This window comes from Zootoca vivipara, chromosome Z2 (assembly GCF_965207765.1).
Source record: "Zootoca vivipara chromosome Z2, rZooViv2.hap1.1, whole genome shotgun sequence".
NCBI classification, from domain to species: Eukaryota; Metazoa; Chordata; class Lepidosauria; order Squamata; family Lacertidae; genus Zootoca; species Zootoca vivipara.
In genome coordinates this window covers 36274986-36518778 of record NC_142585.1, presented here as the reverse complement: position 1 = coordinate 36518778, position 243793 = coordinate 36274986, and the positions used below count along the sequence as shown (strand labels likewise).

The 243793-nt window shown below is 45.5% G+C and overlaps 7 protein-coding genes and 4 non-coding genes across 33 annotated transcripts in view; 5 read left to right on the top strand and 6 right to left on the bottom strand.

Annotated features, from left to right (window-relative positions):
* The first annotated feature begins 1107 nt into the window (after positions 1 to 1107).
* On the top strand, positions 1108 to 127848 carry NTNG2 (netrin G2). Of its 9 annotated transcripts, XM_088664784.1 has the most exons (13): positions 1108 to 1968; positions 5611 to 6766; positions 56087 to 56727; positions 84128 to 84300; positions 88017 to 88037; positions 90488 to 90553; positions 93217 to 93291; positions 96102 to 96173; positions 111114 to 111170; positions 113380 to 113454; positions 115386 to 115553; positions 117850 to 117984; positions 126613 to 127848. In XM_088664784.1, exons 2-13 carry the CDS (start codon positions 6554 to 6556, stop codon positions 126834 to 126836), a joined length of 1920 nt encoding a protein of 639 aa, XP_088520910.1. In that variant the 5' UTR covers positions 1108 to 1968; positions 5611 to 6553; the 3' UTR covers positions 126837 to 127848. The 9 variants fall into 9 exon arrangements, with proteins under 9 accessions (XP_088520910.1, XP_088520911.1, XP_088520912.1 ...); XM_088664785.1 differs by lacking the exon at positions 90488 to 90553; XM_088664786.1 differs by lacking the exon at positions 113380 to 113454.
* Positions 127849 to 138815: 10967 nt separating this feature from the next.
* SURF1 (SURF1 cytochrome c oxidase assembly factor) lies at positions 138816 to 149778 on the top strand. Of its 2 annotated transcripts, none has more exons than XM_088664781.1 (9): positions 138816 to 138918; positions 139789 to 139870; positions 141553 to 141680; positions 142188 to 142270; positions 142708 to 142899; positions 144136 to 144208; positions 144307 to 144469; positions 148285 to 148366; positions 149248 to 149778. In XM_088664781.1, the coding sequence occupies exons 1-9, from the start codon at positions 138859 to 138861 to the stop codon at positions 149312 to 149314; spliced, it is 930 nt and encodes a 309-aa protein (XP_088520907.1). In that variant the 5' UTR covers positions 138816 to 138858; the 3' UTR covers positions 149315 to 149778. The 2 variants fall into 2 exon arrangements, with proteins under 2 accessions (XP_088520907.1, XP_060126520.1); XM_060270537.2 differs by having other exon boundaries at positions 138816 to 138927.
* Positions 149779 to 150314: 536 nt separating this feature from the next.
* On the bottom strand, positions 150315 to 157207 carry RPL7A (ribosomal protein L7a). Its single transcript, XM_060270543.2, has 8 exons — positions 157162 to 157207; positions 156789 to 156909; positions 153761 to 153910; positions 153277 to 153417; positions 152536 to 152615; positions 151823 to 151953; positions 151077 to 151146; positions 150315 to 150478 (listed from the first exon to the last, which is right to left on the bottom strand). Exons 1-8 carry the CDS (start codon positions 157162 to 157164, stop codon positions 150374 to 150376), a joined length of 801 nt encoding a protein of 266 aa, XP_060126526.1. The 5' UTR covers positions 157165 to 157207; the 3' UTR covers positions 150315 to 150373.
* LOC132591547 (small nucleolar RNA SNORD36) lies at positions 152146 to 152225 on the bottom strand. Its single transcript, XR_009557039.1, has one exon. It is a non-coding gene; the product is annotated as a small nucleolar RNA SNORD36 (small nucleolar RNA).
* LOC132591548 (small nucleolar RNA SNORD36) lies at positions 152791 to 152868 on the bottom strand. The gene has a single exon (XR_009557040.1). It is a non-coding gene; the product is annotated as a small nucleolar RNA SNORD36 (small nucleolar RNA).
* On the bottom strand, positions 153509 to 153582 carry LOC132591550 (small nucleolar RNA SNORD24). Its single transcript, XR_009557042.1, has one exon. It is a non-coding gene; the product is annotated as a small nucleolar RNA SNORD24 (small nucleolar RNA).
* LOC132591549 (small nucleolar RNA SNORD24) lies at positions 154009 to 154083 on the bottom strand. The gene has a single exon (XR_009557041.1). It is a non-coding gene; the product is annotated as a small nucleolar RNA SNORD24 (small nucleolar RNA).
* Positions 157208 to 162949: 5742 nt separating the features above from the next.
* On the bottom strand, positions 162950 to 173068 carry MED22 (mediator complex subunit 22). Of its 6 annotated transcripts, none has more exons than XM_060270539.2 (6): positions 172953 to 173068; positions 171730 to 171801; positions 170120 to 170267; positions 169167 to 169247; positions 167830 to 168038; positions 162950 to 163896 (listed from the first exon to the last, which is right to left on the bottom strand). In XM_060270539.2, exons 3-6 carry the CDS (start codon positions 170240 to 170242, stop codon positions 163698 to 163700), a joined length of 612 nt encoding a protein of 203 aa, XP_060126522.1. In that variant the 5' UTR covers positions 170243 to 170267; positions 171730 to 171801; positions 172953 to 173068; the 3' UTR covers positions 162950 to 163697. The 6 variants fall into 6 exon arrangements, with proteins under 6 accessions (XP_060126522.1, XP_088520908.1, XP_060126523.1 ...); XM_088664782.1 differs by having other exon boundaries at positions 162950 to 163890; XM_060270540.2 differs by having other exon boundaries at positions 162955 to 163896; positions 171714 to 171801.
* A 925-nt stretch (positions 173069 to 173993) lies between these two features.
* Positions 173994 to 178124, top strand: SURF6 (surfeit 6). The gene is made up of 4 exons (XM_035112659.3): positions 173994 to 174316; positions 174839 to 175093; positions 175282 to 175370; positions 177379 to 178124. Exons 1-4 carry the CDS (start codon positions 174223 to 174225, stop codon positions 178042 to 178044), a joined length of 1104 nt encoding a protein of 367 aa, XP_034968550.2. The 5' UTR covers positions 173994 to 174222; the 3' UTR covers positions 178045 to 178124.
* Positions 178125 to 181435: 3311 nt separating this feature from the next.
* On the top strand, positions 181436 to 238497 carry CCDC180 (coiled-coil domain containing 180). 4 transcript variants are annotated; one of them, XR_009557037.2, is made up of 38 exons: positions 181436 to 181582; positions 182626 to 182752; positions 185643 to 185836; positions 186045 to 186133; positions 186867 to 186976; positions 187584 to 187712; positions 188700 to 188810; positions 189589 to 189684; positions 190867 to 191030; positions 191487 to 191606; positions 192678 to 192757; positions 199354 to 199442; positions 201498 to 201620; positions 202431 to 202604; positions 204158 to 204273; positions 205383 to 205509; positions 206345 to 206387; positions 207513 to 207817; positions 209558 to 209775; positions 214065 to 214240; positions 214997 to 215177; positions 215937 to 216083; positions 216722 to 216866; positions 216965 to 217081; positions 218057 to 218155; positions 218426 to 218518; positions 219022 to 219215; positions 220125 to 220204; positions 222641 to 222773; positions 224025 to 224108; positions 225015 to 225087; positions 226463 to 226604; positions 226873 to 227033; positions 229258 to 229395; positions 230057 to 230275; positions 231968 to 232073; positions 234890 to 235028; positions 238232 to 238497. XR_009557037.2 is itself a non-coding variant. In XM_060270644.2 (38 exons), the coding sequence occupies exons 2-38, from the start codon at positions 182684 to 182686 to the stop codon at positions 238361 to 238363; spliced, it is 4809 nt and encodes a 1602-aa protein (XP_060126627.1). In that variant the 5' UTR covers positions 181436 to 181582; positions 182626 to 182683; the 3' UTR covers positions 238364 to 238497. The 4 variants fall into 4 exon arrangements, 3 of the variants coding, with proteins under 3 accessions (XP_060126627.1, XP_088520905.1, XP_088520906.1); XM_060270644.2 differs by having other exon boundaries at positions 230057 to 230168; XM_088664779.1 differs by lacking the exon at positions 216965 to 217081 and having other exon boundaries at positions 230057 to 230168.
* Positions 238498 to 241850: 3353 nt separating this feature from the next.
* GBGT1 (globoside alpha-1,3-N-acetylgalactosaminyltransferase 1 (FORS blood group)) overlaps positions 241851 to 243793 on the top strand; it is a 16387-nt gene continuing 14444 nt past the window's right edge. Inside the window, exon 1 of one of the 6 annotated variants that reach the window (XM_035112577.3) lies at positions 241851 to 242140. The gene's annotated coding sequence lies outside the window, so the exon portion shown is untranslated. Of the gene's footprint in view, positions 242141 to 242496; positions 242971 to 243793 lie in introns of those variants that run through there. The other 5 variants (XM_088664773.1, XM_035112576.3, XM_088664777.1 and 2 more) reach the window with 5 other exon arrangements.

Sequence of the window (243793 nt, the reverse complement as noted above, 5' to 3'; positions counted from 1 at the left end):
CCCAGGCACTCTGGGTGGCTTCCAACAGAATATTAAAATACAATAATCTATTAAACATTAAAAGCTTCCCTAAACAGGGCTGCCTTCAGATGTCTTCTAAAAGTCTGGTAGGAAAGGTAGGATATAAGTGATATTGTAAGAGGACAGGGTGTTGGACTAGAATGGACATTTGGTCTGACCCAGCAGCCCATTTCTTGTGCCCTTGTGATCTTATGCATTAATTAATTAATTAATTAATTGGATTGTTTATTTCATTAATAATATTTGTATCCTACCCTGATAACATTTGCAGTAAATGACTATGCAATCAATTTACATTTTTTAAAAATAAATTTTATTTTTTAAAAAATTAACCATAAGAACAATTTGCATTTAAATGGATTTAAATAAAAAATGAAACATGAAACTATGAAATCAAAGCAACACAAGTATAACAAGAAAAGAAAACTCACCCTAATCTAGAGTTAAAACACATATTTTAAAATGGAGAGAATCAGACTACTTGAGTTTTGTTTTTGTTTTTAAATGACCCGCAAGAACATAAAAGTTCTAGGTGGCACACAAAGATGCCGCTAGGTGAAATTCTCTGGGGAGACTGTGGGGTAACAGGGGTGCCACTTACTGGCAATACTCCTTCTGGGGCAGACTCCCAACTTGGTGCCCTTTGGACGTCAACTTCCACAACCCCTAACCATTGGTCTTACTGGCCCAGGCTAATAGGAGTGTTAGATTTCCAACAAAATCTGGAGGGTCCACAGGAGAGCATCCTCTTGATTGTCCTCAAAGGGACCTACAGCTTTCTAACCTGCGGCAGCAGGCGGGGGTCCTGTGCGGGGAAAGGGCTGTTCTAGCCAAATGAAGGAAGGTGCGTTGGCTGAGGAGCTCCTTCAACAAGGAAAAACCAGACGAGGCTTGTCCTGCTTTTACGTTTTCTTTCTTCTGTTTTCCCCTTTTTGGTCTCTCTTTCTTACAAACGCTTTCCCTCCCTCTCTTACACAGTGGCGCCTCCCCCCCCCCTTTGCCCTGCCATGGCTGCGTTTCCTTCCCGGCTGCACCTTTAAGAGCGCCCGGCCGGGTGGGATGGTGCGTGGTGTGTGAAGGCAACACAGAGGAAGTTACGCAGCCTGAATCAGGCGCGGGGATAAAAGCTCTGCTGGTGATTGAAAGTGATGGCCAAAAGGATTTGAGGCTTCGTGCCTGAACTTGGAGAGAGAGAGAGAGAGAGGGAGGGAGATGGAGATGCCAGCTATCTATCCATCCCGCTCTTTGCATCCATCATCTACCCGCCCTTGAGTGCCAGCGAGGGGGATCGGAGCCGTCCTGCCCGCAGAGAGGCTGAGCAGAGGAGAGCCCGGCTTCTTATCTGCGCTGTGTGTGTGTGTGTGTGTGTAAAACCCTCCCCAGACCAACCCGGGAGGGGAGGGAGGGAGGGGGAGCGAAGGGTGGAGTGGGGAGCGAAGGGGCTGAAGAAGAGAGGGATTCTCTGGTGGGGCGTTTTCTTTCCGAAAGGAAAAAGTTGAACTTGGCTCCTCTCTTCATCCACCCTCCCGGGCGCTGCCATCGTCCCCAGATCTCGCTTTGGAAGCCCAAAGGAAGGAAGCGGAGATTTTTTAAAAAGCGAGAGGAAGGAGAAGAAGAGAAAGAAGGAGAGAGGGCGAGAGAAAGGGAGGAAAGGGACTTCTCTCGCCTCCTTCCCACCCCGATCTCCCTTGGCCGGGCAGTTCGCTTCGTACACAACTTTGTGTATTGCAGTGGGGCGAGGATCCCCCAACTGCGTCCAGATCGCGGGCGGGACGCGCTGGGCTCCTGAGGGCACTCCGGAGGCAGCGAGCAAGGCTAGGGCTTGCCTTGCGTTCAGGGAAGCCATCCATCCCTCCGCCCTGCGCGCCGCCTCGATCTGGGGCTCTCTCTCTCTCTCCTTTCTCTCTGCTCCGTCACTGCGCCGGATTACAGGAGCTGCGGATGCCGGTAAGCCAAGCAGATCCCCAGACCCAGCAGGGCGTGAGGGAACCTGGGGTGGGACGGGAGGCGCCGCCGCCGCCGCCGCCCGCAAAGGAGCTGTTCTTTAGCACTCTCGGGCAGGCGAGCAGGGAAATTCCCAAGCGCCGCCGCCGCTGTTTAGCAGAGGAAGGAAAAGTTACCTAACAAGCGGCTCCTCCGGGTGGAGATGCGGCAGGCTTTGTATTGTATTGTATTTTATTTATTTATTTGCTTTTATGGCTCTCACTACTTTCCTCTTAAAGCACCCTCTTCTTATTAGCCCTTCCCGGTTCTCGCGGCTGACTTCTTCGTGTAGGGCTACTTTTCTTTTGCCTCTGAGCAAAAGACTCTCAGGAGTGAAAGCAATCTGTATGGTGTTTAGTTACAGGTCTCTCCCCCTCCCCACCTTCTGACTTTCTCTTCTCAGCTGGCCTTTTCATCTGCTGCATTTTGACTAGACTACCCAGCGGTTCACATTTAATCTATTATTATTATTATTAGGTCGTATCCAGTGTTAATCCTACTCAGCACAAACCCATTGAAATTGATGGGCACAATTTACTAAGGTTTTCATAAATTTCAGTGGCTCTATTCTGGGTGGAACTTCACTAGATTCAACTTCTTCTTCTTATCCTCCTAACAGGAAATAAATTAGGATTCACCCTCCTGATAACATTCTGCAATTCCCCTCCCTCTTTCTCACTCCCCCTGCCCCATCTTTCTCTGTGAATAAAGTGTGCTTTGCCCAATGCATATGCTAAAATTATTTACAAATTTATAAGGACAGGGAACGAGATATTGACTTGCATGGACTTAAAAAAAACCCCTCATATTAATATTGATTGGGCATAACTTTCTGAAATCCATCCACTCCCTACAGTTTGCTGTGTCTCCTGCTTCCCCTCCTGGTGCAAGTTTTAAAGACATGGTCTCTAAAGTGTTTTGCCACTTGGCTTTTAATTTGCAAAGAACTTAATTTGTCTCTCCACAATATGCTCCCTCCCAAAATGCCTAACTTTTTTCAGGTTCCTTGTCAGAGCCTTCTCATACATAAGTGAAGTTACTTGCAGATCTCTCCATCATCTACCAGAGAGTGATGTCATCTCCAATTGATTTTAAGACCCCAAAAATAAGTTCGTGCAAAGCAAGGGGCAATTGTATGACATCTTATTTCCTGTTTTCTAACCTGAGTCCTTGAAATATCTACATGTAAAACATCGGTTTGAAAAGGGAACTAGGTTTAAGGAAGGGAACATGGAACACTCTGGGACTAGAAATATATTAGGGATGGCAGCTACTTGTGAATGAAAGTTTTGTGGCTTCTCCTGGGAACATAATTCCTTCTCTGAGCTGTTAAACATTTTATTACTGTGTCTATATCTCTTCTGTGTAGCACATTTCAGACTTATTTTCTAACTTTTTTAAAAGTGTGTATCAGATGAAGTGTGCATGCACACGAAAGCTCATACCAAAATAAAAACTTAGTTGGTCTTTAAGGTGCTACTGAAGGAATGTTTTTTATTTTTTAATAAAAAAGTCGATTAAAACAACACAATCTGTTTGAAGAGGATAGGGGTACGCCCCAAATTAAGTATCCAACTCCCGCCAACCCCCCCCCAAAAAACAGATTCTTGTACAATCTGCTTCATACTCAGGCTTTCCCCCTTTCTTTTAAAAGTACCACTTCTGGGAAATACTACATTGAAATTGCCTGGTGGAACAATAAAGTTTACTCTCTGCACTTAATTCCCCAGCAGGGTATTGTAACTGTGGGTTGCCTCTTTATTTCAGAAGCATGTTAATCCAATAAAAGAGAAAAGAAGGAAGTCCAGATACCCAGATAAAATCTAATTTTGTGGGGCTGGCTATCAGTCCCCTGTGACTGCCTTGTACTCTTAAAAGAAAATAAAGGCATTGATTCTGCTCTTCCTGGGAAGTGCAGTTTCTTAATAAATATCAGGTGAAGATTTATATTTTTGCAGTAGGAATTGAAACCCAACCTTAGCCAAGCTATTAGTTCCCGACCATTTTTTTAAAGGAAAAAAATGACCCAATACTTACACCAGATTCTTTGAAGGCAATGCTGGTGAGCTCTTTCCACAAAACACCTGTGATATTGAAAAGTGAAATTTAATAATGAGACAGCTTGCCTCTTTGGCTTTCCATGAATACACACCAAATCAGTTTTTTATTGTCTGCTGGGAATGTGTAGCATTTAACAAATGTAGCAACATAGCAACTGATATTATAGATGCCTTTCCTCCTTTCCTTTCCTGTCAACCTGCTCCAGTGTAAAATTGTGATATTTCTACATTTCTGAAAATAGATTTGTCAGTTTGTCAGCATGTTTTCCTCATTTTCAACTCTCTGCCACCATCCCCAGGCCCAATCTAAAACCAAATGTGGGTTTGGGATGACAAAACTATTACGCCTCTTATGTTATCATAAGAGCTCATGACAAATCTGATGTGATAAGGAAATTGTTGCATTTCAAAAAAAAAACTCTGAAAAGGCAGACATGATGTTAGCAAGGCTTATAGAGCAATTTCTGCCTCACTTTGCTTCATTATTTCCTCCCCACCCCCAATTTACTCATGACTTTAAAAATAGCAACCAGACTTGGCTTTCTTTGGGAGTTTATTCTGGGCCAACGCAGTTCAGAAAGGTGCCTCTAAACAGCTAGAGGGCAAAGCAGAGAAGACGGGTCTTGCTTTTTTATCTGATGTATCTTGATCAGCTTAGCTTTCAGCCTTTTATTATTATTTTTAAAAGGGGGGAGAAAAAGCATGCTTACTGAATAGGTGTGCCACTTTCCCTTCTCTCCCCACTTCCCTCCTCCCTTGATGTGCATGGAGATGTAACTGAAGATCTTGCTTAGAAAATGTAGACTAACCAATAAATAAATACTCTGCATATCTTATTCAAGTGGTCTTTTCATAGGGTTGAGAAGTTGTAGAAGGGATGGGAGATTTAGTTTGCAAGCAAGGTTTTCTCCAAACACCAATGTACTTTGTAGAATCTGCAATGGGCTTTTGTGTGTGTGTCTGTGTGTGTGTGAGCAGATTTGGCTTTGCAATGTGAGTGTTCATATGTGTGTTTTGTTCTTAGTCATTTTGATTTATGATTGAGAGTTTTTGGGTTGTTATTTTTCATATTTTATAATGGCTCTATCGGAATGGGAGTGGGCAAGACTGCAGAGATGTTGAATTAAAGTCCAGTGAACAACAGGAGAGGTCACTGCTCTTTGTGTATTAGGAGAGCCTTAAAAATGATTAGTCCTTCAAATTGTTTTTTATTAAATTTCATTGTTCAAATAAATCCTCTGCATGGAGGCTGGACTGTGCCTCCATTTGTCTGGTTATGTTATTTATTTAGCTTGGCTCTTTAAGACTTACCTGTTTCCCTGTCTGGCCTCTATGCCTTGTCTTGCCTGTTCATGGTCCATTCTTCTTTTTCTTTAGGGGCTGTGATTATTTCATCCGTCTGTTTATGGTAACAGAGGTTTGACAATTCTGAGAGAAGCCTTTGCATAACCCACATATAATGTTAACAACCTTGAGAGTTATGCTCTCCCTTAAAACATTCTCTCTTTTGCAGGTTTGACTTTTTCAATTTTTGTTGTGGTTTCAGGCAGTTTTCGTGAAGGAGTTAGCTGCTTTCTCCTTATGTCGTCAAGGAGAAGCAAGAAAAACTCAGGAAGATCCTCAGTCTGTAGCCGGAAGCTTTGGATACTTTACGATAAAGTTGGTGCAAGCCAGCAGTAGTTTTCTATGAGTGCCTCCCTTCTCTTGAAAGAAGACAAAAAGCACATCAGAAAGCACCCACAGATATATCCATTTGTGTGTTTTTTTGGTTTTAAAAATAGATAGGCCACAGCTCCATCAACAGTGGACAAATTTGCCAAGTCAAACTTCTGTTAAGCCACACACTTATTTTTCAAGGAAATTGTACTCCCAAAGATCTGATTAATGCCCTTTCCAAGTTCCATATCATGCTACATTATTTTTTTACATAAAATATTTTTTCCTTAAGATAAAACAAAGCATATTGCAGCTTCAAAGCACTTTAGAAAGCTTCACGTTGTAGCAGATGGGGAAATAAGATTGGAGAAAACTTGATCTGGCCCCAACCGCATTGCCCTCCTTCTACCCCCTTCCTCCACTGATCAAATTTCGTCATAGAATCAGAACTCGATAGTTCTATCGATTGATTGAGGAGAGTCACCTCTAGATATTTTCACACTGATTTGGATGATCATTTATGCACACACACACACACACACACACAATGAAGTTAAGGAAGACTTTTGATGACTGATCAGGCCTGGAAAGGTTTGCCCCAATTCTCTCAACAAGATCATCTAGAAATGTATTGGCTGTAACAGAGACTTTCTTCTTGCCTAAACACGCATTTCAAGCGTCATCACCTGGACCTCCTAAGTGTTTATTAGATGTTTGTATTAGATGTGGAGTTTCCATGCTGATCCCGAAAGCCTCCCCTTGCCAGGATCTGCCTTGCTCAAAACTTTAGGCATCTCCTTTGCCCAGGATCCTTGCGCTTAGTCACAGCTGCCATGCTGCACCACGCTGCTTTCTTATTGCACTGCCTCCCACTGGTCATGGGACAGTATGACATCTGCAAATCCTGGGTGACCACAGACAATGGGCCAATGTGGGAATTTTACGCTTGCCAACCCAGGGCCGTGCCCATGAAGGAATACGCAACAGTACGAGTGGAGCCATCAGGAATCACCTGCGGGAACCCACCCCAGAAATTTTGCACTCATGTGAGTAGAAGTGTTTATATTTTCTCATAGCAAGAGCTGTCAAAGTGAAACTAATGTGTCTTAAGGATCCTCAAGATGAGACACACAGTTGTGGGAAGAGGGTAGTGTAAGTCAAGATATTGGGTTGTATTTTAAAAAGTAATTGAAATTGATAGGTTGTGTACAACATTGGTTAGAGTAGACCCATTTAAATGAAAAGACACGGCTAACTTAAGTTTATCCGTTTCAGTGGGTCTATTTTCAGTAGTTGGATACAACCCATTCTTTCAGATGGGACCATGAGTGAGTGATACATCACTTGCTTTGCCTGCTGAAAGTCCCAGGTTCAGTCGGAAACTGTCCTGTACTGAGTCATCTGCCTCATCTAGCTCAATATTGTCAGCACGGGCAGTGGCTCTCCATGGTTTCGGACTGGGGAGATTGCCAGCTGTACCTGGAGTTGCATGGGATTCCACCTGGGACCATTTGCATGTAAAGCAGATGGTCTTCCACCAACCTATCGCCCTTTTGCCCTCATAAGGTGCAGCTGGGAAAGATTCCTATCTGAAATCCTGGAGTGCAGCTGCCAGTCAGTGTCAGCAATATTAAGCCAGATAGGCCAATAGTCTGACTAAGTAAAAGGCATCTTCGTATGTTCCAAAGGCACAACATCGTCTATGAAAATAAGTGGAGGGTAAATGATTGGTTTAAAACAGGGGGGGGGTCGTATTTGTATTTCACAAACCTTTCAAACAAATGATATATCGACAGAAGGGAAGGCCATAGTTCAGAGGTAGAGCATATGTTTTCTATCCTGAAGTCCTGGGTTCAGACTCTTGAGATCTCCAAGTAGCACGTTATGAGGAAAACCTTTCTTTGCACTGTCAATCATTGTAGAAAATGAGTTAGATGTCCTGGCTCAGTATAAGGCAGCTTCATCTGCTCCCCTTGGCAGGGAGGTAGTCTGGGCATAGGATAGCATCCCCTACTGTTATTACTGTTGCACCTAATACCGTGTTTCTCATATTATAAGACACGTCTTATATTTATTTTTTCCTCAAAAAAAAACACTATGGCTTATTTTCAAGGGTTGTCTTATTTTTTTTCCTCCTCCTCCTGCCGCGGCCGGCATTGCTGCTGCGCCTATCACTATGTCTTATTTTCGGGGTATGGCTTATATTCCTTGAATACTTAAAAATCCTGCTATGGCTTATTTTATGGGTATGTCTTAAAATATGAGAAACAGGTAGCTTGTGTTGTGCTCTTGATTTTAACTCTGTCTGACCTTGACCAAAGTCATCAGGGCCTTCATTAAAGATAAAGCGTTGCTAGCCCTTTCAGCTAACTGTATAGTCTCCTTTACGGGAACATGCATTGAGTGGTACTGGGAGGTAAGCTAGGGAGGTGCTTTTCCCACTAGTGTCGTTTAACCATCCTGCCTGTGTTGAGGTCTAACACATTATGTAAAATCATTAGTGTTTTGTGTATGCTAACGTTAAGCCCAGGGCATACGGACATTACCTTACCTGCCTCTCACTCACTGAAAAGTGATGTACACACCATAAATTTCAAGCAGAGTTCCCCCAAAGCATATCAGGAACTGTAGTTAACCCCCTCACAGATTTACAATTTCTGGCACCCTTAACAGTTCCCGGGATTCTTGCCATGAATTTTCAAAGTATGGTTGGTATGCAGCTAGGACTGGGAAGAACCAGGTTCAAATCCCCACTCAACCATGATACTCACTGCGTACCTTCAGCCAGTCGCTATCTCTCAGCCTAAACTACCTCATAGTGTTGCTGACAAGATAAAATGAAAGGGAGGACTATGCTTGGGAGGGAAGCAGGGTATATAACAGACACAGCGATCTTTTCCTAGTATATTTTTGACATGCTTAACCAGTTGCCTTAATTCTTCAGTTCAAGTGCAGATACAGAACTTGTCCTGCCCTGGACAAACTTATACAGTATTTAAAAAAGAAAACAGCAGCAAAACAGGGGTGTATGTGGTGCAGTCATTTTGCTGAAGCAAAGAAAGTCTATGTCAGTGCATTGATGGGGGATCTGCCTCGGGTACCCATGTAGAGCTACTGTAAAGAAAAGTGGAATGAAGGAATAAAATGGAACTAGGTTTTGTTGAGTTTGGACACACTGACGGATTTTGCAAGATCAGCCCTTGGCCAAGACTATGCACCTGCGCCTGAAACAACAGCAGATGGCTTCCCTCTTCACTCCTGCTTCCCTTTTTCAGTTTCCCTATGTATCAGATTTTAGCTTGAAAGCTCCTTGGGGCAGGGCTTTATCCTTTTGTACTCTGTAAAGTACCACACACCAGTGGTAAAGGTAAATAATTAAACTAATGCTTCAAAGCTCACGGGAAAGCCAATTCATGTTAACTTTACAGTGTAGAATATAGTTGTGTGGAATCAGCCCAGCTCTGGTTTTCTATCTACTTATTTGTATTTCAGCCCATGCTGGATGTGGGAAAGGGCTGTAGCTCCATGGCAGAGCACCTGCTTTCCAAGCAGAAGGCTCCAGGCTGAATCCCTGGCATCATGTGTCCAAGTAGAGCTGAGAAGGTCTCCTGCCTCAAATCCTGGAGAGCCTCTGTCAGTCATGGTAGAACAGTGTTTCTCAACCTTTTTTGGGCCATGGCACACTTGTTTATTGGCGGCCGCCAGGCACGTGACAATGCAAATCGCCCTTCTCGTCGGCGCACGTCGCGGCGGAACAGCGGTTGAGAAGCGCTGTGGTAGAAGACAGCTTCTTATGTTCCTATTAAGCTGTCTTAGGTCTGGCCATATCATTTCACATAAATAAATACTTAAAGCACTGAGATAAGCATAAACAATTCAATTTTCATGGAAGAAAGGGGAGGGGGGACTTAGTCCATCTTACTGTCAAGCCCTTTGCTACGTATTTTAATAAAGACATTGAGGGGAATTGCTGCAACTCAGGGATAAAGCAGCTGCTTGGTTTGCAGAAGGCCCCAAGTTCAGTCCCTGGCAGCGTCTACAGGTAGGGCTGGGAATACCCCTGTCTGAAACCCTGGACTGCTGCCACCAGTCCATGTAGTCAATAGTGAGCTAGGTGGACCAGGGGTCTGTCTCCTTATAAGCAGCTTCCGGTGCTCATGAGTTCAGATGTTGTGTCTGCAGGGCAACTTTATTATGGGTGACAAGGGAGTATTCATACATCTATGAAACTGATACGTGTGTGTGTGTGTGTGTGTGTGTGTGTGTGTGTGTGTGTAACATTCTTTGCTTTGCTTCACCTTTCCTGTTGTGAAATTAGAAGGCTAGTAATAATGAACTATTTTCCTTGTTGGAGGTATGTTTATGAAGTTACTGCTTTATACCAGGCATAGGCAAATTCGGCCCTCCAGATGTTTTTTGCCTACAACTCCCATGATCCCTAGCTAACAGGACCAGTGGTCAGGGATGATGGGAATTATAGACCCAAAATATATGGAGGGCCGAGTTTGCCTATGCCTGCTTTATACACTACTTTCAAGGAGCACTCTTAATAACTCATTAAGTAATACAACAGTCTTGCAAATCAATCTATAAAAGCTATGAGCCCATGGAAAAAAGAAATACTAGCCTGCCTGTCTACACATGTGCCTAAGCGAGTTATTTCAGAGGTACTGAATTGCCTGAAATAAAATGGGGGAAAGCACATCCCCCTTTCCAGTTCACAAAAAGCTTTCTCCAACTGGAGGCAAACCTTACTTGCCACAGGGCAGTGGGCACATGGCTTCTGACAAGCTTGCCATAGGACATGCCCAGATGTTCATTTGTTTTTTTACACCATTCATCAATCTGCCAGAAACACTGCTGTGTGAAGGCAAGTTGACAAAAAATTGGGGTCCTATTTAAGGTGCCTGAATGGCAGAGAGACTGATCCTGATCAAGGGAACACAATCTGTGAGGAATTTCAAAAAGAATGGGAGTACTCTTGTGCAGCTCCTGTTCATTTCAATTGTGTGTGTGTGTGTGTGTTGCAAGAGAACTTCCCCATGGATTTCCCATGGTAATTTGTGTGAAGTCAGGAACGAAACTATTCAGATTTCCTACCTCTGGGCACCAGGATGTCCTGGGTCAGCTTTGACTCCGCTTGTCTTCCTGTAACACATAAATGGTACAGCCTCAGCAAAATGGTACTGAGGGCGAGAGTGCTGCCTTGCATAACTTAAGGCACAAAGATAATGATCACCCAAGGATCAAAGGTAGAACTCAGAAAAACCTAAAGGTCGGTTTTAGATCTCATTATCAGCTAGGGGATGCTGAATAATGGATGGAGAGGAGCATTAAGGGCAGATTTTTTCCTTCCTTTTTTTTAAAAAAAGAGAATTTATTGAACACCAGGCCTGTGTCTTTGTTGCCAAGCATTAAGAACCAGTGTTCGAAATGCTTGACATTTATTGGCTGTAATTACAGGCTGGGGGAGGAAAAAGAAGAAGACAATGATTTAATTTGGCTTGCTGGATTTTGGTCTCTTAATCAGTTTTCAGGACTGTGGCTGAACTTTGAGGAGGTGAAGTTGTGACTCCGGAAAGAGCTTCCAAGCACATGCAGAGTGTAATTATCTCTGCAGGAAGATCAGAAGAGCCCCACTGGATCAGACCAAAGACCCATCTAGTCCAGCCTTCTGTCATCACAGTGGCCATCAAATGCCCCAGGAGGAAACCTGTAAGCAGGACGTGAGTGGAAGAGCCCTCTCCATTCCAGTTCCCATTCCATGCTTTTGGAATTTGCTGGGCATGGCTGGACCCTGATGGATCTTATCTAAGAAATGAAGCCTTAGAGTGGGGCCAAGCCCAGGCATCTGGTGGGCCTCTGTGAGAATGGGATGCTGGACTAAGATGGGTGAGTGGCATGATCCAGCAGGCTATTCTTGTGTTCTTAAGCCAACCGAACTGGCGGAAGCAGGAGAAACCTCATGAGCACGTATCAAGGAGCAGAAGTAACTAGCCTCCAAACATCCTATTTATTGAATATTCATAATGATTTGTACTTCGATGCTGCTGGGGAGATCATATGTGATTGTGCTTTCAACGCTGTTTGCACCTGCAAAAGTTTTGAGGTGGTCATTTCCAGTCAATGCTTATTCTGAAACTCCCTGCTGAAAAATCCCATCACTCTTTATTTCACAAATGTTCTGGTTTATTTTGGTTGAAGAACATGCTGCAGAATACATCCATAATAGAATACCTGTCTCTTGGAGCCCAGAGCTGGTAGCAGCTTATGGTCACATCCACACCATACATTTAAAGCACATTACTTCCCTCAAATAATCCTGGCAACTGTAGTTTGTAAAAGGTGCTGAGAACTGTAGCTCTTTGGAGGGTAAACTACAGTTCCCAGGCAGAGGCGTAGCAAGCCCAGGTGGTACCTGGTGCGGAATTTTTTTTGTCACCCCCCCCCCCATGTGGCTCTGGTGAAAAGTGAAAAACATGAATTGCAAAAAAAAAACCTAGAGCTTCCAGAACAAAACTGACATCAGATATGAAATCAGCATTGAAAGAACATATAAGAACAGCTGAAAAATCTCATGCAACAGAAAATTAAAAAAAAGTTCCCCAGTGGGTGATGCTGCTGAATGTAACCCCCCCTCCAGGGTGGCACCCGGGGCAACCCACCCCCATTGCCCCCCATTGCTATGCCACTGTTCCCAGGATTATTGGGGGAAAGCCATGTACTTTAAATACAAGGTGTGTGTGTGTGGGGTGCTGAATGTAACCCCCCCTCCAGGGTGGCACCCGGGGGTGCTGAATGTAACCCCCCCTCCAGGGTGGCACCCGGGGCAACCCACCCCCATTGCCCCCCCCCATTGCTATGCCACTGTTCCCAGGATTATTGGGGGAAAGCCATGTACTTTAAATACAAGGTGTGTGTGTGTGGGGTGCTGAATGTAACCCCCCCTCCAGGGTGGCACCCGGGGGTGCTGAATGTAACCCCCCCTCCAGGGTGGCACCCGGGGCAACCCACCCCCATTGCCCCCCCCATTGCTATGCCACTGTTCCCAGGATTATTGGGGGAAAGCCATGTACTTTAAATACAAGGTGTGGATGTGGCATAAGTGAGATCCAGGCACAGCTCAAAACATCTTGCTTCCTAGAGCAAGGGATAAGATGGTTCCATTCTCCACTCCCATACAAAATGGCTGTACTGGCCATTGAATCTTATGTTGACACTGTAAATGAGGCAGTATCTTCTGCTGGATTTGAGGCAGCAGGCTAGATTCAAGAGCAGACCACATGGCACACTCAGTGCTGGCGAAGGAAGGTGGGTGCGGGGGGACGCACCGCTCCGGGTGTCATGCCTAAGCGGGGTGACATTTGGTGCTCCGCCTGCCTGCGACTCAGACTCCCACGCCTACCACAAGCCATTGGGGGAAAGGGGTGGGGGGAGCTGCTGCGCTGCTTTGCCGGTTCCTTCATCTCCCCTTCTCACTTGCTTGCCTCCTTCCCGTCCTCTCCCCTGCCTGCCTGCCTGCCTCCTCCAGCCGAGAGCATGGCACAGCAGCTCCTCCCTTCCCCTGACGGCTGGCGGTAGGCGCAGGAGTCATGGGCAGGAGGCAGGCAGGCAGGGGAGAGGACGGGAAGGAGGCAGGTGAGCAGGAAGGGGAGAGGAAGGAAGCAGGATCAGTGGGTGCGCGCCTGGGAGGGCACCCTCCATGCCCCTCGGAAATGTGCCCGCCCTGAGCAGCGCAGGCATATGCTCCGCCACTGACACTCCGCTTTCTCCTCCAACTCTACCCCTCACTACCTGCCACCTGAGGCAGTTGCCTCGTTCTGCTTTATTGGTAAGGTGGGTCCTGGTGATATGTGCTCCATGCTCTGGTAACTTTCAGACTAGATTATTGCAGTGTCCTCTACATGTGGCTGCCTTTGAAGATGACTTGGGAAGTTTGACTGATCCAAAATGCAGTAGCTGTCTGGGGTTCTATTTCAGATGGATTGGTTGCCAGTTTGCTTCTGGGCCCTATTCAGCGTGCTCACATGAATGTTTAAAGCCGTAAATGGCTCAGGCCCCAATTAGCTGAAACAGCACCTTCTTTCCTACAGACTGTTTAGTTGTTAAGGTAATTCTTCTACTCTCACGGAGCTCAGAAGAGGCCCAGGAGAGGGCATTATCTGGGGCAGCTTCTAAGCCATAGAATTCTCCTTCCCGCAGAGGTGTGCCTGGCACCTTAATTATGTCGTTTCCTTTTGTATTCTGAAGACACACCTCTTTCTCCTGCCCTTTGACACCCAAGATATATCTTTCTATTATTCATCCTATTCTCCTGACTGTAATTAGTCTCAACTGATTTTAATATTGTATTCTTAAAATATTGCAACCTGCCCTGGTACCTCATGGTAAGAGGCAGGTAAGAAATTGAATAAATCACCACCTCGCGCCTTGGTGGATTAGTTGCCGTATCTCCTTTCCCCCTAATCTTCATCTGACCAGTTTAGATCTTATGGTGGAAGGGGAGCAGTTGAGTCATTTTTTTTATCATGTGGTTCCTCACCCCTCCACGCACATTTCTGTACTATAAGAATTTTTAATTATGGTTTTAAGTGATGTCTTAGTGTTATTTAGTAGCTTTTATTGAATGAATGAACACACACACACACACATTCTGGGACCTTGCAGTGAAACAAACAAATGTAAATATTTCCAATGAATAAGAATGACAACTTTTCTAAGTTGGGGCTGCACCTGCCGGTGGAGGGTGAGTAAAGGGTCATAAATAAAGTCAGGGCAAGTGTGCTGCAGGCTGCATGGAATGGAAACATAGCCTTGCATTTCAAAATATCCCATTGTAGGCAGGCTTTGAACGTATGAAGGGTTTTCCCCCTCCTTCTCTTCTTCTGTTCTTTCCCTCTCATCCAACCCTGGCATGAAAGACATAAGGGGCATGAATCAATCTGCCCCCCCCCAACACACACTTTAACATATTTCCCCCTTAAATATTAATTGTTGCCTTTTATTCCACCTGGCTCAGAGCTCAGCAGGAGAGGCATTTGATTTACCATTCACAAGTCCGCCTTTGTTTAAAGGGTCAAAAAAGAAACAGCAAAAAAGAATAGCCTCAGAGTTCTGCGGCTACGCAGTCATACAACTGAGGTGACACACACACACACACACACACACACACTCAGAGCAGCAAACTTTATCTGAAAGGATCTCTCCCCATCCCACCTCAATAACTGCATTTGAAGATTGACAAAAAGCCTTTGATAACAGGTTTTATATCACTGTAGCCGGTTCTGCTCCCCCCTCTCATGTCCCAAAATTATAATTTCCTTTGTACCATAAAACTCAGTGGTCTCTACCAATAAGTGGACAGTTACTCGCTACATTAGCATAGTCCACGGATGGGGAGCCTCAGGGCCTGGGGGGGCCAAATTTTGCCATCCAGGATTCCAGTCCAGCCTACGAGCTTATAAAACCTCAACAAAGACATTTCACTCTTCACTTCTGTTTCAGCAGAAACTCAAACTTCTCTGGCTCATAGAAGCCAGCAAGCTTTCTCAGCCCTCCTTGGGCAACATTGGAGAGAGAGGTCCCATTTTAGTGTTATTGTTATTATTTGCACTTCTGCAAATGTGAGAGTGCCCCCCGAGCATGCAAACCCATCCCTATCTCTCTCTCTCTCCCTCAGTTGTCCCATTTTCGATCATCAGGGGGGGCACTGAGTTTGCCAGTATAAATGGTAAGAGCCTAGTATTCAAGGTTACTCTTGCGTGTGATGGGACTTTCAGTGTTCCAATAGAACTTTCAAGGCCCCAGAGAATCAGGACCCCACTCCCCGCCAAATGCAAAATTTTCTGGGCGGGATTTGAAAAATGGAGTGGGGTAGGCCATAGTAATTGCTGAGGACTTGGGGGGGGGAGAAAATTCCTCTGAGAAGCGACCTTCCAAGTTCTGAAGCCCGTTCTATTCACATCTGGCTGCTCTTTCCACTCCATGGCGCATCCTTGCTGCTTATTAACGCCGAGGGTTTTGTTTTCACAGTTCCTGAACTTCTTCTTGTTCCTGTCAATGCCCTTCAGGCAGGGACACCTTAAAAATGAATTGTAAATTTCACATAAGATGAGAAGGAGGGAAGGAAGGAGGGAGAGAGTATGCCAGACAACAAATCGAATGTGTCCGTGATTGAAAATAGATGGGATACTGTCCACCAGAAATACCTGTGCAAATGTAGCACATTTATGGTATGGCCAAAAGAAAAGAACTTTTCTACACAGACTTGCCCAAGTTGCATAATTTTAGACCCACTGCAGACTTTCACTTTTCTTGGCACATAATTTTAATGTGTTTATTTAATGTAGCTGGGATGGTGGGGGTGGCTCCTGGCCCTGAGCCCACCAACCCTATTTCCATTGCAGGCCTGTTTGTATTAGCGTGTCTGTGAATGAATCTCTCGTCCCTTGTGCAGATGGTGCTTCTTTGATACAGGAATGGAGCTCTTAGCATTATTGATGGGAAGGAGGGGCAGAGGAGTCTTTTGGTAGTGTCAGCAAGCTTTATTTTACCAGTAAATGGAGGCTGTTAATTTTGGCCCCAGTGTGTAGAAGATGCAGAGGGAAATGAGTGGGAAGCAGGGTGGGTGGCAGTGGCAGAGGTGGTGTATTTACTTGTTTACCTATCAGTGATGCATTCACCTGAATTTTATTCCACTTTTTGAAAAATCTTTCCTAATTTTGCCAGACAACTCTGCAGTGCTTTGGTATTAATGCCATTTCTTGTTAGTTTTCATTTTACATGTACTATATGTGCGTACAGTGGTGCTTCGCTAGACGAATTTAATTCGTTCCACGGGTCTTTTCTTATAACGAAAAATTCGTTTAGCGAATCCCATAGGAATGCATTGAATTTTTTTGCCCATAGGAATGCATTAATTGAATTTCAATGCATTCCTATGGGAAACCGCGATTCGCTAGACGAATTTTTCGTAAAACGAATTCATCTAGCGAGGCAAACTCCACTAGAAAAAACCTTTCGTTAAGCGGAAATTTCGTTAAGCAGGGCATTCGTTAAGCGAGGCACCACTGTACTTGAGCTATGCATGTGAGCCCCCAGTCTGATTCAGGGCCTGATCCAATGCTTGGATCCAATGCCTGATCCAACCTGGATCTGGTTCAGGGGCCTTGCACGTTCATATGGCTGGAAGGTGGGAGGGAAGGAGACATGCCTCTTCCCCACCCCCAGTATATTTAACCAGGGTTGAAAACCCTAATTAAACATGTGGTTGGGAGTGGGTTACCTTTGTGTCCTTCTCATTCCTCTCCTCACCATTAGACCACCCATCTTTTGACAGCCCTGGATCGCCCCATGCAGACTGATCCCACCCAGAGTGATTCAGGGCTGCTGGTGCAGACAAATCCCACATTGAATCAAATCAGACCAGTGCACAGCCCCAGTATGTGCTCCACTCTAAAAAGAAATGAAGTTTTTAAAAAACCCATGTTTTAGCATAGGGCTGGTGAAAGGCCCAGGGATCAAATGTGGCCCTCCAGGCAACTCTTGTTTAGCCCTTGGGATACTGCTCAGGCCACACCCACTTCTCAGGCCGCCCTCCCCTCTCAACAACTATGCTCTGCATCCTCCTCAAGTGCTCTGATATGTGCTGTTGAACTGAGATAATGCTTCTTGCTTGCCTGGAAGGCAATAGAGAGATGTTTACATGTCTTGCGTGCATGTGACTTTTGGGTGGCAGGTATCCTGCCTCAGGCCCAACACACATAGACAGAGGCTCTTATGTGTAAGTTAGAAAGACATCACTATTCAAGCAAGTAACAGTACAGGCTTAATAGTGGCCACAAGAGTTCAAGAGGTCTGATTCAAGGCAAAGCGTTCAGAACTGGACAGCAGCAAGTAAGGTGTCCCAACAGCTTCTGTGCATTGCATCCACCCACCAAGCTTTTAAAGAAAAGGCATGATATGTTCACTCACAACACATGCTCACTTTGCAAAAATGTTTGCAACATATTGCCCTTGGGTGTGGGTAGGTCAGTTCTCATCTGCAGAGGTGGTGCCTGACTCTAAGTGATGAAGCTTCACCCTTCTGTTCTGGTTCCTGTTCAGATGCTACCACCTCCTGAGTTGCCTCTCCCGTTGGTTGCCCATTGTTGTTGTTGTTTAGTCGTGTCCGACTCTTCGTGACCCCATGGACCAGAGCACGCCAGGCACTCCTGTCTTCCACTGCATCCCGCAGTTTGGTTAGACTCATGTTGGTGGCTTCGAGAACACTGTCCAACCATCTCATTCTCTGTCGTCCCCTTCTCCTTGTGCCCTCAATCTTTCCCAGCATCAGGGTCTTTTCCAGGGAGTCTTCTCTTCTCATGAGGTTGCCCATAGCTCTCCACAATTTCCATTAAGATTGCCGGAAGGCCAGAGAGAAGAGCCAGCATCCCTGTTCTTCTTTCCAAAGTGACTAGAGTCGAGGCACACCAAGGTGAGCCCCTTCCTTCAACCTTGGTTCCCACCAATCAGCCCTTCCCCATACCTTCCTCCTGCGTTGTGACTTGAACCCCATGCCTTATCCTGATATCACTGTGGGGCTCATGGCAGTAGGAATGTTGTCTAGTGTGCAAAAGTAAGAACCATATATGTTGCTCCACCACTTTTGCTTCAGGCTTGCCAATGTTTTACCTCTGGCCATAGCTACCCCTCACCCTACCCACACTGGCATGCAGCCCCTAGTATGTTGCCTAGAATGAATTATGTCACATGGTCTGGGGAGCGGGGATCCTAATCCCTGCTTTAGCACAAAAATTGTAAAAAAGGAGATCTTCTTGAAGCTGAATTCTACACCAATATTTGAATGTGTGAATCCCAACAGGTTTGCAACACCCACATAGCCCCAATGCTTGTGTTTCTCTGCCATGGCAGTTTCTAAACTCTCCAAAACCTGAACAGCTCTTGAAGATGTTAGAATTACTTATTTGTTGTGTCTGTGTCCTGCATGTCCTCCAAAGAGCCTGCAGCAATAGCTGAACACTTCCCAGCTAGTCTCTCAGCTTTCCAGGGAGTACTCAAGGCCAGAATTGCATAGCATTTCAGAAGCAGAATTGTGTCTAATGTCTTCAAGCCATGAACCCCCAGTTGTGCCGATGTCTGTACTATCAATTACTGTTTTATGTGAATGGCTACTGTTGAAAATGTAATCATCACTGTTTGAAGACTTTTCTAACCAATACACTGCACTGGCTCTGTGATGGAACTGTCTTAGAATTGTCGAGCATGAAAGCATTTGGATATCATAGGATTTGGGATGTTGTGGTATAAAGGTTTGGGATCTGCTAGAGTAGGCATTGCCAACCTTTCTAGGCCTTTGTACACATCAGGCTGCCTTCCACCAAATCAGACTGAAAAAGGTTCCCACCCCCTGCTGTAAATCAAGAGGTAGGTGTGAGCTGGAAAGAACAGTTTCAAATGGATTGATTTCCATCAATCACTTTGGCTTTAAAAGCTGAAGAGGGTAAAGTGACTGTGTGTCACTATTAGGGATGGGTGAATCTATCAATTTCGTCTCTGTTGGTTTCTCAATTTTCCAATCATAGATTCAGGTCCCCACCTTTCTGCAACAGTGTGTGAATTTTGTTTTAAAAAGAATAATCATGAAAACCAGCATTTTAGGGATGATCTCCTAATAAGCACATTAAATTGTGTGCAGTTTTGTCTAATGTACTTTCCAAAGGGTATCATAGTTGTGTTTCATTTGTTCAAGACATGAAACTAGGTGGTTTCTTATTAAAATACAGTGGTGCCTTGGTTTACGAACTTAATCCAGTCCGGAAGTCTGTTCTTAAACCAAAGTGTTCTTAAACCAAGGTGCACTTTCCCATAGAAAGTAATGCAAAATGGATTAATCCGTTCCAGACTTTTAAAAACAACCCCTAAATCAGCAATTTAACATGAATTTTACTAACAAGACCATTGATCCATAAAATGAAAGCAATAATCAATGTACTGTATTGATTATTGTACAATGTACTGTACAATAAAACAGTATTGTAAATGAAAATTAAAAAAATTCTTACCTGCACTGATGATAGTCATTGTTTGGATGGGGGGACTTTTATCCATTTCTGCAGTCAGTCAGTCAATCAATCAATCAATCAGTAGCTGAACTGGGATCCACACAGACACCCCCCCACACACGCTGCTGCGGGAAATGCTCCCTAGAGCATGCGCCTCTCGCAGGGGCACGGGGGAGTTGCGCTCCCGCAAACCAGCGGGTGCGCAGCTTCCTTCCCTCGCGGCTGCAGGAAATGCTCTCCTGCCACAGTGGCACGGGGGGGAGTTGCGCGCCTGCAAACCAGCTGGCTGATGGGCGCACAGCTTCCCTCCCTCACAGCTGCGGGAAATGCCATGACAACCCCCTTTCTCCACTGCCGAACAACGGAAGTGTGGCACTCAAAATGGAAGTGCACCCCTGAACAGAATACGTTTGGATTCCAAAAAAAGTTCCCTAACTGGAACACCTTCTTCCGGTTTTGAAGTTTTTGTGCAAGACCGTTTTACCCATAGGTGCTAGGGGTGCGGGGCTCTCAGGGCGCCAGGCTGAGAGTCCGGGGCCCAAGAGTTGAGTGCGGGGAAGAGCCCACCAGTCAGTCAGAGCACCACGGCGGGCTCTTCTGCTGCGGGCGGCTCTGCGTTGTGAGTTTGGGGGCGACCAAGCCAGTGAGACACTGAGGCGGACAGCCAGCTCCGCCCTCCTGCACGCCTGGGACTGGGCAACCGGGGGCCGGCGGGCGGATCTTTGCACCCTGGTGCCGCATATGCTTAAGACAGCCCTGTGTTCATGTTCCAAATAGTTTGTGAACTATTGTTGTTAGTAGACCGAGGTACCACAGTACAAACGAAATCAAATTTATCCCCACCTCTACTCAGAATTATGAGTTCCTTGTACCAAATTCCCCCCCAATATGGCTAGGCACAGTATTTTTCACGCCATAAGACGCACCTGACCATAAGACGCACCTAGTTTTTAGAGGAGGAAAACAAGAAAAAAAATATTCTTTTCTAGCGAGTCTTCAGTGGCTCAGAAGAAGGAAGGAAGGGGTGAGAGAAAGAGAGACAAGGGAGGAAGGGGTGAAAGAGAGAGAGAGGAAGAGAGAGGGAAGGAAGGAAGGAAGGAAGCTGGGAGAAAGGGCGGAACGGGCTCCCGTCTGTTCCTCCTTCCGGCTCGCTGTAAAGCAAGCAGGGCAGGCTTGCTAGCTGCGGTTTCTGCGTTGCGCCTCTGCCAACAGCGGCTACCAAGCCTGCTGTTATGAGCGGTGGTGGTAGCAGCGGCCCGAAAGGGCTCTTTTTGGGCCGCTGCTCCCACCCACCCCTCGCAGGGGCGGGCTTACTAGCCGCCATTGGCAGGGGTGCTGCACTGCGCTTCCCCCAATGGCGGCTCCTCTGCCTGCAGTTGCAAGCGGGAGGGACTAGCGGCGAGAAAGTGCTCCTTTCTCGCCGCTCGTCCCAACGGTGGCTACCAAGCCTACTCTTGCAAGCGGGCCTTTGCTCCATAAGATGCACAGACATTTCTCTTTCCTTTTTAGGAGGGAAAAAGCGTGTCTTATGGAGCGAAGAATACGGTAATTCACTGCTGCTGAATTTGACATTTGTATTGAGGACACCTTTCTGACTGTTGCCTCTTGAAGTTCTGTGCATTTGTTTTGTTTTGTTTTTGTTTCCTTCTTCTATTGCTGGCAGGAGAAGGTTTTCTCTTCTACCCCAAAGGTTGTTTCTTAGCCACTCTGGAATTTGAGTCAGAGAACATACAAAAGGATCCAAAAGGAAGTGCCACTCTAGGTCTTAAATTAGAACATGCTGTGTATATTGAGTTTCCCACACAAGCCTTAGTTAAAACAGTTCAATGATCTATTTTATACTGCCTAAAGCTGGACTCAGTCTAACAGGAAAATAGGATCCCTCTGAACAGCAGAGCCTGGTCAGAAAATAGAAAAAAAAAAGTCTGCTCTTATTTGAAGACACTGAGACAACAAAGCCATTTAAAACCCCTTTAAACGCCACATGGTATTCTTTCCCCAAAGTTTAGCTTTTAATAAGGGCATGTATAAGAAATGGAAGAAAGGGGAGATCACAAAGGAGGAGCATACACAAGTAGCCAGCAGTTGCAGGGCGAATGAGCTCAGACTTGCAATAGAGGTTAAATATAATGAAAAAGGTTTCTTCGGTTATGTTCGAAGCAAGAAGAACAACAAGCAAGTAGTCCTCTGTCCTCTGCATGGAGAAGACAGAAATGCTTTTAAAGCGTAGCTGTTGAATGTAACCAAGTGAGAAAAGTGTGCTGCACAAATTTAAGACCACTCTGCTCTTTAATAGTACTTCATGTGTCAGAGGCACATAACCCATGAGCAACATGTGGCTCTCAACAGGGGCGTAGCAAGGGGGTGCATTGGGGGCAGTTTGCCCTGGGTGCCAACCTGGAAGGGGGGTGACACTTGGTGCACACGCCCCCGCAACTCCCAAACCGAGCCCCGTTGCTCGGTAAAAAGCCTTGCTCAGCACTGCGGCGGCTGGCTTGCTCGCTCACCTGCTCAGCCGGTGCATGCTTTGCTTCTTCCTTCCTTCTGGGCGGAGCCGTGGAGGCAAGGCCTCCCTACCCCACCCCTCGTCTCTGCGGCTCCGCCCAGCAGGAAGGACCAAAGTGCGTGCTGGCTGAGCAGGTGAGCAAGCAAGCCAGCCGCCACCGTCGTGTCGAACGAGGCTTTTTGCCGGGAGGCTGGAGGCTGGCAGGGAGAAGCGTCCCCTCCCACCCACCCCAGCTCCATCTTTTGTGGGGCTGGCGAGCGGTGTAGCATGCATGTGCAGCGTCTCTATGTAGCAACACTTACGTCATACCTAGTGACGCATGTGCGCTACACTGCTCACCAGCCCCCGGGTGTGTGTCATGTTTGCTGTTCCGGGTGTCCAAGCGGCTTCCTACACCAGTGGCTCACAAGGCCCCCCTTTTTTTTGGCAGCTCTTGCTAAGTAGCAAAGAAGCGTCACCAGCAGCAATGGGATTCCAAACATCTGGGGTACCTCCCCTCCTCCCATTAACAGCTGACAGCAGCAATGAATCGTTGGGACCGCATCACAGCTGCAGTGCAGGAACTTCCCCCAAAGCCACCCCCCTCTCCCCAGGGGTCACCATTTACCAGCTCCACTTTGCACCCACCTTGATTTCTGCCTGGCTAGAACTTCCCTAAAACTAGCCTCCTATAAAAAGGTAAAATTCACACATATTGCTCCACCCACTTTTGCCTCTGGTCCTGCCAACCACTGGCATGTTTCCCCAGAGAAGTTGCCCAGAATGGAGTCCATTTCCCTATGCCTGTTGTAGTGCATTTGCTTTGCATTCAAAAGAATCCAGTTTCAATACCCAGGTAGGACTTGGGAAGTCTGGGGAGCATCCATTAGGCAGTGTAAATCAGCCTTCCCCAACCCCCCAGTGCCTTTCACATGTTTTTGACTCCAATTCCCATCAGGCCCAGCCATGCTGGCTATGAACTGGTAGGAGTTCTGTAGTCGAAAATGATTTGGGGGGCAGCAGCTTTGCATACCTGCCAAGTTGCTGTCGGAGAAATGAGGGACCAGGCCGGAAGTAGCAGACCGGAAGTAGTGCTGCCGCCATTTTGGAACTGGGCGGAGCATGCTCAGAAGTGACTTTGGATGCTGCTTTGCCCAGTTCCAAAATGGCCACCGCGCCAGAAGTCGCACTGCAGCCATTTTGGAACTGGGCAGAGCAGCATCAAAAGTTGCTTCTGAGCATGCTCCACCCAGTTCCAAAATGGCCGCCGCGCCAGAATAAACCGGGGGAAAACAAAAAAAAAAATCCATTTTTTCAGCTAGGAACACCTGGAAAAATGGGGATTTCCTGGGGAATACAGGAGACTTGGCAGCTATGGCTTTAGAAAGTGGTGCAGACAATTCTGAGCTAAATGGACCAACAGTATGGCTCTGTTGTTGTGTCCTGAACAGGGTGTGGGTCTCCGATTAAGTTTTCCATTGAAGAGAATCAGAGAATCTTATGAGAGAATATTCATAATGCTCCCATTGGTGTGTATCAGGGGTGCCAACTTGAATAAAACATTGGGGGCAGAGGCAGGTAATCCCCACCCCACATAATTGGTCACACGACACAGCATGCACATACCATTTGAATGACAATGCCTCAAAATGGCAATCCCTCAAATATTTTATTGGTGGGGAGGGGCGGAGACACTTAGCCCCCTAGGATTTGGCTCCTATGGTGTGCATTCCCCCCCACCCCACCCAAGGCAGAAACAGCACTTGCTTCACTCCCTGGTGATTTAAGTTCCATTTTAGCACCACAAAACATAACCTGGCATTTTTGCCCTTTGCAAATTCACCCTTTGCCTGTAAGGAACATATTGAGGTTGATGGTGTTTATATTAATGGAGAAATGTCTGAATTTGAGATTAGTACACTGAAAGAATGGAATAACTTGGCATCTCATTTTATGCCGGTGATACAGCATTTACTGTAAGGAGGAACAAACAAAGGGCTCCAGAGACATGAAACTGTTAGAGAACTAGGTAAATTAGGCTTTTTTTTATTAGAATTCTTGGAATATATTAATAGGGTGAAGTAATAAATGTTAGTCCCCTGCTATACAAAATAAATACAACCTAAGTCAGTTTTTACCTGCACAAATAATACTTTGTCCCTAGGCCAGTTCTGTGGCTCCTTAATTCTGTAACCCTGGTCAAGATTCTTAACCCTGCAGTGAAGTCATCCTTGAGTGTTAATGCTATCATATCACTCAGCACACCAATGGGATGTGCCAAGTACCCCAGTTGCCAGCTTTCACACAAAGTGTGCAACTCTCTGTAGCAATTGAGCTTCATACACTTTTGAGGGTTCTACATCACCCAGAACTCTGATTGCACAGGGTTCCAGGTCTCATGGAAGCCTTTACACTGGCAGAGCTCTGTTGCTTCAGACAATTTTGCTCTTTGCACAGAAACTCGGGGGCATGTTCTCAGGTCCCATGTTAACCAACACAAGAGTGTTAATTCAGAAAAAAGGACTTTTCGGTTTATTTAAACCAGCCTGATTATGCCTCTACGTTTGGTCCACCAGGCCATTTTGGCCAAGTGACACCCACTTGCCCTATACCTCATATCATAAGTGATGCCAGGGATGGGGTGGGTAAAGACCTAACTGGGTCAAATGGGGGCTTGCAGACACTGGTGATTGGCCGATGGGCTGCAGTGTCTGCAGTGCCCTGTGCACAGGACTTACAAGCGCCTGCTGCCAGCTGGTCATTGAGGTTTGCATAACTTCTGTACACTGGGTTTAAGAACATAAGAAGTGAGCTGCTGGGGGTCAGACCAGTGGTCCATCTAACTTAGCTTCCTGTTCTCACAGTAACCAACCAGGTGCCCTAATGCAGGCACCCCCAAACTTCGGCCCTCCAGATGTTTTGGACTACAATTTCCATCATCCCTGACCACTGGTCCTCTTAGCCAGGAATCATGGGAGTTGTATGCCAAAACATCTGGAGGGCCGCAGTTTGGGGATGTCTGCCCTATTGGGAAGTCCACAAGAAGGACCTGAGTATAACACACTCTCCTGACCTGTGATTCCAGAAGGTGGCATTCAGAGGCATTGTGGCCTCAACAGTGGGGGGCAAACATAGCTAGTAGTCACTGGTTGCCTTTTCCTACAGGAAACTTTGACTAGCTCTGAAGATCAGCTGAATGGTAGTTTCCTTAGAATGCCATTTTGTTACTTCCAATTGGGGACCCCTTCCTCTGTTTTTTTTGTTATATACTCGTACTATATAAAAGGATGTCATATGGAAGAGGGTGAAAGGTTGTTTTCTGCTGCTCCAGAGAAGCGGGCACGGAGCAATGGATTCAAGCTACAAAGAAAGAAGATTCCACCTAAACATTAGGAAGAACTTCCTGACAGTAAGAGATGTTCGGCAGTGGAATTTGCTGCCAAGGAGTGTGGTGGAGTCTCCTCCTTTGGAGGTCTTTAAGCGGAGGCTTGACAGTCATCTGTCAGGAATGCTTTGATGGTGTTTCCTACTTGGCGGGGGGTTGGACTGGATGGCCCTTGTGGTCTCTTCCAACTCTATGATTCTATGATTCTACTATTGAAGTTACCAGGAGGCTGTATCTAGATTAGTGGGGAAGGGAATGAAGGGAAGAGGAAGGGTGAGTTGGAAGGGTAAGTGTTCTAGTTCCCCACCACCCCCAGAAAAGGCTTTGACTGCAAACAAGGCATATCTCTGTGGATGAATTTGACCTGCATGCCAACAGAAGGGTGGGAGGAAGGAATGTATTAAGAGAAATGCTTTGCTTTGAAAGGATCTAATGGGTTTAAGTTATGGGAGGCTAGATTTCAGTTCAACATTAAGAGAAATCTCTTGCCTCTAACAGGAGTTGGACAGTGGAGCAAATCAGCTGGGAGAGGCAGTAGGCCTTCAATTGCTGTAGGTTTTCAAGCAGAGGCTGCGGAGCCATCTGTTGGGGTTACTGTAACTCTAGATTCCCTGCACTAAGGAGGCAGTACAACTAGCTGGTCTTACCAGGCCCCCTCCATCTCTAGGATTCGATGAGTGCGTCACAATTACTCTTTCCCAGTAGTGCTGACAGGGTTGAACATTGGGTAGTGGTGGCTGGTGCCCAATGGAACAGGGAGGTTAGGGGAGGCAGGGAGCCCAACAGGAGGTGGAGCCAGAGCCAATGACAGCTAGAGCCAAAACTAGACAAACTATGTTTTGTCCCCATCTTCCTCCCTGCTGAGTTCTACAAGGGTAGCACTAAGATGAAGGAGAAGGAAGCTGGCTGTCACCACCACCACTACCTGGACAGGTAGCAACAAGGAGGGAGGGAGGTGGGGGATGTCGGAGGGCAGTGCCCCATTCTCCCTAATGGATCAACCTCCACTGCTTTGGGGGCAGAAGCCCATTCAGCAGAATGAGCAGGTAGGCCCCAAACATGGGCCTAGCCAGGATTTTTGCTACTGGGGGCAGGCCTTTGTTAGGGGGACAAAACCTAAATTAAGTATTTATATTGATTCCCCCCCCCAACTACGCCTATGTCCCCAAATACTGCTGGGGGGGTGGCTTGCCAGTTTTTGAACTCAGTGATGGAATCAGGGGCGTTGCAATGGGGGGGGGCGATGGGAGCGGTCTGCCCCGGGTTCCACTCTGGGGGGGGTGCCACTTGGCACCCCAACTCCCGCAACTCCCAAGCCGAGCTTCCAGCCTCCCGGGACTTTTTACCAGGAGGCTGGAGGCTCGGCTTGGGAGTCGCGGGGGTGGGGCGCCAAGTGGCACACACACACCCCGCTGCGCTGAGTGGGCTTTCTACCTGGAGTTTGTAGCTGGAGGCGTGTGGCTTTGGAGGCGCAGGGGGGCGGCAATACCCCACCACGTAATGATGCATACATCGTTATGTAGCGACACTGTGCCCCCCCCCCGGTGCATGGCAATTTGCCACCCCAGGTGTCGCGGTGGCTCGTTACGCCCCTGGATGGAATATACATTGCCACCTAAAGAGACTCCCTGCCCTCTCCTGCAATAAGATTGTGCCCAGAGTCAAAAGAATCCTAAGTGCATCACTGCTGTTCCCTTCCTCCCCCATGTTTAATAAGTAGTCTGAGGTACCTGGGTAATCTGCACAGCCAAAGCACTGCTGAGCTGTTGTTGAGCATGCATGAGTGAGTTGTGCATCCAGGAAAAATTTGTTAGCTTGACAGACCCTGAGGCCACGCCTGTATTGGCCTAAATCTACCCTTATCTCCCCACCTCTGTAGTGGATTGGAAATAAGAAGTTTGGTAATTTTCAGCCTTTAAATAGAAGGTACAGAGAGGGGAGATTTCAGCAATTGGTTTACTGTCCACTTCTCCAAATAGGGACGCGGGTGGCACTGTGGTCTAAACCACAGAGCCTAGGGCTTGCCGATCAGAAGGTCGGCAGTTCGAATCCCTACGACAGGATGAGCTCCCGTTGCTTGGTCCCAGCTTCTGCCAACCTAGAAGTTCGAAAGCACATCAAAGTGCAAGTAGATAAATAGGTACCGCTGCAGCGGGAAGGTAAATGGCGTTTCCATGTGCTGCTCTGGTTCGCCAGAAGCGGCTTAGTCATGCTGGCCTCATGACCCGGAAGCTGTCTGTGAACAAACGCCAGCTCCCTCAACCAGTAAAGTGAGCGCCACAACCCCAGAGTCGTCCATGACTGGACCTAACGGTCAGGGGTCCTTTTTACCTTTACCTTTATTATGGTGGTTTAGAAGGTGATTAATAAACCAGTGGTAATAACAACAATAATAACATGCACATTTTTGCAAGCAGTTTCCCTCGTATCATGATTCTATGCATGCTTTTTAAAATAGTAGTATATGCATTTTCGGCGCACTATGACTCAGTACACACATTTTTGTACACATCACATGATTGGAAAACTGCACCACAAAACTCAGAGAAGTGTGAAAGTCGAAGGATAGCTACATTTCTGTTTGTATATTATTTGAGGACATGCAAATTAGGCAGATGCTGTTCAGACAAACTCAGCCTTGTTTTTCCATTGGTAAAGTAGAATTAGCAGTAGTAGTAGTAGTAGCAGCAGCAGCAGTAGTAGTAGTTTTGTTACATGCCAACCCAATCTCAGAGCAGTGAGAGACTCTAGGGGTTCCAAGCACTTTCCCAAGCACTCATTTTTTTCAAAATGAAAGTAAGCAGAGACAATGGTGTCCTTAGGATATCTGGTTTATTCGCAAAGATATTGAAATATACTCGGAGTCGAGAGTGAATTTCATGCTCTTTATTCAGCTCATATTCATCAAGGAGAAGAAGAGAAGACGAATGGCTCTTTTCCCCAAACCATCTGCTTATATACATTATTTACACAATGGGCCTTGCGTGATTGGCTACTTCAGGGCTACACCTGTGGGCCAATTATATTGTGGATTGACTTCTGCCTGCAGCCTGATTGGCTGCTCCTACAGGCCAATCAGGTAGCAGATTCACTTCTGCCAGCCGCCTGATTGGCTGCTCCAGCAGGCCAATCAGGTTGCGGATTCACTTCCACCTGGAGTTGGATTGGGTAGCTCCCGCTGATTCTGAATCCTATTGTTCTAGGATTCAGCTCAGTACATAACAGATATACAGGCTGAGCATAGGGTGGAGGAACTCGCAGCATTAACACTCCCAAAATCCTCTTTAGGTTTCCATAGAGCTCCAAAGTTCAGCCCAGAGCAAGACATCTCTCTCTCTCTCTCTCTCTCTCTCTCTCTCTCTCTCTCTCTCTCTCTCTCTCTCTCCAGCTTTTGCTTTTCCCTCTTAAACCCAACAACTCTGGCTATCATTCTCCTACCTACCAGCCAGGTGAGGTAGGTGGAAGAAAGGCCCACCCAGTTGCTCTCTGGCAACAGAGCAACTCCTTTAGATATGCTAAATTTATTAGCAAGGCAAAGCCATTACCTTGACTATGGAACTGGTTTGGCAAGCTTCCCCTTATACATGGGCATAGCCAGGTTTTTTTGGGGGGGCAGGCTTTTGTTAGGGGGCCAGAACCTCAGATTTGTATTGATTTATATTGGTTTGTACTGATTTGGCGGGGGAGGGGCAACGGCACTGCTGCCCCACCTCGGCTACTCCCTTGCCCTTATACATTCTGCACTCACAGATACAGGATCCCAAGGATTGTAGGGGAACCAGGGTATCATACAGACCCCCCAAAGTCATAACAACAACAACAACAACAACAACAACAACAACAACAACAACAAATCACAGGCGTTCAGATGCAAAGCATAGGTGTAAATTGTTGTAACCTGCTTGGGTGAATGGTGGGTAATAAATTTAACAACAGCAGCACCAGTATTGATAATATTAACAAGATGAAACCAGTGTCCTGCATATACAGCAAACTGTGGCGCTCTGAACCAAACTCTCTGGCACATTTCCAAGTCACAAATCACCCTGTCAAATTTCAAGCCCCACTTCAATATATTTATAAGAGAGGAACTTTCCAAAAAATCATCTGCCAATGGAACTTTGCAGGGACTTGCCCATATTACAAAAGTAAATACAGCTGCAGTAGGGGTGCCCGTGCAATCTGGTGCATACGAGAGATAAAAGCAGCTTTTCAAATGTCATTTTCTTTCTGCACTGTATTCCCTAACAATGATCCCTGTGATGAAAGTCAGCAGTCCTTAGCAGCTGTCAGGGCTGTGGTCTCAAGCTCTCATGCCAGGGAAGAAGCATTGATACCTCCCCTTTCTTCTCATGCCACTGGAACAGCTAGTTGGATAAACAGCCTAATGTTAATTCAGGGCCAGTCATGAACTGCAGCTGAGGAATAGAAAGATAAATCTGCTGAGTCAAAATCAGTCTGTCCATAGACTCCCAACTGTATGCAGATGTGATCTCTTCATATTTCCAGTCAGGGCAGCTTGTTGTGGAGACTTGACTTGGGGCCATCACAAGAACATGACAGTCCTATGACCTACAGCCTGCCCTTAGGGCTTTTGGTCAGGTTTAGGGATGAGAGCAGTTGGACATGCATGTTTCAGAAAGGCGAGGAATCAAAAATCCCTGCGAGGCATCATCATAACCATCATCATTATCGTATTTTTCTTGGATGGAATCCCTGACCACCTTTTCAGAAATATATCTGGCTGTTCTTTGTTTTACCCTCCTTTACCCTGCCATTCCACCTCCCCCTTTTCTCTTTCCTTGTCCTTCCCATGCTCAAAATTATCCAGGCCCCTGTGTGTTTTTTTTTAACATAATAAAATATTTATGTCAGCATCGTGAGTCTGCTCTGCAAGGCCTGCAACTCTCAAGCTCGGGAAGCACACAGGCTTTTAAAGAGCAGGACAATTTCCCAATGTCCTAAGCATTTTCTGATTCTCCGAATCAATAATGCACTTTGCTCTATACAGCGACTGGCTTGCCTGCTGCTGCTGTGCCCCTTTTTTCATATGATCTGCCTCCTTATGTGTAAGTACGCATGGGAATGTGTGTTATTCCTTTCCTTAGCGAGAGCCAGGCCCTTCCAAAGCCTACAAGGAAACTGCTGAGCGTAGGAGCCAAGAAGCTTAACTCCTGGATGCCCTTAGTTGCAGCTAAGTGATGGGAAGTGATACAGAGAAGTGAGAGAGAGAGAGAGAGTTTGTTCACCTGCAAAAAAGAGGAAACTGATCTATGCCTCCTGCTAGACCAGGAGCACCCCAGACACTAAGAATTCAGGGCCCAAACCTGATACTTAGGGGGTGGCCTCTGGTGATGTCATGGGACATGTCCCTGGAAACAGGTTGAGAGTGAGGAGGGCAGATCCCACCAAGTGTTTGTGCTATAATTTGCAGCCAGGTCCTTCCAGACTGGAGCTTACACTCTGCATGCACATTCTTATTAATATACAGTGGTACCTCGAGTTACAAACTCCTCAGATTACGAACGCTTCAGGTTACAAACTCCGCTAACCTGGAAGAGTTACCTTGAGTTGAGAACTTTGCCCCAGGATGAGAACGGAAATTGTGTGCCGGTGGTGCAGTGGCAACAAGAGGCCCCATTAACAAAAGCACGCCTCTAGTTAAGAACAGTTTCAGGTTAAGAACGGACCTCTGGAACGAGTTAAGTTTGTAACTAGAGGTACAACTGTATCTATTAATTAAATAAATACACTCTTGTCCACCTGTAGAGTTCGGCCCTCCTCCTGCTGCCATCTGGAGGGGGCCAGGCAAACATGGAGACTTCTGGTCAGACCTGGAGATCTGACAACTATTGGTGTCTCCCAGAGCACAGGGTACTTTTAGCCTTTGCACCATTTTTAAAAATATTGTTTTGTAGCTAGTTTGTTCCTCTAGATTCTTTTGGGAGGAAGGGTGGAATACAAATGTAATAATAAATAAAAATCAAGTATTGCCACTTTTGGTCCAAGTTAGGATAGGGGAGGGCAGAAATCCAATTCAGTTCACATTGAAAGGCAAATTTGGATGTTCTTAAACAATATGGGAACCGAAACACAGCCCTCCTTTGAAATTCACATGTTTCTGCATTTTGCAAGACAGTGCTCCAACCAGCGTTCACAGAAATGCATTTACTTAGTGGCAAGTGTACAGAAAAATGAATGTATATATAGTTTAAATAACACAGACAGGTGCATTTTATTAGGGGAAGTTGCTTGTAAGAATGTGTACATTAGTCTAAACTGCATAAGAAATGTGTTTATTAGGGGGGGAATTCATGAGGTTTTTTAAAATGCAAGTTTGCTTTAAATATTAAGATTGGGGGGAAATTGGCATCTGGTTGGGCATTGTGAGAAGATGCTGGGCTCGATGGGCCATTGGCTTGATCCAGCAAGGTTCTTCTTACATAAAAATGAGAAACCAAGAGAACCAAAATGGTCAGATCCTTCCATCCCTGGAAACAGGTGACTGCAGTTTCTGATGAGATTTCTCAGGTTTCCTTTCGGTTCTAGTGCCGTTCCTTTTTAACTTGTGGCAATGCACGGGTGTGGCTGTGGAGTAGTGGCTAGGTAAAGGTAAAGGGACCCCTGACCATTAAGGTCCAGTCGTGACCGACTCTGGGGTTGCGGCACTCATCTCGTGTTATTGGCCGAGGGAGCCTGCGTACAGCTTCCAGGTCATGTAGCAAAGCCGCTTCTGCCGAACCAGAGCAGCGCATGGAAACGCCATTTACCTTCCTGCTGTAGCGGTACCTATTTACTTGCACTTTGACGTGCTTTCGAACTGCTAGGCCTAGGTTGGCAGGAGCAGGGACCGAGCAATGGGAGCTCACCCCATCGCGGGGGATTTGAACCGCCGACCTTCTGATCGGCAAGCCCTAGGCCCTGTGGTTTAACCCACAGCGCCACCTGCGTCCCAGAATAGTGGCTACTTGGCCTAAAAAGGCAGATACAATACCACTGGAGCTGGCTTGAAAGAGGAGACAGTCAAGTTCTAGAGTGGCAAACCTGAGCGACAAGGGCCGGTTCAGAGGAAAAAACTCCCACTTCCCCTTCTCTGCCTTTCCAATGTTGCTTCCTAACCAGATTTTAAACTGTCGCTCCCAACTCTGGTTTGGAAGGAAACCATGGTTGATGCATACCATAGTTTGCCTGATTCAGACAGCTTTGCAAGCAATAGTTTGCTCAAATCAGGAATCAAGAGAGGGTTGTTGTTGTTTAGTCGTTTAGTCGTGTCCGACTCTTCGTGACCCCATGGACCATAGCACGCCAGGCACTCCTGTCTTGCACTGCCTCCTGCAGTTTGGTCAAACTCATGTTCGTAGCTTCGAGAACACTGTCCAACCATCTTGTCCTCTGTCGTCCCCTTCTCCTCGTGCCCTCCATCTTTCCCAACATCAGGGTCTTTCCCAGGGATTCTTCTCTTCTCATGAGGTGGCCAAAGTATTGGAGCCTTAGCTTCACGATCTGTCCTTCCAGGGAGCACTCAGGGCTGATTTCCTGAAGAATGGATAGGTTTGATCTTCTTGCAGCCCATGGGACTCTCAAGAGTCTCCTCCAGCACCATAATTCAAAAGAGAGGGTATGGGAGCACATAAAGTAGAAATGTGAAGGAGGCAGCACCCGAACCTCAAAGCCTGTTTCTTGCTCACAGTGGCCAAACCATGGGTATACCTGATGATATAATTTCCGTTTCCCCCCTGAATATTCTCCACAAACCCTCTACTATTCCTTTGCCTCCTCAGGGCTGGCTCGATTGAGCTGCTGCCACCTACTTCTGTAGTACTCAGGTTCTTCCTCCCATGTTCCACACCCAAGTCAATGTAATAACAAGCATCCCCTCTATTAGCAACATTCAGGGTTGAATGCCCGTTCTTATGTAGCCGAAATGGCACCACCCACACAAAAGGAAAGGTATCAGTGGACTCAGGGGTCAAAAAATATTTGGGAAAATAAAACTCCAAGGAACTTCACAAGCATTGCTCATGACATTTTTAAATCCAGTAAGAAAGGGGATTGTTGTTGTTGCTGCTGTTGTTGCTGTTGTTCCCATAGACCAGGCATGTCAAACCTGCGGCCCTCCAGATGTTTTGGACTACAATTCCCATCTTCCCCAACCACTGGTCCTGCTAGCTAGGGATCATGAGAGTTGTAGGCCAAAACGTCTGGAGGGCCGCAGGTTTGACATGCCTGCCATAGACCAATACATTGAGGATAACAGCACCTAGGGTTGCCAGACTCAATAGAGGACAGGACTTCTGTGCCTTTAATTGCCCTGCTCTCTTTTGAGTCTGGAAACCTTAAAGATAAATCAGCAGACCCTTTGCTTGGAAATTAAACAAAGGGTCTGCTGGTTTTTCTTTAAGGTTTCCAGACTCAAAAGAGAGCAGGGCAATTAAAGGCACAAAAGTCCTGTCCTCTATTGAGTCTGGCAACCCTAACACAGCACCATGGACTTCTTAAGGCCAACAAATGACCTTGTAGCTGAGGCCTACTTGTGGAGATAGCATAGGAAGCTGCATTGAACTGAGTCAGACTATGAACTCAGTGTCCTCCATACTACCAGCCAGTGTCTCTCCAGGGATTCAGGCAAGGAGTCTTTCCCATCCCTGCTTTGAGATTCCTGGGATTGAACCTGGGACCTTTTGCAAGCAAAGCAGATGCTCTATCACAGAGCTATGACATCCCCCCACCCCCCGCGTCTGAATTGTGTCACTTCAGATTGCCAAGTGAGGACTCACACAGCTGAAAGCTTCTCAGTACTTATAAATTCCCCACACATTAAAAATGCCTAGGATTGCTGCTATACAGTGCACACTTCCTTGGAAGCGAGCCTTGTAGGATTCAGCATGACTTGCTTTTGAGTAAACATGCGTAGGATCGGGTGGCGAGTCACTCTGCTGCCAGTCGTGATCAAAATCACAAACAAGTGGCTTGCAGCTGCGTGTCTGTCCTTTATTTGGAATTCTCACTCACCCTAAGAGGATCAGAAATTTCTAGGTGGGCTATGGGGTGAAGTGAGGCTGCCATGGGGGCTGTGCACTTGCACAGCCGAAGCCACATCAGATGGTCATGCGATTACCCCTTTAGTATGAAGGAGGCTCTTAAAAATCACTCCCTGGAAGCTGGAGCTCAGGGTGTTGTTGTGTGCTTGGACACGCCCAGCCCAGTTGACAGAAGAGATAATCTTCTTAGGAACACAAATTTCAGCCCAGAATGTCATTAACCCCTTCCCCCCTCTGCCATATAATCTACTTCTCTCTGCTGGGAGTGCTGAATGCTTGAGAGAAATTCCAGCCACTTTTTTCACTGCAAAGATAAAAAATTTAAATGCAAATTGCCCAGTAAGATGGAGCATTTATCACAATGACATTTCACCCCGCTCTCATGTAAATCATAGCACCTTTTATGTTCAAGTGACACACGCAGAGAGTCCTGGTTAGCATTGTTTCAATACATTACTTGGGAGCCAGGGAGTGGGAGGAAGGATATTTTAGATTTGTTGTTTTGTTTTTAACAGGAAATTCCCTAGTAAGTTTTTTTTCTTAAAAAAAAAAGCCATTCACATCCGCGTTAAACTATTTGCTTTAGTATGCAAAGTGTCATGCAGCTGAAAAATTGGGGAGGTGGACTAATCAGTGAGAAATGACATGTTGATATAATCAACATAACCCTGGATAGCTGACACTTTGTTATTGTGTGTTATTTTTGTGTAGCATGTGAAAGAGCAAAAGAACAACCAACTTCTGTTCACTACACACACAAAAAGAACCCTCCTCATAAATAGCAGAAAACCATTTGGGGTCTGGGATAGCTTGGCCCAGGGGTCGGCAAGGTTTACCTCGCCTGGGCCGGTTCACTCCAACATTGATCCCTCTGTGGGTTGGATCACGCGCGCATGCACGCCTACAAATTCTGACGTCTGCGTCTGCACCTGCACAGACGCGATTTCCGGTGCCGCAGAAGCAAGTCCCCGCGCTGCGCTGTGCTGGTTTAGGGCAGCGCACAGGGACTTGCCGAGTGGGCTGCTCGGTTCGTGGGCGACTCATGGGCCAGTTAAACTACCCCTGTGGGCTGCTTGTGGCTTAGGTTGCCAACCCCTGGCTTGGCCTCAACAATCTATGCTCTGATAGCCTCCTGCATAGACTACTGCAGTACATTTTTATGTGGAGCTTCCCTTGAAGATGGTCCAGTTGGGCAGTGTGCCATCCTACACTGCATTAGAGTGCCCGTGCTATCGCTGGTGCAGAGTAAGGATGTCAGAGATTTCAATCAGCAAAATAACGGGAACATAAATTTCCATAATCTGCATGCTCATTGGGAGGTCAGGAATGGAAATAATGCAAGCAAAAATGAGTAATATTCACTGTCATAGGTTTTTTGTTAGTCCACAAATAAACTAGTTTTTAAGGATGCTCAGAATTGTAACTCTGTGAAGGAGAAACTATGGTGTGCATTGGTGTGTATGATGCAGATCTGTCCTTAAGAAATAGACAGTGCCCCTAAATAGAGGGGAGGGGGCACTTTCTAATATTGCTTCTACCAGAGGCTCTGTTGTTACAAGGGAATCCCACCTGAAACTGGCAACTAGAGTTGCAAGGGGTGGGGTGGGGAGATGATCCACTAGTTGCTGTCTTTTGACCTAGAAGTTTCCAATGTTCTACTTCTCTTGTGTATTCAGACACATTTTTCCTGCCTCTCATTCATTTTCTTTTAATACTATAATCTCCTAATACATGCAGACCTAATATCATTACTGGGTTGAGAATGAAGGAGATGAAATAGAATAGGTGAAAGGAATTGTCGGGCCTATCTGTCTGTCTTTGTTTATTTGAATCTATTGAGATTACTGCTATTATTTTTTCTCCTTCTGGTGTCATGTTGCATATTGTTAGGAGTCCTGAGCTCCTCTGTTGGAGTTTGAAAGAGGGGTCAAAATATTAGTATAAAAAAAGATTAAAATTGTGTAATAAAGCACCACGGTTTTCTAAGCACTGTACAGAGATTAAAAGATAATACCAGTCCCTGTTCACAATCTCACATATTGGGGTAGGGTGAATTGGGAGGGAAAGAGGTAAATGCAAGTTCGTGTAATGCTCTGTTGTGGATGCTGTGCATGAAGTAGCAGACGCAAACTCTTGTGATTGCTGAGGAACAAATAACACTTTATGTGGTTCATGTTGTTAAGGAAAAATTCCGGGGCGAGAGACTACTCAACAGCCCAGCTCATCAGGGTGGAAGTCCCCCACGGGTCTGTGCGGTCAGTAAAAGAAGGAAGTTCCAGCCAAGTAATTTGGGGCAAAACATTGGTCAGTAGACCACAACCTTTATTGTCCCCACAGGAGTAAGAACCCCGAGCATGGGGGTGACATCCTCTTTTAAATCTTCCCTCTTTCCCCCAGAATACACTTCGAGCAGCATCACTGATACATTATCACTACATCACTGGCATGTCACAAATGGGGAGGGGTATACAAGGGTTGGGATGCGGATGGCGCTGTGGGTTAAACCACAGAGCCTAGGGCTTGCCGATCAGAAGGTCGGTGGTTCAAATTCCCCTGACGGGGTGAGCTCCCGTCGCTCGGTCCCAGCTCCTGCCCACCTACCAGTTCGAAAGCACGTCAAAGTGTAAGTAGATAAATAGGTACTGCTACAGCGGGAAGGTAAACGGCATTTCTGTGTGCTGCTCTGGTTCGCCAGAAGCAGCTTTGTCATGCTGGCCACATGACCTGGAAGCTGGACGCTGGCTCCCTTGGCCAATAACGCGAGATGAGCGCCACAACCCCAGAATCGGTCACAACTGGACCTAATGGTCAGGGGTCCCTTTACCTTACAGTTCCCATGAGGGACACGGGTGGCGCTGTGGTCTAAACCACAGAGCCTAGGGTTTGCCCATTGGAAGGTTGGCGTTTTGAATCCCCACGATGGGATGAACTCCCGTTGCTCGGTCCCAGCTCCTGCCAACCTAGCAGTTCGAAAGCACGTCAAAGTGCAAGTAGATAAATAGGTACCACTACAGTGGGAAGGTAAATGGCGTTTCCATGTGCTGCTCTGGTTTCGCCAGAAGTGGCTTTGTCATGCTGGCCACATGACCTGGAAGCTGTACGCCGGCTCCCTTGGCCAATAACACGAGATGGGTGCCGCAACCCCAGAGTCGGTCACGACTGGACCTAATGGTCAGGGGTCCCTTTACCTTTTATACAAGGGTTACACAAGTTTGACATTAGGTCACTTTATCAGACACCTTTCCCAACACCTCTTAAGTACGCATCACCAAAAGAACAATAAAACTCTTGACATATCCTTGCCCTCTGGACTTGTCTGGAGATGGGCTTTCAGTGACACCTGACTTGCTAAACTGCCTCTGGGGATGTCTATTGTTGCCCCCTTGGTCACTCCCTGGGTAGGGTGCCTGTACGTGCTCTCACACTTGGGGAATTATGGCCGGATGCCCTGTTCCTGCTGTCTATGTGACTTCCCGCTTTTTGGTTCAGGGAGGGAGGTGGAGCCCAAACTCACCTTTCTTTAAGGGTTAAAACGGTGTTGGAATGAGGAGAATCGGTTAATGGATTTTCTACCAATTTTTAAAGCTAGGTATCTTCCCTGAGCCGTCAAGTTGAAAGGATACATTCTGGCATAATATTGTAAGAACTTTAGGCAACCGAAAGATGTGTGTGCTGTTCTTGTGCGAGCGATGGGGAGAAGGACTTGGGCTCATCACCCTGGGGCTTAAGAGTAAAAGAGGGAGGCGGAAACCCAATTTTAAAGACAGTGGTGGAGCTTCATGCTCTGGCACCGGGGCGGGGGGTGGTGGAGAGCAGGCGGGGCAGGGCTGGCGCGCATCCTGGGGGCCGCCTGCGGGGGTGGGACGCCCAGTGCAGGTGAGGGGGGCAGCCACGATTGCACTTTGCCAGGATTGCACTGCCGGGGGCAGTGTGCTCCCCCCACACGCACTCCAGTGCTTAAAGATGTGCCCCCTTGTCATTTCCGTAACAATGTTATATTGCTCTATTATCATTAGTGCCAACTAGTGACTTTAGCCATAACTGCACTTACTTTACAACTACCCAATCCCATTTATTATCATTGCTGAAGCTAGGCATGTCCTGTTCAGGTGTTCTAAGTCCATTATGAAATGGGAAGAAGGAGGCGAGTGAACTGGCGCTGCTTGCCTGACACGCACCCTGTCATTCTATACAAGTAGAATGATGATAATAATAATAGCTTTAGGGGAGGGACCGTAGCTGAGTGGTAGAGCACCTGCTCTGCATGCAATCCCAATCGCCTCCAGATAGGGCTGGGAGAGAACCCTGTCTGAAATCTTGGGGAGCTTCTGTCTGTCAGTGTAGACAATGCTGAGCTGGATAGGCTGGTTCTCTGACTCAGTAGAAGGCAGCTTCCTAGGTTTTCCTATATAAACCAGTCCTTAAACCAGAACCATGAGGACTGGAGTCGGACTTGGTTTTTAAGGGAAGGGTCATAACTCAGTGGGTAGAGCATCTGCTCTGCATGCAAAAGGGTCCCTGGTTTGACCCCCCATCATCTCCACGTAGGGCTGGGAGAGACTCCTATCCAAAAGCCAGAGAGCCACTGTCAGTCAGTGTGAACAATACTGAGCTGGACGGACCAGTAGACAGAGCTGCAGCCCCCAGAGTTCCTGGGAAGAGGGATTGCTTGTTAAACCACTTAAGGGATTGTAGGTGTGAGGGGGAAAGGGGTCTCTTAACAATTCTCAGCAGGGGCATAGGAAGATAGGGGTGGTGGGGGAGGGCCGCCCTGAGCAGAGGGCTCCAAGGGGCGCGATCGCGGGCACACACCCCGTCCCCAAAACATGCCCCCCCGCCCCCAGAACATGTGCCCTGCCCCTCTGGGAGGTGCGCCCCACCCCCGGTGCCAGAGCATGAAGCTCTGCCACTGATTCTCAGCACTGTTAACAATCTACATCACCCAGATTTCTTTGCGGAAAGCAAGTGACTGTATGAAGTGGTATCATAGCATTTCAAATGCATAGTTTCAAATGTTGCCTAGGAGAAAGATAAAACAGCTGTCCTTTGGGAAGGGGACAGGATTGGGAAGTATATGTATATGCTTAGCTCCCTGACTGCATCCCTCATCATCCTACCCTGTCTGTAAAATGACCAGCAAATCCCCCAGTTCTGAGGGTATGTTCATTAAAGTGAAGCTTACTTCAGTAGAAAATTTGTAAAGAAGTACCCCGTTCATAGCTGCCAAGTTATCCCTTTTTTAAAGGGATTTTCCCTTATGCTGAATAGGCTTCCTCGCGAGAAAAGGGAAAACTTGGCAGCTATGACCCCGTTAAGGCTCCTGATTTGCATAGCACTGGGGTTACTCAGTATTGCCAATACAAATGGCCTAGACTGATATATATATATATATCCTCCTAGAATTCTGCGTGCACACATTTTTTTTTATAAAAAAAAGATAGAAAGGAGCGAGACACTGCTTGTTTCTCTATTTCTGTCCAAGCACTAAGCGAGTCCCAGGAGAATGCATGAGCTACATGATGTTCATAAAAGTAAATCTGCTTTGGTTTGGGCTAAAGGAAAAGAGAGAGAAAGAGAGGTGGTGGAAGGGGGGGTCTTGCCAAACATATCCCAGCTTATATGATTACTAAGGCTTATTCCATTTGAACTGGGTGTCTCTTTCTGCTGATTCATGGCAACTGGAAAAGAGCATCCCTGAAAACTCCTTCACTTCGGCCTGCCCCGCACCTCAAAGTTTCTGTAATGTGACCTTGGACTCAAAGAACCTTTTGGCTAGGGAGCTTAAAGGGTAAGGAGAAGGTAAATAGAGAACAATCAATAGCCCCAAAACCACAATGTGGGGAGAGGAACGGAAGGACACCTGGGTGAGCTAGCATTCAGGCACCCTATTTCCGCTGTCTGAATAATTCATTGCAGGCCTGACCAGCCTTACCAATAAACAGGAAATGCCTTTCCAGGTGGGAACATTGCTTTCTCTCTAACTGGTGCAAACAAACAGGAGGAGCAGGAATGAAATATTGAATGCAGAAATCTGTGAAAGCTAGTACGCTGGGTGAATAGGATGCTACCCCACCCAGAGCCGTAGCGGGGTGGGGTGGGGGGCTAGCCAGGTTGGGGTTTTGGGTTTTTTTGGGTTTTTTGCCCCTGGTGAACCTTCAGAGGGTACCATTGAGACTCCTAGCCTGTGTGTGTGTGTGTGTTTGTGTGTGTGTGTGTGTGTGCGCGCGTGTGCAAATGCACATGGGTGTGTGCATGCCAAACTGGGTCTTTGATCCGGGTGAAATAAATTCTAGTTTTGCCCCACTGCACCCATGTCATTCTGTCATCAGCCAGCCCCTACATGCTTGCCATGTATTACTAAGGTATTACTCTGCCTGACTTTGGCTCTGGCTACACCTACGGTACTTTTGATCTTCCTGATCTCTCTGCCCTATCAGTGGAGGCTGGTTCATTAGGACAATCAGGGCTGGGCCCCCATCTGCCTGCCTTCTTTCTTACACCCAGTCCAGGATGTGGATTTAGTAGCACTGGCTGTCAGCACTCTCCTACATAATCTCAGTGTTGACCTTGAGAACTCAGCAGGGAGGAGGATGGAGACCAAAATAGTCTCAGTGGGCACTGGCCAAAATCTTGACAGAAGCACTCAGTCTCCCTTCTCTTTAAATGTCAATTGGCCAATACCATCACCCTAAATGGAGGGTGGCCCAGATAGACCCTTCCAGCTTTTTGAGCAGGATGTTCATCATCATCATCATCATCATTCATTTGACTGCTATCTTTCCATAGTTGAACCATGCTTGACGCGGCTTACAACATCAAAATATTTACATAATAGCAAAAATATTACACAATTTAAGTAGTAATAAACAATAAATGAAAACAGTTTACTAAATATACAATAAGATTAAACAACCCCCACACAATTCCTAACAAGATCTAAGAATAAAGATTCAAAAACATTAATACCAATAACAGCAATAAAAATAAGCACCTCCAGGATTAAATCTTGAACCTGATTAAAAAAAACATTCCCAGACAATACTCCACCATGATATTCTCCAGGGATCTTGGAAGGCAGTCCTGAGTCTGGTCAGACAGGGTTCACATCAAATATTGTCCTTGTGGGAGGGGCCATCCCAGACCGACCCTGCCTTGCATTTGGTATGGTTAGGTCCTGTAGAGCTCCTTGGGAGCTCAGTCCTCCTCCCCGACTCAGTTTTGTCGTCAATTTTCCTCTGCCTGTGCTATCCTCAAGTCGTCGTCCCCCCCCCCATTTCTCCCACCTGATCTCTACGGTGCTACTGGAAGGAATTTTTTTATTTTGCTTTGACTACATCAGACCAACAGGGCTACCTACCTGTATCTCCAAATGGGGTTAGATAAGGAGCTGGGGGTGGTGGGGTAGATTTTTTTACGTGAATTTCTATTCCCAGGGTCTCTCTTCTTCCAGACTTTGATTGTGGTTCTGGGATATTGTGGGTGGTCTTTTTTGAAATTGGTTTGAGAACCTCTTATGGGCATGTTCCTTCCCGGAACCTGTTTCTTTCCTGCTTGCGTGGTTATTAACGTTACTCTGTTTTATTGCACCTTGAGGGTTTTTAAAATACATAGTTGTAGGGCTTTTCCCAAGGCTTTGCTAGTGTTGGCAGAGGTTGCAGTTTGGGGGTGGTCATCCCTGCTCTTTCCAGCCAGTCTGAAGAGCATGGGATGACCCCTTCCACAAGGAGGATCTTTGGCATGGACCTTGCCTGACCAGTTGGTGGGAGGAGACACCCCAGACTCAGAGCTGCACTCCAATAACCCTGGGAATAGAAATTCGTGGTGAGAATTCCTGTTTTTCTCTAGGCATCCTGAGCAATCAGACTCACAGGAGGAGTCAGCCAGGACCCCGCCTTCCCAGGCCTGGCTGCCAAATCAGACCAAAAAGTTCAATCTAGTCCAGCATCCTAGTGGCCAACCAGATGTGAAGCCCACAAGCAGGACCTTAGCAGGAACTATTGGCATGGTTTAAAGACACATGCCAGCTACACAAACATGTTTGAAGATTGTGTGATGCTGTGGAGAGGTGTGTAGCCTAGGGAGAGTTCCAATGACCTGGAAGGTTTGACCCTGAGGAATGAGGTTTACCTACTGATGATTTCTCAAATTATTTATGCAATGTACTGCTTGTGCTAGATATTAAAGTGGCTTTTGATACTGTCAAGCAACCTTTTGGACCACTTAACTGGGTTGGGAGTGGGCAACACTTTCTTATTCTGGCTCTTGTCCTATCCGAGGGACTTGGTAGGCAACACTGGAAAATGGTCATTTGGCCCCAGGGCTTTTTACCTGTGAGGTCCCATTCTATCTTGTTCCCTACCTTTTTACTCAACAATGCTGGGAAAGGTTATCCGGAGATTTTTAGTGGGCCAATAGCATCCAATTCTGTCTCTCCAACAGTCTGGGGAGGTGGTGAAGGTATTGAAACAGTGCTTGATAGTGGTTCTTCAGGGTTTCAGAAAGGAGACAATTTCTACCCGGGAATACAGCTGGGGATTGATCCTGGGCCTTCTAAATGCCAAGGCAATGTTCTACCAATGAACTAAGGCCAGTGTGCCTTAGCTGTACCTTATAAGTTGCACTTGTAGATAGGATTAGAGCTGAGCTGAAGTTCCTTAGAATTTAATAATGTAGATTCTAATTTTTCTCCAGCACCAAACCTCTCCAGAAAAGGCCACTTTGCATAATATTCTCTTATTATTCTCCACCATTTTGTATTTCTACTTGTTTGGTGGCCATTGTTTTTGCTTAAGAAATTTATCACAGAGCAACAGCAATGGCAGTGCCCCCTCTGAGAAACTGTTGGATAATTTCTCTCCCCCCCTGCAGAAATTCAGTGCAATGTCCTCCCCCTCCCAAAGAAAAATCTGCCCACAAATAGGTTGGAGGGTTTTGTAGGCCATTTGCACATAGCTTCTGGATAGGACCACTTATTTGTCTTTAGAGTTCCACTTCCAACAGAAGCCAATTGCAGAGTTTCAGGTGAAATTCATAAAAAGTACTCACACTGAAAATGGATAATGAATTTGGCCATGATTTGTGGGAAGAATTGTACAGAGCCCTCATTTTTAGTGGTAGGAAAGCCAGTGTGCATTTATACTAGAATGTGTGTGTTTCAGCCCTGCTGTTTGATAGTCTCTGTGCTCATGTTTTACCACTTAACCAGCTATTAGCAGTAATCACTCTAAATTAATTATGGCTGCTTCCTTTCCCTAAATCTGTGAGTGGAGCGAAAATTAATTGCCAGCGAATATCTCCAGTTCAATGGGAATTCCATCCTGATCTCTTTCAGGTTATCAATTTGTGCCCTGGAGCATGAAATTTAATTACCTACAGATGTTATTTTTGGTTCCTGAAATCATCTTGCCCTTTCTCAAACTCAACAACATAGTTTGACTCAGAAAGCAAAAAAGGACTGTGATATTTTATTTTTTATTTGAAGAGCATGATATTTTGTGGTTGGATGAAACATTCCACCTCAAGCATGCCCTAGAAAGCAGTGATAGGGAACCTCAAGACCAGAGGACCAAATGCAGCCTTCCTCCATCCCTCTACGTCTGGATCTCCAGACACTCCTCGGTGCAGGTCATGTCCTTAACCAGCTGTATTGTGGTTTTGCCCCATGGGTGTATTGCCCCCCTGGATGGAATGTGTCCCTGAACTGTGATAATGCATCTTGCTTGCCTGGATGGAACATGGATAAATATTGTAGTATCTCATGGGCCTGGGTAGGGTATTCCCTGTGTGAGAAAGGCTTGCAATGGAAGCAGGAGGTTTTAAGAGAACTTCAACAGCAATAAATTATGTGTGCATTAAAACACACACACACACAAACACACACACACAGTGTGTGTGTGTTTGTGGTATGCTTAAAGGCTGCAAGAAAAGGCCAGGTGGAATTATCAGGGGGAGAAATTCCACAAGTGTGGAGTCACCACTTTAAACATGCTGTCCATGGTACTCAACAGCCTGAACAATGTTTCTGGCAGGCCAGATATTATTATTATTATTATTATTATTATTATTATTATTATTATTATTATTATTATTTATACCCCGCCCATCTGGCTGGGTTTCCCCAGCCTCTCTGGGCGGCTTCCAACAAAACATTAAAATACTATAATCTATTAAACATTAAAAGCTTCCCTAAACTGGGCTGCCTTCAAATGTCTTCTAAAAGTCTGGTGGTTGTTTTTCTCTTTGACATCTGATGGGAGAGTGTTCCACAGGGCGGGTGCCACTACTGAGAAGGCCCTCTGCCTGGTTCCCTGTAACTTGGCTTCTCGCAGTGAGGGAACCGCCAGAAGGCCCTCGGTGCTGGACCTCAGTGTCCGGGCAGAACGATGGGGGTGGAGACGCTCCTTCAGGTATACTGGGCCAAGGCTGTTTAGAAAGGGTCCCTGGGACCAGTCATGGGGCTCAGACATGCTGGCATAGAGCCAGCAGTTCTTGAAACAATTTTAAACAGATGGGTAACCAACTGAACCAGGGATGCCAGCTCCAGGGGACTGAGCCCCTTTGGCCGCCACCCTATATTTGGTGGGTAGGGGCTGGGCCCCCCCAATGTCCCAAAAGTGCAGAGCCAACTGCAGTGCAGCTCCCGTGGCTGGCTCCTTCCCCAGTGGGGAAGTAGGGTTGAAGCAGCCTCCTGCTGGTGGCACCCCCAGGTGAAGGAGGAGCCATGGGCCATTGAAGATGGACAGCTGCCACATTTGGCTCTGCCCCCAGATGGCTCCTCCCATGGTGCTGATGTCACGCGCATGACATCAGGGTGTTAGGACATCATGCATGTGATGTCCCGACATTGACACACACACCCCAAATCTCCCCCATGAAACGGCACCTCCGAACTCAATTGATTCAAAATTAATATAATAGGTTCAAACTCCACAGCCCTCCAAAGGGCTAAATTTTACAGTAGCTTAAATTTCCAGACCTTCTTTAAAGGCACTCCAGTTGCCTAGTCTGGATGCAACTGATGTATAAGTGCCTGAGGACAATTGAAATTATTCTTCATTGGTCCACAAAGCCACATATACAATAAAACCCACTGCCAGATTCTGGTAAGCAGAATCCTAGGATTAGTCTAAAGGTAAAGAACAGAAATAGGAAAGCTCAATGCAGAGGAATGGTAATTCTAGCCCCCTGTGTGTGTTGTTGTTGTTTAGTCGTTTAGTCGTGTCCGACTCTTCGTAACCCCATGGACCAGAGCACGCCAGGCACTCCTGTCTTCCACTGCCTCCCGTAGTTTGGTCAAACTCATGTTCGTAGCTTCAAGAATACTGTCCAACCATCTCGTCCTCTGTCGTCCCCTTCTCCTAGTGTGTATGCATGTCTAAAACCAGGGTGGAGAACTCCTCAGCTTGTGGGCCTAATCTGGCCTTCCTTGTGGTCCACTAAGACTCTCAGCAATTTTGGTAGGCAGAAAATGAAAATAATAATAATAAAAATACTATCTGCAACACCAGATAGTATAGAAGTTTAAACCTCTAGTCTACACCCAGCCTAGTGCCATGATGGGTATTCAAATCAGCAACCCCCATTCAACATATTGACCTGAATCTCCATCACAGCACTAGGCTGAGCACAACAGATGCTTGCAAAAAGCAGGTTTCTTTCCTCTTCCCACCAGCTACTCATGGGGGAGACGGGGGAGAAAGATGCCTTCTTTTGCCAGCATCAGCTTCACAAGGGAATTCTCCATTGCAAATGGCAAGTTGGACAGGACAGAGAGGCACTTTGCTGGTCCTATGCTTGGTGCTTGGAGCATAGGGCTGGCAATGCCCTGTGCAGGGCAGTTTCCAAGTGCCTGACAGCCAGGTATTGGGTACCCTGCACAAGGGATTATGACAGTTGGGGGGGGGAAACCCACTTGGTAGTTATGTGATGTCATAATGACACCAAGTGATTGACAGGTGGATTGTGCCACCCGCCAGTCAAAGTAGGGATGGAACCAGATGAAGAGCAGGCCAAAAAAAGGTTAATAAAAAAAAGGTCCCTGCCCCATTCTGCAATCAGCTGAAAGCTGCAATGGATATTTTAATGCCTCTCTGTATGTGTTTCGCCTGTGTCCTGGGTGTGGTGTGTTTATGCATGTCTGTAGTCCCTTTGAAGCTTGTCCAAAGGTGAATGTGGACCTCAGCACCCCCCCCCCCAAAGTGAGCCAGCCTTGCTTTAAAGCAACACCAACACCCAGCTGCTTAAAAGCAAACAAAGCAAATCCTCACAAAAAAAATTAGTCTGGTAAGCAGCATTCCTTACAAATAGAATTTCAGGCTCTTGCTGTGCACAGGAGTTGATGCATGCAGGAGAGGCGGAGAGGAATGCAGAGTGCTTGGATTGGTTGTAGGGCTTATTTATTCTGGCTGCTGTTTATTAAAACCTTTCCCCAGCAGGAGCAGGCGCGGTAAATACACAGGCTGATTCATTAGTGCTCCTGACCATCTGCTCCTCAGAGCTGGGGCTGAGCTTTCGACTCCACAAGTTGGGTCAGAAGGAGGGGGGTGGGGTGGGGTGTCTGTGGCAGCAAGGTTAGAGATTTACACATCTCCCACGTCTGTTGGGTGTCGGACTCTGCCAGGATGGACAGATTTATTTGAGGCATGGGGTGGGGGGTGGGAATAAAGGAGCTGCAGAGGACCCACCGTTCACCAGAGTGCGCCATGCACCAAGTGGCGTATGCGTGCTGCTACTTCTCACTTTCCTGCCCCCCTCCCCCTCGTCCCATAAAGTGCCATTGTTTCAGATACAAGCAAATTATTGTTGACATGGTTCCTTCCCGTGACATCTTGCAGGATCTGGAGGAAATTCTATCCTAACTTAAGCGCTTTGCTGCTGTCCTCAGCAAAATGGGAACTTTGTAAACTAATCGGGTAATCTTTAAGCCAGAGGCCAGCAGCAGTGTCTTAGGACACCCAAGCTGGTGCATAAGGAGCTCTCAAGGGTGTGGCAAGGTCCTTAAGACTCCCAATGTCCATGGGGAGGGGGGGCTGATAATGACTCCCATCTGGGACAGGGGATCAGTTCAAAGCCAGGGGCTCATAAGGACACTGCTAGGCTCCCCATAGCCTGAAGGTGGATTGCCCTCTGAATTAAGAGTGTGAGTGGTCCACAAACTGTGCAGAGAATCAGAGAGATAACCTCATTCCTGCCATCACCCATTGACACAGACGTAGCAAGATCAACACACCAAATAAGCCGCCAGAGCTCTACAGCAGGTGTGCCTTCGAGAAAGAATTTCCTGTTTCAAGAGCTGCTTGCTTATCACCCATGCTCCTAAGTAAAGTGCTCCTAGGGGTCCCCAAACTGAGGCCCAGGGGCTGGATGTGGCCTAATCATCTTCTAAATCCGGCCCACGGACGGTCCAGGAATCGGCATGTTTTTACATGAGTAGAATGTGTCCTTTTATTTAAAAATGCACCTCTGGGTTATTTGTGGGGCATAGGAATTTGTTCATTATTTTTTTCTTTAAAATATAGTCCGGCCCCCCACAAGGTCTGAGGGACAGTGGGCCCCTGGGCAAGAGGTTTTTTTGCAGGTGGGTTGTGCAATATGATATTGGTGCAATTATAGTGCATTAATGGTGGATTCCTATGGGACCGGCCACGCATAATTCTGCTTCATTAGTTGTTTTGTCTTGCTTACCCCCTCTGTGATGCTGGGGGGGTGGGACTCTTGCACTAAAGCACAACAAAAGCAGGACACATACAAAAAAATCCCAGAACCTCCTTTGGTAAGGAAAGGATTTTAGCAAGAAGCTATGTGACAGGCACCATGGAAATGAATTAGCATGTCCACCTTGAATCTTCAGCAGATACAAACAGATTTGAAAATGGAATAGTGCTTGACCAATCCAATACCATAATGGGCATGAATAATCACAAATGAACAGTAAAAAAGCATGTTTTGGGGAGATGCAAAGGTTTAGAGTGGCAAAGAATTGCAGGTCAAAATTCCCAATATAATCCGCCAGACTTTGTTCATTGTTGGCTTACAGGAACTCACTCAGTGATCAGCAAACTGCTATATAAGGTTTGGTCACTGAGATTTGTTCATGTCCCCATACTAGGGATGGATGAATTTGTCTATTTTTGTTTCTCATGTTTCGAGTCTTCAGTATGCGACATTTCTGCATAGGTATAGATATGGATATAGATACCTCCACAAAAACGCACCAGCTTTTTAATGCACATTTCTCTTTAATAGAAGCATTTTCATTTGCAATTTTGCCTAATGTACACCTTTTATTTTTGCAAGCCATTTCTCCTACCAGAATGCATTTTTGTATGCTGTTGTCACTGATAGATGCGTTTTATGCGCACTTTCCCCCTAATAATACAGAGTTTTGTATTTATTTGGGGGAGGGTTGGAGAAGTGCATTTGAAAATTTGGGGACAGGTTAGTTTTGAAGGAGGGTAGCAGTGCTTTGGTTTGGATGACTATTCCTAGTGAGGGTAGTTCTGCTAGCTAAACCATTTTAAGCTTCTCATGCAAGCACCACTGGTTTCGAATCTGCTTTCCCCTGGGAAAAGCTCACCCAGATTCTACTGAGTATGATTAGAGTCCCTATATTATTAAGGAATTTGGAAAATAATGAAAACATATAACATGAGCATTGTACAGTATTTCAATAGGTTTAGGCCGCATTCACACCACACATTTAAAGCACTATTCTGGGAGCTGGAGTTTGTTAAAGATGCTAAGAGTTGTTAAAAGGCCCCCTGTTCCCCTCCCAGAGCTACAATTTTCAGAGTGATGTGACAGTCCAAGACCAGAGTTCAAATCCCCACTCCATCATGAACCTCACAGGGTGAACTTGGGCCTGTCGCTGCCTCCATACCTAACCCATCTCACAGGGTTGTTGTGAGGATAAAATGGGGAGGAACAGGAGAAACATGCATGTCAACTTGAGCTCCTTGGAGGAAAGATTGGATATAAACGTAGATGATGATGATGATGATGATGATGATGATGATGATGATGATGTATTCCTCTGTGTGTGTGTGTGTGTGCACACGCACTTGCTTGTTTGCATGTCGTCGTCTTCTTCTTTCTTCTTTGGCGATCATTCGTAGATCATTCTTTCATGTGGGTTTTCAGTCTCACATCAAAAGAGCCCTGCTGAATCAGGTTGAGGGGGGGTGTCATCTGATCCAGCTTTCTGTTCTCATAGTAGTGAACTAGATGCCCCAGTGGGAAGCATAGCTGCCAAGTTTTCCCTTTTCTCATGAGGAAGCCTATTCAGCATAATGGAAAATCCCTTAAAAAAAGGGATAACTTGGCAGCTATGGTGGGAAGCCTGCAAAGACTAGAGTACAACAGCACTCTCCTCACCCTTGTGATTTCTAGCAACTGTATTCAGAGGCTTAGTGCCTCCAACACGGAAGGTGTAACATAGCCTGCATAGCTAGTAGCACCCACTTATAGCCTTATCCATTAATTTTTGTCTAAACCCTATTTTAAAGCAGGGCAAGCAAACTCTTCCGCATGGCATCTTATTCTATGTACAACACGTGGGGGCTGGCAGTTAGTACTGACTCTAGAGTTGCTTCCAGATGACGCGGCACAGGATTTCAAGGGGCATGGCTGCTGACTCAGTGGGTAGGAGCACCTGCAAGCCGTACGCCATCCCTGTGCCCTTCACTGCCAATCCAAACAGCAAGCCTGACTCTAACAGGATCAGAACAGATGGCACCGTCCAAAACAGTTGCTGCAGCTCGAACACCCCTGCAATAGTCTGTGCTCTTCCTAAATTCCCCTCCCTCTTCTGATTGAGTTCTCCAGAGCTAAATCTGTCATGGATAAGGATACAGTTTGAATGCAGCCTGTTTGTTTTTTGTTTGTTATTTATGGTGAAGATTTATGCCCTGGCCTTTCAACTGCAGTGGCTCTTTCTCTGGCCAAACTGATCCCCCCGCTTGCTGCAATTCTCCTCTGGAGAGCTAGGCTTACCTTCCAAGTCCCGGACTGCAGAATCCGGGACCGGCAGCCGTGTGACACCGGAAGTTGCGTTGACATAACTTCCGGTGTCGCTTTGCCTTTCTATGGGCACAAAAAATGGCCGCCGCCGGCTTCAAAAGTAGCTTCTATGCATGACCGGAAGTGCGTCAACGCGACTTACGGTGTCGGTGGCGGCCATTTTTGGTGCCCATAGATGGGCGGGCGGCACCGGGAAAAGGTAAGTAAAAACGGGGGTTTCCTGGGGAAAACGGGGTACTTGGCAGCTATGGAGCTAGGGGGTGTCACCTTCCCATGACCCTTGATCCTATGGCCAGTGGTTGAGATGTCAGTATGCTGCCCTTCAACTCTACAGTCACAGGGCAACTGGCAGAGACCATATGCTGCTTGGAGTGCTGGCTCTTAGCAATTTTTGCAGGTGCCAGGAATGGGCCTAGCTTGAGCCTTGGTCATGCCCAAGGCTACCAGTTGAGCACTACCCAGCTATGGGAAATTCTTTGCTATATATTATACCAGTGGTTCCCAACAAAATTTTCTCGAGGACCCCTCATCGAGCCGCTATTGTGACAAGGACCCCCATTAATTCCTAATCCTAAATCTAATTCCTAATTCCTAATCTAATTTTTCCAGTCAGCTTAACACTGATCTTGGAAGGGTTAGGTTCAAGGGACGCAGACGATTTAGGTTCAATAGACATTGACAAGATCGGTTCGAGAGTCACTGACTTACTTGCTTGAACATCAAATGCATTATCTTCCTCTTCATCTGTAGGCCTTTGTCGTTTTAACGAACCACTTTTTAACCAACGGTCCATTTTTAACTATGCGAACTGTAGCTTCCGCGAAAAACAACGCTTTGTAAACAAACACTACTGTTTTGCAAAGAGGCAGTGCGCACCAGGGAGGAGGGAGGGGAATGGAGAAGACAGGGTACCTGCGCAGTAGCGCACAAATGAAGCCGACGCGCGCAAAGCATATTGGGGAGGTGAGCGTTAGTAGAATGCGCGTGCTGCCTCTTTGCAAAACAGTAGTGTTTGTAAAGCGCCACCTAACGGCATACAGCAGAACTACTGCCTCTATCTAATTCTAGTTTTGCGCTAGACTCTGCTCATGCAGGAAGCGGCCAAAACAAAAAAATCTGTTATCATACGAAATATATTTAATATATTTTTTATTCTAATAGCATAGCTCCCCTCTGGCATAGCTCGCAGACCCCTGGGGGTCCGCGGACCACCTGTTGGGAACCACTGTATTATACAATGAACCAAGGTGGTTTGGAAAGGGAGCTGGGATTCAGAAGAGTGATCTAAATGAGAAGAAAATGGATACGTTTAGGCTGTATTGAGCTGAACTCTAATCAAGAGTAGGCTCATTGAAATGAATAAACCTAAGTCATGTCCTTCACTTTCAATAGGTTTACTCTGAATAGAACTAGCAGTGGACACAACGCCCTGTGTTTGTGTCCTAAGATCAACCTACACTGGCTGTAGCTTTCCAGGGTTTCTGCCTGGGGTCTTTCCTAGCCTCTTCTAGCGATGACGGGGAGTGAAATTTGGATCTCCTGCATACAGAGCTGGTACTCTATATCACCTTCTCCTGAATAACTCCACTACACCCGCAGGCACACTACTTTTTGTTTAGTGATTTAAATGACAGTATTGACAACACCCCCCCCCCCAAAAAAAGGCAAAACAGGAACACAGGGACCATAAAAAAGAAGTAAACAGAAACAATTGGAATGTGTACAGTGCTTTAGATAAGTGTCCTAGGAAAAGACATAATCTGACCCACTTTGAAGCCCATCTGTCTCGGATCTCAGGCAGCCACCCTTATAAATACTAATCTCTCGTCTTACCCCCATTAGGAGGCACTGACACATCTCTCCGCCTCCCTCCCTCCCTCCCTCCCTCCCTCTCTCTCTCTCTCTCTCTCTCTCTCTCTCTCTCTCTCTGTGTGTGTTTTAAAATGGGATTGGTATTGTTTATCATTTCATTCCGACAGTGATAATAAGTTGAGGGTTTGGGTGGGCATTTCTTAAAAGCTATCTCTGCAGCTTTTACTGTTTGCAGCAGATGTCTGCTTTATTTAAAATACTCAACAGCTTAGCCACTAATAACATAATTTCACTTGAAATATATTATGGAGGAAGGGGGGAGGGAGAGAGGAGGTTGAGCTACAGAAAACTACAAATGTTTTGATCAGTGGAGAAAAGAAAAGAATTTGCCTTTTCCATCAACAGCCCAATCCTAGTGGTCTAAGTGGAAGGTAAAACTTCGGTTGAATTTGAGGGTTGCAAAAACAGGTTTTGGCAGCAGAGTGAGTTTCATAGAGGGATAGCCTTGTTTAGCTTCATCCTTGTTGTTTTCACATCCCCACTGCAGTTGTTAGGGATGTAAGATACTGTAATTTCTTTTGGTCTGCATTTTAAAGCAGGCCAACTTAAGTCACAGTTCCTGGACTTATACGAAGATTGGAATGCATTAATTCATTGGATCGCACACTTCTCTGGATTTTCTGAGGCACTTTTGGGTTGTTGTTGTTTTTTTTTTTTTTAAAAAAAGGTAAATAAGTGCCTTTTGCAGGAAATATGTGCACAAAAATGTTAATTTAGGGGAAATATATAGAACAGCACAGCCCCCAAAGAAAGGTTTGGGGGAATGCTTACAAAATGTTATTCAAGAGGGAAGTGTTCCTAAAATGCAAATATTAAGGTGTAATCCACAAATTAAGTGTGGATTTTTTTTATGTTATTGCTACAAAAAAGTGCAGAAAATGGGGTCAGAATGGACTGATTAATTAATTAATATACCACTTAATTCCAAGATAACCTTCTAAACAATTTATGCATGCATAACTGGCACAGAATGGAAACAGGATGTAGAACAGACTCCCATGAGAGGTGGTGGACTCTCCTTCCTTGGAGGTTTTTAAGCAAAGGTTGGATGACCATCTGTCATAGATGCTTTAGTTGAGATTCCTGCATTGCAGGGGGTTGAACTAGATGACCCTCAGGGTACCTTCCTACTCTACAATTCTATGATTCTATGAATGGAAGAAGTTGAGGTTCCTAGCTGTTAACCATGATAGATAATTATGTCACTGAAAAACAGATACTGAATTTGAGTGGAGGCAAGGAGATGAGACAGGGGAAGGCTCTTGTTTTATGCCCTGCTTCAGTGGAGGGCACCTGCCATGATGGCAAGTGAGGCACTGCCCCATCAGGTCCAGTCTGCCTCAGCCAATCTCCACCTGCCTACCTCCTTGCAACCAGTCCAGGAGGTGGCATTGCCCGTCAACCTCCTCCTTCATCTCAATATTCCCTTAGTGGAATGCAGCAGGGAGGATAGAGTGTCCTAGCTGGCCACTGTAGAAACAAAATACTAGACTAGAACTTCTGATCTGTTCAAGCAGATCTCCTCCTATGCCCAAGTAACTGTCATGAGTTTCGAGGATAACTCTTGGAGGGACTGGTCAGATGAGGATAAGCAGTGGGAAAAGTGCAAAGAAAGAGCTGGAGGCTGGGAAGGAACTTTGTCTGAATCCCATGAGACATCAGAAGTGTATGGCGGGTGGGGAGCGTGACAAGCAAGGAGTTTGATTAAAGGGAGGGACTCAGTGGGCTATCACTGGATCAACCCTTGCCAATACAGCCCAAAGTTCCTGTTCCACCTATGCTGCCCTCCCCTCCCATCAACTTCAGCTGACAAGTCTCCATATACAGAGGGGCACCAGACCCAGCCCATCAAAAGGAGTTCCTATTTGCTTGCCCATCCTACTTACTATGCTAAAGCCATGCCCGCCGAACTCCTACATCGGGGCAACCCAAGGGGCATGTCAACTGTTGGATCAATGACTTAACTCACTTAGCCACGCATTGCAGCCACTGTACCTTTGACCCTTGTCTTGCTTATGTACTATAATGATTTGAGCATTAAAGCTTTGAGCAGAAACTGTAACCCAAGTTTGAGCTGTTCATTCAGTGGGAGCCAGAACAGTAGCAGCCCAACTAAAGTGACTTGTACTTGTTGCTTGCACTACAAAAAGGAGGCCTCTGTAAGTAGATCCTCTATAATGGAGAGGGACACCCACCAGATCCAAGGAGCCTATTCTTCCCAGAAACTTCCATAGAATTCATTCGTAGATATTATGGGTCATTTACCCCACATGTCCAGAGGATGTTCTTCTGCAAATTCTGACATATCCTCCTGTTGGGTGATTTCCAATTAAATCATGCTTATGGTAAGTCCATACATAATGGGGTCCATTGATTTTGGTGGATCAACTCTGATTGGGACTACTCTTGGCTTATCCCTTACACTTAGGTCAACTTCCATTTCAAAGGTGGCAGAAGGGTTATTAGAAGAAAGGAATGACATCTCCAAAAGTACATAAAAATTCTAATGCAGGAAAAAGCTGGAGAAGAAATGAAATAGTTCTGACACGTAGGGATATACTGTATGAGGTGACATTTCATGATGTATGGAGTCATGCATGACTCACATCATTTGTAAAACTCTTACCTTTCTTTCAAGTTTAGGCAAAGTGTTGCTTCCTTAGTACGATGATGTAAGGATGATGATGATGTGATTATTAAAAAGTATTTGCTTCTTGCGCTTTTACAGCATTATGGAAGAGCTCGTAACTCATCACAGAGCATTTGGAGCATAGGAAGCTGCCTTATACTGAGTCAGACTATTTATCCATCTAGCTCAGAGACTATTGCTCAGTCTGGCAGTACATCTCCTAGGTTTCAGGCAGGATACATTCCCAGCCTACCTGGGGATGCTGGGATTGAACCTGTGACCACCTGCTTGCTAAGTAGGTGTTCTGCTACTGAGCTACAGCCTTTCTGCATGTTTGCATGCCAAAGGCGCAAAGTTCAATCCCTGGGGCCTCCAGTTAGAGCTATAAAAGGCCCTTGTCTGAAAACAATGACAATGATGACATTGAGCAAATTGGACCGATGTTTTTGCTTTCTTTAATGTAGCTTTCTAAGTTCCTATTAGAATAGTCATGATCAGTAGTATCCCTTCCAAAACTATCAAGGTGACAATTTCCCCGTAAAAAGCCCTTTTTTATCTAATGATTTTGTTTTTAATGGCTGCCATCCTGCATCTTTGCAGCTGCATAGAAACACAGGAACTTGCCTTACACTGAGACAGACCACTGATACATCTAGCACAGTATTACCAACACTGACTGGCATCACCTCTTCAGTTTGAGGCAGGGAGTCTCTTCCAGCCCTACCAAGGGATGCTGAGTGGATTGAATCTGGGACCTTCTGCATGCAAGCAGACGCTCGATCAGTGAGGCATGGCTCCTTCCCAAATGAATCCCCTATTAGTTCTTGCTCTTTGCCATCCATTTCTTCTCTTGTTACTCTTGTTGTCCTTTCAGGAAAACCCATATATGTGTGATGAGTGTGATGCCTCCAACCCGGACCTGGCCCATCCACCCAAGCTGATGTTTGACAAAGAAGATGAAGGCCTGGCGACATACTGGCAGAGTGTGACATGGAGCCGTTACCCGGAGCCTTTGCTGGCCAACATCACACTTTCTTGGAACAAGAGCATTGAGCTGACTGATGACATCATAGTGACTTTTGAGTATGGGCGTCCCACAATGATGATCCTGGAAAAGTCCTTGGACAATGGGAGGACTTGGCACCCATATCAATACTATGCAGATGATTGCAATGAAACCTTCGGCATGCAAGCGCGGAGGGTCAGGAACCTCTCCACCACCAGCGCCAACAGGGTCATCTGCACAGATGAGTATTCCCGCTGGCCGGGCTCCAAGAAAGAGAAGAATGTACGCTTTGAAGTGAGGGACCGCTTTGCCATTTTTGCTGGGCCAGAACTCAAGAATATGGACAACCTTTACACCAGGCTAGAGAGTGCCAAAGGGCTGAAGGACTTCTTCACCATGACGGATTTGCGGCTGCGGCTGTTGAGACCAGCACTAGGGGGCACCTACGTGCAACGGGAGAATTTGTTCAAGTACTTCTATGCTGTCTCCAACATTGAAGTCACGGGCAGGTAACAGGAGCTCTATTTCCTTCCTTCCTTCCTTCCTTCCTTTTCCATACCTTTTCTTGGAGAGGAATAGTTGCTACTGAAGAATTTATTTATAGTGGTACCTCTGGTTATGAACTTAATTCATTCTGGAGGTCCGTTCTTAACCTGAAAACGTTCTTAACCTGAGATACCACTTTAGGTAGTGGGGCCTCCCGCTGTTGCCGGGCCACCTGCGTGCGATTTCTGTTCTCATCCTGAGGTAAAGTTCTTAACCTGAGGTACTACTTCTGGGTTAGCGGAGTCTGTAACCCGAAGTGTTTGTAACCCTAGGTGTTTATAACCTGAGATACCACTGTATTTATTTATTTATTTATTTAACAAAATGCAGCGCTCTAGTGTGCTTCAAGGAGCAATTTCCCAAACCGCTATCTGAAGTGCCTCCCCACTCTGTGAAACAGCTTGTCTAGGCACTTGCTTCCCATGCTGCTTGCTCACCTGCCTGCTGGTCTCTCATCATGCTGAAGTTGCCATGGCCCCCTATTGAACTTTAGCTTGACAACAGCCTTACAATTTTATTAGATAAAAAGAAAACATTAAAATTCTTGTTAAAAACAGGCATTTTCAAAACATTCAGATGATAAATAAAATCAACAGTAACTAAGAAGTGATAAAATATATGTAATTTCTACATTTCTGGATAGGTTTGCCTAACAAAACTGGTTAGGCAATAAAAAAGTATTTAAAAAATTTGTAATACAATAGTGTAAAAGACAAAGTAATCTAAATGAGAACAAAAGCAGAAAAAGAGAAGGAAAGCAAAATACAAAGTTCTTTCTCAGATCTTAACCCTTATCTCATCCAGAAAGGGTGGACTAGCCCACCTGGGAGCTTACCTTTCCTCTTCCAGTTTTCCCTGCCTCTCACACAAGGCCCCAACCATCTATCACCTTCATGTATGTACAATCACAATAGTGGTCCAAAGCAGAGGACACAGAGAGACAGACAGACAGACAGAAAAGAAGGAAAAGAAAAATAACAGAAGAATAAAAGAAAAACAGAATAAATAAATAAATAAATAAATAGGACATTATTTTCTGTCTGTCAGTTACATCCCAAAAAAAATTATTCAAAGTATTCCCTCTTAGGATGACATCCTTCACTAAGCAATATTGTCACTTAACAACAATGTTTTAAGCGGGTGCTATAAAGAAGACAGCATCAGCAGGCAGGGAGTTCCAAAGTGTAGGTGCTGCCACACTAAGGGATCGATTGCTTACAGGTGCAGAATGAGTGTTAGGTGGCAAATGCAATTTCGTTTCATTAATTAAGCAATTGATTATGGCATAAGCTTCTGTAAGCTACAGTCTACAGATCCGCAGAGTGTTATCCTCAGTCAGCAGAAATATATGCACATGGGGGAAGATTGAAACAAAATGCAAGAAACTGGTCTGTGACAGGGATGCTGCAAAATAAGCGTAGTAACAATGGACAGATTCTGTTTACAGTACATTAATTTCTCTCAGTTTCTCGTTTATTCCAATTTTAAGTTCGGCTTCCCACATTTCTGCATCTGTTTGCTACCCCCCCACCCCACCCCGCAAATTCCTCATGAAAATTTGTCAACATTTTAGAGCACATTTCTCCTAATATATACCTTTGTGAATGCAGTTTTTCCTAATATAAATTACAACTAATTTCCCCTAACATCACACATTTCCCACTTTTTATGCACACATACACTTTTTTTTAACACATTATTTATTTGGAGAGCTGCATTATAGAATTCAGAGCAGTGTAATTGTCAAAGGAGAGCTGTGTTTGGGCTTGTGAACTGTTTTAGGAAGTGTGAATTAGATAGGTTTACATTAAAATGCCAACTATATGGAATTTCTTCCCTACCCCTACTAAAGATGATGACATCTTCAATAGAGAAACTCACAGTTGGAAGCGTGTGTGTGTGTGTGTGTGTGAGAGAGAGAGAGAGAGAGAGAGAGAGAGAGAGAGAGAGAGAGAGATTCTACACCACCTAGATGGTTTGGCAAAGTAGCTTGCCGGTTCCAGCAGGTAGCTGAATGGTAGAGCATTTGCTTTGGAGACAGGAGCCCCCAAGTTCAATCCCCAGCATCTCCAGATAGGACTGGAATATCCCTGCTTGAAACCCTGGAGAAGTGCTGCCAGTCAGTGTGGACAGTATTGAGCTGGATGGACCAATGGGTCTGACTCAGTATAAAACAGCTTCTTAGTTTCTTAGCTTTGGGGAAGGGTTGTAGCTCACTGTTAGAGCCCCTGTTTTACATGCAGAAGGTTCCCAAGTCAGAGCTAGATGGACTACTGGTCCATCTTATATTATTATCCATCTTATATTATTATAAGAACTATTAAATTATTACTCTGACAACGTCTGTACGGTCACAGGTTCCCCTTAGCTGATTGATACCATGAGACTTTCCTTCCCTATACTTGAGACAAGTGATATTTGTGTTTATTGTTTATTTTTTATGAAGGGTGGTTTAAAAATATCATCATCCAGTTAAGCCCTTACTGGCTGTTCCCAGGGCCAGCTCGTCGTAGCCCCCCGGTGGCGCAGGGCACCATGGCCCCGGCCCGCTGGCCGGCCGGTCCGCCGGTCCGCTGCGCAGCTGTGCGCGGCGCCCACCTGCCCACCGCGCTGGGAAACGGGGCGGGAGGGCGCCGGAGAGATCGCGCTGTGCCTGCCCGCCCGCCGCGCAGCAGCGCCGCGCCCACCCGCCCACCGCGCTGGGAAACGGGGCGGAAGGGTGCCGGAGAGATCCGGCGCACCATGGCGACAGGGGCGCTTAAGACGGCGCTGGCTGTTCCCTTTCCAGAGCCTCTCCTCTCCTCGTGTGGCAGAGCACACACACCCCATCAAGCCCTACACAGCCATTCTTTAGGCATGCAGCTGTAGGCTGCTCTGACAGGAGACAATTACAGAATGAAATTACTGCCCCAAGAGAGATGGTTTCATTTGGAACTCTGTTTTTTGTGCTCTAGATTGGGATGCAAAGTCAGAATCTCCCCATGAAAGTCAAATTATGGCATCATCATCATCATATTTTTTCCCATTGGGTAAATGTATATAAAATGTAATTTGTAGGAGCCAACCTAAAGGGGCTTTTCCTTCCCTGACATCAAACCCACCCAACCCCAGCTGCAGCAGACTTCTTCCTACAAGTACAGAACATCAGACATGTGCAACCTTCTCAGCATATTCTAACATGAATGCACTTCCCATCTTTTGTAGGAACATAAGAAGCTGCCTTATAATGAGTCAGACCACTTGTCCTTCTAGCTCAGTATTGTCTACACTGACTGGCTGCGGTTTTCCAGGATTCCAGGCAGGGGGTCTTTCCTAGACCTACCAGGAAATGTCAGGGATTGAACCTAGTGCCTCCTGCATGCAAGGCAGATGCTCTGTTACTGAGCTACTTAGCCACCTTCATTTACATAGGAGATAGGGAAGGTGAAGAGATCTGTGCTGTGAAGAGATTGAGGTGTGCCACTTCTGAATCAGCTCTGATTTCTGACCATTAAAGAATTTATATATGACTAGCTGGCCCTGTGCGTTAGTCTGTGAAATGGAGGGTAATAGCCCCCCTTCAGATCCCCCTGAGCCTCAGAGTCCCCCTGAGTCAAGGTGAGATACTGTGGAGAGGGCAGGTTTCATCCCTGTGTCTCCCCCCTACCCTGTTCTGACCCATTACGTATCCCTGCCCTCTATTCGGACACCCCATCCCCCCCAGGCAGGCCTCTACCTCCACTTGGCCTAGTCTGGAAAGCGGCCTAGTCCGCAAAGCCGAGGTGAGATACTGTGGAGAGGGCAGGTTTTATCCCTGTGTCTTCCCCCCACCCTGTTCTGACCTATTACATATCCCTGCTTGTTGAGTGGCAAAACAAGACATGACACAAGGTAGTAAATTCCAGGAGGAGACCCAGAACAGAAGCAGGAGCCCCCTTTTATTGATATTTTGTTACAAAGTAAATAATTAACCAACAGTGCAGTCTTCCTCCAATGACAGCCAGGACATCCCAGAAAAGGTGGTACTTCCCTACTTGTCACATCCTGCCAACACCCAAATTTACCTGCATAAGGGAAGTGCCTGATCCTCACGTATCCCTCAGACACCTCCTTGTCACATGTGCACTTTACACATCCCCCTCCTCTTAATCCTGTGACTACTGGTAGTTTTCCAAACCTCCCATTGTTTTCCTCCCGACCTGGGTTCAACCTTTCTGGCTTGGACCTGCTTCCCCTGACACAACTTGCCCAAACCAGTTCCATCCTGTTTTCCCCACCTCTGTCCAGTCCTGTGGTGACCTGCTGTCCTGCTCTGTCCCAATGACCCAACCTATAGATACGTGTGTGCTTATACCAACGTACAATGTGGCTTGCCAGCATTGCACGCGATAACAACCTTTTACATTTGACAGCTCTATTTGCCAGGCTTGATGCGGCTTGCCGACATCAACCCCAGGATCACTCCCACACCTGCTCCCTATTCGCCCCCCCCCCGCATCCCCTCCAGGCAGGCCCCTACCTCCACTTAGCAAGGTTGGTTATTTGGTGGGGGTCTAGGGGTCTGATAATGGCTGCCTTGGTGGTTTCAGTTGCTTGGTTGATGATGTCATTTGGCTTGTGGGTGTGGCTTAGATTTCACAGGAAGGGAGGGGGTGGAGGAGGGTATTACGCCACTTGAGGGCGCTGCCCAGGTATGCCTGCCCAGGTATGTGATTTGAGGGATTTTTGTCCCCAACAACGCTCGGGGAGTGGCCTGAATCATTGTGTCAAAATTTCAGGACGATCGGTCAAGCGGTCCAGAGAAAAGTGGAAAACGCAGTTTCACGATTTTTACATTTATATATATATAGATAGATAGATTCAGTTTGTAGGAAGATGATTGAGACAAGCAATATGTGACCTTGCTGTCTACCTTGGGCCAAGCAACCTGCAGCCATCTAGTTCATGCTACTCAAAGTGCTGGTCTATGGACCTCTGCCAGTCTGCAAGCCATTGGCTGCCAATTTGTGGTGACTCCACCACTACCTAGGTTGGGTGGGACACTTAAGAGATCAAATATGGTGACAGACCCTAACACATTGTGGAATAAAATTGCTGGTCTTTAGTTGTTGTTCTACAGCTCCCACCATCCCTGAACATTGGCTATGCTGACTGGGAGCTGATAAGAGTTGGAGTCTAACATCATCTGGAGGGCCACGGGTCCCCCCATCCCTGCTGTGAGAGATATTGAGTCAGTGGCCTTTCATCTTTCCTTTTGAAGAGTTCGTAGTGAAACATATTTCTTTAATGGGCATCAGTGGCCAGAAGTCGCTTGCTTAAATAAGTATATGAGCATCAATAACTAGAAGATGCTTGCTTAAACGAGCATTGATTACTCTTGTTGGTTGGTAGCTATTTTAATGGGTGCACCTGACCTAGTAGAAGAAAATCAGTTTGGCAGGTGCAATGTAGCTAGCAAAGGAGGCGGAAGTCTTGAGCTCTGCACCTAGCTGGAGAAAAGGAGTACAGTGGTACCTCGACTTACGAACGACTCGACAGCCGAATTTTTCGACTTACGAATGGGGGTAATGGGCGCACACTTACAAATGTCTCGACATCCAGAAAAAAATCACGGCGGTTTAAACTTTACATCTTAGCCAGGGGATAAGATGGAGGTAAGGCAGGAGCACCGGAAAGTTTATAGTCATTATATAATTAGATAGGGATTTTTCGACTTACAAATTTTTAGATAGGGTTGCTTCGACTTACGATTTTTTCTGTTTCCAATGCATTCCTATGGGAAATCACGTTTCCAATGGCATTTTTCGACTTAGGAATTTTTCAACTTACGAAGGTGCCTTCAGAACGGATAAAATTCTTAAGTCGAGGCACCACTGTATTGAGAATACTCCAATGGCATGTTGTTTGCTTCTGTGGGGAACTGATGCTACTTGATAGACAAGCATGGCCTCCAAAGGTACTTCTTGCCTCTCCAGCATACAGGGTTTTTGTCTGCTATTCTTCATCTTTTGGAAACAGAGACTTAAGAGGCAATGTAAAATACAGTATACTGCTTTGAAAGTCCAGTTTTTTAAAAAGGAACTAGTTCCAGTTAAAGTTTGTACTTTTACAAAACAAATTAGTTCAGTCCAAGTTCATCAAACTATTTTCTCGTTCATAAAAGGTTCATCCTTGGCAAAAGAATTAATCAGTAAAAATCAACATCCATAATGTTGCAAACTGCTGTGCTGAAATATAGGGTCCAAAAGTAAATCAGGAGCCACACACACAAGTAATAAGATATCTGACAGATCAACGGTGATGCTTTCCCCATAATTGTATTTCCATACTGGAAAAAGCTTAACCAGTTCAATTTTTGCCAGCAACTCAGCTTGCAAGCTGCTTCTATTAGAAGGCAGCTTATCTCCTAAGCTGGAAAGATACAGAAAATGCCTCACATTCTTTCCTTCTGTTTGATTTGCAATAGTTATTAATTGACTAATCATCCTTAGTGCCTCTGTGGCTGCCTAATAAGCCTTAGAGCACTGCCATATTTTAGAGAGGAGATGCTTCCATTAGTTGGGTACTGCAACAGAAAAGACATTGCTTTATCTCTTGGTCATGCTGAACATCCAGGCATTGCTCCAGAGGGCAGGACTAGAACCAATTGGTAGAACCTGGAGGTTAACAGATTTAGGCTAAATGTTAGAATAAATGTGCTAAGGATGAGGTGTTTGACAGTGGGACAAAATTGCTTCTGGATGTGTTGGCTCCCCCTTGAGTGGAAGGATTTAAGCACCTGCCAGGGATTTTTCAGCTGCTTCCTGCAAAGCAGTTCCTGCTCAGGGGGATCTCAGAAACTCTCGTGGACAAAATACTCATTTCACAGAAGAGAAAAACTGACAGTGCTCATAACTCCCTAATAGGAAAAACATCTACACACCCAAAACCCAAATAAAACACAGAGCCTCCCACCCCCCCCAAAAAAAGCAACCTCTCCCAACCTACCAACCAAAAGAAGAAGCACTAACCACAAAAAACCTCTTTTTAAAAAATTGGGAGAGCCTTGGTGGTTACCATGGGAGGGCATTGGGGGGGGGCATGTTGCTACATTGGCAATGCCAGGACTTGATGACCTCTCAGATTCCTTCCAACTCAAAAATTCCCTTTCAATAAGGTTATTTGTAAAGTTTAATTCCCTCATGTAGCTTTTCGCTTTTCTACCAAATTCTTGTTTTTATTTTTCCGCCTCTCTGTTCCATACCATATGTTGTGTATCGACCTCAAGCCAAAAAGAAGCAAAGTAAGGTGGAAAGGGGGGGGCTGCAGAGATGGCTGGTTTCCCATCCTGTTTATGCGTTCAGTTTGTGCTAGACTTTTAAGGAGGAAGGTGCTGGGGAAAATTAGACATTTGGAGGGGGAAAGGAAGGGTTTTTTACCTTCTTGTGTTAGCTAAGAACCTTTTGGTCACCAAATGATAAGAGGAAAATCCAGTTCATGTCAAGATGTTTTGGAACTGAAGGGTGAATCTGCATGTTACTTTGATGAATAGGTATCCCTAACCCTGTTTGCAGATAAGTGACAGAGGATGAGGAGGGATTCCATAATGGGAATTCAGGGCAGGAGGACATTTGTAATGGAAAGTGGGAGGAAGGGATTTATGGATCTCAGACGCTACTGTGATCTATAGGAAGTTCCCTCATGTGGCGAGCCCCTGAACTACAGGTGGTAGCTTCTTCGTGGAGTACCCAGGCCCTGCACCAGGGCCGTCTTAAGTATATTTGGCGCCATGGTGCGACGGATCCCTCCGGCGCCCCCGCCCCGTTTCCCAGCACGGCGGGTGGCCGGAGCTGCGCGGGGGTGCAGCTGCCGTGACGGGTGGGCAGGCGCAGCTCCGCAGCGGGCGGGTGGGTGCCCTGGCGCCCTGCGCCACCCAGCCTGGCCGTAGGGCCGGCCCTGCCCTGCACTGACTCCATCCATCCAGACTGGCCACTGGCTCACCCAGGGCAGAGAGGAGTATAAGATGACTTCCTGTTTGCAGCTGAGCCTTGCTCTGTTGGCTGGGGCCTCAGTCTGCAACCAGTTTCTTCAAGCTTCCCTCATCTGACTTGTTTTCCATACTCATGACCAGCTTCACTGCCTTTCTCTAAATTTGTTTCAATTTCACTGCGTTTTCTGTGCTCAGTTTTACCACTCCTCTGCTTCCCCCAAATCCCAAAATGGTTGTGGAGGGAAGGGCCTTGTGGTTGGAAATCAGTACATATCCATTTCACCATGTGGTTACAAGTGCCATACTGTGATTGCCTGCCACATAACGCCTAGTTGTTTTAATCCAGGCATCCCCAAACTTCGGCCCTCCAGATGTTTTGGACTACAATTCCCATCTTCCCCGACCACTGGTCTTGTTACCTAGGGATCATGGGAGTTGTAGGCCAAAACATCTGGAGGGCCGCAGTTTGGGGATGCCTGTTTTAATTCATCCTATGAAATGCTGTGCTGGTAGGAACAAGTCACTAATCAAATTCAATCCACTCAACAGTGCTGGTACCAGTGTTGAAGATAGGCCTCAGAAAGGTAAAGAGATATCATGCAATTTACCTTTCCTAGTGCTGTCACGAATCTCCATCTTGAAATGTTTCTTCAGGATGTATTTGTTTAACCATTTGAGGTCCAAAATGGTCCTGGTATCACCATTTTCCTTTGGTCCTAATAAATTTATTAAACCCCTCACTTCCTCCCTGAAGGATTGACAGGTTCGATGGCTCCTATCTCTTCCATAAACTTCCAAGTGTTTCTCTGGAGAGTGAGGCATTGGAACAAAGCAGTTGTGAAGCTGGGAAACAAACTCTAGAGCATAGCCTTGAGCAACTGTTTCCAGAACCCACTGATCCAAAGTTACCCTCTCCCAATAGTGTTCAGAAGCCAGTAGACTCACTCCCACTGGAAGAGAAGCAACACTAGGGTCTAAGTCAGGATGAAGCACCTTTGTTTCCTCCCCTCTGATTTTTTTTGAAAGTCGGATGACGAATTTCCAGGCTTAAAGAAAGACAAATGCCACCCTCCCTTATCCTGCCTACCCCAACAGTTTTTGAAGGGCGCAAATCCCCTATTCATGGAAAACTGATGGTTTCCTCAAAAAATACTTTTTCTTGTCCTTGGTTTCCACCAGTTGGTTTCCACCAGTTCCACCAGTTGGTTTCCAAAGACTCCTCTCATGAGACGAGATTGAGTTGCAGCATCCACTGCTCACTGGTGTAATGAAACATTCCTGCCAGCTACCATGGAGGAAGCTAGGGAATGAGCTGCATATTGCATACCTGCAAGTTCAGATGCATAAGCCATAAAAGAAAGCTCAGCAACTTTGCCAAAATAAGTTTTGTGTCTGGATTTTCACATTTTGAAATATGGCAACCCTACATCTGATAGAAGATGCTAAGGCAGCTATTGGAGAACCCACCACTGGATACTTTAGACCAGGGGTTCCCAACAAAATTTTCTCGAGGACCCCTCATCGAGCCGCTATTGTGACAAGGACCCCCATTAATTCCTAATCCTAAAATTAAAAATTGAGAGCCAAATTAAGAGTCTTTTTATATTTTATATATCTTTGGAGAAGACAGGGTACCTGCGCAGTAGCGCACAAATGAAGCCAATGCGCACTAAGCATCTCGGGGAGGTGAGCGTTAGTAGAATGTGCGCGCTGCCTCTTTGCGAAACAGTAGTGTTTGTAAAGCGCCACCTAACGACATACAGCAGAACTACTGCCTCTATCTAATTCTAGTTTTGCGCTAGACTCTGCTCATGCAGGAAGCGGCCAAAACAAAAAAATCTGTTATCATACGAAATATATTTAATATATTTTTTATTCTAATAGCATCTTACGGACCCCTCTGGCATAGCTCGCGGACCCCTGGGGGTCCGCGGACCACCTGTTGGGAACCACTGCTTTAGACTGTTCATAATCCTGTCTGCAAAGAGGTAATGTTTCTTAACCCCCTTAGAAGACAGCTTAGCCTTACTAGTGATATTCCATTATGTACCCCAAATCTCATCAAAGGCTTTTGAGAATGGAATGGTAATGAGTTTGTGATTAGCAGAGGGAAAAGCCTTAGAAATTCCAGTGCCCCCAAGTGTTCAGTAGAGTTCACTGGTTTTTCCTCATTTAACTGTAACATGTGTCTGGCCTTAGCAAGCAAGGCCATAAAAACAGAAGTAGTAAATAGTCTAGGTTGAGACTTCACAGTAATGACTTTCTCCTCAGACAAGTCCCCCTCTACCTTATCTGACTTCAAGGGTGAGTCTGATAGTTGCATGACCACACATTTCGGGTGAACTGTGTCCATTAATTTAGGAGGTCTAAGAGCCAATGCAAGCTGATGTAGTTGTCTTTTGGGTCACCACCTGCTCATGGATTGCAACCTTTCCTGTCCCAACCTCCACCCAAGTCCTTTTGGGATGTAAGGGAGGTCTATTCATGGAAGATGTTTGGCTATGTTTGAAACAAGAGTAATAACAAGCAAGTAGTAGGTCCTCTGTGTAGATGAGATGAAGGCAGAACTGCTCAATACCTACTTTGCCTTTGCCTTCACCCAAAAGGAAAGCAGTGCTCAACCGGTGATGACAGAATAAATGATGCTGGAAGGGAGCTGCCACCCAAGATAGGAAAAGAGGTGGTAAGGTAACACTGAACTACTTTAAATGAATTCAGATCTCCAGGGTCTGATGAGCTGCACTCGAGTACTAAAGGATCTGGCAGATATAATCTCACAGCCTCTATCTATAATCTTTTAGAATTCTTGGAGAATGGGTGAGGCCCCTGCAGACTGGAGGCGGGCAAATGTTGTCCCCATCTTCAAAAGGTGAGGGGAGACTTCTGGGGAGGAAGTGGTGGGATGAATATCTTTCTGTTGGCTCTCCACTGACAGAAGATAATGATGTGGTGATTGATGGTAGTCAGAAGAAGGCCTGGCTATCAAATCACTCTGGGGGAAAAGAGTATTTGAGGGAGTAACCTCAAATGCTCTGACCAAAGCTGTTTTCTTCTGTCTGCGCCTGGGGGCTTCGATGGGGACTGAAACAAGTTGGTTTGCATTCAGAGACCACGTAAGAACCCTTCATAAGTATAAGGTTTGCACCCTCTCTTTCTTAAACATTTTTTAGACAAGATAACCTGTAACTTCTCTCTAATTTCCTGTAATTTCTCTGCCTACTGATGAAAACTCACGGTTGGAAAACTTGTCATTGGTATGAGCTTTCATGTGCATGCACACTGAAGCTCATACCAATGACAAACTTAGTTGGTCTCTAAGGTGCTGCTGGAAGGAATTTATTTTGTTTCGACTACGTCAGACCAGCACGGCTTCCTACCTGTAACAAAGTTGGAAAACTTGTAAGAGCTGCTTTCTGTCTTTAAGAAGAGAGTGTCTAAAGCAAAGCAAAAAGCCTGATTTATGGTTGACAATAAAGATTAAATGAATGAGAGAATTCATTTATTTCTTTTTCTTCTTTTGAAAACAAAAATATTGCTGAGAAACTAAAAGTAATTTGGCCATTACTTCCTCTGTGGGAAAGAATCTTGTTTTGACTGTGATCTTAAAGGTGAAAATCTTAAGGTAGAGTTGAGACATATAAAGAGACTGAGTTGTTAATAACATCAAAAACATCTAGTAACTGTTGGTATTGCTTGGCTGTTGATGACTGAACAATTAAAAATGATCAGATCAACGTTTGATGAAGGGTAAAAGAAAATAAATCAGAGAGATTTGAACTGAAAAACGGAACTGTAAATGACATTGAAACTTCAGGCAAAATTGATGAAAAGCTGGCAGGACCGGATGATGAAACAGCAAAATTAGAGAAAGCAGATGGTAAAATGGAAATGCCTTTCATACAAGGGTTTGTAGAAGAAGGGCAAGATAAAACCATAAATGGAGACAAGAAGAGTCACCTGGATTTGGCATTGATAGAACTGAGAGAGAGAAATGCTTTGGAAAAATTTCAGTCCTCGCTCTTCTTCAGTTCTAGCAGAGAGACTGCACTGTGCATACGATCTGAAGTGGATTTAGAGAATGATGTCACTAAATTTATGGTATTATCCCTGGAAAAAGATAGGAAGAAATGTAAATGGAAGGTTCAATCCTAGAAGATATTGGAATACTATACATAATAGGAAATGGAAATACAACAGGAAATGGAAACTGAATATACCGAACTGGGTGTGAATTAAAGGATACATAACAAGAAAAGAATTATGGAATATTATTTCAATACGAGATTTTAACATGGGCATGGAGGGAAGAATTTACTATTACTCAAGATGGAGACATGGTTGTGGGAATTACTGGAGGCAAAGTTGATATTAAAGTAAAAACACAGTTGACATTTACAACTAATACTAATATTTTAGGATCTGCTCTTGGATTTTTTGTGGAAAAGTTATGAATTATTCTGAGACACTTGGACTTAAAAGAAATATTGTTTAACAGAAAGTGGAGAAGATGGATGTTATCATGGAGTGAATGTATTTTTAAAAAATGTAACTGGAAGGTGAAAACCGGAATTTTTCTTTGTTTCTTTTCTTTTCTCTCTCTTTTTCCTTTCTTCTTTCTTTTTCCTTTTCTTATCCCTGTTTCTCTTGTTCTGTTTCCTTCCTTTCTTCTTTGCTTAGGGCCTTTGTTATGGTCCAGAGATTATAAATGCATTGGAGTAGTAGATGTTTGATGGGGGGGACTCTGGGTGGGAGACAGGGAAAGGAAAGGAGAAAGAAAAATCCCAGGTGAGAGCTGGAATGCGCACTAACTTCTGTGCATGTTAAGGGTTAAAAACTACCTTTAAGAGATGACTCCATACTCGTGTTTTAACTTTTTGTAGCTATTTTTGTTTTATTTACATTGGTTTTCTGTATCTTGTTGTATCATGAAGAAATTTTAATAAAAAATCTTAACGACAGTGGGGGAGAAGACCCAGGTAGCTACCGACTGGCTTGACATCATTACCAGGAGAATAGTCCCAGCACAGATAATCAAATGATTGGTCTGTGAGCACTTAAAAAAGGATAATTACTAAGACTCAGTATGAACTTCTCAAAACAAGCTATGTCAGACAAATCTAATTTCTTTTCTTTTTATAGAGTTACAAGCTTGGTGGATCACGGGAATGCTGTGGATTTAGTGGATAGTGATTTCAGTAAGGCTTTTGACTAAGTCTCCCATGATATTCTTGTGGAGAAACTGGTAAAATGTAGGCTGGATGAGGTAACTGTTAGGTGGATTTGTAGCTAGTTGAAGAGTGCTAACTAATGGATTCATGTCATCCTGGAAAAATGTGATGTAGAGTGCCTCAGAGTTCTGTCCTGGGCCCATTGTTGTTAAATGTCTTTATAAATGACTTGGATTAAGGTATTGAGGGGATGCTCATCAAATTTGCAGATGACACCAAACTGGGAAGCGTAGCCAAAGCTACAGGACGGAATTAGAACTCAAGATGAATGGAGAACTGGGCCCAAACTAACAAAATAAATTCCAATAGGGACAAATGTCAGGTTCTACACTTAAGTAGGAAGAACCAACTGCAACAATATAAGATGGGGGACACTTGGCTTGCCAGTAGTACATGTGAAAAGGATCTAGGGGTCTTATTAGACCACAAGTTCAACACTGGTCAACAGGGTGAAATAATTGTAGCACTCTATGGTAGCCTTCGTCAGACCACCTGGAGTACTGTGTCCAGTTCTGGAAATCACAATTTAAGAAGGATATTGACAAGATGGAACATGGGCAGAGGAGGGTGACCAAGATGAGGGAGTTGGATATGTTTAGCTTGGAGAAGAGGAGACCAAAAGGAGATAAGTTAGCCAACTTCAAATATATAAAAGGCTGTCTCAGAGCAAGCTTGTTTTCTCCTGCTCTGGAGGCCAGGACCTGAAGCAATGGATTGGTGTTACAAGAAAAGAGATTCTGAATAAACATCAGGAAACTTTCTGACAGTATGAGCCCTTCAACAGCAGAATGGCCTCTCTCAATAGGTTGTAGGCTCTCCTTCCTTGGAGGTTTTTAAGCAGAGGTTGGATTGTCATCTGTCAGGGATGCTTTAATTGAGATTCCTGCATTGCAGGGGGTTGGACTGGATGACCCTCAATGTCCCTTCCAACTCTCCAATTCTGTGTTTCACTGCAAGCTTGCCTAGCCCATATTCTGAGGTACATTGGAGAGCTTGTGCTCAATCAACTATGGTCAGCTCAGGTCAATGATGTTACATTGGCAGGACAAATTATGTGATGCTTGCCAAACTTAGCTTTGGTCCTGGCAAAGATACTTGCTGGTTTCTCTCAACACGTAGCATGTGATAACCTCCTCAATGAAATAAAAAAAAAATTGTCCAGTAGCACATTAGAGACCAACTAAGTTTGTTCTGATGGGACACGGGTGGTGCTGTGGGTTAAACCACACAGCCTAGAGTTTGCCGATCGGTCGGTGGTTCAAATCCCCATGACGGGGTCAGCTCCCGTTGCTCGGTCAGTCCCTGCTCCTGCCCACCTAGCGGTTTGAAAGCACGTCAAAGTGCAAGTAGATAAATAGGTACCGCTACAGCGGGAAGGTAAATGGCGTTTCCGTGCATTGCTCTGGTTCGCCAGAAGCGGCTTAGTCATGCTGGCCATATGACCTGGAAGCTGTACGCCGGCTCCCTCGGCCAGTAAAGCGAGATGAGCGCCACAACCCCAGAGTCATCCATGACTGGACCTAATGGTCAGGGGTCCCTTTACCCTTTACCTTTAAGTTTGTTCTGATACCCATTTATTATTTATTTTGACTGTGTCAAACCAACACAGCTACCTACCTGAATCTCCTCAATGAAGTTATTGAACAAGGAGTGTAGCTCAGTGGTAGAGCATCTGCTTTGCATACAGAAGGTCATAAGTTCAATTTCTGGCATCACCAGGTAGAGCTGGGAATGTCCCCAGCTTGAAACTCTGGAAAGCCACAGTCAGTCAGTGTTGAACTAGATGAACCAATTGTCAGATTGGGTGTGAGGGACCTTCCTATGCTCTTTTCAAAGCAAGAATCTCTCACCCGGTTGCTGAATGCTTGCCTCTATCTAGTGTAATAAAGGAAACAAGTGACAAACAAAAACGTCACACAAAAACGAAAAACAAAAACGTCACATTTTGTAGTTTTGTTCGCAGGGTTAACCTGATTGGATTTTCATTTCTCAAGCAGTAAGGAGTTGCTATTTGATGTTCCACAGCTTCTCTCCTCCCTTTGTTCTACTCAGCTCCATTTATTTATTTATTTGCCCATTATTTATTTAATTATTTATTTACCCACGGTAAAAATACTATAAAATCATTGAAACATATTAAAGTGCTAAAATCCCTAAAATGCAGAACAAATGGTCACAACACTAAATCAAAATAACTGTCTGAAAACACTTAATGACGGGAAAAAATGTTTTCATTGAGTGGGGCAGTATAAAAACTGTCTGATTAAATAGGAACAGGGTTGTAAAATGCTGATCACACACAATGGGAAAAGCTGTAGTTCACATAAAAACCAAGTATGAGATACCTGTGGGGAAGTCAGGAGGGCTTCTGATGATGATTGCGGTGATTGCAATTATTCAGTGGTGTATAAAGCACAAGGCTGTTCTCTAGGTAGCCTGGTCGTAGGTTGTTTATACTAACAATATTACCTTGAACTTAGCTTAGTAAAATACAAGCAGCTAGTACAGATCTGCTGTGGCCAAAAGGCAGCCTGTCACCTCAGCCCCTGTAATGTTGACCAACTTGAAGAATACCAACTTTCCTGGTTTTGGTCTCTGTGGATGAGCCAAGGATTGAAATGGGGGTCCTCTGCTGTTCCAGAATGACCTTAATAGTATTCATTCCCTAGTCTACTGAGGGGCAATTTTCAAATCAGGGTCTTCTAATATGTAATCACTGCTTGGCAATGAAAATACACTAAGGTAACTTCCAGATGAGCAGTTTGATGTACATTCAGCCTGATTTGTTGGTGGAGCAATTAGATGACACTGGCTGTTTAATGAGCATTCATCCTGATTCGGTGATGGGGGAAAATAGGTGGTGTTGTGGGATACCAACAGCAAACCAAGTGTCGCCATTATCCTATATTTCCTGAAGCAAATTCCTACCGCTTTCCTCAAAAAAACAGTCTGTACTTTTGGGGAAGCGGGTTTGTGTTGCAAGGGCTCCAGATCAGCTTTCTTTGTGCAGCCAGAGTGATTGAATCCCACCCCACAAAATAGTGTTAGTATATCAGTACCCTAAGCCAGCCAAACCTAGCTTTTGGCCTGTGTCCTTGAGATGAGAAAAGTTAGAAGCCTAGCCAAATGCTGCATTGAGGGAGGGGGAGTGGCCTCTAGTTCTGGAGGACACGTTATTTTTATGCATCCTCCCCTCTCCCCTCTTTTCTTTCTTATATTCTTTTTCTTCCATCCTGTTCCTATTGATCCAATGGGTAACCAGAGAGGCACAGGACCTGGGACAGGAATAGAAATGAGAAAGCCCTTACTTGGCTAGCAGGCTCAAGTGCGTCAGACCAGAGAGGAGTAAATCGAGGAGAGGGAAGTGGAAAGACCTTTTCTCTCCCTACAGATTTCTGCAGGGTTGTGTTCTCCTAACCTTCTGAAATACAGAGAAAATAAGGCTCCCACTATCTCCTTCCTTTGGCATTGAACCGAGATCAATCAGCAGGTGAGATGGAAAAGGCCAATGTTCGTTCTCTCTACCTCTCTCTTACACACAATCTTTCTCTCTACCCCTCTCTCTTCCTTTCCTTGTATTCATGTATTCCCTTGCTGGCATAATTTTCTCCCCTATTTAATATCAGGTGGATATTCAAGTTGCATGAGCAGGCAGGAAGTTAATTGAAGTTAATGGGGTGCGTTCTGGACACATGGCTTCAGTTATGAGGAAACCGTTTTGAGAAGCGCAAATCAATTACTGACTCATGATGAAGGGTTTTCTCTTTGCCTTTACCAAGCCTGTTTCGTGCACTCCTTCCAGCTCTTTAATTTTATTCTAAATGTCTTTTTAAAAAATCCTCCACAATTAACTAATCCCATGGGAATGAAAGCTCAGTGCTGTTTGTTAATGCTACAAAATGCTTAGCAGCTGCAACCACAGGGAATAATAATAATATATAATAACAACAACAGCAACAACAATAGCCACAGCAATGAAGCCCTGGCAGCTCTAGCATTTATCAAAGCACAGATTAATTAATTAGAATAAATTATTCAATAAATTATTTTTGGTTTTCTGCTTCATGTGGCGCAGTATCTTCTGATGTCCTGTAACACATTGTGTTAACAGCCAAGCGTTCTCTTTCTAAAACATGCTAAGAACCTGCATTTTCCTCCTGTGCCATGCTGTGGATCCTTCTGTCCATGAAATCTAGTCCAAAGCTATTTCCACATACCAAAGGCCATACATTGGTGGCCTTGAGGGGTGGGGTGAGAGGCAGTTCAACCACTTCATCAAAGCCCTGCAAAGCTCTGTTATAGGTCAGAAGAGTGCTCTTGTGGTCCTCAGACTTGGGGGGGGGGGTCCTCCCTGGCAACAGTTTCCCTCCCATTATTACGAATGGAAGCTAATGAACTACAAAAGCTCCAGAATAAAGTTCCCTTTCTGGTGGAAAGCTCTCATCCACGTCCATACAAGCATTTCATTCAGATGTAAATAGGAGACTTACCTGGATCAGATATGTAAGACAGATTCTGTAAGGATGGGGGAGAAATTTATTGAAGTTCACATTTATAAGTGAACCTACCTAACTCAGTTTTCAAAACAACACATGAACATAGCCATCATAAAATTTGGAGACATGCGAATTTTGAAGGATAGCTGTAATTTAGTCCACATAGGTTTTCAAAATTTGTGAATTTTGCAGGTTCACATTGAAATGCAAACCAAACCAAAAAATTTCCCTCACCCCTAGTGAACAATCACCAACTTCTGAGCGACAATGTGTTTACTCAAACTTTTGGATTCCACTAAACCTGCTCAATCCTGTGCATGGATTGTACTGTTTTGGCTACATATTAGCCAGCATGCAAATAACAAATTTTTAGTGTTTACCAGGGATGGGGAACCCATGTCCTTCCAGATTTTGTTGGATTTGCAACTCTCTTCAGTCCCAGCTAGTGTGGCCACAGGGATGGTAGTCCAACAAGCTTCTGGAGATGTTCCCCTTCTCTGGTATATAGGATGATTCAATAATAATCCCAGAAGTCCCAGAGTGGGTCATTGTAGCATCACCCACCCTGGAGGCTTTCCCTTTCTTTTTGCTTTCTCACTTCCACTGGGAACCACGGCTCTGCTTCCTCACCTCTTACCTTGTACATCCCTGGCATTGACACTCCTCTCTTGTATCTGTCCAACCTGCAAAGTGCTGACTCGTAGCAACAGATGTTGCAGATGACTGTGAGAGAACGATGCCCTTGTCCCTGCAACCTTTCCTTGGTGCCCTGCTGCCAGCATGCCTTACCCGTCCAACAGAGCTTGTACATGTGTCCAACTGGCAGCTTTCAGACCTTGCCTCATCATTTCCAGAGGGAAGGGGGAAAGGCCTTGTATTAAATATACATAAACAAGCAACTCACTCTCAGCCTTCTGCTATCTCCACAATAAGTCCGTTTTGTCCTAACTCTGTTAGGATAAAATGCTGGATAATTCAACTTGATTGTTGAAGGTCCTGGGTTCAATCCCTGACAACTCCAGGTAGCGCTGAGTATGTCTGCTGCCTGAAAACCCAGAGAGCTGCTGCCAGCCAGGGTAAACTGAGCAAGATAGAGCAGTGGTTTTCAACCAGTGTGCCGTGGCACCCTGGAGTGCCTTGAATGATGGTCAGGGGTGTGGCCTCTGTCCCTCTTTCTTTCCCTCCCTCCTCTGATGTCCTCTCGTGTCTCTGCCTCCCAAAGGCTTGCACAGCTGTTTATTGCAGCAGCCCTGGCTATAAGCTCCGCAGGTAAATGGTGCCTCTGAGAGGCACCTCTCTTGGGGGGGGGCAGGCTCAGAAACCAGGGATGGCAGCAGCAGTTGACTGGAGGACTCCCAAGGAGAGGGAAGAGGAGATGAGGCTGCGGGAACACTTCAAAAGGGAGGGTGTTTGGAAAAGTGCGAAGGGCTGCCAGCTTTGTAGGCAAGGAGTGACATAACAGGGCTCAGGAGATAGAAGAAGAAGAGTTTGGATTTGATATCCCGCTTTATCACTACCCTAAGGAGTCTCAAAGCGGCTAACAATCTCCTTTCCCCTCCTCCCCCATAACAGACACCCTGTGAGGTGGGTGGGGCTGAGAGACTTCAAAGAAGTGTGACTAGCCCAAGGTCACCCAGCAGCTGCATGTGGAGGAGCGGGGAATCGAACCTGGTTCACCAGATTACGAGTCTACCACTCTTAAACACTACACCACACTGGCTCTCTAGACCAATGAGATAGACCAATGGTCTGATTCAGCATAAGGCTGCTTTCTATGAGTTCTTAAATATGAGCAGGGATGCTTAATTTGCATTTTTGGTCTATGGAAATGTTGCTGCTTTTCCTGCTTCCAAGCCCACATGTGTGTGCCTTGGCTGGTGGTCAGGCCAAATAAACCCAAGTTAAAGCAGAGCCTAAGATTGGTGCTCTATCAAATGGGTGGTTTAGACAGGGATTGTGCGAAGGAAGGTGGAAACTTTTCGTCAAGGGGGCATCCCCATCAGGGGTTGTCAGTCTTGGCCTTTTGGAGCTGTTCCGCTGTTCCTTATTAAATAATGCATCCTGATTGATTGGTCTGAAAACTGCTGTGTTGTGGGGTCAGGTTGCACAGGTTATCGTTTTCTGATTAGATTGATGATTCTCAAAGGTCAAATTCAAAAAGCAATTCTCTGACAAGATTGATCCTTTGGATGAGGATACTTCCCAACACCCTGCAGATGGGGCCTGACAGTGAGAAATGGCTGACCTGGAATTTGCAAGGGATGGAGCAGGAAGATTACCTGGGTATTCCAAAGGCATCTTACAGATGCTGTAAACTCATGTTTACTTTGGGATGCTAGGTCAAACAGTGTTCCTTGCAAGACCATAGTTGCTGGAACAAGTTAAGCTTTGTAGAACTTTGGCTGCAACTCAGCTAAGCTAGAAATTGATACAGAAAAGATATAGCAAAAACTTAAACCTGCTGCTCCATCGAAAAGCATTCTTAAAAATTAATGCGCCCCCCCCATCCTTTTGAAATCTATTCAGGAATGTTATCACAATAAAACAAAAGTTGCAAAATCACTTGCCTTGAATGGGATGTTTAGCGAAGGGTGGGCAATAAATGTAATAAAAAATAAATAATCAAGACTTTCACAAAGAAATAGGGGATAACCCATCTCTCCTCCCCTTCCCCCTCCCAAATACCTGAATGAGGACTGAGCATGCTGGTGGTCAAAATGGTGATCGTCATATGAAGAGGAAAAAAGGAAAACTGGGGGTGGGGGTGGATTGGAGTATCCTATCCATCCATGTATCATCGGCAGTGAAGATACACCTCCATTCCCTATTTTTAAGGCACCTCTCCCTACCCTGGTCACCTGGAAGAAGTGTGGGTGTTAGTTCAAACCAGGAATTCTCTAGCCCTGCCTCTGACTTTCTTGGGTGTTCTATTCAAAGTGAGATTGGCAGGTGGTTTGAGGGTGCTGGGCAATTTCTGGTCTTGAGACCCTGGCAAATCCTCAGCCTCAACTTTGCCACCCCTCTGATGCTCAAAAACAAACAAACCTTTTTCAGAAGCAACTTGATAGCTCAGCTACAGGGCACAGCTTTGCATACTGAAAGTCCCAGGTTCAGTCTTTGGCAGTACCAGTCAGAAGTCTGGGATGTGAAACACAGAGCTGGCAATTCCAACATTCCTAGAGAGGAATGTTTGTCCAGCCAGTAGATAAACTTCCTGTTTCCTCCTTGGCTGGGACAAACGTCCTCTACATGTGACCAGAGGTGGGTGTGACCTTACCTGTGCAGGTAACAAAATAGCACAGGGCAGGCAGCCATCTCTCTCTATGAGTCCATTCCTCGAAGAAGCAACACCTCCTTAGCCTGAGATGCTCTCTTGGCTTCCAGCTTCCAGCCAAGAGAGGACAAAGGAACTATCTCATGGGATAGATTCCACGTGTCTATATTTTGTAACTTAAGTCTGCCTTCTGGGATCCATCTGTGAACAGAATGTGTGAGTAAACTATTTTATACCTTTCATGCAAGACTGTGTTGTGTCTATTCTTTTTAGGAGGGAATAAAGGGGAATTACCAGGAAACTTATTTTAGAAGCTTAAGCAAGCCTGGCAACAACTTATCTGCTGTGTAAGTTTAAAAGGGAGTGTTACTCTGCTAAATTATAGAACTTGCTAACACAGGTTGGGAAGGATATTATTAAACAATATATCCTCTCCTACCTCCCTGAACATTCCCACAAAAAGAAGTTCTGGTTATCATGGCTGGAGCGGCGGCTGGAGTTGGGGTGGCACAGCAGGTTTTGTTCACCCTCCGTGCACAGCCCCTGGTCCTGCTTGGTGTGCACATGAGTGTGCCCCGGGCGCCAACAAAGGATGCAACACCACTCTGTAACCCCCCATTGAACTCAATGGGACTTATTCCTGAGCAGACATGCATAGGATTGCGCTGTCAAACTGGAAGAGGCTGAAATGGACTTTATTGAGCTAAGGTGGACTGGTTGAAAAACTCTGTAGAAGGCAGCTTCCTATTGTTCATAGTGCACCTTGGTTTGATCTGTGCTTGCTTCTGTAAGTAGGACTTTTCTCCCTCTGCATCCCTAGGTCCTGTACCACAGTGAAGAGATGATGACCTGCAGTGACCCATGCTAGTTTGCTTTCCCTCTATGTGTATGCTGTGGTTTCCCCCCCCCCTTCGTTTTTTTTATTTAAGGAAATTGCAGTAAGAGACGAAGGCAATGTTCCGTGGGCGTTCAATAATTCAGAGAGTCAGGCTCTGTGGCACCTGAGCTCTGGTCATTGCCTATTCAAAAGGGTGAGGACAGTCGTGCAGAAAACTCTGATCTGTGGGGGCATAAGGAGAAAGCCGTCAGAACCCAGACACAGGGCTACCTTGATTTGTATAATCTGGCAGAGGGAGAGAGAGAGAAAGAGAGAACTTCACACACATGCACACATGCACACACACACACACCACTATCGTCCCAGACTGCCTGCTGCTGTAACCCACTCCCCAAGTATTTAAGTGTGATAGGTTTTAGTTATTTCCACTCTGTCCTTAGAAGCCCTTTCTGCAACTGGCTTTTTGCTAGATATCTTGTTTGTTGGCCACATTTGCCAGCTCTTTGCTCCAGATATCAAATCTGTTCCACTTGCACCCCTTGGAGAACAAGTCCCCCGCTCCCGCCTCTGCTTCCCTGTGTTGGTTTTGGAGTGGAGCAGAACAAAGTGTCATCTGGTGAGTGAGAAGCAGGAGCGGGGGCTGCTCACCCAGCTTCTTCCTGGCCTACGAGTAAACAGTTGGTTGGAAAACAAGAGCAAGGATAAAAATAGCTCTGGCAGGGTTTTTGTTTTATAATAATAATAATAATAATAATAATAATAATAATAATAATAATAATAATAATAATAATATCTACCAGCAACACACAAATGGCATTGAGGTGTTTGCAGGCTTTGCTGGATCCAAAACCTTAGAGAGTGTGTCAGAAGAAAGGCCCACTCAGTGAATGAATATTCATGGTGTTCAGTGCTGATTTTAGTCTTAAGTGATTTTGGCAAAGGAGTTGGGGTAAAAACATAGTAAGTAACACAAGCTATGAAGTAGGGTAGCTGCTGTTTAAGCTACCCATAACTTTTTCTGGAAACAAATCATCTCTAGTTCTCAATCTGTCCATTTGACCCTTCTGATGGACGCTGCCGTGAATATCCTAATGACATACTTTCAAATAAGCATGAGCTTCACTAGAAGATGATATCAAATAAGGCTGTAGATCCATCTTGCGGAGCATCATCTAAAACGACCAGAAGCAACTCTGCAGAATTTCATTATTTTCAATTTGAAAATAAAAATACATTCGCGTTAAAGGCAATCCTACGTAATTTGTACTTTCTGAAACAATATGGGAACTAAAATGTAGGCAATCCTTAAAAAAATCACACATCTCCAAATTTTGCAGGGCAGTTCCCCAGACAAGTAATGTGCACAAAAATGCATATAACTGCAAAAAAATGTACACAAATATGCTTATTTTAGTAAAACTAACACACACACAAATGTATTATATTAGTGAAAAATGTTCTGCAAAAATGTGTATATTAGGCCAAACTGCATACAAACATGTGAATACTGGGATAAATTCACACTAAAATCCTGATAAATGAGGCCCCTTTTAAAGAAATATAAATGAATGGCAAACTGATGTGGAAATGTAATAACCAAATTTAATATTAGAAGCATTAAAAACTGAGAAAGCAGAATTGACAGATCTGCTTATCCCTAATCGCAATGTAGGTGCCAGTCAGATTTCTAGGGGGAGAAAGAGTTCCTAGCCAAGCTTCTCTCACAGAAAAGTAACTGCTCAATGGTATCAGAGTGAGTGATGCTCAGTTGTTGTGGGAAGACAGCTAAACTCCCAAATCTTGTTAAATTTTGAAATGAGTCTTCTTAGTGGAAACAGACAAAGGAAACAAAAGAAGAAGAAAAATCACCAGTTGGTAATTTTATTTCTTACGTAAGCTGGAGATATACGGTGCAATTGGGACCAACAACAAAATATTGCAGCATGGAACGTTCTCTTCAGCATCCTCCTTTAGGTTACTCCATGTCATGTTCATTCCCACCCAGTTTTCCATTTCTGATCCACCTGCTTCTCTGACCCTCAGCCAGCATTCATCGGCCACAAAGAACACTTGGTCTGCATTGGGTTTGTTGGACTTCTCCCTAGGACTTTTTCTAAAGATTTATTGTACTTATGCAAACTGCAGTGGTGCCCCAGACTGTGAGCTTTCATTTTCATTTTAAAGTAAGTTTCTAGCCCTCCTAGAAAGAACATTGTGGGGCAAAAAATGTACTTTCTAAGTGATTTTTGTGACATGAGAGTGGTGTGACTGCCTTGTATATTAATCCTGGAAACTGAGGAATGTTCCCTCTTGTTAGACAGGAACAGCATGTGTGTGTGTGTGTGTGTGTGTGAGAGAGAGAGAGAGAGAGAGAGAGAGAGAGAGAGAGAGAGAGAGAGAGAGAGAGAGAGAGAGAGAACACGTGTTGGCTAGTGCTCCATAATCAAGACCTGCAGGGCATAGCTGGCTTCCCATAAGGTTGTCATATGTAGTTGTCTCTCTACTTTTGTGATATGCCCCGTCTCCCCCATGGCAGCCATTTTGTAGCTTTTGCCCCCAGAACACTCTCAAAATACAAAATTTGCCCACTAGTCAAAAAAGGTTGGCAACCCTGGCATACAAGGCAGTCTTTGCTCTGATTCCTCCAGTCTCTGCTTCTTCCATACACACACCCCAATACCAGTTTATCCCATAATGCACCTATGTATTTTTGGCAAGAGTGGTTTCATTGGTACCAGCGTGCACCTACAATGGAGGGTGCCAATGTCATGTGACACCGTGACATAGCATGCGTGACGTTATGCAACATCATGGCGCCCTGTGTGTGACATTGCACAGCATCATGATGTCCCATGCGCAACGTCGGCACTGGATATTGAGAGGGCTCAGCCCCTTCCTTAGCTTCGGGGCAGGTTAAAGTGCTTCCACCCCCAGGAGCCAACAACGCAGAAGGACCTTGAGTGCTAGAAACCAAACTCTTCTTTCTTGAGAAAGATATGTACTGTACATGATTTATAAGCTTGTGATGAAATTCCCATGGAAACCTTGGTGGAATGCCCCCTGTAGCTTACATTTGCATTCCTAATGCCTTTGAAATTTAAACAAGAGTTTAGTTAAACCCCACCATGGTCAACTGGGAGGGCACTTCGGGTGTATCTGCCCCAACCTCACCTACTGTTTGTAACTTCTGCCTGAAGAGTCTATTTCGGGATTCTACTTCTTCACCCTGCCCCTTGCTTAAATGTGTGTTTCCTGAGGTCACCCTGAACCCAATTGACACCTGCCTGTTATAATAATAATAATAATAATAATAATAATAATAATAATAATAATAATAATAATAATAATAATTTATTATTTATACCCCGCCCATCTGGCTGGGTTTCCCCAGCCACTCTGGGCAGCTTCCAACAGAAAAATGAAATAAAATAATCTATTAAACATTAAAAGCCTCCCTAAACAGGGCTGCCTTCAGATGTCTTCTAAAAATCTGGTAGCTGTTTTTCTCTTTGACATCTGATGGGAGGGCATTCCACAGGGTGGGCGCCACCACCGAGAAGGCCTTCTGCCTAGTTCCCTGTAACTTGGCTTCTCGCAATGAGGGAACAGCTAGAAGGCCCTCAGTACTGGACCTCAGTGTCTGAGCAGAACGATGGAGGTGGAGACGCTCCTTCAGGTATACTGGACCGAGGCCATTTAGGGCTTTAAAGGTCAGCACCAACACTTTGAATTGTGCTCAGAAACGTACTGGGAGCCAATGTAGGTCTTTCAAGACTGGTGTTATGTGGTCTCGGCGGCCGCTCCCAGTCACCAGTCTAGCTGCCGCATTCTGGATTAGCTGTAGTTTCCGGGTCACCTTCAAGGGTAGCCCCACATAGAGTGCATTGCAGTAGTCCAAGCGAGAGATAACTAAAGCATGCACCACTGGTGAGACAGTCCGCGGGCAGGTAGGGTCTCAGCCTGCGTACCAGATGGAGCTGATAAACAGCTGCCCTGGACACAGAATTGGCCTGCGCCTTCATGGACAGCTGTGAGTCCAGAATGACTTCCAGGCTGCGCACCTCGTCCTTCAGGGGCACAGTTACCCCATTCAGGACCAGGGAGTCCTCCACACCTGCCCGCCTCCTGTCCCCCACAAACAGTACTTCTGTCTTGTCAGGATTCAACCTCAAACTGTTAGCCACCATCCATGGTGCTGTTTTAGCTATGTAAGGACTGGCGCTCAGTGCCTGAAGATTGCAATAGAGGGAATGATTTTTATTTATTACACTTCTATACTGAAGTTATGTGGGTGGTTTACAATAAATTATCCTTGCTTCTTTCATGCTTTCACCTCTTTCTCTCTTTATTTACTCCTGCCTGTCTCTTACCATTAAACTAGCCATGAACACTGGGAGCATTAGGTTATATCCCACTTTCAGGAACCTTTAAGAAGCCAAAGTGCTGTGTGTGGGGATCTATTTTGAACTGAACATGATTGACTATTAACAACGCCAGTCAGCCTTGGAAATGGAGAAGCAATTGTAAATGGGGCCCTGAGTTGTAATGAGAGGTATTCTCTGATCGTTACTTGCATATGCATTGATTATTTGATTTGGAACATCAATTATCTGTGTAAAAGGCTTTGACTCTAAAGAAGCTCATGTGTCAAACATGAGAAGGTAATGGAAGGACTTAAAAGTTGACATGGATGGAACAAGCGAATGGAACAAAAATCAAGTCCGGGGAGGGAAGGCGGAAGGCTGCATGACTTGTACTTTGTGTCTGTGCCAAAAATATATATTTCTCTATCCTTTTTTACCATTTGCCTTCCATTAATGAAAAAAGAAATTGCACTATAGAACTTGTTATACACTATCACTTCTTCTGCAAATAGAACTTGACTCTGGTGCTGATCATCACATGAAGGCCCATAAAATATCAAGGTTTTCACCTGGTGCAAAAAGACACACGCCAAGCACACAAAAAGCCAGGCGTACCTGTTTTCTCCCTCTAAACATTTCTCTAGCACCTGAAGCCTCCTTAGCTGCCTATGATTCCTGCTATGAAAAAACCCCTCAGAGGAGTTACCTCATGATTTCCTCCTTGGGCTTTGATTGACACATGGGCACCTGAGGAGGGTGCAGGTTACATGCAGTTGGTGTGATTATTTGTAGGATGAAAGGACACCTACAGAACCCCTTGACCACTTCAAAAGCAAGGTAAGCATATAACTGCCCCCCTACTGCACTCGTAAGAATGACACTGAGATTTTCACTCCTGCTTTGACAATTTTCAAGTTGAATTTCCTTTCTCATTGGTTAATAGAGAACAGTAAAACAAACAAAACAACAGCAACAGAAAAAAAGTGCACAGCACAGCACTGTCTTTAATCCATCACCTGTTTCCGTCACAGTTCAGAAATTGTGGCGTTTTGATGAATTTCTAATGCTTTTATATTGTAATGTTTCTGTGATGTGTCCATGGCTTTTTGTCAGCTGAAATTGAAAAGGAGCATTTATACATTTTTAAAGACTTCAATGGATGAATAAAATAAGAGCCAATCACAGCCAGGTCTGTCTCCTCTGTTCCTCTTGTAGGTGCAAATGCAACCTCCATGCCAATCTCTGCACCTTCAAAGAGGGAAGCCTCCAGTGCGAGTGTGAGCACAACACAACCGGTCAGGACTGTGGGCGGTGCAAGAAGAACTTCCGCAGCAAGTCTTGGCGGGCAGGATCCTACCTGCCCCGCCCCAATGGCTCCGCTAATGTCTGTAAGTAGCTGTGCGAAACTGTGCTGGTTTTATCCTGCCCCCCTCCTCTCCCTCAAGTGGTCTTTCTGCATCGGTGGTACTGCTGAACAATGGCCCTGTTCTGAACAGGGTCTGCAGGGAGTATCAGCAATGCTTGGCTGAGGAGCAGGACCATGGATAGCTGCCCAGGCTAGAGTCAGGCATAAAAATATATCTAAGTCTTCCACAGAAAATGAAAACAACAACAAGTGGTAGAAAAAAGTAAAATCACAAATACAAATTGCTAGGCAGTGACTATTGATAAAATTGCTAGCTCTGGAAACCACAGGTAGAGGGAGTGCTCTCTTCCCATGGGCATCTCAGTGGCCCCTGTTAGAGCAGGATGTTGGACAGTCACTAGATGGACCATTGCTTTGTTGCAGCAGGCTTTCCTATGTTTGTGTGTGTGCGCGTGCATGTGGATAGATAGATAGATAGATGAATTCCTCCTTTTTCTGACACACTTCCCTGCTCAACACTTCCAGGGCCCCTGGCCCTCACCCACGGCCCCAACAAACTCACAGATACCGGTATCGCCTCTCAGAATCCCACCACAAGGAGGGTTCCTAGAACCTGCTATCAGTTCCTACAGTAGTTTAACAATCAACCCCTCTTTTCCCAGGGAATTGTAGCTCTGTGGGGGAAGAGAAGAGGAGCCTCCTAACAACTCAGCACCCATAACAAACTACAGTTGCCAGGATTCTTTGGGGGGAAACCATGACTGTTTGAAGCAGTATCATAGGGATTAAAATGCATGGTGTGAAAGTGACCCTAGCCTCTCCCACTAAGGCAGTGTTTCCCAACCAGTGTGCCTCCAGATGTTTTGGGACTACAACTCCCATCATCCCTAGCTAGCAAGACCAGTGGTCAGGAATGATGGGAGTTGTAGTCCCAAAACATCTGGAGGCACACTGGTTGGGAAACACTGCACTAAGGTGTGTGAGCAGGTGGTCCAGGTCTGGCGGAGGCTTCCTCAGGTTAGCCACCACTGGGTCCCATTCAGCCCTCAAACCAGTGGTACTGCACGAATCCAGTTCCAGGTGACAGCTAGCAGATTTGGTTTGGTGAATTTTCCAGGGGTCCAAAGGGTGGTAAATAGGACTCCCCTCTGCTCGCAATTCTTCTTGTGGCCTCTGCACACCTCTCCTCCTGCCTTTGTCGTGGTGGAAGAGCAAGCTGCCACACCACTGGCTTTTTAAGCATCCTAAAGCATTTCCCAAAGATGCCACATTTTGTTCGGTCCTTCCTCCCCACCTTTGAGCAAGAGAGAAAATGTGTCGGCTTTAGGGTGATCAAAGGAGAAATCCAGTCTCAAAAGGCCATGACAGGAATGCTTTGTTTTTGCCAGGAACTTGAAGATGTGGGCCCTTTGAAAGGGAACAAGCTTGTCAGTTGCTGCTGAGTGCCTACGATCTTTTAAAGGAGAGATGGAGAGGGTTGGGGTTTTTTTGGTTGTTTTTTTGTTTTGGTGCTGACAGGCACCAGGAGTTGCCGGCTCTCCATTATTCCATTATGCTTGCTTCTCACACTCAACACAGAGCCCAGGTGTCCTGCATAGAGCCAGAGTCTGCAACCTCAGAGCATGCGTCCCTAACAGGGATGTTTCTGGGGCATGTGCAAAGTCAAACACTGAAACAGGTGGAACAGGCTAGTCTCACACAGAATTTGAGAAGAATAGTGCCCATGCATTTTGCCTCATAACTCAGGCTCAACAAATGCAAGAAGCTTATTATTATTATTATTATTATTATTATTATTATTATTAATGAAAATTGGGGATCTGCGGGTTATGTTTCATGGTGGGGAGGACTTTCCTACCTTTCTCTTCACCTGTGAATGGCCATAGCCCAGCTTCCCAGTGTTAGATAAACCAAAGGAAATTAAGACTCCTGGTCCTCTAATAGTTGCTTCGTGTATATAATTGTGGCAAACCTGTCTATTTTACCTCGCCATGTAGAGCAAAAATCCAAGCTTAGGAGTTTGGAAAAGCCTGGGCCAAAATATGTTTTCAGGAGGTGCCTAAAACTGAGACTGCTGCTTCTTTGAAGGTCAAGGCTGCAGGGGTCAGCAACAGATTTCAGCAGGGGGCCAGTCCACTGTCCCTCAGACCTTGTGGGGTGCCGGACTATATTTTTTGGGGGGGGGGATGAATGAATTCCTATGCCCCACAAATAACCCTGAGATGCATTTTAAATAAAAGCACACATTCTACTCATGTAAAAACACGCTGATTCCCAGACCATCCAAGGGCCGGATTGAGAAGGCGATTGGGCCAGATCCGGCCCCCAGGCCTTAGTTTGCCTACCCATGGTCAAAGGAGTCATTACAGTCAAACCATGCAGCTCAACCCACAAAACAAAACAAAACTTTTGTTCAAGTTATTGGTCTCGATGTCACTGGGTGAGATCTCAGCCACTTGCAAGGTAGTTTCTTAGCCTCGGTCACCATCTGTAACATGAGAACAACAGCCTGTTGTGAAGACAAAGGTGGTAAGAGTGAGTGCTGAGATGAACGCTCTCTGTGTCTGATTGTCTCCTCAGTTACTGTGATTTTGCAGGTGTCAAACCCTTCCCCAGGTCTTTAATCCAATATGTTTTGTAACACTTCTCAACTCTTTACAGGCACCACATCCCCATGGTTTTTCACTTCCTCCCCAAATTGCTTCCTTCACATGATACCCCACCCCAACCAACCAGGGATCACATACAGTGGTGCCTCAGGTTAAGAACTTAATTTGCTCTGGAGGTCCGTTCTTAACCTGAAACTGTTCTTAACCTGAGATACCACTTTAGCTAATGGGGCCTCCCGCTGCCACTGCGCTGCCACCTCACAATTTCTGTTCTCATCCTGAGGTAAAGTTCTTAATCCAAGATACTATTTCTGGGTTAACAGAGTCTGTAACCTGAAGCGTCTGTAACCCGAGGTACCACTGTACTGGCTTTGATGACTTCACAATTATATCTAGGCAACCCCATTTAGCTATGTGCTCTCATGAAGAGCAAAATAAGTTACTGGTATAAAGGAAATAATTTTTATATTGGTTACATGAGCACTGCAATTCTAACGAAGCATTCTGCAAAACTGCTGGTCCCATCTCTACCCACTTACCACACCCCACATTCTAGCTGAGCACTAGTAAGAATTCTACAGTCATACCTCGTGTTCCGTCCACTTCATGTTGTGTCTTTTTGCATTACATCCTGTGGCAACCCGGAAGTACCGGAACGGGTTACTTCCGGGTTTCGCCGCTCGCGCATGCGCAGAAACGCCAAATCGTGCCACGCACCTGCGCAGATGCAGCGCTTCGAGTTGCAGGCATTTCACGTTACGGACGGGCCTCTGGAACGGATCCCGTCCACAACACGAGGAACCACTGTACTGTACTAAACTTCATGGACTTGAAATGTGACTTATTACCGGTATTAATAAGCTGTTATGCCAAAACTGACAAGTATAGATGCCCCTACCTGGACACAGGGCAAAGTAAAAGAGCGCTAATAAGTTAGGTTATTAGTTGCCTGATCCCCACAGGTCACTGCAGGTTACCTGGGTGCAGACCCCACCTCTGTGTTTTGCCCTGTGCCAGCTGCCTTGACATCCATGTGCTTATGAGCAAGCTTCCTGTTAATTAGCACCATGGCCTTCTTTGTATTTGCTGACCCTCTTTTTTTTTTCTTGCCCTTCTTCTTTTCTTCCAGGTGCAGCTCCAAACTTTGGCAGTAAGTAGAAAATGAAACTTGAAACTCTGGGATTTGACCTGTTTGGTGCATGGTCCTTGTGCACGTTCCTTGACGGGGAGAAAGAGCGGCTGTTTTCACTGTCCATTAGCACCTTCCGGGCAATATGTCTGCTCCTCTAATTGTGCCTCATTTCCCATCCTGTCAAAAGAACCTCCTTTGACTTCAGTAACCTCATTGTCTCTGCTGCTCTGGCATGTTTTCCCCTCCCCATGAGGTTTGTTAGAACAGCAGAAGGGAAGGAAATAAAAGTGTATGCGTGTTACCAAAATCACCAGTGGATGCCGTGAACTTTTCCCCTCAAATATCACAGACAGGACATTAAGTTCTCGCTGCCACTAGGAGAAAAATGTTGTTAAGATTTTTCAGCTACAGAATCTGGTCTCTTTCGCTTTCATTAGACTAAGGTGTGGCATGGTGTGTGTGTGTGTGTGTGCGTGTGCGTGTGTGTGTGTTAAGAGGAAGATCTATTGGGACATTTCAGCTGAGTATATGGACCTACTTTTTCCACACAACATATACCGGTAGTTAAACTATGGAATTCACACTCACAAGATATAGTATAGATATAGGTCACCAACTTGGATGGCTTTAAAAGAGAATTAGGCAATTTTATGGAGAATTAAGCTATTGATGGCTACTACCTCTGCTGGCAGAGTCACTATGCCTCTGAATGCCAGTTGCATTGGATACAATCCACTGGGTTCAAATAAGTGGATAGCAGTCAATCCCATGCTCACAAATGAGCTCAATGATACTTACTTCTGAGTAGGCATGCATTGTACTGTACTGTAAGTATGTATTGTAGATATGGCCCAAGATACTCCCGGAAAGGCTTAGTACTTTAAATATAACCTGAGAAGAAGTCCTGAGAAAACTATCCTATGGTTTCTTTCTCCTCTCCCCATCCCAATCCTTATTTTTGTTTCGTTAGCAAATGAACGATCAAAGCGAGTTACTACCACAAAAGCTACTACCACTACAACTCCCCAAACCACTTCCACCACCACCACCACTACAACTACTACTACCACCACCACCACTACTACCACCACCACTGCTGCTCCTACTACTACCACTACCACTGCTGCTCCTACTACTACCACTACCACTGCTGCTCCTACTACTACCACCACACTTGTTACAACTCAGCAGCCAGGTGGGTGCCAAGCTGTAGTTTGCGAGGCACAAGCTCCTCATTCCCTTACCTGCTCATGTAGATCTACTAGAGCTGGTTCTGCTGTTTAGTCTTCCGTCGCCCCCTCCCTTCTGCAACAGCTTTGTTTGCAGCTTCACTATGTTAAGTAGCAACAAATAATGCCATAGAAGGATGACTCTAGCCTCACTAGCTTGCCTCTTCACTTGCCTTGTAGATGTGGATTGGGGTACATGGCGGGGGGATTACATTGTGCTTCAGCTGAATTCTTTCGATTTGTCAGCAAAAGTGCTTGTTTGTTTTCAGACCTAATTAATACAGAGAAGGGCATTGGCAGGACAGCGCGCATTAATAATGTGCAGCTTCTTTTCCTTTAGGGCAGCAGCTGCAGTAACTCCTTAAAGAATGGGTGCTATGATGAGGTGGGTGCTCTGGTGATGTGTGGGGTTGCCAGGCTCAATAGAGGACAGGGCTTCTGTGCCTTTAATTGCCCTGCTCTCTTTTGAGTCTGGGAACCTTAAAGAGAAACCAGCAGACCCTTTGCTTGGAAATTAAACAAAGGGTCTGCTGGCTTCTCTTTAAGGTTTCCAGACTCAAAAGAGAGCAGGGCAATTAAAGGCACAGAAGTCCTGTCCTCTATTGAGTCTGGCAACCCTGGTGATGTGGCAAAAGGGCAGATGTTCTGATAAGGTGAGCGAAATAGCAGATGCTCTGATGAGGTGCAGGGCCACATGTTAGCCACCACAATTTAATGTATCTAGCCATCAGTCTGAAACAGTGTGTCTCTGGTTCAAATACCCATTTCAGCTGTGAAGTTCATTAGGTGACGACTAGTCATTCCCTCTCAGCCCTACCCACTTCACAGTGACACCTCCTAGATCTTCTTGGAGAAAACTCAAGAGATAAATATTAAAATATAAAACAATATCCCACAATCCTTTGAAATGCCCAGGAGTTCTGTAGCAGCAGCTCTGAGTTGTACTGTTGACATGTGAACATCATTGATTAAAAATTGCCCTTGCCAGTTAGTCAACTGAGACTTGAGTTGATTAATCTACAAGTTGAATTGATTAATTTTATAGCCCTGCTAACTCGGGAATTATCTATGAGACGTTATACAGATGGGTTATACTGTGCTTTAAGTTTCTCTAGAATTTTTCATGCTAGTCTTTTCCTAGGAAAGAGCTTCAAACACTGCTGAGAATCTTTCTCTCTACTTTCTCTTTTAATGTGTGTGTGTATGTATGTGTATGATTCTTTTGTACCCTCTGAGCAGCCACAGTTAAGCAACCAGCTGATCTCCCTCCTTCTGTGTCTGTGCAAGAGGCAGAGATAAAAACAGGTATATTTTACAGATAGCTTGGTGCTCCTAGTTCCTTAGCTAGTGCTTGCTTTTCTGCGGTACACCCAAAAGCAACAATAAACCAACCAAGACAGCCCCAGACTGCGTAGTATGGAAAACAGAGAGACCTTCCCATCCCCAGCCATATTCTGGGTTATGTTGTTGGTTTTAAAAAAAGCAAAAGCAGCTTCTGAAGCTATTTCATTAGACCAATGGTGGTAAGGAGGAGTTGCTTAAACCTTTATCCCTGCTTTTTGCCTTCCAAGTGAAAAGAGCTATTTATTGGCAGGGGTGGGTAGAATGGCCAAGGCAGTGAATCATAGAATCATATAAAGGTTGATCCCTTACAGAACATGGGGCACTACTCTTCCAACCTCAGCCACCCAACACCTGCCTGTTTTCTTATTTATAACCAGTTCAGGGGGGTAGCAGAATTGCCTGCCAATTTCCTCCTCCTTACTCACAGATTTGCCCTTGCAGAACTCAGCAGGGAGTAGGATGTAGACAATACTAGTTTGCTTTGCCTGCCTTCCACTCTTACTAGTCTCAGTGGGCATCAGCCACCACTGAACCAGCGGAGTTGTGGTTGTAAGAAAGCAAGCACATGAGGGCAGGCTGAGGTTTCTGAGACAGAAACCCCATTGACCCTCGTTGACCAGCCTTCATTGCTGATAACCCTGCTAGGTTGCTTAGGCACTAGCACCTGCCTGAGGGAGCCAGGCGCTGGTACCGACCCTGGCCCCAGCTGCTCCCATCTCCATCTCTGCCATTTGCTCATGCTTGCCTGATTGCAATGTAAAACCATCCATGAATGTCACCGAGACACAAGGCTAAACATCTCAGGATAAAGTGAATTAATAATTCCCCCTGTTCTGTAAAAGCTGAGCCAGTGGAGGTGTGTGTGAATGACTAAAAAGCAAAATGCCTCCGGGGCGGCTTTTTATTGTGACTCTAATTAAGCCCTTGCCAATTTGACGGGGGCTGTCACAGTACTCTGATTTAACGCCCTTATTAATATCAATTGGCTTCTGTCTCCCATTTCAACAGGACACTATCTGTTATCCACCTTTAAAGTGTGGCTTTAAAAAATGAAAAAGTTTTTTTAAAAAAATATATATGAAAAAGTATATCCCTCTAAATTGTTTATGATCCAGCCATACTGGCTAGAAAATGACGCTTCTGTCGTCTCAGATTTTTCAGCTGAACACACTTCTTGGCCCCGTCTTCTTCCACATTCCTCCTTAGGTTACTTAAATTGAGTTTTGGTTTTGATTTTTGTTTTGTTTTTCAAATTAATCCCTTTTCTGCCACTGCTTTTTATATTTCTGAGCAGAGACTGATAGCTCATAAAAATGATGTGGGGAAAGTACTGGCTGCTGGGTAAATTCTTTTGTCAGCGGTAGGGATAGGGGAGAAATTTGATTAGGTTCTCATTTAAAGCCAAATTTATCAAATTTTCAATTTCTGAAACAATATAATAACAAAAAAACAGGCATCCTTCAAAATTAATAATTATCAAAAAAAATTGCCAGGCAGTTCTACAACCAAATAAGGTTTACACAAATGCATGTGTTAGGGCAAAGTGTGCCTAAAAATAAAAATATCAATGAGATAAACATATAAAAATGCGTCCTATTGGGAGAAAGTGCTTGCAGAAATGTCTGTATTAGTCAAAACTGCATATAAAAATCTGTTCTAAGGGAAATTCACACTAAAACGCTGGGGGGGAGGGAAGTCCCATTAGGGGTTTTAAAAAGAAAAATTGCAAATTGCTGCAGAAACGTTGGAGAGCCAAATTTAAGATTGGAAAAATAAGAAACTGATTCTTCCATCTATAGTCAGAGATGACCAGATTCTTGCATCCCTAGTCAGAGGGGACAGGATCCAAAGGTCTCTCTTTGTGACTTCCCACATGCTACTTGTGGCTTGAACATTAATAGCATTCGATGACACCCTTGGGAGCAGCTGCAGGCACTTCATATTTTGCCCAGCAACCCAGCTCTTTCCTGGTGTTGGTGTTGCTGGAATGTGCAAAAAGTGATGCATCCTTGTGCATCATGGGATAATACAGCATGGGTACATTTGGCAGGGAATTGTGGCTGAGCCACTGCCCCTCCATGATATACATGGCCGCTGCTGCGGCATATAAAAACATAGTTCTTTCGGGAGGGTGCCACCACATTTCTGGAAAAAACTGGAATCCAGTGGGTTCCACCATGGTTCCAGTGGCTTATTCAGCATTGTAGGGTGCACTGCCCACCACATCAGCTCAGGAGGCTTCTGGGAGCGCGCATTTCCCGTGTTCTGTAAAAGCTGAGCCTCCATGGATCAACAAAGCCTCCATTGGAGCCTTGCTGGATTCTGCTCAGTTTCTGTGGCTGAATCTGGAATCAGATTCTGGATTCCCATTTCTGGGTATCTAGTGGAATTCAGAACCTTGTGGTCTCGTCTACTTCCATCTAGCTTTAGGGTATGAGCAGAGTTTGGGCAGGTCCAGATGGCCTCACTACAAAGGGAAAGACTTTGCTATAGTGAAGTCAGAGTGGGTTTTCATCACCTAAAACACCTGGTGTAATATTTCTTGAGCCATCCATAAGACCCAAGTAAGTAGCGATGCTTTAAATCCCTAGCATAATACAACTCTCCTATATTGCTTTTGCAAGAAACAACCAGCTCTTCTGGCGTGGCCCCCTTGCAAGCCAGCTCCTCCCCAGCCAAGACTGATGCTGGAACTGAAGGTAGGAAATACTCTGCTGAGACAAGCTGTCATAGCTAGCACCCCACTGCCTCAGGGTGATGCTTAGGAGCTGCTTCAGCGTATAGTAGAAATGGAGGAGAATTTTGATTCAGTTTGCATTTAAAGGTGAAGGGTTGTTGCCAGTGCTAATCCTACTCAGAGAATACCTATTGAAAATAATGGGCATGCTTAACTTCTGTCCATTCATTTCAGTGGGTCTGCTTGGAGTTGGCTAGACCCTGAACTCACAATTCACACTTTCTGAAACTACACACAAACCCAAATCCTTCAGAATTCTCACTTCTCTGAATTTTGCAAGTTGGCTTTCCAGCAAAGTAATGTAACAAAAATGCATATACCAGAGGTAAAGTATGCATATAAATGCATGTATTTGTGAAAACAATATATGGAAATGCATTGCTTTAGGAGAAATTGCATTGCTAAAAAAGTGCATATTAAGTGAAATTGCATTGGATATTAGGAGAAATTTGCACTAAAATGCTGGTGCATTTTCATTAGGACTTGGGATCGGGGAATTCACAAACTGCGATAGAAATGTAAAGAACTGAAATTCAGATAGGAAAAGTGAGAAACTGAAGTTGACATATTTGGCCACACCCAATAACTGTTAGGACACCTGCTTTGCTTTCCATGTGTAACTCTTGCTTTCCACAGACACACACACCCCAAAGGGCAGTGTTTGATTCTTTTGTCTGGTTTCAACTCTGTGTCCTGCACACACAGATGGTGAGATGGGATTGAGCCTCAGAGTTTTGACAGATGCATATAAGGAGAGTGGTGATTAATAGCAGAAGTGACTGTTCTCAGCTCACTACGGTGGTGACATGAGAAGACCATGGAAACCAGGCAGATCCCCTGGAAGCTTGTATATAGTTGCTTGTGCAAAGAGAAACCAGTGTGGTATGTAGATTAGAAGTTGTTTAGAGCATAGGACAACATCCTTTGTGACACCCAGTCTCTTGTATGTTTTCTGCTTGCCTGAAATGTGCATGACTGACATTGGTTCACAGAGCAAAGGCACCTAAAAATTACCATCAGGATTGTTTGTTTGTTTGTTTGTTTGTTTATTAAAGTATCACTAATGATACCCGCCCCTTTCCATTCCAAGTTTGTGCTATGGTGCTTTCTGTTCTAGGACAGGAACATGGGAAGCTTCCTTACACCAAGTCAGACCATTGGATCCATCTTGCTCAGTATTGTCTACACACTTGACTGGCAGTGCCTCTCCAGGGTTTCAGGCAGGAAACACTTCCAGCCCTACCTGGAGATATGTTAGGGATTGAAACTGGGACCTTCTGTGTGCAAAGCAGATGCTCTGCCACTGAGCTACATGGCCCCTTCCCAAATAAGGACATAAGAAGCTGCTTTGCAGTGAGTCAGACCATTGGTCAACCAAGCTCAGTATTGTCTACACAGCATAGCAGCAGCTCTCCAGGGTTTGAGGCTGTGGCCTCTGCTGAGGATTGAACCTGGACCTCCTTCTGCATGTCAAAATAAAAGCAGAAGGCATAAAAGCTTACTGTACCCTGGTGTAGGTAGACATGAGTGTACAAGGAAACAGTTGCGTAATCTATATTGAGCACTGTCTTGTAAGAAAGGAAGGACAAGAATCCAATCCAGTGGAGAGGGGACAGGGCTGGCCCTCCCAGTAGGCAAAGTGAGGCAGCTGCCTCAGCGGGCAGATGCTGTGGAGCAGGGAGGAGTCAATAATGAGGTGTTTAGAGGCCACGCTGTGGCCTTCTCTGTATGTCCTAAACTCACCTGATATACTCACCTTGAAGGCAATAGTGGTAGACTCTTTCCCATTGCTGCTAATCTTGCAGTAAGGTACAATTGACATTATGGTCAGTTCTTATACAACAGGCATGTCCAACAGGTAGATCGTGATCTACCAGTAGATCACTGGACGTCTGCAGTAGATCACTGGTAGATCATTGGCTCTCCACAAAGAAGCTGAACAACTGTGGCTCCCCTAAAAAAAAAGCTCAACATTTTCCCTCCTCCCTGAAAAAACTCAACAACTTTGACCTGAAAACCCCCAAAATCGGCCTTCCTCCTTCCTAAAAAAGTTCAACAACTTTGACCTGAACCCCAAAAGAGGGGGTAGATCACTGCCAGTTTTTAACTCTGTGAGTAGATCGCAGTCTCTTGGGAGTTTGCCACCCCTGTTATACAAGGAAGGAACAGATGACTCATGAGTGGGCAACATCTTGTTTCTTCACCTCATGTAGCAAAATGCCATGGGTCCTCCCAACCAGTCTTAGGCTTTAAATAATTTTTTTACAAGGGCATAAAAAATTACCAGCATATGATCACATCCATAGCATGCATTTAAAGCACATGACTCCCCACCCCCAAATCCTAGGAACTGTGGTTTGTTATGGTGCTGGGAATTGTAGCTCTGTGTTGGTAAACTACAGTTCCCAGGGTTCTTTGGGAAAAGCCATATGCTTTAGTTGTACAGTGTGGATGTGACTCAATCTCAGGCCATATACACACCATTTATTTAAAGCACATAATCCCCCCCCAAAGATTCCTGGGAACTGTAGTTTACCTCTCACAATTCCCAGCAGCCTTAACAAGCTTCTGTTCCCAGGATTCTTGGTGCTTTAAATGCATGGTGTTTATGCAGACTAAGTCATTATCTCTCAAACTCCATCTCTACCTCTCTCTTTACCCATCCCAGCTATACGTGAATTCTGCTTCTAAGTAGGTCTTTGGGAGTATTTTACAATAAGCCACAGTACTGCCTTAAAATGAAATATTCTTTCCAACTGCTGAAACACCAAGCTGTTAGGAGCTCAGCGAGACCAGTCATGAAACCCAAGCCTGTGCCCAAGGAGCCTCCTGAAAACATCCAAGGTAAGGTCTGACATTCATAGCCAGCGTCAAGAGGGCTGGTGGGCATCAGACAGGCAGGAGTTCTATTCTCGGCTTCTTCCAAACAATTTCAGCTGGAGTGTGAAGCCTGTCATAATGGGTATAACCTTTCACAAGTGCCTATATACAAATCGACATTGACCTCCACTCTTGGAGCCAGTACAGTGGTGCCTCGCAAGATGAATTTAATTTGTTCCGCGAGTCAATTCATTTTGCGAAAAATTCATCTTGCGAATCGCGGTTTCCCATAGGAATGCATTGAAATTTCTTTTTTTGCCCATAAAGGTAAAGGTAAAGGGACCCCTGACCATTAGGTCCAGTCGTGACCGACTCTGGGGTTGTGCGCTCATCTCACGTTATTGGCCGAGGGAGCTAATGTACAGCTTCCAGGTCATGTGGCCAGCATGACAAAGTCGCTTCTGGCAAACCAGAGCAGCGCACGGAAACACCGTTTACCTTCCCGCTGTAGCGGTTCCTATTTATCTACTTGCATTTTGATGTGCTTTCGAACTGCTAGGTTGGCAGGAGCTGGGACCAAGCAACGGGAGCTCACCCCGTCACAGGGATTCAAACTGCCGACCTTCTGATCAGCAAGCCCTAGGCTCAGTGGTTTAGCCCACAGCGCCACCTGTGCCCATAGGAACGCATTAATTAAATTTCAATGCATTCCTATGGGAAACCGCTATTCACAAGGTAAATTTTTCGCAAAACGAATTCATCTTGCGAGTCACCATCAGATCGCAAGACGCATTCGTCTTGAGAAAAATTCGTCTTGCAGGGCATTCGTCTTGCGAGGTACCACTGTATGACTGAATACCAGTTGCTGGGAATCACAAGTGAGGAAAGTGTTGGTGTTGTATTCAGGTTCTGCTTGTTGTCTTCCCACTGCCACTGGGGGCATCTGTTTGATCACTGAGAGAATAGAATGCTGGACTATAGGGGTCTTTTGGCCTGATCCAGCAGCCAGGCTCCTCTTATTTGCTTGGATTAGAATGCTGTGTACCATTCTGGGTGTCGTGATTTTGAAAGGGTATTGTAGAGCTGGGAAATGTACAGAAAAGGGCAACAACCAAAAATGATGAAGGGGATGGAGCCAGCTCCCTGACAAGGAAAGGTTGCAACATTTGAAGCTTTATAGCTCAGGGGGGAAAGGCAAAATAGGCGGAGCATATTGGAGGCATACAGAAAGTGGACAGGAAGATGTTCTTTTGCCTCTTGCATAATGTTAGATACTACAGGGGTTTTTTATCCAGTGAGGCTTAATGCTGGTGGATTCAGTGCAGAGAAAGGAAAGTACCTTTGCTTAGTGCATAGCTAAATAATGGAGTTTGCTCTAAGGTGTAGTGGTGGCAAACAACTTCATTGTCTTTAAAGGCAAGGTAGAAAAATCATGGAGGAACATGGTAGAGCATGGAGTTCTTGTAGGTGAACTTGAACTGCCTTATTTAGAAAAACAAACTTACTAAATATTATACTCTAAAACTTAGAAAGAAAGGGAGGGGGTGCTTCTCAAGCTGGCTGCTTGACAGCTTTTTCGTGACTATTAAGGCCATTTCTGGTTTCATTAAGCCCCTTCATTAAGCCTGCCCCTCAATCTCATAACATAACGTAACGTAACGTAAACATAGGAAGCTGCCTTATACTAAGTCCGGCTACCCCAGTATAATTACTCCAACTTTTCCCAAGTGGTGCTCTCCAGATGTGGTTGGATTCAACCTCAGCCAGCATGCCCAACAGCCAGAGTGGTGGGTAGTGGATTCCAGCAACATTCTGGGGTGGGGGGGGGGAGAACCAGGTTGGTGAAGCTTGGTCTACTCTGATCAGCAGTGGCTCTCCAGAGTCTCAGACACCTGGTAGCTGATCTTCTTTTTACAATAGACCTGGAGGGATTAAATCTGGGACCTTCGGCATGCAAAGTGCATGCTTTGCCATCATGATACGGACCCCTCCTCCTAAGCCCCTTTCCTCAGACCATCTGCGAGGGAGAACAAACAGCACTGAGTGCAAAAAGGTGGCATAGTTGTGGCATGCTGAAACATGGAATGGAAATGCTTTAATTAGAAGCTCCTTTACCCAGGGCATCCAGGAACACCACCCCTCCCACAAACCAATCAGAGGGCGAGAGTAATTAGGCTAATATGCCATCCTGGTTTGACACAGTTAAACCTAATTAGTTGATCCTGTGATTCTTAACCCTTCTTCTCCCACATCCCCTTAAGGGCTAAGCCAGCTCAAGGCTCCAGAAAGCTTTCCTCTCCAGGTTGGTTCAAACATGGATGTCAACTTACAAAAACAAAAAGGGTGGGGAAAGAGAAGCTTTTAAAAATAAAATGTAAAGGAAAGAAAAATGTCTCAGTGCCACCTGTGCAGAGCAGGTGGGGGAATAAGCACAGGTAGAAATGTGATGTTAGCAGACATTTCTCTTGCCACAATTCTCATACATTCATTATATATAATGAATGTGGGACCCAGGTGGCGCTGTGTGTTAAACCACAGAGTCTAGGGCTTGCTGATCAGAAGGTCAGTGGTTTGAATCCCTGTGACGGGGTGAGCTCCCGTTGCTTGGTCCCAGCTCCTGCCCACCTAGCAGTTCGAAAGCACATCAAAGTGCAAGTAGATAAATAGAGACCGCTCCAGCGGAAAGGTAAACGGCGTTTCCGTGCGCTGCTCTGGTTCGCCAGAAGCAGCTTTGTCATGCTGGCCACATGACCCGGATACTGTCTACGGACAAACGCCGGCTCCCTCGGCCTATAGAGCGAGATGAGCGCCGCAACCCCAGAGTCGGACACGACTGGACCTGATGGTCAGGGGCATAGCTGCCAAGTTTTCCCTTTTCTCACGAGGAAGCCTATTCAGCATAAAGGAATTTCCCTTTAAAAAGGGAGAACTTGGCAGCTATGGTCAGGGGCCCCTTTACCTTTACCTCTTACACTGCTTTCTTGAAAGAAAGCCTCTAAGTCAGGGGTCAGCAAACTTTTTCAGCAGGGGGCCGGTCCACTGTCACTCAAACCTTGTGGGGGGCCAGACTATATTTTGAAAGAAGAAAAAAATGAACAAATTCCTATGCCCCAAAAATAACCCAGAGATGCATTTGAAATAAAAGCACACATTCTACTCATGTAAAAACATGCTGATTCCCAGACCGTCCGCGGGCCGGATTGAAAAGGTGATTGGGTCGCATCCGTCCCCTGGGCCTTAGTTTGGGGACCCCTGCTCTAAGTGAGTTACAAAGAGCAATCTAAAATATCCATTTTAGACTACTGACGAAGGCAAACATTTAAAACATTTTTTTTTAAATCAATATATAAATCAGCAATTTTAAAAGAATGACACATAGTAAAATTACTATGGCCTACATTGCCAAAGCAAACAAAGATCATTTTTAGCAACCATTGAAAACAATGCAGCAAAGTTGTCTGGCTAACATCAATAGGCAGGAGATGCTAAGGATTGCACATGGAACCGCCTCCATGCAAAACAAATGCTCTACCAATGAGCAGGTGCTCTACTTATGAGTCCTGCATCAAGCACAATTCCTTGAGCCTTGCTCCAGGTTCCCCCACTAAAAAGGTAAAGGGCCCCTGACTGTTAAGTCCAGCCGCGGACGACTCTGGGATTGCGGCGCTCGTCTCACTTTACTGGCCGAGGGAGCCGACGTTTGCCTGCAGACAAATGACTAAGCCACTTCTGGTGAACCAGAGCAGCTCACGGAAACGCCGTTTACCTTCCCGCTGGAGCGGTACCTATTTATCTACTTGCACTTTTTTGACGTGCTTTTGAACTGCTAAGTTGGCGGGAGCAGGGACTGAGCAACGGGAGCTCACCCCCTGTCACAGGGAATCAAACCGCTGACCTTCTGATCGGCAAGCCCAAGAGGCTCAGTGGTTTAGACCACAGTGCCACCCGCGTCCCTTTCCCCCACTAGGGTTGATATAATTAATAGGGATGTGTGGCAGGGTCTTTTTGGTGGAGGCCCAACAGTTGTAGAACTCCCTCTCATGTGAGATCACTAATGTCCTTTTAGGCAGACAGGTCAGGTATTTCCATTCTGCCTGGTTTTTAATCTGTGTGAATTTTATCTGCTTATGTTCTTGTGCCCCCCCCAACTCCTGCTTTACAGTGGCTAAAATTACTATATTTATTTATTTATTTGTTGTTGTTGTTGTTGTAAATTTGAAGTGTGGTTTTATTGCCTTGGGCACTTCTTAGAACCAAGAGGTGGTATAGAATGGTTTAATGAATAAATAAGTGGAAATAAAATAAGACCCAAAATGCTTTCACCCCCCTGCCAAAACTTGAGGGATCAGACAATGTATTACTTGAATTGCATAGAGATTCCCCATTGGCACAATTTTGACTCTTTTTGTTGGGCTTGGCAGACAGATGTTTATTTCAGCACCCCAGCTGGGGAGTCTGGAGTTTTATGTGCTGTAACATCCCAGCTTTTTAGCCCACAAGCGCCCAGCAGCAGGATTCAGAGCAAAAGAACTGCCAGGCTCTGATCACTGGATGATCAAATACAACACAGAGACAAGGATTGGCAGGACAGTTGCTATGGCAACGTCCAGGTAGTAAGGCTTTCTTTGCCCTCCCATGGATTGGAGCCACCTGGCTCAGATGGTGTCCCATGGTCCACCTGTTTCGGAGCTGTCAGGGGTCAGAGGGATATCAAGTCTGGTTCATGGCTTCGTGCTGCTTTAATTTCCTCTGATCTCGGAGGCTATGTGAAATGAGGACAAGGGCTCCGGGCACAAAGGCATGACATCCAATGGCCAAACACAGAAGCTGGCATACTCGGAAGACAGAAACTGTAACTGCTGGTGGCTTTGCAAGCCAATCCCTGCAGGTGCCAGTTATTTTGCCCTGCAGTCATTTTGGGAGTCTTACATGGGAACATAGCAAGCTGCCTTATCTTAAGTGAGGCCATTGGACAATCCAGTTCAGCATCATCTATAATGAGGGGAATCAAATGGGATATTCCAAGCCCTAACTGGATATACTGGGGATTGAACCTGGGACCTTCTGCATGTAGGATAGATGCCTATCACTGAACTACAGCAATAAAAAAGAAAACTAAGAAGGGATGGACTCCAGAGAGGTTGGGCCTGCATGAAATAGCTCAGTTGGTAGAGCATGAGACTTAATCTCAGGTTCATGGTCGAGCTCCACATCAGATTCCCGCATTGCAGGTGGTTGGACTAGATGACCCTTGTGGTCCCTTCCAACTTTACAATACCATGAGTACATGATTGTTCCCAGAAACCAGAGCCATCAGCTCTGGTGTCCAATATTCCCCAGAAATTCTCTGCCGCCTAGGGATAGGGGAGAAATTTGGCTCAGTCAATGGCGGATGTGCCTAATTTGCATGTCCTGAAACAAGTCTGAAACAGCCAGAGAAATTGTGCAGTGTAGTGCTCCAGCCGGGTAATATGTACAAAAATGCACTTACTAGAGTAAAGTGTGCATATAGATGCAGTGGAAATATCATATACAAAATGCATTGTGTTGGAGGAAGTTGTGTTGCAAAATGTACATATCTGGCAAAACTGCATATCAGGGAATAATTTGCACTAAAATGCTAGTGTGTTTTCAAGAGGACTTTAAAAAAAATTGCAAACTGATGTGAGAATGCAGGGAACTGAATATAATATTGGAAGAATTAGAATCTCAGAGAAATCAAAACTAACAGATTTGTCTCTTCCCATTCCATCTTTCCAGAAAGCCTAATCCCCACTGGATGGAGCACCTTTAAAATAACAACTCTTGCACAGTTGTGTGCAAACAGCTATGCCTGCTTCCCCTTTGCCTCCATCCATATGGCCTGCCTTGATTCTTCCTAGCCCACCCCTCATTCTCTCTCAGCCATCCCAGGGGCAAAACTAGGCTTTATTTCACCCAGGTCAAATATCCACTTTGGTACACACACACCCCATATATATTTGCATGCACACACACACAAATAGGTGGGGAGCCTCAATGGTGCCCCTCAGGAGGCTTCACCTGGGACCAAAAAAAACAAAAAAAAAACCCAGCTAGCGCGCGCACACACACACACACACACACACACCAGCTCTGGCTCTGGCAATCTTTTCATATTGAACTGAATAACAAGCAAAGTTTCTGGGGTATATGAATATGGCCATCTTCATTATTATTATTTTAGCAACTAGCAACTGGAAGACAAATTCCTGCCAGCTTTTCCTTAAAAGAAAACCAGCCCAAGACTACCGTACCCAAAAGATCAGGCTCTCTCTGCACGGCTTGCAACAGTTAACAAGGAAATGCGATGGAGGGGAAAACCTTCACCCCTAATATTTTGGCAGGAGCCCAGATCAGCTGTCAAGCTACACTTCTCCAGAGAGGAGGCTGGCAGAGCTAAAGGAAAACACAGTGATCCTTTTAGCTGACAGGCGCTGGGGTGGAGCAGGTGTGCAGCTCTGCTGGGCTCTTTTGGGGTTGCAAAGTGGTGCTCCCTCGAGCCGTCCTGCCAGCTGCTTTGCACGCCAAAAGAGCTGAAGCTTTGAATCTCATTCAGTCCAGAGTCCCTGCACATGCATAGGGGGCAAAATGTTCACAAGATTGCTTAGTGGAGTTTAATTGCCCCTTCATACATCTTAAGCAGTTGTGAAAGGGGAAGGCTAAAAGGGTTGGCTTCCCCCATCTTTCCAAAGAGCAATTTTATGGATTTCAAAACCATATGGGTGAGTAACAACTTGGGACTGGTACCTGTGGGGAGGGAGAAATCTGATTCAATTCGAATTTCAAGACAATTTTATCAAATTCAGTTTTTGGAACAATACGCAGAAGAAAACTCAGCCTTCCTTCAAAACCCACAACTCTCTGCAGTTTGTAGTGCAGTTCCCCAGCAAAGTAATGTGCACAAAAATGTGCATACTAGGGTAAAATGTGCAATAAAATGTGTAAAAATAACATTCAAAAATACATCAAATTAGGGGAAATATGCTTTGCAACCATATACTTGTCAGGCAAAAAAATGTATACAATAGTTTATTAGGATAAATTCACACAAAAATTCTGATGAATTTTAATGAGAAACTAAGAAAGAAAGAAAGAAATCGCAAACTGATTTGGGAATAAAAAAATTCCTTCAGTAGCACCTTAAAGACCAACTAAGTTTTTATTTTGGTATGAGCTTTCGTGTGCATGCACACTTCTTCAGATACAGATGTGTGAATGTGGTGCATTGAGTTTAAGATGGGGGGGGGATGAAAAACTGCCACCCCTCCTTGTTCCCTTGGGAAACCAACTCACTTGGATTTTGGAGTCTATATATGTATCTATATATTTTCCCTAAGCAGAATTGAAACTATGCCTCGCAGTGAGTCTTGCCCTAGATCTTCTTGACTGATTGACAGGTCCGTCCGAAGAAGAAAAGGGAGGGGGAGAAAAATTGGTGCCACAAGGGAAGGCTGAGCTCAAAAGCTTTCCCCAAGAACTGCTGGATACAAAGCAGGGTGTTTGATAGAGTGACAAGAAAACGGCTAAGCTACTGAGTCTAGAAAGGGTCACGTTTTGGAGTGCCACATGTCTCTGCAGTGGCAATGATGGTGATGATTACAAGTGGCACCTGCAACAGAACTTTTCAGTGTTGAGTGCTCCTTTTCCAGGATACTCCATTCCATCCCTATCCATAGCTGCCAAGTTTTCCCTTTTCTCGCGAGGAAGCCTATTCAGCATAAGGGAAAATCCCTTTAAAAAAGGGATAACTTGGCAGCTATGTCCCTATCCCAGTTGTTGTTGTTTATTTAATTTATATACAGCCCTTCATCTGAAGACCGCCCACCCACACATTCTCCAACAGTCAGCTAGCATACCATATCAACTGAGCATATTCAGTCCTTAAATACTTTTGGTACTGCTGCATGCCTAGCAGATCTCACAAAGTGTGCTGACATCACCCTCTAGTGCTGTGCGTGGATGGCGCAGTTTTGGCTACATGAGGGTCTATGCTAAGAGAAGGTGTACGTTTTAATGTATTTTGGTATTTGTTGGAAGCCGCCCAGAGTGGCGGGGGAAAACCCAGCCAGATGGGCAGGGTAACAACATGGCGCTGAAAGCAACCTACTAAGGAATATCATACAGTCATAGCTTTTGCTCCAGAGGATCAGGTTGAAATGCCTTGCACAGGCATAGGCAAACTCCGGCCCTCCAGATGTTTGGGACTACAATTCCCATCATCCCCAGCTAACAGGACCAGTGGTCAGGGATGATGGGAATTGTAGTCCCAAACATCTGGAGGGCCGGAGCTTGCCTATGCCTGGCCTTGCATAAAAACGAGCAGCAGAAACAAAAAAGTAAAACACCAAACATTAAAAATTCAGAGCAAGCGATTCACAATTAGAGTTCCCATGAAACGTATGCTTCAGCCCAATACAGATGTAAAAGGCACATAAGATGGATTTGTCTATTTCGGTTCCCTCAGTTTCCAGTTTTCCCAGTCTTAATTCAGCCCTCCACATTCTTGCACAGCAATTCACTTTTTTTTTATTTAAAGAAAAATGCTCATGATTTTAAAAAATAATGAAAAGTCATCAGCATCTTAGGGCAAATTTCTCCTAATGAACACATTTTTGCATGCAATTTTGACTTGTTTGTACATTTTCGCAAGTAATTTTCCCTAGTATAATACATTTTAGTATGTCATTTTCAATGCTATATTAATTTTTATGCACATTTTCCCATAATATGATATGCATGTTTGTAAACAATGGTTGGTTGGAGAACTTCATCACGAAGTTTGGAGAGCATGAATTGCAAAAGATGGCCATGTTTCCATTCTCTTATTATTTTGCAAAGTGCCTTTAAATGTGAACTGAATTGAATTTCTTCCCCAGGGTGTGTGTGGACATTAGGCTCTCAGAAATGTTTCTAAGGTGGGCATGGGAGGGACTCAAAGTAATCCAATATTATTATTTTTAAGCATTCAAAAGGAACCCTAAGCATGCCGAAAAGAAACAAAGAATGTCATAGAATTGTAGAAGGAAGCTCTGGGTGCACACTGTTCAGGGCTCAGCCTCTTCTCTCTCAACCTCAACTTACTCACTCTCCCAGCCTTTGCATATTAGCAGTCAGCTCAGCTCATCCCTCCACAGAAAAGCTCTGTTTCCAAAGCATGGCAAGAAAGATGATGCAGCCGGTTGCTCAGTTCTAGGAAAGGTGACTGCGCTCTTTCCTCTTCTTCTATCAATTAAACCTTCACAACAGCCTTCACAACAAATGGCATCTCTGCATGCGCAGATACCAGAAATCGCATCTGCGCACGTCCAGACGCTGAAAATTGTGCCTGCGCACCGATTTTCGGTGTCTGGGCATGCACAGAAGCGATTTCCTGTGCCGCGGACATGATTTCCGGCATTGCGCTGCGCCAGTCCGGCCCACAGACCATCATCTCCGGGGGAGTGATCTGGCCCATGGCTGGTAAACCTTGCTGACCCCTGATTTTATGGAACTGCTGCATACTATGTATGCAGAATGGGCCTTATCTCTGATTAAATGAGGGGTGATTCAAACCCAATACCCCATATAAGGGGTCAGTGTGATTGAGCAGCTGCTAAGGGCCACATGTCATCCTAGCAAGTGACTCCAGAGCCCCCAGGCTCCTTACTGTCGCTGAGTAACCGGCTGCCACTCGAGATAATGGAGTCCCAGCTCCCATCAACACCAGCAGTGAAGGATTATGGGAGCTGCAATCCAGCAGCAATTGAAGGATGATAGATTCCTCACCTCTGGCTTAGAGAACATGCTGATGAGGAAGCTAAGACGATAACTTTACTTCTGCTCAGGGAGAATAAATACAGGGAATAATTGACACCACTCGCATACTTGCAGGTCTCACTATCTGCACACATTGTGTTTTCAGGAAATCATTCATTAGGTGAGCATTCACATAATGAGTTAACGATTTCCACTGATTCCTATGGGGAAATTTCTAATGCATTCCCGACCATAGAATTTTGACCCCTAAATGTAAAAAGAAAGAAAAACCCTCAGGAAAATCCACTGGAACCTTGCAAAAGACAAACAAGGAAGGACAAAATGCTGTCTTATTTGTCTGATCTCTCCCAGTCCCTCCCAGTATGGTTTCTGGCAAAACAGCTGCCGCGGACCAACAAAACACAAAAAAGTAAAACTTATTTAAGGCTGCTTATATGTTTACAGTAGTACATGCAAGTCTGACCTGTTTGGATATCTGAATCTGCAGTGTGTATAGCAAGGTTTGGGTACCAATTCCTTGTGTTTGGATAAGTGGGTTTTTGTTGTTGTTGTTGTTGTGTTTTTGGTATAATGAGCATTTTGATGGTAGAACCTGTATTTACCATTAAGTGCAGTGCCACCTGGTGGCTAAACCATACAAAGACACTACATCTCTGCCTGCTTGCCCCCTTCAAGCAGGGAAAAATACAGTGGTACCTCGGTTTACAAGCACAATTGGTTCCAGAAGTCTGTACTTAACCTGAAGCGTACTTAACCTGAAGCGAACTTTCCCATTGAAAGTAATGGAAAGTGGATTAATCCGTTCCAGACGGGTCCGCGGAGTACTCAACCTGAAGCGTACTTAACCCAAGGTATGGCTGTAATTGGTTCCGGAAGTCTGTACTTAAACTGAAGCGTACCTAACCCATACCTGCCAAGTTCGGGACGTAAAGATCCGGGATCGGCAGCGCGCGCATGACCGGAAGTTGCGTGACGCAACTTCCGGTGGCGCTTCGCCCTTCTATGGGCACCAGAAAATGGCGGCGCCAGCGCCGGAAGTCGCTTCCGCGCATGACCGGAAACACGTAAAAGCGACTTCCGGCGCCGGCGCCGCCATTTTCTGATGCCCATAGAAGGGCAAATCGCCACCGGAAGTCGTGTCACACAACTTCCGGTCATGCGCGGAAGCGACTTCCGGCGCCGCCATTTTCTGGTGCCCATAGAAGGGCAAAGTGGCACCAGAAAAATGGCCGCCGGGCAGAAGCCGATTTAAGGGACAATACCGGGATTTTTCACTAAACGGGAGACCGCCGGGAAACGGTAAGAAAAAAGGGGTTTTCCCGGCGGAAACGGGATACTTGGCAGCTATGACCTAACCTGAAGCGAACTTTTCCATTGAAAGTAATGGAAAATGGATTTATCCATTCCAGACAGGTCCACGGAGTACTTAAACTGAAAGTACTCAAACCGAGGCATACTTAAACCGAGGTATGACTGTAACAGTAGCCTCCCACTCACTTTGATCCCTCTTACAGGGAAGTGATGCAGTGGGTTGCAGAGGGCAAGCAGCGGGCAGTTGTGGCAGTGAAAGGCCTCAGATAACCTGGAGCCAGTTCTACCTATTGTCAGAGAACCTGGGAATCTTCTGCTAGTTGCCCCCTGATCAAGGAAGCCAACCCTTTTTATGCACTAGTCATTGGGAGGTTTTCCTCTACAAGACCCATGGAAATGATGGAGCAATGGGAGCCTGTGCAGGAGGAGGAGTCTGTGGTTTGCAACAATTCTGGACAAAAGGCTATGGGCAAATGAACTTGGGCTGTGAGCCCATGTGCTTTGAGTGTGCTAAATCATGTGCTTTAAATGTAAGGTATGACGTAGGCTAGATGGACTGTTGATGCAATACAGTATATTTGCTGCCCTCCTAATGTGAGCTGGGGTTGATGGGAGTTGTAGTTCCAAAACATCTAGAGGGCCCCAGGTTGGAGAAGGCTGGTGTATGGCAAGTCATATGAATGTGGGGGACAAGGGGTACCCCTTGAGCAGCAAATTTCCTGAAGAGTCAGCAGACTTTCTCATGCAATTTGCCAGCCCTGAATATCCTTAGCAAGCTGGATGTCTGCCAGTGACCAGAGTTGGGACAGGCATCACTTTTCCAAGAGCTTGAGATCTGGGTAGTAAATAATGCTGGTAGTTGGGCAAGGAGATGAGAGGGGGCGAGACTGATGAAAACAGCAGCCTGGGGTGAAACACAGTTTCTGCATCTATATGTACTCTCTCTCTCCCTCTCCTCGGGAAAATGATTTGCGTCCCACCAGGGCCTCCTCCTTTGCTCTGAGCATGTTCGCCTTCAACAGCTTTGTAACACAAACAGCTGCAGCAGGCTGAGTATTGCGATGCAATTCTGCATTGGCACAAACCTCACTCCGTGGGGCACGCAGGACTCTTTGGCAGTTTCCTCTGCCCAGCAGCTCTGCCATCACCGTAGCCCCGCAGAGATACTGGCACCCTCTGGGCTTAATTTTTTTTTTTTAGAGGACTCTTAATGTGATTGCCGCAGTAATTGAAAAGAGTGTTTAGGGGAGGTGTGTTTGGATAAGGCGACTTGAGGTGAAGGAGGAGAGCCAGGCTGCTGCTGGGCCTTGTGGATTTCATATGGTGCAGTCCCCCCCCCCAATGCACAGCCATCTGTGCAGAGCCTCAAAGGGTGGCACCCCTGTTCCGCTGCCCAGCTTTGCTGCCTTCTCCCCAGCCTCTGGGGCAGGGAGGGACCAGCAAGAAAGCTCTACAGAACATCTCCCCTCCTGCTGAATTAGTGAGAGGGGAGGCATTCCAATACCCAGCTTTGTCACCAGGCAGGAGGGGGAGATCTCCCCCATCTGCCTGGCAGTGTGACCGGGCTTTGCACTTAAGGGAGGAGGAGGGCATTCAGAAAGGATTTCCATCCCTGCCTGGCACAGGAGACTTACAGAGTGTTTCCCCCCCCGCCTCATCTTGGGGGCAACAGCAGGGTATTTCACCTCCAGTGCTGAAAAGCATCATTCCCTCTTCTGTGCAAATATGATTCCTGACCTCCACTGTCTATGGTTATCCTAGTTACAGTCCACACTGGGCCTCTGAGACCTGGCTGTTTTATATAGGTCTGTAACCCATAAGGTTTGTGTGCCCTCCCCCACTGCCCTGCACAGGACATACTTTTCTGTTGCCCGCCATTTAAAGTCCCTCCCATCTGAAAAATGCAGGTGTAAATCTATTTTGGAAATTTGTTTCTTCACTGTGCCTTTAGACACCTTAAAATAACATAACCAAATTTTGCATGATGGTTTTCATCTATGCTTAGATAACCTTTGGCACCATTTTGAATCAAGATGGCAGAGTGAACTTTTCAAAACTGTACTGATGGCTTTTGGTTCCTTAGAATCCCTAAGCAGCCCCTGGTACAAACCTGCTAATGATAAATAATAGTAAACTTGATCCTTGACCAACTTTCCCCAAATGGTTGCCTTCCAGTTGTTTTCAGTTTTTATGTGTTTTGGCTGTGCTTGTTGGGCTGATTGAAAGTTGCTGTTCAAAACATCTGGAGGACACCAGGTTGGGCAAGGCTGGCCTAGAACCTTCTCTAAGGAACAATAAGTAGTAAGCACAACCCTTGGCTGCTCTTGGATCCACTTTTACAGCATGGATTGTGGCCTGGTGGGATTCCTTGCAACACAAGTCTGATGGGGCCAGCCTCTGAAAATCCCCATGCCTTTCAGAGTTGTGTAGAGCAGTGGTTCCCAACAGGTGGTCCGTGAACCCCCAGGGGTCCGCGAGCTATGCCAGAGGGGTCCGCAAGATGCAATTAGAATAAAAAATATATTAAATATATTTGTATGATAACAGATTTTTTGTTTTGGCTGCTTCCTGCATGAGCAGAGTCTAGCGCAAAACTAGAATTAGATAGAGGCAGTAGTTCTGCTGTATGCCATTTACAAACACTACTGTTTTGCAAAGAGGCAGCGCGCGCATTCTACTAACGCTCACCTCCCCAAGATGCTTTGCGCGTGTCGGCTTCATTTGTGCGCTACTGCGCAGGTACCCTGTCTTCTCCATTCCCCTCCCTCCTCCCTGGTGCGCGCTGCCTCTTTGCAAAACAGTAGTGTTTGTAAACAAAGCGTTGTTTTTTGCGGAAGCTACAGTTCGCGTAGTTAAAAATGGACCGTTGGTTAAAAAGTGGTTCGTTAAAACGACAAAGGCCTACAGATGAAGAGGAAGATAATGCATTTGATGTTCAAGCAAGTAAGTCAGTGACTCTCGAACCGATCTTGTCAGTGTCCATTGAACCTAAATCGTCGGCGTCCCTTGAACCTAACCCTTCCAAGATCAGTGTTAAGCTTACTGGAAAAATTTGAAAATATAACTCTGATTACTTGGAAATCAGTTTTAAGGTTTAATGGGGGTCCTTGTCACAATAGCGGCTCGATGAGGGGTCCTCGGGAAAATTTTGTTGGGAACCCCTGGTGTAGAGAACAGGGGGAATTTCCCAAGTGTAGCTTCTCCCATTTCTGACCAACAGGCTATACAAATTTTCTCTTCTCAGCTTTGAAAGACCCTTTGCTCTTCTCCTGTTTGTAATCTGGACAGGAATGGGGATCTTGTGGCTCTTGTGATGTTGCAGACTTCAACTTCCATCAGCCCCAGCCAGCATGGGCAACAGTTAGGGAGGGTAGGAGTTAGTCCAACATCTGGAAGGCTACAAGTCCTTCATTCTTGCTTTAGCTGTTAAATCAGAACCATTTTGAGAGGGGCTTTGATTGGGGTTCTATGCATAGCCAAACGGCAGAATTCATCAACACAAGAGATGGCAATTGTCACCATGTTTTAATGGCTTTAAAAAAAAGGGAGATAGAAACTCAGGGAGGACAAAACTAACAGTGCCTATGTAGCAGTTCCATTTATCAGGGAGTATATGCCTCAGAACAGCAGTTGCTGAGGATCACAACTGGGAGAGAGTGCGTTGCACTCCTGCTCTGCTTGTCAGCGTCCCCCGTTCATCTGATTGGCTGCTCTAAGAAAGAGGATGCTGGTCTAGATAAGCCTTTGATCTGATCTAGCAGCCAGGCTCTTCCTACTAATCTTCCTTCTAGCTGTGTTGGACCAGAAGCTGAGAATCCACCCCACCCCTCCCTATTTATCCATTGTTTGTGCATTTGTCTTTCATCTCAAACGCAGCCCCTCCCAAGAGCAAAACGGGTCACGGCGCTGCCAAAAAGCACGGCAAGAAACCAGGTAATTTTCTGATGGCGTGCTGAGAATTGGCTAGTGCGCTTGGTTGAAAGTAGTCACCGTAGTAGCTAGCTCACCTGCTAGTGGGTTTTGTTTTGCTCTGCTTTGCTTTGTTTTGTAGCCTATAAATCTAGAGCTAATGAGCGTGCTCCCTCCTATGTGTTGAAAAATAGGCCTAAACATGTGCTTCCCTTGAAATAATTGAGAGAGAAACTAAACAGGAATTCCCATTTCTTAGGGAGACTTTAAATTTACTACTACACCCTGTGAGTGACAACTTTACTCAGGTTTAACTCTGTCCTCCTCAGCTGTGTCCTGATGGAAATCTCTTCCCACAGCCACCCACTGCCATACTAAGCATTGGTAGGAGGTGGGGGCAGAATCTCATTGATGTGCATAGCAGTTTCCATCATAGGATCATAGCTTGGGTGAAAATAATGATGATGATAATAAATAATGATAATGATAATTTATTATTTGTACCCCGCCCATCTGGCTGGGTTTCCCCAGGCCACTCTGGGCGGCTTCCAACAAAATATTGAAATACAATAGTTGGTCAAACATTAAAAGCTTCCCTAAACAGAGCTGCCTTCAGATATCCTCTAAAAGTCTGGTAGTTGTTTTTCTCTTTGACATCTGGTGAGAGGGCATTCCACAGGGCGGGTGCCACTACCGAGAAGGCCCTCTGCCTGGTTCCCTGTAACTTGGCTTCTCACAGCAAGGGAACCGCCAGAAGGCCCTCGGTGCTGGACCTTAGTGTCCGGGCAGAACGATGGAGGTGGAGACGCTCCTTCAGGTATACAGGACCGAGACCGTTTAGGGCTTTAAAGGTTAGCACCAACACTTTGAATTGTGCTCGGAAACGTACTGAGAGCCAATGTAGGTCTTTCAAGACCGGTGTTATGTGGTCTCAGCAGCTGCTCCCAGTCACCAGTCTAGCTGCCACAAAGGAAAGGGTAAAGCACCCCCCCCATGGGCTGCAGTACTGAATAATAACAATAACAACAATCCTGGTGTTGTTGCTAATGATGCTTTTCACTCCTACATAGTCTGAGTCTAGAAAGGTTCAAGGCAGCACAAAGCCTTTTCCAGCAGGAGTGGGTAGGTGTGTTTTAGTTTGTGTGGCAAACATTCACACAGCACCATCAGTGAGGGGGGGGGTCTACTTTAAAAGGAGTTTGTAAACTACATGTTGACAGTTTCCACCCTCTTAGGTTGTTGTAGCAATAACAGCAAAATATGCTTGTGCCGTCTTACAGACTTAACAACTTTATTACGGTGTAATTTTTCCTAGACTAGACTCTAGAGCAGTGGTCCACAAGCTTTATTCAGTTGTTGTGTGTCTATAAAAGTACAATTGAAAATCTTACAGCATCTAGCACAGCACCTTGCCGTCCAGATGTTTTGAGACTACAGTTCCCATCATCCCTGACCACTGGTCCTGCTAGCTAGGGATCATGGGAGTTGTAGGCCAAAAACATATGGAGGCCCGAGTTTTAGGAAGCCTGGATTAGAGAGACCTTATTCTGATCTACTGGGACTCTATGTCTTTATGATCTTCAGACTATAGGACCCTATCTGCACTCTACAATTAACGGAGTATTGTACCACTTTAAACAGTTGTGACTTTCCACAAAGAATCCTTGGAAGTGTTAAAGGTGCTGAGGATTGTAAAGAAGAGCCCTATTCCCCTGACACAGCTACAATTTAGGAATTCAGGAATTGTAGCTCTGCCAGGCGAGTAGCGCTCTTCTTTACAGTCCTTGGCACCCTTAACAAACTACACTTCCAAGGATTCTCTGTGGGAAGTCACAGCTGTTTAAAGTTCCCTGGGGAAAGTGGTTAAACATTCTGGGTATAAGGAAGCTGTTTTCCACTTGTACAAAAGGAGGTGGGGAAATCAGCCTGGCTTTGGGCCTGACCACTGTGTATGTATGGATGAGCCCCATGAAGGAGGCCTGTAAAGCGATGGCACTTTCAAGAGTCAGACTTCAGGAGAAGAGGATGGGGAAAATAGTCACAGTGTGGGCAGGGGGCGAAATCTGCCTGTTACTGTGCTGAAACAGGATTGTGGTGGTGGTGTCAGTGTGATTGTTGTAACTTGGTCTGTGTCCTGCTAACCCTGCTTCTCTGTAGCATAGAAGGTGTCGCCTGTATGGGTTAAATAGGGGGAGGCAAAAAAAAAAAAGTGGTGTCTTTTCATCTTCCCAAGAATCTCCCAAGGTTTCCAAACTCATCCGGCTCAAATCTGGTTCCATCCCACTGGCACCCATTGAAACGTTTAAAGGTAAGTTGAGAAAAGTGGGAGCAATTCAAAGGTTGGCACTGAGTGTTGTCTGAAATTAACGGATCCAAGTTCGTCCTGTTTGTTGATCTCATTGGGTCTACTCTGAGTAGGACAAGCATCAGATGCAACCCAGGATGACTTCTGAAAAGTTGCAAGTAAGTTGGAATTACACAGTGATGGCCGGTCCTACTATTAGGCAAATGGCAGCTGTTTCCCATGAGCCCCTGACCAGAGATGTGTGTGCCCCACAAACTTGTCATGCAACTAGCCTGCTGCCTTCAGATGTGCCACTTGTTCTGGCATAGTCTTGGTGATATCAGTGGGGGCATCCCTGGGAGAAACAACCTATTTTCTTCAGGCACTAATTTCCTTCCTTTACGGTATAGTGTGGAGGGGGGAAAGCTCCGCCTCTTGAAACTCATTGGTGCTTTGCCTGTCCATCACTTGTCTGCTTCCTCTTCATGTGTGTGTGCCTTTGTCGTCGTCCTGCTTCTTTCACTCCATTCATCATAGCATTAATCTTGAACTAATGACTCCAGCCAAAAGTCTCAACTGGAGGATGCATGCCTCCCTTGTGTGTCTAGAATGTCATCATCTGCTCTCCCTCTGAAGGGATGGATGTGCACAGAATAAGCTATCCTTGCTGAACTGTGAGAGGGGATTGTGACTCCAGCTACTTTGCCTGGGCATGATACTGCCAGCCCTGCCCTGCTTACCCTACAATCTTAAAATAAGCAAGGTCAAGATGTCAGGCCCTCAAGATATTGCTGGACTCCCAGCTCCCATCTTCCTTAGCAATTGGCCATACAGTGGTACATCGGTTTACAAACACAACTGGTTCCAGAATTCTGTACTTAATCTGAAGTGAACTTTCCCATTGAAAGTAATGGAAAGTGGATTAATCCATTCCAGACGGTCCATGGACTACTTAAACTGAAGCGTACTTAACCTGAAGCGAACTTTCCCATTGAAAGTAATGGAAAGTGGATTAATCCATTCCAGATGGATCCGCGGAGTACTCAACGTGAAGCGTACTTAACCTGAGGTATGAGTGTAATTGGTTCTGGAAGTCCGTACTTAACCTGAAGCGTACTTAACCTGGAGCGAACTTTCCTATTGAAAGAAATGGAAAGTGGATTAATCCGTTCCAGACGGGTCCACGGAGTGTACTTAAACTGAAAGGCATCAAACCGAGGTGTACTTAAACCGAGGTATGACTGTACTGGCTAGAACTAATGCTCGTTGGGAGGCTATTGAGATTTGGAGATCCACAGATGTTCCCCATTCCTGATGCAAAAGATCATAGTAGCCCAGTGTGGAGCCAAGAGCTTCTGGGATGAGGTTTGCCTCCAGATAGATTCCTGGGGCCCTGCAGAAACTGACATTTGTTCTGGTATAACCACTGCTATTAGTAAGGGGGGGACTATTTTCTTCCCAGGAGATAATTTGCAAAATATGTTGTGAACAGATCCAGAGACTTAAAGACTGAAAGATTCCAGCTACAAAGGCCTTCTAGTTCTTCTAGATCAGGGATGAAAAATCTGGTGCCCTCCAGATGTTGTTGGACTCCAACCTCAGCCAGCATAGCCAATAGTCGGGGACAATGGGAGTCCCCAGCAGCATCTGGAGGGTCACAGAAGCCACACACACTTGTCCCTGATCTAGGATACCAAACAAGGACCTTCTATCACCCTAGGAATAGCCCCAAAGAGTAAAGAACTGGACCCCAGAATGGCCCCCTAAATAGTGGCAGCTGAGCAATCAACCCAGCTGGTTGCAGTCCCCTTTTCATGTGGCTAAAGCATTCTTTGCATGCAGTTCCTCTCCCTGCAAGGTGCCTTTTAATGCAACAGCCTCTGACATTGTATACTATGCCAGCGTTAGGTGGAACTGCAAGCCCACCTACTTTCCTGCTCCTTCTGCTTCCACAGATTGTGAATGTTATGGTCACTCTAATCGCTGCAGCTTCATTGACTTCCTGAACCTAGTGACCTGCATCAGCTGCAAACACAACACCAGGGGGCAGCACTGCCAGCACTGCCGGCTGGGCTACTATCGGAATAGCTCCGCAGAGCTGGATGATGAGAATGTATGTGTGGGTGAGTAATGCTCAGTTTTGCTCAAAAGCCATGAAGCCTCCTTGTTGGTGTTGGTGTTACAGGTAGAGACCCTTCCTACTGTTTATCTCAGTGGCTATCCAAAGATGAGGGAACCTGTGGCCTTCTAAATGTTGCTTAAATACAAGGTCCTATCCCTGACAGGGTCCTCCGGATGTTGGTAGTCTCCCAAACTCCCGTCAGCCTCAGCCAGCATGGAAAACAGGGGTGGTGGTTGGGTAGTCTAGCCAAACATCTGGAAGGTCTTGGGTTTCCCATTCCTAGTTTAAAGTTGGCTGGGATAGTTCAGTCCATAAAGCATGAGACTCTTAATCTCAGGGTTGTGGGTTTGAGCCCCATGTTGGGCAAAAGATTCCTGCATTGCAGGGGGTTGGACTAGGTGAGCCCTGGGGTTCCGACCTTCTCGCTCTACAATTCTATGGTTGTAATTGCCCTAAAGCCGCAGAAGCTCACCTCTAGGTATTGCTGGACTCCAATTCTCATCAAACTCAGCCACCTTAGGCTCTGGTCAGAAATGATGGGAGTTGTTGCCCAGCAACATCCATAGACCCATAGGTTCCTCATCCTGGCTTTAAGTGGTGATGGACTGCCTAACCAATTGAGTGAGTTTTGTGCATGTGTGCTGTCCCCTCCTTAACTTACTATTGTTATTTTTTCACCCTTTTCTGCCCATGGATCTTGCTAAGTGGCTTCCATGATTAAAAAAACAAATCAAACATTGATACTTAGAGAACAACTCCTGCTATAAAAACCAAACAGCTTCATGACAGCTGCAGATGAAAACCAGCCAATCTTTGGCAATGGTCAAGCTCAAAATCACTAGCTTTTGCCTAAATGTTGACATCTCAGTAAGAACTGCATCTGCATTGGAGTTGTTTTCGAGTGTTTTAATTGTTCCATCATTTATGTGTTTGCTGCCCTGGGCTACTTTGGAAGAAAGGCTGATATCCAATTTCGGTAAATAATAGTAATTATTAATACTACTACAAATCATCATCATAGCTGTGACTTCACAAAAACCTAGTCTTTTTGACTGCTTATTCCTCCCCATTGACCTGGGAATCAGGAATTATTATTTTTAATCATTTTTATTTAATCAGCCAGATACACTGAATAATAATCATCATACATACATACATACATACCTCAAAGTGGTTTGCAAAATGAATTCAGAATGGGGTCACTACATCTCCAGTCCACCGTCCCTCAGACCTTGTGGGGGACTGGGCTGTATTGGGGGGGGGGGAATGAACGAATTCCTATGCCCCACAAATAACTCAGAGATGCATTTTAAATAAAAGGGCACATTCTACTCATGTAAAAACACCAGGCAGGCCCCACAAATAACCCAGAGATGCACTTTAAATAAAAGGACACATTCTACTCATGTAAAAACATGCCGATTTCCGGACCGTCCGCAGGCCGGATTTAGAAGGCAATTGGGGCTTAGTTTGCCTACCCATGCTTCAGAATGTGGTAAGCTATCCTTGTTGAATTTGAGGTTTCCCTTGCTCATTCTGCAGTGTGTGGGCCTCTGCCCCAAAGCCCTCCCTGCCAGCCCCACAGCTGATGTCCCCTCTTTATGTTGAGGATCAGTTGCTGCAATGCGCTCCACGTGGGGCTACCTTTGAAGGTGACTCGGAAACTACGACAAATCCAGTATGCGGTAGCTAGTCTGGTGACTGGAAGCGACTGCCAGGACCATATAACACCGGTTCTAAAGGATCTACACTGGCTCCCAGTATGTTTCCGAGCACAGTTCAAAGTGTCGGTGCTCACCTTTAAATCCCCAAGTGGCCTTAGCCCAGTATACCTGAAGGAGCATCTCCACCCCTATCGTTCAGACCGGACACTGACGTCCACCTCCGAAGGCCTTCTGGCAGTTTCCTCACTGTGAGCAGTGACGTTACAGGGAACCAGGAAGAGGGCCTTCTAGGGAGTCATGCGCACCCCGTGGAATGCCCTCCTGTCAAATGTCAAGGAGATAAATAGCTCTACAAGTTTTAGAAGACATCTGAAGGCAGCCCTGTATAGTGAAGTTTTCAATGTTTGATGTTTGATTATGTTCATATATCTGTAGGAAGCCACCCAGAGTGTTTGGGGCAACCCAGTCAGACAGGTGGGGTACAAACAATAACATTGTTATCATAATTATTTGGAAAAGGAACGAGGCATTAAGCAGGAATTTCATGTGGTCCCTGAACAACCCTGATCTACGCTGACACAACTTTTCTTTCTGTCCTGTTTTGTTCTTTCTGCACTGTTTTGGCTTTGACAGATTGCAACTGCAACCGTATAGGCTCAGTGGCCAACCGCTGCAACGAGACCGGCTACTGTGACTGCAAAGAAGGTGTCACCGGGCCAAAGTGTGACGACTGTCTGCCCGGCTACTACTGGAGACAAGGCTGCTTTCGTAAGCATCACTGTTCAGCTGTAGCACAGGGAGAAGCTCTGCCCACTTGGGCAGGGAGCAAAAGGGGGCGCAGAGCTCAATGGCAGCAAGAGATGGCTGGGAACAAAGGAAGCTGCCTTACAGCAAGTTATGCCAATACCCCCTCTAGCTCATTATTGTCTTCACTAGGAGTGAGGAACTTTCAGACCTCCAGATGTGGATGAATTACAACTCCCATCAGCCCCAGCAACCATGGCCAATGTCCACAGATGATGGTGGTGGGAGTTGCAATTCAGCAACATCTGGAGTGCCAAAGGTTTGCTGTACCTCGTCTACACGGACTGGCAGCAAGTCTCCAGTCTTCTCATGTAAGTGCCTCTCTCAACTCTCCCTAGAAATGCTGGAGATTGGACCTGGGGCATTCTGCATGCAGGTCATCGGTTCTACCGATGAGCTATAGGTGCTCCTGATGAACATATGGAGCTGCCTTATACTGAGTCAGACCATTCGTCCATTAGCTCAGTATTGTCTACACCAGTGGTTTTCAACCTTTTTGAGTAGGTGCCCTTGAGTAACCGCATTCTTTCTGTGGCTCCCCTGGGGTTCCATTACAGGATATGTGTAAGTGGGGGTTTCCCCTGTTCCACACCCACCCCACCCTGTTCCGGTGCAGGTTTTTGGCATGCAGGTAAGTGAAAGTGCACACATGCTGACGGGAACGCAAGCAATGCCACTGCTCTGTAGGGCCAAGCCTTTCCCAAAATTAGTGTTTGCATGGGAGTGCGGAGGGCAAAACAAGATACAGATCAGAAGCAGAAATCTTTTGTTATTGCAGGGAAGGGAAGGGAGCGCAAGACACACATGTTGACACAGTGCAAGACACACATGCAGACATGGTCCTTTCCTGCAACATTCTCCTTGCCCTATAAAGCTGGGTGGCTTTTAAACAGAAGGGGGGTTGCCTGCAGGGGGAGGTAGAGAAGAAGAGGGGGAGATGTTGGGGGTGGAAGGAGAGAGAAACACAGAAGACACTCCACCACTTTCAGTAAGTTTTCCAAATATTAAACACAAAATTCCAATACATATTCTTTTTTTTAAAAAAAATCTATTTTCTATTTCCCAACCCCTTTTTCTGTGATGTTATTCTCATCCCCTCCCCCCTGCTTTGCTGCACCCTATCTTTACTCTTTTTTATCATAATCATAACACAATAATCTCATTTTTTTTCATTGCTCATAGTTTGAAACATGGTTGCAGATTCTTCATATTTTAATATTTATTCAAATAATCTGAAAAGGACTTCCATTCTTAAAAAACAACAACAACCAGTGATCATTCAATTATCTTATTTTAGCTGTTAGCTTTGCTGATTCAACATAGTCCATTACTTTACTTATTCATTCTTCTTTAGTGGGAATGTCTTTCTCTTTCCACTTCTGAGCATAGGTATCCAAATTAGGATTGAAGTTGTTGAGCTTTTTTTACTCCAGGAGATAAACTGACCGGCAGGCCGGTTTAAACCCCTGAAAACAGACTTTGGACATGCCTGCCATAGAGTATCCTACCGTAGCTGCTGTACATAAACAACTTAACCATCCTTTTTCGAATTTCTGTCCCTATAATCCCTAGCAGAATAGATTCGGGTTTTTGTGGTATACTCAGCTTAAACAGTCCTTTTTATCTCATCATATATTTCCCCAAATACCCTAGCTTTTTTACGTCCACCACATATGGAAAAAAGGACTGTCTGCTTGTTTATACTTCCAGCAGTTATTCAAAACCCTCTTATACATTTTAGATAATTTATCAGGTGTTAAATACCATCCATCATTTTGATATAATTCTCTTTTAAAGCATAGCAAGCAGTGAATTTTCCCCATAAAACTCCAAGAAACTTTATCAAACACTTTCTCTGCATCTAGAAAATCATTGCCAATTGCTTATCTTTTCTCTTTTCAAAATATTCTATAGCATTTAATACAATTCTAATTGTCTTTTATTTGTCTTGTCGAGAGAAATCCAGCTTGATCTTCATGAATCTAGTCCTTTAAGACTAATTTAAGTCTTCTAGCTAATATTACTGCAAACAATTTATAATCACAATTGATTTATAGTTCTTAACCTGGGTTGGATCCTGATCTTGCTTTGCTATCAACTTAATATTAGCGTTCAGGGGTCAGGCATTTTCCCTTGCAACATAATATTGTTCATATCCATTTGTAAAGGTTGGGCTAAACAGCCTCAAAACCTTTATAATAACAAGCAGTTATTAGTCTTTGGATCATTTATTGCTTGATTCATTTCCATTGCTGAAATACCGGTAGGTAGATTCAATACATCCCTTTGTTCTTTTGTCAAGGTTGGTAACTTCCTTTCTTCCAAATATCTGCCCATTGCATCTAGGTCCTCTTTACCATCTTGATATAACATTGAATGATATTTTAAAACCATCTTTATTAGTTTTTCATTATATGTTATTCCTCTATCTATAGACAGTTTATCACATTCAATTTCCTCTCTCTTTTTCAATTGCCAGACCAGCAGCCTTCCTGGCATGTTAGCAAATTCGAAATGCTTCTACTTCAAACATTTCAGCTTTTGTTTCATCTCTTGCTTTAGTAACACCGATAGCTGGGTTTATAACAGTCTTATCATTTGTATCAGTTTATTATCACTAGGTTTATCAATTAAATACTTTTCACAATTTGCTATTTCTTGTAATATGCCTTAAATATTTTTTTTTGAATTTTATTTTTGCATTTTCAATTTTACAAACAAGAACACAAAAAAAGCAAAATACAAGCATCAAATCCCCTTTGACAGCATAGTTCATTGATTTTATCTGCCACTCTTCCTTGGTCGGAACTGTATCTTCTTTCCATCTCTGGGCTAACAAAATTTGGGCAGCTGTGGTCGCATACATGAACAATTTCTAAAAGATGAACAATCCCTAAAAGAAAATGTCTTACATATTTTGATCTTGCACCTTTTTTGATAAGCACTTTGATAAGAAGCCTCTGACAACCACATTCCCAGCATCCCATACTGTATTTAAATCCGTACTTTCCCCTAAATTTAACTCAAAGAAGTCGGTCATACATGTAAATCTCTTTTGCTTTATCTCAGTCTTTCTTAGCAAGCAGTCATTCAGCATCCTTCTAAAAGGAGTATTTCATTGGCCTTTGGTAATAGCAAATATCAAATTATGGTCTGATAAAGTTCTTGGCTGTATTTCAGTTTTCTTAAAACCAGACACTATGGGTTTTGATGCCAATAGCATGTCTATTTTTTCGAGGCTCTATTTGCTGGCTGAATGATGTGTGAAATCTTTAACCAATGGGAATTTAAAGATCCATTTTTTGTACCATCTCAAAAAACACCTTTGGTAACTTAACCACTGAAACCACATTGAATGTAGTTGCTCTGTGCATATCCCCTGAAACCACTCAGTTAAATCTCCCAGCAATATGACATTTCCATCGTATTTTTCAAAGAGTAGATCGTCCAGCTTTGTATAAAATTCTTTTTTCTCATTTGGTGCATAAAGTTCCATCAACATGATTTTACGTCCCACTATTGTAATTTCCACATCTATTATACTCCCTTCTTCATCTTTAAAAACTTGTTTTGGTTCCAATTTTGGATTCACATATACTGTAACACCACGCCTATCTTTTTTGTTTTCTCCAATGCAATAAATTCATTCATACATACACACACACACACACACACACACACACACACACACACACATATATAATTTTCTCATTTTACATTCATTTTAACAAAAAAATACAGATGTATACAAAAACAATCTTCATTTCCTTCAACTTCCTCCCCCTCCTTTCTGCGGTTAAAGGCAGCCCTGTTTAGGGAAGTTTTTAATGCTTGAAGTTTTATTCTGTTTAATATTCTGTTGGAAGCTGCCCAGAGTGGCTGGGGAAACCCAGCCAAATGGATGGGGTATAAATAATATTATTATTATTATTATTATTATTATTATTATTATTATTATTATATCTTTCATCTCAATGTAATAGATTCTTGACCTATTTTTTATTTATTAAATTTTTTCTAGGAGTCCTTTTGATATGTTCTCTTGCAGACAAATTATATTCAGTTTTTGTTTTAACAATACATGAGCAATCGTGTATTTTAATGTTACTATTGAGTCCATTTGCATTCCATGATACTAATTTATAAGCCATTATTTTGAAATTTTAAAGTCCTTTTCTCATAGAATTGTGTGGCTCATTTGTATCTTGCTGTTCTTCCTCCAACTTGTCCAGTTGTTCTACTTCTGTTTCTTCTTCCAGAAATCTTGCGGTTTTTGCAAACCTGCACATCTTTATCTCTTAGCTTTGTAAGTAAAACTCAATCCCCCTGCGTATTCCCATCTAAATGGTACCTTCTGTTTCTTCAATGCCTCAACCAAAATTCTGTGTTCCTTTCTTTTGTTTAGGATCCTTGATAGGATTTCCTTGAGAATTCTAATCCTCTGAACACCTATTTTTAGATGGTTTTGAAAATGAGTTTGTAGAATTTTATATCTCAATGCTCTTGAAGTAAATTGCACCAAACAGTCCCATAGCTCTCACATATGATTATTTAATTCTATAATCTCTGTCTATCAAATTCTCCATCATCTCTGGTGGTAGTTGTAAAAAAGACGCAAAATCCTTTCCTTTCCTTAAATTCTTCTTCCCGAAGCTCCAGGAAACCTCTAAATCTAAAAGAAAAAGAGAAAAGAAAAAAATTCTTCTTGATACGTCTCCAAGACTGCAATCTTGTACTCTAAGGTTTCTTTCTCAGCCTGGAGAGCTGACACCTGACCTTGAACTTCTCCTATGCATCTTTTTGTATCTTGGCTCTCTCCAGAAAGTTTTTTAAAAAACTGACCCTTCCAGCGATGTTGTCCTTTTAACCAAGTCTCTAATGTCACTGGCACAATCTTTAATGTTCTTCGATAACTCAGTCAATGCTAAAGTATTTTGTTCTAGAGGTAAATGAACTCCCATCAAAATCTCACTGGAATCACCTTCAGCTGGCAGTGACGCTTTCCTGCCACCACCCTTTGCTATTTTCGACCTTGTATCTGTCATATACCTGTTTTACCACCAGATGGTAGTATACCCTCAAAAATATTTATTGCTTTTCCACCCTGATCTTCTCTTGTCATGCATGACCTTATTTCACCACAAGACGGTAGTATTACATATATTTTCTAAGATGTGTGTCTATTTACATTGCACAATGCTCTTTTCCCATGATCCCAATCCCCAAATCTTTGGAACACAACAAAGGATCCCTGTGGACTCATTGCACCAAACTCAAGTATTTATATTGTATCCAACAGAGTCCTTTCACTACAATTATTAATTGAAAATAATCATGATAAAAACAGCTCTTTATATAATTATTAGTTCATGTCCTTCGAACCACTCCTTTCTTCAGCAACCCAGTGTTATTGTAATTCATCTTAAATCAGCATACATTCCGTTTTAATAATTGAGCTCCTTTCGGTATAATTGTGATCCACAAGAGAAATTGGGGTGAAGATGGTCTTACCAACTGTTCTTAGAGAAAATCTTCCTGCATCATTTGCCACCCCGTTACTCACCGCAGCAAGATGTTACTTTACTTAAAGTTCTTTAGACCCAGCACAGAGATTTGTTTACAGCTTGTTGTTCACCATTTTCAATGGGTTGGTGCCATCAGTTCATCTTTGTAGTTTTACAATCCAAATTAATTAGGATAGAAGACAAAAGAGCCACTTCATGAACAGCCTGGCGCAGCTATTCCTGAGGAATCATCAATGGAGTACCTGAATGGCCCCTTGTACCCATCTCGGACGGTGACCTTCAGCATCGCTCACAATGGGGAGAGCCTATTTTTGTGCTGTGGGCACCCTACACACACACACACACACACACACACACACACACACACACCCATAACTCCTGGAGGGAACAAGGATGTGGTACAGTCACTGCCATTTTAAAATCCCTCACAGTCCCGTCCCCCTCCCCTGATGGAAGAGTTGGCTTGCTTGCCTGCTAGCTGCCCTGGAAGTCCATTCTGGTTTCTCTCCTTTCCATATTGCTGCATTGCGAATTTAAGCATGGGACCTAGGTGTAAGAAAATCTGGAAGCAGAAAGAATAAAATAGCAGGCAACTTCAGGCCAAAACAGACATCAGTTGGCCATAATTACTGGCAGTCATAGAAGAATGCCATCAGTGTTGACACATGCTTTGATTTCACAGTTTTATATCTTATTTTTAATCCTTTTTTTTTTCATTCATTGCAAGATCTTTTGTTGGGCAGCATGCAAGTAATGGCCGCAAATAAATTGGAGCCGGGTTGGGGAGACTTTTATTTCTGTCCTGAGATGACCCTGGAGAGGACCAAACTTTGTGGCTTTTGGGTTGCTGCTAATATTATCCAAGTAAAGGCTCTGGAGTAAATTAAATGTGTTACAGATGCCTCCATCTCTGTCTAAATATGTGGCTTTGCAATCAAGCAAAGAGCTCTGGTTGCCCCATTTTGAAGAGCTACAAAAACTGAAGGAAAGGAATAATGATCAAACCTTCCAGAGGGGCTGGGGCAACTTCAGGGTTTCAAATCCTCCACTGGGTGTGACCTTGGGGGCCAGTCACTGCTTTTCAACCTGGCCTACCTTGCAGGGTTCTGCAGCTAGAAGGGGAAGGTAGGGGGAAAGAACCACATACACTCCTTGTAAAGCAGATGGATATCATTGTGATAACACACACACACACACACACACACACACACACACACACAGTTGGGACTTACTTGCAATTAGTAGGGATGAAAACTACAATTTTTCCAGAGCAGGGAATAAAGAACCCTTTCCACAAATGGCACCCTTCTCTCGTTCACCCCCAACACTCACACACACACGACTTTAGCCATCTAGGTGCTTGCATGTACAGTTGGTATTTCCTTGTAAGTAGAAGGCAAGCACCAGAGCAGTAAATAAGGCAAACTTCCCACTTTGCATAGGATGCTCCATAACTGAATTCCTCCTGGCTGGAGCAGAGCAGGAGTCAGGCCGGGCTGGGGAGAGAGACAGAGAGATAGAGAGAGATTGCAGATATGCAGGAAGGACGGCTGATGTGAAAGGGAGAGAGAGAGAGAAGGAGGGCCCTCCTGCGGCACCCCTAACCAAACATCAAGTCACTCAAGAGCGCCGAGGCACACAGGTTGAAAACCTCTGGTCTACACGGACTGACAGTAAGTCTCCAGCGTTTTGAACAGGGGTATATTCCACCCCACCCCCTGGACATGTAAGGGATTGTAACTTGACACCATCTGCATGCAGCAAAGGTACACTGAGCTCTGGCCCTTGAGGAATATAATGATAAGAAGCTGACTTATTCTGTGTCAGGCCACTGTTCCAAATAGCCCAGTATCCTCTACATTGCCTGGCTACAGCTCCCCAGGGTTTCAGGCAGAGTTTCTCTTCTAGCCCTACCTGGAGATGCTGGGTATTGAACCTGGGGTCTTCCACATGCCAAATGGATGTGCAGAAGTTCCCAACATCAATTCCTAGCAGCTCCAATTCTGGGTAGCAGATGTGGGAAGGGTGTGAGATGTTAGGGAGCTGCTGCCACAGTGGGAGAGATAGTCCAGTTAACAGACACACAAAGCAGCAGAAAAGGCAAGACATGCAGGAGCTACAGCAAGGCTGGCAAACCTGTAGCCCTCCTAATGTTGCTAGACTTCCAACTCCTATCTGCCCCTGCTAGCACAACCAGTGCTGAGGGTGATGGAAGTTGGAGTCCAATTACAGCTATGAGGATGAACCATAGCTCAGAGATAGAGCGCGTGCTTTGCATGTGGAACAGGCAGAAGAAAACTCACGAGCCCCAGCAGTATAGTCAGGGAAAAGGGAAAGCCTTCCAGAGGGTGCTGCATTTCAGTTTAAAAACGCTAGGGACCTTCCTGCTCCTTCTGCTAAGTGAGGCCCCGGCCTTTCGCCCCAAGGTTCTGCCCTGGCGCCACCATTCTCTTGCCTCCAGATCAGACTGGAAAAGGCATTTGACCAGGAATGATGGGTGTGGTGGTGAGAGTGTCGGACTAGGACTTTGGAGCCCAGGGCACAAATCCCTACTCAACTGTGAAGCTCAGAATGACCCTGAGCTAGTCACAGTCTCTCTGCCTAACCTACCTCCCAGTGTTGTTAATGAGGATAAAATACAGCAGGAAAAGAACCATGTACAGCACCTTAAGAACCTTGGAGGAGAGGGGGAATATGAATGTATTAACAGTGGTGATAATGATGATCATGACAATGAGACTCCTGCCCCAGTCCCAGGATACATAGCTGTCAACCCCCGGATTTAAAGATAAGAAATCCTATGGGGCTGTCAGCTCCCGTATATGAAAGTAAGTGCGCTGAATAAGGGAATTTCCTGCAAAAAAAGGGAAAGTCGACAGCAGTGCCCAGGAAGGATGGGCAACCATCAGGGGCTAGCAGGCATTAAGAGTCGCATAACGTCTATAATCCCTGACCAACTTCGTCCAGAGTTATGGTTTGTGTAGGGTTTCAAGAAAGTGGGGAGGAGCCAAAGGGGTTCCCCCACATGGACAGAGTTCAGCCACTCTCCCTGCCTCTCTTTCCACAGCTAATGTGTGCGACGAGGAGCTGTTGATTTGCCAGAATGGGGGCACTTGTTATGACAACCAGCGCTGTCTTTGCCCACCCAACTTCAGGGGTGTCCTCTGTGAGCAATCCAAATGTGAGGGAGAAAACAAGGAATGTGACTCGGCCTCAAGCACGTACCTCAACCTCTCGGCCTTCCTCATCAGCGTGCTGGGGCTGCAGCTGCAACACTTTTTGGACCTTTGAAGCCCAGGAAACCAGGGGGAGGGGGGGAAATGCCTCATGGAAGGACAAGAGGGGAAGGGAAGCAGGGAGGGTGCTCACAAGTTAAGGGAGCAGGGGGTTGTCTCTCTCTCTCTCTCTCTCCCCACCACCAGCCTCTCTTTCCTCCATCAAACAGGGAAGGGGGGAGAGAAGCAGAAGGCGCCCAAGGGACTGTACTCTCCCCCTTCTGCCCAAGTAGCTGAGGACCCCGGCTGGAGGCAGCTGCAACATTTCAGAGGCAGAACTGACTCTTATCATTGGGAAGAAGCAAGGTGCCACAACTCTGGGGTGGTGGCAGTGGCACTGGCAAAAGACTTGCCTCGCTTCCTCTTTCTGTTCAAGGGTGACCTTGCGGCCCCTGTTCCACTTTGCACAGGAGGAATCTGCCAAACAAAAACAAAACCATGCCACAAACCTCTGGCGCTTAGTTGCTTGGCTCTGTTCTCCTCTGTCCCTTTTCCTTTCCTCCTTACTGTTATTGTTTTGGAAGTAGCCCTCCGAACAGAGACTGGCAGCTATAGAAAGTCCAGGCTGCGGGGCAGGGAATCTGCAAGATTGTACCCACCTTGCATCGTCAGCCTGCTCCAGCCCAGGCCTAGAATTATATCGTTGCCTACAAATCAAGTTGCTGAATTTATTAAGTTTTTGTACTTTTTCAGTTTTTATTCCGTTGGTTGTGAGTCTTTGATTCCCACCCCACCACCCCTTTCTCGCACTCAAGACCAGAACTGAACAAGGCTGCTCTGTATCGCGACAAAAAGTGTAATGTGTGTTATCCAGGCTTCACCGTATAGTTTACGGTTCTCAAATACGTTTTATTTTGGTAGAGAATTATTTTTGTTTGGATTATAAATGTTCTAAAGAGAGAGAGAAGAAGAAGAAGAAGAAAAAGACAAAGAAAAAGATGAACCACCGCAGCCTCTAGAGACACATCTTACCATAAGTGTTATGGTGTAATAATCCTCTACTACAGTAAAGCAACCTAATAACTGCTGCCCTGTCTCAGTTTTTTCCCACCTTCCCACACACTCTGTTAATTTACTGATAAGAGCCTTAACAAAAAAAGAAAGAAACAGAAGCAGATGAAAGTCTTGTTGCATTTTCATGACACCAAAGACTTACGCACAACCGCTGGCGGGCTGTTGGGAATGAACACACGGGTTTCTTTTCAAGACTCATATAGCAGAATGCATTTCTGCAATTTCCCCCTAATTATTTTTATACTGGTAGCCCAAGGACACGCAACATCAAAAGCAAATCTGGTCCTACTTGTGTTCCTATGGTAGGGGAGGGAAAGATGAGCAACAAGACATTGGGAGGAGTGTTCTTGCTTAGAGTTTTAATCCTCTTTGGTGGCCTCCAGTGCTGTAGGCTACACCCAAAAACATTGTAGTACAACACCATATTGGCTACCTTCTATGTACGAGGTCAAGCACACCAGTTAATCCACCATTCTGGATTTTATTCTCCCTTTCCAACTGATTGCGTCTCAGTTCATGTCAGGAGACTTGACCCCTTAAAATTTTTGGAAGTGTTTTTTTTTAAAAAAAAAAAAAGCATGGGGGCGGACTATGCCTGTGAACCTCAAGGACAAAGCTTTGTTAGACCTCATGGCTTGCCTGGAGGGGGGAAGGAACCATGGTTTAGCTTGCAGCAGAAGCACATGACAAGCAAAGTGAGTGCAATCTTCTCTCCAGGAATCCATTGCCAAGCTTAGCGTTATGTGCAAGGTGGGTCGATGCTATGCTAGACCTATGTGCAGTAACCTCTGGTTCACCTCAGACAGGGCTAGGAACTGTGGTTGGAGGCCACAACCCCCCTGAAAGCAGCCTTAAAAGGCAAGTAAGTAAAAGGTGCCTTTCCAAGCAGCTGCTGAGGGTTTGTCAAATCACGTTTTAAACATTAGGATGAAAATGCACTTTGGCGACTCCTTGCCCAAGGCCTTCAGAGCACAAGAGCCACAGCTCACAGGAAAGGAGAATTCATGCCATGGGCAGCTAGAAGGTACACCTGAACTTAGCAAACTAAAGGTTCATATCACACTCTTTCTCTCACACCAGCATTTGCATTAGCAGTAACAAAGGAACTTCACACCTGGAGTATGGGAGGAGGAAGGTTCTGCAGAACATCTGCTTCAAGATCCGTAAGGAGCATTCTCAAAATATATTTGCAATAGTTACAGGAATGGGGACACACACTCACACACCAAGCAGTTCCTCAGACTCTGGGAGAAAGCTGCCCAATTCATTTTGTATAAAATTCCAGGATTCGTCTTTTCTTTTCCCCCCCCCATCCCCTTCCTTGCTTGAGATGAGTTTTAAGTCAAACTCCCCAGACAACTTATTCCAAGAAGAGTCCCAGTGAAAGCCATTCAACTGGCATGGAGCAAGATAACTGATGGCTGGTTCACACCCATCCCTTGGACTTCCACAGCATCCAGAAGTCATGTGTGTGAATATGTCATCATAGATCAAAATACCACAGGAGAAGCCTTCACCACATCACAGACATAATGAGATTTCTCCAATCCTAGCCCTACTCAGAGTAGATCCATTGTTTTCAATAGGTTTACTCAGGTATAACTTACATGGATACAACCAAATGATCTTTTTCAATAGAATCAGTCCCCATATTTAGCTGCAAGTTAAGAGTATTCAGAGCTAAGAGAAACCAGGCAAATCTACATATATATGTAAATAAAGTATAGATAGCTTACCTTGGGCCAAAATACATTTTAATGAGATGGTGGAAAGTTGGGAGAAACTCAAAGCACACAGGCAAAGGAGAAAATGGGGACCCTTTAAAAGTAAGTAATCAAGATTATGGTCTGTGAGCAAATTTCAAGAACTGTAGCTCTAAATCTTCCAACCCTTTTAAAAACAGGTAGGTAGCCGTGTTGGTCCGAGTCGAAGCAAAATAAAAAAAATTCCTTCAGTAGCACCTTAAAGACCAACTAAGTTTATATTTTGGTATGAGCTTTCGTGTGCAGATACTGAAGAAGTGTGCATGCACACGAAAGCTCATACCAAAATATAAACTTAGTTGGTCTTTAAGGTGCTACTGAAGGAATTTTTTTATTTAACCCTTTTAAAAGTGAGTATTGACTGGCAGAATTTAAATAGCTATAATCCTATTCAAGTACCCTACAGATGAATAAAAAGCTCAGCCCAGGATTGAGAGCCCACTCTGAACAGCGTGCATTGTAAAAGAGGAAAGGGGCGAGATTTCCTGGCCTCAACTGCAAGAATACTGTGCAGGAGCCAATGACAGCACACCCACCAGCCATAAGGCCGCAGAGGCTGCTACACAAGGTGGACACAAGAGTGTATGAAGCAAACGGCTGCCTATTAAGAATCATCTCGGAGCTCAACACCACCCTGCCAGAAAACACACTGTTATAAGAAAAACATTCAGAAAGAGCAAAACATACTGTGAAAACAACTTTTATTTCGTGGCTTGCGGGTTCTATTCCCACCCACCCCCAAAAGAAAAGGTTACCATGCTTTTATTACTGTGTTGTCCTCCATCGCTTGGCAGAACATTGCCCAGGAGCTTCATGTGACTTGGCTGCCACACTCACCGGCCCTCACATGGCTTTCTCCGGCCTCTGCTGTACTGGCATGGGCTTCAGGGACTTATTAGCACAACATGCAGGGACAGCGGGTGGCGCTGTGGGTTAAACCACAGAGCCGAGCCTAGGGCTTGCCAATCAGAAGGTTGTGGTTCGAATCCCTGCGAAGGGGTGAGCTCCCATTGCTCGGTCCCAGCTTCTTCCAACCTAGCAGTTTGAAAGCACGTCAGAGTGCAAGTAGATAAATAGGTACCGCTACAGCAGGAAGGTAAACGGCATTTCTGTGTGCTGCTCTCACTCGCCAGAAGCGGCTTTGTCATGCTGGCCACATGACCTGGAAGCTGTACATTAGCTCCCTCGGCCAATAACGCGAGATGAGCGCCACAACCCCAGAGTCGGTAACGACTGGACCTAGTGGTCAGGGGTCCCTTTACCCTTTTTTTACTAGCACTACATGCAAAGCAAGGAATACTGTTGACGTGGCATTTGAGGTCTTGATGAAGGAACCTCTTTTCTGAGCATCTTGAATCAATGCATTCCAATTTTAATTTTACTCCAAAGGGATTAAACAACAGCAACCAATGAATTATTAGGACAGGAGACTTGCAAGGGTTGGTGGCAATTTATTGATTCTCTGCTGCGCTGCAGGAAAGTGAGAGTCTGACTGTGTGGGTCTTGGGCTTCCCCTGCTTTTGGACTGCACCTCTCAAGAGCTTTCAGCTGGGGGAAAATGGGGGCCCTAGCTTGAAAGGAGTTCTTCACCCTTTGTCTAAGGCTGGCTGAATTAATCTAAAATACTAGAGACCACTAATAATGGGTGTCAGGAGAAATGAGGACAAACTTCCTCTGGATTGCACCCACTGAACACACAACAGAGGATCCCTCCAATATGCCCGTACTCAGGCTATAAGGATCCTTCCCTCCTCACTGCAGTTACAAAACAAGCAGCAGCAGCAGCAGGGAAACGAGTGTTTAACAGGAATTCATTCGCAACTCTGAACTGTACAGGAGCAAACCATCATTGCCAGGCCTTCCAATGGACAAACCTGGATTGGAGGCCCTCTAGTGGCAAAGTCATTACGCTACAAGGCTGGGGAAAAAGGACCATATGAAGACTTTGCACCCACATGGGAGTAATTGTGACCTCATGCAGGAAAATGGCAGGACGGAAAGAGGGGAGTCCCCCATGCCACTTGCTTTATCCCCCGACTGGGCTCACTCCCAGCCCAAGCGCCTTCCCAGAAGAAAGCTGGGAGGACAGGAATCTGATGGGACAGAGGCAACAGGCATGGCAGAGGATGGCATTCCTTTCTCTGCTTGGAATCAACGCTCCCCTGCACACAGCTGGCATTCTAGCACAGAGGAAGGAGTGGGGAACTTTTGGGGCCCTGCAGAAGTTGCTGAACTCCATCTCTCACCACCCTTGACCAATGGCCAGGCCAGTGGGGCTGCTGTCTGTCACACATCTGGAGGGCTGCAGGAGCCCTGGCCCTTACAGCATCTCACAATCAACCTTCCGGCCTCCTCCCAGAAATGCTTGGCCTTGCATGAAAAACCACAGTGGTCAATGGTCTGGAGTGATGGGAGTTGTAGTCCAGCAACCCACAGCTTCCTTAGCTCTGGCCTCTGGAATACCATACTAAATGTAATGTAAGTTTACAATCTATGAAATCCAAGTTTCAGGTTCCTCTGGGCGCCCACAAGCAGGGGCAAAATTGAAATGGCACTGACCCCCTCCCCAACAGGGCCTTCTCAGTGGTGGCTCCCTCTTTGTGGTTACCCCCTCCCTGGGGAGCTGCGCCTGTCTCACTCATTATTGCCTTTCAGGAGCAGTTTGAAAACCAGTTTGAAAACCTTCAGCGTTCGGTGGCTGAAGGAAAACTGGATACAGGATGAGAGAATGCCTTTTCCAAAGAGGTTTAGATCTGTAGCTCTTCTTAGAAGGCTTTCAAAACCATTGTTTTGTGTGTGATATGTTTACCATCCTGGGCTCTTGAGGGCTGGACCTAAATTCAATAAATGAATGAATGAATGTGGCCCAACATTTTCCCCAACCCTGCAGATTCAAAAGATTTAATTGTCTACAACACCTTTGGCCAGCCTGGATCCCTCCCAAAGTTTTGAACTGCAATTCTCACCTGCCACAGCCGGAGCAGCAAATCCCCCTTTTCAAGGGCAGACAAATGACACCACCTATAAATACAGCGTACTGGGCCTGTTGGCACCCTGCTCCTCAAACGAACCCTATGAAGTAGGCTTGATTTATAGCTTTGGGGGGCAATGGGAGGCTTGGGTCAAGCCCCACACAGTGCCAGGGCACCATCACTGGCCCTCCAAGTCCCACTTTTCTCTACAAGGAGGGCTGACATATATATCCCGAAACAGAGTATATGCCTTTTTCCACGTACCATGAGCGTCTGCAGGTGTCCAAGGATGAAGAGGCTGAACTTGGCTCGGGTGAGGGTGACATTCAGACGCTGGAGAAGGCAAAACAATCCACAGGTGAAGCTGGCTCAGAATGGGCAGTGCCCCCTGTGTCCTCCTAGCTGACCACAGTGGGGTTAACTAAATCCCTGTTGAAGTTTCAAGGGCATTAGAAATGCATTCGTAAGTGCATTACTAAAAGGTTGCAGGCATTCCTACCAAGGTTTCCATGTCTATGTATAATTTCAATGGGCCTCCTCTGAGTAGAGACAAGCCCCTGCTGCCATGTTTCTGCTTTACATTTTTTTATTGGAGGCCCAGATTTTGATCAATTTTGTTAGTGGTGAATATTTATTACTGATACTCATTTATACATGGTTTTTTCCCCTTGCTTTGCAATATTTTAGCTTCTCTCTGCCTCCCCCATAGGTTCTTTATGAAATACCTTTTAAGATTATAATTTAAAACATACAGAATGGTTGTTTATTGATAGCTTTAATTATCATTTAATTTACTTGTTCCTTGGGTGCCTCCTTTATTGGGCATCATTTGAGAGCAAAGTGAGAAGCTTGGGGCATAAATCTTAGAAGCCAGTCCATGATCTGCTTTTGCAATTTTCACTCCCTGCTCCCCCCCACCATGTGGCTTCCAAGCACAGAGCCCCTTCCACCCCCCCCACCCCCCCATGTGGAAAGGAAGTGGGCTGGTGGTGGGAACCAGCTTTAGGTCAAGACCTTGAGCCACACACACACACACCCTCTGTAGCACAAACTATTGGCGGATTAATATTATTTGTTGTGATTCATGTGAAAACTCTCTCGTTAATATTTCAAAACTGTGCCTGAATATTTTATTCATTTCAAAGGTGACTTGCAAAACAGAAAGGCACCATTAGCGCAACTGTGACCTTTTTCTCCTTCTCAAAAAAAACAGGAAAAGTCCAAACCTGTAAAGGAAAAGGAAAAGAAGTGCAGCCCTGTTTCCCTATTTCACCCCATCAGCACTCCGTGGGGCCAACAATTCTGCCGGGTCACATCTCAGAGCACCAAACCCCTTGCCTACCAGGGAGGACAAGGGTTTGGTGCTCCATTTCTCCTCTCCCCCAGTGAGATACAGAGGAAGCTCCCTCACAGAGAACAGAGAAGCACCAGGAATTGGAAGTTCACTGGAGTAAGAAGCTGCAGTGATGAAGCTCACATGGCCTTGGCCTGCCCTCACCCCCTGCAAAGAATATTGTGGGACCACAAACCTCTCCTCTCCTGAATCCCTTATGGGCATCACAGGTGGCTGCAAGAATGTGGCCAGAGACCAACAGGGGGCTCTAACAGACAACTGTGACTTGTGGACAATGGTCCACACACTTGACCACCACAAGGATTGCACCTAAGCCATAGAATTGCCAGCAGAGGCACCCCAGTTGACACCTCAAAAGACAACAGCAGATGTAGACTGGAGAGGTCACTAGAGTCACTGAGTGGGCTGTTGCACCTCACTTGGCCCTTCTCTAAAATGGGAATATATCCTGTATTTCACACACTGCTGTTGCATAAATAAATGATTGGGGGGGGGGGTATTATTGTAATGAGCTATCAGTCTACATACACTCTACTCTCATCATCCAAGAAGAGAGGTCCCTGCCCCAGGGACCCTACAATGTACATTTTAACAACAGGGAAACAACAGAGGGAGGGAAGTTTTTATTTTATGAAATAAGTGCAGGCAAGTCCAGCAAGAGATGACGGCCCAAGTGTACTTCAGCAGCAGGGAAGGCCTCAAATGAAAGGCCTCCCCAGCGACATCACTTTTGAAGGAAGATGAGGAGCGTTATGGCACAGCAAATGTTCTTGGAGAGGGAATTCCAAACATAAAGGGTCAGCAAAGAAGTATCAGGGTTGTTGTTCAAAAGAATAGGAGGCCTTCCGGCCACTGAGGGTGGTGGAGATGAAGGAATGAAGGTCACTGGGGCCAGGTGTTCCAGAGAGTAGGGGAGATAGTGAGTTGAGGAGAGGCTTGTCTGCGGCTGCAAGGAGTGTGCAATCTCCACATGCAAAAGCAGTCCACTTCTGAAGACGAGGTGCCCAGCTTGTGGGTTTCCTAGAAGCATCTGTAGGCAGTGAGGTGTAGTGTCTGGAGTGTTGGACTAGGAGCTGCGAGACCAGGCTTCAAATCCCTGCTCAGCCATGAAAGTGGGCAGCCTTGGGCCAGTCACTGCCTCTCGGCGCAGCCTACCTCACAGGGCGGTTGTGCAAATTAAATGAGGAGGGGGAGAACTCCTTGGAGGAAAAGGTGGGATATAAACGTAATGAATAAACTGAACCCTTGGCTTCATCCAGCAAGGAGATTATGGACAGACCAGGCCTACTGCACCTACTGCACTTTTGTACACCACAGGGATGGGGGAACCTTGACCCTCCAGGTGGCGCTGGGCAGTATCCCCCACCCCCAATAGGCCATCCTGACTCGGGCTGTTGGGAGTCCAGCAGCATCAAGAGGGACACAGGTTTCCCAGCTCTGATCTGAGAATTTCACTTTTTAAAAAAAAGCTCAGCAGCAGCAGTTTAGCATAAATATAGCTACTTGCCACTATAAAAATCCAGACAAGCATCAAAGAGCACATAATTCAACAGTAACATTTCAGAAATGGTTAGAAAGTAAGGGTTTTTTTTGTTTATTTTTAAGTATCAAATCAGGTTACCAGAATGAGTCAGGATGGATGCCTATGATCATGTGCAGAATTCTCATTCAGCTGAGCAAGTTCAAGTTTCCCCATCCCTGACCACTGGCCCTTCTGGCTGGGGCTGCTGGCTGCTGGACTCCAGCAGCATCTGGAGAGCACAGCCGATGCACCACTGGACTTCAGGGTTCTGAAAAATCCAGGATAAAGTGGAATCTTCATCCACATTCAGGTTCATTCGTCCACATTCATTCGTCCACTTTCTTCTTCTGTAACATCTGTTGGCTTGAGGTGGGATAATCATTAACAAAAAGATGACTACGCACCCATCAGTTTTCAGGGCACGGTCATAGATGTAGTTAGAAGGGAAGAGGCAGATCTCGGGGTGCATCCTGTACTGCGTGGTCAAGCGCAGGACTGGAAGCCTGTCAATGACTTTCTCCTGGAGCTGCCCATTCAACTGTCTGCACAGCTGCTCCATCAGAGACTGCCCGTAGTCGTAATCCCCAGCTTTCTGCCATGGTGGGAAAGAAGCAAGAGAGAGAGGAGGAGGAACGAGAGTTTCAGTGGGTGGGTCAGGCATAGGCAGCAACTAAAGCAGCGTTTCTCAACCACTGTTCCGCGGCACACTACTGTGGCGCGAGACAGTGGCTGCTGTGCCGCAACGTGAGGCAACGAGAAGGGCGATTTGCGGCCGCCAATAGGCAGCGCTGACCCGCCGGAAAGGAAGCCGGCCGGGTCAGTCTGGAGGGCGCGAGGGCGCGAAGGGTGTTTCTTCGTCATCTCCTCGCGCTCGCTCCCTGAGCAAGGCAGCGCTTCATGGCCGAGGCCGCCTCCTCGTGCTCTCCCCGCGCGCTCAATGGAGAAGGCAGCGGCGGCAGCAGCGCAGGGCGGCGGGGACTCTGGAGCAGCAGCAGCCCCATCCAGCGGTGGCAGTAACAGCAGCAGACGCAGCAGCAGACGCCCCACCTCGGCGGGCTCCTCGCCGTCCTCCTCCGCCAGCCGGGGAGGGCTCTCGGGCCGCCAAGGAGCAGCGGCGGCGGCGGTGGCTACACCAGCGGGGAGGCCGGAGGGAGGCGGCGGTGGTGGCAGCAGCAGCAGCCCCAGCTCAGCCGCGGCCAGCCCAGGAGGGAGCGGGGGGGCTGGCGGCAGGCAGGACGGCGGAGGCGGTGCTCGAGGGCTCTCTCAGCAAGTACACCAACCTCATCCTCCCTATTCCTCAGTCCCCCACCCATTCCCAATCCCCAGGATTTGCCCCGTCTTTTAATGGTGGTGTGCCGCGTGATTTTTTTGACGGAACAAGTGTGCCGTGGCCCAAAAAAGGTTGAGAAACACTGAACTAAAGAACAAGAGGTTGCCATGTGAAATTGCTCCCTGCTCAGGGTATAGTTAACAAAAACTACTCCAAATAGCCAGAAAATTAAGGGTATAGAATACAATGGTCAGACTTAACCTCTCAACACATGCCACCAGATACTTGACACCATTTGAAAATTAATTCTGGACCCAATAAAACAGACAAACCCTTTTTTATCTATACCCTACAAAATACTCAACAAATTAACATTGGGCAATATGATCCTGTAAAACAGTTGTGGGAATCTGATTTAGGCATTGAAATTGAAGAGATGAATTGGAATAATCTGCTGGCAAAAAAAAAAAAGGTGAATCGCTCTCAACTCATATACTGTATGAGAGAATACATTTAAGCTATTACTGAACATAGATGGCATCCGACCCCACTAAAATGCACCTGTATTAATAAATCACTCTCACCTTGGGATTGGCAAGGTTCTGATACAATTGGTACAATTTTCCACATGGGGTGGACAAGAGGATACGCACAGCCTTTTTGGCAAAAGGTGTTCATATAAATAAGACACACCACAGGAGAAGAAGTACAGTGCACACACCAAGTTTAGGACTGTTAACCACTTTCAGGGAAGAACACTGATATAGGCAAAAATCTGCCTTTATTCCCTTATTGGGTTCTCCATCGGTTGGAGAATATAACAGAGGCCAACCAGAGAAGTTTGAGAAGCAAAGCCTTTATTTTCGCTGTTGCAACAGGGTCCTTCCTCTCACACAGGAGAACAAGGAAGGAACCCCAAACAAAGATGTCTTGCCCTTAAAAAGAAATTTGAAATTGGTTTCAGCCCACCCTCCAGAAGCATCATCCATATGTCACAGAAGGGGTGTAGCCCAAGACCCCCCCTCCCTAGATTCATCATAGGTACATCATGAAAGGGGAGGTCTGGTGGCAGTAATCTGAGCATCCTGGACCCTGCCCCCTGCCCCCAAAACCTAATCAACAAAATTGAGAGATATTTACATTTCCCTGTTTCCCAGCCAAGTTAATCACACCCTTTTGTCTGGCACTCAGGTATCAGGATGCCAGGGATTATCACTTTAATTCCTGAGACAATGAGAAGGTTCCCCCCCACCCCCCTTCTTCCTTGCAGAGGAACACCTGGTCAGAGAGAGAGTCAAAATGGTGTCAGAAAGGTCTGTCTTCCTGTGCTGCTTCAGACATGTGCCTGTACTGTACATTCATGTACATGTTTTATGAACAATTATTATATATATATATATATGACCTCAAAATTCTTATAACAACACCTTAACCTTTACTACAGATAACTGAACACTTCTTGTGGCAGCACGCCTTTCGGTGACACGGAATTGGAAGAGACTGGAACATTTACGTTTCTCACTGGAAACAAGTGAATGGACAATTGCCTTAGCTACTGAAACAAAATTGACAAGAGAGTACAAGAGCCGTAGATGACTTTATTTACATTTGGAATCCTTTCATTGAGTTTTCAAATGATAACCTGGCCAACTGGCATACACACACACACACACACCACACACCACACACCACACACACACGTGCTCTCATAACACAGAAGTGTGCACGTGCCCGCTCCACCTTATCCCCAGGAGGCAGGACACTCAGCGCACGCAGCTCCCAACGGGGAGAACGCAGGCCTGACACCTACTTAAACTTCGGGTTTCCTGCCCTCATCGCCGCCATATGCGGGGCGGAAAGAGAGTGTTGCTTATGAGGCGTCCTTCCCTCCTGAGGCACTTCTTTGTCCGTGAGGAGATGCTCTTTTTTAATAATGATGACGATAATGATGGTGTGAGGCTGGTGTGTGTGTGTGTGAGAGAGAGGGGGGGAGAGAGGGGGAGAGAAGTGGCGAAGGGGCTCCATGTGTGTTCTGTGCCGGAAGTGCCTCGTAAGACTCGCCTCTAAGGGGCCTTGGGAGAGCGGAAGTCGCGTGACGCAGAAGTGGGGGGGAAAAGCCTGTGAAAGGAGTGGGGGGTGGGAAATGGCCGTGGTTTTGCGGTTGCTAGGCGAGTTTGTGCTGAGGGGGCCTTTGCGGGCGAAGGTGGGCCAGGTGGGAGCCTTTTTGTTTTCTTATTTCGATTTCATTTTTTATTATTTTGGCCGTTTTCATACTGATGAATCCCGGCTGTCTGTATAAAAAAACCTCGATGCAACCGCAAATAGAAAATTGAGTTGAAACTCATAAAAATAAGAATTCAGTTAAAATGCCTGCCGGGACAATGTTTTCCGAAGACAGCTCCCGCATAAAGGCTGCGCTGCCGTTTACCTTCGGGGCCTTTCACAGCAGCCTGGCAGGTGGCAATTCAACAGGTCGGGCACGATTCTTCGTCCCCAGCCATGCGGGTGGAAGCATCTCCTGCTAACGTTGCTTTTAAAAATCACAAAGATGATACAGGTCAACTTCGTTATTAATTTGGGTAGACTGATGTGTCCATTCCTTGACAAAAGCCTCTCCTAAGGGGTTTGCACAAGGGAACTGCAGTGGGTGATATTGCTAAGTTGTCATTGGTCTGGCATCAACACTTCCTGCGGCTATTTTGAGAGTTATTTCATTCCATTTATTACACTTTAGATGTGTTGTAAGTTGCTTTGAGTAGTGCCGGTCAAATCTAATAAGTAATAATGTTGTGAAGTTCTTTTAACATAACCGAGTGCTTTTGAGGCACTAGGGTGTATTTTCCTGCACAACAGCCAGGCGAGGTAGGCCATCCACCTTTCTATGGATAAGGATGAGAGAGAGAGTTACCTCTTTTCTTCCCTTTTCTGTTTCTTTCCTGGTTTTTAACACTGGTATCATTGTCCATCTTTTGCAATTTCCTCTTTTCCAGAAATGACACCCGGAATTCAGCTTCTTATATGTTTCTATAATGTAAGGGGGAAATTCAATTAGCACCTTTTGTTTTCCTTTTAGCTCCCTTACTATGTGGGTGGAAGGACGTTGTTTGGATGCACCCATTTTAAAGCACCGTCTGGCCTGCTACGACCACATAAAGGTGAATAAAACCCTTAATGCTTCATAATATGTTGACTTAGGAGAAGCTTGTGTGCTGGAGCCTGGTTTCTGTTTTCTTAATTTTATTTGCACGGGGGAGGGTATCCACATGGGCCAAAGAAGATCAGCTTCTACTTTAGCTGGTCATATTTGCTAACTGTATTCTATATTCAGGTTACACTCCTGTATGTAGTTACCTGGGAGTAAGTTTTCTGGAATTCAGTGGGACTGACTTCTGAGTAGATATTTTAATTATATCTGTTTATTCATTTATTATTGTGACTTTTGAGAACCATGTTCATTTTAGTTGTTGTTATCAAGAAGTCATATTTCCCTTCAACAGGTGGTTGTTTATTTATTTACTTTGTATGTCTTCCTTCAGGCAAATATTACAGGGCAGTTGACAACATAAAAATACAAATTAGAACAAAAAGCATAACAAGGCCAAAAAAAACCTCGATAACCCCCCCTCCCCCACACACATTTAAAAGGCCATAGAATGTTACCATAATCACCCCAAGGCCTGGTTATAGAGAAATGTTTTCGCCTGGCACCTAAAGATAAGTATTTTTATATACATATAAAAATAAACTTTTATTAATCTTTGGGGAAAGGGATACAAAGAATATTATCCGTTATCTTTTTATCAAAACTAAAATGTTTTTATCAAAACTAAAATCACAGACCAAAAAGAAGAAGAAAACAGAAAGGAGGAATAGAGAAGGGATAGAGGGGAGAAGGCAAGAGAAAGAGAGGAGATAAAGAAAAAGGAAGAAAGAAAGAAAGAGAGAGAGAAAGAAAGAAAATAAAGGAACTTTCCATTTTGTCCGCTATATATAAACATTATTCTGATCATCCACTCCAATATGTAATGAAGGTGCCAGGCGTGCCTCCCTGGGGAGAGCATTCCACAAATGGGGAGCCACCGCAGAAAATGCCTGTTCTTGTGCTGACAACCTCCAAAGGCACACAAAGAAGGGCCTCAGATGATGATTGCAGGGTCCTGGTCAGTTCATATGGGGAGAGGCAATCCTTGAGGTATTGTGCTCCTGAGCCTAATGGCACATCTGAGGCTGATTGGGCAATGGCCCTAATGTCTTCTGGCTACTGGCTGTATAGGTTGGAAACATTGGAGATTGGTGGTTCCAGCCACTTGCCATTTTTTAAACCCAGGTAGGTAAGAGAGCATCTAGGTGCATTCTCGCTTCCTTCCTTGGCCCAGCAAAGTGGGTTTTTATATTCCAGGGCCATCTCAGGCTCTAGGCGATTGAGACAAATATCCAGCTGATTACTAAAATGAGGCAGTCAGGGCATAACTGCACTTTCCTCATGTTTGTTATGTCAGAACTATAGCAAGTTCTATGGATCAGCTGCATAGCACCTGCCTTGCATGCTAAAAGCCCCAGCATCTCCAGGTAGGGCTGAGAGAGACCCATTGCCTGAAACCCAGGAGAGCTGCTGCCTGCCAGAGTAGACAGTACTGAGCTGGATGGATGAAGGCCTGACTCAGTATAAGGCTGACACCTATGTTCAAGAATCACTACCGGTAATACAAATATAAGTTATTGCTGGATATTAATGAATCTGATTGTAGTGATGAGCCAGGTACTGCACAGAGCTTCTGCAGACTCTTCCTCAGATGACACAAACACTCCCCACCCATCCCTCTGTCGTTTTCCTCAGAGATTCCCCAGAGGCCTGCCTTGTCCAGGATTTCCACAGCTGCTTCTGCCAAATCTGGAGAGGATGCTGTGCTCAGGTGGGGCCTCCTCCTAATCCCCATAGCGGCATTTTGCCTTGGAACTTGGCAGGTAAATGCAAACACTGAATCTGAAGCTTGCTCTGTGTGGCCTCTTGATTCAGGGCCAGTGTTCAGAGATGGCTGCAGTTACAGCTCATAGCCAGTGCAATAACCTCTACTGTGAGTTGTTTCCAAAGTTAGTCATTCTCAAAGATTGATATTAACAGGCATTTCTATCATACTGTATATACATTAATTTCATTGTGTTTGCCCTGTTTAACTTAATGGAATTCAACCCATGGCCTTTACTATTGGCTGATGACATGGAGTAGTTTTTATTTGAATAGAACTAATAAGCATTTAGGGAATTTGAGAGGCGGAACCCACATTTTCCTTCAAATGTGCATTTTGTTTTGCTTTAGAGGAGGAAACTAAAGCTTCAGTTTTTCGTATTGCAAATACTTCTCTATTAGATGAGCTATCCTGCCATGGTGGGAGGGAAATTTTGTGCTGGGGAGGGCGAATGTTCATCTGGTGTTGCCCTCAAGGCCCCTAAGAGCCCTTATGCCCATGTCAGATTCAACGGCGGAAATGGAAGTTGAAGTTGATCTCTGATCTGGAAGCCAAGGTGGCAGCAGAACCGATCCCACTCCCAGCAGAGTAAGTATGTGAACTGGCTTGGAACCAATTAAACATGTGGAGGGTGTGTGCTGCTTTTCAAAGTGCCCGTGCCACTTTAAACAAAGTAGCCCTTTTTATATTCTGCAGAATTTAAGCAGGTGAAGCTGTTCCTTGCCTTGGGCTGCAGCTCTGGGCTGCAGCTGAGCCATTGTGGTGTAGTGGTTAAGAGTGGTAGACTCGTAATCTGGGGAACCAGGTTCGTGCCTCCGCTCCTCCACATGCAGCTGCTGGGTGACCTTGGGCTAGTCACACTTCTCTGAAGTCTCTCAGCCCCACTCACCTCACAGAGTGTTTGTTGTGGGGGAGGAAGGGAAAGGAGATTGTTAGCCGCTTTGAGACTCCTTCGGGTATTGATAAAATCCAAACTCTTCTTCTAACTCTTCTCTTTCAAACATTCTTTTTTTGTCCTTTGACAGCTTCTTGGAGCTAAAGGAGTTAGAATACAGACCTGTCAAGGTCCGAGGGTATTTCATTCATGACAAGGAGCTGTACATCCTTCCGCGTTCATTGGTTGATTCAGAGAAAGAAGCCAGGGATGCTGGCCAGCTGATGTCCAATCCTGAGAGTGGTGCCAATGTCATCACACCCTTTTACTGCATAGACCTTGGGTAAATATATTAACAGACTGACAATTTGGGCCGCTGCCCGGTGCTCACTTACTGGCAAACAATCCCTGTTGAAATCTGGGGCACTTGGTTGAGCAGACATGCGTAGGATCGTGACATTAGAGAGGATCATGGCCCTTCAGTAAATACAGTCTGTATATATTCAAATTCTGCCTCAAAACCATGAGGACCTGAAATGTTCTGCATTGTTTTTATTTAAGTCATTCTTTGGATTCTGTAAAAGTAGTCAGAGCTTGTTTCAGAATGTACTTATACCTGTGAAGATTTGTTTTAGTTTTTTGTTTTTTAACTTTTCCAAAAGTATACGGTAAGTGAAATTACATTATTTTAATTATAGGAGAGAGGCATATCTCCAATAATTAAATGTATGTAATTTCACTAATATGTCTAATTTTTGCCTCTAGCATAGGTTTCTCTCACGTTGCTAACAATGTCTGAACCGTCATAACATACAATGTCAATTTTCCAGGCACGTGACCATGTTAGTCTGTTGCAGAAAACAACAAGAGAGAATTCTGCATGTTCAAGGCCAGGCATCCTCAACCTTCGACCCTCCAGATCTTTTGGACTACAATTCCCATCATCCCTAACCACTGGTTCTGTTAGCTAGGGATCATGGGAGTTGTAGGCCAAAACATCTGGAGGGCCACAGGTTGGGGGTGCCTGTTCAAGGCCAACAGATGTCTTCTGCCCTATAACCTACCCCAAGGTGCATGGGGTGGTTAGCTAAGTGAGTGAATCTACTCTGAGCACAGAGAGGAGAGAGAAAAAGCATTGCTGTGGAGTCAAAAGCCAAGTTACATGAAAGATATGTAGGGCACTCACAACAGAATCCAAACAAGAGTCCAATCAAATTGCAACAATGCAGTGTTGATGTTTGTGTTCGTAACTCTTCCCACCTGGCTAGCAAAAATAAGTTTTATACAAATGGACTTGTGAGTAAGCCAAATTGAATAAACGATGCTTGCTTCTGAGTAGACTGGCATAGAATTACAATGTTTGGTGCCTTACAGAAGAAGTGGGCCCTCCAGATGTTGCTGAACTACAACTGCCATCAGCTCCAGCCAGCATTCCCAACAGCCAGGGATACCTGGAGTTGTAGTTCAGCCAAGATCTGGCACGCCAAACATTTTCCACTCCTGCTTTAGGGGGCTGGGATACTTCCACGCTTACAGAGTTTATTGTCTTCCCTCTCTCCCTTTCCCCCTGACCCTGCAGGATCACAATCCTTGTCAACAGAGGGTTTGTCTCCAGAAAGAAACTTAAGCCAGAGACCAGGTTGCAAGGACAGGTAGGTAGCAAGGGATGGAAACTGCCATATTATGTATCATAAGGCACTGTGTTCTTTTGTTTAAAGGACAGAAACTGCTATTGGACTCTTCCTTGTAGATCCAAGAAGAAATTGAGCTCACAGGGGTGGTGAGGCTGTCGGAAACCCGCAAGCCGTTTGTTCCAAAGAACGACATTGAAAGGAATCGCTGGCATTACCGGGACCTGGATGCCATGGCAAGAGTGACAGGAGCTGAGCCCATCTTCCTTGATGCAGACTTCAGTGAGTTCCCCAAGGACCTGGCTGTGCAGTCTTGGCTTTTGATAGGAGTGGACTGCAACAGGCTCCTGACTTTGGGCCCCATCTGCATTTAAAACAGTATCATACCACTTGACACGGTCATAGCTTCCCTTAAAGAATTCTGGGAACTGTGGTTTGTTAACAGTGCTGTGAGTTGTTAGGAGTCCCTCCCCCTCCTCTCCCAGAGCTACACTTACTAGTGTTTTAATAGTCAATCCCTCTTCCCAGGGAACTCTGAATCATAGCTCTGTGAAGGTAAGTAGGGATGGGTAATACCGTGTTTCCCCTTTTTTAAGACACCGTCTTATTTTTTTCCTCAAAAAACCACAGGGTGGCTTATTTTTGGTGGGATGTCTTACTGGTATTTTTATTATGAGTCTGAGGGAAGGGAGGTGTGTGCGTCCCTGGCCCAGCCCTCTCTCCCCAGCCCTGGGATGTTCGCAAAGGGCTGCTCTCTCTCTCCTCTGATGTGGGGACTCACTTAATAGCAATCTGCTACACTGGAGCTTCTTAAATCTAAACCAGTATAATGGAATCTATCTGTGTGATACAGTCCTAGCAGTAGCCTATACGTAAAAGCAAATGAGGATCTCTACTAGCCAGCTGCCCGAGACTTAAGTTCCAACAGTCTGAAGTTCCAACAATGTAACACTTTGTAGTGCTATCACTGATAGCAAAGAAGCTACCTGCTGAGAACAAAGAAGCCAGCTAAACAGCAATTAAGATTGCTGACTTGGTAAATGGTAGCAATTAAGAAGCAATTGAGCTAGCGAGGTGAGTTAAAATTTTGTTGGTAAAGGAAGCTAGGACCGGCAGTTTAACTTTTGTGCTCGCAAACAGCAAGACGGAAAAAGTCCTTAATTTAAAAAAAAGTCCCCAAGGCAAGGACTGCGATCCAAACTACTTACAAATCCTTAAAGGGGCAGCTCCACAGACAAGCAAGCATAAGGTAGAAAGGAAGGCTGCTTTATACCTTCGGTAAAAGCAAGGAGACAACAATCAGACACAGGAGACTGCCGTCAAGAGGAAATCAACAGGCAACTCATGGGTGGGCGCATAGAATGGAAGGGAAAGGTGGAGGGAAGCGAGAGGTGGGCTCTGTGTGTGTGTGTGAGAGAGAGAGAGAGAGACGCGGGGGGGGGGGTGGAGAGACAGAGACGCGCACACAGAGCTCTCTTCCTTAAAGGGAAAACAGCCTCTGCATTCACGAGGCAGTGGCTTCAATCGCCCCTCTTTTCTTCCTCGTGCCTTCATCTCCTCCCCACCCCACCTTTCTCCTCTTCACCAAGTGGTAGAGCTTACACAGCTTGGCTAAAAAAAATATTTTCGAATCCTTTTATTTAAAAAAATGTTATCAGAAACATGGAGGGAAAATCACGAGGCTTCGGCAGCCAGCAGCTACGGCTCTTCAGTGCATTTTTACAAGCTTTTAAAGGAAATACGTGTCTGTGGAGCGACAGCAAAATGGGGAGATATTTTTAAGGGGTGTGGCTGGTGGGAGGGGGGGTTATTGCTACGGGGTGAAGGGTCTATCAGTATGTCTTATTTTCGGGGTATGGCTTGTATCGCGCAATTGCTTAGAAATCCTGCTATGGCTTATATAATGACTACATCTTAAAATAGGGGAAACACGGTATATCGATACTTTGTGCCTTACCAGTCCAGATCACGATCGAGGTTTTGTATTTTGTCACCCTGTAATATATCGAGTACGGGACACGGGTGCCGCTGTGGGTTAAACCACTGAGCCTCTTGGGCTTGCCGATCAGAAGGTTGGTGGTTCAAATCCCCGTGACGGGGTGAGCTCCCGTTGCTCGGTCCCTGCTCCTGCCAACCTAGCAGTTTGAAAGCACGAAGTGCAAGTAGATAAATAGCAACCGCTCCGGGGGGAAGGTAAACGGAGTTTCCGTGTGCTTCTCTGGCTACGCCAGAAGTCTTAGTCATGCTGGCCACATGACCCGGAAGCTGTACACCGGCTTCCTCAGCCAATAACGTGAGATGAGCGTCGCAACCCCAGAGTCGTCAGCGACTGGACCCTTTACCAGGGGTCCCCTTACCTTTTAATATATGAGAATGCAGTGCCCAGCTGGGCTTGCAGACCCAGCAGGCAGGAAGCAGCACTTTACTGCAAAGTAAATGGCCATTTCCTGCCTGCCCAATCTGTTTCCCCCATAAGATCCACTTGTGTGCCTCTTGCTAGGCAGAATAGAAACCCAGCATGGTATTGGGGTCTCTACTCTGCCTAACAAGAGGCATGGTGTGTGCATTAAAGCCCCATGGATCTTATCAGGAGAACAAGAACATTTATTTACTTATTGGAATCTTCCTTCCTCAGCAGTGCTGTGGGAAGGAGATTCCAATCAGCAAAGTTTCTTCTTTGTGACTTGGCTCCTGCTTCTATTCAGGAAAGGAGGCATCAATTTACTTTTGCAGTAAAGGGCTTTATGCATTTGGAAACTAAGGTGCAGACAATGCTGATGACTGGGCTGCTGTCAGTTCAAATTTTAATTGCTGGTTTTAGATATATTGTGATGTATTTTAAGTATTGTTTTTAACCAGTTTGTTATTATTATTATTTATTCTATGACTGATGTTTTTAAATGTTGTAAGCCGCCTTGAATTCCAACTTAGCAGGATATAAATATATTACATAATAAATAAATAAAGTAATATGAGAGGTAGTGGGGTGGAATCCATGTATATTGAGTTTTTGGGAGGAAAAACACTCTACAGATTTAGTAAGTACAGTAACACATAATTTGACATCTCTTTTTTATTGGTTTCGTTCACTATTAATAATATTTTTAACTAGTTTTTTTTTTTACACGTTTAAAATATATAAGAAATATATCTATACTAAATTATAGAGTAGTGAGTAGAGCTACATACATGCAAGAATGAATTTTAGTGGGGACAAAGTGTGAGGTTCTACACTTAGGCAGGAAAAACCAGCTGCACAAATAAAAGATGGGGGGGGACACCTGGCTTGCTAGCAGTACATGTGAAAAGGATCTTGGGGTCTTATTAGACCACAACCTCAACATGAGTCAACTGTGTGATGCAGCAGCAAGAAAGCTAAAGCTATTCTAGGCTGCATCAACAGAAATATAGTGCCATAGTCCTGCTCTATTCTGCCTTAGTCAGACCACACCTGGAGTACTGTGATCAGTTCTGGGTGCCACAATTTAAGGATATTAAAAAGCTGGAACATATGGAAAGGAGGGCAACCAATATGATCAAGGATCTGGAAACCTAGCCTTAAGAAGAATGGTTGAGGGAGCTGGGTATGTTTAGCCTGGAAAAGAGGAGACTGAGAAGAGATAGGGTAGCCACCTTCAACTATCTAATGGGGTATCACATGAAAGATGGATGCAGCATGTTTTCTCCTGCTCTGGAGGGGGCAGGATCCGAATGAATGGAGTCCCACTTAGTTTAATACCACTTATGTCAAACCCCCCATGGGGTCACGAAGAGTCGGACACGAGTAAACGACTAAACAACATGTCAGAGCAGGTGTGGATTGGGTAGAGCAGCCATTTGGTTGGGTTGGTTTGCTATGCTATACAGGGGGTGAAGTCGGAAAGGGAGTTACACAGAAAATCTGAGCATGGGAGAGCTGTACAGTATCATTGGCAGGAAGAGTGAAATGGGAATGGGAGTTGAGAGCAGACTACATAGGTTTTCACTTATTACTGGTACATAAAAGCAAGCTTCCCCTGGTGTTTGAATGAATTTCTTTTCTAAAGGCTCGTATTGCATACGGTTCAGACTCCCTGCTGTCTCTCTTGCATCCACAGAAAGCACAGTTCCAGGGGGACCCATTGGAGGCCAGACGAGGGTGACGTTACGCAATGAGCACATGCAATACATCATTACCTGGTAAGTGACAAAACATTTGGGGTTTTATCTAGAGCTGGGCTATATTTGAAAATCATGATGCAGGAAAAGCTGTGGAGACAGCTAATGCTTCTTTATAGCTCCATCCTTATTTCAGACGGTGAAATTCTTTCAGACAGCCCTAGGCTCTGTGGTTTAACCCACAGCACCACCCACGCCCCAATTGTGATGTTTAGCTGGTGAAAATATCACAATGTTGAAATCAGGTATTGCCCAGCCCTAGTTTCATCCATGTTCCCAACCTTTGGGATATTCCTGTTGATTTTTATCTATATACCATTTTTGAGTGGTACTGCGTGGCACATAAAAAAAATTATGATGCTAAGTGGTAAATATTCTGCATGTGTTACTTTTTGCCAACTGATTTTTTTAAAAAACTGATTCTCATCAAGACCACTATCAAAATAAGTTAAATGCACTTATGTATATTTTGCAGTTTCCATGATTCTGGTTCTCACTTTTGAATTTTTGGGAAAGGATTGGTTATTAAATGGCTAAATCAATGTGCTGAATAAAAGCAGTGATGCATTTCAGGGGTTACACTAGATGACCCTTGGGTAGGGTTGCCATGTCTGGGAATTCCCAGACATGTTCTCTTTGGGGGGCAAACAGGCCCATCCAGGGGTACTTGCTCTCTACACTGCAGCCGCTGCCAGCCTGAGCCAGGAGAGGAGTGCAGGCACACTGCATTCTGTGGCTGCTGCCAGCCTGAACTGTGGCCACAGCCCCATATGCCCCTTTCTCCAGCTTGCTGTCCTCTTTTTATGCTCAAGATATGGCAACCCTTTGCATACATTTCTGACCCTATAATTGTGTGCCCTTTGCAGATTGACCTTAACACCAGCTTTCTCCCTTCTTTGCAGGTATGGTTTGTGTGCAGCTACCTCCTACATGTGGTACAAGAAATTCATTCAGAAGGTTCACCTCTAAGGCTTACAACTTCAAAATGCTCACAGGAGCAGCAGCCAGTCTGAGGTCACTACTTTTATAGAGGAACAGGCCTTCTGACTCGATTGCAGCACTTCGGTGACCAGAGCAAGCAGACCCAAGCAACAAAGACCCTTGTGTTCTGCTGAAAGTCAGCTGCAATATATTAGAGCTGCAGTGTTACTGACCTGGGAATAAGCCCCACTGAATTCAGTAGGACTCACTTCTGGGTAGGCATGGTTAAGGGAGGAATTAGGATGATGGGGGCCTTAACAGGGAGGGGGAAAGCCTTTCAAATTGTAGTGCTTATCTAGGGTTGTTTAAAGCTATGTAATCAGAAATGACACATGAAGGAAATCAAGAATCAAGAAGAGTATTAGTGTTTGTGCAAATAACCAGCATGTTGCAGATGCAATATGATGCAAATTTCCATGTAATGAAGTAGTAAATAAATCATGTCTTATATACAGCTTTGTCTTTCTTGGCAACAATAATGACACCAAGTCCCTATCAAAAAGAAGTATTGTAAACTTCTGAAGTTCATAGTTGCAGGGTATTTCAATTTCACTCTCCCCTGTGAGCTGATTGATTCCTGTTGTCTTGTCAAGGCAGCTTATGAAATGTTCTAGAACCCAATATACGGTACTTGCAGCTAACATTGGCCAAAGTTCCACAAAGGTGTTGTTATTGGGGCAAATCTTAAATTCTCTCCCCTTGGGTTGGAAAATGGTGAAAGGAACATTGGAATAATTTCTTCTTAGGTGCTATGGAATCCCCCTTTACTAGACAAGGCTACCAGAAGACATAATTTATAGAACACCATACTCTAATCCAGGCACCCCCAAACTGTGGCCTTCCAGAAGTTTTGGCCTACAACTCCCATGATCCCTAGCTAACAGGACCAGTGGTCGGGGAAGATGGGAACTGTAGTCCAAAACATCTGGAGGGCCGAAGTTTGGGGATGCCTGCCTAATCACTAAAAACTTACAGAAAACAACTGGAACACTTTTTTGTAGTATTTTATTTTTATGGGAATAACTTCTTGAGGCAAATCTGAAACATCTATCCAAGTTTAGTAGCCAGTTCTTTAGCCTTGGCTTTTTCAAGCTTAGCAATGCGGGCCACTGACTTCGGCCCCAGAAGATTGCCGCCCCAGTGACGACGAATCTGGAAGGAAAAAAAGATTGCTTACATGTCAAAGTGACTTACAAAACTTACAATTAAAATTTATATTAAATGGTACAATATTTTGAGGATTTAACATTCACAGCAATAACCTGAGTGTCGGCTTTTAAGTACAAATTAGATGCAATGGAACAGAGACTCAAATCAACTCCACTTCCTACATTACAGCTGTGCTCTAACAAGTACTGTAGTAACAGTTCCAAACATTGTAGTACTATAGACACAGACTGGATATTGCTAACAGGCTGTGTAACCCAATGGTGGCGCAAGTCCTTTTCTCCTGTCGGCATTTTTAGATTCTCAATCCTGTTATCTTGCCCAAAATATTTTTAGATGCTACCAGCTCAGTGGGTCAACATGATACTGCTGTTCACTCACATAATTTCTGCTACACCATGAGGGAATTCTCTACACAGTGTTGGAATGAATTTTCATATTGGAGGCTGCTAGCAAGCCATTCCTGATTTCAGCAAGCTGGACAGTGGTCATGCCTGGTCATGCCACTGCAAGGGAAGGGAGCACTTTCCAAAAGCTGACAAATCAGTCAATATACCCACAGATCCTATAGGCACAATCTTACCTCATCGTATCTCTCATTGTAGTTGGTCTTGACAGCTTCCACAAGTTTAGCTAGAGCTCCCTTGTCCTCGCTGCAAAGGAGAAGACAGATTCAACAAGACAGCAATTGAGTTTGAGTTCTCCAAGTAGACTAAAATACTGCTTCAAGTGCCACTTTTCAGGGCAATGTTCTCTTAAGGGGCCCTACGAAAGTTCATTTAGCTTCAGCAGTTGTGATCTTTCAATGACATTAGACACAAAGCAGACCCCTACAAAAGACTAACAAGTCCCTTAGTTTCTAAAGGTTGCATCCAATTTAGTCCTACTCAGAGCAGACACACTGAAATTAGTAGCTCCAAGTTAGTCATGTCCATAATTTTCAATGGGTCAGCTTGGAGTCTGACTCAATCCAATGGTTTGAATGTAACAACCATTATGGTCTACTTCAGGGTGAACTTCTAAGTAAAAACACAGCTTGATGCCACACTAGGCTAGCAGCAATAATGCCAACTTTTAAGCTTTACATGCAGTCAATACCCTGCAGACCTGGGGTCATGTAGTTACCAATATGGGAACCAACTGCTCAGCTGGCACATGTGAACTGAACATGGCCAGATGTGAAAGGAGGAAAGGCTGCTGCTGCAGCAGCTTTAACAGCTGTTCAGCTTGAGGTTAATTAAAGGTGTAACTGTCCCAAAACACACCAGCCTCTTCGGTTTCTTCATTTGAAGTAGAAAATAGGCAAAAAATGTTTTCAGGGCTACTTACGGATTAACCTGAGTGAAGGCAACACAGGTACAGGTCTTTCGGTGGACGAGGCGGCCCAGCCTTGCCTTGCCTTTGATGATGCAATAGGGCACTCCCATTTTTCTGCACAAGGCAGGCAGGAAAACTACCAGCTGGATCAGAGAGGGGAGAAGAAATGCTTTAAAGTTGGTGGTTGTTCAGTTTTTAATACAATAGGAATGAGGAACTGTGACCCTCCAGACTGAACTCCTAACTCCCATCAGCCCCAGTGGTTAGGGATGATGGGAGCAGGAGTCTAACATCAGGGCTGTCCCCATCCCTGCTTTACAACAAGGGCTCTGGCAATTGCTCAGGGTTAAAAAGCTCGTATAATTTTGCTCTTCACAGATAGGGGTCAGGTGAAGAAATTCAAACATCATTGCAAAAGCCATACCCTGCTCTATAAAGAGTCAAGTTTGAAGATATATTAACAGGTCTCGGTGATGTTTTCCAAAGTAAGTTGTACAGCCAAGCACATTTCAACAGTCAGCATAGTGGCCTGGCAACATTAAGAATTATCTAGAGCAGGAGCGGGTGACCGTTTTGTTCAAGTTAAGGAAAGAAACAGCAGAAAACACCCGTACCCATATAGGTGTACAAGAATGCAGTAGCTGCTATTAATTTAAAAAAAACACCACTTAGCAGCATAAATCTGAGCTTCTGGGTACAAGACCCCAACTCTTACAGGTCCTTACCTCAACAGGGTCTACATCGTGTGCAATCACCACCAGCTGTGCCTTCTTGTTCTCCACCAGAGTTGTAACAGTGTTGACACCTGCAGAAAAAGACAGTTAACTTGAGTGTGCTACAAAAGTTTGTTTTCCCAGGCAAAAATAAATAAATCCAGAGCTCCCTGCCTGTGGAAAAGCACAGTGGCTCAAGTGGTGTTAACAAAGCACCAAGCTGCCAGCTTTTCCTAGCCATGTCAAGGATTAGCAGAAGGGCCTGCTACCGCTCAGGGTTAAAAAGCTCGTATGTTTTGCTCTTCAGTCTGCAGTTCAGGTGAAGAAATTCATACATCATCGCGGTAGCCAGTGTGATGCAGTGGTTACCTGGGCGAACCCAGGATTCAAACCCCAACTCAACCATGGAGCTCACTGGGCAACCTTGGGCCAGTATTTTAACCCATCCTACCCTACAGGGTTGTTTGCGAGGGTAAAATGAGAAGGGGGGGAGAAACATCTAAGCCAGGCATCCCCAAACTTTGGCCCTCCAGATGTTTTGGACTACAATTCCCATCTTCCCTGACCAGTGGTCCTGCTAGTTAGGGATCATGGGAGTTGTAGGCCAAAACATCTGGAGGGCCGCAGTTTGGGGATGCCTGATCTAAGCCATCTTGAACTTTTTGGATATAAACACAATAAATAAATATGGGCAGTTGTCCAAGCTTTCATTCAACCAGGCTGAAATGTACAAATATAAAGTAGGAAGGTTACCCGCTCTGAGCACAGGAGGCCTCTTGGTAGGGACGTCGCCTTTCCCTGCAGCCTTTTGCTCTGCACGGGCCAACAGCCTCTGCTTCTTCTCTTGCTTTGTCTCAGGTCTGTATTTGTGGGCCAATTTCAGAAGCTGAGTAGCTGTGGAAGAGAACAGGAACCGTTCAGAGGAAAGCCTCTTTCCCGAACACCACGTTCCCATTATCCCCTCCCATAAAGGACATGACTTTTGTGCATCAGCGATCTTGGTGGTTCGGAGTCATCAAGGAAGCTCAGATAGCAAATATTTTGGTAGCATCATCTGCACACAAAGGAAAACCCTTTCTTACTATAGCACTCTGTAAAACTAGTTCTCGCACACTTGCCTCTTTCCAGCAAGCTCCCAAAACATGGGGTGCACATTCAATTCAGGGAGTCTGAGCAGCTACCCCACACCTCCTTCTGCAACCCCACCTTAGAGCCAAGGAAAGGAGCCGGCCTTCACCTGTCTGACGGTCCAATGCTTGAGTGAACTGGTTAACTGCTGGAGGCACCTTCAGCCTTTTGTAGAGGATGGCTCTTTGGCGCTGAAGTCGGATATAACGAGGCCATTTCACAAAGCGAGTCAGGTCCCGTTTGGGCTGAATGTCCTGCCCTGAAAGTCAGAATAACAACTCAAAATAATTGCTTCCTTAGCAATTACTGGTTATCCTTTTGTATTCCTGGTTTTCAGCCCAGAGCAAAGGTGGCAGGAGCATCAGCGATCTTGGTGGATAAGATTGTCAGCAGCATCACTCTGATAGCAAATATTCTTTTGCATCATTTGCTCACAGCCCAGAGAAGCTTGTATAAAATGTATATGTGTGGCTGAATTATTGCATATTCCTCTTATAAAAACAAATTATAGAATAAAAACGGGAAAATGTTAAAAGACGAACGTAAGGAACTTTGAACGCAAATGATTAGAAGTGCAACCACTATATTGTACAAGGAAATACCAAAAAATGAATTAAATAATATACTAGCTCAGGAAATATGAGTGACCAGACTGGTTTCATAAAAACAAGACAAGCCGCAGATAGTATTAGACTAGTGGTGGACTTGATACATTGGATTAAAATACTGTACGTTTCAACCACATCTAGAGTTAAAGTAAATGGTCTGCTCTGTTTCAATTGGCCCAAGGAACCAGAGAAGGGTGTCCACTTTCAAGTTTGCTTTTTAATATGTTTAGCACCCCTGGCAACATTTTGAGATTTATGTAGTTCTCAACTCAGTTGAATACAAATTGGTGTTATTTGCAGATGATATTTTGGCAAGGTATCAAGATTTGACAAGGTATCAAAATTAATTGTTCTAAATAGGAACCAAGATGCCAGTAGGTGAAAATTTAATCACACATCTATTTAAGAAAAATCAAATTCATACTGAATCTATTTAATATGGGCATGTTAATACCAAGAGATATAACACAACTAGTAACAATTAATATAAATAACATATCTATACATCAATAGTTGGGGTTATTAAGCCTTGCCCTTTAGAGAAGGATGAACTCTCTAAAAATGAGTATTCTTCCCAGATTTATGTATATTCTGAGAGGACTTCCAGTTTTTTTTTATATCTGGGCCATATTTCCAAAAGATAAACTCCCTGTTTAGGAAATGCTTTTGGGGCTCAAAAATACAAACAATACCTTTGCAGAAAATGCAATTACCAATTAAAGAAAGTGAATTTGGAATTCTAAATTATACCACCAGGCCTATTTACTGACAAGTATTAATGGAAACCTGTTGATGGTCTTAATGGGATGGGCAGTATCAGGATCAAAATATTTGGAAGTTCAAATGATTCTTGAAACAATTAAGTCAGCTAGAAAAATATGGAATATATTAGCCAATAATAAATCTGGCTGATTTTCACATACAAAACACTCTGGTAAAACATGGTAATATAGAAAAGCTGCATGGGAGAAGGATATTGACCTTGGACCAACTGATAGATGAGATTAATTTTATACATAAAATCCATTAAGAGAGAAATACCATCTACCAGCTGCAGCCCAATGACAATACCTGCAGTTACAGCATCTTTTAATAATTCTGTTTGGTCCAATGGTCTTCTCAGCAATTGGATGTCATTTGAAACTAAGAAGCCAGTGATTACTTTTTAGATAGCGCTTGTATAAGACAGCCTTTTGCTACAGTTGTAATATGGATAGTACAGTAATTCTTTTTTGATACACTTACTTTTACAATGTCTCACTCCTTAAGTTTTTTGTTGGATTATATTACTGTACTGAGGAATTTAAGATTTTCAGACGAGCATATTCTTTTGAACGATATACCTGTTGTATGGAAAGTGACAATGGGACAGCAAAAATAGATTCTACATGCCCAAATGGTGGCTAAGGGACTGATGAACTGGAAGAATAGTTATAATTCTCCATAATCAATAGCTTGATAACATAGCAACATTAGCAACATATGAACAACCACTTATAGATGGTTCTTTGGATAAATATATTTGGAACGAGTTTATACAAAAAATATTATGTTATTGATAAACATATTTGTAACAGAATATTAAGGCTATACATTAGTCTTAATATGTATGGAAACCTAATTGAGAATTTTTCTTTTCATTCTCATTCATGTTTTCCTTTTGTAATCACTTTTTTTTAAAAAAAAATGAAATTCTTCCAATTAAAAATCAATTTTAAAATTGCTACTGCCTAAGGCCTATGAAGGCATTTAAGAGTAGATCCCTCCTAGGTGATTAAGTGATGCTTGCTTTAAATTATTTTCCTTTTAACTTGCTTTTGATTTTTTTCCAAAAATGATTTTACTGTATGGTGTTAATACTGTTGCAAAACCCCAGTAATATATTTCTGGGATACAGCAGCATATAAATACTTGTTATAAATAGACAGGCTTCCCGTGAAAGCAACTTTACTCCTATTCTGTTTAGGAGTACGGATCAACAGGGCTGCAGAGACCCATCATTCCAATCCCCAATTCCTTTTTCCAATTACAGGTAGGCAGCCTCGTTGGTCTGGCATAGTCAAAACAAAATAAATTGCTTCCAGTAGCACCTTAGAGACCAACCAAGTTTGTCATTGGTATGAGCTTTCGTGTGCGTGTGCATACTGTGTATCTGCATGCACACGAAAGCTCATACCAATGACAAACTTAGTTGGTCTCTAAGGTGCTTCGAATCCCCACGATGGGGTGAGCTCCCGTTGCTCGGTCCCTGCTCATGCCAACCTAGCAGTTGAAAAGCATGTCAAAGTGCAAGTAGATAAATAGGTACCACTCGAAGCGGGAAGGTAAACGGCGTTTCCGTGTGCTGCTCTGGTTTGCCAGAAGCGGCTTATCGTCATGCTGGCCACATGCTGGAAGCTGTACGCCGGCTCCCTCGGCCAATAACGCGAGATGAGCACCGCAAGCCCAGAGTCGGTCACGACTGGACCGAATGGTATGGGGTTCCTTTACCTTAAGGTGCTACTGAAATGAATCCTTTTTACAACTCACCGATGCCGAAGTTCTTGGGCCTTTTCTCAAAGAGAGGATTTACAACCTTCTTGGCCTCCTGTTTCTTGACCACAGCAGGGGCCGGAGCCACCTTCTTCCCCTTGGCCTTCTTCCCCTTGGGCTGCGTAAGTTGAAAGAACGATTCGGTGAATTCCCTACCAAAAGCGGGCGAGCCGCACACACATCGGAGTCCCAGGTCTGCACCAGGCCCAGGCCCCCACACCGGTTCCCCATTTCATCCGCTCTCCCCAATACAAGGCGCCAAGGATTCGCCAAGGTGTGCCGTGCCTCCCCTGCCAGAAGAAGCCCAACCATTAGCCCGTTTAGAGGACCGATGACGGCGGATTGAGAGTCCGCCGCTACAACTACTCACCATCTTGGCTTCAGCTACGAAAAAGAAAGAGCAGGAAGCAGCTGGGCGGGTTTTAGAAATCCGCGGGGCGGAAGTAGACTCTATAGTAATACGTCTATGGTCGTTGTGGCTTTCCACCGTAGAGATGCAAAGCTACAGGAGGCCCCTCCTCATCCATAGAGAATCCTGGTCCGTGCCTAGAGCGTAATAGGTTTATTGCCGAAGACTGTACCAAAGTGAGCATGCGGCTGCAAACCACGCCTGCGCACGAAAACAGGCATGAGGAACGCGTGGGGTTACGGCCGGGCTATATGTTTAATTAATAATAAATAGTTCCGCAACATCCTTCTTTCCCCAACTAACCATGTCTACCCAACGTCATTTCCTCACTTATTGCCCCTGTACTTAAGACAGATATTTATGCAGTGATGTAAACAGCTCCTAAGCATGTACAGTGTGTGTTCCCATAAGTTTCTAAAATCAGTTAAAATGCAGCCCTACCCCCCCAAAAAAAACAAAGAAGCAAAGTATCCAATGACACATGGCACAGCTTCCCTCCTAAGCTGTTTGGCTACCCACGACCAAAATTCCCTGAGGCACTTCCCTGAGGATTGTCCCATATTTGAATGTAAAACGCAACGTCCTATATTGAAACAGTTTCGTCCTGTATTTCAGGTCCGTCCCGCCCCCTCTCTGTGCCAAGCTAGGGATCCTCTCCAAATGCATGTGTATAAAAGGGTGTGTGAAAGGTAATTAAGCTCTGGGTAGCAAAGCACAGATAAAGGTTAAGGGACCCCTGACCATTAGGTCCAGTCGTGACCGACTCTGGGGTTGCGGCGCTCATCTCGCATTTTTGGCCGAGGGAGCCAGCATACAGCTTCCAGGTCATGGGGCCAGCATGACAAAGCCGCTTCTGGCAAACCAGAGCAGCACACGGAAACGCCGTTTACCTTCCTGCTGTAGCGGTACCTATTTATCTACTTGCACTCTGACGTGCTTTCAAACTGCTAGGTTGGAAGAAGCTGGGACCAAGCAACGGGAGCTCACCCCATCACAGGGATTCGAACCACCGACCTTCTGATCGGCAAGTCCTAGGCTCTGTGGTTTAACCCACAGCGCCACACACGTCCCTAAAGCACAGATTTACAATTTTGTGTGTGTGTGTGTGTGTGTGTGTGTGTGTGTGTGACACAAATTCCAGTGGGGCCATCCTGTTCTGCTTCTCTTCTTTGGCGATCACTCGTAGCCGAGTAAGATTGTCTTCCATAAACACGATTTTAACAAGGGTCCGTAAGTGACTGTGCAGGCCAATTCTGGATCCACACGTCCTTCCACAGTGGGATATTGGTTTCCAGGTGGGAGAATAGTTTCTAGCACGTTTCTCCCTTGCGTCCTGAGGTCAAGTTTCTTCAAAGCCCATGACACCTTTGGCGGGGCGGGGTGTTTGGGGGATAATTCCCCCTCCCCACCCAGTGCTGAAGTGACTTCAAAGCAATCCATTACCATCTATTGTACTACCAACCTTACTATATGCTTGTGAAACATGGACCACTTATAAACGCCATCTCCAACTCAGCGAAAGATTCCATCAACAGTGCCTCTGAAAAATTTTACACATCATTTGGGAAGACAGGTGAATTAATATCAGGGTACTGGAAGAAGCAAAGATCACCAGTGTTGAAGCAAGGCAAATCTTTAAAAATGTAGTATAAACACCGACAACTGGGAAACACTGGCCTGGGAGCGCTCCAGTTGGAGAACAGCCTTTACCAAAGGTGTCATGGGCTTTGAAGAAACTCGATCTCAGGACACAAGGGAGAAACGTGCCAAGAGGAAGGCACACTTGGCAAATCCACACCATGATCAACTCCCGCTCGGAAACCAATGTCCCCATTGTGGAAGGACGTGCGGATCCAGAATTGACCTCCACAGTCACTTACGGACTCATTGTTAAAACCGTGTTTATGGAAGACAATCTTACTTGGCTACGAGTGATTGCCAAAGAAAAAGATGCTTATATATGTGTGTTTGCCTTGTGCATTTATGAATATTTATCCTATATTTGCACCCTGCCCATTCTGCCTTCTTCCGGTTCAAAAGGGGCCATGCATTGGCAATCACACGTCAATTGAATCGCACACCTAATATGGTTTCTGCCTGTATACCAGAAATTGAATCACTCCTCTGCTCTTTCACATGCCTCTAGTATCTGTGTTACATCCCATCAACAACCGTTTCATTTTTATTGTCTACAAAATGGGAAAGGCACTCTCATATTTTCAGCAAAATAACACAAAATTGACTTTATTAATTTAAAAAATGTTTTTTATTGAAATTTTTCAAATATACATTTTCATCATTAAATAAGCACCATTGTAATCTTGCATTCATGGACCTCTCCTTCCCCTTCCATGGTTCTTTAAATTTTCCAATATCTGCTTACTCTAAAAGAAAAAAAAAATCCATTTAATTTGGTCCCCCCCCCCGATTATATCTCACTACTGTTGAATTTACCTTAATCCTGCTACTGTTTTCACTTGCTTAGAGTTATTTTCCAAATACTCCATTAAATTTTTCCACTCTTCTTTATATTACTGTATTTGACCTTCTTGCTCTCTTAGGCCTGTTAACTCTGCATATTTTCTCTCATTTTGAGCTACCATTCCTCTTTCTTAGGAACTTTTCTCACCTTCTACTTTTGGGCTAACAAAATCTGAGCTGATATAATTGTGTACATAAATACGTTTTTCTGGCTCCTGGGCACCTCTGTCTGCACCATTCCCAAAAGAAATGCTTCTGGTTTGGGGATGAATGTTTTTCTAAAACATTTTTTCCCATCTCATTATACAGTAATACCTCCACGAACATCCGCCTTGTCTAGCGTCCATTGCGGCGAACGTCCGCAGCAAACCCGGAAGTACCGGAACGGGTTACTTCTGGGTTTGCCGCTCACGCATGCACAGAAGCGCTAAATCCCGCTTCGCCCATGCGCAGAAACGCAAACCTCTCTGCATGCATGCACAGATGCGGCGCTTCGCCCTGCACCCATTTCGGCTGGTGGCCGGGGCTCCGGAACGACTGTATATCATTTCCCAATATTCCTTAACTAATCTGCATGCCCACCACATATGTAGCAAAGTTCCTCCCACTTCTCTGCATTTCCAGTACATATCAGATTTAGATTTATACATCTTAGTTAACCTGTTTGGAGTTATATACCATCTATGTATCATTTTCACATGGTTTTCTTTTAGTGTGTAGCACAGGGGTAGGCAACCTAAGGCTTGTGGGCCAGATGCGGCCCAATCGCCTTCTCAATCTGGCCCATGGATGGTCTAGGAATTGATGTGTTTTTACATGAGTTGAATGTACCCTTTTATGTAAAATGCATCTCTGGGTTATTTGTGGGGCCTGCCTGGTGTTTTTACATGAGTAGAATGTGTGCTTTTATTTAAAACACATCTCTGAGTTATTTGTGGGGCATAGGAATTCATTCATATTTTTTTCCAAAATATAGTCCAGCCCACCACGTGGTCTGAGGGGCGGTGGACCGGCCTACAGCTGAAAAAGGTTGCTGGCCCCCTGTATTGCATGCAGTAAATTTCAAATATTTCTTCCATAGTTTCTCCCAGCGGTCAAATTCAATATTATGCCCTATATCTCTTGCCCAGTGAATCATTGATTATTTTACCAGCTCATCTTTTGTTTCCCGCTCCAATAAGAACTTATACATTTTAGATAATAATTTTTCATTATTTTCTAATAGGATTCTCTCAAATTCTGAGCTTTGGTCCCAAAAAACATTTTTAAATCTTTCTTGAACCATTCATTTAATTTATAATATTGTAACCAATCTGCTACTTGTTTTTTATTTCTTCCACTGTCTTCAGTCTGAGTTCCTTCTCTGAAATGTCCAGGAATTCACTGTATGTCGCCCATTGTCTGACCATATTTATTCTTTTCATAGCAATGGCTTCTATTCGCGATAAACACAATGGAGTTTTCCTTTCCAACAAGTTCTTATATTTCTCCCAGACTCCACGATTTGAAAAAACTCTTATGTATCTTAGCCTTCCCATACCATAGACATGCATGCCAGCCAAATTTAAGATCATGACCTTCCAGATCTAATGGATAAGTGTCTTTTCAAACCAATCCATTCCTTTAGCGAGCAAAGACATGCTGCCTCATAGTATAATTGTAAAGGGTGAAGGGGGGGTAAAGCCTCTTATTCATTTATTAACTATCAGTTTTATATTTAATTCTTGGTTTCTTCCCCCGCCACATATATCTAGAAATCTCTCTAAAGCAGCAGATATATCTAGAAATATCTCTGAAGCAGCACAATCAGGACAGATTGGAATAAAAACATTTTAGGTAATACTGTACATTCATTTTGATGGCTGAAATTCTACCCATTAGGGAAAACTTCATTCTCTCCCCACCCCCCAGCTCAAAATCTTTCTTTCCAAACCTTTGTATAAAAATTGATTTTATTCAAGCAATTTGTTAACAATTAGAGAAATATACATTTTTTTCAATTAAACATCCCCCACAAAATCCTACTTTAACAACGCCACAAACATGTTACAATCAAGTGTTCAAGTGAACTTGCATCAGAAGACTAATGTTGAATATACACCTAAGGTCTCTTTTTCAACTGACACTTCTCTTCTGCCTTTAAACAGCCGCCTGACACGCATCCTCAAACTGACAAATCTCCTCCTGATTTGGGTGGAGGTAAAGCAGAGGATATCAGCCCACATGAAGCTGCACATAGAAATGGTCAGGTTCTTTTGGTTTTTTTAAAGAAAGGTTGACAGTAGTTTTGTCAGTAGTTTTGCAATGTTTTGGATGGCCCAAAAAGCAACTGGAGTACGGGAAAACAACCCCTGAACACTGCTCCCTCAAGCTACTCAATAGAGTAGGTATTTGCAGGATAGGGGTGTGAGTCTTAGATTACATAACTGATATGAAGAAAGAATACAGTACTGAAAACGTAATATCATTGCTTTTTAATAGCTGTTCTTAATTTAGTACTAGGGCCACCAAGTTTTTTCATTTTGTTTACAGCTTCTGCACCTTCAAGAGAAACCGACCATGTAGACAAAGACACTCTTCTTATAATTTTGTATCCAGTGGCAATAATTACAATGGCTTAAATTTCTGCCATCTTGGGCTGCCTTGAAGGCACAGGAGCAGGACCAGACCAAAAAAGCGGCCATCTGGACTGTATTTTGGGGGAAGAAAGGCAGCAGCTTTGGGCTCCTTTAACCAAAGTTTGCCTTTAGCAGAAGCCTGATGTACAGATTAAGTATTTTCACACACAAAACCCCTGATCCATTTAATTACAGTGTTAAAGGCAGTGTCAGAGCCACTAAAAGAAGGTGGCAACCCCCGACCCCCTCAATCCATTGTAAAAGACAACTAAGTATCTAGAACAGTGGTTCCCAACAGGTGGTCCGCAGACCCCCAGAGAGGTCCACAAGGTGCTAAAAAATATATTAAATATATTTCGTATGATAACAGATTTTTTTGTTTTGGCCGCTTCCTACATGAGCAGAGTCTAGCGCAAAACTAAAATTAGATAGAGGCAGTAGTTCTGCTGTATGCCGTTAGGTGGCGCTTTACAAACACTACTGTTTTGCAAAGAGGCAGCGCGCGCATTCTACTAACGCTCACCTCCCCAAGATGCTTTGCGCGCGTCGGCTTCATTTGTGCGCTACTGCGCAGGTACCCTGTCTTCTCCATTCCCCTCCCTCCTCCCTGGCGCGCGCTGCCTCTTTGCAAAACAGTAGTGTTTGTAAACAAAGCGTTGTTTTTCGCGGAAGCTACAGTTTGCGTAGTTAAAAATGGACCGTTGGTTAAAAAGTGGTTCATCTCATTAAGAACTGAAAATTAAAACTAACTGTATACTGATGGAGTACTCTGTTGTAACTGTAAAAAATGTATAAATATAAAATATAAAAAGACTCTTAATTTGGCTCTCACTTTTTAATTTTAGGATTAGGAATTAATGGGGGTCCTTGTCACAATAGCGGCTCGATGAGGGGTCCTCGAGAAAATTTTGTTGGGAACCCCTGATCTAGAAGACTGACCTGGACAGGTAAGGATATTTACAGATTAATATTTTTTTTAGAAAAACTCTTAGCACTCTAAAATTAGCTGCTCTAAAATTACTATTCAGATACTAAAATATCAGACTATAAGCAACAGCCTAACTTTTCCCCACAAGAAATTCCATCTAAGAGAGCACAGTTCCCAAGGGATCTACATTTCACTCATAGGCAGGGAACATTAAAATAATGCCTGCACGCCAAAGGCACAGCCACAAGAGAAGCAAACTTCCCATCTTGACTGCACTGGGCACCCCATGTGAAACACTGGGTTGGTTATCCTGTGAGGTGGTGCCTAGAGAAATGTGGCTTCTTGCAAATACAGCTGAGGCCTGCTGCGAGATGGCCTGGGGAGGGCAGGAAAATGTTGTCTTGATGCAATCACCGGAATGTTCAACTGTCAAAACGCCACAAAGCTGGGGAGAATTGCAGGCTCCCTTTTCAAGCGTGCTCCGTCGGGCCTGCTCCATGCCCGTTGATGTGAGGGTGAGGAGGAGTAGACCCCTGAGGGACTGGAATATTCTCCTCCATCATGGCAGCCACCAGAGGCATGGCTAGGCCTTCTGGGGAGGACATGGTCAGCTCCTGTCTCCAATATGCTTCACACAGCGGGAGGTCGTTGGTGTCACACAGACTGTAGCTTTCCCCGAATGAGATGCCCGTTAAGGAGAAAGGACAGTGAAAAGCCATAAGGGGGAAAGAGAGAGAGAGAGAGAGGAGAGAGAGAAAAGGAGAAAAGCAAGACAGAGGCAACAGTGTTAAGCAAATAGCAAAAAAAGGGGAAAAAAGAAGCAACAACTAAGGTTAAGAACATAAGAGCCCTCTAAGATCAGGCCAAAGGCTCATTTAGTCCAGCATCCAGTTCTCACAGTGGCCAACCAGATGCTAGTTATGGGAAGCTCAAAAGCAGGAAGCGAGTGCAACAGCACTCTCCTTACTGGTAACAACAGCTGGTAACAACAGCTAGTATTCGCATCCCCTCCAAGGTTTTGGAAAGGGAGTATTTCCCAGCCCTGACTGGAATACCAGGGATTGAACCCAGAACCATCCTCATACAAAGGATGTGCTCTGCCACTGAGCTATTGTTCTTCACCTAAAAATAAAGCAACACTTCAGACCTCATGATACTGAATGGCAACATAGGAAGCTACCTCATCCCGGAGTCACAACCCTGATTCATTGATCCCAGTATTGTGTACTCTTACTTCTAGCATTTTAGACAGGGAGTCTCTGATAGCCCTGCCTAGAGATGTCGGGGACTGAACCTGGCGCCTTCTGCATGCAAAGAAGATGCTCTGCCACTGAGCCATACTCCCACCCCACCCCCTTTTAAAAAAAAGATGCTGCAAGTGTGTAACCATTTATCTTGGCCCTTCTTGCTTGTGGAAATCCTGCTCCGAAGCAAACAAGAGGTGCAAAAGAAAACAAAGCAGTGGAAGAGTTTTGGAAGCAGAGGAACAAGCTTTGCATAGGACAAGCAGGGGAGTGAGGTTTTCAAAATCAAGCTGTGGGTTCGCTTAAAAAAACCATGTAGTTATCAACTGAAATGACAATTATATTTCCGCCTGCACACTGCTGTTTTATTTACAATAAAGATTGCAGCAAATATTTTTAATGGGATATATGTGTGTGTATAATATAATAATATAATAATTAATATAATATAATATAATATAATATAATATAATATAATATAATATAATATAATGGCATAACAAAAGAATCTTTAAAATATTGCTTTGTTTTGAATGCATCTTAACATTCTGAAACTGGAAACTCATGGTCCAGTCATCACAGACAGAAGAAAAAAAATGTTTATTATGTCCAATCCTATGCATCTTTACTCAGAAGCAAGCCCCATTCTATTCAATTGTGGTCCCTTTCAGCTAAGGGTGCGTATGATTGAATCCTAAACCTCAAAGTTCCATATCTTCTCGACTGCAGCCCTTCAGATGTTGTTGTTTGACTACCGCATGGCTTTTCCTGAAGAATTCTGGGAGCTGTAGTTAAGGGTGCTAAGTACTATTTGGAGGCCCTTGCTCCCTTCACAGACCTACAATTCCCAGAGTGGCTTAACAATCAATCCCTCTTCACAGGGAACACTGGGAATTGATTGTAACGCTGTAATCTCTGCACCATTCGAAAACTACAGCTCTCCTAATTATTTGTCGGAAATAATAATAATAATAATAATAATAATAATAATAATAATAATAATATTTATACCCTGCCCATCTGGCTGGGGTTTCCCCAGGCACTCTGTTTAGCATGGCATCATAGTGCTTTAAATATATTGTATGAATGGGGCCTAAGCTGCCATCTTCATTTATTATTTATTTCATAAAATTTATACACCACTTGATTGTAAAAAAAGCTTCAAAGCAGTTTAATCCAACTTAGGTAGGAACAAACCCAATTTAATTCTGAGTTAGACATGGTAATAATAATAATAATAATAATAATAATAATAATAATAATAATAATAATAATAATAATACAGTGGTACCTCGGTTTACGAACACCTCGGTTTACGAACTTTCGGTTTACGAACTATCCTAACCCGGAAGTTAGTAAACCGAGGTGCCGGAGGTCTACTGAGCGTCCGATGCCTTCGGGGAGGCCGGGCCTTCGCTCCGATGCCTCCTGGAGGCCCGCAGCGAAGGCCCGGCCTCCCCGAAGGCATCGGAGCGAAGGCCAAACCTCCCCAAAGGCATCGGAGCGTCGGATACCTTCGGGGAGGCTGGGCTTCGCTCCGATGCCTTTGCGGAGGCCAGGGAGCGTTTCTGCGACTGGGCTGCAGCCGCGAAAGCGGTCCCCGGCCTCCGCAAAGGCATCAGAGCAAAGCCCCAGCCTCCGGAAGGCACTGGAGCCGGGACTTCGCTCCGATGCCTTTGCGGAGGCCGGGGACCGCTTTCGCGGCTCCCCAGCCTCCGCAAAGGCATCGGAGCAAAGTCCCGGCTCCGATGCCTTCCGGAGGCCGGGGAGCGTTTCCGCGACTGGGCTATGCTTTCGCGGCTCCCCGGCCTCCGCAAAGGCATCGGAGCGAAGTCCCGGCTCCGATGCCTTCCGGAGGCTGGGGCTTTGCTCCGATATCTTTGCAGAGGCCGGGGACCGCTTTCGCGGCTGCAGCCCAGTCGCGGAAACGCTCCCCGGCCTCCGCGAAGGCATCAGAGCAAAGCGGTTAATCCGTTCTAGGGGGTGTTTTTCCTCGTCTAGAACGGATTAATCAACTTCCCATTACTTTCAATGGAAAAGTTCACTTCGGTTTACGAACACTTCGGTTTATGAACAGACTTCTGGAACCAATTGTGTTCGTAAACCGAGGTTCCACTGTAATAATAATATTTATACCCCGCCCACCTGGATGGGTTCCCCCAGCCACTCTGGGCGGCTTCCAACAAAATATTAAAATACAGAAATCCATCAAACATTAAAAGCTTCTCTAAACAGGGCTGCCTTGAGATGCCTTCTAAAGGTCTGGTAGTTGTTGTTCTCTTTGACCTCTGGTGGGAGGGCATTCCACAGGGTGGGTGCCACTACCGAGAAGCCCCTCTGCCTGGTTCCCTGTAACTTGGCTTCTCGTAGTGAGGGAACCGCCAGAAGGCCCTCGGCGCTGGACCTCAGTGTCCAGGCAGAACGATGGGGGAGGAGACGCTCCTTCAGGTATACTGGTCCGAGGCCGTTTAGGGCTTTAAAGGTCAGCACCAACACTTTGAATTGTGCTCGGAAACATACTGGGAGCCAATGTAGGCCTTTCAAGACCGGTGTTATGTGATCTCGACGGCTGCTCCCAGTCACCAGTCTAGCTGCCGCATTCTGGGTTAGTTGTAGTTTTCGGGTCACCTTCAAAGGTAGCCCCACACAGAGCGCATTGCAGTAGTCCAAGCGAGAGATAACTAGAGCATGCACCACTCTGGCGAGACAGTCCGCGGGCAGGTAGGGACTCAGCCTGCGTACCAGATGGAGCTGATAAACAGCTGCCCTGGACACAGAATTGACCTGCGCCTCCATGGACAGCTGTGAGTCCAAAATGACTCCCAGGCTGCGCACCTGGTCCTTCAGGGGCACAGTTACCCCATTCAGGACCAGGGAGTCCTCCACACCTGCCCGCCTCCTGTCCCCCACAAACAGTACTTCTGTCTTGTCGGGATTCAACCTCAATATGTTAGCCGCCAGATTGCAGTTAGGATTGCAGTTTATACTGACTAGTGATTAGGGTACCCTGGGCAGTTCAAGATCCAATAGCTGTTCCTGTTTGCAAGTCATTTAAGTGACAAGATCACAATGCCGATGAGGGGGCAGGAGAGAAGCTCACCTCCACATCTCTGTGGAGAAAGTCCTAGTTACATGGTGTGCTTGCCCTCCAAAATGGCCACATCTCACGTCAAACATGAAGTACTCAATAAAACGACTTTGGGGCCTGGATTCTTTGGGTGCTAGGAATTGGGGATGCTTTTTAAAACAAGGACAGTTGTTATTTTCACACACACACACACCTCACCCCCACCCCCACCCCAGAAACAGGAAATTGTTGTGGTTACTACAGGGGAACCGTCCATGGCTTCATTTGTACCTGGAAGAGTAATATTCTTCCTCCAGCTCATAGAGGTCTATCGAGATCTCATCACGCAGGGCAATAAGCTTCTTATCACATTCCTCCTGAAGGCTGCGCAACTGCTGGTTCCGCTGGTTGATGGCTTCGTTGACGGAAGGGAAGTCATTAAGGATCAGGAACTGTTTTAGGTCAGAGACAAGCTTCATAAGAGACTCACCAGCCCGAACCTAGCAGAGACATCCATATTCAAATTATTTATTTTATACTATTTATACACCACTAGATCATAAAAAGAAAAAGTGTCAAAGCGGCTTACAAAAAGAATAAAACAATGGAATCATAAGTAAAAAAAAAAACCACACTACTATTTAAAACATTCAATGAATAATTAAAGTCAATGACAAGCTGAAAACCAAATTAACATGTGTCTGACTTCTACATGCCTGGATAGGCTTACCTAAACAAAAATGTTTTTGGCAGATACCTTGGAGTACAGTGAGGGCACCTGCCTGATTTCAACGGACAGGGAGTTCCAAAGCATCAGTGCCGCCACCCTAAAATATTAATTTCTTACAAGTGCAGAACAGGTATTACGGGGCGTTTGTGACAGTGCCTGTTCGACAGATCAAAACAGTCCACTGGGCATACATTTGGTAAGACTATCTTGCAGGTAAACTGGTCCCAAACTGTTAAAGGCTATATATACTAATAATAACACCATGAACATGGCCCAGTAGCAAATTAGAAACCCTTGCAGGTCTCTTAGCTTGGGTGTTATATGCTGACAAGGTCTTGCAATCATGCTGCAGCATTCTGCACTAACTGCAGCTTCTGGAATGAGCACAAGGGAAGCCCATATACAGCACATTTCAGTAATCCAATCTTGACATACAGCCCCAATTTACCCTGAATGTATAACAACAACAATTTATTGCCCACCCTTCACCAGCAGGTCCCAGGTCATATTAAAACTTTTTTTTATATACTGAACAGTTAAAACAAATCACATTCAAATGTATTGGGTGGATCCTAAAACACACACATCTCAACAAAAATGAGAAGACACACTTCTGTGAGGAGGGAATTCCACAATCGAAGAGCTGGCCCAGGGAATAAGCTGTCCTAAGCTACCAGCACCCAGAACTTCTGAGGTTGGCAGAACAACCAAAAAAGCCCCTCTGCTGATTTCAACACCTGAGAGGGTCTGTAGGGGAGAAGGCAGCCTCTCAGGTATCTGAACGCACCCTAGAACCCATCCAAGATATGCTCCCTAGAATCATAGAGTTGGAAGAGACCACAAGGGCCATCCAATCCAACCCCCTGCCAAGCATCCCTATTGGATGTTTTTCACTCACAATATTTGCAGCTCTGACTTGCATCTCGTAGTTGTCCTGCTCGCCTTGGGTTGCTCGAGAAACTTGGGTTTCTTCCTCAATCTAAAGCAAATGTTAGAAACAAAGCTTTTACATTGGGTTTAACATATTTCTTCCACTGTTCTGCAGAGAAAAACAGCCCTCGCACTATCCTCCATGAGATTTTATTGTATTCCCTCTGCCAGAGGTTCTGAACACTTCAGGCCAAAGCAGGCATGGGGAACATGTGACCCTTTAGATGCTGCTGGACTACAAGTCCCATCATCCCTGACTGCTGATCATTCCGGCTGGGGCTGATGGGAGATGGAGTCCAAAATCATCAGGAGGAGCCACTGGTTCCCCAACTCCGCCATAGAAGAAGGAATAGAACACCCCCAACTACGTAGTAAAATGGAGGCTTCTCATTCAATCCTTGTTATAGGAACATCGATTCATTTAGGCCTCCCTTCTATTCTATAAATTTGAAACAGTATTGCACCACTTTACACAGTCATGGCTTCCCACAAAGGCTTTTGGGAACTGTAGTTTCTTAAGGGCCCTGACAGCTTTTAGGAGACCCCCCTATTCACCTCGTAGAGCAACAATTCTCAGAGTGGTCCAACAATCAACCCCTCTTTACAGGGAGCTCTGGGAACTGTAGCTCTGGGAGGGGACTAAATATCTCCTAACAACTTTTGACACCCTTAACAAACTACAGCTCCCAGAATTCTTTGGGGAAAGTTATGACTGTTTAAAGTCATATCATAGTGCTTTAAATTGAATGTGAGAATGTGGCTGCAGATTTCCCCCAGCTTTGACTTAAAGCAACGATGAGGAAATATTTTTATGTTCCAATTAGGTGAGCAAAAACTTGGAGTATGGATGGAAGAAATAAAGAAAAAAGAATACCCATGACATGAGGTCCCCCCACCTACCCACAAGTAATCTTCTCATACCTTTGCAGTTTTGATTATTTCTGTGAAGTTATCCATGACAGACTTGATGTCATCTTTCAGCCTCTTGTTGTAAGACTGAAGGAGGGTTTCCTTGCTCTGGGGGAGGACGCGCTGCTGTGGCATTGTGGTGGCAAGGAGAGAATCTTAGCTGCTCACCAAGAAAGGTCAGAAAGAGTTAGAACTAAACAACAATTGAAATTCAAAGCTTTTTTACATATATTTCAAGACAACAGTCTTGAATGAATAAGCCATTCATTACAAGCAGTGAGATGCAACATAACCAGACACAGAAAAGGGCTTTCTAGCACAGTAGACAATTGGTACAAAAGTTGGGGAAACAGCCCTCCTTGACAGAGTAATAAATAAACTACGGTTGACATAATAATAATTATATATCTTTTATTTGGATGCTGCATGTCTGACTGGATTGCCCCAGCTACTCTAGGAGCCTCCCAACAGAATAGTAAAATGATAAAGCATCAAATAGTAAAAACTTCCCTAAACAGGACTGCCTTTAGAAGTCTTCTAAAAGTCAGATAGTCGTTTCTTTCCTTGATATCTGATGGGAGGACATTCCACAAGGTGGGCACCACTATCGAGAAGGCGCTCTGCCTGGTTTCCTGTAACTTCACTTCTCAAGGTGAAGGGACCACCAAAAGGCCCTCAGTGCTTGATCTCTGGGCTGAAAGATAGTGCAGACACTATACAGGGCCAAAGCTGTTTAGGGCTTTTAAGGTCAGCATCAATACTTTAAAATGTGCTTTGAAATTTAAAAGGTAAAGGGACCCCTGACCATTAGGTCCAGTCGCGGACGACTCTGGGGTTGCGGCACTCATCTCGCTTTATTGGCCAAGGGAGCTTCCAGGTCATGTGGCCAGCATGACTAAGCCGCTTCTGGCGAACCAGAGCAGTGCACGGAAACACCGTTTACCTTCCCACCGGAGTGGTACCTATTTATCTACTTGCACTTTGACGTGCTTTTGAACTGCTACCGGTAGGTTGGCAGGAGCTGGGACCGAGCAACGGGAGCTCACCCCATCTGTCGACCTTCTGATCAGCAAGCCCTAGGCTCTGTGGTTTAACCCACAGCGCCACCCGAGTCCCCTCTTTGAAATGTACTGGGAGCCAATGTAGATCCTTTAAGACCGGTGTTATATGGTCCCGGCAGCTGCTCCCAGTCAAACTGTCCAGCAACAAGATTCTGGATTACGGTAGTTATAGTTTCCGAGTCATCTTCAATGGTAGTCCCACGTAGAGCGCATTGCAGTAGTCCAAACGGGAGATAACCAGAGCATGCACCACTCTAGTGAGACAATCTGCTCTGTACACAGAATTGACTTGTGCCCCCACAGGCAGCTGTGAGTCCAAAATGACTCCCAGGCTGTGCACCTGGTCCTTCAGAGGCACAGTTACCCCATTCAAGGGGGTCCCCTACACCACCCATCCCATCCCCCCAAGAATAGTACTTCTGTCTTGTCGGGATTCAACCACAATCCATTAACCACCATCCACCCTCCAACCACCTCCAGACACTCACACAGGACCCTCATTGCCTTCACTGGTTCCAATTTAAAAGAGAGGTAGAGGTGGGTACCTCTTTAATCTCCTACCTTCGGGCAAGGGATACAGTAGTCAGCTGCACCAGCAGGTTAAAGAACAGTTTTTGTCCGTGGGTTGTTGGGCTGCAGAAAGGGATGGGAAAGTAGTGCAATTGACTTCTGACAAGCACACAGACTGTGAACAAGACTGAGTGTATGTTTTTTGGGGGGGCTCGTTTAATTTCACTGCATACACGTGATGTAGTGACAATAAAGGTTTATTTTTAAAAATCTGCATACTGGTGAACACCCAGGCAAAACCTCCTGATGATCTCTTCCAGAAATTTCATAGATGTAGAAAAGCATGGGGGAAGAGGACAGAGCCCTGAGGTACACCACAAGTGAGAGCCCAGGGTCTGAACATTCATCCCAGAACACCATTTTCTGGAACACAGCCCAGGAGGAAGGAGCGGGACCACTATATAACAGAGCCCCCTGCTCTAGATGGCCCAGAAGGATGTCATTGCTTGGGGGAGGAGGAGACTCAATTTGCAACAGATCCCAACAGTTTCTCCATCAACTGCACATCTCCATGAACCCACCTCAAAATGCATGCATTACAAAACACATACCCACTGGTCACATTCCAGCCTATTTTGATTAATTAGCCTTAACCAACTTGGTGCCCTCCAGAAGTTTAGGTCTACAACTCAGATCAGTCCCAACTCTCCCTTCCTCAGCATAAGGCAGCTAGCTGCCTATTTATTTAGAGCCACAAAGACTGGACTGCTACATTATTTTTTAGAGGAAAGGACTATAGCTCACACAACCTGTGGAAGAGCTGTTTTTAGTCAGCGCAGATAATAGTGAGCTAGATGGAGTAATGGTCCGACTCAGTACATGACAGCATCTTACTCAAACCATCCCTTTTAGATCTGGAACCTTATTTCTGAAGTAGGTCTTCATCGTTTCGTGGAGAGCTGAATCCCTGGAGAGCCACTGCCAGTCTGCGGGTCACACACTAAGCTAGATGGATCAATGGACCAGCTTTCTGACTTGCTATGATGGGAATCATAAACCCAAAACCTTAGAAGCCAACAAGATTGAGAAAGGCTGATCTGAACTCGCCCAGCGCTCAACAAACGGGATTCTCCCGCCGGGGTAGTAAAAAACACCAGTCACTGAAAGCACAAGCATGCATTTAAAAAGTGAGAGAAGCCAAGTGCATCGCCCTCACAAAAGAAGTCTAAATAAATAGATCGATTATCAAACAAATAAATGTTTTATCTCAGTACCTTACTCAATACATGTAATCCTCTTGCAGGCAGGCGGCCATTTTTCCTTTTTCTCTTGCGAACGGTTCCTCCCACCCATGGGGCGGGTTTCCTCCTCCTCCTTCCGAAGCTCCTCCAACATCCCATAATCCTTCGCGTCCTAATCCCAGGGTCTACCAATAGAGCGCCGAGCGGGTCACAAAGGGCCGTGGGCTAGTTCCGCCTTCCTCTCCAGCCCAGGTAAGTGGCCAGCTCACGGCGCGAGAGAGCCACTCGTAGTGCGCTTTTTGCGATTCCTGCAAGAGAAGCGCACGCGGTGATGTGAACCACGCGGGTTGCAGCGCCGCCTTTGCACGCCCTGCGATCCCGGTTTAGGGGAACGCATGCCAACCCCTAAAAGCCTTAAGGGGGTGGATCTCCGCCAACTGCCCACTGGCCAGCCCTTACCCAGGATGGGAGATCTCGAATGGAGTCGTTTGCCTTGCGCCTACACATGAGATGATCTCTCCTTCCCGTGAGCGGCCAGCATGTGTTGGTTCGCACGTGGCGTTCGACGAGCGTACAACCTCTGTACATAAGTTGTTCAGCTGCACGCTCCTACAGCTATTCATATTTTCAGTTTGTGAAACTGTACATGTACACAGAGTAGTTGAACAGTACACTCTTTCACGCAAACGCTTGTGCGTGCGTAGAAGCAGCTCTCTTTAATGCGTAAGCCTGCACACGTGTTTGCTGGAAAGTAAAATTTAGCTGGCTGATGTGACACGTGGGGGCTGTTCACCTGTTCTGTTAAACTGATGTACAATTTGGGGTACCATGTGTGCAAATTAGTTAGGTACGCTCTTGTACAACTATTCACATGTTGTACAAGTGTGTACAATCCGTACCTGTGTACACAATAGCTTTACAAGCCAACAGATGTCCACTTTCCCCCTCAAATGCCTGTACATGTGTTGAGATGGCTTTCTGTGGATTTTTGTTTTCTTGACTAGTCAATATCAAGCCATGAGTCTCCTTCAGTTTACCCATGTCATTGAATATTTTCTCTCTCTCGTTAAGCAGGATGAAAAGCGAGTATGCAAACGTGGCCCCATGAGTTTTGTCCACTTTGGGTCGACTTAGCAGAAGCAGCCTCACACAGCATTCTGGGTAGAAGTTTCGAAGGGAGGATGATCGGAATTAACAAGACATCTTTGACTTAGAGGCAACGTTCCCCCTGCGAGACCATCCTACGATTTGATTTAAATTTTTGGTTTATTTACTTTTACCTTCACAAGACATTGATCCCACAATGGCCAGTTTAGTCAACAAAGACTCTTACCTGCAGAAATTGGCCAAGAAAATTTGCACCCAGGAAGCCCCCGAGCTACGAAAAAGGAAATTTGGTACAATTATCTGATGCTGTCATTTACTTCTTTAGATCAGGGTTCTTTGTCATAGTGCAGCCTCCTTAGTTATTGTAATTGTTTTCATTTCTTTATTTCACAAGATTTATATACTGCTTGTGATGAAACCTCAAAGTGGTGGTACTTAATGTTTTCCCTTATTTTAACCACAACTCAATTTAGATTATAATCTGCTCAGGAAAGGATCCTGATGCCACAATGGAATGACAGTAGTGTGTTTTGAAAATGCAACTTGGAAAAATTCAGTTTTCTTGGTGCTTCCTGCAGACCTGCAGAAGTTGCTGGGCTACAACTCCCATCTTCCTGATCAGCCATACTGGCTAACGTTGATGGGAGTTGGAGTCCAGCAACATCTGGAGGGCCTTCTAACATGTACCGTATGTTCTTAGGCATTTATTCCTTGCAGAAATGTTTGCACAGCATGTTGTCAACCAGATTGCAAAATATTTTCCTCTCTTTGTTTAATGAAGTCTTGGTGTCTCTGCCTTCAAACATTCCCAGGAACTGGACTGGGAGACGATAGCACCCAGCCGAAGAAGAAGAGGAAGAAGAAACAGAAGAAGCTGAAGATGCAAGGCAAAATAGTGGGCACCCCTCTGGACAAGCAGGCAGCACCTGGGGGCAGCCAAGCATCACCAGCCAAGCCAACAAATCCCAGTGCTAAGAAATCTGACCCAGTTATCAAAGCTGCACCCAGTTCCAGTGGATCTCAGACTACTGGGGAGAAAGGGGGCAGAAGCCAAAACGATGTTGCAGGTGAGGGTGTTTCTACAGCCAGTCAGTTAAGCTACTGGGCTGGGTTCTCACATAACACTAAGCAATGGTTTAGTAACCCATATTTTAGCATTATGTGTGAACCAGGCCACTGAGTTTAGCTGAGTTGAGTTTAGCAGCAATTTGGGTTGGGACACAGGTCACATGCTTTCTCCTGTTTTCCCTTACAGGTGGTGACAGGACCACAGCCGGATCATTTTCAGCCATGAATCTCTTGCGGCAGAGACTGCACGAGAAGATCCAAGAAATCTCTGGCCAGGTAAAACCAGCACTCTCCTTTAAAAAACAGTTGTCAAGATGTGGAGAAAGCCTGGAGAATCCAAAACCAATTTTAGGCTGTAGGCATTTGCCAGCTTAATTTGGGAGCAAGCCTTGTTTAGTGCAGTGGAACTTGCTCCTGATTAGACACCCACAGAATTGCAGTTAGATGTGTGGTGGAAATATTCCTATGCCTCTAGTATTCTGGTTCCAGTTGATATCATGCTGGCTTCTGCTCTACCTTGATTTGAACTAAAAACAGTTCACCCATCTTTGGAGGCCAGATTTTGGAGGATGTGATGTGGGGTGGTTGATATATAATAGGGGTAGGGAACCTATGGCCCTCCAGATGTTGAACAGCCAGCTCCCATCAGCCCCAGCCAGCGTTGCCAGTGGTCAGGGATGGTTAGAAACATCTGAAGGGCTACAGGTTCCCCATCCTGAGTGTATAAATATAACACATTCTTCAGTCAGGCCTGTTTGTACTTTGTGATTCTGTTCAAACATAGCATGGGTGAGAAATATTTGGGTGAAAAAACCCAGCTTTTAAATAATCTTAGCTTTACTGTTTTCACTCTAAAAAAACAAGTTTCTAGATCACGTAGCTGAAAATAAAAGCTCATAGTACCGGTACATAAGCAATGCATTCTAAACTTCCAGTGTCCTATGCATGTTACCCCTCCCCATGAGAAAGATAGGCAGTGATCCTAATGATAAGCATAAGCCTAAGTATGCAAATGAAGAACGTTTCTGTAGGTTCAAGGAGAGAGAGAAAAAGGTATATAAAAATGAGAAATCCTGAATACCATGATCCAAGTTTGGGGCAAGTACTCTTTGGCAAGAGAACACCAGCAGAGATTTAAAATTGCAAAATACACAACAAAGTAAAGTATGGAAATAGAGGTTTTTAGACTTTTAAAATATGCCAGTTAAATTGAGTTCCAAAGTTTCCCTCTTTCAGTAGCTTAGAAAAAGAATACATTTGGCAAATTAAAAAGTTTACTTACAAGCTCTCCAAATGTCAGATTCATGTGCTTTTCCATAGAGCATTCAGAAAAAGCTGCACAGGCAGTAAAATGTGGCTTAATTACAGTGGTGCAAGTTCCTAAATCATTGGTATAGGAACTGAAGAGTGGCTTGTGAAAGCTGAGCAACCACCACATCCTCTTACACCTGAGCAGAAAAGTGAGCTAAGCACGTTGATTATATGAGGCTAGTTATCCCACAGTTCCAATAACTTTTGCAGTATTTAGGTTTATTCTGTAAACATGTGTAATATATAGATTCTCTCTCTCTCTCTCTCTCTCTCTCTCTCTCTCTCTGTGTGTGTGTGTGTGTGTGTGTGTGATAAAACTGAAATAGATCCCAACACTGTTTAGTTAATAAATAGTGACAATTATAAGAGTACTCAGGATGGAAAAAATTTAAGAGATGTGACAGATGCTAATTACCCATTTAAAAATTACTATTATTAGCTACATAGAAATTAGCAGAGCAGTTTTATAATGCTGTCTTCAGAGTATGTCCCACTGAGTTCAATGGGACCTACTCTCGGGTAAGTAGGTTTAGAATTGCAGCCTAAGTTTGTTTTCCAGATTAAGTCCACAGGGTATCAGGGTCTTAAGTCTGTACATCCTCCTGCTATTATCATGGATTTTATGGTTGTTCTGTAGGAATAAGTTGGGACAGGTTGAAGCAGTTTTCATTTGGGGGGTCAATAGTGATTTCTAAATCATGCATAAAAGTCTTTTGTTTCCCCCCTAATATTCTGATTATGGCATCCAGTAATGTATAATTACATTGTTAGTCTTCCAGATGAAATTCTTTTGAAGGAAATAATCCTTGCCGGCTTTCCTGCTTTTAAATGTAACGGTAAATATAATACAGTGACCAGATTTACAATGATATATGTTAGTGCTCTATTCTAGGCATTGTCTTTTTAGCTTAAAAAGTTCACTTTGCTCTTTTGAACGATGCCTCTTTCTTTTCAACTTGCTGTTTCTTAACAGGGAAACAGCAAAGAGTTGTCCCCAGCAGTATTGGAGAAGAGGCAACGAAGGAAATACGAAAAAGAGAGAAAGAAACGCCGGAGAAAAGAGTTGAGGATGAAAGAGAAAATGGAGAAGAAGGAGGCGGAAGAGGCTTCAGCAGCCATTTCTGAGCCCCAGGCCCCAAAGAATGACACCAAGGCCGAGATCGTCTTCAATAAGGTCGAAGTCCATGAGGAAGGGCTTAGCAAAGCGGAAAAGAGGAAGGCTCTGAAAGGCAACATTACTCCACTGACAGGGAAAAATTACAAGCAACTCCTGAGCAGATTGGAATCTCGGAAGAGTAAGCTGGAAGATCTGAAAGACAAGGATGAGGGGAAAGCCAAGGAGCTGGAGGTGAAGATGAAGTGGACAAATGTCCTGTACAAGGCAGAAGGGGTCAAAATCCGCGATGACGAGGACCGGCTGAAGGCGGCCCTGAAACGGAAGGAGAAGCGCAAGGCCCAGCGCCAGAAGCAGTGGGAGAAGCGGACTGAAAACGTAGTGAACAAAATGCAGCAACGGCAAGACAAGCGCCGGAAGAACCTCCAGAAGAAAAAGATGGCCAAGGTGGAGAAGAAGAAAGCCAAGGCTCGCAAAAAGGGTCGCATCCTGCCTGAGGACCTGAACAAAGCCAAATTTAAATGAATTGGGCTAGTGGACCATTGGAACCCACTCCAGAGCAGGTGCTCACAGGGCTCATTAATAAAAACTATTTTGTAGTTGAACCTCTAATTTTTTTATATCTAAATCTCCTTGGTTGTGAGATGACTTGGGGTCCTCAGGCTGTGCAACTATACTAATAAGAGGGAGCTCCTACACATGAGATGCAAAAGAGATATATTTCCACAAGACTGTTTCTGTGGTCATACAACCCTTAGCTATGCCAATTGATCAAGTGGATCTTTTCATCCCTCTCCCTGAGTCAGGATAAGGAAACCCTCAGTCTGGGTGCTAAATGTGGCCTTCAAAACCTATCTTCCAGGCCATCTGGCACAGCTTAACACCCTCCTTAAAATTTTTATACCTTTAACTGTGCTATAATGTCTTTTTTTCCTGGGTAAAATGTGTATTCATTGCTGCCCTCCATTTTTACTTTTGCTCTGCCCATCAACTGGCATGCTGGCCCTAGAAAATTTCCCAGAATGGAACACTAAGGCTGACAAATGTATTTTTTGTGAAGCAATTTCATAAAATTTCATAAAATCTCATCAACACGAGCCCAGGAAGGAAGCAAATGAATTTAATATCTTAACAATAATGGAATAAAGTAAAAGAAAAGATGGGGTTATTTTTAATTACTTTATATTAGCACAGCATTAAAATACTGTGTATTAGTTTACATATAGGTAATTTCCAGAAGATAAAGAATAATTATTTACAGCTGTTTGCAGAGATGCACAAAACTTGAACATTATCATGAAAACACTAATTCCAGATGTTAATAAACAGTACCACTTTTCCATAAATCAGTCAACTTGAGATTTATAATAGCTTTTTGTGAAATAAGTTTGTTCAGTCCTTTTTCCGGTGGTTCCAGAGTTTTCAGGTATCACACAACTTCAATTAGTAAGTTTAATGCTGTTTGTAAGCCCTCTGCTTTTTATTTCATTTTCATTCCAACTTTTCAATAATGTATAAGATTTTTTCCTCTTATAGTTAGATGGTAACCTGTTAATCTGTTAAATAACCAAAATACTGTTCCAAAAGTGGCTTATATTAGAACAGATCCCAAAAGTGGGCATAAGATTAACTCGGGAGGTGTGGTATCTCCAACATATATCTGATGAGTTTATAGTATTTAGCCTATGTAGTGTAAAGGTAAAGGGACCCCTGACCATTAGGTCCAATCGCAGACCACTCTAGGGTTACGGCACTTATCTTGCTTTACTGGCCGAGGGAGCCGGCATACAGCTTCCGGGTCATGTGGCCAACATGTGCGAAGCAGAGCCGCACATGGAAATGCCGTTTACCTTTCCGCTGGAGTGGTACTTTGACATGCTTTCGAACTGCTAGGTTGGCAGGAACAGGGACCAAACTACGGGAGCTCACCCTGTCAATGGGGATTCGAACCGCTATGGTCCATGGGGTCACGAAGAGTTGGACACGACTAAACAACAAACAACAAGTCAAGAGAAAAAGCGAGTAAGAGGAGACATTACTGAAGTACATAAAATTGTGCTTGGAGGTAAAAAAGTGGGCGGAGAATATTTCTCAATCTCATAACACTAGAAATCATGGACATGAAGCTGAATGCTGGTGTTAACAGGGGAAAAAACTGCTCCAAGTGCTTGTATAGAGTCCTTAAGTGGGTTCCCTATCCGTAGGAGAAAACAGGCCAACCAGAGAATATTGAGAAGCAAAGCAGCTAGTAAGTCTGATCTTTATTAAACTGTTGCAACATGTAAAGGTAGGTAGCTGTGTTGGTCTGACGCAGTTGAAATATATATAAAAAATTGTCCAGTAGCACCTTAAGAGACCAACTACAGTAAGTTTGTTCTGGGTATAAGCTTTCACGTGCATGCACACTTCTTCAAATACAGTATCTGAAGACATCCTTCAGATATCCTGTTTTAAGGGCACATTTAAGATATGAATAGGGTGTGAGCCTGTGACCTGGATTCAGGAACTGAGTAGTTATCATAACAAAAGAGTGGTCAGGATGCCCAGATAATTCAATCAGGTAACCTGGCAGACAGGAAGAAACAACACACCCAGATTTCAACCCCTAAACTGATGTACCATATTAAGGGGGTGGTCTTGGCTACACCCATTCTGTGATGTATGTATGATATTTCTGGGGGTGGTCTTGGGCTCCAGGGCAGGCAATTAAAAATGTCTATATAAGGGCTTGTGCTCATGGCTCGGGGTCACTCCCCCCCTCCTTTGTGTGTGGGGGAGCACTCTGTTGCAACAGCTTTAATAAAGATCAGGCTTCCTAGCTGCTTTGCTTCTCAATATTCTTTGGTTGGTCTCTGTTATTTTCTGCGACTGATAGAGAACCTACAGGGAAAGGAGCAGTTTTTTCTCGTAACAGTTTCCCTTGCACATTTATGAACATTTATTTTATATTTGGGACCTTAGAATTCTTATAACACTGGAGAATTCAGGGCTGGTAAAAGAACATACTTATTCACATAGTGCAGACTATGGAATTAACTCCCAGATGAGGTAGCCACCTTGGATGGCTTTGAAATGACTGGATAAATTCATGGTGGATAAGGCCATCAGTGACTCTTAGCCACCATGGCTACCGGTATGTTCTGGCTCCAATTATTGGCCCCCTTTGGTCTGATCCAGCAAGGCTCCTTCCATTCTTATCAAAAATCCCCCTTGATCAGACAAGAAGCTTTTCTTATCTGCATCTGTAAGTTCACAATCAAGGCATTAAAGAAGTACCCATCTCCTGTTGCTTGTCCTCAGCCCCTGGTGTGGATAGACTGCCTCTGAAAATGGAGTTTTGATTCTGCCACCATCCGGGGCCTGTGATCTCATTTTATAAGGGGATGCAAAACAATTTCTGCGGTTACCCAAGAAAATCCCCTCAATAAACTGTGGCTGCACACCTGTGTCCTGACAAAGCCATGTGGATTCTAATGAAATCAGCCAGACAGCTCCGTGGCTGGTGCTGGTGATTTTTGCTACTTCCCAACTTTTTAAAAACAACAACGTTTTTACAATCTCTCGCCCCCCCCCAAAAAAAAACATAGAAAGGTGGTAACCTTCAATGCAGGGCATCTTGCAAGATTCTAAGTTTAAAAAGGATTCAAGTCAGAAAGACTCTGTACATACTTGGACTCTTATTTACCACGCAATATTCTGGTGGGGAAAATTATAGAGGAAAACAACCATAACAACCAGTCATCTATAAAACGCTGTTATCGCTGTTTCTAACAAGATTACTGTATAAGTGAGCAGGGCACAATGACGAACTCGTAAGACAAAAACAACCCCCGGCCACCCGTAATTTAAAAAAAAAAAAACGCTTCCTGCATCTCTATGGCAACAACTCGTCGCCGGAGCGGCCATGTTGAATCCCGTCGAGTCCCGCGAGAGAATAACACGCACTTTCTCCATTCCTTCCTCTTCCCTGCGCTTGATAGTCACCATGGCAACAAAAAGACGCCGTTCTTGGCCTAGCTGCCTTGAGGCGGCTTTTAGGACTGGCTTTCCAAGGGGTCCTCAGGTAAGCTTCGCTTTCGGGTGAGAGAGGGGCAACTGCGGGAAGGCGGGAAGAGATGAGTTGAAGAGGAGAGCCCCCCCCCCATAATACATTGCAATGAGTTGCGCTCCTTTCCTTTGCCCTAAGGGGGAAAGCAGCCACACGCCACGCTAAGCATTGTGGGAGAGCAGCACATGGAACGAATCTCTCCCTCCCATCACATTTTGTTTGCATGCTAAATGTATCCCTCATGGCAGGACCTGATGCGAGCCACAAAAGCCATTTTTCTCGTCTCCCCCACTATCAGCACAGGACCTGGGGTGGGGGAGGGGACCCCACTCTTGGTTATTGCCTAATTGAATTTGATGATTTGCATAAATAAGTGCTGTAAATATGTATAAATAAATGACAATTTTATTTAAAATTGCTCAGGACACTGGCACCCAGATAGGTAAAGGGACCCCTGGCCATTCGGTCCAGTCATGACTGACTCTGGGGTTGTGGCGCTCATCTCGCGTTATTGGCCAAGGGAGCCGGTGTACAGCTTCCAGGTCATGTGGCCAGCATGACAAAGCCGCTTCTGGTGAAACAGAGCAGCGCACGGAAACGCCGTTTACCTTCCCGCTGTAGCAGTACCTATTTATCTACTTGCACTTTGAGGTGCTTTTGAATTGCTAGGTTGGCAGGAGCAGGGACCGACCGAGCAACGGGAGCTCACCCCTTCGTGGGGATTTGAACCACTGACCTTCTTATCGGCAAGCCCTAGGCTTTGTGGTTTAACCCACAGCGCCACCCAAGTCCCAGACCCAGATAGGTAGATGGCAGATAATGGGGAGGGAGTCCACAGTTGCAAATAAGACTGCAGCTATAATATCATAAAACCCTACTGAAATACACTGGCATTTACTACTGATACATGAGTCAGTTCAAGGTGCCATGCAATTACAAAAAAGTCTTGTTCACAGCAGTTTCTCCCCCACTCCCATTCCCAACATCACTCAAGGAATGACACCAAACCATTCAATTATTTCTTTCTTTCTCTTTCTTTGCATTTTCCTTTTTCTCAGCTAACCCAAGAAAAAGTTTGGCTGCAAACCAATCAAGCACCCAGGAAAAGTCTGCAACATGACCCTAGTGGGGGTGCCCCGTGTCGTCCCCAGTGGGAAAGTCTACAGACAGATATTTGATGATGAGGTACAGCAATGACAGAAGCTAGAAAACCTGATTGGGTGGTGGTGGGGAAATAGCATCACTTGAAGCAGGAATGGGGAACCTCAGGCACAGAACTCTCCCCGGGATACACCTCCTTTACCTAGGCCACACCCCTATCCAGCTTTGGTTAGTAGATCTGCAGATTAGTAGATCTGCAGGTTCTAGTAAAACACACACACAGTAGATCTTGCAAGCCTTCACTCTGCCCACCACTGGACTTAAACTCTGGCAGAGGCAGTTGCAAAGTTGGGTTAGAGCAGTCTTTGCAAACCTAGTGCTTTCCAGGTATTTTGGACTAAAGTTCTCATCAGTCCTAGCCAGCACAGGGTGAAGGCTGCATGAGATTTGTGTTCTAATTCTTTGTGGGATATCTTGCACAGGATCACTTGGGGAATATCTTGTTCATTATGGTCTGTATCAACTGTTTTCAGATAACACCCTCAGACCCATGTGAAAACATCTGGAGAGACTTCAAGTCCATAAACTTGTTCTAAGTAATGGTGCTAATTTTATGCTGCTGTTATACTTTTTCTAAGAAATGACAGGCTACCTGCTATTGTTGTAGTTCATTGTATTTTAAATTACATGTAAAAGCAATAAAACATATTTTAAAAGAAGAAGAAGATTTAACACATTTAAGACTTAACACATTTAAGACTTAACATGGCTGTGTTCTCACCCAAACTCTCTTTGGCATATTCTTCTCCCTGCTGGTCTCATATGCCTTCAGCTTGACTAAAGACAGTGTATACTTTCATTCGAGGAGCGACAGGGTTTGTTCAACTTGACACATCTCTGTACCAAGGCAAAAATGTGGCGAGAGATGTTTGCAGGTGACGCAGCTTTGACAGTGCACTCCAAGGAAGCTATACAAAGACACATCAACTCTTTTGTCCAAGCCTGCATGGAATTTGGCCATACCACCAGTATGATGAAGACCAACATCCTGGTTCAGAAGGCTGTCAGCATCCACGCATCAGCACTGGTGACCACACACTTGAGGTAGTAGGTGATTTTGTCTACCTGGGTTCCACCATAACCAGCAACCTTTCCATTAATGCTGAGCTAGACAAGCATATTGGCAAGGCAGCTTTTGCAATGGCTTGCTTCTCCAAGGGGTATGGGAGAATGTGATGCTAACATCTAATACCAAGATGAAGGTCTACCAGATTTGCGTGTTGAGCACACTGCTATTGCACACTGTGTGTTGACTTGTGGGCAACTTACAACTGCCAGGAGCAGCGCCTCAATGCCTCTCACATGTGCTGCATCAGGAAGATTCTGGGCATCACCTGGCAAGACAGAGTTTCAAACAAAGATGTGCTCTCCGAAGCCCACATTCCCAGCATGTTCACATTCCTGTCCCAGCAACACCTACACTCATGTCCACAGAATGGAAGATGGCAGAATCCGCAAGGACAGTGGTGTCCAAACTTTTTTCAAAGAGGGCCAGATTTGATGAGGTGAAGGGCTGTGAGGGCCGACCAAAGGACCTCTTTTTAGGGTTGAAGTTGTTGAGGTTTTTTTAGGATTTTACCCTAGGAAATAAACTACCACAGGCGCCGGATTAAACTGACCAGCAGGCCAGATTAGGCCCCCAAAATGGACTTTCGACATGCTGCCCAAGGATGTGCCCTACGGGGAGCTGGTTTCATGAACCAGGCTTGTTGGCTGACCAACTCTGTGTTACAAAGATGTCTGCAAATGTGACAAGAAGGCTGGCAACATCAACCCTGTTGTGTGGGAATTCCTTGCAGATGACTGCAGTGCCTGGAGACAGTCAATCTTGTCATGGGACGAATGACCACTGGAAGGAGTGCAGAGGGAAGAAACAAGTAATGATGCTGATTGCTTTCTCATGAGTAAGACGCTCCAAACTCTGTGCCTGGTTTTTACAGAGTTTTATTATATACATATGTACAAGACAGAGCATCAAAATCCATGACTGTCCTAGTCCGATTCAGAATCCAGAAGCACTGCCCTTCAGGACTTTCGCCAACAACCCCCCCGGTATCTTGAATCTCCTCCTCTTCTCACGCCTCTTTTCCCCCCTTCGCTGTTGGGGTGATGGGGCTGGCGGAGTGCCCTCTCCACTCGAGCTGCTCAGCTGAGGAGCCGGTGCTGTCTCCTCTGGCACCTCCACCTCCTGAGTGCTCTGGTCTGACCATTCAAACCTCCACTCTGGGAACCTTGCACTCTCAGCATCCCCAACGGTCTGCACCGCTTCCTGAGCCCCCACACCACCTTCCGCTTGCATCCGTCTCTTCCTGGTCAACTTCCTGGACTCTCCACTGACCCCTGGTCAAAACACCATAGTGCTTCTACAGCAGCACAACCAGGCACCTTCATCTGCCCCAGCTGCAACAAAACCTCTCTCTTCCGTATTGGTCTCTACAGTCATAGCAGGCACTGTAACTTTCCAAAAGTTTGACTTCATCCACAAAGGCATACTCCTCTATTGTCTCCTAAGACAGATGAACACCAACACAAGCTTTTGGGGACTCATGCTCACTTCATCACATAGGTGAAGTGAAATCTTACTATACATGTTTGTAAGGGAGAAAATTGTAATGTGGGAGTTGTGTGGCAAAATCTTTCCCCTTATTTTTTGCATCTCATTGCCATTCAAACCCTGCCTTACAATTTTCTCCTTTATTCACTTGCCAACTTTCACTTCATTAACCTTGAACAAGATGCTTTAATTCTAGCTATTAAAAAATGACAACAAAATATTATTAAGAATTAAATCAGGGTGGGACCCATAAGTACTTAACTCTGCTTGACAAGTGCCCTCTGTTTCTGGTGAGTATAATCATGCCCTCTTTCACCTTAAAGAAATATATCTAATTATTTTTATTTTGGCTTTGGCTAGATAAATCTTGTGCGCACTCTGGGAGAGGCGAGAAGCAAGATAGCCCAGCACAAGCTCCCACAGATCCCAGGAACAATTCCGCTGGTGAGGGATGTGGAAACCTGCTCAGGCAATGGGTTTTTATCACATCGTCAGCAGATGTGGGTTGAGGGAATGCCCAATGATGACATCACTGAAAATCCAGTGCAATACAAGTAAGGAACAGAGTTATGGTGTTATTCTGTGCTGTCAGGCCTGTTGGCCAAATGTGGCCTCTCTACTTGACCCTTGGAACTTTTTCCAGATCACACCCCTCACTCACCCTTACTTCAAATCCCAAGTGTTTTGACCTGACTGGAATGTGTTCTTGAACTCTAATAGTGTCTCTTGCTTCAAGTTTCTCCCACTCTGTTTCTATTCCAGAGAGGCTGCAACACTGGCATTTTTAAAGACTCAAGAAAGTGAAAATGTTATTGCTGCCCGGGAAGTCCGAGGCCTTGCTGAAGTCATAAGTAAATGTTTACCAATTTAATTCCGGCATCATAATCAGTATTTTTAGCAAATGTGGTATCTTTCGTTTATGCAGACTACCAGCTATACTACTGCAAAGTACTCTGCTTGGGGCTTCCGTTGAAGACAGCTCATTAACTGCACCCAGTGCAGAACACCACTGCTCAGTTTTTGGCCAATACCTTGCCAGTTCCACTGGTGGCCACTGCATTCTCACACCCAGTTCAACCTGATGGTGATAGTCTTTAAAACCCAAAATTGTTTTGCCGATAGTAACACCTTGAACTTGAGCAAATGGGCCACCAATGCAGATCTCTGAGCAGAAGTGTTATATGCCTCCTGTCAACAACCATGCTGCAGCATTCTGCACTAACTTTAGTTTCAAACCCACAAAGAGTTGACTGCAGTAATCCAATCTTGAAGTCACCAATGCCTGAACTATTGCGGTTAAGCCCTCCCTTTTTATTGTCTGTAAGCCACATATGTTTTATTACAGTTAGTGAAATTAAAAAATGAGTACTGGTAATTATGAACTTGTGCATAAAACTGAAGACGGAACTAAAATCTGGCAGGCTTCTTTAGCAGCATGAGAATGTCAGCTAACCCAGTGGTTTGAAAAAACAACACATTACTATTTTTTAGTGTAGAAGGGATTGTAATCTATATCTCTTTATGCTAGCCTGGCATGAATTCTACAGCTGTGCATACAGTCTAATATCCCTCCCTCCCTTCCAGTTCCTGAGAAGAAAAACAGTGACATTGTGGAACGTATCACAGAGAGCAGGAGGTGCCGTCACGAAGAGATGGTGATGACGCTGCGGCAGGAATTGGCATGCATTGGGAAGGTAGGCAGCCCTCTTCACTACTTTTGTGCATCACTATTAATAGTACTAGGGATGGGATAATCTGTCCATTTGCAATGTGAAGCCAATGTGGTGTAGTGGCTCGAGTGCTGGATTAGGACCTGGATGACTAGGGTTCAAACTTGGCCATGGAGGTCTCTGAGTGACGTTGGGCCAGCCACTCACTCTCAGCATAACGTAACTCACAGGGTTGTTGCTGTGAAGATAAAATGGGGAGAAGGAGAACCATGTACACCACATTGAGCTTCTTGGAAGAAAGGTGGGATATAAATATAATAAAGAAATAAAATTCAGTTCTCTCCGTTTCTCATTTCTTCCTATCTTAAATTCAGTTTTCCACTTTTTGCAACAATTTGTGAATCTTTTCTTTAAATCCTCATGAAAATACATTACTGCTTTAGTATGGATCTCTCCAAATGTTTTGTGTTCAGTTTTGACTGTATAGTTTTATGCAAGAAATTCCCCCTTATGTGCATTTTCATTTTATTTTTCACTTATGTGACACATTCTTCTAATATGTACATATTGGTGCACTGGTTCATCCAAGCCTTGGCAAGTGTTACCCATCAGATCATCTTCTCTGTTTCAGGAAATGGAGGTGTGTTTCTTGGAGCCTGGGAAGCTATTTCTGACCAAGCTGTCAGAATCCGATCACACCATTGAGTCCCTTTTCCAAGCTTCTGCTGAGAACCTCCACTTGGAGAATTACACCATGGAGGTGAGGGAGTGCCTCGCAACTCAAACGGGGCTTGAAGGCTGCCTGCCACCTTTTCTTGCCCTTCTGGCTGATACTTCTGGTGACCCTAGATCCTCACTGCTTAGCAACAGGGATGAAGGGCCTGGCAGTCACTGTGGGTAGCAGAATACGGCATGCTAGAGATAGGAACATAGGAAGCTGACATACTGCGTCATCCCATTGACTCATTTATCTCAGTATTGTCTACACTGACTGGCAGTGGCTTTCCACAGTTTCAAGCTGGAAGTCTATCTCAAACTTACCTGGAGATCCCAGGGCTTGAACCTAGGAACATGGAGAACTTCCTTATACTGATCAGAACTATGTGTCTTTCCACCTCAGTATTGTCTACACTGACTGGCCGCAGCTCTCCAGAAAGTCAGGCAAGGGATATTCCCAGCCCTACCTGGAGATGCCAGGGATCAAACCTGGGGCCTCCTGCATGCAAAACAGATGGGCTCCGCTCAGCTACAGCCCTTTCCAGGAACATAGAAAGCTGCCTTATACAGAATCAGACCATTGGTCCATTTAGCTCAGTATTATCTACACTGACTGACAGCAGCTTTCCGAGCTTTCAAGCAGGGGCATTACCAGCCATACCTAGAGATGCCAGCAATTCACCCTGGGACCTCCTGCATGCAAAGCAGATGCTCTACTAACCTACAGCCTCCCAAGGCTGTGACACATGGGCATAGCCTAGGGGGGCAGAGGGGCAGCTGTCCCCCTAAATCAATACAAATCAGTACAAATATGAGGTTCTTCCCCCCCCCCAACAAAATCATACCTCCCCAACAAAAATCCTGGTTACGCCCATGGCAGTGAACAGAACAGTGGGATGGGTTGAAAGGATCTGGCATGCCAACAAAGATCATAGAACAGTCTTCATCTTTTCCTTGATAAGTTTTAAACAATAAAGGGTTCCACCTCAGGCCCCCTGTGTGGAATTCACATCCCATTTCTACCTTGCAGGACTTCGAGGCAATGTGGAACCTTGTCTCCAAGGAGACCTTAAAAAGAAGGCAGTGGATTAGAGAGCTGGACAAAGCCTTACTCAAGGCAGAGGTGGATCGAACTGAACGGGTAAGTACATTACAAGAAGATGCTAACAGAGAGTACATGAATGATTGTGGGTGTGGGTGTGCTGCTGTATGCCTTCCATCAGCATGTTGCCCAGAAGGAAATGCAGCCCTTGGAGCTAGAAAAAGTTTCCTATCCCTGCTATGGCTCCTTGAATGGGTCAGAAATAGTTGTTTCTTGCTTGCACATGTCTTTTTAGGAATTGGCCTTTTCAGTGAGATGGTGGAGGTTGGTCTCTTTGGGTGAATGGGGCATTGCCTCACCACTCTCATTCTGTCTTCAGCCAATTTGCACCTGCCTTCCACCTTACTTACGAGTCTAGGGGGTTTCCCCAGCTGTTAGCTTCCTCCTGCATAGACTCAAAGTGCCCCTTGTGGAACTCATCGGGGAGAATGATGAGAATAAAAGCTAGAATTGGTTGGCTCTGCCTGTCTTTGGCTCTGGTTCTACTTATCATTGGTTATGGCTCTGCCTACACTACAGCTTGCACCCCTGCCATTCCACGTCACCAATGGCCACCAGTTACAGTACCACTGGCTGAGTAGCCCAGTAGGGTGGTCCCCCAGCATATCCCTAGCGATCTCAGCAGAGAGGTGTCCTCCTTGTTTGGAGGTCTTTAAGCAGAGGCTTGACAGCCATCTGTCAGGAATGCTTTGATGGTGTTTCCTGCTTGGCAGGGGGTTGGACTGGATGACCCTTGTGGTCTCTTCCAACTCTATAATTCTATGATTCTATGATCCTGAACACTTTTCTTACCCCCTCCCTCTGCTTTGGTTTCCAGATCAAACTTTTGTTGAACAAATATAATAAGATCCTGGATGACATTTCCTATTTCCTACCCTCTGATGTCCACAGGATAATTCACAAGGAAGCCATGGTAAAACCTTTCTGCTTGATACCTGAAATTCTCCAGTAAGATAACCACAGGTTTTGCTGGATCCCACCCCCACCCTTGTAGTTCGGGAATGATTGGAAGTGGGCATATTTGCAAACCTAATTCAGGTAGCAGAATCGGGCATTTTAAAATAAAATGGTGGTGTGTGTGTGTGTGTGTGTGTGTGTGTGTGTGAGAGAGAGAGAGAGAGAGAGAGAGAGAGAGAGAGAGAGAGAGAGAGAGAGAGAGAGAGAGAGAGAGGAAGGAAGGATATGTGCAAGATTAGCACAGCAACCAGGAAAAAGGGATGGGGATCCCTGAGACATTGTACGTGAAAGGAGCAGAGAGACAAGACAAGGACAGGTTTGCCCTCGTGTCCCCAGCACAGATCAACCAAGAATTGATGCTTTTGAATTATGGTGCTGGAGGAGACTCTTGAGAGTCCCATGGACTGCAAGAACATATCCATTCTTAAGGAAATCAGCCCTGAGTGCTCACTGGAAGGACAGATCCTGAAGCCGAGGCTCCAATACTTTGGCCACCTCATGAGAAGAGAAGATTCCCTGGAAAAGACCCTGATGTTGGGAAAGATTGAGGGCACAAGGAGAAGGGGACGGCAGAGGATGAGATGGTTGGACAGTGTTCTCGAAACCACGAACATGAGTTTGACCAAACTGCGGGAGGCAGTGGAAGACAGGAGTGCCTGGCGTGCTCTGGTCCATGGGGTCACGAAGAGTCGGACACAACTAAACGACTAAACAACAACAACGACCCCAGCACAGTACCAAGGGTGTACTGGTGCTTATGATACCCTCTGCACTCTTCTTCCTCTCCACTTCTTCTTTTCTTTTTTTACCAGAAATTATATTTCCCCCCCTCTTTGGAAGTGAGAAAGGAGTGAAGAAAGCATACTGACCAAGAGCGGGGGAGGAACCTACTCTGGGCACCTCTGCTTTCTGCCCCATCAAGTCCCAGTGGGTTACCAGCCACCATTGTAATGGCACCAGAGAACAATTAAGGGATGCGTCTAGCTAAGGTTTATTCAGAGTAGACTCCTTTAGATTACTGTACCTAAATTTGTCTTGCCCATCATGTCCTCTGGGTTGAACCAACTAATCTGAAGTCTTCATTTCCCTGAAAAAGAGAGGTTCCCTTGCTACTCTCATCTACATCTTCCAATTCCAGATGATCAACCAAGCCCTGCTGGCTAATCGGAGAGCAATAGCCAAGCTGTTTGTCAACCTGATGGAGGCAGATCTGAAAGGAGACATCTTCTATCATCGCAAACTGGAGGAGAGAATAAAGACCTGGAGAGCCAAATGGAAGCAGAACATCATTTACAGTTTCAGGTCTGAAATTTCATTTATTTTTTTTGTTTAGAGCATTTGTACTTTGTTCTTTATGCAAAAGAGGTTCCCAGGTTTGCATACAATTGGTTAAAACAAGACAGTCCCTGTCCTCAGGCTTCACAACACACAAGGAGAAAGGGAGAGGATGGAAAGAGAGTGGAAATCAAGCTCAGGAACCAGTTCTTAAACAGTTGTTTTTATAATGGCCAGCTATCATAGTTCACAGATAGAAGGTGCTTAACAGAGCTGATCTTTCAGTGAACTCTGCTTCTCATCTCTCCCACTGAGACAGACTGATTGAATGGTTGCCCCCAGATGGCAGTTCGGGGGAAAGGAGGCATGATGGAGCAGGAGATTTGGGCAGTATAAGATGGGTGTGGCTTTTCAATCGCACAGTATCCCTTGCAAAAAAGAAAGCCCACATTTAATCTAATGTTTTCTCGTCATGTCCTATAGACAGTTCATGGAAAGTGAAAGAATACGGCACCCGACTGCTGTGAATGTGGAGCTGGAGAGCATGCTAAAAGATCAAGAATCACTCACTGAGAAGAGAACAGCACTGTTATATTCTCTGGGGTAGGTGAACAGGAGAATAAAATGCAACTTCTCATTCCTAAGAATGTAAGAATAACCACCCTGCTGGATCAGGCCAAAGATGCTTTTAGTCCAGTATCCTGTTCTAAAAGCAGCCAACCAGATGCACTGTGGGAAGCTCACAAGCAGGACCTGAGCATAACATCAACTTCCCCCTTATGATTACCAGCAACTGGTATTCAGAGGCATATTACCTCCCACAGTGGAGACAGAACAAAGTCACCCTGGCTTGTAGTAGTGATGTTTTGATGGTGTCAAATTATGGGTGGTTGGCAGATGTGGGTGTAGGTGAGGGACTTTAATATTTTACTTCCCCCTATGGTCTCAAACCATATTGTCCCCACCCCCCGTGCCAGCAATTTGCACAGGACTTTTTCCTTATGCAACCTGCATTGGGGGGGGGACTCCAAATTGGGACGGGGGGGCAGAGGGCATCCCATGTTGTCAGTTTGTGTAAAAGAAACAACCACCTGAACATATAAAGGCAAAGATACAACTCTTAACAACCTGGGCTGTATCCAATGTTAGCCATAATCAAAGTAAGCCCACTGAAGTTAATAGACAAGACATGACAGATTTAGACCCATTAGTTTCCGTGGGCCTACCCGGTGAGTATAGAATCATAGAATTGTTGAAAGCATCCTCAAGGGTCATGTAGTCCAACCCTCTGCAATGCAGGAATCACAGCTTTCTAGGACAAACATGGGATACAACCTATTGTTCAGTTTTTCCAGTTGGCTTCCTGTATCACCCAACTCCAGCAGTAGGAGTGCTGTCAGCCAAACTACATGAAAAGAAGGGGAAATCTGCCACCTCCATTTGTCTCACTGAGCCCCCAGTCCCCACCCACAAATTTCCAGATTTTCTCCTACGTCCAAACGGCACACTCCCTCCATCAGCTTTCCCTGGAAAAGTTATCTGTGGAACTTTCAGCTCAGCTATATAACTAATATGTGACCAGTGAAAACTGGGAGACAAATGCATTTTAAGATTTGTCATGAAGACCTCGAGAGCTTTATGTACTAAGTGTTTCTCTGCCTCTTGCCTTTTTAGCAATATGCTGCCTTTGATGCAATCCAAGGCTGAATTAAACGAGTGGTATGAATCTGTGGTGGCTTTAAATAAGCAGATAGGTAAGGAACAAAAGTTTTGCTATGGTTATGTCACAGTGGCCGGAGTGGGCTACTTCAGAGTAACGACGCTACGCAGCTCTGCATTTTATTCTTTTATTGGTGCTGCGTATTTACAGTGCTGAAGTCATTGCTATTTACACGGAATGATGTGGTCAGTCGGTTCCAGAACCTCCGAATGGCTTTTGGCGCGTCTTTCTCCAACACAAAAGCTTTGGCAGACCCATCCTCTTTCCCCTCCTCTTTCTGCGTAATTCCGGAGTTGGGGGGATGGGTCTCCCCCCCTTATTCGCCCCTTCCTGTCCCACCTGGGACCCTGGCTCCTCTACCTTGCCTGAGCCTCGGACACGACTTCCTGCTTCCCCATTGGAATCGGAACTCTCTCTGCTTTCCCCTGTGCTCGGGGATGGGCTTGAACTCAGGAGGGGAGGGACTTCGCGATATCCCCTGTCCCTCACATCCACCCCCCTCCCAAGCTCTCCTTCACCCCTCCCCAGGTCCCCCCCAGGTGTCGGTGACGACTGGAAGCCTAAGAACTCAGTGCTTTCCGAGCCCGTTGGTGTGAACACCTCCCCCCAGTCCTGCGAGCCCCCCCCTTCCGCCTGGGAGGACGGGAATCCCAAAAAGTCCGTGGCGTCAGAGCTGGTAGGGGTAAAAATGTTCTGCCAATCTGCTCCTTCCTCTGACTGGGTGGATCTCGGTGACACCCATACCTCATCCTCTGGTTCCTCAAACTCCGCTTCCCAGCGCCATGGTGAACTGCTCTCCCGTGCTTCCTCCCCCTCCCCCTCCCTTTCCATGTGCCAGGGCTTGGGTCTATGGGGAAAGAGGGCGTGAAATTCTTCTACCAGGAATTCCTCTTGTATCTGAGTGGCTGGGACCCATTCATTCTGGGACGGTGGAGCATCCTCCCATGCCATGAGGTACTCCAGGCCCCCCACCCCCCTCCTTGAGTCCAGGATGGCCGTGGCCTCATTGAGTTGCTCCCTGCCTTCTCTCTCCCCCCCTCCCTCAGGGGTTTGTTCGCTGCCTCGGAGCCTGCTGCTTTCCCTGTACGGCGACAGCAGCGATCTATGAAACACTGGGTGCACCCTCATGTCCTCTGGCAGTGCCAGCCTGTATGCCACCGGGTTGACCTGTTGCGTGACCGTGAAGGGGCCCAACCTTCTGGGCGCCAGCTTTTTGCACCGCCCTCTGATGGGAAGGCCCTCCGAGGACAACCAAACTTTGTCCCCCACCCTAATGACCTCCCCCGGTCGCCTGTGGCGATCTGCCCCCTTCTTGTACGCTTCCTTGGCTCTCTCCAAGTGTTCTCTGAGCTGCTGGTGCACCGTCTCCAGTTCCTCTGCCCAATCCTCAGCCTGTGGGCCCTCCTCCTCCTCCTCCCCCTCCCTCTCTGGGAAAGATCTGAGGTCGCGCCCGTAATTGGCCTTAAAGGGCGACACCCCTGTGGAGACGTGCACCGCATTGTTGTAGGCAAATTCTGCCAGTGGCAGGCGATCCACCCAGTCCGTTTGCCGCTGGCTGACATAGCATCTCAGGTACTGCTGCAGAATGGCGTTGACCCTCTCCGCCTGTCCATTGGTCTGCGGGTGTCTAGCCGTCGACAAGCTGACCTCCACCTGCAGGAGGTTCATGAGCCGCCGCCAGAACCTGGAAACAAATTGGCGGCCACGATCCGAAATAACCCTTAAAGGTAATCCATGCAGTCTGAATACGTGATCCACAAACAGTTTGGCTGTCTCTTCTGCAGAGACCGCCCTGGCACACGGTATAAAGTGGCACATTTTGGACATGAGGTCCACCACCACCAACACTGCGGTCTTGCCCCTGGAAGAAGGCAGATCTGTGATGAAGTCCATGGACACCACTTCCCACGGCCTGTGTGGCGTGGCTAAGGGCTCCAGCAATCCCGGTGGCGCTGCTCTGACCACCTTTGCCCGCTGGCAGGTGTCACAGCCCCGTACATAGTCTCGAACATCTTCCCGCACCCCTGGCCACCAGAAGTGTCTCATGACTAGGTGAGCGGTTTTGTCCCTCCCAAAATGACCCGCCGTTGGGTTGTCGTGCAGCTGCTTGAGGACCGTACGTCTAAGCTGGGTGGTGGGCAGGTACAGTGCCCCCTTGTAGAAAAGCAGCCCCCTGCGTTCTGCAAAGTCTTTTGCCTGCTCCCCCCCCTCTCAGTTCTCTGAAGATGCGGTTGGCAAAATCATCCGCTGCCGTCAGTGCTGTGAGTTCTGCCTCGCTCACCACTGCTGCTCCGCAGGACCATGCTGACGGGGGGAAAATGTGCCTGGGTGCCGGTGGCGCCTCCTCCTCCATGTACTCTGGCTTGCGGGAGAGGGCATCCGCCCTGACATTCTGCTCTCCCGGGATGTAGTGTATGGAGAAGTTGAAGTTCGAGAAGAACTCTGCCCACCGTATCTGCCGCTGGTTGAGCACCCTGGCAGTTCTCCAGAACTCCAGGTTCTTGTGGTCTGTGCACACCTGGATGGGGTGCTTGGCGCCCACCAGGAAGTGTCTCCAGTGCTGGAACGCAGCGTGGATGGCAAGAAGTTCCCGATCAAACACCGTGTAGTTTCGCTCTGGCTGGGTCAACTTCCTGGAGAAGAAGGCACAGGGTCTCCACTCTCTGTTGGCGTCCAGTTGCAACAAAATGGCGCCCACAGCTTTATCAGAAGCATCTGTCTCCACGCGTAGGGGCGCGTCCTGAACCACGTGGAACAGGTTCTGGTCTGAGGCGAACACCCTCTTGAGGCTTTCGAACGCTGCTTGCGCCTCTGGTGTCCACCTGAACTTCTGCTTGCCTCTCAGGCAGTCAGTGATGGGAGCCGTAACGCGAGAGAAGTTCTTGATGAACTTCCTGTAGAAGTTGGCGAAGCCTAGTAGGCGTTGGGCATCTTTGCGCGTCCTGGGGCTGTGCCAGTCCAGGATGGCCTGCACCTTGTCCTTGTCCATCGCCAGCCCCTTGTCTGACAGCTTGTAGCCCAGGAAGTCCACCTCCTTGGTGTGAAACTTGCACTTCTCCAGCTTCACATACAGGTGGTTCTCCTTCAGGCGCTGCAACACCTCCCTGACATCTTTCACATGCTGCACTGGGTCATCGGAATAGATAAGGATGTCATCCAGGAAGACCAAGCATTTCCTGAAGAGGAGGGACCCCAGGACGTGGTGCATGAAGGCCTGGAAGCATGCTGAGCCCCCTTGCAACCCGAAGGGCATCACCAGATATTCAAAAGAGCCCAGAGGCGTGAACATCGTGGTTTTCCATTCATCGCCTTCCCGGATCCTGATCAAGTTGTACGCCCCCCTCAGGTCTAGCTTGGTGAAAATCTTGCCCCTGCGTGCCGCTGTCAGGAGATCATCCACTCTGGGCATGGGGAAAGCCACTGGCTCTGTCACTGAATTCAGCCGTCTAAAATCCACCACAAGACGGCGCTGTTGCGTGTCTTTCTTGTCCACCCAGAAGACCGGGCTGCCCCCTGCTGCCTTGCTTTCTCTGATGAACCCCCGCTTGAGGTTCTTGTCGATGAAAGCGCGCAGATCCTCCAGTTCCTGGTCTGACATGGCGTACAGCTTGGCTGGGGGTATAGTTGCCCCTGGCACCAGGTTGATCTGGCAGTCAAAAGGCCTGTGTGGGGGTAGGTGGTCGGACTCCGCTTCGCTGAAGACCTCCTGCAGGTCCCAGTACGGCTTGGGTATCGCCTCACCCCCTTTGACGTGCATGGTGGCCACCGTGGCTATGGGAGGCCCCTCCCCTGGTTGGTGCTGCATGCAATGTTCCAGGCAAAAGTCCGATCCAAAAGTGATGCATCTCTGGTGCCAACTGATGGAGGGGTCGTGGCGCGCCAGCCAGCTCATGCCCAAGACGATGGGGGGGTCTGAGATGGTGGTGACGTTGAATGCCAGTGTCTCTGAGTGCCTTCCCACCGTCATTTTCATGGGGGGGGTTTGATGAGTGATGGCCCCTCCCAGCAGCTCTCTGCCGTCAATGGTCGCCACGTGCAGAGGAAAATCCAGCTGCAGAAGCTGGATCTGGTGCTCTTCTGCAAAGTTTCTCGAGAAGAAGTTCGCTGACGCCCCACTGTCAATTAGGGCGAGGACCGTCAGGGGATAGCCATTTGGGAGCGTGAGCGTCACTTCTAGAACCACTCCTGCTCTGGGAGGGGTGGGCTGGCTCTGCTCCTCTCTGTGCGGGTGGGTGGGCTGGGGCTGTTGTCTGCTGACTGTGCCTGGCTGCTGCCCCTTGTCTCCTGCAGCCAGGCTTTCCCGTTTCCCTGCTGTGGTGCTGCATCAGTGGGGGAGGGCACAACCGTTCCCGCCTTTCCTTGCCACTCCCTGCGATGTGGGCAGTCTCTGACGAGATGCTGGGGGGAGTTGCAGAGAAAGCAATTCCCACCCCTTCCCTCCTTGCGTCTTGGCGCCGCTGGGGTTTGAAAAGCCCCCGCGCGCGCGCTATCAATCTGCATGGGTTCCTGGTCCTGGCTGGCCCCAGGCGTGGCTTGAAAGGGTTGTTGGGGGAGTGGCTTCTCCTGCGACCGTGGGAACCAAGCCCGCTTTGCGCGCGTTGCTTGCTTGTCGCTCCACCGGGATTCCTGTCTCACCCCCACCGCCAGAGCCGCTTTGCTCAGCTGATCCATATTACTGGGCTTTGGACCTCTCGAGAGCTCATCCTTCACCTCCTCATGCAACCCCAAGTAGAACGCCGCTTGCATTGGGGGTGACTCTAGTTCCCACCCCAATCTGTGCACCAGCATGGTGAATTTCGCCCAATACGCGCGAACTGTCATATTTCCTTGGCGTAAATTATGAAGTTCCTCCTTAGTCTGGTCCATATGACTATCGGACGAATACATCGTTTTCAAACCTTCTAGAAATAGTTTGACATTCTTCATGCAAGGATTCTTTGTTGCGATTAACGGTCTTAGCCACTCCCTGGCTGCCCCGGTAAGGTGCTCCACAATAAACGCTACCCTGTGCTCATCATCAGGGAACTCATCGTGGTGCAGCTCAAGAGCATACACAATCTCAGTCTCAAAGCCCTGATATTCCCTCGGGTCTCCATTGAACTTGCTTACTAGGGTCCCGGCTCTCCTTCCTGGCAGCACTTGGACTTGGGGTGCCCCTCCCGCCTTGTTTTTCTCTGCATCCAGCTTGTTTTGGAGGTCTACCGCCACCGCCCTTAATTCCTGCTCTCTTTCCTGTAGCGCTCTCACCTGTTCCGCAAGTTGTAGCCGGTCGTCCTGGACCTTCTTAGTCTCTTCTTTAGCTGCCTTCAATTCCCCCTGCGCCTGCAGCGACAGCTGCTGCAGTTCTTGCTGGGCTGTCTCCGCGATCTGCCGCCATCTCTCCGCCTCTGACACGCTCATCCCTGCAACTCCAAAGTAGCCCAAAAAAGGATTCGGAGGTTGCTGTCACAGTGGCCGGAGTGGGCTACTTCAGAGTAACGACGCTACGCAGCTCTGCATTTTATTCTTTTATTGGTGCTGCGTATTTACAGTGCTGAAGTCATTGCTATTTACACGGAATGATGTGGTCAGTCGGTTCCAGAACCTCCGAATGGCTTTTGGCGCGTCTTTCTCCAACACAAAAGCTTTGGCAGACCCATCCTCTTTCCCCTCCTCTTTCTGCGTAATTCCGGAGTTGGGGGGATGGGTCTCCCCCCCTTATTCGCCCCTTCCTGTCCCACCTGGGACCCTGGCTCCTCTACCTTGCCTGAGCCTCGGACACGACTTCCTGCTTCCCCATTGGAATCGGAACTCTCTCTGCTTTCCCCTGTGCTCGGGGATGGGCTTGAACTCAGGAGGGGAGGGACTTCGCGATATCCCCTGTCCCTCACAGGTTATTTAGAGCAGCAATTTATATACGTATTTACCAGATTTCCTAACTATAACCCTTCACTTTAAGTTCTCAGTGCAGGCTACAAGAATGTAATATACCATTATAGAAATAAAATGAAATCTTTATAATGATAAAAAACAAGTAAAGCTATTCAGATGGAACAGAACAGTCACAAACAGAAAGTAATAATAATAATAATAATTTATTATTTATATCCCGCCCATCTGGCCGGCTTCCCCCAGCCACTCTGGGCGGCTTCCAACAAAACACTAAAATACAGAAATCCATCAAACATTAAAAGCTTCCCTAAACAGGGCTGCCTTGAGATGCCTTCTAAAAGTCTGGTAATTGTTGTTTTCTTTGACCTCTAGTGGGAGGGCATTCCACAGGGTGGGTGCCACTACCGAGAAGGCCCTCTGTCTGGTTCCCTGTAACTTGGCTTCTCGTAGCGAGGGAACCGCCAGAAGGCCCTCGGCGCTGGACCTCAGTGTCCGGGCAGAGCGATGGGGGTGGAGACGCTCCTTCGGGTATACTGGACCGAGGCCGTTTAGGGCTTTAAAAGTCAACACCAACACTTTGAATTGTGCTCGGAAATGTACTGGGAGTCAATGTAGGTCTTTCAGGACTGGTGTTATGTGGTCTCAGCAGCTGCTCCCAGTCACCAGTCTAGCTGCCGCATTCTGGGTTAGTTGTAGTTTCCGGGTCAATCTTGTAATCACCATATCCAATCTTGTGTTAATTTTAATTTTTGTCTCAAGATACCCACAATGTCCAATACTTAATGAAAATCCGCCTCCAGTACGAGAAAGTTTGCCAGGAGTGTTTGTCAAAGGTGCAGGAGTGTAAGGTTAGTGGGTCAATCAGTTTTGTTGAAAATATGTGGATTCTGTTTTTCAGCCTGGCTGCAGCTGAGAATAAGTGAAAATCTATTATTATTATTACTACTACTACTACTACTACTATTTACCTACCCTTCACTCTAAGGTCCCAGGGCAAATTAAAACAATCAAAACACAATATTAAAAGCATTTTAAACTGACCATCACAGTAATAAGATAGGCCCTAATATATGCATCCCAAGTGTCAGGAGCCAGTTTAAAGAGGTGTGCCTTCAGCATAGAGATGCCAATATAGATATTTTTGAAAACAATGAAGATATTTTTGAAAACTGTAACGGCTAATGATCTGGAAGGGATGATGATGTAAGATGTAAACTCCCCACTGCCAGATCTTAGATCAGGGTAGCTGTTGTAGTGTACCTTCAAGTGTTGTCGGACTACAACTCCTATTAGCCCCAGCCATCATAGCCAGTGGTCAGGCATGAAGGGAGTTGGGAGTCCATCCATATCTGATTTGACTGGTGGGCAGGGTACCCTTTTTGGCACCTGATAAAAACGGTTTTGTTTAGACAAGTCCACCCAGGTATTTAGAAAGTTGGTGTGAGTTTTAATCTATTCTTAGTTTATTGTTATTTGAATGCTTTGTTAAATCTACTTATTGATCATTTTGTTACCATTGTTAAATCTACTTATTGATCACTAGTGTCATTCAGCCCATTTAGTAAACGGGCGCTAGCCGGGCGGGAAAGGAGGGGAAGCCCTGGGACACAAAGATCGGCGGGCGCTGCTTGCCAGGGCTTGTCAACCCCGGCAAACAGCACCCGCCGATCTTCGGCTCTGTCCCCCGATGCAATACGGCTCAGGGAAGCGGGCAGGGAGACAGCAAGAGCCCGCAGCTTCCTGGGCTGTTGCCGTCTCTCTGCCTGCTTCCCCAAGCCAAAGCGCGCGGGGGACGGAGCCGAATTGCGGTGCGGCGGGGGCTTTTCGCCGTTTGCCTTCCCCAAGCCAAGGGGGAGGCAAATGACGAAAAGCCCCCACCGCGGCACAATTTGGCTCGGGGACTGGCTTGGCGGTGGCGGGAAGAAGGGGAGGAATTCCTCCCCTTCTTCCCACCGCCACAAAGCCAAAGCTGGCTTCCCTTGGTGCCCGTTGCCGCTTCGGCTTCCTCGGCGAAGGCAAGCAGATGGGCTGTCTGCCTGCTTGCCATCGCCGAGGAAGCGCTGCCGCCGCCGAGCCAAAGCGGCAGCGGGCACTTCCTCGGCGAAGGCAAGCAGGCAGACAGCCCGCCTGCTTGCCTTCGCCGAGGAAGCGCCGTCCCATGCTGGAGGTGCGCGGCAAGGCACCTCCAGCATGAGATGGGGCTTCGGAGACTGAAAGGTCAAAGCGGAGCGGCCAGGGTGTGGGGGGAGAGTGTGAGCACGTGTGCGCAACGCCAGCTGGCTGCTGGTCGCCGGGGGTAGCAGCCGGGAGCGGTAGTTGGCGGCTGCAGGTAAACTGTAGGCAGAGGGGTGGGGGGTGAGGAGAGCGTGCACATGTGTGTACGTGCAGTCTCTGCGTCCAATCCCTGTGTCCGTGGGGCACATGCGCAGTAGCGCGGACACAGGGACACAGGGAATCTGGACGCAGAGACACTTGCACTTTATTATATAGGATTTTGTTGTTTTATCTTTTTTTGTAAACTACTTTGAGGGGATTGCCGTTTTTACAACCAAGCAGTGTATAAATTTTGTTAAATAAAAAGTGACTAACTGCCAGTGTTGATTAGCCAACCTCACTTGCCAAGGAACAAGTGGCAGCATATCTTAAGCTCCTGATTATTCTTTTGCATCCACATCTTTACTTGCTCCACACCTGATGTCATCTATGATGGTTGTGGGTGTGGTTTATAGGGAAATGGTATCATGAGCCAAATCGCAACACTTACCAGACCTCATGTGGCCCGTGAGCCCTGCTGTAAAGGAAAAGCAATATTAATTCATAATAACTGAAACACATCAGTTGAGCCAAGGCTGCATATTTATGAACTTCGCTACTAATAACGCTTTCTCCCTCTCTAATTTTAGAACAAACTGATAGATAAGAAAATCTGCACGGAAAATGAGGCTGAAAGGATTGTGAATCCAAATTTCTACCAGTTAGTTGGGAAGTTGCAGAGTCGGTTTGAACAGGAGGTAGAAAAGATGGACGTAAGTTTGCCAGTGTCTCTTCCTAATATGTTTCCTGCAACGCATCCAAGCAGGATCAGAGTTGCAGAAATGAACCTGCTGCAACTCAGATTGAGAGAACCCATGGTCTGTGTAGCAGTTCTCCTTGTGGGTCAGATATGGCCCTCAAGGCCTCTGCATTTGACCCTCAGGACCAGTGTTAGAAACTGAAATATGAAAGCTAGGAGCTAAATGGCACCTTAAACCTATGTTATGGGCACAACAACAGAATGTTTAGGCACGGTTTTTTTTTATAACAAGAATACAAAGCTGGAAATTAATGAACTGCAGATAAAATATTATGTTCATTTTTCACATGGTCTAGTCCTTCCCTTGCCCACCCACCCCCTAATATTCTTAAGAGGGTCTCTTCTTAAGAAGTATCTGGCAGTGGGGAGACAGAAAAAGGTCCTTTCCTTGCACTCTGCAATTTTAATCTGAAATCTTAGCTCAGAAACAATGGGAGTTTCAATCACTGCTCTAGGTTCTTCCCACATCACACCTTTTTCCTAGGCACCCTTCTCTCCTCGGGCCACACTCTTCACCAGCTCCTCCCCAGCATATCTATCAGGCTGTCCAGGCAATGCAACCCAGATGCCTCAACAGGCACCTTTGAGATGCATTCCTCTATTTTATTTATGTCACTGGATGTTTCCTTGGAAAGAGGAGGTTGTGAATAAGATTGGTCCTCGCTGATTTAAATTGGGCCCCACCCATCCTCAGCTAAATGCTGGTTGCGTCTGCTAACAAAAATCCTAAATTTCAAATTCTTTCCGCTTGATTTTTCTTCAGGACCACTTAGAACAGTTGGTTAAGCACACAGAAATCAACTGCAGGAACATCTACCAGTACTTTCAGGATGCTCTCACTCTCTTTGATAACCACAAATGCAGCCTTGTTCGTCATGAAAACGAGCTTCACAGTAAAATGAACGAATGCCGGAACAAGCATGAAAATCTAAACAAGGTCAGAGCAGGGGTCTGGTTTAGTGAGGGGTGGGTGGACAGAGGATACAATGTGGTAGGCCATATCAGAGATTTTGGTGGGGGTAAAAAGAAGAAAGCTTGTTGGCAAATCTGCATGAACTCTTGCATCTTGAAACAGCCATGTGCATTTACAAAATTTATTTGCACAATTTGATCTGCATTTTTTATTTTTCCATGATTTTGCTTTGCCTTAGTCTATGGAGAAAAGCAAGAACAGCTCTGCTGGAAGGTTCACCTAGTCTAGCATTCTGTTCTCACCCAGTGAGCTCCGGGACTGAGTGGGGGATTTGAACCTGGTCTCCCGGTCCTAGCCTGACACTCTATATCAGGGGTCCCCAGACTATGGCCCGGGGGCCGGATGCAGCCCAATTGGCCTGCCAATCCGGCCCGCAACGACCCCCGCCGCCCACCCTTACGGCGCGCAGCGCGGCAGCGCTCTTCCGGGTCGGGAAAAAAGCGCCGGAAATCCTTTGTGCGCATGCGTATGGGCCTCTCCCGACCCGGAAGAGGTCATTTCTGGTGCACTTCCGGGTTGGGGGAGGCCCATACGCATGCACACAACGGATTTTCGGCGCTTTTTCCACCCTGGAAGCGCGCCAGTAAGCGCCCGTGCGCATGCGCACGGGCGCGCACTCCCCTGCCCGCCGGCCCGCACAGGCGCGCGCTCCCCCGTCCTCCGGCCCGCCGCGCGATCGGCGCGGTGGGAACCGGCCCAAACGCCGGTAAGTCTGGGGACCCCTGCTCTATATCTATAGCACCACATTGACTCTGATAACATGAAAGCATAATAAGAGCCTGACTTCTGGCCCATCATCCTCTTCCAACATAGTTGCCAATCATAGTAGTCCAACATCCTCTTCTCATAGTAACCAATCAGATGCCCCAATGGGAAACCCACACTCAGCACATGAGCAGAGCACTCTCCCTACTTCTGATTCCCAGCTGGTGGTATTCAAGAGCCATACTGCCTTTGACAGCCATCATGGCTAGTTGCCACCGATATCCTTAACCTCCTCCTTGAATTTGTCCAGTCGTCTTTTGAAGCCAACCCAGTTGGTGGCCCTTATTGCCTCCTGTAAGTGCTGGTGCTGACCTTTAAAGCCCTAAATGGCCTCAGTCCTGTATACCTGAAGGAGCGTCTCCACCCCACCATGCAGCCCAGACACTGAGATCCAGCGCCGAGGGCCTTCTGGTGGTTCCCTCACTGCGAGAAGCAAGGTTACAGGGAACCAGACAGAGGGCCTTCTCAGTAGTGGCACTCACCCTGTGGGACGCCCTCCCACCAGATGTCAGAGAACAACAACTACCAGACTTTTAGAAGACATCTGAAGGCAGCCCTGTTTAGGGAAGCTTTTAATGTTTGATGTATTACTGTATTTTAATATTTTGTTGGAAGCCACCCAGAGTGGCTGGGGAAGCCCAGCCAGATGGGTGGGGTATAAATTATTATTATTATTATTATTATTATTATTATTATTATTATTATTATTATTATCATTCTAATGCTGACTGCTTCCTTCTATATGGGGTCAGCTAAGGGAAGTTAATCTGGATGTGGCCGTGGACAAACTGAGGACCCAAAGTTCCGATGAAAAACTGAAGGCCCAGCTGGAGAAGGTTTATAATGTTTTGGACTTCATTCGAGCAGGGTATGTTTCAAGCAGTGCGGGTGGCAGAGGAAGCACAAATGCTTTGGGCTAGAGATAGATATATGTACAGTATGTATATAAATCCTATGAAATGACAAACAAGCTGCTGTGCCCTTCTCACTTCATGTTTCGAAGCTTAACTCCACAGCCATAGGGACTATAAACTTGCTTTAAAAGAAAACTCTGCAAATGCTGCCCTAGGTATGCCTGTCAACCAATAAGAACAATGTGCTCTCTGATGCACAAAACAGTGAATGGCCTGAGACTGAGGCTGCATTGGAATTCTAAGATGTGAGCTGGGACTTTTCAGGGAGGATGCCTAGTCTGGTGAGCCACCATGGGCTGCATGTTTTAAAGCTTTAGAGCAGCCTTCTCCAGCCAGATGTTTGGGGCTATAAACCCCACCATCCCTGACAGTTGGGCATGCTGGCTTGCCAGTTACACATGCCAAGTCTACACCCACATTGAGGAGGTGCAGTAGCAGGACACATGCTTTGTATACAGCATGCAAGTCGTTAGTTCTATCCCCACTCTCTCCAGTTAAAGAAGATTTTCTTGTCAAGAATTGCCATCAAAATTCAGAATCCTAATCCAAAACCTAATCCAAAACCAACATTCTTGATTCAGTGGTTCTGCTTGAACGAATGATGTTCACAGAATGTTTACTCAATTTAAATGTAAGTCATCAGTCATAGATGTTTGAATGTTCATTGCTGCAAGCTGGGATGCCGACAGATTCTGGCAGATGTACACGGTGTCTGTTGTTACTGAATGTTGACTTCTACTGCAGTGGCCTCTGATGTCAACCATTAATCCTACATTGCATATATTTGATGAATTCTTGCACAATCAGATAATATCTGTGGCAAAATTGTTAAATAGGTCCAGGTTTCAAATCCTGCACTCAGCCCTGAAGCTCACTGAGTGACCCTGGGGCAGTCACTGCCTCCCAGCCTAACCTACCGGTACTTCACAGGGTTGTTGTGGGGATTAAATGAGGAAGGGGGAGAACCATGTATGTCACCTTGAGCTCCTTAGAGTAAAAGGTGGACTAGTAATGCAATAAGTAAAAATAATTTAAAAGTTTTGGTTTCTTTGTTTGTTTACAGATATACAACCTTCCAGCAAGATCTCTTGACTAAATTATCCACTTATCCAGAGTGTATTTTACGCAGCCTGAATTCTTACAGCACCTCTGTCAGCCGGTATTTTAATGTGCGTGAGGTCTACAAAGGGGTATGTAGAAAACAAGACTTTGAATTTGACACTTTTATAACATGTTCCCCTTCCCTACACTGAAATTGACTTCTTGCTCAGTTCATCTAGCAAACAAAATGGAAATAAAAGGATACAGGTGGTAATTTATTTATTTGCTGTTTTCATTTGTTTTATTTTTTTACATTTTTTCCCAATGAGCTCAAGGTGGCAGTACATAATTTTCCCCCTTCCCATTTCCTCCTCCCAATGACCCTGTGAGGTAGGTTATGCTGGGAGCGAGTGGTGACCCAAGGTCACCTAGTCAGCTTCATGAAGATACCTGTTAAAGGAGGGGGGATTCTGTCATTTCTTTCTTTGAACTCAGTTAAATTGATGGACTGTGAACGTGTTCGCTTCAGAGCCCAGTTGCATTTGTGACATTCCTAGTTCTCTTGAGCAGTCGTTTCTGACCTGACTCAGAAGAAGTAGAGTAACAGTGTGTGAAAAAGGAGTGGAGTTGGAGTTTATCCCCAGGGAAATGGCAACCCCCCACACATACACAAAGCTGATGAAGAGCATAGCATGGATTCCAATGTGTTAAAAGCCCCTGAACATGGTTTGAGGGATCGGGAACATGCCATCTGAATGCATTTTCTCTCTCTCAGACTCGGCCTTCCAAACCTGTGTTGACCTACCTGAAAGAGTTCTTGTAGAGTTCAAAATAAAATGCTGTCAGTGGCATGCAATGAGCACTCAAGAGCACTGTGTAGATGCCATGCATTAAGTATTATTTGTGAAAAATAATGAATTATCCTTTTTAATTCTTGACATTTTTTCTTTTCCTGCTTTCTTAAAAAAAAACAACAACAACCAGAAGCCATTCAAGCGAACTGGGGATATGAGTGAAGAAGAGGAAGGTAATTTCTATCCTCCACTGTGTAATATAGTATTTTAAAAAGCACAACTTTGCCTCTTACAATCATGAGAATCAGTACCATCCAATCAGGCATTCTGTTCCACATGATGTTGGCATTGTTCCTCCAGTATGATGATACCTATCCTTTGGAACTCCCTCCCACCACATACCTAACAGGCCCCTTGTCTATTGACTTTTCAACCCATGGTAAAGGCCTTTGCTTTTTCCACAAATATTCACCCCAGTTTGTTTAAACCGACCCCAAGGTCTCTTCCTTCAAAATCCACCACCTCCCCCCAAGATTTTCAGGAAGGGGAGGCTGCCCTTGAGTGAGACTACTTAACTTATAAGAGACGGAAGTGTGGAAAGTAAGAACTCATCTCGCCAACACCCTCATGCCAACCCTCTGGAGGTGACCCTTATGTTATTTTTTTCCTTTTTCCTTTTTGCAACTCAAGGGTAGGGAACTTCAGGCCCAGAAGTCAAATACGGCTCCCTAGGCCACACTGTCTACTAGCCCTGCTTCGCCCCCTCCTTGCATATTTTTGCCTAGTTGGGCTAAGTCCTTGAACTCTGGTTTTGCCTTTTGCTTGCCTGGACAGAGGTAGGAGAGCCGTGGGAGGGTGGGTGAGTGTGTGTAGAAATCAGCACTAAGGTGAAATTTACATTTGTGTTCTGCCCACTTTTGCCTCTGGCCCCAGCCTCCACTGCCATAAGGCCCTCAGAATTTTACCCAGAAGGGAATGTGGCCCTCTGGCTAAAAAGGGGTTTTTTGTTGTTGTTGTTGTTGCTGCTGTTGTTTTAGTATTCATATGCCTAGCAATTCAGAGGGACAAAAGGGAGGAAGGTATCTGTCTCAAAGCACTTAGAATCTTAAAAATGCAAGGAATTACAGCCTTCCATGTGCAGTCTAAATGCATGTTAAGTTTATTCACTCACAATTACCTCATTGCTCTCTCCTTCTGCCCCCTCCCTCTGCTGTCTCCCTCCCCACCTGTGAAAATTTAACTGTAAGCTCCCTAGGGTTGAGGAATGAGGCAACCTCCCTTGCTTTAATTTTTCCTCTTCAGAGCGCTGTAGATGGCACCTGTGTTCACAATAATTTCATTTTATGCTCTTTGGGCAGAAATGGGGGAGGACGTCGAGGAATCGGAAGGAATGGAGGAGGGCTTCTCTGAGAACAAAGAAGAACAAGAAGAGGAAGAGGAACAGCAGGTGGAGGTGAACCCAGAAGCTGAGGAATCCCAAACTGCCGTAGTGGGGGATTCAGAGAGCTCTGCTCCAGAAAGCGATGGAGCAACCATCCCCAGAGACAGGGGCAGTTTTGTCCTGGAAAGTGACAATGTGGAGAAATCCGATGAAAGGAGCAGTTCTACTATACAAGAGGCTGTTGAGGTCCGTGATGTGGAAGATGCCACAGCACCAGCATCTGTGAGTTTCCACCAGGTTGGGGTGGGGGAACTGGACTCCTTTAGCAAACACAGAAAGACATAGAAGAAGCAAGACCTGAGCACAAGAGTGCTCTCCCTTCCCTTGGTTTCCAGCAACTGGTATTCAGAAGCATTTCTGCCTCCAACCATAGAGGCCATGCATGGCCATCATGGTAAAGGCTGTTGATAGCCATCTCCTCCACGAATTTGTCCAATCTTCTTTTAAAGCTATCTAGGTTATTGGCTATCAGTACCTCCTGTGGAAGTGTGTTCCATAGGTGATCTATGTGCTACATGAAGAAGGACTTCCTTTTATCTGTCCTGAATCTTCCAACATTCAGCTTTGTTGGATATCCATTTGTTCTGTTATTATGAGAGGCAGAAAAATCTCTGTCCACTTTCTCCATGCCATGCACATTTATTTGTGTGTGTGTGTGTGTGTGCCGCGCGCACATAGCATTTTGCATTTTTCTATTTACATATCATACATTACCATCAAATATTATTTCCATATAGACTTCCTAGCCTAGGGTTCCATGGCGTTTGTAGTATGTCTGGCACTGCTGTATATCCATACAGTGGTACCTCGGTTTATGAACACAATTGGTTCCGTAACTCTGTTCATAAACTGAAGCATTTATAAACTGAAACGAACTTTCCCATTGACAGTAATGGAAGGTGGATTAATCCGTTCCAGATGGGTCCGCGGCGTTCGTAAACCGAAAATTCGTAAACCGAGGTGTTCATAAACCGAGGTTCCACTGTATATTAATCCACCCTAATTTTTCCTTTCTAATTCTTATTTGTATTTAACTGTTGTTCAGAGAATCACCCCTACTTGTAATTTCATTTAAGTATCATTTTTTAAGTACTCCCCAAAAGTTTCCCATTCACCCTTTATTTGTTTTCCACCTTGATTCTTTATTTTGGCTGTCATGCTTGCAAGTTCGGCACATTTTGTCAATTTATACAGTCATTGTTCTTTTGTTGGTGTTTCTTTTTCTTTCCAACTTTTAGTATACACTATTCTTGCTGGTGCTGTAGCATTTAAATATATATATATAGCTTTGCAGGGAGCTCATCATCAATTATTGCTAATAGAAAGGCTTCTGGTTTCTTCAGAAATGTAAATTTCGGGGGGAATGAGCTCATCATAAACCATCTTCCAATTTTGGGGGGGTTATTTACACTGCCACCACATATGTTTGAAAGATCCCTCAATCTCTTCTTGTTTCCAACACAGTTTGGACCCTCTCTTGTACATTTTAACCAATTTACTAGGCATCAGATTCCACTGCCATGCACAATTTTAAGCATCATGTAGCGTCTTCCTTGCCTTTTCTCTAAACAAAAATGTCACATGCACTGCAACGTTTCTTCATATATTTAAAGTGCATGATTCCTATGTCCCTGGAATCCTGTAGTTTAGCCCTCAAAGAGCTGCAACCCCCATCATCCTTAGGAAAGTGCAAGATTTTTTCGGGGGAAGTTATACTCTTTAAACCTAGGCAGCCTAAGAGGCCTTGTGCAGCAGGCCCAGTTCCCCCACAAGACTGGACATACTGTGATAAGAAAAACAATGAGGAATTGCACTGGAAAGGTGTGGGATGAAACCCTTCATTTGCTGGAACATCATCTAGCCTCCCTGCAAACTATTTTTACCTTATGCCATCCATTGGCTTAAACGTTGCTTTTAATTGGGAACCAATGTCAATGGTTTCTCCCTTTGCCCCATCCACAGGTAAGGTTCTCTAGGTCACCGTCACGCCAGATAGAAATGAATGCTGAGTTCTTCACTACATCCAGTGGAAACACTTACAAGGTCGCTCTGAACTTACCAAAGCTTAAAATCAAGAAATCTGAGAAATATTATGTGGGGAAACTGAAGGCGAATTTGCTGCCCTCCTACCTGGAGCAAGTGTACCTCTCTGAGAGTTTCTTTACGGATGTGAGAAGGCAGTGAGTAGGACTTCAATCTCTTCTCTTAGTTTACAGGTCAATCCCATCTTCTGTGTGGGTTATATTCCAGTGGTTTGTATTTAAAAGCAAAATTGCACAAAGCCAAAACTGACCCCAACCCCTGAGATCTCATAAGGTTGGGGCCATCTACGATCTCAGACTGCCCTGCAGGATCTTGCAAGGGCTTCTAGAGCCCTGGCATTGTCCTCTCAGAGCATAGTAAGCAAGTCAGTGAGCTTAAAACTCTTTCTATGAAGGGAAAGACCCCCGGCAAACAAGGCTGCCTTATCCACTTTTTATTTATTTATTATTTTTTGTTGAGTACATAAAGTTGTGTTTGTGTAAGCAAAGCCTGTGTGAGATGCAATCAACCTGTAGTTTAATGGCATTTATTTATATGTTTTAATTTAAAATATTTACATGCCGCTTAAAAAAAAAATCTATTGAGTGGTACATGGTGTTTGAAAAGTCTGCTCCCAGACTTCAAAACTACCTCGTTAGGTAGGCCAAACTGGCTCCCTCATTGTTGTCCTACCGTCAGCAGGTGAAGACTGTTTTGTTCCAGCAGGCTTTTCGGAGCCTACTGCTTTTAAAGAAAGGGCTTTTATTTATTTTTATTTTTTATTAAAGATTTTCTTGAATTACAGAAATATATGCAATGTCTCTTATAACTTGTTTACAAATCAGTTTTATTTGTTGAGACATTGGGAAGAAAGAGGGGGATAGAAGTAGATGGGGGAGAGATGGGGGGGTCAGGTGACAGTGTTTCTATTTTACTTACAGTAATATACGTTGGGGGGGTTGTTAGCGTTGCTTGTGTAGGTTCTCTGTTGTTACCTTGTGTTCCTTTGGTGGTGAGAGAGGTTGGGGTCAGCCTTAGGGTATGGTTATTCATTTGTGGTTGGCTGTAGTGGTTTTTGTTTCGTGTGTGAGTGGGGTGGGTGGGTGTTTTGGATTAGGTTAGCCATATTGATTTGTATGTTGTTGGTGGATTTTTGTCATTTACCTGTTGGGCTGTGTATGTGATAAAGGGGAACCATACCAGGGTGAAGTCGTCTTCTATTTGTCCCGTGTCAGTTTCAGCTTATTGGTTAATTTTTCTAGTAGGGCTGTTTCCCATACTATTTGGTACCATTGGTCCATGTTTGCTCCTGACAGGTCTTTCCAGTGTCTGGTTATGGTGCTTCTGGTTGCAGAGAGTAAGTGAGTTATGAGTTCTTTGTAGTGTACTTGGGCATTATTGTCTTGGGAAATCTTTAATAAGGCCAATTCTGGGGTCATTTCTAATGTTTGCTTGGTTATTTTACTTATTTCCCACATGGTTGTTGTCCAGAATAGTTGAATTTTGGGGCACTCCCACCACATGTAGAAATATGTGCCTGTTAAGGTGCACCCTCTCCAGCATTTTTGTGAGGTTCCTGGGCGTATTAGCGCTAGTTTTCTTGGTGTTAGGTACCACCTGTAGGTAAGTTTCAGAGTGAGTTCTTTCTGTTTTGTTGATATGGATTTAAAGTTGAAATGGATTGTCTTTTGATTGTGTCTAGGGGACTCATGGAATTTTGTAGTAGTATTTTATATATTGCAGATATCATCCCTTTGCCATGTCCTTTGTCGTTAGGAGGAGGTTTTCGAAGGTTGTCAGAGGCCGAGTTGCTGCTGATTTTACTGCTGGATTGTTTAAGAAGGCGTGTAGTTAGTCAGGGCCGGCCCTACGGCAAGGCTGGGTGGCACAGGGTGCCAGGCCGCCGGGCCACCAGGGGGGCACCGCACGGCGGGCGCTGTGAAACGGGGTGGGGTGCGGGCGCCGGAGGGATCTTCGCACCAGGGCGCCAGATATGCTCAAGACGGCCCTGTAGTTGGTGTGGTGCTAACCAGGGTATTTGGGTGTTTTCTAGTTTATCCTGTATTTCTTGTGTTGACAGAGGTTTGTTATTGTTATAAAAGTCTGCTAGGCGATATACGCCTTTGGTTTGCCAGGTTTTTATCTGGAGGTTTTGTGCTGCATGGTGGAATAATGGGTGGTAAACCAAGGGGATTAGTGGGGATGGGGTTGGGGATAATTTGCCTATTTCTGCTTTCCATGCTTTGAGCATGGTTTGTGTGTACCTACTAAGTGTTATGGGAATTTTCCTTAGTTTGTTCGGGAGGAATGGATATGCTGTGGTACAGATATTTTCGATTGATTCCCTCTCCAGGTGTATCCATTGCTTTGTCTCATCTTCTAGTATGCATGGGATTATAAGGCATATTTTGTTGGCTCTGTAATATGTTTCTATGCTGGGAATGCCCCATCCTCCTGCTGAGGTGGGGATGTGAAGATATTTGGCGCTTACTCTTGGTTTTCTATGTGAGAAGATAAAAGAGTGTAATTTTCCCTACCATATGCGAAGTTGGGATCCAAATTGGGAGGGTTTGGAATAGGTAGGTTAGTTTTGGGAGGGTGACCATTTTGATCATGGCCATTTTTTGTCTGAGAGAATGAAATCCATATTGTAACATCTCTTTAGGTCTTTGGTTTTTTTGCCGTCACAGGGGTTTGTAATTATGAAGGTGTAATTTGTTGAGGTTTTTGGTTATTTGTACCCCTAGGTATCTGAACTTGGTGTGACAAAGTTTTATATTGGTGATATTAGTAAGTTCTTTTTGGTTGTGAGGAGGGGTGTTGAAGCACATGGCTTCTGATTTTGCTAAGTTTACTTGTAGGCCTGACACCGTTGCAAATGTGTTGAGTTCTCTGGTCAGGGAGATTGCTGTGTTCAAGGAGTCTGATGTTGTGACCATTAGGTCATCTGCAAAGAGCCCTAATTTATATGTTCTGCCTTTTAAAATAAGGAGCTTTTAAATAGCACAACAGTGTTTTAATATATATATTTTTGCATCAGTTATAGTTTTTAATTCTGTTATAGTTTAATTACTTTTTTGACTATCATCTTCTATATGCTTTTAGCTTCCTGTGTGTTTTATCTGTGTCTTTTTTAGTTTTTGTGAGCAGCCTTGTGTCTCAGTTCTGGGAAGCCGGGGCACAAGTACATTTTAGAAACAAACAATACCGTATGTTAGTAAAAACAAAAATGCAGCCCAAACCCTGAAAAACAGCAATATAGAAACTGGTGTGAACAAAAGTGCAGAAAACAGACGTCCCGTAGATTTCAAACACATAAATCCAGGTCTGATTTATAGGCCAGGGAGAATGCCTGGGTAAAGAGACACGTCTTTGTAAGATGTCTGAAGCGACTGATGGCTGCTGCTTCATGTGTGACAGAGGGAAGAGCCTTTCCCAATATAGGAGCAGCAGCAGAAAAAGTTTGTTTCTGAGTCATTACCCTACAATGTTTTGCAGGGTGCCATGTCACAGGTAGAATTTCCCCAGATTATTTAAGCAATCTTACGGTATTAATACAGAGGCACGTAGCCTCCCAGGTAAATGCCTTTTGCAAGAAGAACAGGAACAAGAAGAAGATTGTTCAAGGCATCTTTCAGCATAAAAATCAAAACAAGATGAGCTTCTGGCTGTGGACTACCCTCTGGACATGCTACTGCATCTGATCCTAAGGATCTTTAGTATATTGGGAGAAAGGAATGATAGAAGTTTGAATGTATTTGTTCCTCTGAACCTGCAACCTCCTTCAATGGTGGTCTTGGAAGGATTATTGCTGTTCTCTCCCCCCCCCCATTTTTTTCAAGACTTTATGATGAAGTTAAAATAAGAATCCAATAAGAAATATGAAATAAATATTTAAAAGAAAAAGAAAAAATGGATTCACAGCCATTACTTTATAAAATGCATTCTCAAGACTACACATTGAATTAGATGTTACAAAAACAAACTGACTCGATACAGAAAGAGTACAAATCAAAGGTTACATACAAAATACAAGCCATATTTCGTTAGGATTTGCCACCCCCATGATTGGCCTTTCATATAAGTAACAAATGGCCCACCCACAAATAAAGCTTCCCATCACATCTCTGACTCACCATCTCTGAGCAACAGAAATGCTTAGCACAGAAGCTCATTAAAAAAATGTGGAGGGAGGGTGCTTAGCTCCTCAGGATGGACATTTCTTCCCATAAACCTGGAGCAAAGTGTGTCTCCTACTTTTAAAATTCTGAAGCAAAGCATAGCCAGAGTTGCCAGAAGCCTGTGAAGCTCTGGGGTTCACCCACATCACATGATGCAACACAGTGAACACTGAGAAAGTAGAGATGTGAACTTATGAGAGAGATGTTTGTTCCTGCAAGCAGAAGGATGCCCCCACTTTTCCCTTCCTTCTCTTTCCCCATCACAGAATCCGGCTGCAGTTTTTTGAACACCTGGAGAACTGGTATGCTGAGACATTGTCCAAGGCCTGGGTCATCGTGGACTCCAAGAAAGAAGAGATCAGCTCTGAAGTGCAGCTGCGCGCTCACCTTCATGAGCCAAGGCGGGAGCGCATCGAGAAGGATATCTACGATGTCAGAATGGGTACTGATGTTTTCACTGCTACTTGTTACCAATGTGACACGGTTCTTTCAGCTAGCCCACCTACTCCCCACTAACACTAAGGCCACATCCACACCAGACATTTGAAGCACTACAATACCACTTTAAACAGTCATGGCTTCCCCAGAAGAATTCTGGGGGCTGTTAAGAGTGCTGAAAGTCTTAAGAGGGGACTCCTTAGACAGAGGACTAGGACCCAGGAGACCATGGCTCAGATTCCCCTCAGTCATGTAGCTTGCCGGGTGACCTTGGGCCAATCACTGCCTCTCAGCCTAATCTACCTTACAGGGTTATTGTGAGGATGAACTGGGGAGGAGGAGAACCATGGATACCCACTCAAGCTCCTTGGAGAGGAAGATGGGATAGAAATGCAATAAATAAACAGTAGTTCTAGGAGGGGAATAATGAGCTTTGCTATATATGGTTGTGCCCAGCTGTTAGGTTAAGCCCATTGGAAGTCCCCTGGCCTCAACTAGTAGGCAGAGGATCGAATTCAAAACGTTGACAAGTTTGTGGAGGCTGAATTTATAAAAAGCGATGGCAAGGATGGGTTTTGGGGAATTTGTTCAGCGATGTCTGAACACACACACACACACGCACAAACAAAGAAACATGTATGAGCAGTGGCACCCCATGGCATTTGGGGAAATATGGATTGCAAGGCTTTCCAGAATTATCTTACTTTCAACTCCCACCGGCTTGAACCTAAAGCATTCTCCCACCCCACCCCCCTCTCAGCGGAGCTGCGATTTCACAACGATCGCTTACTGCGACACTGCAGTGGTGTGGTGGAGGCCCTGAATAAAGAAAAAGCCGCCTTCTCCAGGCTCCGAGAAGACCAGAACCGTGTCAGCAAGACTTTCCGGCAGAAGATCCAAGACATGGAGAACATATTCCTGACGGAGACCAGGGCAGACAAGTCAGTTGGGGAGGAGGGGGTCACACAGCTTTTCCCCATGCTTCTTCAATCCCAGGGAATTGGTGGAGGAGGGGCCACCTTATCACAGCATCAGGTTGCCTGAGTGCTTTTGATTTTGGTGGTACTTCTGGATCCAGGTCTGTCACTGGAGTGCCTTCTACCAACTGTGACTGGTTCAACAGCTATGGCCATTCCTAGACCAGGGAAGCCTCGCCACAGTTGTTTATGGGTTGGCTCCTTCAAGACTGGGTTGCTGCCATGCACTCTGTGTGGGGCTTCCTGTGTGGGGCTTCCCTTAAGGCTACAGTTAGTGCTGAATGTTGCAGCACAGATGCCCACACAATCACTTTAATCTGTGGAACTGACAATGCCCCTGATGCCATATAATACCTGTAAGAACTCAATCTTTTTTTAGTGTGGTGGCAGCTACACTTTGGAACTCCCTGCGTATTGACATCAGGAAGGCACCTTCACTGTATTATTTTCAGCACCTGCTAAAACATTTTTGTTTAGGCAACCCTGTTCAGATGCCAAGGAAGTTGATGCAATTTTTACATCAGTTTTCAGTCAGTTGTTATTGTAACTTTTTGAAAGTCTTAAATTGTTATTAATCTTATTTACAATTTTATTGTTTTATCATTTTTGTAACCCGCTTTGAGGGTTTATTTGCTTCTTAGAGTCAAGCTGTTTATAAATTTTATGAAATTAATATAAATTAAAAAAAAACCTTTGTTGGTATATCACCATCTCCTTTCTCAGGCTGTTGGCTCTCAGCAGCAATATGCGCACTGAGCTGATTGACCATGTGGAGGTGATGCAGCTCTCCCTTCGGAGCTACAGGCAGTACTTGGAAGAAGCACTAGGGAAGCTGCGAGAGACAAACACTGCCTTCCTTAAAGCGTGCAGGTATGCCAGGATCTGTTCAGCAGAGGCTGCTGTGGTGGATTCCATGAGGTGGGGTGAAGCTCTCGAGGCAGTGCCCCTGTGGGTGCCACACCACTTCCACTGCCAGCGGAGAATGGGTACCAGCATTGTTGCTTATTTCATGAGATCTCACAGAAATCTCACAAGATCTCTCAAGAGTTCGAGAAATCTTGTAAGATTTTGGCACTGTGGTGTTTAAGGCAACTTTACTTAGTCATGGTAGCCACCATTGGGAAACCCACAAAAGTGGAATCCCCAGGCCTGTAAATTCCCTATCTTAGCTTTGTACAACTGTAGAAATTAAGCCACGTTCCTGTCCCCCTCCTCCTTCCCCTGCTGAGTTCTACAAGGGACAATACTGAGACTTGAGGAGGAGGAGGAGGAGGAAGCTGGCAGCTGGTGCCACCACCCCTTGTAAGTGAGAAAGCAGGCAGGTGGGGGCTGGCTGAAGGCAGACTGGGGTAGGCAAGGTAGTGTCCTACTTGCCCTAAAGTGGCAGCTTCCACTAAGTCTGGATAAGATCCTCCTATACAGGTGGAATAATGAACAGGACCTTTTCCAACCTTAGGCCATTCAAAGTCATAGCACCCTTAACCTGTATTTTTCATTGCTTTTTTCAGATTATTTGCCGACGGAGGGAATTTTTCTCCTGAGGAACTAGATGGCTTCATCAAGCGCCTGCACAAGGAGAGTGGGCGCATTGAGTTTGTCGAGGGCTTGATCATGATTGACCTGGAGAAGATGGAGTCTTCTTACCTGGAGCAGGTGAGGAGATGCCGGGCTCCCTGTTCTAGCAAGACAGAGGTTGCATCAAGAACAGCGAGAAGAATAAAAACTCGTATTTTTCCCCGCTGCCTCCCAAGGCTACAGAGGTCATCAACAGATATGAAAACAAGTTTCGTTATCTGGCACTCGACCGGCTCTTCATAGAGAAAATCCAACGGTTCCTGACGAACACTCAAGTGAAAATCAAGACAGAGGTGAAGATAAATGAAGAGTATTTTATTTTACTTTATTGCCAGAGTGGGGAGAGGCAGGCGTGGAGCTTTCTCATTTACCCCCCAGCTCAGTGACTTTTTACCTAAAGCTTTGAAGGGCTCCAGATTACTTCCTTGGATGCTTGACAAGCCCTTACTCATCTTATCTTGCCCCCTTAGCACTTGCACACAAACAGCAAAAGGGATAAAGCACAGGAAGGACCCCCAGAACTGAATGAGTGCTGATGGGAACGCCAGTGAGACCCACCTTTTTTATTTATTATTTCATCTATCCATTGCGTTTACATCCCACCTTTTTCTCCAAGGAGTTCAAGGTGGCATATGCAGTTCTCCCCACACTCAGTTAACCCCCACAACAAGCCCGCGAGGTAGGTTATAGGCTGAGAGGCAGTGATCACTGAGCTTCATGGCTGAGTGAGTGTCTGAACCTGGTTCTCACTGGTACTAGTCCTCATGTAATCCTCACAACAACCTTGTGAGGTAGGTTAGGCTGAGAGGCAACAACTGGCCCCAAAAGTCTCCCAGTGAGCTTCATGACTGGGTGGAGGGAGCATTTGAACCCTAATCTCCCAGGCGCTAGTCTGACACTCTAACCACTACACACTACACTGGCTCTCTACAGCAAAGGCTGAGTAGAAGATGGCAAAAGAGACAAGGAGGATTCTGAAACAACATATCATGCATGGCCAGAGATGCACTGCAGACCACCAGTATAAAGCTCTCAGACCACTGGGGGATGGATTCTCACAAAACTATCCCCTGCAAATTTCCCCACCCTTGCCTTTCTCCTTAACTGGTAAACACACATCTGGGGAAATGCATTTGCCCAATTGTAGTTCTGCCGCTGGAAGTCCCATATCCCCTTGTATCAGTGTCAGCCAGGAAGACCTTTCTCCACTTACCTTCTGCGAATCTCAGTTAAGCTTTTGACTTCAAGTTCCCCCTTTTCCTTCCTAGGTGGCAAAATCCAATTGGCAGACCCAGACGTTAAACTCTTACATGGAGAAACTCACCAGAAGGATTGATGCTTGTACCCATCCCACTGCAGATAAGGAAGTAAGTTCCAACAGCATGCAATTGAAAATGATTCTTTCAGTTTTCATTTCATTTTTCTCTCAAAATGGAATTCTCTCAGCTGGAACTTACCAGAACTCAATTCCGGCACCTCTCAGGTGGCCACCACTCCCATTCTAAGAGAATGAGGGAGGTGCTCATGGTGAGTTCTAGCACTTCTTTTTCTAGAAAAATAGAGATGTTAATATATATGTATATGTTTATATTGAAAAAAAATGCATATTTAGTGCCTGGTTTGTTTATTTCTCTCAGTCTGTAACTTCAGAAGCACTCTATGAGTTTGCCAAGTTTGTGATGGAAGAACTGAAGAAGAGAAGCATGTATCTCAATTGCCTGCTTGAACTGGTAAATAGATCCACATGGTGAATGATTGTGATGATGATTATTTGTCTCTCTGGTGCCATTTGTGTACAATGTACTGCTACACAAGAAGCAACATAAGCAAGAAGACAGTTCCCTGGCAATCAATGGGCAAAATGACACATGATGTTGATGGGAAAATTTGTGGATCTGTAAAGCTTAAAGCTCCCCCTTTGGGGAAGGGCTATAGCTCAATAGTAGAGCATCTGCTTCACATGGAGAAGGCCCCAGGTTCAGTTCCCAGGATCTCCAGGTAAGCATGGAAAAGACTCCCTGCCTGAAACCTGGAGAGCTACTGCCAGTCAGTGTAAGCAGTGCTGAACTAAAAGGATAAACCATCTGACTTAGTATAAGGCAGGTTGCTATGTTGTTCTTATGGCTTCCCCCAAGGCACTTGGCTAGCAACATTGGAAGCCGGAAGCTGGGAAAATTGACCTTTGGTTTGGTCCAATAGGATGCTTCATCTGTTTTGCTCCTTTCTGACACAGGACCCTGTGTTCTCTTATGTACAAGACCCCACAATCCCTACCTCCATGACAACCTCCATCCAATCAGACAGCATGCTGCAGGAGAGCAAGACATTTGTGATGGGTGTTGAATGCACATCACTGTTGAACCCAAGCCGGATGGGGAAGCCGGCCTTTGATGATGCAGCAATTAGTGTGATCAAGCACCTCATTGGGTAGGTATTGAAGGGGAGGGGGTGGGATGGTTCTGGTTCTTGCAAAAGTGGTGGAGACTGAGAGCATAGTAAACCCCAAGCCCATCAGCAAGGTGGGAGATGCTCATGAATAAATGCCTCCAGATGGTTTTTAAACTTACTGCAGAGAATGGTAGCAGTGATGGCTGTTGACTGTTGGGACTGGGAGGGCAGAAGGAAGGGACACCCAAAAGGAGATGGAGCCAAAGCCAGAGGCAGGCAGAACCAGAGCCAATCACAGGCAGCTGGTTAATTCTTGTTTTATTCCCATCCTCCTCCCTGCTAAGAGAGCAAAACTGACTAAGGAGGAGGAAGCTGACAGCCAGTGACTAGTTTCCCTGAACTGGTTGTAAGAAGGCAGGCAGGTGGAGACTGACTGAGAGCAGACTGTGGTTGGTAGGGTGGCGCTCCACTCACCCTAATGGAGGCAAGGAGTAGCCAATGTGGTGCCCTCCAGATGTTATTGGACTCCAACTCCCATCAGCCCCAGCCAGTGTGGCTAATGGTCAGGGATGATGTTAGTTGTAATCCCAACAACATAAAGAGGACTTCATGTTGGCTACCCAACTGCTAGAATGATGTGGGCCAGAAAATGGAAGTGTCACCAAACTCCAACAGAGAAAGAATGCTTAAATAAAGTGCACTGAATTGGCTGAGACAAGTTAACTGAGCTCTAGTCCAAAGGAGGGAAGGGAGGTCATGGAGTGTTGACTTCACTGAAAGATTAAATTGCTTTGTCAAATAGTGGAATACAAGTAAGGGAATGCAAGACTGGAAGGACCTCTGTTTTTGTAAATAATGTCAAAAATTGAAAGAAAGCTTTATGGGTCAAAAGAAATCCCCTACAAATTCCCAGGATCTGAGTCTTAACCTGTGTTGAGCTTGTTTCAGATCCCATCGCTCCAGAAGACTGACAGATGCTAATCAGGAGAAAGAGCGCTTGCAGTCCGCTGCAACAGGAACAGGAACAGGTGGGCACAAGGAGACCTTCCATGCAGGCAATCATTGCAGCCACACAGCTTAGCTCAGGGGGTTGTAACGGATTTCCTTCAATTAACCACACCAGTTGCAATGGTTAAGACAGCTTTACTAGATCAGAACAGCAGCAGCCACTGCGAACCTGCAAAAGCAGAGTTCACAGGCCTATAAATTACACAGGCTTATATAGAAGCATTCCCTTGCCTTAGCCTTACACACACACACTTTGAAATCAGGATGCGTTCTCTGAGGAAAAGCGTGCTTGATTCAGCAAGAATTCATTGTCTGCTTCAAACTGGCCTAAGGCTGAATTTTTCCAGCACAAACATTCTCCACCCTGCAAAAAAAAAACACATTCTCAACATATTCTTAATACAGTCTGCAAAAACAGATTCTCCTAACTATATCATTTCACACACTGTTTTTACATACCTTCACATGTAGGCTACCTATCAATCAGTATGGCTATCCACCACAGAGTTGCCAAACCTTTTTGGGCCCACTGGTCGCAATTGGAGTTCTGACAGAGCACTGTGGCTGCTGGTCACAAAATGTCCGCCATGCGGATGCTCAAGGGAGAGGTGGAGTCTGTGCAGATGGGAACCAAGTAGGAAGAGCAAGCAGTCACTCTCACACTTTGGTGATTTGGGGGTGGATATTTGCTGAGACCTTTTGCAGGCACCAGAAGAGGTCCTTGGGCACAGTGCATGGTTTTGGCAATGGTTGCATTGGCTAGCATTGGGTTTGGCATCAGCTGCTGGACACTATGCCCCATTTCACACAAAACCACCTCAGAAATAGTGCTCTGAGGCAACAGGATTGTAACCACAATATATTAAAAATGAAGTTTACAATAGTGTAGACAAAATATCAAACAAAGTATTCATTTCTACCTGCCTATCATTCTGGACCATTGCAGTGGTTTTCCCCGTCTTGGAATTGAGTAACTTTTTTGAAGTCCTCCCAGTTGTGAAAACTGCAATCAGAGCCTTGAAACAGAGGAAGATATTTGAAACGGGACCGTATCCAGAAACTTGTCTTTTTGTCAGCTGTTTAGAGCATTCTTCAGTATAACAATAATTACTTTTTGGGGTACATGGTTCTTTGAAAGCCTCGCTGAAATGTACACTTTGCAATTGTAATAGTATTTTGCCTCCTTTAGTGTAAGCTTCATTATTAATTTATTGTCCCAGGTTCAATCCCCAATGGCATTTCCAGGTAGGACTTGGGAAAGATACCCTGTCTGAAACTCTAGAGAGCTGCTGCCAGTCAGTGCAGATAGTACTGAGCTAGACGGACCATGTTTCTGGACATATAAAGCAGCTTCCATTATTCCCATGATGCCTTGCTCACTTTCAAGCCTTTCTCTGCAACCATGAGGTCTAGAAATAAACTTAGGTTCACAAAAACAAATTACCAGCATTCTGACAATCTCAAGGTTCTGCCAACATGGCCTGTAACACTCTGTAGCCAAAGCACAACAAGGAAGAGGTGTGGCTCAGTGGTAGAGCATCTGCTTTGCATGCAGAAGCTTCCATGTTCAATCCCCAGCACCTCCAAGTTGGGTTGGGAATGTCCCCTGCCTGAAAATCTTGAGAGCTTCTGCCAGTCAGTGTAGACAATACTGAGCTAGATAGTCCAGGGGTCTGACTCGGTAGAAGGCAGCTTCTCTCCCAAGAGAAGAGAGTGCATTTTAGGGTTGTATTCAATGCTGTTCCTACTCAGAGTAAACCCATTGAAATGAACATGAACTTAGTTCCTTGATTTCAATAGGTCTGCTCTGACTAAAGCTTAGTTGGAGACAACCATAGGAGGTGTGATCCCAACAAATGGGGCTGGCTTCAGGATTTGGTGAGGATCTTGGCTAAGGCATACCCTGTTGATCCACCCCGCTGCTCCTGTTCAATTCAGAAGTGATGTTGCATGGAAACATTGCTTTTAAAACAGGGGTCCCCAAACTACGGCCCCCGGGCCGGATGCGGCCCAATTGGCCTCCCAATCCGGCCCGCGACGACCCCCGCCGCCCGCTCTTATGGCGCGCGGCGCAGCGACGATCTTAAAAATCGGCAGAAAATCCTTTGTGCGCATGCGTATGGGCCTCTCCCGACCCAGAAGAGGTCATTTCCGATGCACTTCCGGGTCGGGGGAGGCCCATACGCATGCGCACAAGCGATTTTCGGTGATTTTTTTCCCGCCCGTGTGCGTGTGCGCATGCGCACGGGCGCGCACTCCCCCACCCTCCGGCCCGCTGTGCGGTAAGTCTGGGGACCCCTGTTCTAAAATCTCTGTGCAAAGTGAGAGTAGTGGGCCTGATAGAAAAGGTGGAGCTCTCTCATTCCTGATGTTGGGGCCCCAGCAAGCACTGGAAGCCATTGACCTTCTGAGCTGTCCCCACCTGCCACTTAATGTCCTCTTCCATCTTTTCTTAGAGCTTATGCCAAAACCATTTTCTCCAGCGTTCTCTGGTGGAGTCTCCCATCGCGAAAGCACCCATGTTCAAACCAACTTGTCTCTCACGTCTGCACGGAAATCTAGTTCCTTTGGCAAGCGGGTGTCAGGAAGGTGAGGAAAACTATAAAATTGCCCTCTCATTCTGTTTCAGTGGCATCTCCCCCTCCCCTTCCAACCGTACCCTACCCCCACTGACACACACTTGGAAAGGACATTTTTCAAGAATAACTCACAGACACTTCAATGTTGCATTTTAACACACCCAAATAAATCAGCCTCAAATAGGCTCAGGAATCAATATGAACACCAAATAGCCTAGATCAGCCTTTGCCAACCTGGCAACTTCAGATGTTTTGGATTATCATCATCATTTATTAAAGTTGCTAGTGGCAAGCACAACCACGAGGGCTCTGGCTATACAATGTTGAATGTTATTTGTTAACTCTGTTCTGTCCTGTTTCTCCTTGGTTTTTGTTTAAACTAATTCACAAACCAAGAACTTATACATTGACCATTAATGATGAATTATATGTTGTAGATATTGCTGCAAATTTATTATGCTATTTTTGTGATATACAAATGACATGAGAAGGTGGAGAGCCGGGGGGGGAGGGGAGGGAGGTAAGCAGTTTTATGCAAGTAAGTCTTAGAATAGACTAGACCCATTGAAATTAATGAACCTCAGTTAGACGTGAATGGATCTACTCCATGGCATGAAAAAAGTGGATAAAGAAAAAATATTGTCTCTCTTTCATAACACCAGAACTCGTGGACATCCAATGAAGCTGAGTGCCAGCAGATTCAGGTCATAGCCGGGCATAGTTATAACTATTGAACCTCACTCCCAGTAGTGGCAGCAGTCGCCACACCTTAAATGGCTTCAAAAAAAGGATTAAATAGATTTCTAGAGGATAAGACTTATCAATGGCTATTGACCATGATGGCTATGCCCCACCTTCATGGTTAGAGGCAACAGTGCTTCTGAATACCAGTTTCCCAAAGGCATCTGGTTGGCCACTGTGAGAACAGGATGCTGGGTTAAGATAGACCTGATACAACAGGGCTAGCACTGGATACCACCCCAAGTTTTTCCCTGTGGCTGAAAAGAGTTGTCAGCCAAGGCTGCAACTGAAATGACTAGAGTGGATTGGGGGCTGAATTCCAAAGCATATGAAGCGCACCAGCTTAGGAAAGGCTAGCTCCAGATCGGACTTCATGGTGGCTTTCCAATGTTTATTTTACCCGGTAATTATCGGTGATTATATGTCTGTGATATTGGGGTGGGGTGAATAACCAACTTCTGGGAGAAACAGAGAAGCAACCACCACCACCCTGCTCCAAATCCTTTTCTTTCGAAAACAGTGTCAGCTCCATACAGAGATATACAAAAACCACTCGGGTTGAGAGGAAGATGCAGATCTTTGGAGACAAGCCGCAAGACAATGAGTAAGCCCCTTGGTTAATACTTGTGCTTTGATAAGTTTTGTTAGTCTGTTCTTCAGCTGAAGAGGCTCCTTCAAATGACGTACAAGATCACTAAAAGTGAAGCAGTCCCTACCTCCATACTTACACATTAAAGAAATCACGTTAAAGGAAAAGGGCAAAGGGAGGGAGAAAGGAAAGCAAAGGAACTCAGACATCGGTTACCAGCTGGGATGGTAACAGATTCAGGTTGCCTGGTGGGCAAGTTGAGGAAGTGCCAGAGGGTAGCGGGTCTCTTAGGACAGCCAATGGAATAGCACTGCTACCCTTTTTCTCCTCCTCTGAGTTGGCAAAGGAGAGTGTCCTGACCTCAGGGGTAGACTTCCCTTCTTCAAGGGATGAAGCAATAGATTCAGACTAGGAGGCTGAATTGCACTCAGTGCCAGCCCAAAAGGTATATACTGAACCAAAGCACTGACACAAGAGCAGCCCATTTTGTGGGTATATCTCTGCATTGCCCGCCTCTGAATCTATCTCAGAAGCCCTAGTGAAACCACAATCTCCCCTGCTTTGTCAGAGCTGATGACTGCTAAAGCTGGCTGGGCCGCTTTAAATGAAGAGGCTCCTCCCACCAAAGCCAGAGCCACCAGCTATGACAGCTCCAGCTCCTATTTAAGGCTCAGTCTGAGGAAGATGGCGCTGAAACAACAGCTGAGCTCTTTTATGGAGTTACTAGCCTGAGCCCTGCATGGAGCTGTCCATGGTGCAGATGTGGCCTTGCCTTACTGAGGCCACCTCTCAAAGCAGAACACTGGAGATGATTCTATCCAAATTGACTTGAGCCACATGCAATGTACTGATAATAGTAGTACTGTAAATATTATTAAATCTACTCCTAGGCACCTCCCTTTAACCCCTTTTTCCCTTTAGTTCTGAACATTTGAAAGGGATTATCTTCGGCATCCTGTGGGACAACTTTGATATTATTATGAATTCTGCAGAGGTAAGGACACTTCTGCTATGGCTAGTACTAGATTTATTTCCTTTTTCCTTTTTAATGACCCTGGTAATGCAGCTTCAGAGCAGAACCAGCTGTTGGGAGAATCCTCCCCCTTTCCAGCTATAATATATAGCAACTTCTTTTGCATCCTGGTGCCAACATGTTCTGCCTCCACCATTATTAACCAATGATGCAGAGCTGTGAGCGGGGCCAAGAGGCAAATCTTTCTGGGCTAGTAGGGCAAGGGAATCAACATTGCAGGTAACTCACAACTTACAAACATTTAACTTGTGCACATTCAGTTTTATGTGCTGTTACCTGGAGGGGGGGCGCCTCTCAACCCCACAGAGGGTCCCTGGCTCCTGTTTCCATTCACTCTGATGGCTTCATCAATGTTTGAGAGTGCATAGAAGCTGGGTTTGTCAGGAAGTAGGGTTCCCAATCTAAGCCTTTGCGGGTTTGAACTGTGTTGAAATAGACCTTTTAAAAAAAAAGAAGGGAAAAATCAGGTTTGTCAGCCAGGGCCCTTTCTAGGGTTGAAGGGACCTTTTGCAAAGTCCCAAAACCCTGCTCCTCAGTCCCACAAATATGTTCATGGCTTCCCTGTGGCTCCTAAGCAGTTCATTGCTGCCAGTTTTTCCTCAATAAATGCCCTGGATGTTGAGTCATTCCAGCACACAGACGTGGGTGATTGTGGCCATTGACACCACCACAAGTACCTGGTAGCCCCCAAGGCAATCCCCATGTTCTTGTGGCAAAAGCCACTTTCCCATTTCACAGTGCATCATAATGACTCAACATCTGCTGTCAGCAGCAAAGACAGTGGTCGTGAGCTGCCTTTCACTGCTAAGGTGTGACCTTGGATGCTAGTCTCCAAACTTCTTAGTTCACCAACCCCTAAAGCTTTATGAGCTTTATGTGCTCATAAAGGTGTTGTTAGCCTCAACCCAAATTCTTATTTAACTAAGAGGCATGAAATAACAGCATATCAAGATTTACTCATCATCAGTCACCATTACTAGGAACTGTAAAATGTAAAAAAAATGAATTAAATGCTGAGGTTCCTCACTGGCAACAGGTTGCATTCTGCACATGCCCATGTCATTTATATATCATACTCTTAGCTCTTGATTAAGTTTTTCATACTGTATCGCCAAAGCTTCTCTGCCACAGCCAGACCCTTTTAAATCCCTAGTTTCATGCCAACACAGTCCCATCAGCCTGGGGTTGGACAGGATGGGCGGACAATATCAACCCCCTTGCCTGGCCAATATAGGCCCAACAAGGCTGTCCTTGCATCTCTGTTGCCCTCTTCTGTTGCCCCAGGGCTCAGAATCTTCATCCAGCTCTTTTTTCTATCCTGCTCCATGTTCCAAAGGAATTCTACAAAAAGGACAAGCATCAGATTACTCAGCCAGAATACTTGCAAGAAACCTATGAGTTGTGTGTTGACGTGTTGGGGCAAAAGCTTCTGATGTATTTACTGCAGGTAGACGAGTATCGTGTAGCCTGCATTTCTGGTAAGTTTGGGCTGCAATCTTTTACCCATTTCTCCGGGAAGTCCTATAGAATTCTAGAGTTGAAAGGGAACCCCCCCCCCACAAAGGTCACCTCGTCCAACAACCTGCAATGCAGGAATCACAGCTAAAGAATTCCTGACAGGTGGCCATCCAACCTCTGTTTAATAACCTCTGACAGAAGAGAGTCCACTGCCTTATGAGGGAGTCAGTTCCTTAGCTTGCAGGGAAATAGCGCTGCATTCTTCTTCCTTTCCCCCAAACCTTACAGAGTTCCGGGATCAGCTGAAGAGCTTTGAGGAGCAGCTCCCTCACATTGTTCGGCTGGTTATTGGCAAACTCCACCAAGATCATGAGCAGCTCTTCAAGGATTCCATGGAGCAGATACGGCACAACCTACAGGAACAGATGCAGAAATGGGACATTGCAAAGGTAGGTTGTGTGAGCATCCTGGAAGGCACCAGCCTATTCCTTCCTCCTCCTGGCCCCTCAGTCTTAAGCCAGGAAAACACCTTCAGCAGCCCTTGCACCTCACATCATAGGAGAATCCCAACAAAAATGGGAGCAGAAACTAGCACCACTGCTTTCTCTGGCCCACATCCTTGCAAGCTGCTTCAGGAGAGGAACTGTGAGCAACATCATGGGAGAGGTGATTCTGGGACCAAGGTGAAACGGTCACGCTCCCTTTTGCCTTTGCCAAAACATGTAACGGTTTTAGTTCAATTCTATTATATTTATGTTAGTCGTTCCCAAAGTGGGTAGTACCGCTGCCCCCTTGTTTCCTAGTGCCCCTCCTAGGTAATCCCACCCCCTTGGGGGGAGGCGGTACCACTTACTTTGGGAACCACTGCTGTAATGTGAGAACAGCACCCAGATGGAGAAGATTTCCTGTCACGGTTTTGTAGCCAACAAGAGAAATCTAGGCACAGTCTCTGTTCATAATTTGTTCAGATCGGTCAAAAGGTAGGCCACCAGAAATTTTGAGAGAACATAAGTCACAGATCTGATTTGAAGGTTGTTATAGGAATGATAGGAAATAAGCACATAAGCCAAATACCCTATAAACCCTGCCCCTTCAGTATCCAAAGATAACCGTAAGTGAGCAATAAAAAACACCCAGGTGTCAATGAAGTTAACTCTTTATTCAGAGAAACCGAAGCAGCACAGGCCTAGTGATCAAATCAACTCTTTCCAGTAGGTCTTGCCCAGTGAGGCAGATGTGAGGACTGAAGGTGCTTCCCACCACTCTCCAAGGCTCTTCCACTGGTTCCTTCCCCAGCAGCCTAAGGCTCCTTTGTCTTGTCTCTTTGCTCCACCAGCTGGTCACAGCAGGAGATAGAGCCTCCCTGAAATCTTCAGCAGTCTGCCTCCACTCTGCCTCTTGACACCTCCTCCTCTGCTGCTGCCTCTGAGCCTGGACTGCTCTCTGCCACAGACTGTTCCTGCTCACTAAACTCTGTTACCTCTTCTGCTTTCAACATGTCCTTCTCCCAATCTGCTTCCTCTTCTCCCTCTGACCACTCATCATCATCCCACCACCAATCCCCTAGCTCTGAGCCTTCTTCCCCTGGGGGTTCCCTTGGAGGTTCCCCAGCTGGTGCCTCCCACCATGCCTCTGCATCCAGCCAGTCCATTAAAATTCAAGGGGACAGAAATGCTCACTGCAAGGAGTGCCCTTAAATCTATATCTTCTACACTGGCCTATTGTGTTGCCATTTTATTGTGTTAATTATGAAATTCATTTTTGCACTGTTTGAATTTGAAATATCTTCCTGTTGTAAGATGGTTTGTGCATCTTTTTTAAAAGTGGAAATACAAATGAAATTATAAATGAATATGATTTGCTGCTGTTGGGACCCAGGTGGCGCTGTGGTTAAACCACTGAGCCTAGGGCTTGCTGATCAGAAGGTCGGCGGTTTGAATCCCTGTGACGGGGTGAGCTCCCGTTGCTTGGTCACAGCTCCTGCCAACCTAGCAGTTCGAAAGCACGTCAAAATGCAAGTAGATAAATAGGAACTGCTACAGCGGGAAGGTAAACGGCGTTTCCATGTGCTGCTCTGGTTTGCCAGAAGCGGCTTTGTCATGCTGGCCACATGACCTGGAAGCTATACGCCGGCTCCCTCGGCCAATAATGCGAGATGAGCGCGCAACCCCAGAGTCGGTCACGACTGGACCTAATGATCAGGGGTCCCTTTACCTTTACCTTACTTTCATTCCACAAACAATGTGTCACTGATTATGCTCTTCCCCCAACCCCAATCTGCATTTGTGTTACATTTCATAGAATCATAGAATTGTAGACTTGGAAGGGACCCCCAAGTTTCATCTAGTCCAACCCCCTAAAATGCAGGAATCTCAGCTAAAGGATCCAAGACAGGTGGCCATCCAGCCTCTGCTTAGAAACATCCAAGGAGAGTCCACCACTTTCCAAGGGCTTCTGTTCCACTGTCGAACAGCTCTCACCATGAAAAAGTTATTCCTACTGTTTATTCATAATCTTTTGGATTCATTGGTTCAGAGTACCAATTTCCTTTCCATTGCCGTAAACAGGGCAGAATAGCATAACCATATTATAATCTGCATGCACATTGCTCAGTTCACATCGTTGTTCTAATGAAAACTGAGCGCATGTCACCCTTTGACTGTTCAATTAAAGGAGAAGAACAAGCACAAGCTGCGACCGACTCTGGGCCACCCTGACAATCTGCCCGTGCTGGAGGCTCTGTGCCAAGAGGAGGAGGAAAGACAGAAGGAGCAGGCCAAAGGGATCCATCTATCCACCAAGCAGCAAGAGGTACCTTTTTTTTCCAAACTTGCTACCTTTTTAGAGTTCCCTTCAGAGAGGAAATAATTTAAGGTATGGGGGGGGGGGGGAAGAGATGGAGCTTTGCTTATCCAGACATTTTCACTTGTGGGCCTGGTACTTTTAATATCAACTACTGAGACCAGAACTGCCTGCAGTTCAAGAGACAGGCTGCTTCTTTGGGTTGGCCTCTTTTTTCTTTTATCTGCCAGACTTTAAAGAACTTAGGAAGCTGCCGTATATTGTGTTAGACCATTGGTCCATGTAGCTGAGTACTGCCTACAATGCTTGGCAGTGGCTCGCAGCCCTCTGGTTCACAGGGTAAAAAAGACATGGCATGCATGAGAAAAGGAAGAGGAGGGAGAAGGAGGGAGGAGGGGGAAACAAGCTCAAGCTCCAGTTCTTAAAGTCACAACAGATGACAAACTGGTGTCTTGCCCTTGATAAAGGGTAGTCTCCTGAAACACTCTCCTCCTGTCCCATCCCTACCCCCAGATCAGATTTGAGAAGCTGACCTGGTGACAGCATCCAGGCCAGGAGGCCACACCCAGTCTGAGTCTTGAAGGCAGTCAGAATCCCAGTTGAAAGAGAAGCCCTTGTAGATTTGTACTTCCACACAACATACACTGTGCCACTTGCTGCTCCCCAACAGGACTGTGTCATCAACTGTGCCCAGAGATTTGTCTCCAGCTTGGCCGCCACCACGGAAAAGATGCTTGTGGAGATGGATGGCAGCCTCACCGTTGACGATGTGGAGCAGGGAAGTACGTCCAGGGGGATGTGAATGCTGCCATGGTTTCCTGACAGAAGGAGAGCTTACTTGTGCAGCAGAGGAAGGTGGCAAAGCAGACTATAGCACTGCATACAGATGGTGGGGATATCACATTTGAATGCTCTCTCATATATGTACATGAACATAATAAAAATTCACCGCAAGCAGAATTCTAGCATGTTGGGAGAGAGGTTGTAAGTTAGCCCTCTGACTGCCATCCTCATTATCCTTTTGCAGTAACCTTTAACTTTAGCATTTTACACCATTAGCTGTTCTGAATGCCTTGGGAGGAGGGCAATGTATCAATACAGTAGGCAAATAAGTAAGCACAGCCAGCGTGTTTTGCACATTCTAGTGCAAGGGCAGAGAGGAGGAAGTTTGTGAGGAAGCAAAACACAGGAAGAGGACTTGCTATGAGAGAATGAAACCCTAAAGTGACAACAATTTCACTTTCTCTCAATTTCTCTCTCTCTCCCAGCCTTAAGTTCAATTTACCAGCCATCATAACTTTGCAGTTATCTTTAAAAAAAAGTAGTTGTGGAAATTCATCTGTCTTTTAGTACTTCCCCCCCTATTAAGTCACATTTTTACAAGCAGTTTTCCCCTTATGTAAATACACTTATGCATGATGTCTTCATACATACAGGTATTTTTAGACACACCCTTTCCCCAAATTTATACTGTACTCATTTTCCTACACATTTTGTGGAGGTAGTAGAGAATTGCATTGGAAAATTTAGCAAAAGAGAGTGTGAATTTGGAAAGAATGGTGTGTTTCAGTTTGCATATTGTTTGGGAGGTGCAGATCAGGCAGAGTTTGCATTAAAATGCAGACTGTGCTGAGTTTTATCCCCCATTCTTACATTAGAAGCTGACACCTATCTTGCTGGTGTTAATTTTGTTTTGTTTTTTGTAAATGTTTTTTATTTCATTTTATAATGTATATAAAACAGTTATAACAACAGATGAAAAACAAAACTATTACAATAGGCCCATCGAATGAGTACAGTCTTACATGGATTAAAATAATAAAAGTCCAAGTAACAAATATTAGCATTACTAGATTATCAAGTATAGTTCCAGATCTGTCAGGCTTGTGACAAGGGTTATATTGAAAGCGATGGTTCTGCTATATATGTAATCAAAGAATGCCAATTCGTATAATTAAAAATGCCTGTAGGTTCCAGTCCTTTTTGTGTGATTTTCTCCATTACAGCTATATTCCAAACCAAGAGGTACCAAGGGTCCAGTGTAAGACATTGGACTGTTTTCCATTGAGTTGCAATTATTATTCAAGCTTCCAAGATCATATACAAGACCAATTCTTTTGACAATATATATCTACCTTGGTATCCAAGGGCGTACCCACCATGCGGCAAGTTAGGGCAGCTGCCCTACTCTAGAAGAAGGGCTGGTGGGCAGAGGCGGAGCACAGCCCGGCGGAGCGCGAGTTCGCCATTCCCGCCGCACCGCGCCGCACCCTCCCTCCAGCTCCCCGGCGCGCCCTCTGGCAAGGCCAAGCGCGGCGGGGAACCAGAGAGCGCGGCGCAGCGGTTGGGAACGCTGAACTCGCGCTCCGCTGGGCTGGGCTCCGCCTCCGCCCACCAGCCCTGCTGCTAGGGAGGGGCACAGCCCGGCGGAGCGCGAGTTCGCTGTTCCCGCCCACTTTGTGGCCCCTCCCCTTCCGTGCCTTGGCCCCTCCCCTTGCCCCCCCCCTAGTTTTGATCCTGGGTACGCCCATGTTGGTATCATCAAAAATATTCAGTAACAGTGGCCTTTCTCCTGTGCCAGAGGTGGAAGTCTCCCGGGAGAAGACCTGTACCTTGATCCGTCGCAAGAAAGCCGGCCTTTCCTTAGAAACAGAAGCATACAAGCTGGTGGCTGAGCGGGGAAGCAGGTAACATTTTGAAGCCATCTGATGGGGGAGTTTGTAGGCAATCCATCCATGCAGTAGAATTTATCTAGGGTTAACTTGCTTTGTAGTCCCGTACTGACTCCTCAGCATCTGCAGTTCAAGAGTGCTTGCAGAATGGCAGCTCTTAGCACAAGTGGCATCTGGCACCGCAGGCTAAATTAGGCCTGCCAGTGTTCCTGATTTGGCCTGATAAACCATTCTCCCCATGCCTGGCCATGTCTTTGTCATGGGTGTGACAGGTAAGATGCCATATGTGAGGCATAGGGCAGGAAAGACATAACTGCAAAGGAATAACCAGAAGGGCACGCCCAGTTATTCTGTTGAAAGCAGGAGACTGGTTGGCATTTACTGCTGCCAGGTAGATGCGAAGAGATTATATGCAACGATGCTGCAAGGCAATGAAAAGTAACAGGTGATGCACAACAGGTGTGTCATAATTCTTCAGAAATAGAATCACAGAACTGTGCAGTTGGAAGGAATCACAAAAGTCATCTAGTCCAACTCACTGCAATGCAGGATTCTCAACTAGTGCATCCCTGACAGATGGCCATCCAACCTCTGCTGCCATATTTTAAATCACCTGCTAAAATTGGCTCCACCAATTTGGAGGAGTGGCCCCTTTTAGATCTGGCCCACCACCAAGTGGCTGTCTGTCTCTAATTCAGCTGTAAGTTAAATGCGGACATGCAACTAATCTTCCACACCATGTGGGCGTACAGCCAGGGGTGTATCTAGGGGTTGGCCAGGTTGGCCCACATGAAGGGCGCAGGGCCAGGGTTAGGGCCAGGGGGGCACAAAAAATGCACCTCTCCAGTCTACCTAGGAGTGGATAGGAGCCTGCCCACTCTTCTGCAAACTCCACTGCCCTGCAAGGGGTGGGGTAGGGGCACCAATACATCTCCTTGTCAAGGGTGCAAGGGAGCCTAGGTACACCTCTGGGCAAACTGTTTTTGAATTTCTACATCCCTACCATGTTTTTTTAAAATGTTAATGGATATTAATGTTATCAGGATTGAACTAGATGACCCTCAGGGTGCCTTCCAACTCTACAATTCTATGGTTCTATGATACAGCTGTGAAGGCAGGAAAGAGACAGTCCCTAAACACAGTCCCTCTGATAGTGAACTCGGGTGGTAAGTGCCCATAGGAACGGAGCCCAAATGGGGTCACTGGAAAGCAACCGGGATGCTATCAACTTCTTTGGGAGAACCCCAGAACTGGCAGAAAATAAAAGGGAGGAGGGAAACCAAAGCTGAGGAACAGGAAACATAGGAAGCTGCCTTATATCAAATTAGGCCATTGATCCATCTAGTAGCTCATTGTTGTCTACATTGCCTGGCAGCAGCTCTCCATGGATTCAGGCAGGGAGTCTTTCCCAGTCCTACTGTTGGGGATTGGATCCAGGACCTTCTGAGTTTGAAGCAGATTCTCTGCTCCTTAGCTGTGGCCCCTTCCCCTAAAGGACTGAACGCACTCAGCCACATACTGTTGAGTATGAACTGGAAAAAGAAAGGAAAACTGAGGGCAGGATGAGTGAGGAAGGAATCCCCTACTTATAGGAACCTGGATGGGGATAAGGCAGACTGGCATGAATCCTGAACAGGAATAATGGGCGGTGAGGATAATGCTGCAATTTTTTATGGCTAGCCCTCCTTGTCCTTGTTTAGAAACCTTAACTAAGATGTTAACTATTCTCTCTGTCATGGGCAGTCCCTGGATCAGCCTCCTGGTGACCCAGCAACCAATCAGTGCTGGGTGAAGTGTGCCCAGACAGAAGAGAGAGTGGAGATTTACCAGATGGAGGGAGATGCCATCCCAGTTAGGGATGACTTCCCCTACTGGAGACAGGCAGGGTCTTCAACTTGCAACTTCCTCTCCAGAGGGGAGAAGTCATCCTGTCTTTCCAGACCAATCCTGCTGCAAGGGACAGCTGGGTCTTCTTGTCTCTCCATGTGTATAGAAACGCTTGTTTGTTTTTGTGTGTGGATTTTTCCTTTGTCTAGTCCTCTCCTTTGTTGTGTTTGCTAGATCATTCTGAATGGGTGTTTTCATTGTGTTTCCTGTTGGCCTCCACCCCCATCACATATGCTCTCCACTATTTCCAGTATCAGGCCCTTCCTTTCAGTCTATCCTCCTGTCTCTGGGTGTTTGGTATTGGTGGATCTTGTGGCGTTCTTAGGAACAAAGGGAATCTGAACCCACCCTTACCTGGATGGTATCCTGGTGATATCTCTGGATCTCTGTCATTAAGCCGCATTCTTCTGGCTGGATCAGCTTGGGTTTGTGGTGAACAAGGAGAAAAGCTGCTTGACCCCCCCCCCCGTCCACCACTCACTTCAGGGTAATACTCAACATGGCCCTCACGATCCCGCTTCTTACTTCCCTGTTTTCTCAGGTGGTCTCTTGCCACAAATATCCCCCGTGGTTCTTGCTAGCCTTCAGGGCATGGTAATCTCGGCATTCGACCTAGTTCTCTGGGTCAGGTTTCACTCCAAGTCACTCCAGCAATTCCTCCTCCCCTTCCAGGATCATATCCTCCAGAAGAAAAACCCTTTCTCCTCAGGGTTCCTCAGGATATCAAACAGGAACTACTTTGGTGGCTCCGCCCCAATCATATTTCAGAGGGGTTCCGTGTGGAAGTGCCCCAAGTAGTGGGGAAAAAAACATCCCCAAATCTGGTCACATTACTAATCTCCTTTCTTTATTGAGGGAGGTTGTTACACCCATCCCTGTTCAATTTGGGAGGGTTTTGTGTGTGTTATTTGATTGATTGATTGATTGATTGTTCGTTTGTAAAGGACCTGGCCTGGAATCCCAAGAACTACCTTGGCGTGTCTTCCAAACCAGATCATCTGTCGAGAAACAACCTCACTGACGACATCCAAGACCACCCTGGGTCACATGGCAGCGATGGAAAAACGGGATGCTGTTTATGTGGTAAGGAACTGTGGGCGAAACGCTGTGGCCTCAGCAGCTGATAGGAAAAACAGTTGCTAATGTGGGGTAGGATTCCATTTCATGACAGGTCAAAGTTGGAATTATTAATTAGTTTCTTACTTACTGCAAAAAATGTCTCAACGTGACTTATAAGTATAAAAGCATGGATAATACAAAATGTAAAAGGCATTTAAAAATATTCAAGGAACATCAGTTAAGTAAATGTGCTACCCTTCAGCCTGGTTCAGAGGCTCCAGCAAAATGCTGCAACTAGACTGTTGATCGGGACAGCCTATAGCCTATTGACCAAACCGGGAGGCAGTGGAAGACAGGAGTGCCTGGCGTGCTATGGTCCATAGGGTCACGAAGAGTCGGACACGACTAAACAACTAAACAACAACAAAACAACAATAGCCAGCACACACTGTAAACACACTGTGTTCAAAAGCTTGCACTGCCTGCCCCTTCCAAGTCTCTCTCTGGTGTAATTAAAGAATAACTTCACCATTCTGTACTTGTGTTCCATCCAAGAACAGTTTCCCCAGTTTTGGAGACTACCCACACAGTATAATATAATAATGGGTTTCCTCAGCTACTCTGGGCGGTTCCCAACAGAATATTAAACAGATTAAAACTTCAAACAATAAAAACTTCCCTAAACAGGGCTGCCTTTAGATAGGGGTGGGTGTGTGGCTGTGCATACACTGCATTAATCCAGAAACACAATGCCTAGTCCTAATCAGAGTTGATGCACTGAAGTTAATTAGCATAACCAAGATCCATTTATTTCAGTTAATGGCTGCACAAATGAGTAAAGCCACAAGATAGCAGCCACATACCAGTAAACAGTTTTGATTGGCTAGCTAAACTAAGTGTGAGTAGCCGATGGATCTTGGGCCCTGAGTTAGGAACTTCCCCTGCATGTGAAGGCAGGCTGGTGGATTGAGCAGACAAGACGAATAAGGGGTCCAGTGGTCAAGAAGGCAGTTTCTGCATGTGCTGTAGAGAAAAGTGAGGGGCAGATGGGGCTTGTCAAGCTGGGAAGGTTGCCCGTCTTGGAGAAGAAAAAGTCTGATCCTAAGCATCTACTGCCTTGTGACTCTACAAACAACAACCAGGTAATGTGTGTCTAATTGATGTACGACTGCGTACACTCACAGCCCAGCAACCTGGAAGTGGCCAGAAAAGGGGAAAGAATGGGGCAGCGGCAGAATGAGACAGAGCAGACGGGGGGTCAGGAATGTAACCAACCCCCGTGCAAATCAGTAGTTGCCTGTACCCATTCGTGAAAAAGGCTTTGGGAGTAATCTCAAGGAAGAATGTGAACCCACTGCCTTGCGGAATATGTTTAGGAGAAGAAAAGGCTGAGTAAACCCTACACAAAGCCTGAGTGGAGTCCCTAAGACGGTCAGATGGTGCCTTGTACACCTCCTACATTGGCTCCCAGTACGTTTCCGAGCACAATTCAAAGTGTAGGTGCTGACCTTTAAAGCCCTAAATGGCCTCAGTCCAGTATGCTTGAAGGAGCATCTCCACCCCCATCGTTCTGCCCGGACTCCGAGGTCCAGCTCCGAAGGCCTTCTGGCGGTTCCCTCACAGCAAGAAGTGAAGCTACAGGGAACCAGGCAGAGTGCCTTCTTGGTAGTGGCACCCGCCCTGTGGAACGCCCTCCCATCAGAGGTCAGAGAGAACAACAACTACCAGACTTTTAGAAGACATCTGGGCAGCCTTGTTTAGGGAAGCTTTTAATGTTTGATGGATTACTGTATTTTAATATTTTGTTGGAAGAGTGGCTGGGGAAGCCCACCCAGATGGGCGCGGTATTGTTATTATTATTAGTATTAGTATTAGTATTATTACTACTACTACTTCTAGCAACTCCTGCAGCCAAGCTGGTATCAAATATATTCCTCTGCTGTCCTTTGGACCACATCAGCTAGGCCAAGATGGGGGTCTTGTCATCTGGGGAGCTCAGGACCTCCATACCCACTGCCTAGGCTTGTGCTCAGGATAGGTCATTTTGGTGCTGCTAACACAGCAAAAACAATGCAGGAGACAGCAGTTATGAGTTACTTGTCTCTGTGGCCACGGCAGGTGCTGTAATTCTTCAGTGGTTTGACTTCAGCCCTGGAGGTGCACTCCATTGTCTCTTGAAACAGATAGATGCCAACAACTCGAGTAGGATTTATGTGGGCACCATCTCTGGAATCTAAGTGCATAATCATTAATGGAAAGGGGGAGGGTTGTTTTTTTGTTTTGTTTATTTAAACTCCATTCTGCAGTCATCCTAGGTGTGAGTAAAGAAAGATAGACTCCTTCCTTCCTTTTATTTGCATGTGGCAAGGAAATTTCCCAGCCAAAGGAATGCACATGACAGAGAGTTAATTCATTATTTACTGTCATAGATAACAATAACAGTTGCTACTACAGCTCTGGAGACCTACGCACACCAGCCTAGCATCTGGGCAGCTATTCCCAGGTCTGTGCTCAATGGAGCAGTTGCAGCATCTGGAGAACACTCCCCTCCTCCACCACCAGTTTATGTACCTTCCCTTGATGGGCTGTGCACATGTAGCTGGAGACCACACCTGTGTGGAAGCTGCTTCTGCTCTTCCTGCTTCAATTCTCTCCTGGTTCTGGGAGGCAGTGGTGCAGGGGAGGGAGGGGAAGCACCCAGCCCTTCACTTTCCTGGGCTGCCTCTTCCTCCAGCTCTGAAGCTTCCCCTGCATCCTGGCTAATACAGGTCACCACAGACCACTGCCCCTTCTTCCAAGTCAGACTCCAGCCCAACTTCCCTCAGTGCATACTCACCAGTGACTTGCCTGACTGTTATTGACATCATGCCACTCTTCAAGCATGCTCAAAGCAGCTTACAGCAAAGGAAACAGAAGGTTTTTCAAAAGCCAAACCATGCAAAAACCATTACAGAATAACATAACAAAACACCACAATAGCAAACATGACAACATACCAGAAACACATATCAGTACTGCACTGAACAGCAAGATTGCATAAAAAACACCCAGCATCCAATAGTAAAAATGGCAAGGAAACCTGACTGTTTCACCGTTGTCCTAGAAACACCCCTGCCATGCAGTTTCCCCCAGTCCCTCTCCAGTGGCGACTTTCAAGGCTTCCAAAGGCAAATATGGATTTCTTTGGTCCTTATTTTGCATTTTCTGGGGTTGTGTTGCTCACACAGCGATTCAAGGAACTGTTGGAGGTGGAATTTGCCAGGATTAAAAAGGAGAAAACATCCCTTCTAATGAAGGCCCAGCACTGGACAGACTGGTGGAAGAAGTCAGTGCAGAAGATCAAGCAGCTCTACGCATGAATCTGCCACACTTTTCTGCCTTCATGCATTCTCATTTCTCTCTCTGTAAGCAATATACGCATTCACATGTTCTCATTTCTCCCTCTGTAAGCAATAGATTCCCTCCCCCCTTGAGTAAATATATTATTTAGCAACCAAGTCGTCCTTGTTTTTTTAACACCCTGGGTTAACTGGTGAGGAACTGCAAATGGCACTTTCAATCAGCTGTCAAGAAGTTGAAAATCTTGACAACACTTCAGAAGGGTTCCCAGAGGAACAAAGAGGCTGCTTTACACCAGCTCAGGCTGCATGTCTGGGTCTACTAGGGATGGATGAATCTGCCATTTTCACATTTTTGCAAGCTTAGAATCTAGTTCTCTCAGCATCAAGAAAAGAATCATAAAATAAAAAGTCCTCCTGAAAATTTGTCAGCATTTTAGTCCATGTTTATCTGCATATACACACTTGTTAACACAGTTTTGTCCAATATACTCAGGATTCTGTCCAAGTAAGTCTTACTCATAGTAGACCCATTGAAATTAATGGGCGTGAATAATTACTAGAATAATTATTTGTGTAAATGTGTCATTTTCACCAATATCATAGAATGGCAGAGCTGGAAGGGACCACGAGGACCATATAGTCCAACCCCCCTGCATTGCAGGTATCTTTTTGCCCAACAATATGAAGTCCTTATGCACACTTTCCCCTAATATACACATTTTGGTACATGTTATTTGGTTGGAGAACTGCATTGCAGCATTTGGAAAAGAGTGAATTTGGAAGGAGAGACAGCTTTCATTTCATGAGTTGTTTTGAGAAATGTAAATTAAGTAGACAAGGATTCAAGGGCGTACCCACCATTCGGCAAGTTAGGGCAGCTGCCCTACTCTAGAAGCAGGGCTGGTGGGCAGAGGCGGAGCACAGCCCGGCGGAGCGCGAGTTCGCCATTCCCGCCGCACCGCGCCGCACCCTCCCTCCAGCTCCCCGGCGCGCCCTCAGGCAAGGCCAAGCGCGGCGGGGAACCAGGGAGCGCGGCGCGGCGGGCGGGAACGCTGAACTCGCGCTCCGCTGGGCTGGGCTCCGCCTCCGCCCACCAGCCCTGCTTCTAGGGAGGGGCACAGCCCGGCGGAGCGCGAGTTCGCTGTTCCCTCCCACTTTGTGGCCCCTCCCCTTCCGTGCCTTGGCCCCTCCCCTTGCCCCCCCCTAGTTTTGATCCTGGGTACGCCCATGCAAGGATTTAGGTTTTTCTGTTGAAGGTTTCTCCAGTTTCATCACCTCTTTCCTGCTCCATGGAATTACACAGAGTGAAGAGAAGAAGCCTTCATAGGGATGGGCAATTCGATCAGTTTCTATCAGTTTCTCATTTTTCTAATCTTAAATTCAGTTCTCCACATTTCTACATCAGTTTGAAATTATTACTTTAAACCCATGAAAATTCATAAGCAATTCTTTTCCTAATATACACGTTCTTTTATGGAATTTCCCCTAATATGCACAATTTTGCAGAGCAGTTTTACCGAGTATGCACAATTTTTGTATTGGTTTATATGTTGTTTCAGAAAGTGCAGATTAGATATGTTGCCCTTTAAATGAGAGCTGGATCCGATTCACTCCTCATCCATAGCTCATGCTCTGGAATATCTATTACCCTGTTTTTCCAGAGTAAGGTATTGCAAAAGGAAATGTTGAATAAAAAAATACAGTGGTACCTCTGGTTAAGAACTTAATTCATTCCGGAAGTCCGTTCTTAACCTGAAGCTGTTCTTAACCTGAAGCACCAATTTAGCTAATGGGGCCTCCTGCTGCCGCCACGCCGCCGGAGCACGATTTCTGTTCTCATCCTGAAGCAAATTTCTTAACCTAAGGTACTATTTCTGGGTTAGCGGAGTCTGTAACCTGAAGTGTTTGTAACCTGAAGCGTTTGTAACCTGAGGTACCACTGTACTTTCATTAAAACTAAAAGAAATTCCTGCTGAACCTGCCTGGCAAGTCCAACTCTGTGGGTTTCAGTTACAGGTAGATAGCCATGTTGGTTTGATGTAGTCGAAACAAAATAAAAAAATTCCTTCCAGTTTCAGTGTATCTGAAGAAGTGTGCATGCACACGAAAGCTTATACCAATGGCAAACTTTGTTGGTCTCTAAGGTGCTACTGGAAGGAATTTTTTTTATTTTGTTTCGTCCATGGGTTTCAGTAATTCTTTTCCCAATATCTTATTCCCATCTCCCTTGATAAGAACAGCCTTTCACAAAGAAACCCTCACCAACTTATAAATTGTCCCTGCAGCAAATCAACAACTCAAGGGGTTTGCTGCTCTCTCCTCCCCTCTGGGGATTTTATATAATCTATCTATCTATCTATCTATCTATCTATTAATTATATAAATATGTATGTACAGTCATACCTCAGTTTAAGTACGCTTCGGTTTGAGTACTTTCAGTTTAAATACTCCGTGGACCTGTCTGGAACGGATTAATCACTTTCCATTACTTTCAATGGGAAAGTTCGCTTCAGGTTAAGTACGCTTCAGGTTAAGTACAGACTTCCGGAACCAATTACAGTCATACCTCGAGTTAAGTACGCTTCAGGTTGAGTACTCCGCAGACCCGTGTGAAACGGATTAATCCACTTTCCATTACTTTCAATGGGAAAGTTCACTTCAGGTTAAGTACGCTTCAAGTTAAGTATTCTGCGGACCCGTCTGGAACAGATTAATCCACTCCCCATTACTTTCAATGGGAAAGTTCGCTTCAGGTTAAGTACGCTTCAGGTTAAGTACAGACTTCCAGAACCAATTGTGTACTTAAACCGAGGTTCCACTGTACAGTACTGTTATGTCATTAAATGTATCAATACAGTTTACAACAATAAAAACAAAAAAACGATTCAATAAAAGCCAATGAACTATTGTGGAAGGATATTTTCTTAGTGGTCTGCGTAGGCCTGACGAAACAGAGTTATCAGCAGGCGTTTAAAGGTGGCACAGAAGGTCCCTGCTAAATCTCTTGACTGGGCCAATGACACCTAAGGCTGTTTTTCTTTTCAAACGAGCCTCAACAATTAATTTGTAGACCCACCTATGTTCCTACAGGTGATCTCAGTGACTGAGCTAGGATATAAGGGTTCAGGTGGTCTCTGAGGTACCATGGACCTAAGTGGTTCAGTGCTTTGTAAATTAACACAGGAACCTTAAACTTGGCTTGGTGGTAAGTGGGCAGGCAGCCAATTGTCATTTTTTTTAACAGACCTGAACCTTTTGGGGTGGGCTGAAAATATAGATGCAACAATATATACAGTAGAGAGAAATGAAACTAAAGCAAAAGCAGAAATCTAGGCAAAAGTCACAGTCCACGGGAAGTGGCTGTTTTCACAGAAAGCTCTAAGTGTGGGCAAAATGCATTCCCTTAGCCTCTCACAAGGTATGCCAGGAAAAAAGCAGAACTCATAACAGCCTAGTAGCAGGATGAAAGAAGACATTATCTATGGGAAATGACTTATGCATGAAGGGGGTGGCTAAGGAATGGGAGGGGGTAAAACTCAAGCCATGTGAGATGTACTGCATTTCAAAAATTTCCTGCTGGATCACCACACAACAAAAGGATGTGGTCAGTGCCATATCCGCTTGCGGCAAGGAGCCAGAGAGGCACCGCTGGCCATAAATCTGGACGCAGGGACCAGAAAAAAGAAGCCCGAATTTTCAGCTGTAAACAGACCTCAAATGCTGATTTCATCTTGACTGCTTTGCTGCAGGGAGCTGCCACCGAGTTCACAGTCACGTCACTGATTTCCTTTCCTGGTAAGCAAATCCTTCTCTAGAGTTTGGAGTTAGGTCTTGGTATGGGAAATTTTAGGGTTTGAGGCAGGAAAGATAAAACATTGCAGTGTCCAGCCATCAAGATGAACAGCCAGCAATAACCTTTCTGTAACACACACTCAGAGGGCTATAAAAAAATGTTGAAAGGCTCCAAAAAGGAGGCAAAAAAGCAGACAGCCTTTTCTCTCATTAATGCCTATTTTAAATAAAGAATTCAACAAAATAAAATGGATTGTTAAGTAGTTGCTGCTGTTTAAACTGCAAAATAAATATTCCAACTATTTCTCAATCAACTTTAAGTGCCAGGTTAACTACTCTAGAGAGGTGTTTCATCATTCCATGGGGGTGTTTTTTAGAAGGGGGTGAGATGAAGTAACTTCTCAGCTCTCTTGAATTTCTGAGCTCTGAAGGGGGAGGGGTAAAAGGTGGGAGGTAAAGGTAAAAAGAGGAGATGTGGGAGGTGCTGTGGTGTAAACCACCCAGCCTCTTAGGCTTGCTGACGGGGTGAGCTCGCATTGCTGTGTCCCAGCTTCTGCCAACCTAGCAGTTTGAAAGAACACCAGGGCAAGTAGACAAACAGGTACTGCTGTGGTGGGAAGGTAAATGCTGTTTCTGTGCGCTCTTGCACTCGTCGGTGTCCTGTTGCACCCGAAGCTGTTTAGTCCTGCTGGCCACGACCCGGAAAGCTTTCTGTGGAGAAACGGCAGCTCCCTTGGCCTGAAAAGTGAGCTGAGTGGCACACCCCTTAGTCGCCTTTGACTGAACGTAACCGTCCAGGGAACCTTTACCTTTTTACATAGTTCTAGTTACAGGTAGGTAGCCGTGTTGGTCTGACGAAGAAGTGTGCATGCACACGAACGCTCATACCAATGACAAACTTAGTTGGTCTCTAAGGTGCTACTGGAAGGAATTTCTTTATTTTATATTTTGTTTCTTTTTATGTGGGATAATTTTCTTTTTAAAGCTTCCTCCCATGGTTGCCTTTTAAGCCAAACATTGGAAATGGGGTAGAGAGAGGCTTCTTAGCGCTCTCCCCATATGCCCTTTTCCTTGCTGTAAATGCCTCCCAGCTGCTTTTAGATAAAATACAGATAACTGTAGGTAGTCTTTTCTTTCTTTTCCCCCCCTAAAGGGTGTAAACCATGGGTATGCAAACTATGGCCCGGGGGCTGGGGCTGGCCCAATCGCCTTCTAAATTGGCCCGTGGTATGGGAATCAGCATGTTTTTACATGAGTAGAATGTGTCCTTTTATTTAAAATGCATCTGGGTTATTTGTGGGGCATGGGAATTCGTTCATTTCCCATCCCCACCCCCACAAATATAGTCTGGCCCCCCACAAGATCTGAGGGACAGTGGACTGGCCCCCTGCTGAAAAAGTTTGCTGACCCCTGGTGTAAACACACTTTGGGGAGAAGGTGGTACATAGGTTGCAGGGTGGAGGTGGGGGGAGAATTGCATGAGGTGAAAGGGTTGAGAAAAGTGGAAAGTCTGTTCCATTTTTGTTTTTACTTTCGCCGCCCTCCAAGCAAGAATGAAACTGCATGGCCTGCCGTTAAGAGGGCTTGTCTCAAAACGCTCCTCAATTTGTACTAATGCTTTTATTGCCCATCTAGTGCCATTATGAGAGAATTATT

Bases quoted from the DNA above. Each gene is read 5' to 3' on its own strand.
- MED22 (XM_060270539.2), bottom strand. From the start codon at position 170,242: ATGCCACAGCAGCGCGTCCTCCCCCAGAGCAAGGAAACCCTCCTTCAG. The intron at 169,248-170,119 runs GTATGAGAAGAT...CATTTGCTTTAG, and splicing joins AAATAATCAAAACTGCAAAG to ATTGAGGAAGAAACCCAAGT. The intron at 163,897-167,829 runs GTACAAATGAAG...ATTCGGGGAAAG, and splicing joins GAAGAATATTACTCTTCCAG to CTACAGTCTGTGTGACACCA.
- SURF6 (XM_035112659.3), top strand. From the start codon at position 174,223: ATGGCCAGTTTAGTCAACAAAGACTCTTACCTGCAGAAATTGGCCAAG. The intron at 174,317-174,838 runs GTACAATTATCT...AAACATTCCCAG, and splicing joins GCTACGAAAAAGGAAATTTG to GAACTGGACTGGGAGACGAT. The intron at 175,094-175,281 runs GTGAGGGTGTTT...TTTCCCTTACAG, and splicing joins AAGCCAAAACGATGTTGCAG to GTGGTGACAGGACCACAGCC.
- NTNG2 (XM_088664784.1), top strand. From the start codon at position 6,554: ATGCTGCACCACGCTGCTTTCTTATTGCACTGCCTCCCACTGGTCATG. The intron at 93,292-96,101 runs GTAGGAAATACT...TGAAACACCAAG, and splicing joins GACTGATGCTGGAACTGAAG to CTGTTAGGAGCTCAGCGAGA. The intron at 111,171-113,379 runs GTAATTTTCTGA...CATCTTCCCAAG, and splicing joins AAAGCACGGCAAGAAACCAG to AATCTCCCAAGGTTTCCAAA.
- RPL7A (XM_060270543.2), bottom strand. The intron at 153,418-153,760 runs GTGAAGGCCGGC...TCTCTTCCACAG, and splicing joins AGCATTGGACCGTCAGACAG to CTACTCAGCTTCTGAAATTG. The intron at 150,479-151,076 runs GTAAGATTGTGC...TTTTCCTTCCAG, and splicing joins ACAATGAGAGATACGATGAG to ATTCGTCGTCACTGGGGCGG.
- SURF1 (XM_060270537.2), top strand. From the start codon at position 138,859: ATGGCCGTGGTTTTGCGGTTGCTAGGCGAGTTTGTGCTGAGGGGGCCT. The intron at 139,871-141,552 runs GTGAATAAAACC...CGTTTTCCTCAG, and splicing joins CCTGCTACGACCACATAAAG to AGATTCCCCAGAGGCCTGCC. The intron at 144,209-144,306 runs GTAGGTAGCAAG...TCTTCCTTGTAG, and splicing joins AGACCAGGTTGCAAGGACAG to ATCCAAGAAGAAATTGAGCT.
- CCDC180 (XM_088664780.1), top strand. From the start codon at position 181,505: ATGGCAACAAAAAGACGCCGTTCTTGGCCTAGCTGCCTTGAGGCGGCT. The intron at 209,776-214,064 runs GTGAGTAGGACT...TCCCCATCACAG, and splicing joins TTTACGGATGTGAGAAGGCA to AATCCGGCTGCAGTTTTTTG. The intron at 216,867-216,964 runs GTGAGGAGATGC...CTGCCTCCCAAG, and splicing joins AGTCTTCTTACCTGGAGCAG to GCTACAGAGGTCATCAACAG.